At 42.4% G+C, this 288,358-nt stretch overlaps 3 protein-coding genes, 1 long non-coding RNA gene and 1 other non-coding gene across 10 annotated transcripts; 3 read left to right on the top strand and 2 right to left on the bottom strand.

The window, feature by feature from the left end:
- Window positions 1–52,590: 52,590 nt before the first annotated feature.
- Window positions 52,591–52,696, top strand: LOC112926705 (U6 spliceosomal RNA). The gene has a single exon (XR_003236398.1). It is a non-coding gene; the product is annotated as a U6 spliceosomal RNA (small nuclear RNA).
- Window positions 52,697–82,397: 29,701 nt separating this feature from the next.
- On the top strand, window positions 82,398–194,611 carry SLC7A14 (solute carrier family 7 member 14). Its single transcript, XM_026007739.2, has 8 exons — window positions 82,398–82,975; window positions 136,498–136,954; window positions 157,183–157,419; window positions 159,121–159,338; window positions 167,854–168,000; window positions 170,514–170,722; window positions 173,090–173,967; window positions 187,955–194,611. Exons 2-8 carry the CDS (start codon window positions 136,651–136,653, stop codon window positions 188,275–188,277), a joined length of 2,316 nt encoding a protein of 771 aa, XP_025863524.1. The 5' UTR covers window positions 82,398–82,975; window positions 136,498–136,650; the 3' UTR covers window positions 188,278–194,611.
- Window positions 194,612–218,794: 24,183 nt separating this feature from the next.
- Window positions 218,795–236,524, bottom strand: CLDN11 (claudin 11). 2 transcript variants are annotated; one of them, XM_026007738.2, is made up of 3 exons: window positions 236,158–236,524; window positions 231,208–231,372; window positions 218,795–220,037 (listed from the first exon to the last, which is right to left on the bottom strand). In XM_026007738.2, exons 1-3 carry the CDS (start codon window positions 236,381–236,383, stop codon window positions 219,805–219,807), a joined length of 624 nt encoding a protein of 207 aa, XP_025863523.1. In that variant the 5' UTR covers window positions 236,384–236,524; the 3' UTR covers window positions 218,795–219,804. The 2 variants fall into 2 exon arrangements, with proteins under 2 accessions (XP_025863523.1, XP_072608336.1); XM_072752235.1 differs by lacking the exon at window positions 218,795–220,037 and adding an exon at window positions 229,698–229,766 and having other exon boundaries at window positions 231,073–231,372; window positions 236,158–236,490.
- Window positions 236,525–241,766: 5,242 nt separating this feature from the next.
- LOC140598208 (uncharacterized) lies at window positions 241,767–245,111 on the top strand. The gene is made up of 2 exons (XR_012000370.1): window positions 241,767–244,626; window positions 244,960–245,111. It is a non-coding gene; the product is annotated as an uncharacterized lncRNA (long non-coding RNA).
- Window positions 245,112–250,846: 5,735 nt separating this feature from the next.
- Window positions 250,847–279,078, bottom strand: SKIL (SKI like proto-oncogene). Of its 5 annotated transcripts, XM_072752240.1 has the most exons (8): window positions 277,685–277,928; window positions 277,527–277,589; window positions 275,440–277,170; window positions 261,791–261,888; window positions 260,075–260,307; window positions 256,438–256,679; window positions 255,920–256,144; window positions 250,847–255,259 (listed from the first exon to the last, which is right to left on the bottom strand). In XM_072752240.1, the coding sequence occupies exons 3-8, from the start codon at window positions 276,538–276,540 to the stop codon at window positions 255,101–255,103; spliced, it is 2,058 nt and encodes a 685-aa protein (XP_072608341.1). In that variant the 5' UTR covers window positions 276,541–277,170; window positions 277,527–277,589; window positions 277,685–277,928; the 3' UTR covers window positions 250,847–255,100. The 5 variants fall into 5 exon arrangements, with proteins under 5 accessions (XP_072608341.1, XP_072608338.1, XP_072608339.1 ...); XM_072752237.1 differs by lacking the exons at window positions 277,527–277,589; window positions 277,685–277,928 and adding an exon at window positions 278,870–279,078; XM_072752238.1 differs by lacking the exons at window positions 277,527–277,589; window positions 277,685–277,928 and adding an exon at window positions 278,870–279,078 and having other exon boundaries at window positions 275,440–277,248.
- Window positions 279,079–288,358: the final 9,280 nt, after the last annotated feature.

Here is a 288,358-nt window from a genome sequence, read left to right on the forward strand (position 1 = left end):
CTGCCCCACACTGACACAAGCAGATCCTCCTCTGAATCCAACGTGCTGGGGTTTATTTACCAGACCAGTCTTCCAAACAGAAGCTCTATTCACTTCATCTCCCTGGAGGGAGGCAGAAACCCACCCATGGCCATCATAGAACCGGGTAGGCTTGTTAATCAAAATTTCTTTAGCTTCATCTAACAACAGGGGTGTGTTGAATAAAACTCCCAGAGTCAAGTGTTGGCTCTGCCTCTCTGAAAGGAAAGCAATGAAACAGGAAAGGCATCCAACCGAGATAAAAGCTAAGTTAACAAATGATAGCATTTCCAAAACAAATCATTGGGCTTGAATGCCCTGGAATGAAATAGAAGAGAAGGGAGTGTCGTAGAAGACTCGGGGCTGAACTCAGCCCTCCGGTTGACAGAAGGCAGGGGGCTGACCCAAGACTTTGCTATAGATTGTGTCTTCCTGAGAATGTTCCCAAGAGCCCACCCTGCCAGGATCACTCTGCTCTTCCTGTTTTTCCCACATTTCCTGTCTTCTTCAGGAGGTGCATGCTGCGAGGACACGTTAAGCTCTCGTTCAGAGTCTTAAATTATTTTCACGGTTTTGTCTAAGAAAATAATCTACTAGAGAGAAACACAGAGCTGATTGAAAAGAAATAGCCTCATCATTTTAGCATGGGGAAAGAGCGGTGAGAAATGGTGACCAAATGTGATGCTGGAAAGCTGTTTGATGGTGGAGCCAAACCCAAGCTAATGCCTCTAAGGTCATGCACTTGCTCCTATATCCTGGTCAGCTCCCACTACAAATCACTGGTGATAAGTCACATTGGGTCATCTCTGAATCAGAGAACTGAAGAAACACAGATGGGTCACTGGGGAACGCTGCAGAGAATCATGGCAGGGCATGATTTCTTGGTACTTTCTCTGTGCCAGGTATTGTGCTAAGTTGGAAGACGCATAAAGATAAGCAAAACACCATTGTGCTCTGTGAGCACATTATCCAGCAGAGGAAATGGAAAAGCAGGAACATGTGACCCAGTCTTTGAAGTATTTCAACAGGACTGGGCAATTACATTCATTAAACTCTTTTGGCTGCAAGGATGAACTTGAGCTAGGCTTCAAGTGAAGGTGGATTTTATTGGTGCTCTGTTATGGAAAACCAAGCATTGAAAGGGGCAGTGATATGGTGGAGTTTGGGTCAACTGGAACCAGGAACTTGAATGTTGCTATGAACTCTTTTTTTCTATCTCAAGCAACTGTATCATTTTTTCCCTCTTTCTCTGTAGACTACCTCTGCTTTTCCTTTTAAGTATTTAGTAACATTCAGTTATTTGCATTCTTCTTGATTCCAACTCTGAAAGTTCTGGGAAGGGTCTCATTGATCCATCTTGACTCTAGACCAATCCATGGAGGCAAGAGAGCTGACTCATATAAGAGCACAGAAGCTCCAGTGAAAACCTCACAACTCCCCTCTTCACCTGGGTAAATGCTTCCAAGCTTTGCCTCTCACACTCATCTGGTTTTTCTGTTTTTCTCATAGTCACATTCAGATTCTCCATCTTTGCCAAGATCTTTCCAAAATGATCTGTATGTTTTGAACCAGCTTCTCCATGGCCTCATGGATCTCCCACCTTACTCCATGAACATGGGCCATAGGTTCATAATGTATTATCCACCCCAGAAGCCCAGATGCCAGGCACCCATGCCTAGACAGTGAGATTATCCATTGAATAACCACATGGAGTATCAGAAGACTATTAGAATGTGGGTTTGGAGCCCAAGGAAGCATTGGGACTAAAGGTATTGACTTTGGGGAATTATCTGTCTGGAAATGATAGTTGAGGTTGTAAAAGTATATGTAATAACTGAAGAAAAAAGTGTGTGAGAAAAGAAGAGGATCAAAAAGAACCTGTAGTATCTTACATAAGGAATAGACAAAGGATAAAAAACCTTCAGATAAGAGAAAGACAGAAGATGAAGAGAAGAATGGGGATTTGACTGACTTAGATGACCAACCTGTGAGCAACAGACAACTCTTAACTACCCAATGGTCAGCTCATGGTACACTTTCCAATTCCATGATTTCTCCTGATTTTTCTGTTTCCATTTCTCTATTTCACTTCTTGATAGCATTAATAGGACTGAGAAAACATGGGTCAATATCATTTTGCTTTCAAGCACCAGGCCTGATAAAAGGGATTGACTACATAAGGGAATGGCTAAAATGCAAAGTAAAGATTTTTCTATTTTCTTATGTATGGATATTTGTTCATCCGTCCAATAATGTGTTAAAATTTTATATAATGCCATAGTTGCTACAATTCCAAGCAACAAAGCAACAGATTTCCAAGTTTAAGAACCAAGATGTATAAGATTACTTACTATTTTCTAGAAAGATATTTCACTATAAGATCTCCATTTTTATGTCACCCCATTGTCCTTTTATTTACACATTTTGTATTTAAGCCATACCAGGAAATGAACAATCTACTGAGAAAAAATGTAAGTCTGTGTTTGCAAGAGCATTTACCACCTAACTGCTTTGGCCAATTTCCAAGCTTCTGAGTATATGTCTAAGACAGCCATACCTAGCATCTATGAAAGGATATAACCATAAGTTAACATGGTTGTTGGAGGTCATCAATGATTTAGATAAGGAGTTCCTCTCTCATTAATGATGTAAAATCTTCCCTCAGGTTTTGAAAATCAAATACTATGGGTCAGATTATGGTTCTTTGCCAAGCAGGGTGCATGTTCGATGATGTGTTTTTAATGAACAGTTCATACTATTTTTTTTTTTTTGCAAAAGCCATTTATCCTCAGCTTCCAAAATTAGCAATAAGGGAAATGTTCTAGGGCCTTTTAAAGATTCTCTTCTTTTTGTACTTTGGACAACAAACCAACTGAATGATATCAAAAAGATCTTTCCAAAGAGACAGTAATTAAAATAAGTGGAAGTAGCAATTGAGTGATGGTAGCACCATCCTGGACTATCAATACCAGGACCACATTCAGATTGTCAATACTAACACCACGCTCAGTCAGGGACTTCAAATATTTAGTGACAGGGATCATGGTAACTTCTATTATGTCTGTACTGTACTAACCTTTACATACCCTACCATCTTCTACATATTCCCATTCCTATTCAAACCACATCTCCTATACTCTTCTTTATGTTAGACATTCCCCTCCTGACGTATTCAAAGAGACCCTTTTAAATGTAGTATCGAATCTGAAAATTGAAGAACAGGAATTTGGGGGCTGAGATAGCTGTGAAGAAATGTGTCTGTCTGAGGACCCATGGCCAGAGAGGAATTGGGTAAGATAGCTACTACTTTTAAGGATTAGGGGAAGGCAAGAATAGGTTAAGAAGTAATAAGAACTATGATAAAGGAATTTGAAAGCAAGGTGAGAATCACAAGTCAGATTTGGGGAGAGCCAGACTCAAGGCTCTCAAACTGATGGAGTTCCCAGACCACCCCTTTTTCACCATGGCCTGTGAGTGTTTTGGGAGTAGGAAGCACAATTTATTAGATTAGGATAGACAGGATCTATTTAGTTGAAAATGTGGAACAAAACCAAATGAAGCATTTCTAAATTTCACCTTCCAAATGCTAACACATTTAAGCCTAAGTGGGGTAGTCATTAATGCTATTTATAAATTATTTCTAGTTTTCATTTTCTAAGCATTGCACTCTACTTCCCCTTTGAAGTTTGATGTGGTCATGTGATTACCTTCAGCCAATAATTTGCAAGTAGAAGCCTTACAAATCAAGGCGCAGTTCACCACATTCCCTTCCCCTGCTGAAATGGTGATATCTAGATGATGTCTCTGCCAGCTTGAGTTTCTGAGGGTGTACAGCAGGCTAAGCCTTTCATCTGACTTGTTTTGGACATGCAGCATGATTGAGAACCAGGGTTTCAGAGTAAAGAGGACAATGGACACAATTTGAAAATTCATGGTCATTTTAGCATGATCTAAACTTGTATAAAGTCACTGACTTGGGGGGCTGTCTTTACTCCAAAAAAACGTATCCTATTCTGATCGATATGTCAAGGCATCTGTAAACAACGAGCAGTATCCCATTTCAAGAAGGCCAACAGGTGAACCTCACTCTAACTGTGCAAGTTTGATAAGCTGAGGTTAACTATACTGGTGCTGAAAAGTGATTAAATTTCTGGGATCCAGAGCTCTTGGCTTCCAAGTGAACACTCTCCTTCCAGATCTTTAGATATTACAAGAAAATTCTTGCTGAGGAACTGTATTAAGGCCTAAAGCAACTAACATTTAGCAGAGATCGAGTATTACACAAAAAGTCAAGCCTCAGTCTTGTTTGTATGATTCCATATGGCTCTGTGTAAAAGTATGACACCATGTCTCCCCCTCCTCCCCACACCCAGAGCACCTGAAAGCACCTGAGAGCCAATTCATCTAGAAAATGTTTGATCTGGCCAGCAGAATATTGTAAAGAAAAAAATAATTTTCATGCCTTTAGTTTAAGCAAGCACTCTCAGATTTTCCACTGCCTTCTTTTTTTTCTATTATTATATCCTATTCTTTTCCCTTTCTTCACTTCAATTATATTACTTGCCTGGCCCCTGAAGGCACTGAGTTTGGACTCTTCAAAGAGGCATGGTGCCTAAGAAGGAAAACATAAGGCCAATGTTTAGGTGCTCAGTGTAACATACAGAAAAGCAGACATGCATGTTACCAAATTCACTGAGATTATCTCTCACCATTCTTCAACACCCACCATCAGCATGGCCTGTCTCTTTGTCCTCCCCTGGGCCAACTTGATGCCCAAACCCAGAATCAAGATAAGCCCAAGCAAACGCATATGAAGAATTTCTTGCATATGATGTGGGGTAGGAAAAGAGGGTGTAGTCACACATTTGGGAACAGCAAGTAACATTTTACGCTCTTGCTAGCATATGAAAGACTGACTTGATCTCTTCTGTTGTGGTTAAATAGGAGAATGGGAAAGGGGACATGGGCTCTAGAGGTTACCAGAATCAAAGCAGTGTGTTTAAACATCCTACTTCACAGTTACACTCTAGTAGCAATGAGTGTTCCTAGTATCCAGATCTTGGTTTCTAATACCATTCTCCAATAAAAGGGCTCCTTGGGGAAATGATTCTTTCTAGGTCTAAGGTTGACAAAATATGAGATGAGCCTGGAGCATCTTGTAGGACCAGAAGGGGAGTGCTCTGAAAATGATGAATGGGAACAAGTCAAAGATACTTCAGAGTCAACTGAAAGAACTCCCAATGGCCAAAGCTGGAATAATTTAAGCAACAAAATGAATAACATAGTATTGGGATTCTAAGCAAAGTATAAAATAAATATACATGAGTCCAAACCGGCTATAAATAAATGATTGAATAAATAAATGGGAAAGAAAAGACACATCTTTCTTTCAGAAGAATTCCATTAGATAAATATATATATAATATATATTTTTAATGGAAAAAATATATTATATATATTTTAATGGAAATATATATATATACTCGTATGTAATATATACATATATGTATATATATTTAATGGAACTCTATACCACAATCTCCTAAGTGTGGGCTGGATTTAGTGACATGCTGCCAAGGGTAAAGTATGGAAGGGGGAAAATGGTAACTTGACTGTGAAGAAATCTGACAGACACTACCTTACACAAGTTATGAAATCTTAGTTGGCATTAAGAGTGATGCCATGCAGATCTCGTATACTCTATGAAATAATGAGAAGGGCACTTTACCTCTGTAGTATTCTTTCCAGAAATCCATAACCCCAGTCTAATCATGAGAAAAAAAATAGACAGAACCAGATGGGGAGACATTATACAGGGTACCTGGCTAGTTTGCCTCAAGACTGTCAATGTCATTAAAAAAAAAAAAAAAAAGACTGAGAAACTGTTAGAGATCATAAGAAAATGAGAAGACACAATAATTAAAAGCAATATAGTACCTCGGATTAGATACAGAAAAAGGTGATAGATGGAAAAACTGGTGAAATCTGAATAATATCTTTAGTTTAGTTAATTGTTATGTACCAATGATGGTTTCTTACTCATGACAAACATGCACTGGTAATGTAAGTTGTTAACCACAGGAGAAATTGAGTGACGGCTATACAGGAACTCCCTGTTGTTTACATTTGTAACTCTTTCTTATTTTTCAACTTTTCTATAAATCTAAAATAATTCCGAAATAAAAATTCCATTTTAAAGAATCCTGTTTCATATAGTGTTGAAAAAAGACCTCATCTGTACCTTCAAGGAGTTCCTTGGCTAGGGGAGATACAGCCAACCATAATGGTAGTGAAAACTGCTGGGTAGTCACCAAATTCCTCTCCTTCCCTGGCACACAGCTAGACCGCATCTGCCAGCTTCCTTTGCTGATAAGTGTGGTCATGTTACTGGGCCTAACCAATGAAATGTGAGTGAAGGTTATGCAGCCACTTTAGGCTCCTGCTTATGCTTCTTCGTGTTCCATCCCCATTTTGGTTGATGACAACTGAGACAATGACATCATCCTTGGAAGCCACTTTCTGAAGAACTAAAGACAGCAAAGCTGTCGTCAGCCTGGGTTCAAAATTGGTGATGTAAGGGAGAGCTATCTCTGACCTAGAATCCCCACCTTGAGTCGCATAGCTAAGGAGTAAGCTTCTATTGTGTCAAACTGTTCAATGTTAGGATATTTGTAACCTTGTTTACCTTTCTAATCCAGTAAGACAATGTGGAAAGGGCCTCATGGTGGTGGGAACAGAGCATCATGGTCACAGAGAAGAAGGGTCTTTAGGAGGCAGGGTTAGGGGTGGCAGGCAGAGAGAAAATGGCTCAGAAAAGGCTTTTGTGGGACAGGTGGTACTTGACTTGGATCTTTGAGGACAAGTTAAGTATACTAGGCAGAGGGAGTAACACAAAGACGGCCACAAGGGCAGCTTTTAATTATTTTTGAAACCCCACATGAGGTCTGGCTGACTTCATGAGGTCATAACACTGCCCCCCTTCTAGGAGGCCTAAGGTCATTTGCTGCTGTCCCAGGGTTTACTGCAGACCTTCTGGCTCCATTTGATACACAGTTCCTCACCCTTTATTTCCTCTGTTGGGTGACAGGGTAACACTTGAGTTACCATCCTGAGTTATCATACTCATTGATTCAACAAACATTTATTGAGTGCCTGTTACATGCCCGATTCTGTTATAGACACAGCAGTTTATGTGATGGACAAGAATTCTAGTCAGGAATTGGGGAGTGAGGGGCCAATATGGGGCATGAGAAGAAAAAAGGTAATGAATAAATGAATAAATAAGAAAAATAACTTTGGACAAGGAAGGTGCTATTTTAGTGGTGACTATATCATTTATTGCCTATACTAAGATACTTTTTTTAAAAAAAATGAGAGGAGATATGCTAGGACAACAGGTATAAACTAGGCTATAGTAGGCAAACTGAGACATATGGTGGCTATGGAGATAATAAAACCAGATGGTGGTAGGTGAGGACTAAGGAGGTGGCACTTAAGATTAGTCCAGAACAATGAAAAAGAGCTATCTGTGTGTTGACCTTAAGGAAGTGTTTTCCGGGCAGCAGAACAGAAAATGCAAAGAGCATGCAGCAGTAATGAACTCGGCCTATCTGAGAAGCATGAAAAATATTGGTGTTTTTTTTTAAAGATTTATTTGCTTATTTTAGAGAGAGAGAGAGAGTGTGTGTGTGCGCGCGCTCGAGCCGGGGGAGGGGAGGTGGGCTCCCCACTAAGTACAGGGCCCAACATGGGGCTCCATCTTATTACCCTGAGATCATGACCTGAGCCAAAACCAAGAGTCGGATGTTTAACTGACTGAGCCACCCAGATGCCCTTGTTGGTGATTTTTTTTAATTGGAGTGAATAATGAGGAGAGTGGTACAGATCAAGTCAGAAAGATACCAAGAGTCAGTCCCATCACATATGACCTTGTAGGTCAAGGTAAGAAATTTAAATTATATTTTAAACACCAAGAGAAGCTATGGAGATTTTGAAACTGAGAAATTATATGGTCCCATTTACTCTATAAAATGATCACTCTAACTTCTAAATGGGGACTGAATTTTAGAGGGGAAGGGTAGAAAAGTAAGAATAGTTTTGGAGACTCCTGCTAGAGCCCAAGAGAGAGGATGGGGACTTGAGCTAGGTTGGAAGCAGGGGTGATGGTCAGAGCTGCACAGATTCAGGATGTAATTTGGAGGAGGAGCTATAAGAACTTGCCAATGGAGCTGATATAGGAAGTGGGAAAAAGGGCAGGACTCAAAGTTCTAGGCTTTTAGCCTCCATAGAATCAAGTTCCATTACCTGAGATGGGAGTCTTGAGGAAGAGCAAGTTTTAAGAAGAGATAAGTGGTAATCAATAATTCTGTTTTGGCCATGAATTGTTTTGTGAACACATCTGTTACCTTAGCACCAAATACCATCTCCATACTATCTCCAGGGATTTAAGTGTTCGAGAAGGATGTCCTGACTCCAATATCAACTGCCTGATATTTCCACTTATTTGCCTGGTAGACATCTTGCTCTTAATACCTTTCCAAAAGCAAGGCACCACCTTCACACTAGAGCTACTGGAACTCTCAGAAAACTGGGACCTGGTGGTGTCTTCAGGAAATAACAGGTTCATTTCCTTAGGTTTCCCCCCACCTGGTGCTGCCTTCAGGGGCCCAACTGCTTCTACCCTGGGCACCAATGAACCACCCCAGAATAACGGTCTTTCCAATAACATCAAGAAGGAACATTGTCCGTTAGCTCAGGAAACAAACCATAGACCTCCAATGCTCTGAGACCTCCTAGGTCTTTGTCCTCAGTTTTCACCAGGTGACACTATGACTCAGTATGTAAAAACATAACCACAAAAGGATTTAAGGATTCCTCAATTTGGCATAGCTTAGAGGAGTTTTAGGGAAGGAATCTTATAACTGGAAGAAATATAGGAATGACTGTGAGTTTGTGGGTTTAGGGAATGGTGGAAGAAGATGTACCCAAAACAGTGAAAGTATTCCATTCCCTTCATGAGATTAGTAGTGCTGGGACACAAAGAGAAGAGGGGTCCCTGCCCTAGACCCAGGTGTAGGTGATCCAGCTTGGGCTCTTTTCCAGCCATGTCTCTTCTCAATGGGCCTAGCGAATGGCTCACACAGAGCCCATGTCTTCCCTTCTTTACCACATTCTAGATATCCAAGACCCTGCGTTTCCTTGCCTACATGTCTTTAAACTTGTAGCAGGCCTTTCTGTGGCTCCATCTTCCAAAGAGTGGATGATGTTAGCATTTAAGCCCACCCAGGCCATGGTGGTAGCCATGGGAAGCTCCCAGCAGGTAATGTGGAAAGAGCTTGGGTGGTTGAGTAAGGCTGCCACCAAGCAGGAGGCTCCCTGAAGAGTGGAATGGAGCCAAGGGGTGGGAAAGGAAAGTGGGCCATCGGTCAGCAGGGATTGGGAGCCAAGGCTACTTGCCCCATGACATCATCTTCTAGGGAGGAACTGTGAGGAGCCCAAGGATTTTAAAACTGAGCCTACCCCCTTCCCAGATCTTTGTTAAGACATATTTGTGAAAGTATGAGGATAATTCTTTCAATTTATGAATCTCTTATCATGTAAAACTGCCATGTATTTAGACATAAGGTGTGTGGGACTCCAGAGGTATCCTGCCTTCGGCCCTGAGTGCAACTGAGTGGGAAAGCACATGGGAAAGCACATGGGCCTGTCACTGTGATGGTCTCCTTGCACCCACGAGAGGTGGTGCTAATGGCTTGCTGCTCTCTCACCTCTGCTCTGCAGTATGTATATTTTAGTAAATGGGTGGAAGCTCAATTTAATCAGAAGAAGATGGACTAAGCTCAAAATCATTATCACTATATCCGCACACCATGTTCTGGGGTAGGAAATGTTCTCTTAGTGGGGATAAAGAATTTCGTGGCTTTCTGTACGGAAGTCTGCGTGTCAAAATGTGTGTGGTTGGCTTTAAACATGAGGAGAAAGACACAAAATAGAGTTGGAGTCTGAATTGGGAAAATGACCAAGGTCAATGCTGAAATTTTACAAAGGGTCAGGCATATCTTTGCTCTGCCGCAGCTGAAGAAGTGTGCATATGTGTGTGTGTTGAAAGGCGTGGGGAATGGGTGAGTCCATGCAGAGGTCAGACATACACTCTAAGCCAGACCACTTAGCTTCACACATTCAGAATAAGCCATCAGGTTTTACCCCTCTTTGTGGGCACCACTCTGAGACCCAGGGAGAAATATCTGGGGTCATTGTTTGGCTTCACCTTCACCTGCCTATTTGAAGCCCAGAATGTGCCAGAGCTCTTTGTGGCACATTTTTATAGATTAATATTATTATAATAAATAATAATAAAATTAGTATATTATTATATATTATAAATATTATAATAGATAATAAATATAGCATAATTTTAAATAAATATATAAATAGAAAAATCGATGTAAACATATCCTCATCCATTTATACATATTTTCTACGAAGGAAGCTAGGAGAAGACACAAGACAGGTCTAACTCCCACGATGCCCAGCCTGGAACCACACCACCAGCACCAGCTCCCTCCACACATTGCATTAGGGAGAGCAGACACCTGTGTAGCAGTGGGTGTTTGTTCTCTAAAGTGATTAAAAATCCAGTTCACCTCCTTTTTCACTTCTCGCATTCTCCTCCTATCCACTGAGCCCAGAGGAAGGGGATACGGAGACATGCAGAAATGGTTGTCTTTTCTGACACAGTAGTTCCTGGGTGGAACTGACCGTCCACCTTCCCCAACTATGATGTCACCTGCAGGGGTGTTGACTCACTTGGTCTAGGTTAGGGGATAGTCTAGGCATGAGGAGTCTCAAAGGTCCCCACATGATTCCAATATGCAGCCAAGGTCAAGAATCTCTGCTCTAAACAGCAGCAACCGCCCCCCAACACACACACTCCAGAAGAGGTCTTTAATTTTGGCTAATCTACCCGAAACTGTTCCCCACCCTCACTGAAACTTCACTCAGGGGAAAGATATCCTTGGGCATTGTTTTAGCAGCATTGGACAAGTCTATGCTGCTATTGTAGACAAAATAATGGTGAACTTGGACACAGTTCACCATAATAAGCTCTTTCTTCCCTTGCTTGCTATTAATACCATTTTGGCACAGATAAAAATCAATATAAAAATAGCTTACTATGAGGGCTGGAACTGAAATACCTAAACCATCACTATTAAAAACAAAAACAAAAACAACACAACACCTGTCAACAACTTGAATCAAGACTGAAAATTATTTAAGAAAGATTTTGAATTGTAAAATTATACTTATTCTTAATAATCATCTTTTCATTTACTTAGAGGACTTCTGCATATGAATCTGAAGGTACTCAGCTCCTTTTATCCAGAAAGGATGTAAGGAAGCTGAGGTGTGGACTGAGCTCTCTAGAATCCTCATCCTGATCATTTGCCCTCAGGCCAGAGAAGGCCAAGTCCCAGGGAGCCTACTAAAACCTCTCAGAGGACTTCCTTTCTGATGCTGACAGTCTTATGTCTCAGACTGCCTGCTGGTCTCCTGTACCCTGCCCTCCCTCACCAGACCATACTTTTTCTATTTGTGGAAAATGATGAAAACTAACCCAGAAAAGAATTTGAAAAAGAATATGAATTGGAATGTCACTGATAATAGTCTCTGCCTTTACATGGGGAACAAAGAAAGTTAATCTGAAGGATTCAAACAGGGGTGGCATAGTAGCTGACAAGCAAGAGATCAGGAGTCATTGCAATCATAATATAAGACCATCCAAAGAGCTATTTTTCAATTTACAATGGCATTTGCTCTTTGATTAACTTGAGGCTGAGAAACAAGTCATTTTCCACTTCACTGGTGATAAGTCAATATTTTTACTCTGAAGAATGACTGCTTTCATCTTTTACTTTCACCTAAATGAAATTCTTAATAGATTAGTATTTAAAAGTGTAAAACATTCAGACAGTGGTTTTAGAAGAACATCTCTCATTTAGCTTAGAACAATCTATTCTCAAGAATGTGCTGGCTCAACCTGGAAGTCTTTCCACTGATGTGGACACTTTGCTGCTGCAGCCAGAACCTGGCATTTGCCTACCGCAGATGACCAAAGAGGACTCTCTCAAAAAAATTCAGAAGGAGAGAAGTGATGAAGCAATGCCAAACCCTCTACATACATCCTCAGAACAACTCCGGAATCTGGAACTATTTCCATTTCACATATTTGTATGGCAAGCCAACGGACAAAGACAAAGAAAAACGAGGGACTGTGAAGATTTAGTACATCCCTGCCATAGGAAAAGAGATGGGCTAGGTATTTGGTAGAGCTTTCATAAATCTGGCTTAGTTTGAAATCTACTTCTATGTAGGGTGGTTTGGCACTATCTATCGAAATGTAACTGTGCATATTCCAGGACACGACAATACCACGTCCTGGGATTGATCCTACAGATGCATGAACGCCTGCAGAATATGCACATGCATCATCCTCATTTCAGCCTGGTTGGAATAATAAAAGCTTGGAAGTAAACAAAATGCCCATTGACAGTAGACTGCTTGAATTGATTTATGGCACATCTATCAATAGAAAGCTTTACGGTCATTAACAGTAAGGCCCCTCTTTCTGATCCAGAGGGATGTTCAAAGTATATTAAGTGAAAAAAGGAGGTATAGAACAGTGAATGTTGGCACGAAAAGCATACACATATTTATTTATAGCCACATGGGTTATATATTTAGAGGCTATCTCTGGGAGGAAATACAAAATCCTGGTACTAGGGCTGTTTCTGTGAGGGGAGTTAAGTGGCTTCAGTGAAGGGTAGGAAACTCTTAATTTTCATTTTATACCCTTTGAATTTTGTACCATGTTCATGAATTATTTATGAAAACAATTGTTTTTAATTATTTGAATGGAGCCTGTACTCCTCAGTAAGGGCTCAAGGAGGTAAAGCCATGAGCCCAAGGTCACACAAGGTCAAAAGCAATGAAGCCAGGTGTGACCCAGAGTTGGTGTCATTCCAAGTCCACTGGTTTTCCTGCCATCAGTGTTCTTTGTCCATCTGTCCATCTGTCCATCTGTCCATTTGTCTGTTCTCCTGTCCATCATTTCAGATAATGAAATCTTAGGGCTAAGACAGAGCCCTCACCATCTGAACAGGCCCATAGCCTATCTTCAGCGTGACTGTCTTTAACCTCACCTGGAAGAGACCTGCCTATCATAAAATGCTAAAAGAAAAGTAAAAAGATTACCTCAGCTTTCTTGTTCCAATATCTTACACTTTTTTTCAGCAAAGCTTCTTTTTAAATTTTTTGTAGCAAACCAAGCTCCTGAATAATTTATGTGCAAAAATATTACAAATCTACTTTGTGACTTTAAGTTAGAACCTTGAATACTCATTCATTTATTTCAAGAATATTTATTGAGGACCTATTATGTACCAGAGACTGTATAGGCTCTCAGATTACGAAAATGAGCACCATATGCCTTAGCCCTCAGAGAGCTCTGATGGAGCCTGTTGGGAAGCAGTCAGGCTCATTAGAATCTGCCATATGAAGGAGAATGTGATGCCAACTAGAAGCCATATGGGGAAGGGTGTGGAACAGAGAGGTAGGAGGCACTTAATGACTTGTTCCTTCATAGTCCTGGTCACAGGTCACAGGTCACAGGACTCAAGGGGAGTCATGAAGGAGCAGGAAGCCTGTGGGCATGGGGAAGTTCCAGCCCTATCTCAAGGAGCAGACACTGCTTCCCTGCCTGCTACCAACGCCTCACAGGAATGATGGCTCAGTGTTCCCAGATCTTTCTTTCTTTCTTTCTTTCTTTTTTTTTTTTTTGAAATCTCTTGATTTTTTACATAGTGGCTTATATTTTTAAAAAACCACCAAGCTTCTCAAACAAAATGTGTCTGTGGGCAAATTCTGCCCACAGATCACCGATTTGAAAACCTTGTTCTTGTGTTTTCACATGCTTCCTGCAGATTCCCCCGTGGACAAATAAGTAGTTCAATCTCTGGTTCAAAAACAAAGGCCCTTGACTTTCTTTTCTCAGAGGGAACTTCCAGTACAGCAGCCTGTCCTCTCAGCCACTGGAACATTTACCAGTCATCTGCCCCTTACACCATCATGACTTTGAGACTGGCCTCGAGGACACATTTTTAATTCTAAATCTCCAGGGCTAATTTTCCCAAAGGGTTTCTGCAGCCCAGCCTGAACACATGTATCTTATCTTCAAGAGCCGCACAGAGAGTAACTGTGCCCATAATAACAGAACCACTCTCCTGTGATTGCTCCCACCTCATCCTCCCTAAGAGCTTTGATGTAGGGCTTTAGGATTGCCTCAGGGCTGGAAAGATATGGGAGAAGGGATCAAGCTCTAGAGTTTGGGGAAATTTTCCAGAGAATACTTGAAAATGGGAGCAGTCTGGGCTTGAAGCCAGGAAGCTTGAGTTTGAGTCCTCGTTTTGTCACTTATTCATTGTGTGGCTCTGGGCAAGTCATTGCCAGTTAAATACCCATTTGCTCATCTTGACAATGCAGAATCCGATGAGAATACTCCTAATGGCAGGCCTTCTGGCCCTTATTGTTGAGATTCTCTTATCCTGATGTGAATGGACATAGAGAAGGCCACTCTCGGTGAGCACGCTATGGATTGACACATGGCAGATTTAAATGACAACCACAGAGCAGGGTGGCATCTTCTAAAGGCATCATATTCTTTATCAGCTCATCAGAGGACAATGCACATATTTGTCAGAATAAGTTTTTATCCTCAAATGCCTGAATCAGAGTGAGGCCAGGCAGCATGGGACCCAGAAATGTGAACGTCTGGGTATTTACTTTTCTCTCCATGTGAGTCAAGTTAGCAATCCCAGGTGATAGATGCTCTGATGTGGAAGGACAAGAGGCCATGGGAGCACAGAGGGCAGGTTATAACCCAGAGTTAAGAGGAGTCCAGAAAGTCTTTCAGGATGAAATAACTTTTAAGTAGTGGATCTAAGCAGTTAGTGTTAACCTTAAAAATAAAAGACGGTTATTTTGCCAGCAAACGTGAGTTTATCATTTGGGGCATGTAAACCATTGGCAAAAGCATAGACGAGTTTAATACACAAAGGAAATGACTGTTATTTTTATGCCATACCATCACAAACATATTAAGCCATGAACTTCTATGACTGGTTCCTTGGTTCATTCATTTATTCATCCATCTGTACATCTCATTCACCCAGTCACCCACCCATTGATCTACTTATTTATACACCTGTCTCCCATCCAAGAAATAATGTGGTGGTTTCAACCTTGGCAGCTAATTAGAATTACATGAAGGAACTGTTAATATCCTAGGGCTTAGGCTGCATCCCAGACCAGCTAAATCAGGATTTCTAAAGGGTAGGACCTGGACATGAGTATTTTTAAAATCTGTCCCCCAAACTGCAATGTGTAGCCATGTTCAAGAACCACTGAAATGATGTGTTAATTTACATACCCATCAGCCTAACCAAAGTCCTACAATCTGCTGCTCCACTTTCCCCTCATTGCCCTGCATCCTGGCCTGTCTGTTCCAGGCCTATGACTTGTGAGAGACTGGATATTCAGTCTAAACCACCTGCAGTCTATAAGACATCATTGTGCAAATTACAACAGGTACCTCTCCCTCAGAATACATTGCTTCGTCCTGTTTAAAATTGTCATAATACTAGATTAGACTAGAATAAAATCTGTCCATCTGTCGTTAAGTGAGATGTTATCATAAATATACAAAACAATGACAAGACATCTACAATGTGAATAGAGAATCCTTATACATGGCAGCCTTGCACAGTGTGCAACCTATACAAACACATATGATGATCATCATTTGGTCAGGGAAGGTGTCTGATTCTGACTCCTTAAGTTTCTGATCTGAGCCCAATCAACTGACTCTTTGCCTCCTTTTTAATCAAGATGATCCATAAATAAAGGAAATATATTTCCAAAGCCTAAATATGTATTCTTGGCACTGAGAAAGGCTTTTGTTTTGCTGATTAGTGGATTTATTTAAATGAGGATTCTTATAAAAGGCATAGAAATTAAATAACATCTACTTACTTATTCAATGAGTCAACTTTATTAAAAACAATTATGTTGCATAAAATTGGAACCGTTCTGGAAAATCTAAGGATGACTGCCAAACATTAACTCCCAGACTGAAATTCTGCAGATCCGTTCTCCAGCACCCCCATGATGTGACATTTGCACACACCTCATTCTCTTTGTCTAGAAGGTTCCTTGAACTTTAGAAGCCACACTGGTGACCAAAAGGATTCTTATTGGGAAACAACAGATGCCCAAGAACTCACATGAGAGCAAGGATCCATGTCTGTTTTGATCACTGATGCGATGTAAGTACTGATAATATTATCTCTCACACATCAGTAAATATTTGTTGAAAGAATGAATGAACCAGTGCACGCCTATTTAAAAAACCCAAAATCCAGATCACTAACAACATCAAATATGAGTGAAGATATAGAGCAACAGAAACTCTCATGCATTGCTGGTGGGAATGCTACAATGGTACAGTCATGTTGGAAGACAGCTTGGGTGGTTTCTTGCAACACTGAAATTACTTTTACCGTATGATTCATAAATTGCACTTTTTGGCATTTACCCAAAAGTGTTCAAAGCTTATGTCCACACAAAAACCTGCACGTCGATGTTTACGACAGCTTTGTTCATAATTGCCAAAACTTGGAAGCATCCAAGATGTCCTTCACTGGGTGAATGGATAAATAGACCGTGGCATATCCAAACAATGGAATATTATTTAGCACTAGAAAAAAAATGGACTATCAAGCCATGAAAAGATATAGAGTAGCCTTAAATGCATATTATTAGGTGAAAAACAAAAGCCAATCTGAACAAAGCTACATACTGCATGATTCCAGCTATACAACATTCCGAAAAAAGGCAAAATTACAAGGACAGTAAAAAAAATCAGTGGTTGACAGGTAGGACAGAGGGATGAGTTAATGGAGCACAGAGAAATTTTAAGGCAGTGAAACTGTTCTGTATACTATAAAGGTGGATCCATATTATTATACATTTGTTTAAAGCCATAGAATGAATGTACATCAAGAGTGAACCCTACTGGGGATCCCTGGGTGGTTCACTGGTTTGGTGCCTGCCTTCGGCCCAAGGCGTGATCCTGGAGACCCAGGATCAAATCGCACATCGAGCTCCCTGCATGGAGCCTGCTTCTCCCTCTGCCTGTGTCTCTGTCTCTCTGTGTCTCTCTAAATAAATAAAATCTTAAAAAAAAAAAAAAAAGAGTGAACCCTACTGTAAACTATGGACTCTGGGTAATAATGACGTGTCAGTGTAGATTCACTGATTGTAACAGATGTACCACTTTGGTGGGGGATCTTGATGGGGGGGAAGCTATGCATGTGTGGGGGCAAGAGGTATATGAGAACTTTGTCCTTCCTGCTCAGTTTTGCTGTGAATCTAAAACTGCTCTAAAAATTAAATTTATTTTTTTAAAAAAATAATGAAAAAAGAATATAATGGAACACATAACTGTCAGAAGGAATAGATTATATACATTTTATGTAATATAATATATGTTCAACTTATTACTGAACTTATAATGAAGTTCTTCTAATGAAAAATTACCTGAATACAGGAAAAATGAGCTATAGCAGTTGATACTGTCTAGCCAAGAGTGGCTAATTTGGGGCAAGTTAATCATTTTAAAAAACAAACCTGAAAATGATAAGCAATATTTACTGCAATTAATTAAGAAAAGCATGTTACTCTGTTTCTTTCCTACCATCCTTAATTTAAGTTAAAGGAAAAAGATACCATTTAGCTAAGCAGAACTTCCTCTGCAACACTCATCTTCTACCTATAGTAATATCTAAACGTACAAAAAAGTGTTTTTCCTTTGTGAGTGCTTAGTATTTGGTGACAACGTAAAACTCAGGGCGTCCCAGAAGCAGCATCTTAAACAATCTGTAACATAATAAAATTAAGTTCTTTCTTTCCAAGATACGATTTGGGAGTGGGGGAAGGACACAAAAAAACGAAAGCATCTAGAGGGTGTGCTGGGAGGGGGTCAGGAACATGGTGAGTATGATGCTATGTGATCTTCCAAGGTTAGGTCATAAAAAGTGATACAGCCTCCACCAGGCTCACTCTCTCTCCTGAAATACTCAATTTGGGACCCTGAGCCACCATGTAGGAAGTCTAAGGCTGCCATGCTCTGGGGAAGCACAAGCCAGTCCATGTGGAGTGACCCCACAGAAAGGCCTTGAGACCATCTGAAGAAAACGACACTGGCCAGGCCCTACCTCCCACTCCAGTTCCAGTGGGAGCTAACTGACCATTCCTGCGTGACAGATCCTGAGCCAGAAGCACTGAGCTGCATTGTGCCCCCAGTTCCTGACCCACAGAAACTAAGAAATAATAAATGCTCTTGTTTTAAGCCATTTTTTAAGATGATTTTTTTTTTTCTGTAGCAATAGATCAACTGAACAAACTCCTTGGCAACAAGAACTAAGTCTGGCTTATTCTGGTTCACCCCCTCAAGGCTTAAATGGCTACTTGGTCCTTGAGAACGTTGGAATTTTTCTGGCAGGGATTCAAACACAACTTCCCTCAATTCACCTGGGAACTTTCCTCCTGGGTGTATACCAAAACCCCAAGCTCCTATAGTTAAGACCAAAGCATCACAGATGACTCCAGCCTGGGTCCCCAACCTTGCTGGCCCTTATCAGATTACAAGGAAACACCCATTTTTCTGCGGGGACCCTTATTTCTCTCTTTGCTTCCAGTAAATGTTAGGCCCCTCAAAAATCCTTTCTCATTGGCTCTTTCTTGAGAGGTTTCACTTTTCCTGCCTTTTTCAATCATTTGCCATCATTTTCCTCAAGTCTCAACAAGACAGTAACTCCAGTGTCTTCTTTTGTCATTAATGTTTGACTGATTACGAAAGCGAATACCTATAAATCCTACATCCACACTGACAGGCATAATGAAGAGTTGATTCCAGGAAGATAAGGTACATTTATCACGATAAGGGAGGAAATCTGTCACGATGGCAATTCAGGGTGTGTGTTTACACATTTTAAAAGAATAACTATACCTCCAGTAATCCTTTCTAATGAAGTGTCCAGGGAGCTATTCACATAAATCTCCTCCCTTGATAAATTCAAGGCTTGGCTGCTTTTCTAGGACAGAGACATCAAAGAGAGAACAAGCGTACATACATCAGACATAACCTGTCTCAGGTACCTGAAAAGGAGTTCTTCAAAGTAGATGGCAGAGAGAAAGGAAGTGTAACTCCAAGGTGACCACAGAGGACAAGTCGGATCTGACTTCTCAGGAGGAGCTCACAGGGCAATAAGGTGAGCCCAGAATCTGGGGACAGAAACCAGCATTTATATTCCACCTCTGTGGCTTGCTAGATATATGACTGGAAAAGGTAAGATCTCCCAAGCCTAATTTTTTCATCTGCAAAATAAGATATTAATAAATCTGCTTATAAAAGTATGTAAAAAAAAAAAGAGTTGAAAAAGGCATTCAAACAAAAACTTGTGAACAAATCTTTGCAACAATACTATTTACAGTAGCCAAAAGGTGGAAACAACCTGATGGCTTATCAACTGTTGAACGGACAGACAAAATGTAGTATATCCATTCAATGGAATATTGTTCAGCCATAAAAAAGGATGAGGTACTGATGCTTGCTATAACATGGACGAACAATGATATCCTGATGTTAAGCAAAAGATATTGGACACAAAAGGCCACATATTGTGTGATTCCACTTACACAAAGTAACCATGATCGGTGAATCGAGGGACCAAGAGCAGATCAATGGTTGTCAGGGCCTGGGAGTAGAGAGGAATGGGGAGTTACTTCTTTTTTTTTTTTAATTTTTAAATTTTATTTATTTTTATTTTTTTACATTTTTTTAATTTAAATTCAATTTGCCAACAGGGGAGTTACTTCTTAATGAGTACTGGGTTTCCTTTTGGAATGATGAAAACGCTCTAGAACTAGATATTTGTAGTGGTTGCACGACATTGGATGTTGTAAATGCCACTGAATTATACACTATAAAATGGCAAATTTTATGTTGTGTGTATTTTAACACAATGACAAAATAAAGTATGTAAAGCCCGTGTGCCCCCCACCCCTGCCCATGTCATTTGACGGAAAGTAAACCAGCAGCAGCCTGGAACATGTTGTCCCAACCACGCCATCACAATCCGAGATTCCCATTAAAAAGTCAGCTGAAGAGAAAGGACAGAAGGTATCAGAGATCCTGATTCATTTGCTTTGGGCAGGACTGGGACATGTGTATTTTGCAAAATCTCCCTTGTGATTCTTCATGTATGCTCCTGGTTAGGAACCTCTTTATGAGATCAGCTTCCCATCAACAAGCCCTGGCTCCAAATTCTGTTTCACATGGAGAGTCCTGTTTATCACCTAAGTTCACCCACAGTGAAGTTCTCTGCACCAAAAACATGTAGCTCACAAGACATTCTATTCAGGGACACTCTCAGAAAGACAGATAAAGCCCCTTGGTGGCCCAATTAAACGGAGCTACCTATTTTGAGTAGACTGAATTGCAATCAAAACTCAACCCTTGGCTATTATCACTGTGAGAAACAGCCATTAAAAACAAACAAACAAACAACACAGCAATGACTTCTAATTATTTTGCAAAATTGCTGTTGAGTGCTCTGTATAGTGAACTGAAGCATTCACCCCCCCAAAAAATGGTATGTGCAAGTCCTATCCTTGGAGCCCTTGGAAATGGGGTCTCTGCAGATGTAATTATATTAAAGCACCTCAAGATGAGATCATCCTGGATGATGAGTGGTGTCCTTACAAGAGAACAGAGAGAGAGTCTGGAGACATAGGGGGAAGGCCGTGGGAAGACAGAAGCAGAGATTAGAGTGGTGCATCCACAGTCCAAGGAACACTAAGGATTGCTGGCCGCCACCACTAGCTAGAAGAGAGGATCCTCCTTCAGACTCTCCAGAAGGCACCAACCCTGTCAACATCCTGATTTTGGGCTTCTAGTCTCCAAAATTGTGAGAAAATAAATATCTGTTGTTTTAAGTCACAAATCTGCATGAGTTTGTTACAGCAGTCCCAGAAAACGAATACACCTGGTATCTTATATCACACTTTATGTCAGGGATTAGACAGCAAATTTCCTATTAGACTTCAATCCAAGGAAGCAGTGTATCTCTCCAGATGAACGTGTATGCTCACCCTCAGCCAGCAAGGAGTAAGAGAGTTGCGTCCTGCCAAGTTTTGCATTTCTCTTATCAGAGAGCTCAGATGGACGTTTGGTCTCAAGCGTCATGGTTACCGAGCTTGATTCTTGCTATCAATAGGTTCTTGCTCTTTTATACTTGTTTTCTCTTTCATTTTCAACCTCATTTTTAATTTGCTTATTCTATATAGGTGTAGTTTTATTATAAATCTCCTAAAATGCCTTTTGAAAAGAGATGGCTGTAAGATTCTAAGTAATGGTGGCGTGGCTAAGAGAGTGCGCTCACGAACCAAACTTTCTAGGTTCAAATCCCAGCTCCATAACTTAGGAGCCATGTGACTGTGTGGGCATTCCATGCCTCAACTTCCTTGGTGTGAAGAGGGAATAACCTCAGTGTGTGCCCTATCGGGCTGCTGTAGGGATTAAGTGAGTTAATACATACATGATAAGTACTCAGGACATTTGATAAGACAAAAAAGTATTCATTCAGTAAATGTTAGCTATTTCTCTTATTTGTCCATATCATTGCCTTAGTTGAAACTCTCTACTGATGCTTCATTTCTGGCTGGCTGAAGTTCAAGCTGCCAATCACAGCACACAGGCTTTCCATGACCAGCATCTTCCTAGGGCTGAAGCCTGTCTCCTGCCCAATATGTCCTTCTTGACCCTCCAGCAACACTGACCACCTCCCCACTTGGCTGTCTGCTTTGGGTGCCTTGGCTAACTCCTACTCACCCTTCCAGACTCAGCTCTGGGTTACCTTATCTAGGAGCCCAGCCCTTGCTTCCCCGCCTGTGATAGGTGGTCCTCACCCTAGCCCCCTCAGCAGGCCGGGCCTGCCTCCGCCTCCAGCCCATCCTTCCACAACCTGTTAGAGTGACTTAGCATGTTGTCTCTCTCATCTGGGATGTGTGTGAGTCTCCTGATTTCAGTTATCTCTACGGGTGGACAATGAAAGTATTGAAGCCCTGTGGAAGATTGAGCTGTCAGGCTGTGGGGAGAGAGGGATTGTGTGGAGTCTGTATACTGATTGACCAGGATGTCCCTGGAAGGGATGGTAGCACCTGGTAATCGAAAGCTCTAAATGTTCCACAGACCACAGAACTGCTAAAGTTTGGGGTCAAAGTTGGTTGCTCCATCAAGGCCTTTGACCTCCCCTAGGGCTGCTGTTACCCAGTTAGCTAAATGTCATTCTGCATTTAGCACCATTAACTCCTGCTTTTGAGGAAGTTAAAGAATAACAGCCTTTGAGAGACATAGAGTTTCCAGATGGCCTTGTTTAATCAAGTTTTGAAGTGTGATATTAAATCCTCTGAGAGGTTTTCCCTCATGCCCCCCCTTTTTTTCCAGCTTATTGAGGCATAATTGACAAATAAAATTGTAAGATATTTAAAGTCTATATTGCGGAGATTTAATACATTGTGAAAAGATTCCCATCATTTGGTTAATTAGTACATCATTGCTTTATTTATTTTGAGAACATTTAAGTGCTACTTTTTAAACAGATTTCCATTATATGATACAGCATTATCGACTATAGTCACCTTGTTTTATATAAGAACTTCTTCATCTTGTAGTTGAAAGTAAGGTAGGTGAGTCAGTCAACAGACAATTACTGAGCACCTAATAAGTGTCATGCACCCTTCTACTGAGGACAAGAAGGAGTCTCTATTCTCTGAAAATGCTGATGCGTTAACCCAAAAGGTGCACTGTGATGAGTGGAGGAGCTCAGGCTCAAGCTGAGTTTGACTCCTCTCTGTCTCTTACATCTGTGACCTTGGACAAGCCATGCAGTCTCTGTGCCTCAGTTTCCTCATCTGCCAAGTGGAAGCAATAAAAGAATAGCCTCAGAGAGAGAGAGCCCCTGTGAAAGTGAACTCAGTTAAGAAAGGCACTAAGCATGGTGAGAATTTAGTTATCATCCTCCTAGACATTAATCTTATTAAAACACTGGGAATAAGCAATGCTTACACTGCAGAACATTTTGAAGAGGCCACCCATAGGGTCTGACAGCTTGTGTTCCTTCAGTGGTGACAAATTGCTGCCTGGCTTCAAGCAGGTCACTCATTGTTCTCGGCCTCCATTCCACTCCCCAGTCCAAGGATGGCAAAGGAAGGATGATGCCAGCTTGCTCAAGAGGCATTGGCAGGCAATATGAGGTCGTCTCCAGCAGAGTCAGGGCAGGCATCTCTGTGTATGCCAAGGAAAGAGATGGCAAGGCAGTCTGATCACGGAGGGGCACTTAAGGCTTCATCTGGGTGGGAGCTTGGGGTTCCCAGAGGTTGTGTGTGCTCTTACGGGCTGACCAAAGGGTAGTGTCTGGAATGTTATGGCATGATGTATTAAAAGTCATACTCAAGAGTGAAAAGATTAATTACTGAACTCACAGTTTTAAAAATATATAATTGGCTTATTTTGATGAAGTTAAGATAGGAGCAAGCAAGATGATGAAGTGTCCTGCAAATAGAACTCAGGAAGTCTTTCACTGTTTACTCTGGTTTGCCATCTCCAGGGCATGGTCTGAAACAATATGAGTGTCCAGTCACAAAAAAAAAAAAATGCCCTTGGCTGTGCTTTGAACACCTATATTGTCCAATTCAGACACAAGTCAGGTGTAGATATGGAGCACTTGAAATGTGGCTACTCCACCATGTGTTGTAAGAGTACAACTTCCAAGCCTTAGCATGTAAAAAAGTATAAATATATCATTAATAACTCTTTATTGATTACATATTGAAATGATAATATTTGGGGTATATTGAACTAAATAAAATATATTATCAAAATTAGTTCTACCTATTTCTTTTTACTTTTAAAAAATATGACTACTAGAAAATCTACTCTTCTGTGGCTTGCATGATATTTCTATTGGATGGTGAAGTATAGATAAAGGATAGTGGTCAAGGGTTCTGTTTTTCCCAGCAACGCTGGTTGATCCATAATTGATTTTTCTTGCTCAAATAGCAGGAAGACTTTGAGATGGGGAAAACACTGGATAAGGAGACTACAGATCCAAATGATCATTTTGAATCATCATCAATTTGCTATATGACCTTGATAATGACAATAATAGTAGCAAATACTTCTACAATAGGTTTTATAGTTCAGGAAACATTCTAAGTATTTGACACGTGTCAATGTCTCACAATAATTTTATGAAGTGGGAACAATTAGTTGCTCTGATTTCTACATAAGGACACTAAGCTGTGATGAGGTTAAGAAGCAAGCCTGTATCTACAATATCCAAGATATGGAAGAAACTCAAATGTCTACCAGTAGATGAGTGAGTAAAGAAGATGTAATACACGCGCGCGCGCACACACACACACACACACTGGGCTATTAGCCATAAAAAAGAATGAGATCTTGCCATTTGTGACAATGTGGTATTTGCTAATGAAATAAGCCAGACAGGGAAAGATAAATACTATATGATTTCCTTTATATGTGAATCTAAAAAACAAAACAAACAAACAAACAATAAAATGATAAAGATAGAAACAGATTCATAAGTACAGAAAACAAACTGGGTGGTTGCCAAAGGGAAGGGAGGTGAAAGAATTAGAAAACTGGATGAAGAGGTAAAGATTAAGAGATATGAACTTCCAGTTAGAAATTAAGTAAGTCGGGGATCACTGGGTGGCTCTGCAGTTTGGTGCCTGCCTTTGGCCCAGGGCCTGATCCTGGAGTCCCAGGATCAAGTCCCACATTGGGCTCCCTGCATGGAGCCTGCTTCTCCCTCTGCCTATGTCTTTGCCTCTCTCTCTCTCTCTCTCTTTCTGTGTGTGTGTTTCTCATGAATAAATAAATAAAATATTTTTAAAAAGAAATTAAATAAGTCACAGGGATGAAAAATAAAAAAGGGAATATCATCAATATTTTAATACATGTATTGTGATGAATATTTCAAAATGTGTATAATTATTCAATCATTACGTTGTGCTTCTGAAACTAATTTAATATTACACGTAAGCTATACTTTAATGAAGACAAAAATTTTCTTTTTATTCTTTTTTTTTTTGGAGAAATTAAGCACATGTGAGCAAGGATGGGGCAGAGGGAGAGGGAGAGAGAAGAGACACTCCTAAGCAGGCTTCACACCCAGCACAGAGTCTGATGTGGGGTTCCATCTCACGACCCTGAGATCATGACCTGCGCCAAAATCAAGAGTTGGTCACTTAACTGACTAAATCACCAAGGTGCCCAAAAAATTTTTTGGTAAAAAAGAGACAAGTTCAGAGCTCACAGATGAGAAGTGGTGGAGCTGGAACTCAAACCCAGGCAGGTTGTTTCCAGGGTCTGTGCTGTTAACCACCTTGTTGCCTCTCAACTTACCCAGACAAGGCTGGATTCAATTTTGTTATCTATAAGATAGGGTTAATAACTCTGTTCTGTCTACCTTCGGGGACCATGATGAGGACCAGAAGACATGGCTGACCATGGACTGACAGTACACATGTAAGATGCCAGAAGCTTTGGAAAGGAAATTACACTGAAAGAGCTTCCTCTCTGTAAAGCCATTAAAATCCAGATCCTATTCTTTCATACGGCATCTTCCCAAATGCCCCCAAATGGAATTAATGTTTTCCTCTTCTTGTGCTCCACAGCATTCTCTGATACCTCACAGTCCTTCCACATCTTGTCTTTTCATTGCGTATATGCAACTGGTTCCTTCATTACACTTCAGGCATCTTAAAGGCAGACTGTCTTGAAGACCAATCCTTCTCAACTGGAGGTGATTTTGCCTCCAGGGACATTTGGCGATGCCTGGAGACATTTTTGGTTGTCACAAATTGTTAGGGGGAAGTACCACTAACTTCTAGTGGGTAAAGGTCAAGGAGGATGTTAAATATCCTACAATGAACAGGACAGGCCGCATGTAAAAGGATTGTCTAGTCAAAATGTCACTATTGCTGAGCTCATTATATGATCCATTGTGCCTCAGACATGCATGAAACTATAGGTGCTCAATAAATGATGAAATATTGATTGAGTGAGTAAAGGAATAACAAATATTATAATCACATGTATGCCTTGGATATAATATTTTTTTAGTTACATTCAACAAACACGTATTAAATACCTACGACATACCAAGCACATACTATAGCTGGAAAATGAGGGGATGCAAACATCTGAAAGACAGAGGGACCTGCCCTCAGGGTCTGGTCATCTCTTACATGAGTCAGTCACAACGAGGAGCCTGTCAATGACATGGCAAAACAATGAGTGCCATAGTTTTCTCCTGCTCTGGGCAGAAGCACTGCTCAGGAGCTTTGTAAAAGGTCAGATGACCTGGCCAATCTGGATGGAACTAATAGATTTTTTCTCCATTTTTTATTTTGAAAAATTTCAAAAGGTAGAATAACAGCACAATGAACACTTAATTGTACATAGTTAGAGATAGATGAGTAGATAGATAGATAGATAGATAGATAGATACACACACACACACACACACCATTTCTGAACCATTGGGAAATGAGAGGCAGACATTATGGCCTCAGCTAAAAGTATCAACATGCGTTGGACAGACATAGTAATTTAATAGGTCTGGAGTGGGGCCCTGGCCTTGGACACACAGCCCAAGCTGTTCCAAAGTTCGCAGAGAAGTCATTAAATACCGGGGTTATGGGGACCAGGCCACTGTTGGGAAAAAGAAAGGTTTATAGAGGAGGCAAACTGAGTTTTGAAAGTAAGAGTCATCGAGGTAAAAAATACAGAGAGGGAAGTTCTAAGCAAAGGCAATAAAGTGAACACAATTCCAGAGGCGAGAAATACCATGGCATGTCTTAATATTCCTGGAACGCAAAAGTGCATGTGGTGAGGCTGAAAAGCAGGTAGAGACCAGTCACTAAGGCTCATATGCTGCTTTGAGCTGCCATGAGGAGCCACTGAGCATTTGGGGCAGAGGAGGGATATGGTCAGATCTGGCTGCCAGATGAAGAAGTTGAGGGAGGTCATGATGCAGGAGGGGACAGCAATTGAACTATGGCATTAGATCTAGAGAGGGACATGGGAGTCTGAGCAAGGGCAGTGGTGGATCTGCAAAGGGAGGAGGGGAGATTCAAGGGGGATTTGTTTGGGAGGTAATCAGAACCACTTAGTCCCTGGTTCCTTTCTCCCCACCCTGGGCTGGAGTGTTCCCACCTGCAAGCCTACTTCTCTAAGTCTCTAGGTGCTATGAGGAGCTTCTACTGAAAGTCAAATCACTCTTGGTAGGGTCCTAATTCTGACAGATGCACTCTGTCCTGTCCCCATGAGAGGCCTCAATCTGGGAATTTGGGTTCTTGCTTTGTTCTTGCCCTCAGCCCTACATCTGTGTCTCGACAGCCTGCCCAGGAATGCCCAGGCCTTCCAAGGCAGCACCCTCACTGTCCTCCTCCCCTTATCAGAGGTTCTCAAAGCCTTTTGCCTGGATCTTTGAGTTCCATCTGCTCCCCAACTAACCACTGCACTTTCCACACCCTGCTGGGCCCCTCATATAGGTCAGCTGTGCTACTGTTGCTATGCCTTTTGGACACTTTGCTGTATCCATCATGATGGACATTCCACCGCCCCATGTACTCACCACCCCATCTAGTGTCTGTGTCTGCTTCCAAGGCCCTTTCTCTCTCAGTTACCACAGTCCTGGTGTATTACCCATTTCTATTTTCCATTTCCTCATCTGCACATGACCTCTTGGTGTGATACCCCAGGAGTGATCCTAGGGTATATTGAGGGTCAAATGTTTTGTCAGTATCTTGTCTGATTCTCAACCCTGATTGATGATACAGCATCAGAACACACACAGAAAGCCCATACCTGGCTGTGGCCATCTTCAGATGTACCCTCGTAGCCACATAATTTCAATATTCAGTGAGGGCAAAGCCATCAGACAGGATTGTTTTTAGTCAACATACCAACAAAATATGCATTGCTCGTTTGATTGCATTGCTGAATAATCTTCTGCTAAGTATCTCATGAATATCCTCCTACCCCCCAGTATTCTGGTGATAGTTCACTCTGTTCATCTTAAGTATATTTATCCCTTTCATTTCCCTCAATCCTGTAAATCAAGGCAAAATGTCTCCATGTCCCCTCTGATTTCAAGAGAGTCTACCAAAGCAGCCACCTTTAAAGAGGCCAAAAGAGGAGAAGAGAGACTTGAGGACAAATGACATCAGTCCTGGCCCTTGGACTTGTCTCCTCAAGTTCTGCTCTGCTGGCTGTGTGCAGAATGAATTTTGGCTCCCAGGTGGCAGTGGTGGCCTAGACCCAGGGACACTGTGTCTGTGGGCAGATCACAAGAGGCACCATAGTCTTCCTTGCCAAACTCCTCCCAGGTAGGAGGTTCTGAATATCAGGAGCTCCCAAGGTGGAAAGGACCTGCAGGTCACCCAGGCCAACCCTCCTATTTTACAAATAAAAAAAAAAAGAGGCCCAGAAATAGCAAGTGCCTTCCCTGAGGTCACACATCTAATTAGCATGTGTTTGTCGGCTGTCTGACCCAGAAATTCCACTCTATGAACCTCCTACCACAGATGTGCTTGCACACAGGCACGGTGATGAAGAAGCAAGGTTCTTTGCAGCAGCAAAGATGGGAGACAGCCTCCGTGTCCATCACAGAGGACTAACTGTCCAGTGGGACACTAAGCACCTACAAGGAGGAAGGAGGCAGTTGTCTATGTGCTCGCGTGGAAAGCGGCCTGAAACATGTCAGAGAAGACAACGAGGTGCTGAACTGCATGTGTATTTTGTTACTTTTTGTCTGAAAATGAGGGAAAAGAGCATTCATCTAGATGTGCGTGTGCTTATCTGTCTGGGAGGTAACACCAGGACCTTGTTTGCCTATAAAGAGGGGAACTGTCTGGTTGAGGATGGGAGACAGAATCTTTACTGTAAGAGTTTAAAATTAAAAATTTAAAAATTTTGAACCATCACATATTAAGAAACTTAAATGACCATATAAGCCCCATGGCAGAGCAGAGGCCAGTAACTTGTCCAAGGTGATGCACCGGCTGCACGGCAGCGCTGCTCCTGGGAGCCAGGCCTCCTTATTGACCTGTACACACAAATTTTCCCCCAAACACTTCTTAAAGTCTAGAAAGAGAAAAGTGGTCAATTCAGAAGGGGGGGGGGGTGCAGAATATAATGGTGGGAGGGGGGCTGTAATGGGATTAGGTGGAGGGAGAAGACAAAGGAGGCAGGCAGGAAGGAGAGCAGAGCTAGAGGCTGGGGTGGTGGGAGTCCCCTGAGAGCTGAGGGTGGACTTGGCACCCGCGCCCCTCCTAGACTGGAGATGACTGGGGTTCAAGAGCCACCATAACCAAGGCTCATTTTCTCAGTGGCAGCAGCCCAGTGTGTCAAAAAGGGACAGGAGGTTGCCAAAGTGGAGCCACGACCTCTGCAGAAGGGTTGTCAAACACACCAGAGCATGCCGGGGCCTAAAGAATATCTTCACACACCACCCCTGTTCCCTGGGCATCGACCCACCCCAACTCCAGCCCCACAGCATCAAGCCTTCCAGGGTGCCTACACCTTGCCTCGCTGTGTGAGCTCCTCCAGCACCACAGCCTTGCCCGAGATGGCTGGGCACCCATCTCTCCAGCCTCCACATGGCACTTGCTCCTCCACCAGAGAGTTTGGGCAGAACCTGCTGAAGGTGCTGACGGGGGCCAGCCTGGGGACTGCAGCCAGCGTGGCCCGGGCCAGGGTCACAGCTGACTCAGCTATTCACTCTCACAGTTCCTAAATGTGCCTCTTCCAGGGAAGAGGACCACTCTGTCAGAGGCCCTGTAAGCAGCCTCCCCCTCTGAGCTCTGCCCTTCCAGGGGGCAGGGGAGAAGAAGTGCGGGTGGTCAGGCTCTGTGCCATTTTCACTGTCTCAGGACAAGGAGTAAAGCCATGGATCAGGAAAATCTAAAGTATGGGCCCCAATGTCTTCACTCCATCCCACAACCTTTGGGGTCATGGCTCCTTTGTCCAGTCTTCCTTTTTCCACATGTAAAACACAAAAGCAACTTTCTTTTTTTTTTTTTAATCTCTTTTTTTTTTTTTTTTACTTAGGATAGTCACAGAGAGAGAGAGAGAGAGAGAGGCAGAGACACAGGCAGAGGGAGAAGCAGGCTCCATGCACCGGGAGCCTGATGTGGGATTCGATCCCGGGTCTCCAGGATCGCGCCCTGGGCCAAAGGCAGGCGCCAAACTGCTGCGCCACCCAGGGATCCCCAAAAGCAACTTTCTGATACTATTTAGACAAGTGAATGCAAACACAATGAGAAATGTAGAGAACCGGGACAGGTGGAGGCAGGGAAGGCACAGGACAGCGAGGATGCTCCCCCGCGGGCACCCCCAATCTGTGCAGGTCAGTGCCCCGCACCCTGGGAGCACCTAGGCCAGTGTGGACTGGGAGCTGCAGGTTCTTACTGGGGGAGCTGACTCCAGGGCCGGAGACCTGGCTGCCGCCAGTGTTGCTGTCCCTCCTGGTGTCACCCTGTGCTTGGGAGGGGTGGGGCCCCCAGGGGAACAGGGGTCTCATAGGGTCAACAGCTCACCTGAGCCCAGCACCCGGTGGGGGTGGGGAATCCCCTGCAGGTGCACACACCTGAGAGTCAGCACAGCAGCCCCGCCCCCAGGGACCAGCTGGAAGGACAGGGGAGGAGCAAGGTCTTGACCAAGCAGCGCTGGGAAGCTCCAGGGAGAGTTGAGGGATTTACAGTATATAGAACCAGAGGGTACCCTCCTATTTTTTTCTTCCTTTTTCCAGTACAACTCATTTCTATATCAGAATGTACATTTCCAATTTTTTTTCTCTTTTCCCACCTTAACTACAATATTTTACCACCTCTTCATTTTTAAGATTCTTCCTTTTTGACTTTCCTATTTCTACAGTTACAGGTCCTAGATATATTTTCCACTTCTAGATTCCCTTCAACATGCTCAACTTCATTTTGGGAGATACATGAGATATGGTTTTTTGTTTTGTGTTTTTTTGTTTTCTCTGCCTCATTTTGTTCTACAATGGTGGAAGTTAATACCTTCTAAAACATGACCAGGGGATCCCTGGGTGGCTCAGTGATTTAAAGCCTGCCTTTGGCCCAGGGCATGATCCTGGAGACCTGGGATTGAGTCCCACATTGGGCTCCCTGCATGGAGCCTGCTTCTCCCTCTGCCTGTGTCTCTGCCTCTCTCTCTCTTTCTGTGTCTCTTGTGAATAAATAAATAAAATCTTAAAAAAAAAAAACATGACCAGCATGCACCCAGAACCATGTGGTATACTGTGCCAGTTCATTCTGTGAGATTATATTCTCTCTTAATTCCCATTCTGCTCACCTCTTTTATCTCGTTTATATTTTGGTGGTCAATGTTGGGGCTCTCTGCAAGTATTTCTGGTTTATATAAATTTGGGACTGAGCATCTTCTAACATACAGAACTTAACATATTCAGAAACAAGAGGATCACCCTCTAAAACCCCTCAGGTAGACTACATTCTCCCTCCACTATAACTTTGTCATCACCACTATCTCCCAGTCCTCCAGTCCTCCCCCCCTTTTTTTTCTTCTCCTTTTTTTTCCCTCTTATTCTTTGGGATTCTTGGCCTTTTATTTTTTACTACTTTATTTTAAAATTTGTTTTTCACTTTAATGGTCCTTTTGTTTTATATCATTCTGATTTTGTTTTCAATTTCTGGTCTCTGGCCTCGGCAGAATCATCTAGGGTGAAATTTACTTAGGTCATGGCTGATATTCTTGACTCAGCCTGATCATACATTCACTCTGAACTGAGCAAAATGACTAGAAGGAAGATCTCACCACAAAAGAACCACAAAAGAAAGAATCAGAAATGGTACTCTCTGCCACAGAGCTACAGAATATGGATTACAATTCGATGTCAGGAAGCCAATTCAGAAGCACAATTATAAAACTACTGGTGGCTCTGGAAAAAAGCATAAAGGAATCAAGAGACTTAATGACTGCAGAATTTAGATCTAATCAGGTTGAAATTAAAAATCAATTAAATGAGATGCAATCCAAACTGGAGGTCCTAACAATGAGGGTTAATGAGGTAGAAGAAAGAGTGAGTGACATAGAAGACAAGTTGATGGCAAAGAAGGAAGCTGAGGAAAAAAAAAGAAAAACAATTAAAAGACCATGAGGAAAGGTTAAGGGAAATAAACAACAGCCTCAGAAGGAAAAATCTATGTATAATTCTATAATCTATGTATAATTGTATAATCTATGTATATAATCTATGTATAATTGTATGTATAAGAGAGTGCCAAGAGGGGTAGAGGGCCAGAAAGCATATTTGAACAAATCATAGCTGAGAACTTCCCTAATTTGGAGAGGGAAACAGGTATTCAGATCCAGGAGATAGAGAGGTTCCCCCCCCCCCCAATCAATAAAATCCCTTCAACACCTTGATATTTAATAGTGAAACTTGCAAATTCCAAAGATAAAGAGAAAATCCTTAAAGCAGCAAGAGACAGGAGATCCCTAACTTATATGGAGAGAAATATTAAATTTACAGCAGACATCTCCACAGAGACCTGACAGGCCAGAAAGGGCTGGCAGGATATATTCAGGGTCCTAAATGAGAAGAACATGCGGCCAAGAATACTCTATCCAGCAAGGCTCTAATTCCGAATAGAAAGAGAGATAAAGAGCTTCCAGGATAGGCAGAAACTGAAAGGATATGTGACCACCAAACCGGCTCTACAAGAAATATTAAAGGGGACCCTGTAAAAGAAAGAGGAAGCCCAAAGAAATAATCCACAAAAACAGGGACTGAATAGGTATTACGATGACACTAAATTCATATCTTTCAATAGTAACTCCGAATGTGAATGGGCTTAATGACCCCATCAAAAGACGCAGGGTTTCAGACAGGATAAAAAAGCAAGACCCATCTATTTGCTGTCTACAAAGGACTCCTTTTCGACCAAAGGACACCTACAACCTGAAAATGAAAAATTGGAGAACTATTTACCATTCAAATGGTCCTCAAAAGAAAGCTGGGGTAGCAGTCCACACATCAGATAAAGTAAAGTTTATCCCAAAGACTGTAGTAAGAGATGAAGAGGGACACTATATCATACTTAAAGGATCTATGCAACAAGAAGACCTAACAATCATGAATATTTATGCCCCTAATGTGGGAGCTGCCAAGTATATCAGTCAATTAATAACCAAAGTAAAGACATACTTAGATAATAATACACTAATAGTAGGAGACTTCAACATGGCACTTTCTGCAAATGACAGATATTCTAAGCACAACATCACCAAAGAAACAAGAGCTTTAAATGATACACTGGACCAGATGGATTTCACAGATATTTACAGAACTTTGCATCTGAATGCAACTGAATACACATTCTTCTCAAGTGCACTTGGAACTTTCTCCAGAATAGACCACATACTGGGTCACAAATCAGGTCTCAACTGATACCAAAAGATTGGGATTGTCCCCTGCATATTTTCAGACCATAATGCTTTGAAACTTGAACTCAATCACAAGAAGAAATTTGGAAGAAACTCAAACATGTAGAGGTTAAAGAGCATCCTGCTAAAGGATGAATGGGTCAACCAGGAAATTAGAGAAGAATTAAAAATATTCATGGAAACTAATGAAAATGAAGATACAACCATTCAAAATCTTTGGTATACAGCAAAAACAGTACTAAGAGGGAAATACATCACAATACAAGCATCCCTCAAACAATTAGAAAAAATTCAAATACACAAGCTAACCTTGCACCTAAAGGAACTGGAGAAAGAACAGCAAATAAAACCTACACCAAGCAGAAGAGAGTTAATAAAGATTCAAGCAGAACTCAATGAAATAGGGACCAGAAGAACTGTAGAACAGATAACCAAAACCAGGAGTTGGTTCTTTGAAAAAATTAAGAAGATAAATAAACCATTAGCCAGCCTTATTAAAAAGAAAAAAGACCTCAAATTAATAAAATCATGAATGAAGAAGGAGAGATCACAACCAATACCAAGGAAATACAAATGATTTTAAAAACATATTATGAGCAGCTATACCCCAATAAATTAGGCAATCTAGAAGAAATGGATGCATTTCTAGAAAACCACAAACTACCAAACTGCAACAGGAAGAAATAGAAAACCTGAACAGGCCAATAACCAGGGAGGAAACTGAAGCAGTCATCAAAAACCTCCCAAGACACAAAAGTCCAGGGCCAGATGGGTTCCCAGGGAAATTCTATCAAACGTTTAAAGAAGAAACAATACCTATTCTACTAAAGCTTTTGAGAAAGATAGAAAGGGACGGAATACTTCCAAACTCGTTTTATGAGGTCAGCATCACCTAATTCCAAAGCCAGACAAAGAGAATTATAGACCAATATCACTGATGAACACAGATGCAAAAATTCTCAACAAGATACTAACCAATAGGATCCAACAATACATTAAGAAGATTATTCACCATGACCAAGTGGGGTTTATCCCTGGGATGCAAGGTCAGTTCAACCCTCGTAAAACAATCAACATGATAGATCATATCAGCAAGAGAAAAAACAAAAACTGTATGATCCTCTCAATAGATTCAGAGAGGGACACCTGAGTGGCTCAGAAATTGGGCACCTGCCTTTGGCTCAGGGCGTGATCCTGGAGTGTCGGGATCGAGTCCCACGTCAGGCTCCCTGCGTGGCGCCTGCTTCTCCCTCTGCCTGTGCCTCTCTCTCTCTCTCTCTCTCTGTGTGTGTCTCTCTTGAATAAATAAATAAAATCTTAAAAAATAGATTCAGAGAAAGCATTTGACAAAATACAGCATCCATTCCTGATCAAAACTCTTCAGAGTGTAGGGATAGAGGGAACATTCCTCAGCATCTTAAAAGTCATCTATGAAAAGCCCACAGCAAATATAATTCTCAGTGGGGAAGCACTGGGAGCCTTTCACCTAAGATCAGGAACAAGAAAGGGATGTCCACTCTCACCACTGCTATTCAACATAGTACTAGAAGTCCTAGCCTCAGCAATCAGACAACAAAAAGAAATAAATGGCATTCAAATTGGCAAAGAAGAAGTCAAACTCTCCCTCTTTGCAGGTGGCATGATACTGTACATAGAAAACCCAAAAGCCTCCACCCCAAGATTGCTAGAACTCATACAGCAATTCGGCACTGTGGCAGGATACAAAATCAATGCTCAGAAATCAATGGCATGTCTATACACTAACAATGAGACTGAAGAAAGAGAAATTAAGGAGTCAATCCCATTTACAATTGCACCCAAAAGCATAAGATACCAATGAAACTAGACCACTCTCTTTCACCATACACAAAGATAAACTCAAAATGGATGAAAGATCTAAATGTGAGACAAGATTCCATCAAAATCCTAGAGGAGAACACAGGCAACACCCTTTTTGAACTTGGCCACAGTAACTTCTTGCAAGATACATCCACAAAGGCAAAAGAAACAAAAACAAAAATGAACTATTGGGACTTCATCAAGATAAGAAGCTTTTGCACAGCAAAGGATACAGTCAACAAAACTCAAAGACAACCTACAGAATGGGAGAAGAGATTTGCAAATGACATATCAGATAAAGGGCTAGTTTCCAAAATCTATAAAGAACTTATTAAACTCAACACCAAAGAAACAAACAATCCAATCATGAAATGGGCAAAAGACATGAAGAGAAATCTCACAGAGGAAAACATGGACATGGCCAACATGCACATGAGAAAATGCTCTGCATCACGTGCCATCAGGGAAATACAAATCAAAACCACAATGAGATCCCACCTCACACCAGTGAGAATGGGGAAAATTAACAAGGCAGGAAACCACAAATGTTGGAGAGGATGTGGAGAAAAGGGAACCCTCTTACACTGTTGGTGGGAATGTGAACTGGTGCAGCCACTCTGGAAAACTGTGTGGAGGTTCCTCAAAGAGTTAAAAATATCTGCCCTACCACCCAGCAATTGCACTGTTGGGGATTTACCCCAAAGATTCAGATGCAATGAAAAGCCGGGACACCTGCACCCCGATGTTTCTAGCAGCAATGTCCACAATAGCCAAACTGTGGAAGGAGCCATCATCGAAAGATGATGGATAAAGAAGATGTGGTCTATGTATACAATGGAATGTTACTCAGCCGTTAGAAACGACAAATACCCACCATTTGCTTCAACGTGGATGGAACTGGAGGGTATTATGCTGAGTGAAGTAAGTCAATCGGAGAAGGACAAACAGTGTATGTTCTCATTCATTTGGGGAATATAAATAATAGTGAAAGGGAATATAAGGGAAGGGAGAAGAAATGTGTGGGAAATATCAGGAAGGGAGACAGAACATAAAGACTCCTAACTCTGGGAAACGAACTAGGGGTGGTGGAAGGGGAGGAGGGCGGGGGGTGGGGGTGAGTGGGTGATGGGCACTGAGGGGGACACTTGACAGGATGAGCACTGGGTGTTATTCTGTATATTGGTAAATTGAACACCAATAAAAAAATAATTTATTAAAAAAAAAGATACCTAGGAATAAACCTAACCAAAGAGGTAAAAGATCTATACCCTAAAAATTACAGAACAGTTCTGAAAGACCCAAAGAGATGGGAAAATACTCCATGCTCATGGATTGGAAGAATTAAAATTGTGAAAATGTCAATGCTACCCAGGGCAATTTACACATTCAATGCAATCCGTATCACACATTCAATGCAATCCGTATCAAAATACCTTGGAGTTTGGTAGCCCGGGTGGCTCAGTGGTTTAGTGCCACCTTCAGTCCAGGTCCTGATCCTGGAGACCCGGGATCAGGTCCCATGTGAGGCTCCCTGCATGGAACCTGCTTCTCCCTCTGCCTGCATCTCTGCCACTCTCTCTCTCTCTCTCTGTGTGTGTGTGTGTGTGTGTGTGTGTGTCTCATGAATAAATAAATAAAATCTTTTAAAAAAATTACCATGGACTTTCTTCAGAGAGTTGGAACAAATAATCTTAAGATTGCTATGGAATCATAAAAGACCCCAAATAGCCAGAGGAATATTAAAAAAGAAACCCAGAGCCGGGAGCATCACAATGACAAATTTCAAGTTGTACTTCAAAGCTGTGGTCATGAAGACAGTGTGGTACTGGCACAAAAACAGACAGATAGATCAATGGAAAGAATAGAGAACCCAGAAATGGACCCTCAACTCTATGGTCAACTAATATTCGACAAAGCAGGAAAGACTATCCACTGGAAAAAGGACCGTCTCTTCAATAAATGGTGCTGGGAAAACTGGACAGTCACATGCAGAAGAATGAAACTAGACCACTCTCTTGCACCATACACAAAGATAAACTCAAAATGGATGAAAGATCTAAATGTGAGACAAGAATCCGTCAAAATCCTAGAGAAGTAGACAGGCAGCACCCTTTTTGAACTTGGCCACTGCAACTTTTTGCGAGATACATGTATGAAGGCAAGGGAAACAAAAGCAAAAATGAACTATTGGGACTTAAGATAAAAAGCTTCTGCACAGCTAAGGAAACAGTCAACAAAACTAAAAGCCTACAGAATGGGAGAAGCTACCTGCAAATGACCTATCAGATAAAGGGCTAGTATCCAAGATCTATAAAGAACTTATCAAACTCAGGAAGCCCGGGTAGCTCAGTGGTTTAAAACCACCTTTGGCCCAGGGCATGATCCTGGAGACCCGGGATGAAGTCCCACATCGGGCTCCCTGCATGGAGCCTGCTTCTCCCTCTGCCTGTGTCTCTGCCTCTCTCTTTCTCTGTGTCTCTCATGAATAAATAAATAAAATCTTAAAAAAAAAAGAACTTATTAAACTCAACACCCAAGAAACAAACAATCCAATCATAAAATGGGCAAAAGACATGAAGAGAAATCTCACAGAGGAAGACATAGGCATGGCCAACAAGCACATGAGAAAATGCTCCGCATCACTGGCCATCAGGGAAATACAAATCAAAACCACAATGAGATCCCACCTCACACCAGTGAGAATGGGGAAAATTAACAGGACAGGAAACAACAAATGTTGGAGAGGATGTGGAGAAAGGGGAACCCTCTTGCCCTGTTGGTGGGAACGTGAACTGGTGCAGCCACTCTGGAAACTGTGTGGAGGTTCCTCAGAGTTAAACATAGACCTGCCCTATGACCCAGCAATTGCACTGTTGGGGATTTACCCCAAAGATACAGATGCAGTGAAACGCCGAGACACCTGCACCCCGATGTTCACGCAGCAATGTCCACAATAGCCAGACTGTGGAAGGAGCCTCGGTGTCCATCGACAGATGAATGGATAAAGAAGCTGTGGTCTATGTATACAATGGAATATTCCTCAGCCATCAGGAACGACGAATACCCACCATTTGCTTCAACATGGATGGAACTGGAGGGTATTATGCTGAGTGAAGTAAGTCAGTTAAAGAAGGATAAACATTATATGGTTTCACTCATACGGGGAATATAAAAAATAGTGAAAGGGATTAAAGGGGAAAGGAGAGAAAATGAGTGGGAAAAATTAGAGAGGGAGACAGAACATGAGAGACTCCTAACTCTGGGAAACGAACAAGGGGTAGTGGAAAGGGAGGTGGGCGGGGGTGGGGTGACTGGGTGATGGGCACTGAGGGGGGCACTTGATGGGATGAACAGTGGGTGTTATATGTTGGCAAATTGAACTCCAATAAAAAAGTATACAAAGAAAGAGAGAGAGAGAGAGAGAAACTTAGAGAAGATCCCTGCGGTCCCCATGGCCCAGGTCCTACCTTGGTGCTCAGCTGAGGCTGAGGAGGTGCAGCTGAACCCTGGTGGTGGACTGTGTGGCTGTCTTGAAGTCTCACTGCAGCTTGGCTCCTCCAGGCCTGGGTCCCCTACCTCCAGCCAAAACTGAGTCACAGGTTCTGAGGCATTGGTCTTGTTGGCAACAAAGTCCCTCACCCTGGAAGGGGCACAAATCCCAGAGGTTTCAAATGGTTCACTTTAGTCAATATATTGTCAGGTAGGTGGGGGAAAAGCATCAAAAGTGGTGTCGATCTGACATAGGAAATCCCTGTGTGCAGGGAGATGACACAGCAAACCGTGAATGAACACGTCCCGGGGAGCAAAGAGCCTTTTACTGCATCAGCTGAGCAGAGGGAGCTGCGGTGTCCCGGATCCTTCCACTCCAGATCAGTGTGCAGCTGTTGGGAGGGGGGAGGGGTGTGGCCTCAGCACAGGTGCGGGCCTCTAGAAGGTGGACCAGTTGTGTCTGAGATGGGGAGCTCACCTAGCCATCCCCAAAGGTGTGTCACAGGTCTTGGGAAGGTGCATTCCCTAGTCACAGCAGGGCAGTGAGGAGAGAAGAGGGCCCATCACAGGGCTGTGGACAGGGAATGCATATCCAGGTCTCATCCCTGTACCTATTCTATCTTCTTCTGATGTAGCATTTCCTCCTAATAGGGATGGTCAATGGAATTTCTATGGTGAAAATTTTATTCCTGAATAAACGTGGAAAGGAGCAGGAATCGTTGGCTGGTGATTCGATGCAGAGTAATTGTGAAATAAATAGAGAAAATGACATCCGGCCTTTTGCAAGCATGGCACAGGATGGTCTTCACTGTAAAACTAATCCCATACCCCACAACAACTCCCCGTTCTGCATTTTACCCCATCCTATAACAAAGTCCATTCTTGCTCCATCATTTTTCGAGCCTTGATTGAGCACTAACTTGTCAGTACCTGGTCTGATTCCGGCCCTGGGAGAGTGGGCTGGTACTGTTGGGTTCTTGGTGCTGTAGTTCAGTCCCAAAGGCCGGACTAGTTCTAGGAAGACTCTCTGAAGGTGGGCTTCTCCGCCTCCATCAACCACCCGTGTACTCTAGGCTCAGCCACTTCCCCTAGGAAAATGTTCAAAACTGTCCAATTCAGACCCACTGCTTGGATGTGACCCACAGCGTATCTGGCTCAGGCCATCATGGCACTCCAAGTGCTATTTATTTTCCATCGGTTTCGGTGTCTAGCTCATAGCCAGGCATTTCCACACCTCACTCAACACAGCTAAAGGCTTTTTTGTGAAAACATAAAGAAACTAAATTCACTAAACTAGATGGGGTGACAGACTGACCCCTCCCTGTGCCAGTGGCCAGCTTGCTGATAGTCATCTTTTCTGAAGCCAAGCCAAGACTTAAGCTCTTTAGGAAGAGGAGGCCCAGATCTAATTTAGCAGGGAGATAAGATGCCAGCTCGTCAACACTGCATCTCCAAGTCCCTTATTTCCCTCCGCAGACATCTGCTGCTTTTGGCTTCAACATCATAATGGCGCCCGTCAGTGACAGCAGTGAAGTTACCCCTGGGACTCCAACATTGGACAGACTGGTGTCTATTCATTTTGTTTCCCTTCATTACGAATGGGTTTGATTATAATTAGTGCACTCCATGGAGTGCTATTGGGTTTCAGAATCTTTATGCATCTGCAGTAAAAATATTTCCTTTTCCTACCAAGGTACTTGATAAATCAGTGTTCAGTTAAAGTGTACCGTCAACCTTATAAACAAATAAATACAATTTGCACACAGATGGCTCGCCGAGTTCCAAACACCTTCTCAGAGTGGGAGCCTGGTGCTGCTGGATGGAGGGCAAGTCAGGCCCCAGCTTCTCCCTTAAGCCTGTTGGCTTGAGTGGTTATGGTTTAGTAAAGCACCTCTGACCTTGGACTCGTGTTCTCCCAGAGTAGTGGGAAAGCACTGCCAGCTCTCAGTTAAGGAGCTTTTCCCTGGCCTTTTGGCCATGTGCACAGTTAATCAACAGGCCATGCAAATTAGATGGTAATTAATTTCTGGGAGCAAGAACATGTCTATTTAAACTGCTGTGTTAGCTGCATATGCTATGTGGTGACCACTTTGATCTCCAGGGAAGCCCTGAGTCCTCCCACTGAAGTTTGTGGGTGTTGGACTTGCCTTTAGGAGTCCCAACTTTTTAATTCAGTTGCACAGGTGGCCTTGCTCCAGAACAGAGGGACAGTCTGGGACCCTATACCCTCAAGCCCCTTCAAGCCTGTGCACTTCCGACCCTATCTAACCAGTCCTTTCCCATCCCACCTCTAGTCAACCTACCGTTGCAAGACCAGTCTTCCTCAAGAACAGCTCATATCATGTCACTTGCCTGCCAAAAAGTGATGGCTTCCTGTTTGAAGTTCAAAATGATGTCTAAACTCCTTTGTGATGAACTTACTTGAAACTCCATGTAGTAAGAGAAATTTCCCATTTTCTGTTGGTTGTAGCTGAGATCCACCCCTCAGACTGCAGCGGGGCTGTTTCGTCATTCCTGGCAGACCACTTTCCCAGCATGTGTCCCACTACAGGGTGCTTTTAAGGCAGGACGTGGCACCCTTAAGCCAGGGTTACCCTGGTTGCTAGGACGGTCAGTCCATTATGAAAATTTCATCTGACATGAGTGTGAGAAAGGACACGGATTGATGGTACCTGTTCCAAGCACCTGCCATTCATGGTTGTAGCCAAGAGAAAGAGATGTGTGAGCATGTGTTACACATAATCACAAACTGTACAGAGCCCTCTACACCTCTTCATCACTAGCAGTCTACTAACCGGGGACTCCCTACCCTCACCAAAAAAAAAAAAAAAGTATTAATTGCCCCCTAATTACAAAAGAGGCCTATGAACTCAGGGCTAGAAGCTAGAACCAGAAAGTCTCAGTATAGGCTGGGGGTGCTTGCCTACTGGGAGGGGACTCCAGGCAGGAGAGTTCAAAGGACCTGAGGTTAAGAAAGAGCAGAGAATCAAAGCCAGCCCCCTATCAGGAAGCTGAAGTCAGGAAAAGAGCAGGGACAAGGGAGGAGGTAAGTGCAAGGTGAGCAATTAAAAGAACAGAGGCAGCAGAGGGAACTCTGACACTGAAGAAAGCCCAACAGAAACCTCTTTTAGTCTCCGCTGCAGAGGCTGGGCTTGCCAGGGTGAACCCGGCCCCATCCAGGCTCTGCAGTGGTGCGCGGTCTGGTCCCCACTCTTTGCTGGCCTGGGAGGGCCTCCGGGGCCCTCATCAGCGGCAACCTATCTCCTTCCACCATGCCCAGTTCTCTGTGTTCCAAATCTCCCACCTGGCTCACATACACCTACTTTCTCTGTGTGGGAAGAAACCTGCATTCCTCCCAACCTCATTTCTGGAAAGATTTCAGTCTCTGCCACTGAGTTCACCTTAACCAGAGGCTGTGAACTCTGGCAACACATTAGCATTACCCAGTGAGCTTTTATAAAATACTGATGATGTCACCCCCAAAGATTCTGATTTTATGTGGTCTGGGGGTGAAACCTTGCGTGGGTACATTTCTGAAAGAGGCAGCCCAGGCAACTCTGATGGACAGCCAGGACTCAGGATGACTGACATCCTCAGCCAGGAGAATCTCAGCCATTGAAGACACTCCCTGCACACTGAGAACAAGCAGAGCCCATGCCACCCCCTCTTGGCCATTTGAAGGATATCAAGCACCCCTCCTGCCACAGGGCCTTTGCCCTCACTGTTCCCTCTGCTGGACTCCCCTTCCACCACATCTCCATGGCTCACTCCCTCACTTCATTCAGGACTGCTGAAGTGTCACCTCCTCAGAGTGGCCCTCCCTGATGCTCTTGCCTGAAAGAACAGTTCCTATGACTCTCCATCCATTTTATGTTGCTTATTCATAGCATTTCTCTGTGCTGATAATACATTAAATTTCTATTTGTTTATGCATCTATTTATTTATTGAGAGAGAGAGAAATACAGAGGGGCGAGCAGAGGAAGAGGGAGAGAGAGAATCCCAAGCAGGTTCTGAGCCCAGCATGGAGCCCAATGGGAGGCTCGATCCCACAACCCTGGGGTCATGACCTGAGCTGAAATCAGGAGATGGCCATTTAACCAACTGAGCCACCCAAGTGTCCCAATATATTAAATTTCCATTTAATTCTGTTTTTATTGTCTATCCCCCAGCAGAATGTAAGCTAACTATGGGCAGGAGCATTTTCTCATTCACCATGGGTATCCCCAAAGCCTGTGACAGCTTCTAGAACACAACAGAGCTTCCATAGATATTTGTTGTCTGAATAATGAACTGACTGAACAGATGAGGAATCTGGGGCTCAGAAATAGGGAGTGATTTACGGTCATCAGGGAAGCTGCTAAATATCCCCAAACACACAGGGCACCCCCCCACAGCAAAGCCATTTCAGCAGGGCCCAGCTGAGGCTTGCTGGGCGAGCTGTCAGGTGGGGAGGTTGGGAGTGAGGAGGAGACATTAGAGCTGGAACTGGACATGGTGGCAGATAGGGAGACCTGCAGGAGCTGGTGAGGCAGGGAATTAAATGCCTAGGGTGTGACCTCAGTAAGTCACGCCCTTGTTTTGAGACTAGAGCCCACCCTCACCTCCTGTTGTGCCAACAGCAACAACAAAAAAAAAACGTCTCCAGATACTGGCAATTGTTCTTCCCTGGAGGACAGGATCGTCATGATGGAGAACCACTGCAAATCTCCCCTCTCCTTCCTCAGAATTTCGCCCCCACTTTGTGGGAATCCTTCTTAAAGATCTTAGGGTCCATTTTGGGGTTAAGAGCACTCCTTGGACTGGTGCATCTTTCTCCTGCTAAGACTGTGAGGTTTGGGGTTGCTATTTTTTTTTTAAGATTTTATTTATTTGAGAGACAGAAAGAGAGAGCACAAGCAGGGGGAGGGGCAGAGGGAGAGGGACAAGCAGACTCCCCACTGAGCAGGGAGCCCAAGGCCGGGCTCCACCCCAGGACCCCGGGATCATGGTCTGAGCTGAAGGCAGACACTTAACCGACTGAGCCACTGGCACCCCTGGACCATGGGCTTTCCATTCACCGCCTTCTTGACTCCCCTGCCCACACCCTTGCCTCTGCCCTGTGCCTGCTTCTTCACAAGAGGAACAAGAGGCACCCAAGGGAGTCGGTTTCTACAGCTTCTGGCAACTTCAAAGACAAAATGACCTAACTTCAGGCCAAACAGAGATAAATCCAAAATCTGGAGATTCCAGCCATCGCCGCTGCCATGTCAGTGTGATGATACTAAGCCATTTTGCTAGACTGGTCTGTAAATAGCTATTATGGCTCGGATGCCACAGGGAAGGCTTGTGAAATAAAAGACCAACAAGTCTCTATTGGTCACTGAGAACATTTGAATGAAAGCTGGGAAAGAAGCACGGAGAGCAGAAAACCCAGTGGCTTGATTGGCAGTTGAGACGACAGTCCCTGGGGGGCACCGGGGAGGGCTCAGCACTGACTCACTGAGCATTTCAAGATGTTGCTCTCTGCTCATTCAAAGAGAAAAACAACCTATTTTTTGTTTGGTTTGGCTTCTCTCCTCCTGGCTTCAGATTCAGCACATCACCCACTGGTGATGGATTTCAGTGGTGGATTCCACTGAAATATTTTCCCCAAATGATCTAGGGTTCCATTTCCTAATACGTCACCCCCCCCCCCTCCCAGCCCAGAAGCCAGAGATTCCCATTCTGTAATTTTCAACCACCAGCTGAAGCTTTCCCGTGCACAACTGCTGCTCATTACAGGTGAAAATAAAGGAAGTGATCGCCGCACCGGTGGAAAAGCAGCCGCAGCTCAAAGACAGCATAACTGAACTGTGGAAAGGCTGGGAACCCACAGCTCCACTGAGCAAGTAGAAGTCAGCCGTTTCACGCTAAATTGCTTATTGCAAGGTGGGGCTGGAAGATACTGCAAAGCAAGTTCAATTTACCTTGAAAATAATTAGTGAGATGCAAAGCCTTGGAGATGGAAAATTTCTTTGAAATTAATTATTGCTGCTCCAATCTAGCCCTTCTCTTTCAGCGGCAAAGGCAGGCTGCAGCTAGAGATTTCATCTCGTTGAGTGCTGCTGGAAGCTTCCTCTGGATCTCGATCTAAAATCAGCTTGAGTCTAGCATGAGAGGGGGTAGCCCATGCTGTCCAAGGAGCTGCATAGCCAAAGGGTCAGAGGAGCTTCAAATGCAGCGGGCAGAGGAGAGGAAGCAGTAGCTGAACTAAATGATCAAGTCGGATTGTGAGGCCTTAGCCTGGCCTAGGAACCCGGGTAACTGTCAAGTCTTTGTGCGGAAGAGGAGAGCTGAATGTCTCCTTCACTCAACGTAGCCAGCACCCCCTGAGTCGTGGGGCACATAAAAATCTAACAGTGACACCTCCCATTTCCAAGTGCAATTCACAGCACCCTCACTTGGGAGATCCGGACACAGAGGCAGAAGTTGTGGAGTGAATTATAATCATGAGCAACAGGGCGCCTGGGTGGCTCAGTCGGTTAAGCATCTGCCTTTGGCTCAGGTCATGATCTCGGGGTCCTGGGATCGAGCCCCACATCGGGCTCCCCGCTCAGCAGGGAGTCTGCTTGTCCCCCTTCCTTTGCTCTCTCTCTCGTGCTTTCTCAAATAAATAAAATCTTTAAAAAAAAATCAGCAGCAACAATTGGCAAGGAAACCTGAACAACAAAGGGGGTGGGAGTCTGCACACACCCCAAGGGCTGGGGCTCTCTTCCCATGAAGGAGAGGGCATGAGATAGGGCGGGTGATGTCCTTGCACTGAGGTCTCCTTCAGATCTGATGTCATCATCCGGTCCAGGTGGGAATGTTGGGCACAGGCCCTGCCGACTGTACTGTGGGCCCTGCCTCACGCAGGCCTCCAGTGAGCTGGGGGGAGGGCAGCTGCACCAAAACACAGCTGAAGGAACAGGTGAAAACAGCCGCAAAACACCAAACAACCAGAGGAACTGTGATCCTTGGTTTGTGGTCTGTCTGCTGCCCTGGGAACAGCCAAAGTCGTCAACATTTGGGGAGTGCTCCGAGCCTCCTCGTTCCTGCTTTTGTGGCTGCAGCTGTAGGTGCAGATGACTCAGGGGCTGCAGGCAAAACTGCAACTCACAGGATAAGGAGGGGGGTGGGGAGGGAGCACCGGAAAAAATGGATCTATAGTAGAGCTTCTTTTTTAGAAAGTTGAAGCTCACATCCATACATTCAGCCCAAGGTGGCACCAGCCCACACTCTCCAGTACGAGCATTCAAAGGGGGCACCTCTGGGTGCCTGGTTGGCTCAGTAGGAAGAGCACGCCACTCTTGACCTCGGGGTTGTGAGTTCAAGACCCACGTTGAGTGTAGGGAATACTTTAAATTAATTAATTAATTATTAGTTGTTTTTTTTTTTTTTTTTTTTTTAAAGAGGCACCTCTTCTTCCAGGGCACACAGGGTGGTGAGCAGATTGCAGGCTGAATTTTAGGGAGCAGCCCCTCGACCATCGTGCACTCACTCCATGATCATCTGTGTCAGTCATATTCCAGCAAAAATGGTGCATTCATTGAGGCGAGTTCAGGGAAAGCTTGATCATGGGACGTTTATGAAGCTGTGAGCAGGGGATACAGAAGAAAGCACAAAGAAAAGCACAGAACTCCCAGGCTGAAGGGATGAGAGTCATAGTGTCCCTGGACCCTGGAAAGAAAGAGTCGGGTGGAGAAAGTCAACTGCCAGGTGCTGTGACCTCAGACAAGTACCCAATGGAAAGCACTCTCAGAGGGAGGAAGTGGAGAGAATAAATACCCTGACCTCACTCTGCTCCGCTCCCCCCTCCCCAAGATTGCTTCTGGGATTCACCAGGTGACTCACCTGGAAAGCCAGGGATGCAGGGAGTTCATTGATGTGGCCTGTGCAGGTCAGCCTATGGGGTAGAGAAGCCGGTAGAGGGTGGAGAGTGGACCAGGAACACACACCGGAGGGATCCACCCTCCAGGGCAGCGCTGCTCCAATCATTTATTTGCTGTTGGAACATGTTCAGAGCTGTCTCCTCGTGCTACCCTGGGTCCTGGGGACACTTTGACATGTCCATTCTGGGTCCCTGACCTCAAGCAGCTTTATTCCAGTAGGGGAGATAGCTTGCGTGCTTGCTTGCTTTCTTTCTTTCTTTCTTTCTTTCGCTTATAAATCAGAATAGATCCAACTATCTTGGGAAATTAGAATTCTTTTTATCTCCAGCCATGTGGCTTAAGCTTCCAGTTTAGGTGACTAGAGGAGGGTTGATGTTATCTTGAAGGCTCCTGACAGCTTGCATTTTATGAGCCTGTCTGCTTTATAAAATATTAACCAGAAAAATATTAAAGTTTACAAATGTGGCAACAGACCCAGAGGGACAAAGGGATGATATCATTTTTTGATATGTTTTTCAAAACATGAAAAGCATATCTGACCACAAAGGGGGGGGGGGGGAATAATGTGAGTCTTTTTTCTCCTTTCAGTGTAAGCCGGGTGGTATATGTTTGCTTTCTATGGACAGTGCTGATTCACCAAGGATTTAAGGGTCACTAATGAGTATTTTCACTTCCCATTAACAAGTGGAATATATTAAAAAAAACTACTCAGCCACTCTGTGTGGCTTTTCATTGAAACCTACCTCTCTGGGTGGATGAGTAGAATTTGTTTTTCATTGCGTACCAGGGGGCTGCTTGACCTTTTCAGCTTCACAGGGCCTGAAATGTGGTCAACGCATTTCTGCTTTTCGCATTGAACAACCCATGAGATCTGTTTAAACGTGATAACCAGATTGCCTGACGTTTCTTAGAATCCAGGATTCCTCGCCTTAGAATTCTCCTCTCTCCCTCCCCGCCTCTTCAGTCCCTCTGCCCCACCTTCTGAGCACCTTTTAAATAGAGAAGACGCAGCAGGAGACGATATATTTATTAACCCAGCTTCTACTCTCTATTTCAAAATATGCAGTAAAACATGAACTGGAGGGAATTATTGCCCAATGTGACAGGCAAAGACTTACCGCCTTCTCATATTCCAACGCTGATAAAAAATCAATAAAAACCTAACACTGGTAAGTAAATGGACAAAGGACATAACTAGGCAATGCATTCAGAAATCACATCTACTGAAATGAGGAATTTAGCAAATATTTTTAATAATAGTGCTTGATGTCATAAAGCAAGAGTTAATTGGGCTAACCCTGCTATTTAAGTAGCAACATCCATAGCTTTCCAATTCTACTTCTGGAGTTCCATGTTAAGGGAATAATCTATCAGAAAAGCTATCTGCCATAAGATGTTTATATATCGTATAATATGTCACATAGGGTAGCAAAAAGTGGAATGATCCTAAATGTTCAACATCCATAGAAACATTCAGTGAATTGTAGTACATCCATTTGCCTGAATATAATGCGTCCATTAGAAATGATTACACTATAGCAACTGAAGAAAACAATGTATATACTAAATAATAATTATTTAAAAATATACACAGGGGGAAAAAACCTGGGAAGACACCCATTAAAATGCTAAGAGTGATCACATGCAGGATTTTTTTTCTTTTTCTTAAATTCCAAAAAATTTAAAAGGGTAATATTCAAACTTGTATAAAATGCATAATTAAAAAGGAAAATAAAATCCTACCCATGTCATATCAGGAGCAGTTCTCCCCAAGCTTGAGTTCAAAGAGCAAGAAAAGCATGTTGTCTGTCATGAGTCCTGGAGACTGGGCCCACCTCTAATCACTGAGTAATTTTGGTCAAGCCCCTTATCATTCCAGTTTTGTTTTCAGAAACTAAGAGAGATGCACTGAATTATCTCTAAAGCTCCTTCTGGCCCCAAAGATCTATGAATCTTGACATTCTAGAAGGAAGAGTATGTGCCTGAATTCACTGAAATCACAAACACTCCCTGAGACACCTCTTCCCATAAATCAGGTGTAAAATGTCAGGCAGAGAAGGGATAGAATCAGAAAACAATGTGTATTTGTCTCATCAGACGTTTCTCAGAAAAGATTAAACAGTGTCTTTCTCACTGAATTCATCACATCCTCTGGTTCTCATTTTTAAAACCACTCTTTATGGAAGAGCAAGCTTTATCAATTATTCGGCACACGTCAATCTATTGTTATTCAGCCACGGGGAGGATGTCTTTTATGTAGGATTTGGGTTTCCATATGCCAATACAAAACCCATGTCTCTAATTTATAGGGCCCCTTGCCTCTTTTTTATGGTCATTCACAACACAGCAGACTCAGAGCTTCTACAGAATCAGTGTCTCAAACTGAAGGTGACCCTGGATAACAGAATCTACCAATTCTTCAGACCGGGGGCAAGTAGGGGATTTCTCATGCTTCAGGGTCTGGAAATAGTCTCCATTATTTTTCCCCAGTGATAGAGGTTTCAAACATTGGATTGGTCTTTTCTTAGGAGCCAAAGTGAGTCAGTCATCTCTTGGACTAAATAAAGGTTAATGGGCTCCCCTTGATCAAAGAAGTTGAGTGGTTGGTAAATGAAACTTGAAACACTTTTCATTTCCTGAGGGTTAGTGGGCGAGTCCTTATTTGTAAATCGGGAGGCTTGGGCTTTATGCTTTCAAAGCCACCTTCCCACTCCTTACATTACAGGCTTATTATAGAGCCTGCATCCTAACCTGAGCTCCTAGTAGGCATGGAGGTAAGAGCTTTCGGGGTTCTGGCTCACAGGAAAAACCCACAATAGTTACTGACATCCATGAAAACAGAGAAACAAATGCCAAAATACTCTGGCAGCTGTGCAGACGTGCTAGTGTACAACCCTTCAAGGCGACAGTCTACATGGTCACCGGGCATGGGAAACCTCACCCTCACTTGCCCTGCCTGCCTTTTCCTCGTAGGAGAGTTCCTAAGGTCGGGGGGAGCTAGAAGAGATTGCAGAAAGGAAACTAAAAGATCTGAAAGAAAAATATTTCCCTGGAGAATTTCCCTGAGCAGTGAGGGGTCCGTTGATAATGAACACATTATGAGTCTCCAGAGAGCTTGGCGTTCCACCAGGTGGGGGATTCGCTTCCCAACATTATTTGACATGGAGGAAGGTTACAGGTTCAGTCCTGGGCCCCTTCTCTTTGCCAACTGCACACCCTCCTTCAGAGTCTCTTCTAGACTTCCGACTTTAAACAATCATCAGGCTGCTGACAACTCCTAAATTGGCCTCAGACTCATGCCTCGCTGACAACTCCACTTGGATGCCTCATAAGGCATCTCCCACTTAAATATCCAAAGAGGACTCTTGACTCCTGCTTTCCGCTTCTAAATTTGGTGCTTCCCCCAAACCCTGGTGTCATTAATGGCATCTTCCTTCTCCTTCATCCTTCTCCATCATTTTAGCTGAGGTTCCAGCCACCATCACCTCTCGTGGAGAGAACACCAATAATCTCCTAATTCTACTCTCTCCTTCCATTTCTGGCCCCCTTGCAATCGAGTTTCTACGCAGCGGCCAAAAGTTCTTTTCAAAACATGGTGTGAATTATGCCATTCACCCACTTAAAGTTCATACCTATTTTCCAGTTGTTCTTAGAACGAAATCTAGGCTCAGGCCATGGGGTCCTGGGCATGATTCGTGACGGTGCACCGCAGTCCCACTGGCTGAGTTAGCATGCCAAGTGCGACCACGACTTAGAGTCTTTGCCCTCTCTGTTCCCTCTTTCCCCCTGCCCTTTGTGTGGCCGACTCTCCTTCAAGTTTCAGTGTCCATGTGACTTCTGCAGAGAGGCCCTCTCTCGTCACCTATCCAAAGGATGCTCCACCTTCCTTCCTGTGATAGTGCCCTGTTTGTTCTTTTTTTAGCACTTTCTAAAACTTGTAATTATTTCATAATATCTTTGATTGCTGTTCTATACCTTGTCTAGACTAACATTAGAGGGGTAGAGATTCTCTTCTTTCCTACGTATCTCACATCCGGCATATAACTGGTACTCGATAAATACCTGTTAATTAAGCTAATTAATTAAAGAAAGTCGTTGGTTACTCATACTTTATGGCTAGTTGTTAGGAAATCATTCTGATTTAACCTAACCTGGTTGAGGCATACTAAGTTACTCCCTCCACCTCTGTGCAAGTAAAGGTCCTGCTGCACTAAGGGAAAAAAGAATTTGCAGGCTCGTTTCCTGAAACCAACTCTTAAAAAAGTAGAAAGATCTATTCCTTTTTAGGAGGGCACCTGAACAGTTTCCTTCTTTACACCTTTCCCCAAGGAAATTTTGATTTCAAAGAATATTAATTCTAATTTATGTGAGCTATTCTCTATTTTGTGGTCAATTGCCTTGTAGCTCAATAACACTTATGTTTACCATTAATATGTGTCAGATTGATGCTCTTTTAGGTTTTATTTAATTATAGTTCCAGATAATACAGTTTCCCCTTTTCTTAGATTAGAGGAAACAATACATCAACTGGATGGACTATTATGCAACCATATAAAATTATTATTATCATGTAAACATTGTAGCAAACAGCAGTGTTTATGATTCATTTTAAGAGGCAGGAGCAGAATACATAATTGCTCTGATTTGTAATTAAAACTATCAGAGTATGTATACAGATGAACAAGTGCTAATGGGAAACAGGAAAAAACACGTTGGTTTTCTAGTGTGTTGGATTTATGTATGTTCTTTTTAAAATTATTATTATTTCTTGGTGCAATATTAATTGCACAATAGTCAGAGGGAACCTGGGCTATAAATATGGTTGCTAGTAGGTATCTGAAATTATTGTACTGACTAGAAACACCTGGGGCTAGCCTCGTCACCTGTTTCAAGCCCACCCTTCTGTTTAATGTCTACGGCTTTAGTGCCTGCTTAAACCCTTCACTCAAATATAACTATCAGGAAACGACAGCAAGATGAGTCTCTTTACAATTATATTTCCTATTTCTGCTCCATGAGGATATCTGTGTGAAAGTGTGTTGGTTAGGGTGGGAGAAACAAGGGAGGACAATGTATTTAAAATAAGTGCAACAAAGTAAGTTACAAGGAATGAGATGGATTTGTATGTCCATATGCAGCAATTCCCAAGATTTATTGCTAAGTTAATTTTCTTTAAAAAACAGAGACATGGGGATCCCTGGGTGGCGCAGCGGTTTGGCGCCTGCCTTTGGCCCAGGGCGCGATCCTGGAGACCCGGGATCGAATCCCACATCAGGCTCCCAGTGCATGGAGCCTGCTTCTTCCTCCGCCTGTGTCTCTGCCTCTCTCTCTCTCTCTGTGACTATCATAAATAAATTAAAAAAAAAAAAAAACAGAGACATGTGTGGGTTCCTGGGGTGGGGTTCAGTCAGTTGAGTCAGACTCTAGGTTTTGACTTAGGTTATGATCTCAGAGTTGTGAGATTGAGCCCCCCATTGGGCTCCAGCTAGAGATTCTTTCTCACTCTCTCGCTCTCTCACTCTCCCTCTGACCCTCCCTCTCCCAGCTCATGTCCTCAATCTCTCATAAATAAATAAATAAATAGATAGATAAATAAATAAATAAATAAATAAATAAATAAATAAATCTTAAGGGGAAAACAAAAGTAGACCCATGTCATGCTCACTTCAGCATCACATATGCTAAAATAGGAGCCATACAAAGAAGATTAGCAGGCTCCTGAGCAAGGATGACATGCAAATTTGTGAAACATTCCATTTTTTCCCCTTAAGATTCATTTATTTATTTGTTTATTTACTTATTTATTTATTCATGAGAGACACGGAGAGAGAGAGGCAGAGACACAGGCAGAGGGAGAAGCAGGCTCCATGCAGGGAGCCCGATGTGGGACTTGATCCCAGGTCTCCAGGATCACGCCCTGGGCTGAAGACGGTGCTAAACTGCTGAGCCACCTGAGCTTCCCACATTCCATATTTTTATTTTTAAATAAACATCTGACTGTAAAGAAACAGTAGAAACATGTGCATTATACCATCACTTGATAAAAACAAAACAAAAAAGAAAGAGGAGGATATATATTTATACATATATCTGTATATAGGGAGATTTTCTTAAAGCATGTCTTTGCATAAGTACGTATGCTACATATCTATAATATAGATGTGCATATTTTATACACACATGTGTGCACATGAGTTTTTAGGCAAAGATTTTTCTGAAAGACAGCACACTGGTAATAATGGCTGCCTCTAGGGAAGAGAATTGAGAGACTGAGATGTGAGGGAGATTTACCTTTCACCGTATAATCTTTCATACTGTTTAAATACTTACCTTGGGCTTATATTATCTTTTCAAACAGATGATTAAGTCTTTGTTAATAAAGATAGAGAGCCATTTGCCGACAAGCCAAAATAACTGCCTATGAAGCAAATTATATTAAATATGTTTCATGGATGGATTTTAAAAAAATAAATACATAAAGAATAAAAACCAAAATAAATACAACTAGCATTTTGAAATGCTGCCTAAATTGTGTGCGGAGTATTTTGTGTGGCACAATGACACAGGTAGGTCAGACGAGAGGTCACTATCCATAGTTTGCTGGGGACTCCATAACAAAATGCCACCGGTTAGGTGGCTTAAGCAACAGAAATCTATTTTCCCCACAGTTCTAGAAGTCTGGAAGACCAAGGTGTCGGCAGGTTTGGTTTCCTCTGAGGCCTCTCTCCTTGGCCTTTTTGTCATGTCCCCATGCGGCCCTTTTTCGAGGTTGTTCATCCCTGGTGTCTTTTATGTGTCCTAATCTCCTCTTCTCATAAGGACACAGATTGGAGTAAAGCCCAGCCTAACAGCTTCATTTTAACTTCATTACCTCTTTTAAAGGCCCTCTTTCCAAATACAGTCCCATTTTAAAGGTTTAAGCATATGAGTTTTGAGGGACACAATTCAGTCCACAACGCTATCCTTGAGGAGTTTTCAGTTGAGTCAATGAGCTAAACCATATATGCTTGAGGAAAAGACAAGAAACAATAGGAAAGGCAGCACACAAATAAATGTCAAAGCTGATGTCAAAGAAGGGCATGGGTGAGACTTTCTAGAGATTCCCAAGCACAGTCTCCTACCTAAAAAAAGGTAAAGAGAATCAGGAATCTATGAGGAAGGAAGAAAACAACAGTGAGACTTGGCCATAGGTTACTGTGCCAGGCAGTGGGCAAGGGTCTGTCTGCACTCGGTTTGGGAAAACTATTAGTCCCCTAAATTATAATGTAATATGCATGTTTCCATGCCATCCCGAGGCAACTCATGAATTCAATCAATTCAGTGGAAAAATATAATCCCTAATGCTATTTGAAGTTATCTAGGGAAGAGAAAATTAGATTGTTGGAAAGTTTTGTTGCCAGTTACTTTGTGACAAGAACGGGTGAATGGGCCTCATACATAAAAAAATACAAGAACTCCTCCATCCAGGAGATGGCATTGTAAATCACCCTTCATAATCACCTCAGGCAGCAAATATTGAAGTGAGCGCTGCTACGAGGAGCCCAGGCCTTCTCAGGGCTTGTTGTGGACCAGAAAAGAAAACCACTATATCTGCTTGATGGACAAAAAGAAAGAAAGAAAGAAAGAAAGAAAGAAAGAAAGAAAGAAAGAAAGAAAGAAAGACGAGAAGGAGAAACTGGATAAGAAGAAGCAAGGAAGGAAGATGTGTCAGGGTGTTAAAATAACAGGTAAATTGGGCACTTAATCCAGCCAACTGAAGTCTCCAGTTGGTTAGGTGCTTTACCTGTTATTTTATTTTATTTTTTTAAAGATTTTATTTATTTATTCATGAGAGACACAGAGAGACAGAGAGAGGCAGAGACACAGGCAGAGGGAGAAGCAAGCCTCATGCAGGGAGCCTGATGGGGACTCGATCCCGGGTCTCCAGGATCACACTCTGGGCTGAAGGCGGCGCTAAACCACTGAGCCACCCGGGCTGCCCAATTTACCTGTTATTTTAAAACCCTGACACATCTTCCTTCCTTGCTTCTTCTTACCCAATTTCTCCTTCTCGTCTTTCTTTCTTTCTTTCTTTCTTTCTTTCTTTCTTTCTTTCTTTCTTTCTTATTTCAGAGCACATGACCCAAAATTACACCAAAGTGAGGTACCCCCTAACCTCCCTTTTCTACACAATACGATGGTGAAAGTTGTATAATACCTGCTATGTACGGGAGCTCCTAATAAAATTCTGTTCAGCCCACTCAGGAACTGGAAGGGTTGGATTAAGCAATGCGTATGAAAGCACTGTAGGAGCAGGGAAGGCTTTTTCAAAAGCTGGTATTATTACTGTGGAGAAGTAAGATGAAAAACTGAAACAAAAGTCAGACCATTGGAGTGGTTAAGTGGCCGAGTCTGCTGTAGCCATCAGGGATCTTGAGAGCACCAGAGCTAAGCAGATGTTTTTGCTCCCTCAAATGTGAGACAAGGAAGCATGCAAAGAGGGAAAGCTCCACTGGTAAATATATCAGGAGCAAATATACATATTGTGGAACAACTGGACTTTTGGTATCTTCTTGCATTTTTAAAATTGTTCATAAATCAGTATTAAGTTTCCTTCAAAATGCCTGTCTTGTGGGTATCTCAAAGGAATACACTGTAAAAATGGTATTTTTTTTGGTGCTCGGAATTCCAGGAAAAGGAAGAGACCCAATAAACTCAAGTGCCAATCAGCTCCTCTGTATGATTAGTCACTTGGAGGAGATTACGTAGTAGCTCAAAGATCGTTTAAAAGCAAAACAAACGATGAAGCTGGTGGGCTGCAAATTGACCACGCAGATCTCCTTTTGCCCAAAAATGGAAACCATGGTCACAGTGTAACAGTGGACTCAGTCTGTTGAGAAAATTGTTAACCATCATTTCCTCAGTTTAAATTTCTGGAAGAAAAATACCACAGCTGTTTAAGGGGGGACCAAAAGCATCAGACCACTTTTTGGATGAGCCGACCTCCATACACAGGTTTGCTTGTTTGTTTATCTGTTTGGTTCTCCCCACTAGCCTGATGTATCAGTCAATCTAAATAACAAAATTTCATTTTGCCTCATTTTGCCCAGCCTGGTTTTCATTAGACTACCTATGTGTTTTGAATGAGAGGCCCTTGGACCTTCCCTTTTCCTACAGAACAGTGTCCACATCCAATATAGGAAGAAGGACTTTCCAGTTACCCCCAGGGTGAAGCGAAAGCTGGGACCAGAAAGCTGGTACATCACACCATCAGTGCTTGTCTGTCCACCAGATTGTACCAGCTTCTGCTACACTGAGCCAGAGAGCATCTGGAAGGGCAGCATGGAACTCCTCACTGTCACCACTTGTCCTTTCCTCCCCCGCTTTAGTGCCTCCAAGAAAGGGGGAGGCCAGTATGAAACTGGGGAATCAGATCTGCTCTGTGCTTACATTGCATTCCTGCCTAGGCAGGGCTCCTCTGGGGATGGATGGGGCTGCACCTTCCTGGAACTTTCCCAAGCTTCCGATGGGCATTTGCAGAAGGAGGTGAAGGAGGGATGAGGAGGTGCTGCCTGTTGCACATCTGTGGTGGCTAAGGCTCTGTGTCCTTCCTGCCGGGAGGTGGTGTGCTATGAGAGAAAAAGCATGGGCTTTGAAGTCAGGTCCTCTGTTAGTCACTGTAGTAATCAGCTCAGGCTAAGTTGTGGCGAAGCAACAAACAAATCCACAATGTTGGTGGCTTGCAATAACAAAGGTTTATTTCTCTCAGTCTACATATCATTTATAGGTCAGCTGCAGTTCTGTTGCATTTCCTGAGTTCTTTATCTCAAGACCTAGGCTGAAGAAGCAGCCTCTCTCTGGGAAACTGACCTTGTGGAAGAAGGAGGAGATACAATGAAATCATATGCTGGCTTTTTAAGTTCCTGCTCTCATCCCCTCCATTCATATTGTACTGACCAAACTAGTCATACCGCCAAGTCTAACACCAGCAGGGCAGGGGCATTTAACCCATCCCCAACAAAGGATAGCAAATATATTGAACAAGAATACTCCCACCTTGCCCCAGCCACCTACTAACTGTGCGCCCTTTGCAGATTATTGTGAGGTGAGAACAATGATGCGAACTTGAAGTTGATGCCAGGATGGTTAAATAAAATACGGATTTTAAAAATGAGTATAATATAGTAGGAAATAGACAAGCTAGTTCCCTCTCACATTTCATATACAAGACTTATTGAAGAAATTCTCATCCTTTCAGAATTAGCTTTTCTGATACCCTTCTATGCAGGTGTGCCAATGGTAGTGACTTCTCTTGGGACACACTTGCATTTTAATAATGGCCTTACATGTTATTTTAACCTAAAGTCTTAACTCTAACAGTGGGAATTTCAGACACCAGAAGGTGTTGATATGCTTGACCACTTGCTTCCCTGCAGCTCTGACCCTCTAAACTGTCCAGTTTGGGCCACATATCAGAATGAGAAGGAACTATAATGCATCATGCCATGTAAGAAAATGATATTTGGGACAGCCTCAGCTCAGTCCCCCAGGACTCTCAGAGGTTAAGATAGTTTTGATGCCACCATGCAGAGAAGTATAGACATTGTAGCAGAAGGAGGAGTTACAGGGTTGCCAGGGCAGCCACAGGACCAGGTGAGGTGCCACTGGGAGAAGAGGGTGAAGATAGGAACCACTGGCCAGGCCAAAGACACACAACTATCTCACCCTGAGGGATCCTCGGTATCAAGGGCGAGGTGGGGAGGGAATCAGACAAAATTTGACACCACCCTCAAAGAAATCTTGTGTTTTCTATACAACAACACCCCATCAGCAAGGGCAACCAGCACCAAACAAAACCAGATCAAAACAAAGCTTGGCCAGGGATATCTTCCTGCCACATACATATGGCCAGATATATAATGTGACCCCTGCCTACACCATGTCTTCTTCCAGCCTCCTATTACCCCAGAAGATGGAGCCCTAGAAAAAGGAGACAGCAGGGTGTGTGCCTCTCATCTCCTCTGCCTTCCCCATCTAGAGGTCATGCTCAGGCCCGTGCTGCAGAGAGGAGAACGGGTGAGCTTTAATAGACTTTGAAATTGAACTGGACTCTTAATTAGCAAAAGTGACAAGAAAGTTATGGAATCAGCTGAAGGTGCTGCTAAGAAACAGGAAATGGAGGACTTATCAGAGCATAGATTAAAATGGTAATTGGAAAAAATAAAGCTGTTATACTCCACTGAGTTAAATCTTCTCAATAAATTGTGAGAACTATTTCTGAATCATTACCTGATTGTATTTCCCCAATTAAGGACTAACTTTCTAATTTCAGGGGTGGAGTTAAACGTGGGTTCTTCTTCCTTTAAATAGTAGGCATTAATTCAGGGAACATAGACTGGTTAGCACAGGTAAAACCTAACCAAGCTTTAACTCTACCTTCCAATCTGCCTTGTCCCAAAGGAATCCCAAAAGGAAGTGGGGCTACCAACCAGAAAAGAGTGAAGTTTTTTTTCTCATTCCAAGCAGGATTTCACACTTACAGATGGCAAAGAAGGGATGGAGTGGTTCCAACCGCCTGTGAGCTCCTAAGAAAACTAGGTCTGCTTCCTCCAGTCAGGAGAAAGGACAGCATGGGAGTAGTTCTCAGAAGGTGTACTGTGGAAGCAGGGACTGTATGTCCCACTACCGGAGATTGTCCTGGAGAGACTGGGTAGGCCCTGAATCTTAACAAGAGTGATAATGCCATTTCCTCACTAATTAAGCTGATACATTCATACAGCAGATATATACTGAGCACCACAATAAGTCAAGCATTCATCTGCTTCCCTGTTGGGATGTCAGTGAACACACAAAAATATCCTTGCCTCTGTCGGGCACAGATTGCAGTTTGGGGAGAGAGACAATACACAGTAATCATATAATATATATGAATTAAGTGAAGAAGTGGGCTGTGCAGTTATCTGCATTCCTGCATTCAGACAACCAATTGACTCAGCATTGAGAGATTACCCTTCCCTCTGCTATTCTTTTCCAACAGGCCATATACCACACGAGCAACTTCATATAGTAGTGTCAAAAGGTGATCCATCATTGCCTTGACCTTTGATGTCAAGATTTATAGTGAACAGCTGCCCTTCCTTGTAAAGACTATCTATGATAAGAATGATGTACTCACAGGCCAAGCAAAACAATTACAAAACATCATCACTTTTATGCCACGCTGAGTACGCGCACTCTTTTTTGTATCTGTAGGTTGTATTGACATTTAAATTAGAAAAGGGCCTTTCAAAAAACATTCAGAACCTGGCCATTTCTCACCAAATCCATCACTCTCACTCTAATATAAGTGATCATCATTGTTTAATCTAGTCTATAATCAAAGTTACAAACCAAAAGAACATTAAAAGAGTATATTATTTAGAAAACGATACTGTGAAAAAATATCAATATGTCGAAAAAATTGAGAGGAATCCCCATCTCTTACTTTACATATTTTTTTAAAAACAGCCCTTCTTAGGATTAAATATCTAAATTTGAAGGTAAGTATAAACGAGTAAGGACAGATTTTAAATCCTGAGTTTGGAAATAGAACAAGGATATGTGCTACCATCCCTTCAATAGAACATTGTACTGGAAGTCATAGCAATGCAAGACAAGAAAGTATGAGCTTAGAAAAGAAAAATGAAACTGTCATTATTTGCACATGACGTGTGGTTGTAGACAATTCACAGACTATAAATATAAACTTTTAGAATTACTCATTTAATTTAGCAAAGTTACTGGATACCAAGTCAATATTTAAAAAATCAATAGTATTTTATATATAAACAAATAATTAAATATAGTATTTTTATAACAGTATTAAAAATATCAATTGCCTGGGAATACATTTAACAAAAGATGCACAAGACCTCTACCAGAAAACTCTAAAAAATTGTTGAGATAAATAAAAGAAACCTAAGTAAGTGAAAATCTCCAGTACAAATAAATTGACCTAAATTGACCCCTAAATTGACCTAAATATTCAATACAATCCAAGTTGAAATCCAAGTAGATTTTTCTATGGAAATGGACAAGATGAAAATCCAATCCAATCCAAAATCAATAAAGAAAATGCAAAGGGTCAATAGGCAAAAATCTTAAATAATAAGGAAAATGGAAGAATTTGAATAAATTCAAGACATATCAAGATATTTTTTAAAATAGGAAACAGTGTTGATGTGGGGATAGACGAATGAAATGAACAGAGTCTAGGAACAGACTGACAATCACATGGATTTGTGAAGTGTTTCAGGTGGTACTGCAGAGTAGTGGGGAAAGGCCGTCTTTCAATGCTGACTCGGTTGGTTATTTGAGTTTTTAAAAAATTAAATGACTTCTTCTTCACCTTACACAACAATTAATGCCAAATGGATTGAGGATCTATCTGTAGAAGATAAAACATTACAACTTAATGAAGATAATATAGACTCATGTCTTCATATTAGAGAGAAAGATTAAACAGTTCTAAAAAACCACTAATAACAAAGGAAAAGATTAATGAATTGAATTATAGTAAAGTCAAAAATCTCAGGCACCTGGGTGGCTCAGTAGTTGAGCATCTGCCGTTGGCTCAGGTCATGATCCCAGAGTCCTGGGACTGAGTCCCACATTGAGTTCCCACAGGGAGCCTCCTTCTCCCTCTGCCTATTTCTCTGCCTCTCTCTCTGTCTGTCATGAATAAATAAATAAAATTTTAAAAATAAAAAATAAAAAATTTCTGTTCATTAAAAGATACCATTAAGAGAATGAAAAAAGCAGGGTATAAAGATGGGAAAAGATATTTGTAACTCATGAAATGAAAATTTATATAGAATTCCCATAAATCAATAAGAAATAAGATAACTCAATAGAAAAATAAGCAAAATACTCAAGACAATTTATAAGAAAAGTTATCCAAATGATCAATGAAATGTAAAGGAGTTCAATCTCATTAGAAATCAGAAAAATACAAATTAAAACTAAACGAGATGCTGTTATACATTTATTAGAATAGCTAATATAAAAAAGACTGATAATACCTAGTGCTAACAAAAATGTAGAGTAACTGGAACTCTCATACACTGCTGCTGGGAATGTAAATTGATACAACCCCTAGAAAACTCTCTGGCATCATTTACCAAAATTGCATATATGCATGCTCTATGACCCAGCAGTTCACTCCAAAATACATATCCATCAGAAATGTGAGCATATATGTACCAAAAGTTATGTCCAGAATATTTGTGCAATATTATTTGTAATAGCTCCAAACTGAAATCAACCCCTGTCCATGAATATATCAACTGTGATATATTGGACTGCTATCCAGAAATTAAAATGAATAGCATGCTGCTAAGCTCAAAAAGAAACCCCACAAATGTAATTCTGCGTGAAAGAAGCCAGATACAAAAGAATATATTCTATTTCTTTAAAGTTCACTGAGAGGAAAAACTCAGAGAGGTTAGAAGTAAAGATAATTTAAGTGATGGCTTAAAAAAATATGTCCACAATTTTTTTTGATATTGCTCCCTTTAAGAAGTGGAGTCTAAGGGCATCTTGGTGGCTCGATTGGTTAAGCGTCTGCCTTCAGCTCTGGGCATGATCCCAGGGTCCTGGGCTAGGAGAGTGCCTCTCTCTCTCCCTCTGCCTGCCATTCTTCCTTGCTTGTGCTCGCTCTCTCTCTCTCTCTGTCAAATAAATAAATAAAATCTTTTTTTTTTTTTAAAAAAGTGGAGTCTAATATCTTTCCTTTAAGTGTGGGCTGGACTTAAAGGCCAGCTTCTAACAAATAAGATATAGTGAAAATGACAATGTGTGACTTTAGAAACTACGTCAGAAAAAGGCGTTATAAATCTTCCTTCCTCCCTGTCTCCTTCCCTCCACCACCTCCACTCTGGGAAAGCTAGCTAACACATTCTGAGGAGTTCCAGGGAAAGGCCCACATGGTGAGAGCATGAGGCCTCTTACAACAGCCAAGAGGACTAAGGACTCCAATCAAGTCACATGAATGAGCCTTCTCCGAAGAAGATACTCCAGTCTTAAAAAAGCCTTCCGATGACTATAGCCCTTGACCACATCTTGACTGCAATCTAATGAGAGTCTGAGCTCAAATCACCAAGCTAAGCTGCTTCTAGGGTTCTAACACTCAGGAACTGTGGGATAATAAATGTTTATTGTTTTAACTCACTAGGTTTGGGATAATTCGTTATGCAGAAATAGATGACTAAGGCAGTTAAGTTTAGGAAAGAAAGAGAGGTTAGTTAAGAGAAGAAAGCAAAAGGGAGACATATATTCTTAATGCTCTAGTTCATGTCTTGAAAGTGAACACAAAAGAGTGTTCACTTAGTAATAAACCATTAAGCTGTACAGTTAGATTTGTGCAAAATTTTATATCTGTTATATTCCAGCTATAGCCCAACCTGAAAATTTTGCCAAGGTCAGCTACATCATCCAAAAGGCTTTTGTTTTTTAAAGAGATACTAAAGACAAAATTAACAGATATGCAGCTACTTGGGAGAAGATGTTTATAATGTCCATGACTGACAATACCTAAAATATACAAAGAACTCTGCAATGCAAAGAAAGGTAAGCAAATAGGAAGGTGGTCAAATAATAAAAGCAATTCATAGAAAACACAATTACTTAATAACCATGAAAAGAGATGTTCAACTTCACCAGTAAACAGACATTCAAATAAAACAGTAGAAACATACCATGTTGCATGTGTTATATTGGCAAAAAAAAACAAAAGACAAAAAACAAAAACAGAAAAGCAGGTAATATCAAGTGCTGATGAGGATGTGTGAAAACAGAACCTCTTTTGTGCTACTGGTGAAAAGGCAAATTATAGTAGCCATTCCGTAAAGCAATCAAGCCCACAAAGCATGCTTGTGCTTGACACTCCGTAATTCTACTCCTGGATGTATAACCACAGGAACAAATGCACAGGGAAGCATATAAATTAATATGAATTGGAGTATGGTTTGAAACAGTAAAGAATAAGATTCAACACCAAGGGATTTCATAAGTAAAAATACAGTGAATGTCTAAGAAGGAAACCTAGGCAGATACCTGATAGAATGAACTAGGTCTGCATGTTGAAATGAGAACAAAGTTCAAAACATAGTTCTGAACTTTAAGAAACAAAATGATAGTTCTGACAAAATGCCATTTCTGTTCCTTAAAACACACAATATTTTTATTTATATATATACCTGTAAGTAAGCATGTGAATAGCAAAATAGATATTCATAAAATAAACAAGGATGGGTCCTTTGACTGAAGGAGGATAGATAGATCAGGCTTAGAGGGAGATAGGAGAAAATATTGAAATATAGCATAAATAAAGGAAGGATTTTCTGTGAACCAATAATGATAATGAAGCATGAATTTAGGAGATAGTGAGGCATGAATTTAGGAGTAGGCATGATGAACTAATTCTGTACTCCTGGATAGGAAATTCAGCCTCATAGTTGTCAAAGCCTCATTCTTAACTGCCATACACTTAACCATACAGCCCCTTTCTCAGCAGGAATAAAGGAGAAACGAGGGTGCTCTGGGCCTTCCTATAGTGAGACTGTATTGGCTCCTATCAAAAGACAGTATCTTCTCCTTCTCTGCCCACACACTCAGCCCCAAGAGAAAAAAAAAATCTTACTGCAAATAGTAATATTTAACTTTAATGACTACCATTTATAAGGCACCTACTCTTTGTCAGAAACTGTGCTGAAACTTTACATGTGTTATGCCCGTAAAACCCCACTATAGTTCTGTAAGTTAAGTTTCTTACCCCATTTTATAGATTAACAAGCCAACGCATAGAGAATTAATTTCCCTAAAGTCATGTATCTGGCCAAATAAATACATAAATATATAAGCCAGTTCTGTCTGGCTTTCTACCACAGTGTGCTGTCTCCCCCCTGGTCTTTAAAAAAGAAACAGATACAAGCCCTTTGGGACAGAAAAATCTAGACCTTATATGACTAAGATACAGAAAAAAGCCTCATGTTCAAGTATGTTCCCCGAAGTGGTGCATTTGTAAATGTAGTCTTGGCCACAACCCTGACAATAACTGCTGGGAAAGGTGACCCAGGAACAGCTGCTGTGCTGTGTTTCTAGACACCCACACCCTGGCTGCCTACACATATCCATGGCATTTGTTGCATCAGGACATGGGGGCAGAGAGCACCTACTCTCACTGTGCTTCCCCCACACTAGTGTGCTGAGACTTTCTTGGAGCCAATGAATCACAGAAGGAATTAGACAATCTAGGACCTGTGTTGTCTCTCAGTGATGACTGCTCATGAACACTTCCTTCTCTATCAGTCAAAATGGAGCCCACCTACCCTTTGTCCAGCCTGCCCTCTAGATAAATATCTTCATTTCTGCCCCACCCCCCTAATTTTAGAAACCAGCACCCTATTTACAATCTACCCATACAGAAATATCTGCTCCAGCACCAAGGACAGTGACTCTTGGCTTCTTTTGGGGGGGGGGGTGCACGGGGTGGGGGTGGGGGTTGACCTGGCCATTCTAAGAATCACACCAAGTTTAAGGCAAATGTCTTCAGCAGATAAAAGGGACTTCTAAGTATTGTCTGGTCATTCCTGCCTAGCTGATCAATCCCTACTTTATTTCCAGGCCAGCTCATGAAATGAAAGCCATTAACACTACTGATTGTTTTAGGCAATCCCTGATTCCCCTAGAGCTTTCCAATAGCACCCAACAGAGTGTACTGTAATTTTCAGTGTACTTCTCTGCTTCCTCCACTAGATAGTAAGCTCCTGGAAGGCAGAGATTTTATCTGTTTATTCCTAATAACTAGCAGGCCATTGAGTACATAAAGGTTTTATAAATGGTTAAATAAATGAGATCCGGAGCCCGATGATGTGTCTAAATAAAAATCTAAAGTGCATACAATGTTCTAAAACTAAAACCAAGGGCTAAATTCTACAATCCTCAGCCCTTCTTTGGCTTCCTCACCAGCCCCAAGCTCTCTCCCATTCCATTTACTCAGGCCAGCATCTTAAATAAAAAAAAAATTAAAAAAAGGATCGTTAAACAATTTATTCATTTAAAAATATGGGCTAGGAATTGAGCGTGGCTGGAAGGATGGTGAAAAGGAACCTCAAAGGGGCTAAAGAATGATGATTTCATTTAAGGTAATGTGAACTCCAAAATCAAAAGAGAAATTATAGAAACAAAAAGAAGCATGCAAGCGTGCTCACTGAAAAATGAGAGGAGATTGTCCAAAACCAAAGGAACTATAGGCAGGTAGTGACATCATAGTACAGAGTACAGATTAAAAGTTGGGAGAAAGAGCAAGCAAAAGTGAATATCATTATCTCTGGGAGACACGAAGGAAAGTATAAGTCATACTCCCTTGTGATACCATCTATTTAGATGTTTAAAAGAAACCAAATGCAAATATCTCTTAATGTAATTTTTTTCCAGAAAAAACAAGTTTCACAAATAACCCCTGGCATAAACACAGACCATTTCTAATCAAAGTGTTTAGTCATTTCTGCCATCACTGAGTAGTTCCAGACATATTTTAAAAGGAGTTCAAATTTAATATGACTTAAGATATTTTAAGAATTGTTCACTTAGCTTTACAATAGCACAGAAGTACTCGTCTGCAAAATGATGCAATTTTCCATGAAAAACCAGTGCTGAAGTATTAAATGAATCATGAATTCTGATGCAGATTGTTGCAGAGTGAAGCAATATGAAAAAGAAATTCTACTCATTTTTTTTCTGTAAATTCACAGTCTTTTGTGCATGCTCTGATTTTTCAACTACTCATCTGTGAAATGAATAAAAAGCATGATAATTTAATTTGATTATAATTTTATTCCATTGGAAGAGAACAATTTTTTTTTTTGCATGGACATATGGAAGCTTTGACAGGTCATCCATTTGAATGGCCATGACTTGCCATAGTGATGTCTACGAAAATTATTATACGCTAATGATTGGAGATGATCACTTGAGTAATGTGTTCTATCACTAGCACAAATATTTCAAATAAGAGTCCCCTAAAAAATCTATAAGTGAATTTTTACTACACTTTAAAGAAGACTCTAGGTAGGAAGTCCAGGGCTGAACTGGCAATTCTATGGTCATGAAGGACCCAGTGTCCTGTCTTTCTGTCCCACCACCCCAACACATGGTCTCCATTCTCAAATCCCTTCCTGACCCAAAATGGATGCTTGGGCTCTAATGATTACAACCTGATTCAAGGTAGGGAGCAAGATAAAACAGAGAAAGTCAAGAAAGTCACACATCACTTGTCAGTTCACCTTTTAAGGGGATTTCCCAAAAGCCTTAGAGATAGAGTAGACTCAAAAGTATAGACTTAAGCTGGCAATTTTCCTATCAGAACAGAAAGGCAGTATTTTTGCTAAGGAATGAGAAAATGGCTATCTGATAGGTGAGTAACCTCTATTATTCAGATAAGGAAAATAAAGCTTAAAGTGGCTATCCGGCTTGCCCGATCTCATACAGTTAGTAAAGACAGCCCCTAAACTAGTGTCTAGTCATCCATTCTTCTCTTGCTTCTGCTCTCCTAATAGAACCTTGATTTTGTTCAGATATCCACTGTTCCCACACATGGTGCCCTTGTACTGACAGAAGCTGTCTACACTTCTAGCCCCAAAGGAGGACTTGATTCATTTAAGGCCATCTCATCTTCCTTGCTATACTTGGCTCCAGACTAGTCACAGGATATCAATTAGATCAATTAGATGGGGGGGAAAAGGGTTTTCTCATGGCTTCTGAACAAGTTATTCCTTGATCATCTAGATGCAAGTCCTGGAAGTAATACTTTATCTATCTTTATATTGTCTCAGTGGTAGATAGGATGTTTAATTCTAGGGCAACACCTCAATACCAGCATGAAGCTACCATGCAGAGGGGAGAGAAGAACCAAGAAAACATCAGAAAAACAAAAATGGCATAAAATGGATTATGTTGGCAAAGATTATACCTACCTCTGAGTTATTGGTAAATTTCCTTATTCTTTATGATGATTGAGTTTGGTAGCTCCTGTCGTTATTGTCAGGTTCTCAGACACATCTGGTTTAACACCGGTCCCTACTTGTGTGCCTCCACCATCCTGAGAGGCTCTTTTTCTTCCTGTAATGAGAGCCATAGTATTCACATGTTAGTGCCTAACAACACTTTGAAAATAACATACAAAAGGCCATGTGAGTAATAATAAGTGCTTTCTTGAATTTAGACTAACCCTAAAGATATTTCTATATTTAGCTATTCATCACAGTAAGTATAATTAAAGTTTCCTTTTTTTCTACTTTCATAGAAAGCCACATTTTCTTTCTCCAACAAAGCCTCATGTCATAGTATGGGTCACAGCATGTCTTCTTTACCTCAACAATCATGTCAGTTTTGTGGCTTGACAGAGATTGAGCATCATTTGACTTCCCATTGCTTAAGTCTGAATACATTCTTCATTGTGTCTGATCTCCAGATCCTGTAGCATGTCAGCTGTCTTCTTAAGCTGTTACTTGCTGGTGCATATTTAAGGCAGCAATCTAATCAGCTGAAATTGATGCTGCTACATTTGCTCCTGGGGGAGTTTCCCTCACAGATACTATTGTAGCTTGAGTGAACATGCCATGACCAAAGTCCACCAACAGGTTAACGTCTATAAACACTGCCTTTTTAGAATTGTACACAAGCTGTCTTTACTGATGGCTGTTTACACATCCAACAATATTTGTTGATCTCAGTGCTTATCATAATTGGAACATTTTTAAATATTTTTTTGTGGTGCTAAGTATTTTTGTGATTAATAGTTAAATAAGGAACAGGCCATTAGAGAATCTAAGCAGATTGTCAACAAATGCACAAACACTGATTAAAGGATTATTAATGAATTTTAGCCAGTTAATGGACATTTGCTGTAATAGCATATAACATAAATAGATAACTGTGTTTATAACTGAAGTTCTTAACCTATATCAAGACTGAAAATAGCATTTGGCATAATATGTATTAATGATGCAAGATTATTAGCAAATTAGCTCAAAACTGGCCTGTTTACATACCAATTGTCAAATTAGTTTGTTATAGTCATAATGGCCTATACACAATAGTGTACTTCAATCTCGGAAATAATAATAATAATGAATTATATACTTGGAGTTTACTCTCTGAGATTTGTCCTTTATCAAGCTTTCTTAAATTTTTATATTTTATTTGTTTTTTAAAGTAAGCTCTATGCCCAACATGGGGCTTGAACTCATGACCCTGAGATCAGGAGTTACATGCTCCACCAACTGAGCCAGCCAGGTGCCCTGGTCCTTATGTTTTAAACAGTGATTCTTTTACAGTGTCTTACTTAAGATTAAAAATGACTTTGGGGCAGATAATGTTAATAAAAAATAAATTTGCTATAAGCTACTCCCAGTTTTCCATATGTTGGCTAATTTATTTCTTTATTAAAAACACACAGTACAGGTGCCTGGGCGGTGCAGTTGGTTAAGCAACTGACTCTTGGCTTCAGCTCAGGTCATAATCTCAGGGTCATGTAGGTTAGACGATTCTCTGCTCATGCTCTCTTACTCTCTCTAAAGTAAACAAATCTTAAAAAAAAAAACCACAGTACACATTACATATTAAAATAAAAACATAAAATATTAAAAGCTAAAGCCAATCATCTAGTACACCTCCCTTTTTTTTTTTTTTTACAGATAATGAAGTTGAGGCAGGGAGGTTAAGTGATTTCCCCAAAGTTGTGAAGATACATAGTGTTTAAAACCTACACCTTCTATTTCTTAGCCTGTGATCTTTCTACTAGCCCACAGTATTCAGTAATTATTACTGTTGATAAATGTTTAGTCATCCTTAAACATAAACTTCCATTCATTTGCAAAATAACCACAGCTTTTATTAGTGTTCAAAGTCTACTTAGAATTCCCAGTTGAATTGATATTTCTGTATTATTTCCAGGTCCAGAAACAAAGTTCTTGGGGTCCCGGTGGCTCAACGGTTCAGTGCCACCTTCAGCCCAGGGTGTGATCCCGGGGTCCTGGGATCGAGTCCCACAGTGGGCTCCCTGCATGGAGCCTGCTTCTCCCTCTGCCTGTGTCTCTGCCTCTCCCTCTCTCTCTCTCTCTCTCTTTGTCTCTCATGAATAAATAAATAAAATCTTTAAAAGAAAAGAAACAAAGTTCTTAAGTTTAACCTATAAATATGTCTAGTGATAAGATAGAATTTGTGCCATAAATACAGATTTCAAAGAGTTTAAGTAGATCAAAATGCACTTAACCTTAAGGCCATTTTGAATGTTACTCTATGTTTGATGATTCTGAGGTACTAACAAAATCTTGAGAGTCATCATTACAAATTAACCAACACTGAACCATAGGTATACTGACCAGTAGGAATTTCCAATATATAAAGACAAAAATTGATTTTCCAAATTTCAAAAGGTAAGAAGTAGATCTATAAATTGACATATTGGTAATTAATGGATGGCTGTTTGTATTTTATGGCTAAATCACTCTGATAATAGAAATCAACTTGGAAACATTGAGTCAAGCATGCTATGACACTTTAAGTTCAGAAATCACCATTTTTAAATATCTTAATGTCATCTCCAAAGTGTTTTTTTTAGGATTAAGAATATAAGGAATTCAATTCAAAATGTTTATGGCCTTCTGAGGTTTACAGTAGAAAACTTCAGAGATAAGGTCCTCCTATCATTATCCATTTGCAAGCTTACCAATTACAGGCAGCCAGAGGAGTTACCACTTAGTAAGCAGCTACTATGTGCCAGGCACCATTTGGCACCTTATAGTCACCAACTTACATAACATCTCGCAAGTGTTATGAGGTCAGTGTCATTATCTCCTTTGTCATATGAGACACCTAATGATCGAAGAGGATAATGATTGCTCGTAGTTATACCACAATTTGGTGTCTGTTCCAAAACCCATGTTTTTTACCTCTGGATATTCCAAGAGGAATAACTAGTACAGTACTTTATACTGCAGAGCAAATTTCTCCCCACATGACACTGTCCTAGGATACTGAACATGTTTCTAAAAATAACTCATTTGATCATAGAGGCATCCATCTGGTCTTTCTCCAGCTATTCCAAAGTCATTGTTTCCTGTGCTCAGCACCATATATCTAAAAGCCACTGCTGCTTCTTTTTTCGGCAACTGGAGGTTTAGGATAGAACATTTTCCAAAGCAAATCTGCTTCTCTGAGTGATTGCTCTGAAATCTCTATTCCTCATTAAATGATGACAGCCATAAAAAAAAAAGTAATAACTTGCATTTGCATTGTAAACTAGAAAACGCTACTAAATTTGTGATCTTTTCTTTGATCACAACAACCTTGTGAGGTAAATAGGGTAAATATTTTTCTCATTTATCCAATGAGACTGAATTTCAGATATGAGATACGGGACTTGCCCAAGGTCACAGAGATGGAATGTGGCATCACTGAATTCCATATCCAGTACTCTCTCTGTTATCCTCAACCCCCTCCTATAGATGGCCTATGTCTGCCTGAAATGCTTTCTAGAATGAGGATAAATACAAAATATCTCAAAGGTAAGAGAGACTGGGGAGGAAGAGTATACAATAATATGATCCTACTCTAATGGGCTTTGTGTGAAGTTTCATTACTTATATCTGACTCCCATTCTTTGATAACAACCCAGTTCACTCAGCCCACTTGTGATTCAAGGCAAATTAACCCCAAATCTGACCTCAGGGACAGGAATATCAGTAGGCATAATCCAAATATCTAGTTAGAGCTTTTGATCAGGAAAGGATTATATGGCATAATCCAGGCCAATGAGACTGGAGGGGATGTTTGCCAGGGTCTCATGGGGAAGAAAGGCATACTCCCCCCTTCTGGGTGGCATATGGTGCATATATAAAGCTTTTTTGATGCCATGCTAAACTCTGTTTTGATGACTGTGGTAAGCCACTGAATCAAACAAATGTTGAACTCCATGCTATATATCATTTACCTATTATCTATCTATCTATCTACCTATCTATCTATCTATCTATCTATCTATCCATTCTTATCCTAAGAAGACTCTAAGGCAGACATAGAGTTTTTTAAGATTTTATTTATTTATTCATGAGAGACACAGAGAGGGAGAGGCAGAGACACAGGCAGAGGGAGAAGCAGGCTCCATGCAGGGAGCCTGATGTGGGACTCGATCCCGGGACTCCAGGATCACGCCCTGGGCCGAAGGCAGGCACTAAACCCCTGAGCCACCCAGGGATCCCCAAGGCAGACACAGAGTTATATAAGCCACTAAATTCCCTTTATTTTTAAGTAAGTTTGAATTGGACTTTTCTTTACCTGCAACCAAATACATCCTCACTGATTCATGCATACATATATTTATAGACTCTTGGATAAAAATGAATTGGCTAGTGCTCAGTGGCAACTTTCAGCCATCTCAATGCCATTGCTCTTAAACATAAATAACTCGGGTCCTGGACCATTGCCTTCTGTTACTTTTCAGATTGATGGCTGGGTGCAATTTGCCGATCTTCTCCCTTCAAGCAGCACTTTCTCCTGCTAATTTTTTATGTCGCTAAAATAAAAATATTTTCACTAAGGCAAAGTTAATTAACATATTTAATATCTTCATTAAGAGTTTTTGAGTCCAGCAAGGTGACAGGTAGAGCTACAGGGAGCTGGGAATTGAGTATGATATTTTGACAACTAATGACAAGAGGACTGATGTCTGGTAGCTGTGGCCATTGAGTAATTAACTACATTTAATAGCATCTAAGAGCTAATGAGATGGTATATGGGGGAAAACTTGACAAAGGGTACAGTACTGACTGAACAAATGCAGAGTGGTACTTTTAAGAAGAAATTTAATCACTATTATCATTGTCAATATGACAATTCCAAAGGGTGTAAAAACCAGGCAATGCATTTGTCACCTTTATTTACAAACAACTTTAATGGGGTCAGATAAGAATTTCTAGGCTTATACCATGATTATTATGAGACAATTTTTAGGGATCAGATCACTAAAGACTGCATTTACCCAAGTGTCTTCTACTGAATAGTAGTCTCAAGGAAAAAGGATTCTATAGGCAGTAAAGTGTGGAAAATGCTCCATCGTTTTTGCCTACCTATAATCTATTTCTTTCTCCTCATAACAGTGTCTTATCCCTGCGACAAGCCCATGTGGTTTATACGGTTCTAACCTCTTCTCCCAGAACTGTAGTGGACACCGGGCACAAACTAGCCAATTAGCACATCTATTTCCTTGAATTCAGTGATTAATAAAGGAGTGGGCAAATGACATCAATCAGTCCAATGAGAATCAACCCTGGGACTTGTGCTGGAACTATTGAGAAAGAGGTACCCTCCTTCCACTGAGGTTGTTAACCTGTTAAAAAAAAAAAATGAGCCTGGGGCCAGTGGTGGCCATTTGCCACCTTTGAGGAGAACTTGGCTGAGGAAGAAGCTAACCCAAAAACAAGCAGAACTGAAAGATCATGACAAATACCTTGTGATGGTCTTTCAGCACCTGATCCCAGCTGTGTCTTAAGTCCCTAACTTTTCAGTTACATAAGCCTTCCATTTAGGAAATCATTCACAAGGAAGACTGCAGAGGCCAAGCCACAACCACATGCTCCTTACTGTTCACTCTATTTCAGATCACAGCAAGGCTCGCCAAACTGCTGGATACCAACTGCCCCTTATTTCCACCAACTCTTCATTAACATATGCCATTCTAGGGTCTATATCCAAACAAACAAACAAACATCAGTTCTACTAAGCTACTCAGTTTTAGGCATTCTGTTCTTCCTCTTTTTCTTTTCTTTCTCTTTTTTTTTTTTTTTTGAAATATTTTATTTATTTTTTTTTAGAGAGAGTGTGGGCACAAGCAGAGTGGGGAGGGGCAGAGGGAGAGGGAGAAGGAGACTTCCCACGAAGCAAGGAGCCCAAAGTGGGGTTCAATCCCTGGACCCTGGGATCATGACTTGAGCCTAAGGCAGATGCTTAACCAACTGAGCCACCCAGGTAGCCCTCTTCCTCTTTTTCTTTAATCACAAAGGTCCATATTGGTCCCAAATGACATCTGTCTTTCTCAAATCCCATCTAGTCAGCACCCAATATGTGTCAGCCATTATAACTTTTTTTAAAAGATCTTTATTTAATTATTTGAGAGAGAGGAAGACAAAGAGCACAAATGGGGAGCAATGGTGGGAGGTGCAGAGGGAGAAGCAGACTCCATCTTGTGAACAGGGAGCAGGGAACCCCACTTGGGGGCTCAATCCCAGGATCCTGGGATCATGACTTGAGCCAAAGGCAGACACTTAACCAACTGAGCCAGCCAGGAGCCCCTAACTTTTATTTTTAAAAATCTGGTTTTCTCAACCAGGCTGAAATCACCCAGAAAGATGCTTTTTTACTTGTATCTTCCCATTTTGTTGAAATAAACATCTCCTCCAACTATACTAAACCAACTCAAGTCTCATCAGGGAAGGCCTCAGGGCATAGCAGTCATTTCCATATCTCATATTTGTAATTCTCTTACCCAACACAGGGAAAAGATCTAACTCTCAAAATACTTCGTGCTATTCCCTTAACTAGACACATACCCCTCTCAAATTCAGAGGTCATATGCCCTTCTTGAACTCTCTTTCATGTTGACCCTTTTTCTCTCATTTTATGAGGATTCTAAACCGGCCAAAAGCACTAAGCACTAGCATGTGTGAAATTGGCCCAAATTAAATGCAGAGATCATAGTGAAGAATTAAGATATTAAAGCTACTTATAGAATTCAGAGGAGATGGGCACTTGCTTGTTAAATCAGTCATTGTCAGCATCTGTTCTGGACAAAACAATTATAGTCTTTAAGCTATTGTGAGATGGGATTAATTTTGCCTCATTTCCCTCTATAGCTTAAAGTACTTCTTCTGGTGATACATTAATTGGCACAAATGTTTCCAAAACTAAACATAGTGAAAAGAGCAGCAGCTGGTTCAGCTGGAGTAGGGGACTTGGGGTGCTGGGGAGTAGGAGGAAAGGCATCAACCCTATCACTGCACTGTCATCATCATCTTCAAATCAGAAGGTCAAGATTCCAGAGAACAAGAGGAAAACATCAGGACTGGAAACAAACCTCACAAATGAAGCAAACCTTTGCAATTACTTATCAGGGCAGGGTAGGAATAAAGTGAGCAATCCTTATTTCTCATAACATACGTTAGATTACGTGTGTCTCCTATTTGATCACCATTTTAATACTCAAACCTCTAGGGAACATGGATATATGAACATAGATCAAAATAAGAAACAATTCAGTGTATCTCCTATGCAATCATCCAGGGCTTGGCTTGATCATTAAAAGGGAGGCCTTTAGGGTCAGAACCTAGAAAGCAGTGAACTGTTGTCTCGTTCAAGACTTGGTTGAAGAGGCTAAGTCATGTTTCAGGATCTGAAAGTTCATTAGTAGTTGCCCCAAGCCACATGGAGAAGGCATCCCAAACCAATCTGAACACAGAATAAAGGTCCAGTGCCTGGGCTGATTAGCCAATCGGAAGACAGAGGGCTGCAGTTAGTGGGGTAACTGAGTCCTCCAAGCACCTGAACATACTGACTCTTGCTTGAATCATCTTTTATAGACACTCCTGGTACCGAATATGATGGACATAGGAAACTTATTGCAAACTTAACTAAACACTATGCCATTTTGTTGAAGGAGGTGGGAGTGGGGCAGCCAGACTATAAACTCTCCCTCCCTGGGGATTCTGAAAATAGGTATCTGTGGTCATTGACTTAGGCCTTCCTCCACTAGGACCTGGAGGAGATGAAGACTGGAACTTCATTGCCTTTTCTAAATTATCTCATAGCTTTCATCTAATGTGCTTGAATGTTTTACAGAGTCTTTACTCTTCTTAAGAGCTTTGAGGAATGAGTAAATGGAATAAAATATTCTCATTTTCTAAAAGTCATTGAATTAAACAGGAGAAAGCGTACACACAGCAGGTGAATACATATCTTTAAAAGGCTGACAATAAAATAATCACTGTTTTGCACAATGGATATTTATTCAGAGAGTAGTGATTTGCCTGCCCAGCTCACGAAGGGAATATGCTTTGGACAGACTTGACCCACAACCAATAAAATCCATTCTTTTCTTGGTGGCAATTGCAGGGGTGGCAGAGACTGAAACAAGTTTACAATCCTCTCCCTGAGTTTCTCTCTAGTGCTTACTGATTGTTTTGTATTCAAATCTGCTGCTGAGGCTGCTGCCTCTGTTAATAATGTAACCTTTCTTGGATGCAAAGGTGGCTAAAAAGACCACCTCTTGACCCATAAGCATCCCTACATTGCCTATTGTAATGGGCCATTGGTTGATGGTAATAGCAAAATTGCAGCAGTTTGCTGCTGTGTGGGGCTCAGGAACTCTGATGATGGGCCCAGAGACTCCTTCATTCAGAGTGAATTCTCATTGCTACTCTGGGTGTGACTGCTCACCAGGGCTATTCCCTAGCTTTCCCCAGTAGAACTCCTGGTTCATTGACTTGGGTCTATGGAAGAACTCTCAGAAGAAATTTGCTCCCATTCCCTCATTTTCCCAAAGAACAAATGAAGTCTCAGAACAGAAGACTGCCATAGTTAAACCTACTCAAGTAAGTAGAAATTGAGCCTCTTTAGTATCTTTCACATCCATTTTCTTTTTACTAGTAACATTAATGATAGCCTTTGATGTTGAGCAACTCTATGTGCTGGGCACTTTTTTTAAATTTATTTTTTATTGGTGTTCAATTTGCCAACATATAGAATAACACCCAGTGCTCATCCCATCAAGTGCCCCCCTCAGTGCCCGTCATCCAGTCACCCCCACCCCCCTCCCTGCCAGGCACTTTCTATCATTTTCAATCTTCATCATAACTTTGCAGTTAGGCATTATTATTTCTTTCCACAGATTGTAATAGTGAACCTCAGAGAACGTGAATGATTTGCCACACGCCAAATGCCAATGCTACAAGCCAAATGCCACATCAGTAACGAGTAGTTGAATTTGGATACAAACCTTGCTCGGATTCTGGTGTCCCTGTTCCTTCTCATAACTTCAGCAGCACATGAGACAGTGTTAGCCCACAACATTCTCAGGCTCCAGAGGAAGACTCCCAAGTACCCACTCTAGCCTTAACTATTACATCTTCCCCTCAGGGGCTTCAGAAGAAGTGTGGCCTCCTGAGAGAACCATATAATCCCATGTAGTATCCACTATGGCATCAGGATGTCTCAGCTGTGTGTCTGCAAATGCCTACTACAGCAGTGCCAAGACTCAGGAATTTGAATGTCACTGTGAACAAGTAATCTATTCTCCAATCCTGCCTTGCTCTGTAACAGTAACTTTCTTAGACTCCCTGGGAGAGACTCTAGGTTTACAGTCTGGCATTGATTCTGATTTACTCTCTGTGTTGACCTTGACAAGTTATATAAGCCCTCTGAGACTGTTTCCTTGAGTGTAAAACAGGCTAATAACAGGCTGACAAGAATTTTACGAGGACACAATCCATAAAGGTCCTAATAAAGGATCTAAAATTTTCTAAACCCTAAAGAAATTATTCTCTCCTCTCCTCTCCTCTCCTCTCCTCTCCTCTCCTCTCCTCTCCTCTCCTCTCCTTTCCTTTCTCTTTTTCTCTGCTTCTCCCCCTCTCTCAGTCACCATAAACTCTTTCCCTGACTGGCCTCTTTCCTTTGATGCCCCAATCACTGAAGTTTCCTGGCATTCTATGTGCTTTGCAATTAAACCTCCTTTTCTTTCTATATTATACAGAAGGACCCAGAAGAGAAATGGACTAATGGTAGGCCTGTTAGCCTGGAAAACTTGGATACGAGAGATCATGAAAAGAGGGGAAAAGATTGACACAACAGAATCATGGATGATTAGTGATAGAAAAACTGTATTGTTTGATAGAGACTTTTACTGTTCATGGAATCTGATTCTACTTTCATTCTAGGCAGATGGAAGTATTATTCTTCTCCACCCTTCCTTGTAATTGCAGTTGAATGGGGCCATGTTCTAGTCAATGGGTTGTGGGCAATAGTAATGTGCATCACTTCTAAACCAGAGCATTTAGCTGCTGCTATATGGTCTTCCAACCTTGGTCCTGCCAGTCAAAGTGAGCACTGGAGTATCATGTTGGGATGGGGCAACATAAAATGGCCTAGAGTGACTACATGGAACAGAGCCCATAATGACCCACAGTGGAAACATAATGTCAATAAGAAGTAAACTAATTTTAGACTACTGCAAGTTTGGGCATGTTTGTTACCATAGTATAACCTACAGAATACAGCAATCCAAACCTTGGCTTTCATGTCACTGCCTCTTGAAAAAGGTATTTTTGTCTCTAGTAGCAGGTCAGTGACTTTACAGATCCTTTGGGAAAGAGCACTAGACTGAGAGACAGGAAGCCCATGAAATGAATTTTAGACCTGGCTCATCTACCAACTATAGGACCTTTGGTTATTCATAACCTCGAAGTCCTCCCTTTTCTCATCTATAAAATAAGAGTTAGCATATCCCCAAATGTGAGACATATAACACCACTGGTACTTTAGATCCTTTCTCCTCAGAGTGGTCCAAGAACCAACAGCACCAGTATTCCTTAAATTGTATTAGAAATCCAAGCCATCGGGCCCCACACCCGAGGACCACTGAATCCAATTCTGAATTTTTAACAAAATCCCCAGATGACTCCTATACACATTAAAGTTAGGAGAAATATAGGGGTGCCTGGGTGGCTCAGTCAGGGGCTGAGGCATCACCAACCCCCTTGCCATGCCCTAAGATTCTCTCCCTTTCCCTTTGCCCTTCCACTTTGAGCACATGCGTGCTTCCTCTCTCTAAATAAATAAATACATAAATAATATATAAAGTTAGGGGAAATGCTGATTTAGATGGTACTAGGACTCAGAACTAAATGGCATATAATCACAGGGTGAGAAGTTGTTCATTTTCCACTTGTCTTTCCATCTTTCTGATTACTTCATGGGGAAAGACTCAGTTTGATGCCAGTATGTCTTTACTACTTCTCTACAGTTGCTAATTTTCTTTTTTAATAAGGAGAAAACAAGCCTCAGGTTCCTAGACAGGCAACAGAATTTAGCTTGACTATTAGAGCATTGTTTTTTTTTTCCTTTGCGTTTATTTAAATGGTTATCTTGCATTTATGGCAACTGATACATTTTCTATTTAAAGTAGTAATAGAAACCTCTTTAAAATAAACTAAGTAGAAAAGTAAATGTATTTAAAGAAAATATAATAAATGGGAAGAAGCGTTTGCTCTAATGGTTCCCCCCACGTCAGGGAACTCCATTGGTTGGACACTCCTGACTCTTCTCTGCAGTTTCATCATTAAGGGACTTTATTCACTCTGCATCAGTTGGAGGTGGGAAAAGTGCTATATGTCGTTGTAAATTTGGGAAGAATGAAACGAACACGATTAGAAAAGAATCCCCCTTCTTCTTAAAATTTAGATACCCAGAATATAATTACTCAAAGATAATAGGCTTATAAGCTCCCAGGCCAGTTGGTCGAATCCTAGCAGCAGGTTATTGATTCAATGTACCTTTATTGTGTGCCTAGGACATACTGGGCTCTTCTCTTCTCTTCCTGCTACCCAGAAGCACCTCCCGCTTTGGAGGGTTTGGGACCAGCTTCTGGCCACGCTGTTGTGGTGCTTTTGGTTTCTTGGCTTCTAAATACGCTCAGAGGGAAATGTCCAAGCTCATCAATGTAGTATTGATGAGCTTGGAAGCCTTCTAGAAAAAAGCATCGGGTATGCATCATCATAAGTCATGAGGCAGAAAAACAGGTAATTGTTCTTAAGGCATCTGGCCAATTCCCTCATAGCCTAACCATAACCCACCTACGCAAGTCTATCATGAAAGATTTCAGTCATTACCTTGCTAAAGACACAGCATTTTGGCAAAAAGCCCTTACGTAAGAGGGCACTGCACCTTTCTTACAGAGTCATCACTTTTATGTCTGGGCCCCTTTATTTGTCTTTGTCAGTTCTCCTCCATTCCAAAGGGTGGTGCCCCTTCTCTCCTTGTCATAACACTCTATTTTGTTTTCATCACAGTACTTATCTCTACTCTTTGTTTGCTTGCTTAGAGTCTGACTCCCTCCATTAGATTGTAAGCTAAAGAAGAGCAGGAATCATCTCTATATTGTTTGTGGCTATATCTCAAGTGTCTAAAACATGTCAAAGAAGAGATTCAACCTTCCCATATTCCAACTGGAACAAAAAAAAATAGGATGTGTACTTTTGCAGTCTACTTAGCAGTCATTCTGTAGTATCATTGCTTAACCCCGGAACTGATATAGGCACCAATTTTTCCTGCTCTGTGTGGCTCTAAATGCTCAACTACATTTTTATCTACTGCCTTTCTACTTGTTGGCTCATTAATGCTCTGCCAAGAACTGAAAAGTGTCTGCACTGGCTTATAAAGGCAACAGTCAACAGGCAAAAGATAACAGCTTATAAGTAAAGGAGTAGGACCCAAGGGAAACCTTATCAAGAAATCATTGTTAAGGTGGAACTTTCTATTGCAATCAATCCAAGATCTGCCCCCAAGCTCCTTTTCTGCCTTTCGATGGGTAAAGCTGAGTTGGTAATTCAAAACTAGTTCAAGAAAAATTATTCAGAGTCCCAGAGCAATTTCTGGTGAAATTGTCCAAAATTCTCTAAAATTCATACTCATTTAAGTAACCGCTTATAGAGGTACCATTTTTGAGACAAACTATTTCATGTTTATTCTTCCATTTATCATGTCTTGTCATAACAACACAAAAGTGGCCAGGAGTCAGAGGTGAGGCAGCATTTTACCTAACCTGGACAATATTTTTAAATGATATGTTTAGAAGCATGAGTTGGCACATTCTTGGTCTTTTCATCTCTCTAAATATAAAGAGGTCTAGATTCATAGTTTCTAAAGAATATTGAAAGGAAATAAACCAGGAAACCAGATTGGCATCTTCTCAAGGGTAGGTAGGGGAGCTTCCTTGGAAGTTTCTGATTTCTGTGAGGACTTTATTGGATTTATTGGTGGTGGATTGGAGATTCACATCACCATTCAAGGTGCTGATGAATAACCAGAAATTGCTCCCGGATGCTGAATACATTTTTTTTTATTTTGATCGTATTTTATTTCAAACCCATTTGAATTTCTAATCTAAATCTATTTTACCTGGGAAAGGCAGAAAAATCTAAACTCTGCCGTCCTGATGTACAGGCACCAACTTATCTCAGATATAATACTCATATCCCTGTGATTGTGGCCGGTGTTCTAAAAATGAAGACTGGGGGTGGGGGGAATGAGATTTAATCCATCACAGAAGAGTGAAAATGAAAAATAATACAATGCCCAAAACACCACACCCCTTGAATTGAACACACACAGACTTACAGAAATACACTGACATTTTGGTAGTTGCTCATCTTATGACAAATCCTATCTTCCCATCCCTTCATGCCCATAATGCATGTAGAACAAATTCAGAAGGTTTTTTTTTTTTCAGTCTGTAATATTAACAGCTTGCATTTGTTTACTTTTTTTTTTTTTACCTTTCACAGTGTGTCTTCTTACACATGAGCCCATTTTAACATTACAACTACCTCCTGGAGAAGGCAGAGAAACCTTCTATTCCTGTTTTAAAAGTGAGACTCTGAAAGCTTCAGTGATTTGCCAAAGATCATACAAAAGTAGTGGACAGAACCTATACTAAGACTCCAAACTTCTGATTCTTTTACTCTATGCCTTTCCTGCCATGTTTCAGAGTTTCTTGGGGATCCCAGGAGGTCTGACATAACCTTAGATTATGGGAATGTCTCAAGATTTCAGGCCTGGATGCTGGTCCAAGGCAGTAGTGAGCTTGAGCGAGGTGTACTCACCAAGACTCTCATGGCACTTGAAAGATGAATGGATAAGGAAGCTGTGGTCTATGTATACAATGGGATATTCCTCAGCCATTAGAAACGACAAATACGCACCATTTGCTCCGACGTGGAGGGAACTGGAGGGTATTATGTTGAGTGAAATAAGTCAATTGGAGAAGGACAAACATTATATGGTCTCATTCATTTGGGGAATATAAAAAATAGTGAAAGGGAATAAAGGGTAAAGGAGAAAAATGAGTGGGAAATATCAGAAAGGGAGACAGAACATGAGAGACCCCTAACTCTGGGAAATGAACTAGGGGTGGTGGAAGGGGAGGAGGGCGGGGGGTGGGGGTGAGTGGGTGATGGGCACTGAAGTGGGCACTTGATGGGATGAGCACTGGGTGTTATTCTATATGTTGACAAATTGAACACTGATAACAAATAAATTTATATAAAAAAAAGACTCTCCTGGCACCAATCAGTCAGTTTTCTGGGGAGAACCCAGAGCCTCTGAGCTAGAATCCACAAGCTAAAGATAGATTTGAATTGCTCCATCATAGGGAAGGGCTATCAGTCAGCCAGTATTCTTCTCAAACACAAGCCTGGTGAATTTGTTTCCAAGGGTAAGGAGTTACATTTCATTAGCTTCCATGTATTTTGAGGGCTTGGACCAAAGATGCAAGAAAAATCAGTCTGCTCAATGCATGTCAAATGATTCTTTCTCCGATAAGACCATGTTTATCCCTGGGTTGGTACAATCTAGTCCTCATCCTTCTGAGGCATAACATAGTTCTGGGATACTTAGTATAATGAAAGCAATGAAAAATATGAGCCTTGTGTCGCTCTCCTGGCCCCTTTCAGACTGGTTATCTCTTTAGCTTAATCTCACAGATGCCTCCCCCAATTTTACAAAAGATACTTCCGTTCTGCTGGCACCAATCACTGTCTTCTTATTTTCTGAAATTTATTTATTTATTTATTTATTTTTAAATATTTTATTTATTTATTCATGAAAGACACAGAGAGAGAGAGAGAGAGGCAGAGACACAGGCAGAGAGAGAAGCAGACTCCATGCAGGGAGCCGGATGTGGGACTCGATCCCAGGTCTCCAGGATCATGCCCTGGGCCAAAGGCAGGCACTAAACCGCTGAGCCACCCAGGGGTCCCTGACATTTATTTTAATAGAGGCAGGGAAAGGACTCATATTTTACTGAGTTACTAATATGTTCCAGCACTGGGCTACGCAATTTTAAGAACATTACCATTTAGAATTCTCGTAATGGTCCTGTGAGGGGGTCGTTTCATAGATGAGAGAAGAAAGGAGTTAAATAACTCAAGGTCACACGGACTAGAATTCCTGGTGGATCTTCAAAGCCCAAGCCCACACAGTCTTTCCACCCCTAAGATGTTGAGAGCCTAGAGATAAATTTGACCTATTTGAGCTTTGGAGAAGGAGGAGGGTCTTGTTTTAGGAAGAGAGAAGCAATCAGTCTCTCCCAGCCTCTCTTTCCAGGAACGCCGAGGGAAGTGGCAGACCTTTAGGTGCAGCAAACCTCAGCGAAGGAGGAGGGAAGCTTTCAGAGGGTAGGAAGCGGGTCTGGAGGGCCTGCGTTGCTCAGGCCCAGTCCAGCCAAGGGGGAGCTGCTGGAGGACGCCTTCCTGGCGCGCGACTCTGCAGACAGCTGCCTGGGCCTGCTTTCCCAGGGCGGGGAGCCTGCCAGGGGCCCGCTAAGCCCTAGGACAGCCTGAGATGCGGGAAACTGGCACCCGGAGGCTCAGGGGAGAGTGGCATGCAGCTGAGTGTGCGAGTGAGTGAGTGTGAGCGCGTGTGCACGCCCGGGAGGCGGGGGCGTCTGGAGAGCGGCCTCCGCTCGGTAACGGGAGGGGTTGGGCCGCCACGTGACTCCCGGGGGGCGGAGACGGGCGAGCTGGAGGGAGGATTGACAGGCCGCCCGGAGGGGGAGGAGGGGGGCGAACTGAATAATTGAGGAGCAGCTCCGCGGCGGCGGCCGCCTCCTGCCTCCCTTGGCCTCCACCGCTCCGCATCGCAGCGGGAGAGACGGACTCTGGCGCTGCGAGCGCGGGCAGCCCCGGCCCCTGCAGCCCTCCGGTGAGTGAGCGTCCCCCGCCGCGGCACTGCCCCCCTGCGCCCCTGCACCCCACCTGGACCCCCCGCCAGTAGGATGGTCGCCTCTTGTTGCATGAGCCGGGGAGCCGGAGCCACAAGGGGGGCGCTGGGGGGGACAGGAACATGGCGCGGAGGCTGAGCGCGCCCTCCGGCAGGGGCCCCCCGAAGGAGGAAGCAGCTGGGTTGGGGTCTCCCCGTGGCTGGCCGGGAACGGGGCCTGGGCCGTGTCGGGGTCGGGGGGCGCCAGGCTCCGACTCGCGAGCGGCCAGGCGGGGTGGGGGACGGGGCAAAGGCAGCCCTGGCGCGGCCGGAGCGAGACGCAGAGGAGGGAGCCCGAGCGGTGCGCGGGTCGCCCGGGTCTGCGCTGGTGCCGGGCCTGCCCTTCCGTCCCCGCCTGGTCACACACCGGGCCCCCGCGGCTCGCTTCTCGGCCGCGGACTGAGCCCACGGAAAGGAAGGGACGCTTCTGCGGCCGTAGCCCGAGGGGAGGGCGGGGGCAGCGTCTGTCCTTCCACCTGAGAGCAAACTCTTCCGAGGGACTCCCGCTGAGCCCGACACCCAGACCTGGCCGGTGCGCGGCGAGGGGCATCTGTCCCCGACCCTGGGGATACGCGGCGGGGAGGAGAGAGGTGCAGGGCAGCGCCCTGGCCAGGGGAGAGGATTCTCGCCCACCGTCGCAGCTTCTTCTCCTCCTCTATCCCAAATACATCGGTTTCTTTACAAATCCAGAGGGCCAGAGTAGGGCAATGTGCCTCGCGTGGTGCAGCCCCAAACCTCCTTCTCCCACCAGAGTCACCCACACCCACCCACCCGCGCACACACACACACACACACACACACGTGTATTTTATATTGTGGTCGAAAACTAAGATAGAAGTCGCCAAATGACTAGAGGCAAAGGGAAAGCAGAGGAAGGATGGAAGGAAAACTACAACAGCAGAGCTCTCGCCTGCTCCCGACGCTGCTCACCCCACTACCCGTGTGAGGCTCCATTCAGAGTCCCGCCTGGACTGGGAGTCTTCAACTGGATTCCAGTGCAGAGGGAAAACTTGAGTGGGGGAGCAGGTGGGATGTCGTCGAAGTGGCGGGGCCGGTCACTAGCGGGAGTTGGCCAAGGGCCGCAGAGCGGTAACCCGCCTGCGCTCCCCCAACCCTCCCTCCCCCCGCCCCCGGGGTCGGGCAGGAGCCTGGACCACAGCGCCGGCCGCGGGGAGGCCGCTGTCCGCGGTGCTGAAAGTTGGGGCGCTGTCCGCGGTGCTGAAAGTTCGGCGGGGCCGGGCGCTGTCCGCGGGGGGACTGGCGGCTCGCGGCTTGCCCCGCCTTCCCCCGCCGGCAGAAACTGCGTTAGAACCCCTGTAAGGAGGATCCAGGTGGAACAAGCGACCTGGAGAAACAGATAGAGATGCTCTGCGCTCCCCGGCTCTCTGCCTTCCCCCAGACTCTTCTTGGAAGGCGGCTTTCCAGACTCCTGGGTAGAGAGGAGCAAGGAGTGGGTGTCACTCCAGAATCCAGCTTTGCTAACTTCAGGTGGGACTGAGACGTGTGGCTCCTTCTTTCTGTGTCCTCTGTGCGGCGAATCTTCCTGCTGGTAAAGTGTTGGAAACGCAGTTAGGGTTGTTATTCTGTGAAACACTCCTGTGGCTTTCAGGAACCAGAGAATTGTGAGGCTACCAAAAGATGAAGCTTCATTAATGGAGAGGATGGGCTGGCTATTCCTGGCTATGGCTTTTTCTCTCCTCGGCACCCCTATCTCCCCACCACAGATTGTTTATATCCTCTAGATATAAATCTTTAAGCGGCCCTGCATGGTTATTTCTTTGACTAGTCTTTTAAATTATGGGTAAAGTGGGAGAGAATTGGGCCAATTTGTGGAGGCCAAGTTCTGAAAATATTTACTGAACACCTACTATCTACCAGGCCATATTATCTCATATACTCTTTTTTTAAAAAAGATTTTTATTTATTTATTCATGAGAGACGGAGAGAGAGAGAGAGAGAGAGAGAGAGAGAGAGAGAGAGAGAGAGAGGCAGAGACACAGGCAGAGGGAGAAGCAGGCTCCATGCAGGGATCCTGATGTGGGACTTGATCTCAGGACTCCAGGATCATGCCCTGGGCCAAAGGCAGACGCTCAACTGCTGAGCCACCCAGGGATCCCCTCATGTACTCTTCATAATAGCTGTTAACTATTGTGCAGACATAGAAATGTCACAAATACTTGAAAACTGAAGTTAGATATCTTGAATCCAGAGCTTGGATTCAAATTCAGTTCTGCTTAACTCCAAACTCCAAGCAATTTTCATGCCCTCATTTTGCCATTTACAAATACTTGAAAACTGAAGTTAGATATCTTGAATCCAGAGCTTGGATTCAAATTCAGTTCTGCTTAACTCCAAACTCCAAGCAATTTTCATGCCCTCATTTTGCCATTTGGCTTTGGATAGCTGTTATTGGAGAATATAGCAAAAGAATGCCAAAAGAGGAAGGTCTACTTTCATTTTCACATACACTACTCTCTCTTCCAACTCTTTCCTCTTTAATCTGTTCACCCACTCACTGTTACTGACTCCCACCACACCAACTGCTTTTGTACATGCTGACTGAGATACCACTGTTCACATAACTTGAGCCTTAGGATTACAGAACAGCCAGCTTTCCTGAAAGAGCAGTGGGGCTTCATAGGATCTAGAGGACTTAGAGCCCACACATGCTTTCATATTCAGAATTATACTCTTGAGTTTTAGGGCCGGAATAACTTTAAGGGTCATTCAGCACCATTCAGGTCCTTCTTTTACAAGAAGGAGAATTTGGAGACCAAAAAATGATTAGTAGTCTAAGTCACATGGTTGAAAAGTTAGGATTAAACCCCATTAACTCGATTCCAAGGTCAGTGCCCTTTCCACTATCCTCATGGTAACTCAAACACTCTTCCCTGTTTCTTTCTTTGGTTTTCTTTGACAAGAACATCAGCATCAATAAACTACATTCAATAAAAATCACGAATACAAATACCTAAAATACAAACACTCATCTTACCTACACTTTCTTCCTATTATTTTCCTCTGGGCTCACTGTTTCAGTCTTGTCTGACACAACATACCTGACCCACTTTCCTCAGCAACAGTTCTCCCTATGGTGGCAATTTGTAAATGGGGATGGCAGTATGGCATTTCTCTACTTGCCTTTGTGTTGCCTATATTTCCTCTTCTATGGTTTATTCCCAACAAAACAATTTTTCCAAAATAAATTACCCTAAGCATCTTCCATCATCTCACAGATACTTGGAAGAGGCCTTAAAAAGATTTAGGCAGAAATAAATAAATGATCGTTATAAGTGCTTATATCAGCCACTATCCTAGGTCCTTTCATAAATCATTTCATTGAATCTTCACTATTCTGCCAAGTAGATAATTTCATTAGAGGTGGTCCTGGATTTCGAGTCTACTCTAAATGCAGCAGATCTGATGCTCTATGTATTTCTGCTTGCTTGCCTTTCAGCCCCTAGTGAAATCTCAACTTTATTAATTGGATTTTGTAGCCCTAATAATTGCATTGACAAGGAGGAAATTTTTATATTTAACTGAATTGTCCTATACTGCTCTAATAGGTAATATTTAGAAATTCAAATTCAGTTCAAATGGTAATATTCTGTTCATCACAAAACTTACCACAGCATACTCTCCCTTCATTTATTATCCTTTACTTATAGATCCCTATATACCTTCTTAATTTTAATATTAATTTTCTGCTTCAAACTCCATCTAGAACCTGTTAAGGCACAACTCATAACTGAATATAGAACTTCTATTGTACCCTCACAGGGTGATCCTGCCAGGATGTTGTTGGTGGGATGCTTTGGGCTCTAAACCATAATCTTAATCTGTCTAGAACTGTCTGCCCAATATGGTATCACTAGCCATGTGTGCCTATTTAAATTTTAATTAATATTAACATTTAATGAACGTGAAAATTTTCAATTTTTTAATCACACTAGCCATATTTCAAGTGCTCAATAACCATATGTGACTAATGGCTACTTAATTGAACAGTGCAGACATAGAACATTTCTTGCATTGCAGAAAGTTCTATTGGACAATGCTGCTTTAGAAAGTGCTAAAAAACATCCTCATGGCAACTGAGAACTTGGGATTTGTAAGAAGAATTTGAGATTCTGCTTTAAAACTTCTGCCAAGAAAGGAGGAAAAGCCACTTGTGGCCTAGGACACCTCTGAAAGCCCATATATGCTCAAGATAATAAGACTAACAAAGAGAGTACATGTCTCACTAAAGGAGCTGGTGACCTCTAGGTTTTGCTTCATATGGAATTCGTTTTACCACGGAGTAAAACTATGGATGGATCTTGCTGGTTTCCTGATTCCAGCTTAGAAAAAGCCTGGAAATTCTTATTCAAAATTCAAGTTTTATACATATATATGTGTGTATGTACATGTGATACAAGTTTTATACATATATGTGTGTATATACATGTGATACAAGTTATACATATATATGTATATCACATATACATGTAACAACATGTATACATGTCTGTGTGTTTATGTGTATTTGTATGTGCATGTTGTCTTAGTAGAGTATGATAAATACAGGACTTGGAGTTAGTAGTTCCAGGTCAGTTTGTGCCATACACTCATCTAAGTGTGCCCCTTACTACTTGGTGACATCTAAGGCCCTCTAGAGCTCCATTCTTTCATTTATAAAATGCTGATGAGCATTGCAACACCCATCCCAAAGGGTTATTGTGAGACTCAAAGTATAAGTAAATGAGAGTTCTTTGCAGAGAGCATGATTGATATGTAATGGCTGATAATCTCATGTAGACAGAGTATAGTATATAAACAAATAGGGTAGTTTAAACTGAATGCATTTCGGAACATTTCTAACCACAGATAAATATATTCTACTTTTGTTATCATTTTTCACTGAACAGTAGGATGCTGAAGAAAAAATCTTTTTGGTTGTTGATATATCTTGTTGGTTAATTTCTATGAATTGAAATCCCTTATTATTCAAGGTTTATTTTGCCCTGAACATTTCCTTCAGAAAAAAAAATACCTAGGAAGTCTCAGTGGTTCTGAAACAGATTTTGCCCTTTATCTAACAGGTTTTTTTTTTTTAAGATTTACTTATTTATTTTAGAGAGAGAGAAGGAGAGAGAGTGTGTGTGTGAGCTTGCGTATGAGCAGGAGGAGGGGCAGAGGGAGAGGGAGACAACCAGACTCTCTGCTGAGCAGGAAGCTTGATGCAGGCTCAATCCCAGGACCCTGAGATCATGACCTAAGCCAAAATCAGGAGTTGCACACTCAACCAACTGAGCCACCCAGGTGCCCCTCTTTAACTAATAGCTTTAAGTCAATCATCAGAAATTATCCTGTCATGACAATTGTGGTTCAGATAACAGAAAAAATATTATTGATGTTCTTCAGCATGGGTGGGTGAAGGAGATGATTTAAAAGGACTATTTTTACCATTTACTCATTTAAATGAACCTCTACCCATCTCATGAATCAATGAAAACAAAAATAATTCTATTTCATGCATTGATTAACCCAAAATAAAAGTAAAGACTATCAATTTGACTGAATTCTTGAAGTTGTATTAGGGATTCTGACCTTAAATAAAGGGCCTTTACACTATCCATTCTCTAAGGTCAAAGGGTAGTTATCTGAAGGGGCACCACCTGTTTGCCAGTCAGCTCTACTAGTCATCTAAAGTGGAGATATCTGTGCCACTTTAGGGAAGGTCAGAACAAGCCTTCCCATATTCTGACCAAGACACATTAACCTCCAAGGGGCCTGGAACACTGAGCCCCAAGGAAGTTCACCGCAAAGGCATGAACAAGATAGAAGGCTAAAGATGGAGTCAATGTTGTCAACATTCCTACAACTTAGCTAACATTTACTCCCAAACCTGGCATCTACACCTGAGCCCTGCCTCCACCCGAACCCCAAACTACAGTGTTTATAATTTAGGTAGGTGTGCTTTTATATATATATGAATACTTGACTGGGTCAGGAAATCACACAAGTGCATTCATGCCTTCTTTAATAGATCACGATTTTGACACCTAAATATTTTTCTCTTACAACACAAAAGTTAGCACAATGCTCAGGCATTATAGAAAATAAGCCTGCAAAGGAAGCTATTCCATCAAATGATTCTTAACTGTATTATGTTTGCTATTAATCCTGAAAACCCAATGAAGTAATATATTTTCTTTTGGGGGGTAGAGGGGAGCAGAAGTGCCTGAGAAATCAAGCTGAGTATAGATAGATAAGGGCTCTAGAGTCTCTCTCTCTCTCTCTCTCTCTCTCTCTCTCTCATTCCAGGAGTTCTGGCAAGTTATTTCCTTTTTTTTTTTGGAACCTAGTTTACCCTTGTTCAGACTTTGTTAAGGCATGAATGGTTATTTATAAGATGCTCTGCCAGAGAAATAGCTGAAACACACTCTCAGCCCCAAATACTCGTCAAGCATGCCATTCTCAGGCCTTTGTTGCATATGAAATTATATTACTAAAGGGAAAATTAGTGAAATTGTTGACTGTTCTCTAGTAGCTCATGCTGGCTTTAATAATAGACACCTTTTGTTGGGAATCATGGTTTATTCATTTCATTGGAATTGTTTGTCTCTTGGAAGGGCTTGGATTTTGGAAGGAGGAAAATACATTTACCTTGGAGCTGAAAAGAGTTTACTTTTCACTGTCTTTGACTTGAGGGATTTGAATAATTTTATATCCCAGGAAAGAAAGGGGATTAACAATGTAGCTTTGAAGCTTATGCTGGTAGCAAACAATCATTCACTTAATAAAGTAACTGAGGCTCACCATATATTGGTAGTCATGGGTGTTTGGAACTCCTATAGGCTGGCACAGGAGTGCTCAACAAATATTTGTTGAATTCAGGCCATTGTTCCAGGTCAGTTTGTGCCATACACTCATCTAGCCAAGAAATGAGTATACCCTGTGGCATTTTCCTTTAGCGAATAAAACAGGAGACAAGCACAGAACATCAAATTTTACCCTGATAACTTATCACCCTTCTGGAAGCATAGGTAGTGGAGGGCCAAGACAGACTGCTCCTGAGAATTGGGTCTTGCTGCCTTCCTCCAGGGAATAAGGGACACATTAGCCCAAGGGTCTTGCATTTCAATGTGATGAGGCAACTCCATAAAATCAAAGCTTAAATAGAGTTGTATAATATTTTCCACTTTTGCTTTAAAGAGATCTTCATTATTTCCTTGAGAAAGTATTTGACTGGCTTTGATGATTGTTGCAGGCAATTACTATTGTTCCTAAATTCAGAAAGAGCTTAGCTTAGAAAGAAAGCATATACATTAATTAGAGAGCTGGTGACATCACAGTCTGGAAGATCACAGAACATTATCCTTTTCCAGGAATAATTGGGCCTTCCTTTAGGAGTTTTAACTGGTCATTACTGACAAAAATGAAAGAAAAATAGATCATTTTATTCCAGCAAATCAATAAGCAAATGCCTAGAATTAACTGATTCTCATTTGCCAAAGGCAAAATATTCCAACCCAGCAAACTGTCCTACAAATGAGCAAGCTGGCTTCCATGGCCTGTTCATGTATTAAGTTGTTTTTTTCTTTGTTTTTTAAACAATTAGCAAATTTTTAAAAATTGCATCCAGGTGTTTGAACATTCTGATGACAAAATGGTCTTCATGTTTATAGACTTAATTGTTCATTAGAGATTATATTTATACAATACATTATTGTGCCGATGTTTTGTAATGATCACATAACCCAACTCTCTCATTTGACAGAGAAAGTGAGGCTGAGAATAGTCACCCAAGTTAATAGCAAAGGCAGAAGTAAGTTCTGAGCCTCCTCTCTTTCAATCCACTTTCATCTTTCCACTTCCTTTGCATCTTTCAACCTCATGCATCTTTTCATTAGTCAAGAAAGCCGATTTACTCAATGAGTTTAGCCACTAAAATTTACCAGGGCTACCAGAAGTAGGAAAGTATATGTATTTGGATTTCATAGTATTTCCATTTGCACCTCCAGGTGAAAGAAGTGCAGGATCAAGGATAGTCAACTAGTAGAAATTTCATGGGTAGAACTATGAGCCAGAAGAAAAGTATCAAAACCCCAGAATCCTTATGAGAACCTGGCCAAGGATTTGAGGGACACGTTAGCCCTTAAATTGTCCATCATCTTCATTGTCTTCACCTCTAAAACAAGAAATTTGAACTAAACATTTTCAGATTTTGCAAGCTCCAACATTCTATGGTTCTATGAAATGAGGCCAAGGATTTGAATTATCCATATTCTGCCCACATAGTAAAAAACAAATCAAGATTCTTATTTTTATGCCATTACCTAATGGAGGCTCACATTTCATGCTAGTACTTCACTCAGGAACAATAATAATAATAACAGCACTAATGACTATAGCTAACAATATTGGCTTATTTACATTTACTATGACCCTATAATGTTGGCAATGCTAGTATTCCCATTTTACAGATTTGAAACTTGGGCCTCAAAGTAGTTAAATAATCTGCCCAAATTGATAGAGCTGTGTGCTCTTAATCACCCAGCACATTGCCTCTTCGAAAAGCACTAGTCTCTCAAATAACTGATGGGCATCATTTACAGGTCACTTAACATACAAGTCCCTTCTCTGGGGACTTGCCATTATACCTACATTTTCTGGCTAGAAGAGCAATCAAGAGAGTAAATAGAACTTCAGGTCTCTGATGAAACTGTATAGTAATCTGTATCGTCTTTCTGCAAGATGTCTCTTGCCCTTTTGCAATTGATGCCATTGATCAATTGTTCCAATGATTTAGTACTGAATGTTGGTGCTTTGTAAGCTGCTGCATGCAATGAGAACCATTCTGCTGTGTTTTTCCCAGGGCATGTGAACAGCTCACACTGCCACAAATGGATGGATGCTGGTATAGGATTTAGTACCTTCCAAGGCCACAGAGGTCACCCTTCCACGTCTTCATTATTAAATGGCACCCTCTGGCTTTTGTCTCCAACTTTTTGACTCAGAGTAACAATCTAGACAGCTTTTAAGGTAGAGGGGGAGAGAGTTTCCAGAGTGTCACTTCCTGGTGGTGGTGGGATTCAGTCAAGAGAAAAACTAGAACTTTCAAAATCATGTGTGAAACTCATTTTCTTCTCAGTAAACCTACCTTACCAAATTAGTCATGAATACAACACCACCACAGTGCCCATCTATTTCACTGTACATTCCAACATGCACTAAATCTGCTCATGAACATCCTGCACTTAATATGTCATGTCTAATAAGCCAAAAATGCTGACAGCAGTCTAGCATGTATATTTTATTACATAAATAGAAGATGATATAGTAACTTATATAATATAATAAATATATAAATATTACTTTATATATTTAATAAACATTGTTTTATTCTTTTTTAATTTTTTAAAGTTTTTATCTACATTCCAATTAGTTAACATGCAGTGTAATATTAATTTCAGGTATACAGTATAGTGATTCAACACTTCCATAAAATACCCAATGTTCATCACAACAAGTGATGTGAGACTTGAGCCAGAACCATTCAACTTCTTTAAGACTCTGTTTCCATACTTTTAAAATTGGAGGTAAAGAATATGCCCTTCCTATCACAGGAAGGGCCAATGAGATAGCATTTGTTAAAATTCCTTATAAACTATAAAATCTATACAAAGAAAAGAAATGGGTTTTCCATCCTTTCAGGACTACTCATTCAAAAATAACTCTCAAACAAAACAAAACAAAACAAAATTCCCAAGTTGCTAATACCCAGTCCTCAACCAAAGTTGACAGCTAAATGACAGCGTTTTGGCTTAAGAAGATCTTGGATTGAAACATGCATGTCTAGAAAATAATATTTATAATATGGGAGGTCTTCTTCTTCTAAATCAATGGTTCTCAACCTGGGCAGTCCCACTTCATTAAGAGGTATTTTCTATTGTCCCAAACACTAGCGGTATAAAGAATTCTAATTACCCTACAGTAGGCAGGACAATCTTACACAATAAAATTAGTACCATATTCAAAATGCCAACAGCTCCTCCTGCACTGAGGAAGAGTGCTCAAAGTAACGTGCTGTCCATAGCCCCTAAATCCCTAATTGATACAGAGAGAATTTACTTTTGGTATCCTTCTCCAGGTGAAATCCAGCCAGGCATATGCATGTGAAATCCAGCCAGTCATATGCATGTGAAGTCTACAGCAGCTCAGAAGCAGTACCGGGCCTCCCATAATTTTACTGAGAAGTAAAATATGAGGTCAGAGATCAATATGGGGATCTCTGAGGTCAGAGATCAATAGTTTTCAAACTGGTCCTCAGAAGCTTCTATAAGACACCCCCCTCCCCACATCAGCAGGGACAGGTATCCCAATAGGTTAATATCCCATATTGCAAGGCCCAGACTAAAGGTTACCATATGGAGACCCAAAAATGAGTGAGTCATGATTCTGAAAATCTTTGCAGTCCATTGGTGAAACACTGGGTTATGCTCTGACTTTGTGACAAGCGTGGGTCTAGCTGAGCATTGAACACAATCCCTCCCTTCAGCAACAATCTGACAGTCAGACAGATGTAAACTCCACTAATCATGTATGCAACATAGCAATATATGCTATAACATGTTTTGAGGAATCCTCAAGGAAAGATCAGGAATGATTTACATCCATAGAGAAAGAACAATGGAATTGTACTTTGAATGATATGCAATATTTTCTCATTTTCTCATGTGGCTAAATAAAAGGGAAGGCCATTGTAGAAATGGGGACAGCATAAACCAATGCTGGAAGTGTGAATGTAAATGACTTATTTGTGGGCTGATGTGGTTAGTTAGAGACCTGGCTAGGAATGATGCAAGGTCTGTATCAGAAAGACTCCAAAGAAACTTGAGTGCAGCTGGGTGGATATATTTATTCAGCCGGAAGTTTATCCTTTGAACAGAGGTTTTATGAATATTTTAGAAATACTGCTGAATTCAGGATTGGTTCATAGGCAACACCAGAATTTCATGGCTAGAAGGAACCTCAGAATTCATCCCGGCCTCCCCCTTTCTCTGTATTTTACAGCTGAAGTAATTAAAACCCAGAGATGTCAAGTGACTTGCCCAAGGTCGGCAGCAAATTAGTGGCAAGACAAAGACTAGAGCCTAGTCCATCCTCTTAGCTCATAGCATTTTGTCCTGCCTGCTCTGTGCTGCCTTCAGGAATTTTATTCATCATCTGAACATAATCCAATGTAACACACAATGTGATTATTAAGTATTTATGAAGCTCCGAGTTTTCCATTGCTCACTATTAAGATATAGTTCCTTTATTACAGCCAGACGATAGATCAGATCCTGGGCTGCTTCTACATGAGAGCATTCTCTTCAGAAACACAAACATCATACCAAACACACTGGCAGGACATTCTTCCCCCGCCTCACACCCCTCCCCTGCCTCCTCATTTCAAACTGCCAGAGATTATAGAGGCACAGCCTGAACAGAAGGCATCTTAATCTCTGGTGGTTCTGTAAATAATATGCTGTTCATGCTTGCATATAAATGATCACAGCCTCTCTATTTTCTAGATGAGGGATCCTTCAGAAGAATGAAGTTGCTCACATGCATAGCATATTAGATAGGATTTCAGACCCCAAAACACCAGCCCTCTTTTAAACAGATTTGAATTTTTCACCCATCTGCACATTCCTAATAATTTATCCAGGCTTGTGGTCTTAAATTTTATTTCATAGTCTACTTAGTCTGTGCATATTTAGGTTCCAAGATTGGTTATTCCCTACTTCTTTTTCTCTGGCCACCTTTCCTCCACTTCTTACTCAATATTCATCCAATAGAAATCATCTAAATTAATCCACTCATTTTATAGAGTGGAAACTGAGAGCCAAAAAGGTGAAGCCACTTGCTTAAAGTTGCACAATCAAAAGCAGCACTGTGGCTAGATTCCCTGACTCCCAGTCTCATGCTCTCCCCTCCACATCAAGCTACTGCTTTCCAAGGGTAGATAACAAACATTTCACCACTCTCCACCACCCCTGCCCCCATTCATTGCATAACCACCTAAGAATGGATGGAAATGACTGATTGCACTGCCAGGAAGCTCATTCTGAGACCTTATTTAGAATACCCACAACTTATCATTTCCCATGCTATGCTGGTCCATCTATCATATTAAGAAGCTTGTTATGGAGGAGCTTGACACACTTTCTAGTCTAGAGTGTATATATATATATATATATATATATATATATATATATATAATGATTGCCATTGCTCAAGTAGAGATTATCACAGAGAACAGTGTGCCCAAGAGGAAAGAAGACAGAGTCCAGGGCTCCCATCATCCAAAATTCATTGTAAGTGGCAGGTTATTAGATTCATAATCCCAGAGACCAGATAATTGGGTAATTAGATGGAGTTAAGCAATATTGCTTGTAACCAAGAAAGTTAAAAAAAGACAACTCCCACACCATTTCTTCTTTAGGGGAGAGATGTTTTACCTGAATTGATCAGCATAGTACGCATAGTTTAGTACACATAAAGTTTACAATGATAGGTTCTTTGTTTTTAGAAAATCAATGGAATTCACACTTTCTGTTCAAATTCTTTCTGATGAATCATCTTAAAACAACAATAAAAAAAACAGGTGGTGTTTGAGTAAAGAGCATATTGAAAATAGGAGCAAGGGAGAGAGCAGAGAAATTGAAGAACTGGCTTTTCAGGCAGGGCTTCATGGACTCATGATTGGCTCACAATCTGACGAGGCATATTAGATACAGAAACTCAGTTTTATCAGTTCTCTCAAAAGTCATCTAGCTCAGCAGAATCAAACTATCCACCCCCCACCCCGCCCCAAAATCCCCAGAGGCTGATTTGTGAACTAGATGCAATATAGTCATGTGCAATGGGGGGAAACTGTAGTGTTGCCCAGGTAATTCCCTTCCTGGTATTAAGATAGCAAGAAAACCAGATGAGTGATCAAAGAGAAGCTGTACGCACAAGATAAAGATCAAAGGCATTAGACAGACAGTCGCGTGAAATGTGCCATCCGGGCTATAACAGAGATAGAGAATTCTTTCAGATTCCGCCCAAGAACACCTTTCAGGTTACTGGAACAGTTGTGCCCTTCTAGTTGACCCTCACAAGAGGGTCTTGTTTCCACTTTCCCTAGTGTTGGAGAAACTTTGGTGAATACTTTCAGTAGAAGACAGAGACTTTATCTAGTCTCAATGCAGTCCTCATCTTCTGTTAGAATATTACCTCAGAGGTGTTATAGCTTCTTAATTCATAGCCTATCTCCTATTAGTTACATGCTAGTCTCCTTTAAGGAGTTCTGAAAGATGTCCCAATTTAACCACCAATCACGAATAAACCACCCTAAGTTTTTTCTGTAAGGTTAGGTTAGGTTAGGTTATTTCTGTAAGGGGCAAATCTCTTGTATTTGGTGCTGGTTTTGTTTATTCTGCTTCGGAGGGTACCATGATCTGACCTTGCTCTGAGAGCACTGAGGTCTGGTTCATCCTTGTCAGTAATCTCCATGTATGGACCCTGACATTTGAAACCGTATCCATTCGTCACTCTCAGTACAGAAAACATTCATGGGTGACTATGACTCATCCACAAAATGCCGAAGGAATCAACTCTTAAAAGGTTTTTTAAAAAAAATCAGACAATTACCTCTGAAAGAGGCCAAATAACTATTTTAACTATTTTTATTCTCCCCTTGACCTGACTGGTTACCCTGCTTCCAAACAGGCACAAACTACACAGACAGTTTGGGATTCATTTTAAATTCGTTCCTAGTCACACAGACTTTTGACACACTTTCTATTCTAGCATCAGAATACAGAGGAAAAAAATATCTGAATGAGTATAGACTGTTGTGCCAGAAATAAATTCCTAATATAGATAACTAAAATATGCCTCTATAGAACTTAGCTGTCAAAATAGGAACAAAACTTCTCTGTTTTCAATACTATCTTAGTGACTAGTCTGTGTTCTTCCTTTCTGCCTCCAAGTTATGGTTACAAACAAATACTATGGTGCTGTTGCAGTATATTAAGAATCTGAGGAGAACTTGTCCATTGGGCATTATGATGCTATCTCTTTAGATATGTGATACCAATATGGCAAATTATTGAGTGTTCTTCTTAAAGTCAAGGATAACAAGAAAGCTACATCATAGTACTTCTGAACAGGATATCTCACATCTACTCATTTAATCTTATGAAGTAGGTATGATTATCCCAATTCTCCATATAATGATTATCAAATTTAAATGACTTTCCCAAGGCCTTACAGCCAAAGAGGGTTAGGGTTGAGATTCAAATGCTGCACTCATACTGTCCAAGCACAATTTAAAAATTCTCTCCAAAAGAGACCAATCTTAATGTATTTCATATGAGCAGATGGATAATGATTTTGCAGGTCCACCTTCATGTTCTTTCAGAGGATTAGATTCAGGGGTCCAAAGATTCGGCATGAGACTTTGGGCAACTCATACCTTTTCTAGGCTTCAATCATTCCATCTAAGAAAGAGAAGAATAGTGGCTCTTTAGTTAGTTATTCACTCACTCAACAAATCTGCTGAACACTGAAGCTACAATGGGAAAAAAACACAGACCACAAGTTGTTAGTAAAAATAAGAACCAAAAAAAAAAAAAGGGGGAACCATTGCTTAGAATATTGTTACTAAAAAAAAAAAAAAAAAAAAAGAATATTGTTACTAAAATAAAAACAATACCAAGTCCCCATAGTATGGGGATCTTAGGATTGCATCCAAGATTGATTGTTTAAAAAAGAAAAAGGATTCGTTGTTTTGCTTTAGTTTTCATACTTAGTGAAGTGATTTGAATCCTTCTCATGTAATTGTCAAATAAACAAAATTTTTTTTAAAGATTTTATTTATTTATTCATGAGAGACACGGGGGTGGGGTGGGGGGAGAGAGATAGAGAGGCAGAGACTCAGGCAGAGGGAGGAGCAGGCTCCATGCAGGGAGCCCAGCGTGGGACTCGATTCCGGGTCTCCAGGATCACGCCCTGGGCTGAAGGCAGGCACGTAACTGCTGACCCACCCAGGGATCCCCTCAAATAAACAAAATTGCAGACCTGACTAACCAAGGTAATGCAAGTTATTATCTGTAAAAACAGAAACCCAGATCTTCAATGTTCCTAATGGATGGCTTCTGGAAGATAGATTTGCCCTAAACTATCAGTGATATACATTGCATCTATAGACTTAATAAATTCATATTCGGGGGATACCTGGGTGGCTCAGCAGTTTGGCACCTGTCTTTGGCTCAAGGCGTGATCCTGGGGTCCCCGGATCGAGTCCCGCGTCGGGCTCCTCGCATGGAGCCTGCTTCTCCCTCTGCCTGTGTCTGCCTCTCTCTCTCTCTCTCTCTCTCTCTATGTCTATCATGAATAAATAAATAAAATCTTTTTAAAAAAATTTTTAAAAATTTGTATTCGAGAAATTCAAAGTACATTTTCATTTGCCTACAGGAACTCATTCCTTTCAGCAAAGGCTGAGATTATTTGATTGCCCCAAAGCAAGAAGATAGTACAGAAGACTAATAAACAGTAATGGGAGACTGACAGCAGAAGGGATTTTATTAAGCAAAATAGAACAGTGGATTTGAAAGGAAGAAGTAATGTGAAAGGCAATTTTCAGTTTAAGAGAATTCTGAAGTTTAATACTGTTGATGAACTAGAGCATATTAAGGAAATACTGAATGAGAGATTAAAATAGAAAATTAAGTAAACAAAAAAAGAGAGAAAAAATTAGACTAATTCTAAGGCACTTTTCCTTAAAATTATATTCTTTCTAAATACTTTCTCTTTTAAAGTCATGTGGGGCATTTGCTGGCCAGTGAGAAGGGAAGAGGCATTTCCTTTCCCCTAATCAAAACCTTTGCCAGTATCCTGGACTTAAAATTAAAAGGTACATCTCACACATAAATAGACAATTGGCTCTTTCACAGTTCTGCATTATTCAATTTGTCACCAATTTTTAGAACCAACTTGCAAGAGGCGTCATCACAAAGCCATTATCTAATGACCCCGAATGTAACAAGTTGAGAGGCCTAATTTATACACAGGAAACTATTTGGGCTTTCAAGGTGATTTATTCTCTTGAAACATGGGACACTGAGTCTTCTCTTGCATAAGACCAAAACAAAAAAAAAATATATTAAAAAAAAGCAAAAACAAACAAAAAAGTCAAGGGGAAACCACTGTCATTAGAAAATGAAGTAAGTTTGCCAGCCTAATCTCACAGCTCAGCTTGTATCCAGAGCCACTTTCTAGTGGAAAAAGTAGGATAATATCCACTGTAAATGGAATAGTTAAGGTGTAACTCAGTGTATAACTGCATCACATCACTCAGGGTGATCCATTTTAATTTTACTTTTAATATTAAAGCAAAGGTTACAGGGTTGGCTTTTTTGGATTTTTAAAAATAGGGATCCCTGGGTGGCGCAGCGGTTTGGCGCCTGCCTTTGGCCCAGGGCGCGATCCTGGAGACCCGGGATCGAATCCCACATCGGGCTCCCGGTGCATGGAGCCTGCTTCTCCTTCCGCCTGTGTCTCTGCCTCTCTCTCTCTCTCTCTGTGACTATCAAAAATAAATAAAAAATTAAAAAAAAATAAAAATAAAAATAAACTATACAATGATCCTCACCAAAATTGGTATGGGGTTCAGCTTCTTGGGGTTTTTTAGAGAAGCATTTCATTACAGATTCTATTGCTATAAGATTAGCAAAACTCATCTGTCCTAGATCTTGAATGCTGAGCTAAAGAAATTAGGCTTTAAACCACAACCATTGGGAGCCACCTAAGGTTTTGGTACAGAGGTGTTGTGACCAGAGGAGTGACAGAAAGTTCTGACAACACTGAATGGAACAGATCAGGGAAACACAGAGAGAGGATGGAAACAGAAAAGTAAGTTGGGAGATTAAACTGTGAAAAAATGTGCAAGAGAAAAAAAAAATTTCATAACTATAAAATCAGGGGCCATTGTTGCTATTTCTTGGCTGGTTTTGGACCATGTTACCCACGTCTTGTTTGAGATGAGCACAACTTTGAGGGGACTGGGAAGAGAGCGCCCCTCTCTTCCTGGTTCACACCTGACATCGGTGCCCCCCTTTTCCTCAGTGAACAAGAGCCACTCTCCACTGGTGGTGAAAGAGTTGGTAGGGGTGTGCAGATGTGCAGAGAAGGGGAAACCAGATAAGTTTTGCATGCCTAGAACCAAAATAAAGCCAAGTGAAGAAATGGAGCTGGGTGGTGGTTTCACACCCTCCCCAGCTGTGTGTGCTGCAGCTCACACAGGTCCTTTTGCTTTGGGGAGGGGGGGGGCAGAGATGCCTCATTGACAGGAAAGAAAGGCTGCTACAGATGATTGCCATGGTTCTTACCAGCTGGAAAATTTATAACATCAGCAGCATATGATTAATTTAAAGATGCTTTTCATGGATCATATTCAATTCAATTCGATTCCAGGGTGGATCACTGCACAAAATGCCAAAGCTCCTAAGGGCTTGATTTTCTCACTGTATTTTTCTGCCCTCCATTTCTGGTTTTTTTCCATTACTTTTCTATGGCAGTATTTTTCCCCTCTTCCATTTTTTCCCTGCATTTTCTAGTGACAGCAGGGAAGGGACTGTTTCAATAAGACAAGAAGCTGAGGTCATCTGTTTACCCATAGGATAAGGAGAACCCAGGGCCTAGGCAGCCAGCTCTTCTCCACACTATTCTGCTGCTGAATTTCATTCCTTACCAGCAAGAAGAGAAAGTCTTACTTGGCCTCCCTTCTGACTTTTTTTTTTTTTTTATCACTGCTTTCTCTGCCAAATTGCAGGCTCCCAGATGTTCTAGACAACTCTCTCTCTCTCACTGCCAGCAGGCCAAGCCAGGTGATTGTTGTTACCCTCTTCTCCTAGGAAAAGTATTACAGAGGGAGGCAATGCGCACAAGTCCTGGTGTAATTTAAGTTTGACGATAACCACGTGAGATGCCGAACACACATACACACCCACTGCCAGTGTCCCATCTGCAACTGCCTCTATTTAAACTTGGTCTGCTCAGGGCACTAAGGAGGTACTTTATGAGATGAACACTGGGTGTTATACTATATATTGGCAAATTGAATTTGAATTAAGTATATATATATGCATATGCATATACACATATATGAGCATATATATACATATGTGAGCATATATATACGTATATATGGTCTGCTCAAATCCAGCAGGTCAGCAGAGCCATGGAGGTCACACAACCCAAGAAAGAACCTTGAATTAGTCAGTCATCTCCTAGTCCCATGAACTACAAATGCATTTAAGAACCATCATCCCCTTGCCTTGCTCAGTGGAGGCTGAGCTCAGGTAGGGTCTCCCCAACCTTGTTATCCTACTTCACCCCCATCTCCAACCCAGAGCTTCTGACCCACTGCTTGAGTACTAGCCTGGTTCTCTCTCCTTTGAGGGGACTGAAGTTGCCCCTGTAATATGGTGAAGAACACAGAATCTCTTTCTGCTGGTCCTCAGAGCCCAAAGAGTCTTGAAATTTCTCCTAATTACACAAGAACCAGATTATTGGGTTGCTAGGATCCTTTAAAAAATAAAACACTTGATTTCCAAAAGAGGTAATAACCCTACCAGGTGGGCGTTATCATCTTCATTTATTAGGTAAAGAAACTAAGGCTCAGATAGACTATAAAAGTATAATAGGTGGGGCAGGGACTCTAACACAGATCCATCTGACTTCAGAGGCTATAGTCTATTCTGCAAAATGGTAAACTGCTAAAACTTAATAAAATAAAATAAAATCCAGAGAACCAAAGGCAGACCTATGGGGTCATAGAACTACTGCCTCTAACTAGCAGAGTGACCCTGGGCACATCTTTTGGGTTTCACTCTCTTTGTCCATGAAATGAGAGTGCTGGATCCAATTATTTCTTCTAGTGCCAGCACCTGGGAGTGTGTTTTCTAGTTCCTGTGTCTCTTTCACTGAGGCCAGCAGCTAAAATCTTACCCCAGCATAATATACTTCTAACAACAGGAAGTGCCACTTCAGAGGCTCTGGAAATGACTCAGATAATAATTCTGTTCTCCAGAGAGAACCGATAATTTATATGACTTCGATTACACACTGGTCAGGGCTGGCTTAGGTAACACTCACAGCTGTTTATTCTGTCCGCAGGAGTGCTCCATGGCATTCTCTGCTGATATTGGAGAGAGATCGGGGCTTAATATTTGCTATTTCTGGTTTAAAGGGGTAGTGATTCAAAAGTGAAACAGGGAGAAAAAAATATTACGCATCCACTCATTCTTCTTTTTTTTTTTTTTTAAGATTTATTTATTCAAGAGAGAGAAAGAGTATGCAAGTGCAAGCATGAGGGCAGGGGGGCCAAGGGAGAAGGGAGAGAATTTTAAGCAGATTCCCCACTGAGTGGGAAGCCCAAGCCAGGGCTTGATCTCAGGACCCAAAGATCATGATCCTACCTGAAACCAAGAGTCAGACATCCGACTAACTGAGCCACCCAGGTGCCCCCTGTTCATATTTTTTATGTGAAAACCCATTATAAGAACATGGTGAAGGTAGATAGAATTATTTACCAGCAGAGGTTCTTCATTTAATAAAAGAATCCCCAGGATTCCTAAATAGTGTGTATTTAGTCTACTAGAGACTGAATTTGATGGAGAAAGAGATATTAAATCCAATGCTGACTGAAAGATCATAATCAAAGGGGGGAAATGTGTTATTTAAAGTGAGAAAATGGTACTCTATTTGCAACCACAAACCCTTAGGAACACACAACCCTTGGGAGCAAGTGTTTGTCAATTTGATGTGAATGTATCTTTTGTGTAGCAGGAGGCCCATTGGTGCAAATCTACTCAGGGAAGCTGGGTGTGCATTGGTAAGGGAGGAGAAAGGGACATGGACACCAGATGTAAGTGAATCCCATTTCTGCTTAGAAAAGCATCATGGTGGCAAATATTGTATTGGCTTAAAAAAAAAAAAAACTGGAACGATGTTGTTAAAAGGGATGATGACACGATGTAATTCTTTGCATTAAATAGCCAAAAATGAAGCTTTCTTTAAGCCATCTAGAATAATGATAAGACTCCTTTCGTCAGTATATTAACCATTATAGAAAGTTTGACAAGTGAAAATAATATTTCTGTCGCACAGCCAGAAATAAGACAATGCCAGAATAAGTAAGATTTCCCATGAGGAATCAGGAAATCTTAATACTGCCTCTACCGTCTACCATGCCCTGGTAAACAGTACCACAATATCAACAACACCCATGGACACCCCCAGCTTTATTGGTTTAATTAGAAAACAGCTTATATATTTTAGAAGAAGATACACACACACACAGCAGCTGCCCAGACTGGTGGATCAGCCAATAAATATTTTTTGCAAGAAGGTTGCGAGGTTTTATATTAACCCTGAAAAAAATTAAATAGGGGTGATGTTTTCAGCAAGCTGACAGTTGTGAAGCCTAAACTATGAAGGGACTTGAGGCCACAAGATGTATTATCAGAAGAAGTATTAGTACAAATTAAGGCTCAGAGAATGAAGAGACCTAAGAGTCAGAAAAGAGAAATGGGAGCATGTTCTTGCAGGTGAGGATGAGAGGAGGAAGAGTTATTAAACCCAGGAAAGGGTACTCATGCTTAAGGGCTTGGATTTGAAGGCTCATGCAGGAAAGACAGCAGATTTATACTTCCTGGAGGAGAGGAGTTGGAACTGAGACCCTATATGCAGCTAGGACCCTCAAAGGACCTCATTCCCAGTGAAAAGAAGGACTAGAAAATACCCACTGCATCAGTGGTCATCAAGACATGTGTCTCTGCCTAGTGTTCTGAGTAGAGGACAAAACATGTCTTGCATGAGAAATCAAAACCTCAAACCTTTCCATGTAAGGGTTTAAAGTCCAGGTTCACACTACTTACATGATAATGAGAATCCCAAGGCTGAGAGCTTAATGTAAAAATCGGGTATGGATACCCATTTATGTGGCAGAGGATAAAAGCAGAACAACCCTGGAGGAATATATTTCCATAACCCAGGCTAGACAGGATACCCCAGAGAAAACAAACACCACCTAAGTTAGCTCACAAACAAAAATCAAAAAAACGTATAAATAAATACTCTCCCATGAATCAGAATGAGTAAAAACAAAGAACTAGAGGTTAGCATTCCAAGAACCTGATATAACTGAAAATTTGAAGGAGACTATGAAATAAATGAGTTTGAAATAACTAAAGAGTTAAAAGAAAGGGGACAGGGAACCACAAAGAAAAAGCAAGATGTCATGAGAAGAAAAGTTAACTGGTTTGAAAAAGAACCAATTGAATGTTTAGAAATAAAATAAGGTCTTGAAATTTAAAGCTTAAGCAGATTACATATTATTAGAAAGAGACTTAGTGAACTGATAGATTCAAGGGAATTGCACAAGATGCATTAGAGAAAGATTAATAAGCTAAATATATAAGAATACCATTAAAAGACAAGAAGAATAAAATGATAAGGCCAAGCATTTATCAAATAGGCATTTCAGAAAGAGAGATCAGAGAAAATGTATAGGCAGCAATGTTTGAAAACATATGGCCAAGAATTTTCCAGAATTTCATAAAGGTGTAAATTTTCAGGTATAAGGATAACCACCAGTTCTTAGCAAAGTAAAAAAATAAATCCATACATAGATAGATGTAATAAACCTCAGAATCCCAAAAAGAAAGGAGGGAAAAAATATACACAGTAAGTGGGTAAAAAGATTGCCCAGAAAGGAACAACAGTTGAATCTCAACACATTTCCCAAAAACAACAACAGAGGTTAGAAAATTATGTTCAAAGTGTTGAGGGAAAATAACTATCAATTAGTATTCCACACACACTAATAGTAAGAATGAAATGAAGACATTTTCCAACAAATAACTAGGATAATCACTCGAAGACACTTAATGAAAGTACAATTAAAGACCATTCTTATAGAAGAAAGAGATTGAACCAAAAGGAATAATGAGCAAAGAAAGAAATTGGGAAACCTGTGCATAAACCTAAAGAATCATCTACCAGTTAAAAATATATAAATGAGGGGTGCCTGGGCTGCACAGTCGGTTAAACATCCCGACTCTTGATTTCAGCTCAGGTCATGATCTCAGAGTCCTGAGGTCAAGCCCCACGTGGGACACTCATGCCCTCTCTTGTTCTCTCTCTCTCTCTCTAGTAAATAATCTTTAAAATAGATAAATAAGTAAATGAATGAATGAAAAATAAAGGATGATTTCCAAGGCAGTGGAGTCTTAAAAACGAGGTGGGAATAGAATAGTGAACAAAAATAACACTGAAGGATAGGAGAAAAAAGTGTATTTATGATACACTTTTCCAAAGTGTATGATAGGATGTATAAAAGTGAGAGGAGTTAAAGCACTTGTTTTATGCAGAAGGTAGGCAAAGATATTGACTGGCAGCAGATTTTTGGTCAATATTTAAGGGTAACTTACAAAAATAATATATTCTGTAACAATAAAATAAGTAGAAGGGAAAACATATTCAGTCCTATCAGAAAAATAAAGGGAAGGGGCAGAGAATGCAGCAAAGGGCATAGTAAATACACAAGTATGATGCACATAAATTAAATATTCTAGCAATCCAATAAATATAAACAGATTAAATGAGTAATTTTAAGGTTCTAAAAATAGATTTTTAATATTTTATTTATGGGATATACTTGAAAAACATCAAGACACAAAGTTTTAACGTAAAGGGATAGAAAAATATAATCAACCTCTTACAAATACTGATTAAAAGAGACAATTGTAGCTCCATTAACATCAGACAAAATGATTACAGGATAAAAACATGATTACTGGGCAGCCCGGGTGGCTCAGCAGTTTAGTGCCACCTTCAGCCCAGGGCCTGATCCTGGAGACCTGGGATCAAGCCCCATGTCAGGCTCCCTGCATGGAGCCTGCTTCTCTCTCTGCTGATCTCTCTCTCTCTCTCTCTCTCTCTCTCTCTGTTTCTCATTAATAAATAAATAAAATCTTTTTAAAAAACCATAATTACTATAAATAAAAATGATAATAAGATAATAACAAAAGGAAAAACCTACCAGGAATATATACTAATTCTGAACCTCTATACCCCTAATGACATAGCCTCAAAATATATAAAGCAAAATTGCCAAAAGGATAAAATTCCCAAGTGTGAAAAACTAAGTTTTAAAACTTTTAGATTGATACATAAGATAAAATCTTTATGACATCAGAATAAAAAGGATTTCTTAAATCATAGACACAGACACAAAACAATAAATCATAAGGTAAAATGTTTAATGACTACATTAAAATCAAAGACTCCTATACAAGACACTATTCTTTTAAAAAGAGATAAGCAGAGTAAATGTTAAAATAGAAAACAAGACTAGCTCCCGTAGCTCATTTCTTCCTTATAGATGTAAAAAGAAAAAAGAAAAAATAGGAACAACTAGATGGCACTGTTTTTTACAGGTCAACACTGCAGTTAAATGTGTGTGTGTTTTCTGCTATGTATTGTTCCCAACACATGAGGATGGTGGTTATATATGTGATGGAGGCAATTTCAATGTATAGACTAAAATAAAATAAGTCAAACAGATTAATTGAATATAATTTTTATTGGAAATTAAAAATATTGTCCAACTGTGCTCAGGATTTTCTTGAAAAAACGTTATTTGGGGGGAAAATTGCTGTTATTGAGAAGAGCTACAAATGCCAGGCCACTTTCTGATCCTGCTGTTGTTTTCCATGAACCAAAACCTTGGTCCATTATGTGCAGATTATGAGGGGCTCTGTAGAGAGGCAGTGCTTGCTTCATCTCTCACAATGAGGTTCATCTCCCAGTTAAATGATTTCTTTTGGCTTTGGAACATAGGTGTTTTAACCAAAAAAAATTTTTTGAATGACTCAGGCTGTTTGGGAGAAAGAAATTCCAATCTGCATAGTGCCTTTTTTTCTTTCTTTCTTTCTTTCTTTCTTTCTTTCTTTCTTTCTTTCTTTCTTTCTTTTTTCTTTCTTTCTTTCTTTCTTTCTTTTTTCTTTCTTTTTTTTTTTTTTTGTAAAATTTCTCTCCTGGGTGACTTGAAGAAGTGGGTGAGTAAAGCATTATCCCAACTAAATTCTTTTAAAGCAAACTTTATGTTAGCTATCAGAAGTGGTAGGAAACAGCACAGGAGGTCTCCAGGTCTTATATAATTTTAGCATCTTTCATTTTAGGGTCTGAAAACCAAGTTTCATCAGAAAGAAAAAAAATCTTTTTAAGTTTTAAGATACTGTCAGCAAATAGTCCATTAGTTGTAAGTCTCCTTGACACCATAATAAAAATACACTTAAAAAGAAAAGGAAGAAAGAAAAGCCACAGAGCTAGGGAAGATATATTCAATGCCTATAACGAAGAAAAGATTAGTAGAAATCATATGCACTTTTAAATTCCTACCAGATACACAAGAAACAACGTAAAAGAAAATGAGCAATGATGTGGACAAGCAGTTCACAGAAAAGGAAACTCTGGCATTTTTATTTATAGTAATCACGGTTTTTAAAAAAGATTTTATTTATTTATTAGTGAGAGAGAGAGAGAGAGGCTCATGAAAAGACCCACTTGACTAAATGACCATTGAAGCCATTTCAAACCTGCCATGTAAGCAAAAGTTTGAAACGTCCAATAACACTAGGTGTCGGTGAGGATGTGCAGAAGCAAGAAATCTTACATATTGCTGGTGGAAGCACAGTTTCTGCTACTATTTAAAAGAGCAGTTTGGGAAAATCTAGTCAAGGTAAAGGTCTCCCCACCTTAAACCCAGCAACTCCAACCACACTCATGTCAGGAGGCACGGACTGCCAGGATATTCACCCCAGCTTTGTGTGTACTCGTGGTGAAAAGAGAAGCAACCAAGCTCCCAGCACTAAGATAATGAATCAGTAAACCAGTGCATTCCATTCACACAGTGAGATATCGTACCTGAATTCAACTAGATTATCTAGACCAAGAGACAGATAAATCTCAAAAATAAAAAATTTGAGTGGAAAAGCTACTATATACTAGCTAGTATAAATATTTTGGACATTTATAAAACAATAATCTATATGGATACAAGTAATGTGATCTAAAAAAAGTGTTAAATATCCATAGGAATGATGCCTATGGTCTCTAGGAGGGAAAAGATGAAATGGGGGGGGTGGTCCTTAACTATTTACTGCTACCATTTATTTCTTTTCAGAGAGATCTATAGCAAGAATGTCAAATAGGACTGGCTATGATATTACTATCTATACTTTTCTATAAGTGTGAAATATTTCATAACTTATAATAATTTATTTTCATTTATTTGTTTGCAAAATTTCGTTTCTCAAGGAGAGGCACCATGCCTGGCCCCGCATCAGAGCAGGATGGTGTCCGTGAGGTTGGGGGGATTACAGAAAAGTCATCCTAACAATTTATGGAAGAGTGGAATTTGGGAAGGCACAGTCCCATGGAGAGAGATGCACCCCAGGTGGGGCTTTTGCACACTTTGACCAGCCCAGCCCTAATCGTGCTTGTCTCTTCAGAGACGTAAGACCCTGGCCGCATCAGCCACAGGTGCTTCAAAGTGGAAGGAAGTTCTTCCTCCCGACTACTACCCATCTGGATGGATGACTCAGCCCGGGCCAGAGGGGTGGCAAAGACGGGCCTGCCCCCCTCACCTCTGAAATGCCAGTGGACCCAAAGGGTGCAGTTCCACGTTGTGTGAGACTGGAATCCCACTTAATAATAAAATCAACTACAGTGCAGCCTCCCAAATTCAAGAAAGAGCCAAAGAGGGAGAGGGAGAGAGAGAAGGAGAGAGAGAGAGAGAAAGAGAGAGAGAGATGTGTGATGTCCGTTTAATCCATTTGCTTGTTTTTTAACTCAGGTTAAATTTGTAAATTCACTCAAGTGAGAATTTGTAATGTTTTTTTTTTCAAAATCGGTGGCATTTAGTAGAATGGGGATTAATCAATATTAATCAATGGATTAATCCCTTTTTTGAATAATGCAAACTAGTGAGTATTCAGGGATTAAAAAAATGATTTGCCAGAGAAAATGATGGAACAAAAAAATTACTGTGTGAATGCTGCATGTCTTACATAAAAATGATTTAAAAACTGGTAACAGGGACGCCTGGGTGGCTCAGTGGTTAAGCATCTGCCTTTGGCTCAGGGCCTGATCCCGGAGTCCTGGGATCGAGTCCCACATCGGGCTCCCCGCAAGGAGCCTGCTTCTCCCGCTGCCTGTGTCTCTGTGTTTCTCATGAAAAAGTAAATAAAATCTTAAAAAAAAAATAAAAACTGGTTAACAATAGGCATGTTTTTTTCCCACTTTCTAAATTTGCTATAGTGATAGTTAATTATTACTTTTATAGTAACAAATTTTTTAATAAAAAAGGGGGTAGCAGTGCATTTCTGACACTAATTAGTTCTCTGATTAGAAGGCATATCTCTTTTCTGCTATCCAGAAGACAATTTTACAATTGCTTAAGGAATTGGTTTTAATTGAGTACCAATCTACCTTTCCAAAAGAGAAAAGAATCGCATTCTATATCCTCCCTCTGAACAAATTTAAAATTCAAAACCACCCTTTGAAACTACTAATGTGCTATTTAACTAGGTCCTTTATCAGTATTAATGCTGGCAATTGGTAAGAACATATTAACACATTAGTAATTTTGTGAGGTCCAGGTTTAGAAAGCCCCGTGTGTCATTTGTGGGGTTTGTGAGGGGACTTTGACTGCACTTGAACTCCTGTATAAGCCTCGCACGACAGTCCCTTGGCCTGGTGGCTGCTAACGTGAAAATCAACAGCTCACATCCGTCAGCTCGGCAGGGCCACACACAGGGAAAACTATTTATAACGGGAAGGAATTGCCACCCTTTCTGTTGAAGGTGTGAGGAGAAGCTGAAACCAGCCATTCTTACACTATAACCTTATACTTAAAGCCAACGAAAAAGCCCAGTCGTTGAAATCCAACTTTGTAATTCTCCATTCAGAATGACACTGTAGGAAAAACATCATGTTTAACTCTGTCATTTGACATTTTTCATACGAAGTGGGTGTGTTTCCTATTTGAATTGCAGCCACGCCGTCTTATTACTGAGCTGCTCACATCTACCATGGTGATCTGAAAATAAAACTGGCTATTTGCCCAGATAACTCTGTGTGCAAAAAGCACAGCAAGTTAGAAGTCGAATGGGGATTTAGAACTTGAGAATTGTAAACCTGAAAGGGAATTTAAGTAGTTAATTCCCTCCCACCAGCCCTTTTCCTAAATTGAGAATACCAAGGCTCAGAGAACTCCTGCCTGAATGAGGTTGTTGCAGTTTCCCATTGACATTAACTACGGGACAGAAGGCACAGAAGTGCCCCACGGGAGCTCCTGGATTCCAAATATATCCTTCTTACCCACAGTGTGTAGTATTACCCCATTTCTCCCTGACAATCAACACCCATCAGCCCAGCCAAGATAGTAACCCTCTTCCTTCCCCTTTGATTCAGCGGCATGAGTCTTGCCTAAGATCATGAAACTATTCAGTGAGAAAGAGAGAACTAGAATTTAGGGCTCTTGCCTCTCAATAGCTAGTGATGCTTACAATCAGCTCTGCATTTTCTCTCTCTTTTTTTGAGATTTTATTTATTTATTTATTTATTTATTTATTTATTTATTTATTTATTTATGAGAGACACACAGAGAGAGGCAGAGACACAAGCAGAGGGAGAAGCAGGCTCCTTGCAGGGAGCCCGATGTGGGACTTGATCCCAAGACCCTAGGATCATGCTCTGAGCCAAAGGTAGATGCTCAACCACTGAGCCACCTAGGCGCCCCCAGCTCTGCATTTTCTAAGCAAGTTCTATGGAGCATCTCATGTAATCATTACAATAATACTTTTAGGGAAGATACTACTATTATCCCCATTTTATAAAAAGAAGAAATCAAATGGAGACAGGATGAGTTCAAGTTACAAGGTCACACAGCTGGCTAGTGACAGCTGGGATTTGAACAAAGGTAGTTGGAACTAGATCTCTGCTCTTACCTACAGGTCATATACTCTCTTTCAGTCCACACCTCCCAGGATAGTGACATCTCCACCACATGGGCTAGGAGCAACTGAGCATGAGAAGCCTGAGGACAGGGGCCTTAATCCCCTTCATCTCCTGCCGCAGCACCCAATATTGAGCCTGACACAGAATCAGTGCTTGTTAAGGGTTTGGTAAATGGAGTTGAACTCTAGGTAACAAACGAAATTGGACAACTCCAGACACTTGTTCTTAAAATCAATATGGAATGACATAACTCAGGGAGAGTTACAAATAAAGGCTGAGTGCAAACTTCCTGACCTGATGCCATAAGATTTTTAAATAATAAAAAGGTTGATTTGTGGGTTTGTTTGGGTTTGTTTCTTTAGCACTTTCAATGTGCTCAGGATTGTGCTGAGCCCTATCTTGTTTCATATTCGTTGCTCACAACAACCCTGCAAGTTGGGTGCTATTATCCCCCCAATTTACACATGAAGAAACTCAAACTTGGGGAGCTAGAGTAACTTGCCCAAGGCCACACAATAAGTGACAAAGACAGACTTTTAACCCAAGAAAGTCTTAGTCCAATGCATGCACTTTATTACTTTATAAATAGAAGATCCATGTAAATCCAGCCATTTTGACTCTTTTCCCAAAAATTTCTTTTTTTTTTTTTTAAGATTTTCTTTATTCATGAGAGACACAGAGAGAGAGAGGGAGAGACACAGGCAGAGGGAGAAGCAGGCTCCCTGCTGGGAGCCCAATGCAGGACTCAATCCCAGGTCTCCAGGATCATGTCCTTGGCCACAGGCAGGTGCTCAACCACTGAGCCACCCAGGCGTCCCCCCCAAAATTTCTTTATCAGTTTGTGAATATAAAGATTCATGTTGGGCACTCCCATCCCCACGCCAGCTGTTTAGAGTGGGTGTTGGGGCCCAGTGACTGGAAAGAGGAAGCCACAGGAAAGTGACAAGCTCCCTCTACAGAGCATGGTGCCATCCTTTCCTCTGAGGAGCAGAGGAAAGATTGTCAACAGTAAGGATGTTGGCAATGCCCAGGCAGAAAGCATTGAAATTACTTGGCCCCAGCCCTCCTTAGCCATGCTTTCCTCCTTTATGCAGCCCAGCTCAGCCTTTCTGCCCCTGTTGAGAGGGTGCCCACATCTCCCCACCATGTTCCCTGTGGACTTGGGCTCAGCTGGGCAGTAGAACCACCTATCATTGCATGGCTCCTGGAAAGTGGGCTCCATGTTCCAGAGGATAAACTTACCAGTAAACCTCCATAATATATCTCATTAGAAAGTCCAGTGTAGCTTACACTCAGGAAGGGGAAAAAACAATTCATTTCTGAAAAAGCAGAAAGCTAGCACAAAAATACACTTAAACAGAATTGTGCTCCATAAGCTACCTTGAAGACCCTGGAAAGAACAGGCAGTGAGAAGAATTCACAGGAAGCCAACCCATCTCTCCAACTGATTAGAACTGAGAGACAAGTGAAAAGACAGGATTCCCTGAGAGACCAGAAGGGCTTTATGAACACAATGTCTTGTTTTGTTTTTAAGATTTTATGTATTTATTCATGAGAGACACACACAGAGAGAGGCAGAGACACAGGCAGAGGGAGAAGTAGGCTCCTTGTGGGGAACCTAACACAAGACTCACTCCTAGGACCCTGGGATCACAACCTGAGCCAAAGGCAAATGCTCAACCACTGACCCACCAGGTGCCCCAAACACTATATTTTTAAATGAGACTTCCATTTATTCATTTATTCCTCTGGGCTCTTATAGGACCGCCCTCTCGTTTTTCTCCTTGGTGCCTTAGGGATTTTAATTTTACTTTTGTTACAAAGGTTGTGATTGGAGTTGGGGGGAGCCTGGTAAGCTGTTGCAGCAAGAATAATGTAGATCTTAAAATTATTTACCGGAATGTTAATGAGTTGGCTTCCTCTGGTGTGTCTGTGTCTGCCTATGTTGGGGCAAAATTTCCTCTGTATTTTCTGGGGAGTGCCCAAATAGGCCCCGTGTCCGGATTCTGCTATTAAAAATACAGCCTTAGATGGTGACTCACCATGTAGTGTGCTGTTATTGAAAAAAAAAAAAAGGCTTAATGCCTTCCTTGAAGAATAACCCTGGTATATCAAACTTTTGGGTCACCATCCAGAGCACATGAGGCCTACATGATTTATTGAAACATATATTACAATAATAGCCATGACAATTAAAACCCGCTATTACAAGGAGCCCTATATATATTATCCCATTTAGTTTTCCCATCAATCTGCAAAGTAGGCATGATTTAGAGTGTTTACAGAAGAATACCTGGAATCCAAAGAGGCTAAGGTTCTTTGCCCAAGGTCACACAGAGGAGAAAAGCTAGATTTGATGGAATACAAACCCCAATGGACTTCCAACTTGTCGTATTGCCTGTCAACAGCTAGACCCAATCCTCCTACAGGCTGAAGACCATTCTGAGCCCCATGGGTAATTAGCTAGCCATACAAAAAAAAAAAAAAGAAAAAAGAAAAGCTGTGATCACAACTATTTGTGAGCATGGTATCTTAGATAAATGTTATTAGCTCAAGTTTGAAGGTACAAAAAACACAGAATGTCATTGCTACAAGGAAACATTACTCAACACTTCATTTTACAAACAAAGGAACTACCGAAGGAAACTGAGACCCAGGAAGGTGAACTGCCTTTTACATCAACCAACATTTGTAGTGCACCTGCTCTGGACAGAACTTTGTGCCACTTTACACAGAATAGGCACCATTTAGTAGGAGAAATGAAACAAATATGCTGATTATTAAAATAATAGATAAAAGAGATGTAAGTTGTCATCTTTTAGGAATCTCTCCCAAGCAAACATCAAAAATGCAAAGATTTATCTGCAAGCAAATTCATTGTAGCGTTACTTATAATAATGATGATAAAAAATTAATAGAAACCTAAATGTCTAACAATATCCAACCATAGATGGATGATTAAATCATGTCACAGCTACATAATGGAACATTGAACAATGATTCAAATCACATTTTGTAGGAGTGTTTGAATAATCTGAGCAAATGTCCAGGACATAATAATAACTAAAAACACAAGAATATGATATTATATATACAGTGTGAGCATAATTTTGGACCATTTTGCACCAAAATGTTAACAGTGGCTAAATCTAAGCAGTGGGATATGAGTGATTGTTTGCTTCTTTATACTCTCTGCATTTTCCAGGTTGTCTACAATGAACATCATGAAGACGTAACTTTCATAATTAGCTAAACAATCAATATATTTTTCAAAGCATTTGGCAGCCTCTTCAGACATTACTTTCTAGTCTGAGACACCTGAGAGTAACAGAATTTAAGACTGGGAAAGCACACTGGGGCAAATAAGCTGCTAAGGGCATAAAGTTCATTCTTTTTGCATTAAAGGAACTGTTGAAGGTTTCTAAGCAAAAAGGCAATAACCAGGAATGGGCTTCAGGAGCAGTCTCTATGCTGGGGCAGAGGTTGGGGAGGGGGGAACTGAGGTAGAAGCTGATCTAACTTCCTGTTAGAAGTGGTCAGAGTAGCCATGGCTCACGAGGGCTGACATGACTGAGGGCTGTGGCTAGAGAGAAGGGGGCTGTGCCAGGTGCACTGTACAGGTCTCGTGGAGTGAAGGAAAAGTCCCCCGAGAGAGGAAAAGGAAATGCTGAATATCAGTTAGACTGTATTTTCAGCATGGCCCCTTGGATTTCATACTGAACAAATGGAACATAGACACAGAGGAAAATATGTTGAATTAATAACCCTTCCAAAAATCATTCTTCTTCAGTTTAAAAAGCCAGGAGCTGCCATCTGACTCGTGGCTAATTTTGTTCTGGTCATTCTGAATTGCATTACTGACGTCAAGCCTGGGTAATGCAAGATGTAATAGAATCAAGGTTCTAATCATTCCTAGCCATGCCCAGCACAGCCCCAGATGGAGAAGAGCTGACAAAGACTGCAACGTTTTTTGTTTACACTTTTCTTGATCTTGCCTTTTTTTTTTTTTTAGCTTTGAAATTTACAGTTTCCCCCCATGACTAACTATCAGAGTCACACCAAGGAGGGGTTAAAAAAAAAAAACTAAACAGAAAAAAAGTTCCTTGAAGCATGTGCACCTGAATATTCACAGTGCCATCTGGAGGCAGTGAGATTCATGATGATGGATGTTGCTTCATTTTATTTAGCCGTATTTTTAAAAGATTTTTCCTGTTAATGTGTGTTAATTTTGGAAAGAAAAAATAATTTTAAAGTGACAAGTCATGCCCCCCCCCAAAAAAAATGTTTAGCAGTGGCTTAGGCATCAGAGCTGGTGCAAAAGGATTGGTGTCCAAGGTTGACCCTAGTGCCAATGTTTGCAAACAAGTCACTTAAACACAGCAGCTGCTCCTTCAGACACTTACTCTTCCAACTGCTTCTTTGTAGGGACGTCTGCACTATGGCTCCTTTTAGATCCCCAGGGGATCCTCATCCCTCTGTAGCCTCTGCTCATCTTCCATCAGATATTTCCACTGTCCTTGAATATCTTACATGAGACATTTGAGTTTTAAACTGCCTCTTTCCTTTCTAAAATAAAAAGGCTTTGCCTAGTTAGAGAATTTCTAGAATTTAAAAGACTTTCTGTTGTTGGGGATGATAATGACGGAGGGGGGAGGAGGAAGGAGCATGTTGATGTTTTGAACCAGGAGCTTCCTTCTCTACTCCATGCAGTGACACATAAAGACCCCTGTCTATCTTCTCAAATAAAGGCAGGTACGTTATATACATAAATGGTCATGAATCTTTATGAGCTGCGAGGCTACTCAATGTCTCAGGAAAACTGAAGCAGTAAGAACTTGTGGTAGTCCTAAGGATTCATTCTTTCCATCAAAATTCACTGACCCCAACAGTATGCCAGGCAGTGTGCTTGGCATTGAGATAGCCACGGTTGCCAAGATGAACAAAGCAGGGCAGTTACAGCCAGCCGCAGAAAGAGAATCTTGCTCTTGTATTTCTGAATGATAAATGCCAGAATGTAAGTCTCCCAAAGATGTTTTAGGGGCTCAAAGCAGGGAAGAACCAGTTGGAGTGAAGACCCACACGTCTTCTGGAAGAGCTAATGAAGTTGGTCCCAAAGGATGACTGTGACTTCCAAAGAGCTGTCAGTGTGCCCAACAGAGGGGCAGTGTCTAGTGGCAAGGCCAATTCCAGAGGCCAGGTGGCATACAGCATAAAGATTTGAAAGGTCATGGAGCCAATGGGCCAGGTTGAAAAGCTTGAACATGATCTCATGGCATAAGGAGTCACTGAAACTTTTCAAGCAAGGAATAACCTGGAAAGACTCATATTTTAGCCATGTGGGAGATGAGCTGACGAGGCAGAGAAAGAAAGATGCTGAAGAGAGCATAAGGTAACTTCAAAGAAGTGGCTCTCAAAGGTAGCATTACCTTTTGAGGATTGTTCTAAATATTTACGAGATGTTTTAATTGTCAAAATGATTGGAGGCATACTGGCATTTTTGTTAGATGCTTGATGTGTTGCAATGGGCAGCATAGTCCCAGACGAAGAATTGCCTTGCTTCCCATATGACTTTCAAATGTTCCACAAGACCATCATACAGGTGAAAATGTGTTAATAATTGTCTGAATCCAGAACATAATTCTATTATACATGTAAATGTTGTGTGCAAATTTTATTTATGCTATAGACATATATATCAATGGAATAGAAGTGAGAGTTCAGAAACAAGCCTCACATTTATGGGCAATTGATTTTATCAAGGACACCAAGGCAACTCAATGGGGTAAAAATAGTCTTTTCAATAAGTGGTGCTGGAGCAACTGGATAGTCACATGCAAAAGAATGTAGCTGGACTCATCTCAGATCATATACAGTAATTAATGCAGGACGTATCAAAGATCTAACTGTAAGAGTTGAAACTACAAAACTCTCAGAAGAAAACATAAGCATAAATCTTTGTGACCTTGGGTTAGGCAATGGTTTCTTAAATATGACATCAAAAGTATAAGCAATAAAATAAAAAAAAGAGGTAAGTTAGACTACCTAAATTAAATTAATTTAGGTAGATTAAATGTAATACATTAGACTACATTAAAATCAAAAACTTTTGCAAAGCAAATGACACCATCAACAAAGTGAAAAGACAGTCCAAGAACTCTTATGATTCAATAATAAAAAGATAAATGACCCAATTTTAAAAATGAGCAAAGGATTGGAATAGACATTTCTTAAAAGAGATGTACAGGGATCCCTGGGTGGCGCAGCGGTTTGGCGCCTGCCTTTGGCCCAGGGCACGATCCTGGAGACCCGGGATCGAATCCCACGTCGGGCTCCCGGTGCATGGAGCCTGCTTCTCCCTCCGCCTGTGTCTCTGCCTCTCTCTCTCTCTCTCTCTCTCTCTCTCTGTGACTATCATAAATAAAAAATAAAAAATAAAAAATAAATAAAAGAGATGTACAAATGACCAACAAGCATGTGAACAGATGCTCATTAATTATTAGGGAAATGAAAATCTAAACTGCAATGAGATACCACTTCACACTCACGATGACGGTTATAGTAAAAAAGATGGACAGTAACAAGTGTTGATGAAGATGAAGAGAAATTGAAACCTTCAAATATTGCTGATGGGAATATTAAATACCATTGCTGCCTTGGAACACAGTCTAGGCAGTTCCTCAAAATGTTATACATAGAGTTGTCATGTGACCCAGAAATCCCACTCCTAGAATATAGCCAACAGACTTGAAACCATATGTCCATACAAAAATCTGTGCACGAATATTCATTGCAACATTACTCATAATAGCCAAAAAGTGTAAATGACCTGAATGGCATCAACTAATGATTAGATAAACCAAATGTGGTACATCAATGCCATGGAATTTTATACAGCCCTAAAAAGAAATGAAGTCCTGACACATGATACAATACGGATGAACTTTGAAAATGTTCTAAGTGAAAGAAGTCAGACACAAAAAGCCGCATATTATAATGTCGCATCTATGTGGAGTGTTCAAAATAGGCAAATCCATTGAGACAGAAAGTAAATTAATGTTTTCCAGGAGTTGGGGGAAGGGACAACTTCCCTTGGGGGAGGGGGTGATAAAAATGTTCTGAAATTAGGTCATTGTGATGGTTGTATAGCCCTGTGAATAAGCTAAAAATTGCTGAACTTAGCCATCCTTTAGAAGGATAGATTTTATGGCATGGGAATTATGCCTCAATTTAAAAAAATGTATACGTGCGGAGTTTTTCAGAAAGGCAACTAAACATACAAATCAAGGAAAGATGGTGTTCGGTTTAGTTTGGAATTTTACCAGAGTTGTTCACCATTTCACAAAATCACTTCATGCATAAGCACTCATCACTAGCATTTGAATCACCGCCGCTCCACGACTTGATCACGTGTGGCTGTTGAGATCACAGTGAGTCCAATGCATGAATGCAAGTTTGAGTACTTCATTATATGGTGCTTGAGCATTTACAGTTTGAAGAGCATTTTTATTATAAATTAATTGCCTTCTAGATCTTCTTCATATTCTGAGTACACTGTATTGATTTGTCTTAAGTGATATCTGTGGATTCATTATATTATCTATGAATCTCATGTCAGGGTAGGCATGGGTCTAACGCTCCATCACATTCATGGTGCAAAGTGTGCTATAGCAAAAGGTGGCAGTGAACCAAACAAATTGAGGCCTATTGACTTGTTTTCAGATCAACCCCTCATTAAACAAGTATTATTTAATTATTATTTAATTATGGCCCCAGGTCTTCCTCTTTTCCGTTCTGCACATAAAATTGCTAACAAGTAAAACCACAACAAGCCCAGCTACAGCATTTCCCTAGACTGAAGCTTTCAGCTGTTGGGCCTCTGCCCCCCAAATTGTAAAGATTTCCTTGTAAAGAGCTTAAGTTGCTTTCTTGTCTTCACTCTCATTCAGACTACCCCCCCCCCGCCCCCCGCCCCCGGCCGCAGCTCCATGGGTTTGAGAGGAAGCTGAATTTTGCTGATTGGTCTTCATATGTTTTATGCCCCTGCTCATTTTTAAAAAGTATAATGTGGAAGTGCCCCAGGGTAACCACTGTTTATTCTCAAAGGATGCGATCTTCATGTCACACGGTTTAGACGAAGTGCCTCTCCCTAGGATATCAGGTGGGGATAACTGTTAGCATTTTTAATTTCTGAAAGCATAATAAGTGTCACACTGGGGACACTTAAACAAATGTCCTCCACATGGGCTGAGTATAAAAGCTGTTAGAGGAGCAGCCTGGATAGGTGGAGAGGGGCTGGCCTGGTGTTCAGAAGGCCAGTGGCCAGGTCTACTTCAAGCTGTGTCAACACTGAATGAGTCACTTTCTCTCTCCAAACTTTTGTCTTTCCATTTGTGAGATGGGGACAGGCCTATACTTCCTGCCTTACTTGGATGTGAAAATATTTACAAAGTGTCTTATAGGGTATATCTACTTCTTTATTCTTACCTGTGTCCTGAGTGCCACTTATTTGCCAGCAGACCCTGAGCACCCAAGACACACAGCTCTGCCTTTATGTGTGTTTAGTTTAGTCTCTCTTAACTCAGAGACTAAAAGGGACACAGATTCTAATGAATAAGGGCATAATTCTTGCGTTACATGGAGTGCTCACTCCAAAGGAAAACTGTAGAGTGCCACAAACGTTTATAGTGAGGGGATAGAGTACAAACTCACTAATAGATCAACAGTGACACACAACATGAGACTGGGGATCAGTAGGAACAACCCACCCAGTTTAAAATACTGATTCTTGGACCTCTATTCCCAGAGATATGGATTCAGTAGTTCCATAGAAAAGGTTGAGGAGCTGTGTTTCTGTTTTTGCTTTTTTAAGTTTCCTGCATGATTATCACATGCAATCAGACATGGGAACAACTAGGACAAAGGAGGGGAAGAGCAAAAGAGGCAAAGGAACATCTATTGCAAAGGCCCAGAGGTAGGATGGAGGCTTGCTGCTAGATGCAGATCAACTGTACAGGTGCAGGCATCTTCTGAAATCTTCTTAGAAATGCAGAATCACAGGGCTCCTGGGTGGCTCAATCGGTTAAGCATCCAACCCTTAGTTTTAGCTCAGGTCATGATCTCATGGATTGTGGGACGGAGCCCTCCATCAGGCTTCTTGCTCAGTGGAGAGTCTGCTTGGGAATTCTATGCCTCTGCACCTCCCTCACCTCTCTCTCAAATAAATAAATCCTAAAAAAAAAAAAAAAAAAAAAAGAGAGAGAGAGAGAGAGAAAGAAAGAAAGAAAAGAAAAAAAAAAAAAGAAATGCAGAATCACAGGCCCCATCTCAGACTTATAGAGGCAGAAACTGCATTTTAACAAGATGCTTGGGTGATATTTACAGACATTAAAGTACCCAGAAGCACAAAGTAGAAGGCAAGAACTCTGGCTTATATGTCTTGGTATTCTAAGCACCCAGCACATGATAGGCACTCTGTAAATGCAGCTTAAATCAAGTCTTACAGATGCGAATTTTTATTTTATGAGATCTACCCATTTCAGAGACTGTTAAGACTGATGAGAAATGGACACAGGCATATTATCCTCAGGAGCATGTAAACTGGAGCAATCTCTTGAGAGAACAATTTGGCAAAGGCACCAGGACATCAAAAATGCATACCTATTAACTTGGTAACTCCATTTCCAGGAACTTAGAGTAAGAGATTATATAAAAACATCTGCAAAATATATGTCCACCAAGGCATTGTTTATAAGAACAACATAATGAGAAGAGTTTCAATTTCCATTTTAAAAAGACTACACTAATTATTGAATATATATAAAATGAGCAATTCTTACAGCTCTTTAAAGTTGAGTTTATCCACATTTACTGTTGTAGAATGATACCTCTGGTACACTCAAGATCACAAAATAGTCTCAATTTTGTACGTGTGTGTGTAGATTAAAAAGAAAAATACATCTAGAAAACATTTTAGAAAGTCATATACCATGATATAGGTCTTATCCCTAGTGGAATGTAATGAGTGGTTTTGACTTTCTTTTTTAGACCTCTCCAAATGGCCTGAAATCATTTACAATAGGTATAAATTGTTTTGCTTATAAAGGATGGAAAATATTTTCATGTTCATAAAAGAAAACAAAACCCTCATTTCAAAAAGTAGAAACTACTCTATTTGGCTCATTGAGTCACTGCAGGAGGCAACAAGGAGGGAGAGTGGAAGGGAGGGGGCTCCTGACAACCTGAAGCTGCTGGTTGCCCCATCTGGCGGTCTCAGCTCTGGCTGTGCCCTGGGATCACCTGGGGAGCTCTCCAACATCACCCAATGCCAGGTTCCCATCTCAGACCAATTAAATGTAAATCTCTTGGAAGTGAGACTGGATGTTGTTATTTTTAGAAGCTCCCCAGGTGACTCAAATGCTTCTAGATGATTCCAAAGAATTGAGATCCCTTGTGAGTCTAGCTTGAAAGACCAAGGAGACAGGTGCATCATCCACCTGCATGTGATATTACTCATGGTGCCAGTGGCTCTTGCCAACAATATTACTTCAATTCAAGCCTTTAGGGTGAAAAAAATAATGATCGGACTAGTGAAAAACTGACCCAAACCACCTTCTAGAATCAGCTGTCCATCTGTGTGAGGGGCCTCCCCTCTGTTTGCTTTCTAGGTGGATGCACAAGGGAACAACAGCACAGTTTGACTATGGGATTGCTCAAAGAAGTGGCTTGCAGGTCTGACTGGGAGTAGAAAGAGCCTCTGTAAAGCTACAGTGCTGAGTGTCATACCCTGGGAATTTGTAAAATGCCTTCTTATTTTTTTCTCCTGTCATACTATCATGTGAACTCGTTCCCTCTAAATGAGTCCGTGGAAATGAGAACACTAATTTATGGTAATGTTCGGGTTTTCTAAGTACCATCAGGTTGGCTGTCCTGGCATAGCTCAATCCTCCTTTGGGATCCACCAAGTCCAGTGTATGTCACAGGGGAATTAGAAGCATCAAGGGGACCCAAGCACAGAAGTCCTTTCTCCCCATTTTTATAATGTCCTAAAAGAATCCTCCTCTGTCTCTTCTCAAGCTGCTTTCCAATGGACTCCTACTTTCCAGGTCATTGGAAATAATGGTGCTCTCCTCTCCACTAGGAAACATTAGATTCTGCGTCCTTCTGTCTGGGACTTGGGTGAGTCTTTGTCTCCAGATAAGACAGTGATCACATCTTGTGATCAGATGGGCAGGCTGCTATCTGACAAGTGTCAGCATTTCTTGTCTTCTGATGCCAAAAAGGATTGCCTGGGTGCTTTAAGCTTCGGTGCGCCAGTATTTGAATTTGGTTTTTTCTGTTTCCTCTGTCCATCCCCAATGGTTAAAGTGACGTTTCCTAATTAGATGATTCCTAAGTCACTATTGGAAAGTAGAAAAAGGCAAAGCAATGAAATGCTAATAGTTGTTGCGATGTTATCGGGTATAAGACTATGCTTGGCTCACCATGGGTTAGCATAAGGTTGGTTTATTCAAAACCACGCTTAAGAGAAAGTGACAGTCTTCTAAGCCATAAATGATTGTATTTTTTTTTTTCTTTAATGATAACATTAGCCAACATGAACCTAACTGGAAGAACTTTGGGGAGTAGGGGAGTAAATAGCAAAGCTTGAAGTAGATAAAACTTTAGTACTTTTAACCAAAGTCTGTTTGATTCTGCAGCATATATTTTGTTACCAATGATGGAAGAATTGCTGGGGGTGGGGGTGGAGAGAAAAATAACAGAAAGAGGCAACAAAAGAGTAGTTTGGGATAAGCCTTCAAGAATGTTAAGAATGAGTTCTTCTTACTACGGAGTTAAGTTATTCTAGTTTGGCCAGTTAGACTCCATGGGGCCATGCATCCTCCCCCACACGTGTTGCCTGGTGTCCTCCTGGCACGTGCTACTGTTCCACTGTTACTGCATTCATAATAGAGGAAGGGAAAAAGAAACTTTGATAAGGGTGAAGGAAGAAAGATACGCTTTCAGATCCTATTTGGAAAGAGATGCAGAGCCAGAGGGTAAGGTGTGCATCTCTGGTGACCAGAGCATGTGGCATTAGAGGCTGGCATCCTGACTTTTCCACGTTCTAGCTTCAAAACCTTAGATAAATCCCCTAACTTTTCTGACACTCAGTGTCCTCTTCTGTAAAGGATACCACCACCACCCTTCTTATTTTTTTTTAAATTTCTTTCTTTATTTATTTATGATAGTCACAGAGAGAGAGAGAGAGAGAGAGAGAGAGAGAGAGAGAGAGGCAGAGACACAGGCAGAAGGAGAGGGAGAAGCAGGCTCCATGCACCGGGAGCCTGATGTGGGACTCGATCCCGGGTCTCCAGGATCGCGCCCCGGGCCAAAGGCAGGCGCCAAACCGCTGCGCCACCCAGGGATCCCCCACCACCCTCCTTATTTTGGAAGTTATGAAGTGCAGACTCTATAGCCTCTAGCCACATGTGGCCATTTAAATTTGAATTAATTAAAACTAAATACAATTTAAAATGTATTCCTTTAGTTGCACTAACCACATTTCAAGTGCCTGATAGACCCAATAGTTAGTGGCTACCAGATAACATGCATAGCAGACGGCACAAAGAGCATTTTCATTATCTACTAAACAGGGCTGCTCTAGGTAGTCCACTGCTCTGGAGCTTCACTGCCTGTATTCAAAGCTCAGCTCTGCCACTTAGTGACTGCATTCATGGTTCTGTGCCTCAGTTTCCCCATCTTCAATTTGGTGGTGGCTAAAAATATTAGTGAGATTAGTGTTGTCATAAAAGTAATATAGAACCTCAGTTAAGAGTCTGACTCTTGATTTAGGATCAGGTCATGATCTTAGGGTCTGTGGGATCAAGCCTCAAGTTGGTCTCCATGCTGGGATGGAGCCTGCTCAAGATTCTCTCCTTCTCCCTCTGCCCTTACCCCACTCACTCTCTCTCTCTCTAAAATAAATAAATAAATCTTAAGTGTGTGTGTGTGTGTGTGTGTGTGTGTGTGTGTATCAGTTAAAATCATGCCTGGTACACAGTAAACATCTATAAGTGATGCTATTATTTAGGTGAGGGTTACCTAAGATAAGGCATGGGCAATATTGGATACATAGGAGCGGATGAGCAAATATTTCTACCTTAGATGTGCATAAAATATAGAGGGCAGAGAGGGAAGACACTCTTATCTAAGTACTATGATTTGCATCTTAGATATATGATCATTTAACCTCCCAGTTTTTAGCATCACAATAAGAAACTCTTTTTTTGTCTATTTTACCCTTCATCTATTAGTAACAGAATGAGGGAACCCTGGGTGGCGCAGCGGTTTAGCGCCTGCCTTTGGCCCAGGGCGTGATCCTGGAGACCCGGGATCGAATCCCACGTCGGGCTCCCGGTGCATGGAGCCTGCTTCTCCCTCTGCCTATGCCTCTGCCTCTCTCTCTCTCTCTGTGTGATTATCATAAATAAATAAAAGTTTAAAAAATTAAAAAAAAAAAAGAAACAGAATGAGACTCAGAATCCAAAATTGTAAGGGGAGCTGCTTCAAGCCTTTGATATGCCCGAGAGTAGGTCACCCCTTTCCACTTGGAGATTCCTCACTAACTCAATGGAATGGGGGTTTTGACCAGACCCAAACCATAGGCAGGAAGGACTTACATGCTCAGCCCTTGCCTACAGCAGGTGCTCAGCCCTTGCCTATAGTGGGTGGAACCAATTAAGGATTCTCGATACCAGGCTCTGAATGCAGAGGCTCATTTGTTGGGGTACTCTTCGGTTGTCAAAATATAAAACACAATTCAGTACATCTCTTTTCCCACACCTCTTAGTTCTAGAGGGATTGTGCTTCTTATGGATAGAGGACCATGGGCTCGTGGACCTCATTGATGCAGAACATAGTGCAATGGGCTCTTCTTGGGCTGATTCTAAACAGCAGGCATCATGGCCTTCTTTTGTAGAGAAGGCATAAAAGAATAGGTCAGATCTGAGCAGGTGTCTCCTGGGGGAAGGAAAGAGGTCAAAGACACCAGCAGGTCCACCAGGGCAGCAGGTCCACCAGCCTAGTATGGCAAGGAGACTTTACACTTTCAACCTGAACTTCAGTCTCAGAGAGAGCAACAGCCTCAGGCAGGTCAGCTCCAAGCATGGGTCAAGGTGCAGAGAGGGCCAAACAGTCCAGGTGGACCTGGAAGTCTGTAAACCGCCTGCTACTCTACCTCAAGGAGTATTTGTATTCTTGTTCATATTTGTCAAGCAAATTCTCATATTTCCTTTTCATATATCTTTCCCCTTTGGGACCCCTCTTTCAGCAGAGACATTCCAGGCATCAAGGCACAATGGTTTCTTGATATTGACTCACACTGACCAATACATGGTCACACCAGAATATCATTCTGTGATTCCATGTAATAGTAGCCACTGTATTTGAGAACTAAAAGCATACCAGCAGTAAGGGTCTTCTGGGGGATGTGTCCTTCCTTTTAAAAAATCCCATTACACTGAAGAAGAAAAAAAATCACAAGAAGTTACTCCCAAAATAATGATAGTAGGTCACTGTCCAGCTTGCACGTGACATACACACATATACACACACAACTCATGGCTCTCACGGCTATAAGATGAAATCCAAATCTATTAGTGCTGAAATAAAAGTGTTTTGAGAAGGGGGACTTAAACAATTGTGTTGCATGCCTCTAACAGCTCAGGTGAGAAAGATGAGGGCTAAAATATGTTCATTGTATTTAGCACCATGGAAGCCACTGATGACCTCAGCAAATGCAGTTTTGGTGGCAAGCAAAATGTGGAAAGCAGAATACAGAGGCTCAATGACTAGCAAAATAGAAAGAAGGAGAGATAGCCCCTAGGACAGTAGCTGAAGTGTGGCAATAGCTGAGGAGGGGATGGTGTTTGGGGGAAGAGAAGTGTTTTTACTTGCTTGTTTTGTAAGATGAATGTACTGGAAATAATTTGAATTCTTACAATAGTCCATAAAATTGTCAAAATTAGTTGCCTTTGAGGGATGATCTTAGAAAGCAGTCATAGGACTAAGGTATTTGCATTAGGGGCAGATTTTCTATTTTTCCAGCAGGGAGGTTGGCCTGAGCTTTGCGTAGCAACTGAAAGAATCACCACCTCCAAATTTCTGGTGATTCAAACCCACTGTATGACGCTGATTCTGTAACCAAGTCCAAGCTTTGAAAATTCTATCTCCAAAGTGAAAAGAATGGCAATTATAATGGCTAATCTAATTTTATGGGGGAACAGATCCTAAAACAGTTTTCCATAACAAAGATGCAAAGACACATAACTACAAAAATCAAGGATATCTCTTCATGGCCAGAAATAGGAGTATGCTCATTGTTGTGGGATCTTCTGTGTTCTGTTTTGGGTTTTAATTAAAATTTTCTTTTCTGATTTTAAAGGAATACATGCTGCCCACAAAAAAAAAAAAGAAAGAAATAGAAATCATTCCTATAGAAATACATCTCTACCACCACACAGAAGTCCATATTTTTAACATTTTTGGCACACTGCCTTCAGAAGGAGAGAATGAAATTGGATCTCACTCAATACTCAGTTCTATATCCTTTATTTATAGTACTTTAATATAACATGTCCGGAATAATTTTGTGTCATTAAATATTATTTTAGAATAATATTTTAGCGTTTGCTTAGTATTTTATTCTTTGAATAGCCCATAATTGATTTAACTCCATCCTTAGTTTTGGGCATTTAGATTGTCTACAGTTTTTACTACTATAAATAATATTGCATTAGATGTCCTTGAAGAAAAAATTTGCACCTGATTATTTCCACATGATAAATTTACTTTCTAGAACCATTTATGACAATTTACACTCCCATCATCAGTGTGTGGAAATATCCCCACCATCAGCAATGAGTGTCTTTTTTTTAACCTTTGCCAGGCCAATAAGTGAAAATGTCTCCCTTTTTGGCATTTCTTTGAATACTTACGATAATGGACATATTGTCTCATATTATTGAACATTTGTATTTACATTAACAGTTGCTCTTTACTGTACTCTATGAGAACACATTCAAACTCAAGAACTTGCAGTCTGGAAAAATTTGAACTCAACAGCGTGGAAGCAACCACTTTTCAGTTGAGTAGCCTATAGGTCAGAAATTCATTTCAAAGTCCCTAAATGAAACCTGGCATTTTTCGGTGAACTAGGGCTGTTGGCATTGGAAGACGCACTCCCAACTTTCAGATTTCCTAAGGAAACGGCTGATAACAGTCAGAAAAGGAATCTGCCCCCAAAGAAGAATTCTCTGGGCTGTGGATCCACAATATACCCTGAGGGGCCTGCAGACTAACCAACCCTGTGCAGGCACCATTCTCAAAAGAGGCTTGGAAATTAGAAATGAATAGTGCACCCAAAGGGCAAAGCACATCTCCATTTTTTTTAAAAACACGTTAAATACTCAGGCTATCAAAAGTCTCAACTACTTTCCTCCCAGGTAGAAAAAAAAAAAAAAGCAATGAAGCAAATTTAAAAATGTACCTTCTCTTCTATGGTATATATTCTATAATTTAGGAGGTTTTTGCTCCTTTGGTTGGGTAAAAGACAGGTCTACCAGTTGCAGCATGTGACATCTATATCAAAAAGTACAATTCTAACCTTAATTGGATTTTAATATTTTAATATTGTGTATTTTTCACTCAGTCTTCTCTTAACTTAACAAATATAAAAGAATCAAAAATGTAAAAAAAAAAGAATCAAAAATGTAGAGATGATTTATTTATAATTAGACATACTTACAGATAATTTAATTTCAAAGGAATTTGTGAAGGCATTCAACAAAAAGAGAATTTTCTCATTTATAAAATCTGAAAGTTTGGGCCAGTTGATTTCTCAGATTTTCTGTTCTGTGATTTTATGCACAAATACAAATAGTAATTAACAAAGAAAGTCATCTTACACTGCAATCGGTATCTCAAGATCACAAGGATTATTACAAAGAGCTATTATAAATTTTGTTTCTTATAAAGAAATACTTTGTGCCCAACAGTCTTTTAAGCACTGTGGAGGAATCTTTATTCTACAAATATTTATTAATTACCTGCTATGTGCCAGTTCCTGCTGTGGTCACTAGGGATTCTGCAAAGAGAACAAAATCCCTACTTTCAAGGAGTTCACAGCCTAGAGGGAGAATACAGATGATGAAAATAAAAACAAATAAATATCAAATGGGGATAAATTACTCAAAACTAAATAGGTAGATAAATGGATAGATGAATGGCTAGATAGAAAAAAGAACAGGAGGGTAAGAGTACGAAGGAGAAGGCTACTTTTAGCTCAGGTAGTTTGGGAGGCCCTCTCCCTGTAGGGCGACTTTCCAGCTGAGACTGGAATCATGAGAAGGACAAAGCCAGGCAAAGACTTGGGGCAAGAGATCTCAGGTAAAGGAAGAAGAGCAACCCTTGAAATAATGGGCAGTTTGCTGTGTTTCAAGAATGGAAAGGAGACAGCATGGCTGCACCAAGGAGAAGGCTGGCCAAGATGAATTCAGAGGTGAAGTAGACACCAGACTGTGTAGGGCCCTCTAGGCCATTGCAAGGAGTTTGGATTTCTTTTTCTTTCCCAAAAAAAAAAAAAAAAAAAAAAAGGAGTGTTTTAAGTAGACCCTGGCCCTCAAGTGTATAACAATCTGTGCAAGGCAATTGAAAAACACATGCTGACTTGGGGGCTCCATAGGAAATCCAGAGAAGAGGAGGCCCAAGTAGTTAACACACATTTAATGGCAGATGGAATATGAGCTGGGTTCCAAAAGAACATGAAAATGTGGATGGCTGTGGGGGAAAGGTGAGAAAAATAGTAAAAAGAAAAACTAAGAAGTAAAATCCTTGTAATCAGTGGGGAGACATACTGTGTCACACTAAATGGTCACTTGATTGGCAGGCCTACCTTCCTGGCCATCCAGGAGCTCCTGGAGGAATGGGCCATCTTCTTCCTCCTCCTGTCCCTGCATCTTGCACACATGGTGCCAGACATTTACTACATGCTCCGAATCCCATTAAAGCAGATGGTGTGTATTGAGAACAGTACAAACGAAGAGTAGAGTGGGGCTGGGTGTGCGGAGTCAGGCTTTGTTAAGAGCTGGAAGTTCATGGAGCCTGTAAGATGACCTACATCGATTAAAATTAAGATTTTGTCCACTTGTCTGTTTATTGCGATATCACATAAAAATGGTCATTATCAAAACTTGAAGTGTCCACTTGGAATTATCTGACTCAAAATGCAGACTCTTTAGAAGAGTAGAAATTTCCTTTGGGCATAGTGGAGAGAATCCCAAAGACACAGGTGATGGGCCTCCAGAATAACTGAATCCACAGTACAAAAGACACAGTGAATAGAGAAAACAAAACAGTTTCAAATATGAGCTCCGCACCCAAAGGCACAAAGTCAGTTACCCAGTTATTGCTTTGTGTTTAGCCTCTCCGGGGAGAGTAGCTGCAGGGTTGTACCTACTGAAGGATTTTCCAGAGCAACGCTGGGGAAGCCAGATGGTTAATCATGTGCATAAGAGCATTTGGAAGACTTCTACAAGAGCCATGCTCCTCCAAACTGGGATGAGGAAATGCCCACTGAGGCCAAGCCACCAGGAAGGGTGCTGAGGTACATTAAACACCCCTGCCCATGGAAAGAAAAATATATTTTAAAGGAACTTTACCACATAGAAAATTGGGCAAATGCCTAAATTTCCTTTGGGGATCATCCTAAGCCTAGAACATACAAAGAAAATGTAGATAGCTCCAGTTGGCTTTTTAAAAAATTTTTTATTTTATTTCAATTCAATGAATTGAAATATAGTATATTTTTAGTTACATAAATATGGAGCAGCAGGATATACTGCTATGGTAGTATAGGGGTAGAGTAAGGGAGACCCACATTACCACATTGCCTGGAGTGTGGCCTTCGATATGTCACTTCAGTGCTCCGGCCGCAGAGCCACTCACCTCAAAGTAACTGAGTGAATTACTCTACCAAGGGTATTCTAGAGGAACACTGGGCAAATGTAGTTTGGGTTAAGTTTTTGTTAGTAATTAGGGATGGAACTTTGGAGAGAGGAGAGTATAGAGAAAGGCTGAGCCAGGTATTTTCAGAAAAAAAAAAAAGAGAGAGATAGAAGTGTGCCATAGCGTAGAACTAGGAAGAGATAGGTCTAAGGAGTATGAAAAAGGTATGTGGGCTGAAGAATAACTCCTCCAAGGATGCCCACATCCTAATACCTGCGTTGACAAACAGAGAAGCAGAATGGGAAACTTTTCCAAACAGAAATTTCGTCCCAGACCAGGTAAAAACCAATTATCTTCATTGTTTATTTCTGGCAAGTAAGGTTAAAATGATTTCCCATTTTGTTATGCTTGGTGTCAAAAGCAGATGAATTTTGGATTTAATACCTGTCGTTAAAGGAAATCACTATTCACACTTTTACAGAATTTATTGTGGAAGTACAGGAATGAGCATATCAGAGTCTCTAAGTTTACATATCAGATGCACAGACTTCTGCCCATTGCAGAAAAACCAGCCTCAAAAAAATTGCAATAGAATTACTTTGCCTGGTACATAGCAGCACATAGTGAAAGAAGTTATATTATCGTCACGGCGCTTCATATTCTCTTTTATAAGAAAAGTTATGCAACCTCACCCCTTGCCATGTAACTTCGCTGTCTCCAATGAAAGGAATATACATCCCACCCCACTGACTTTGAGTGTGGTCATTTGCCTCACCTTAACCAGAAGAAAATCCATGGAATTCCAGTTCCAACCAGAAGCAGAAGAGGCCTCCTACATTCCCGCCAGTCCCTTGTTCTTGGCCTATGCCACCAGAGAACAGCGTGCGGCAGGTAGGCATTGCTCCTTTAGCCTGAATCTCATGTCTGAGAAGACATGTGGAGACTCACAGTCCACAGTGAGGAGAAACCTCGAAGCCAATCCACAGCCTGGGGTAGAGTCTAGCAAGAGAAAAGAGACAATTGTCATTGTTGTAACGTTGAAATTTGATGTCGTTGGTTACTGCAGCCAAAGCTGATCGATGCACTCGGTGCATTTTAGAAACAGAAAAAAGAAACAAGGTTTGAGAAGGAAGATGAATGGGAGCAACCTTTTTGGCTCTTAGCCCCTCAATGGTCATAGATCCAAACTCCCCTTTAGAAACTTTCCAAGCAAAACAAAGCCAGCTGGGCCTCAGATTCTGCGTACAGTATAAATGGGGTGGCGCACGGTTAAGGAATGTGGAAGGTGGTCACAGAATACTTGAAGTGGGTTCGATGAATCAAACGTTTCACAAAGACCACCTGGGAAGATTATTAGCACTATGAAAGTCAGGAACCCTCCTTTTGAAGTCAGCAATATCTCTGAGTCAATTTGTCAGGCACCAGCATTGTATGATTTAGGACACAAATGCACACACGCACACACACACACACACACACACACACACACACAGGGCTAGACTGATCAAAAACATCTTCCTTAACTGCTTTGTCATGGTCCCAAAATGTCAACAGTGATAAACTGCAGCCTACCCGAGAAGTAGAAGTCAAAATGGGATTGATCTGGAAGCTGTACCATTTGAGACACGGCTGATCACTGAAGAAATTGAAGATGTTTCGTCTGGGGAAGATAAAACTCCCAAGAGTTTCGTCCGTTGCCTTCGACAACATGAAGCCCTTTCCTCCTAATCTGTATGGATAATGGAGAGCAAAACCGGGGACGACAGGGGAAAGCCACCAGGACGCAGCTCTCGATTCCACGTACTGGGATGTTCTGTTGGGTGGAGCAGACTCTGGGATGGGGACACACCCATCCCAGGCCACCCAGCAAACAGGTAAAGCCGCTGACAGGCAAGCGTCATCCAGTCCGAGCGCAGACACAGAGCCGAATCTGGAAGGCCTGGAAGGACTAGAAGAGCAACAGAAGCAAGGACGTCGGCAGAAATCCCAACATCAAGGACTCCGGCTGAGTGAGCTGCAGTAAGTGGCAGGCGTGAAGGTCCAAAGGGGAGCATGTTTTCAGGGATGGGGCGAAGACTCTAGGTGAACCCCCTTGTCCTAGCCACCTCCTCGTGCGTGCGCCTCTTGCCGAGAAAAGTCAAGGGCATGAAAGAATGAGAAGAGGTGTTAACACCCAAGGGCCCAAGCAAATCTGCTAAGAAGCCCGTTTAGATCACGTGACACAGGAAAGGAGAAGGCCGCTCTCCACCAGCACCAGAAAGGGGAACACACATCCTTGGAAGGAAGGAACCAGGGCATAGAGTCTGCAGCCAGAAGACACCCAAGGGAGCTCCAGCAGAGAAAAGCTCTGGGTGAGGCCTGGGCAGCAGGCCAAGGGTGCTCTGAAAACTGCCTAGGGAGCTGGAAGCAGTAGAAAGGGGCTCTCAGCAGTCGGGGGTTGAGGAGCAAGGAGATGCTGGCTAGCACTCCCGTGGCCCTCACCCTGCGCAGGGTGCTGTGCTAGAAGCTTCACTCATGCTAAGGCCTGTGCTCCTCACTGCAACCCCGTGAGCTAGTACCATTATTTTTTTATGGATTGCAAAACCGAAGCACAGAAAAGATCCAGCCAAGGTCACTTAGCTAGTAAGGGCAGAGCCAGAATTTGGACCCAGAGAACTCGAGTCCTGAATTATGTTCTGGAACCGGAAGCTCAGCCCCAGAGGAAGAGAAGTAGCAGGTCAGTGGGGAGGAGGGTTAGCACCAGACTCCAGGATACGGGAGTAGGTGGGGGGAGCTCAGGCCTGTGCCTCATCAAACCAGGCACCTTCGGGGCCAACTGCGGCCTGGTGTTGCCAGGGGACATCGATGAGAAGAACCTCGCAGCAATCCTAACCGACCGACTCTGCAAAGGGGCTGCTTCTAACAGCCCATGTTCCCCGCTGCTCCAGATGTTCCGCCAAAGGCTGGGCAGCTACAACCAGGGGATGTCACAGGACGGATTTTTTTGTAATCCCCTGGTGTATTTGCAAAATCACGCTGGAGTGATGTGGGGCTGTTTACTGTTTTGTTAGGCTTCATTTCCTTCCTCTCCTCACCTCCAAAGGCAGGCTCCAACCTAATTCGATAATCCTACCTATTCAGTGAACTCCTAAGCCGTGATTATTTTCATCCTGACACAAACCTGCTTTTACCATCATTACACATGGAGTCTGCTGAACCCTCAAGCACGCCGGCAACCACCACAATGATGACTCTCTCCTCCCAGGGGCCCTGTAAGCCGTTCTTAGTTATAGCTGCGAAGTATTTTGAGAAACTTGAATTAAAGTGGTAGAGAAAGCACAACACACATTTGTTGCTCATCTTGGAAAGACAACAGCAAAGAGCTTCCAAAACTATCTTCGATTAACATAATCTGAGGGTAATGAATATGGATATTGTCAATAGTCACTTGGAAACATGTTTTCTCGTACATTTTGTTCTCTCCAGTACATTTCCAACCAAGAAAGAAAATGCCCCAAGTCCCTGTTTGCATCAATAAAGCAAACACTCAGAGGAATTACAGAGGGAACAGAGCTAGGAACGCTCACCACCCTCAACCTTCGTTCCAGTTGGTTCTCTATGTCTACATCACGTTTCTGATTATCTATCAGATAAAAGCCGTCACCTCCCTAACAAAGCTTGCTTCATTTCTCCACGTCCTTGTGACAGTTTCTGATGAAGGCTGATCAGACAAGTATCCCAGAGGGTGTCTCCATCACTCGGTTGCCAATGCCAATGCCAATGCCATGGCCGCACAGACCCTCGCTCACCCCTTCAGCCCCCTGTTTTGTATCCTTCACGACCAGTGTTAGTTTGCTAGGGCTCCTTTAACAAAGCACCACAAACTACGTGTCTTAAAAACAAAAACGTATCATCTCCCAGTTCCGAAGGCTGAAAGTCGTCGATGAGGGTGCAGCAGGGTTGGCCCCTTCTGTGAGGAAGATGCACACTCCATGGCTCCCTCCCAGCTTCTAGTGGGTTGCCGGCAATCCTCGGTCTTCCTTCGCTTTTAGATGCATCCCCCTGGCCTCTGCTTTCATCTTCACACCTCATTCTCTCTGTACCCAAATGTCCTCTTTTTACAAGGACATCAGTCATAGGAGATTAGTGCCCACCCTATTCCAGATGACTTCATTGAACCAATTACATCTGTAACCACTATCTCCAAATAAGGGGGCATTCTGACCGCTAGGGTTTGAGAAGGCTTCAGCATAGGAATCCAAGGGGGTTGGGACTCAACATCTAACACATCCCTCCTCCCTCCCTGGAATGAACCGGTTTTATCTGTCATCCTGTGTAATGTGTTATATTCTTTCTTCACTGAACATCACTGTTTATGTGGTCTCATTTTTCTGCAATAGACAGACTATGCTGTATAATAAGAAAAACAATGAAAGACAAGCTTTCCAGGAAAAAAGCAAAAACAAACCTTACTCCTTGCATTGTGATTGAGGTGCTCATCACCTCCCATTCTAGACGTACAGCTCCATGAGAGCAGAAACCATGTCTTTGCACCGCCCCTCCCCCCAAGCCTAACACCGTGCCTGGCACATAACAGATGCTCTGTATATACTGGCTGACTTGAAATTAAATAGATATATACATTAATTTCTCACAAGAGCTCAATCGAAGCAATTGTTCTTGCAGCATCCCTGGTATATATGTGACACATTTTCTCACAAATCTGGAAATCTTAAAAAAAAAAAAAAAAAGGAAAAGGGAAAAGACTGCTGACACGCTAGGCTTTGAAATGACTGCTGTATACAGTGGCACTATGCACCTGTGGTGATATTGAAGGTGTTGTCAAGAATTAAAACACAGTATGAAGCAACACTGTCAAATCTAGGAGGAAATTAAGCCAGTAGGTCCATCACCCAACCCCTGTGAACCAAACGACCTCATTTCACCTGATTCTTCTAATTAGGTTGTGTTTGCAAAGCCTCTACAAGCAGACAAGTGTGACATTAAGTGCTAAGTAGTATTAATTAATAATATTGGTAGGTTACAGGGGCTGGTACTGCTTGTAAATGTAAATGTCCTAGGCTTGTCAGCACAGTAGTTGGCATCAATGTTCAGCTGTACTTTAGGAGCTCTTTGTAGAATTGTGTAACGCTTCCGCCTTCCAAAGAAGGTAGCTTCATCTCATCTTTGCACTCTCTAACTTGTCAGAACTTTGGAAATCATCTAACATAATAGTTCTCAGCTCTATCAGACCCAGCACCTCTTTTCTGTAATAAAGGTTTGGTTATATTTCTCTTTAATATCCTGAAGCAAAATGCGTGAATAAGCTACGTGTATTATAACATATCTCAGTGTGTAAACACAGGCCAGCACACAGGGAGCTGTCAGATGCTTTTACTATGTAAGGGATCACCGTCCGCGTGCCAGTTCCAAACGGCAGGCTGTCACAGGTGTGCTGCATGGGAGGTGCTGTGCCATGGGTGGCGTTGTAAGGGGGGCCTTGAGTTTCTGAAGCGATGAAGAATTCTTTTCGATTCCAGACCAAAGAATTTACAATCATCCTTTCATTTACTCTATAGTTGCATTCCTGGAAAAGTCAAAGCACTTGTGTATTAAAACCATTCCTGAAAAACCCCATGTGTTTATACATGAAACAATTAGGTTTTACGTTTGGATCATCATAACCAGAATTTTCATCTACAAAAATGTCTGTGAGCTTATTGAAAATTGGATGACACCAATCGGGTTAGCACCTCTGGGGCTCACCCACCACATGCCAGGAACATTTCCTCTTCCTCAATCTCGGAGAGCAAACAATGCTCAAAACGGTTTTTCAGTTTATTTGAGAGCGAAGTTCCAAAACAACTCGATGGGGTGGGATCGTCCCTCTTGAAAGTCACAAGTCTAATTTTACATCTTTGTATTTGGAAAAACGAGGATGTTGTGTCCCCAGAGAATATGCCCCCAAATTACAGACCAAGTCTTGGCAGACCCAGAGCAGGTGAGCTTTTCCCGTGTGCCAGGCATTGTCTTAAGCTCTCTATAGACACTAATCTAATCTTCACATCAACACTAGGCAGGAGGCTTCATTATCCCCATTATACAGTTGAAACTGAAGCACAGAGAAGTGGAGTAACTTACCCAAGGTCCCACAGCAGTAAGTAGCAGAGCTCTGACTCAGACCTTCTTCTTCAGAACGACTCGGGGACACAGTGCAAACAACAGATTGTTGTTTTGGACTGGAGGCCACACAAAAGGGGAAAAGCAACCCTCCTGCATTATGAGTACACAAGACAGACCCACTCAACCAACTCAGTATATTGACCTCCAGCCACACCTCCAAGTGAGAGCCTGTTCCTGCTCGGTCTCATCATCTCCCTTCTTGTGTTTTTCCGCAGGCATTCATGCCCAGAAGAAGGCTGCTTTGGGTCCCTCCGGACCTTTCCTAAAAAGGAGATCCTTGCTCACTAGATGAGTTCCAGAAGCATCCACTAAGGCTCCCATAGCCCTCTTCCATCAGTCGACCTTCACCGTAACCCCTATCACCCAAGATGAGTGGCTTCCTTGCCTCCCTGGACCCCCGGCGGGTTCAGTGGGGGGCCGCCTGGCATGCCATGCACTCCAGGATCCTGCGCACCAAACCAGTGGAGTCTATGCTTGAGGGAACTGGGACTACCACAGCCCATGGCACCAAGCTAGCCCAGGTGCTCACCACCATGGACCTCATCTCACTTGGCGTTGGCAGCTGTGTGGGCACTGGGATGTACGTGGTGTCTGGTCTGGTGGCCAAGGAAATGGCAGGACCTGGTGTCATTGTGTCCTTCATCATTGCAGCCGTGGCATCCATATTATCAGGTGAGTGTCTCAGTACAGTGGAAGGCCTGTGGAAAGTGTGCTTGCCAGTCTGTCACTGCTCATCCTGCACTTCTAGAATATTCATTAGTGAGATGTATGAAGTGTCAGCAAAGGGGTCGTTGGGCTCCTTTTTTGCCTTGACTGCCAGGGAGTTCGAGACTCAACTGTAGTAGCTTCCTTTTTCTTTTTTTTTAAATTTTATTTATTTATTCATGAGATACACAGAGAGAGGCAGAGACACAGGCAGAGAGAGAAGCAGGCCCCCTGTGGGGAGCCCAATGTGGGACTCGATCCCAGGACCCCGGGCTCATCCCCTGAGCCGAAGGAAGATGCTCAACTACTGAGCCACCCAGGCGCCCCTTTGCTTGTTTTTTGATACAAATAATTAATCTGGTGGCCGGCTTCCTCCCAACTTCTCATTCCCTGTCATGTCCTAATAGCTCCATTTTTATCGTAACTCTCCCTTTCAATGGAAGATAGGTCAATCCCTTTGTGGGGAAGTGGATATAGCGAGGATTATAAATAATACATAAGGGGTAGGCAGAGGAGCAAAATGACAAGTCACTAAATCTGATATGATTGGGATTTGATGAGCCAAAAACTGGCATTGTGACCCCCAAGCAGGAGGAAACCAAGCTAGGAAATATAGAGCCATCATGAGAATCACAAAGCACCATCTGCCACAAGCGCTTCAACAGATTGTATCCTACAGAAGTAGTTCAACCAGTGCCATCGCTCCCCTTGAGAAAGAATCATAAAACTCATTTTGTCAATAAGGTACCAGGACTTATATATTGATAATCTGTGAAATGGCTCTCCTATTTTCCTTTTCCTTCTCCCTCCTTCTCTCTTGAGCTGTGATCCACAGTATCTTCTTCCCAGGAATAGGTCAATAGATAATAACTTGGAAAAGAAGGAAAAAAGAACATATCCTGCTTCTTGAGCATTATATTGCATGAAGTTTTGCTGGGTTTTTGGTGGCAAATCATGTGGGTCAAGTCATGTCCTGGCAGGAAACCTCATGGCCTCTTTCACTGCTTCGGAAGCAAGAATGCTCACGTGCTTCCGGATTCCCGCGTCCTAATGCATGCCATCATCACAAGAAAAGTTCTACATAGATGCTGTATGTCCAGACTAGCCTTCGTCCGTGGGGAATGCACAGGCCAGGAACACACAACCAGAAAGTGCACCGGTTTATATTTGACATCTTTTTAACTTAATGAGGGAAATAATTCTAGACTGATTCTATTTCTCTCTCATCATGGCTTACTTCTGTTGGTTATATAACGATTCCTTTTCCTGAAGTCATCTCTAAGATGTATCGATAGCCTAATAATTGAGGTTCCTTCAGAAAAGAGGACTCTTTTCTTATAAATGAAAATAAATTATTCACATGGGTGAATTCTGTGGATACTTCAAATGCCTTTAACCCAATTGCAATCATTTCTAAGCTTATTGCCAAAGAAACTATTTGGAGGAAGTTGCCAGATTCCTATTCACTATAAATTTATAGATCTAGAGGACAAAAATAGCAATAGTAGGACAAGAGACAGACATATAACCAGGGGTCCCACCAAAAGCACAGAGCAGAGGACTAAGAGTCCTATCCAGTTAATGCAGACTGACCACTCTCCTCTAGGTCCATTCTGTTATGGTCCCGTCCTCCAAACTACAATGAATCCTGCAAACAAATCACCCACACCGCATCCTTCATAGCACTACATTACATTTAGAAACCAGATCCAGGCTCGGTTGTATTCTGGAAGGCTGTCGCCCAGTCAAGGTGCCCATAGCATTATATAACCCAGACTTTTCTGCTTCTCATATGGAGGACCCAAGGCTGATCCAGCCAGTGCTCTGTTGGGACCAGCTTCCACCTGCTGCAAGAGTCCTAATTGTACACACCTCTCCCTAACTTTGCATTCAGCAGGGTCATGTTGATAACTTGAAATTAGCCATAGTGGGCGCATTTATACCATAAAAATCAGCGAATGCTCCAAATAGAGTTTGATTGGTTGGTTGGTCAGTTGGTTGGTTGGTTATTTTCAGAGAGTCAGTTGTTAAGCATTTACCAACACACCACTGGCCCAGCTCTACTGAAGGCCCTGGAACTGCCCTGTCACTGGTGTCTTCACCACTGCACCAAGCACCTAAAGAAAACCCCTGCCTCTCCTGCAATCAGGGACTTTGGAACCTGGCTCTGCCCCTGACTGGCTGTGAGACCTTGAGCAAGTTCCATAACTTTTCTGAGCCTCAGTTTCTCCACTTTGAAAATGGTCATAACAATAGCTCCTTCAGAGTCACTGTGAAGATTAGAGATGCCTGGAAGTGCCTGCTGCAATGTCTAGCACACAGCACTAAATAAGCAGTTATTATTATTGTGTGCCAAACTCTGTATTCAGAGCTTGCCATACAGCATCACACTTAAGGCTCGTAACATCTTGGTGCCATGTGTAGGTGGCTTAGTTGGTTCAGCATAAGACTCCTTGTTTCAGCTCAGGTCATGATCTCAGGGTCGTGAGATCATGCCCCGCATCACATGGCACTGGGCTCCTCGTTCAGTAGGGAGTCTGCTTGAGATTCTCTCTCCCTCTCCCTCTCCCCCTTCCCACAGGTCCTCTCTCTCTCTTTCAAGTAAATAAACAAATCTTTAAAAAAATTAATGATATCTCTTCAAGATAGGTTTTATTCTCTCCAGTTTTACATGTGAGAAAATTGAAATTTAAATACCAGAACTTAGATTCAAATTTGTTATACCAACAACATCTTTCAACGTTGACTATAAATTTAAATTACTTGGGAAAACTTTTTTTTTTCTAAAGAATGGTTTGAGGGAGAGAAGTCAATTTTATTGAGTTATAATTACATACAGTAAAATGTAGCCCTTTAAATATACAACTCTATGAACTTGGCTAACACCTATAATTATGTAACCTCCACCAGAATCAAGATACAGAAGAGTTCTATCATCCCCAAATAATTCTTCATGTTACTTCTTTGCAAATCTCCTCTCCTCTACCTTCAACCCCTGGCAACCACTAATCTGTTTTCTGTCCCTATACTTTTGCCTTTTCCAAAATGTCATATACGTGGAATCATTCAGTACATAACCTTTTGAGTCTGGTTACTTTCACTTGGTATGAAGCATTTAATATTCATTCATATTGTATGTATCAGTGGGTAGTTCCATTTTTTGAGTAGTACCCTATTGTATGGATATACTACAGTTTATTTATCCATTTATTAGTTGAATGTTGAATTGAGTTGCTTCCAGTCTGGGATCATTACAAATAAAGCCATTACAAATATTTATGTACAGGTTTCTGTGTGAACACAAGTTGTCAGCTCCCTTGAGTAAATACCTAGGAGTGGAATTATCAGATTGTGTGGTAAGTGGAGGTTTAACTTTATAATAAACTGCTAGACTCTTTTCCAGAGTGACTGTATTATTTTTCATTCCCACCAGCCATACCTGAGAATTCCAGTTGCTCTGTTCCTTGCCAGCTCTCAGAATTGTCAGCTGCTGCTTTGTTGTTGCTTTGTTTGTTTGCCATTTTAAAAGGCATATAGAGATATTTCAACGTGGTTTTCATTTGCATTTCCCTAATTGCTAATATTTAAAGCATCTTTTTATGTGTTTATTTGCCATTCATCTTCTTTGATGAAGTGTTCAAATCTTTTGCCCTTTCTTTAATTGGATTCTTCATTTCCTTATTATTAACTTTTAAGATTTTCTTACACACACACACACACACACAAAAAGATTTTCTTACACATTCTGGATACAATTCCTTTATTAGATATGTGATTTGGCAAATATTTTCTCCCAGTTTGTGGCTTGTCTTTTAGTTTTCTTAGGATTCCTATTTATTTCCTTTTTAAAATGCTGATGCCCAGGCTCTACCTCGAGAGATTCTAATTCAGTCAGACTGGAGTAAAGCTCAGGGAATTTTTTTTTTTAAAGCCTCAGAGAAGTCACATGTGCAGCCAAGGTTAAGAACTACTCTTTCACAAGGACCAAAACTTAACTCCTGCTTCAGCTATAACCTGCAAAAAGAAAAAACCTAGGTTAGGATATAAATTATTTGGCCAGCAGATTCTTAAGAGATTTTCTCGGCTCTGTGGCATCATCCTCTGTGCCATGCAAACCAGCTCATAACATGAAGCAAATCTGACTAAGAGAGAGCCACTTCCTCTACAATATGACCAGAGCCAAAGTTACAGTGACCCCAAGCTCCTCCTACCAGTCATGCCCCAGCCCGGTAATGTCCACAGCCTTATCACAGGTAGAGGGAAACTTATCAGAGGAAGCAGCTTATGCTGTAACCTTTACCCTCTGTCCATAAGGTCTTATCTACCCTTTAATAGTTCAACAGGCCACAACCAGAACCCAGGCCCATACCAAACCTAGAAAACTCTTTGAATACACCAGATTAATAAACAAGATAGGGGGAAATAGTTTTTCTTCCTGGTTCCCACCTACAACCATACTGAGAGACTGAGGGACGGAAGCAGGATGGCTTCCAGAGGTTCTCTAATTCAGTTGACTCAGGGTGAAGCACAAAGCAAAGCCACCATGCCATTGACATCTGGCCTCCAACTCAAAGCCCTAAGAGCATCCTATGAACTTGAGTGAGGACTCCTGCTTTGACTTTTTCTCCTAAGTTTATTTCCAGTTCTCTTTTAATATTATTACATTTGATCCCCAAACAGAATGTAGGCCTGAATGACTCCTGAGCTCATGCACGTCCTACAATGACCCTTTAGGCCCATATCTCAAATAGGGATTAAGTGACAGTGTGCTTACACGGCATCGGTCCCCAGGCTAATGCACAATACCAGTAAGTTTTATCATCTACTCATAAGAAACTTTTGACAAAAATCTAATAAGATGTGATTCAGTAAAGATGTATTGTGTACCCACCATCTACCAGTCCTAGGGCAGTACCAAAAACAAGTAAGAAATTGTTTCTACTCTAAAGGACCCATTGCTTATTGGTAGAGGCGAACACCCAATGGGATGGGTAAGTATGGCAATAATGGTAGTAATAATACTAGTAATAGCAGCAGCAGCTACCATTTCTTGAGTACTTCCTGCATACCAAAAGAGTTCTAAGTGCTTAACATGTTATGTTACTTAAGCCTCACGTCGACTCTATGTGATAAATGGTGTCATTATCCTTACATTACAGATGATAAAACAGCGGCGTGTAAAAAGTCTGGGAACTCGCTTTAGGCACCTGATCAAGAAGTGACAGAGCAGGGAATAGAGTGAAAGCAGTCTGACTCCAAAGCCCACATTGTAATCGCTGCTCATCTGCTACCATATTAGCAGATGAGGGTCAGATTCAATCGCACACAACAGAAAACCAAAAATGAGAGACAATCTCACCTCTTTCTTGTGTAGAAAGAATCTGGAGGGCGGCTGCTATTGTGGCTCTGCAGTCGTGGGGACTCAGGCCCATCTTTGTGCTCTACCACGGAGGGTGCTTGGCTTCCATCCTTAGGGTGACTTCAGGATCCAAGATGGCTTCTGGAGCTGCAGTCAGTGCATCCAAGTTCCAGAAGGCAGGAAGGAGAACAGAAAGTTGAGGCAGGTCATTTCCCATATTTCTGTCCCCTTTTTAAGAGACTTTTTCATGAGTCCTTCTCTATAACTTACATTGGTTGAAACAATTGGTCCCAGGAAGTGAGGCTATGAAGGGTAGTCTTCTGACTGGCTGTATTGTCAACCCCAGTATTCCAGGAGCTCTGTTGACAAGACAGAAGAGGAAAGCTGGCTGTCACTGCCACACCTATAGTGGATGCACAACCCCCAGGCCCTCTAGCTTGCTGAGGTCAAGTTGTTCTGAAATGTTTAAGTGAAATTGGTTCTTATTCTCAGTAAATGTATGATTAGAAAATCTAGAGTCCCCCTCAATAACTTGTGAGGTAAGTCTCACGACTAATTATCCCAACCCTGAATCTGATCCCACAGAGTCTCTATCTCTCTACAATCTAATCCCAGCCATTCTCCAAAGAATATTGTCCCCTAACTAAAATGGTCCATCAGGATCATTCATGAAACAAAGTGGGTTCTTAGAGGAGGGGCTTGGGGGCCAAGCGGGAAGGTCTGCCCAAGGGGACAGGCCAAGAGATCATTCGGTCAGTAAAGAAGTTCAGCAACACGAGCAGATCCGTATTGTAGTAACACGGTGGGGAGAGAGTGGAGGGGGCGACACTGGTTATGCACGTATTGTACAGAACAGGCAAGGGGTTAAGAGTGGAGATGGGAAGGAAGCTTGGGATGTGGACAATGTGAGCGTGGGTGGGCGAGGAAGAGTGTGGCAGAGGGGCCCATGTTCTCTCCGCTAAGGAAAGGCGTAGCAAATGAAAGTGTATTTGAAATAATGTCATGAGAATAACGGATTTACAACACAGTTCTGGTGACAGAAAGTGAAAGTAGAAGCAGAAAACCCAAGGAAAAGGGACCCACCACCACTGAACACCACCGAGGACAATAAGCAAGTCCGTGTGTGCAGAACACCAAGGCGGGGCTCCCACCTAGCACCTCCTTCCCATCCTCACCAACACAGAGGAGGGAAGGGTGACTTCATTTCTTCCCTCAGCTGAGGAGCCAGACAGTCAGTGGTTAAAGTAACTTCCAGAGAGGCTGGCAGATACTTAGTGGCAGGACCAGAAGCCCACCCCCAGACTGCAGGGCTCCAGAGCTCCTGCTCCTCCATCAGCAAGTGCTGCTGAGACCCTTGGAGCCACGCACCCAAAAGGCAGTGAGGCCCATAGGGCTGAGTAGCATTTTTCTTGGCATTCTTAGTTTATGGTTTAGCCCTAGGGCTTATAATTTGAATTTCCTGCCATCCTCATTTGCTTTTTGGCATCCTCTGATCCATCATCAGGCGAGACCAGGGCCACCGAGTCCCGGGGAGGTGGCAAGGCCAGTAGTGCCCTGTCAAGCAGATGCCTTTCCCACAGGTGAGGCTCCCCAACCTCCTCCCAGGGCTGGACCTCCACAAAGCCTAAGCAGGATCTCTGAGTTGTGGTGCTCATCTCAGGTTGGATTTTCATGACCGAGGAAGATTTCTAGAGACTCCAAGTCTATTTAGATAGTTTGCTGAGTTCCCTTGTTTTGTCTTTCAGAACAGATCATTTTCCCCTCCTCCAACTGAAGCCAGACTAGAGAGGTGAACACAGGAGGGCTGGCCCTTCTGCATCGCTGATGGCTCCCAGTGATCTAGGATCACTCATTCATTCTACAAGCTCACATCCCTTTGTTTGCCCAGAACACTGGAAACACTGAAAGGAAATGGAAAGATAAACAGATTCATGCCAGTCTTCAAGCTTCTGGAAAACTAGTTCTCCAAGATAGTGTCCAAACGCACAGCTCTGTGTCGACATCTTCATAAGGATAGCAGCTACCCTCAATGTTGTAAAGTCTCTAAGACATAGACTTGGTTAAAGTTAGTCATTATTATTATTGCTGTTGTCGTTTTTATTATTATTAATCCAATACTGTGCCCCAAGCACTGTGCATTTAATGCTCTCAACTTCCCTCCTGGGTGACCACTTGGGTCCACATTTTATCAGTCACAACAGATAAACCACTGGGGACTTCCAACGTATCATCTGGCACTAGCTACACACAGCTACGTAATCCTCCCAACAAATCCTACAAAATAAGTGCCATTGTATATGAATTTTGCAGATAACAAATATGAGGCTCAGAGAGGTGAGGTGACTTATCCAGGCCCTTAAGGCAGTCAGTGGCAAAGGTTGAACCTACATTTGAATCTGCCTGGCAACAGGGGCTATTAACCCCCAGCTGCTTTATGCACAGACATGCCCCTAAGAACTCACCAAGAGAACCAAGTGAATCAAGAAAACCTTCACTCTTATTAGGGTTTCAAAAGGACCCGTGGCTCACCCTACTCTACTGATTAGTTGAGCACTTTTCTGGATCATAACTTTTGTAACCCAGGTCACGAAAATACTTTCTAAGCTCAGCGCCTTCCTGTCACCTGTCAGCAGTGAGAAGAGTGTTGCGAAGTTCATGGAACTCTTGTATATAGAGCTGGATTGACAGCCCTGTAGGAAGGATGTCACTTACCAGTTCAGAGAGGGTGAGCCCATTTTTATAAAAATTTACAAGTCTCTCAAATTACTGATTCTGACATAAGCCTCCTCTAGCAAACTAAGACAACCTGGGCTTCTTTCACAGCCTCTGCAGCATCTGGTAGAGTGGACAGTGCATACCGAGAGCAGCTAGCAAGGCGGCGGGGGCGGGGACTGGCCACAGAAATGCTGCAGAACACAGGAAAGAACAAAGAGCTAGATGCCCATGCCAAAAAAAAAAAAAAAAAAAACAAGACAGGCACACGTGAAATAATCTTGAGCACTGCAAGAGACCACAGGGCCTGAGACAGAAGTCGGGACACCCAAACCCTCGCCCCAGCTCTGTTCCTCCACAGCTCAGGACACTTAGGCAAATCGCTCACCTCTTGACTTCAGTTTCCTTCTCTGCAAAACGAATAGTTCAGATTCGATTGCCTGTATGAGGGTTAAAAAAATAAATAAAAAGAACCCAGGGAGGGGAAAGATTTGTACAGAAAGGTCCAATGTCTCAACCTTCCACACACGCACTTTCCAACCCCAGGTAGCATCCGGGCACCAGATGCAGCCAGCCCCCCGGAACTGATGCACCTCACTTCAAGCCCTGCTCTGCCGTTTACAACTCATGTGACTTGGGAAACCTACTTAACCTAGACCTTCCCAAGCTGGGTGCTTGGGTGTGTTGATCCCTCAGCCCTCAGCAGGGCTGGACGGTGGCAGAGGCCCCAGGATACCACCACCACCTGTGAGCAGTGTCACCCCTGTGTATATTGACCTCCTTCTCCTGGCCACACAAGTGCTACTGTTCTCTAGGTGTGCCCTGTCCGGTGGGAAGGATTGGGAGGGCCTGTCTCGACCTTGGATTCATCATCTGTCAATGGAAACAATAACTGTTTTGCCTCATAACCACCTCATGAAGATGGTGTGTGTAAAGTACTCAGGATGGCCGTGCACCTGGTAAATGCCCGGTACCATTTGCTCATGTTATCATCACCACTGCCAATACTATTGGCCAGGTCTCCGACCTGAAGAGGCTAGACTTTGTCCTTAATGCCAACAAGCACCCATGTGGCAGATTCTGAAACCCCCCGGTGCATCCCTAGCAAAAGACCCAGCAGGCCTGCCTCCCATTCACCCTTTCACCAGATGAACCTTGCACAAAGAGCATTCTTTTGGATCTGAAGGTATTTTTCCCAGAAGGAAGTCTCCTCTCTACCAGGATAGCCCCCTTCAAAAAGACTGTGCTTCAAAACGTCCAAGAAGTTATGCCTCGGAAAACAAATAAAAACATGTAACTACAAGTGGTGGTAAGTGTTGTAGGAAATTAAAAAGAGGCCACGACAAGTCCTCTTTCCGAACCAGTGACGTGTAAGCAGCCTCAACTCTGGGCGCTGAAAAGGTTGCTCAAAGTGACTAAGGCATAACCTCCATGAGATAAAAGCCCATGAAGAGGAGTTACGCCAAGCACCGGCCCTCACCCTCAGAGGCCTGGTAGGAAGCCGACTTTGTGCACGACAGCTCAGGGGCCTTACACACCCGAGGCATCCGCTCTGAACACTCAGTGCCCCTCCTCACATTGCAAGGCCTCCTAAATCCTAGCTCTCTGGCCCTGCTTGGCCCTCCATTAGCCCCTTTTGGGGGAAAGTGGAGATGGCATCTCTCTTCTAGGAGGGGTGTCTCATGTCTCTGGGAAGGTCCTACAGAGAACAGATCCAGGCCCCTGAGAGATTTGCTGTGTCTCATACTCCCGAGAATGTGCTGGAATGCAGCCCATCCCGGCGGAATCCGGACCCACTTGTCATCAGATGGGCTGAGGAGCCACACAAGGGCCGGCGCATGCTCTCTTAGCACTCACCCTCAACCCCAGCCACTAAATCCTCAGGGCAGGGAGTGATGGCTTGGCCCCCTCCCAAAAGCTTCTTGGATCTGTCATCCTTGCTGGCACGACTTCCATCTGCTTTAGAAATCGGGGCACTACCTACTCCTGGAGAGTGGCGAGCCGAAAAACATCTGGGTGCACAAGAATTTTCCTGGCTGTCACTTTCCTCCCGTGCTGTCCCTTCCGCACAAAGACTTTCTAGCCCCAGTTATCAGAGTCACCTAAGTGAGGGGCCTCATGAAGAAAGGTTGAACAAGAAAATGGGAAATTTCTCTCTACGCTCAGAATGTCTAACTGGACTTGCAGGAGGGAACATATGTTTCCAGATTAAAGATTTAAAACCCAAGAAGGAACTTTTCAAGGTTCTGATTTAGAAGGAAATTGGGCACGCATAGGGCTTGGTCTAGACTCCAGATGATTTCTGATATCCTGTGGGGGCTGAGTCTCTAAAACCATCAGCCAACAATTCTTGCTTCCAACCTCTTTGATCCCACCCCCCAAGGCAAAGGCTCCTGCATAAACCCTCGGGAGGCTACTGCTGAGAAAGCCTGTGCAATTCTCTTTCCTCTGTAACAACTGCCATTGCTCCCACTGCAAGAGTGCCCGCCACATGCCAGAACCGTGCATGTGCTCCCTTAAGGACCCACAGCACCCCCCACGAGGGATCTCCATCGCCACTTCCCAGATGGGGAAACCAATGCTCAGTGAATCGGGTGCCTTACTCGAGCCCACAGTTAGTAATAATTATAGTTGTCATTTATTAAACACTTGCCGTGTGCCAGGCACTGGGAATGTGATCTGTGTGCAATCTCATGTGGTTGTCACGACCCCTCTCTAGACCTCTCTCCAGAGGCTGGGTGGCTCCTATGACACTCCCTGCTTCTCCTAAAGCAGAGACTGGGCTGCTGACGGTGGCCTCAGCATCCGAGTACAGCTGACCTGAGCAGCAGATGAGAAACTGTGTACAATGGGCCTAGCCCAGGGAAGATGCCAAAAAACAGGTGCTTTTCTCTTTTGTGACATCTCTTTCCCTCCAAGACTGCCTTTGACGTTAACCTGATGCCACCTACATAAAAATGTGAGGAGCAGAGAAAAGGGCAGCCCCAGCCCACCGGACACCACAGCAATGAGGAGGAACCAATCTGGGTCGGAGGGGCTCCGGAAACAGCTAACCCTGTGGGTCATTTAGTTGAAAGCAACCTCATGAGCATTAATGTTATCACCATCTTCATCATCATTTGATAAAGCAATAAAATACACTAATGATGATATGAACAATAGCAAGACCGAACAACATAATACTCTAATTCATCATGCTGTGCAAAGCGCACCTCCCATACCTCTAAAATATTTTCACAGAAGGAGATCTAGAGAAGAAAGTAAACAGGTCGTCTGGTCACATTTAATCAGCAAATTATTAAACTTCCTTGCACCGTCTCAGGGGTCACTCCTCCAACTATGAGAGCAGCTTCTGTGCTTCCTGTGTATGTGTTGATACACTGGTGCTCTCGTTTGGGGACCTTGGGAGCCCTCTGTTCCTTACCCAACTGTAATGGGAGCCCCTGTCAGGTTCAGTAACAAGTAGCATCACACACACCCTGATTGAAGACGCTGCCCATCCCCTAACCACAGGCTCTTAGTGTCCGCCTGAGGCCTGTTTTGGCAGAAAAATTACAAGTCTCTTCTTAGACGCAAAGAAACAGGCGTTGCCAGACAAATTGCTTTTCTTCCAGACACATTTGTTAAAATTGCCTGGGCTTCACTGACAGGTGATAGAGTGACCAAGGTCACTCAGGTAGATGAGACAGGAGCAGGGAAGGGAGAGGCAGAGAGCCCGATGGATTCCTCCTGGGAGAAGAAATGCACAATTTTCTTGGCTAATCAAGAGGGAAGAAGACATGGGGGCAAGATCGTGGGCTCTCACATGCCAGGGGGCCGAATAGATGTTTCTGAGAATCTAGCAACCTGCTTCTCAAGGGGGACAGCAGTGATGGGGATACTTCATTACTCACCATCTGGAATTCGGTGTCACACACAAAACCAATGTTTCCAAGAGAATTCACACTCTGTTTCTCCCTGAGGTCCTGTGATTTCTTTCTTTTCTTTTTTTTTTTTTTTTTGAAATTTTATTTATTTATTCATGAGACACAGAGAGAGAGAGGCAGAGACACAGGAGAGGGAGAAGTAGGCTCCCTGTGGGGAGCCTCATGCAGGATTCGATCCCAGGACCCCAGGACCATGACCTGAGCCAAAGGCAGATGCTCAACCACTGAGCTCCCCCAGGCACCCCAGTCCTGTGATTTCTAATAGCCCACTCCCAATCCACATTTAATCCATGCTATCAACCACAGCAGTACAGACAACATGTCTTAGCCCCACTGTGACTTTATAAACAGAACAAAGATGTTTTAAAAAAAAAAAAAAAACTAACAAAATGAGAAGGAAATGAGTAACAACCATCTCAGCAAAATGCTGTTTGGTGAAGACTTTTTTCAAGGCATGTTTGGGCCTGAACCGGTGAGGTGTACTATTTGGGGCCAATGGCTGATTCCATCCCATGTCTGGGAGATGGCAGGTAATTGGCACTCAGAGGTAACTGATTTCATGACTAAGTGTCACTGAGAGAACCATATTTTCAAAATAACTGCCCAGGCCTGCTATCTGTAGCCTATGGCTGGTCACCCAAGAGAGCCTGAGTGACCCTCTGAGCAACACGCCCGATGTTACTGATCCCAGAGGCCTGAATGAAGCTGCAGCATTGGCACATTGTTTTCTTGGAGACTCCTCTCCACTCCTTCTCGTATCTCCTGATGCCCACTTGCCCTAGGGACAGTCCTTCTGGCTGCCCAACTCAGAACTCAATTTTGCAGCTCTTTAAGGCAACTCGTGCTAATATCTCCTTTCTTATTTTATTATAGTTGTTGGTTTTCTTGTCTGTCTTCTCCACTAGACTGTAAGACCCACAACAAAGGAACTATGTTCTTCCTATTCACCTTTAAATCTCTGAAAGCTAACGGAGACGCATAGAGAAGGAACCTCATAAGTGTTTTTGGATGAACGAATGCAGTTCTAGGAACTTTCCTAGAACTGCATATCAGAGGGCTTTGACTCTAACCATTAATCTCTGCCATTAATCAAAGGTGCAGCTTCAAGTCTGGGGCTCAGCTGCATCAATGATCAAGAGAACAACCCCAATGAGCAGTTGACACCCATCCCCACATCATGCTCAGTGCAGCCCCATGAGTCCACAGAGGAGGGCTGGAGCTTTGGGGAGATATGGGGTGAGGGGAATCCTGAGCAGACCAGCCTCAGGCCTCACACCCCCTCCTCAAGCAGAGCCATCTTGCTTTTACTTATTTACGTGTGAGACTCTCAAATAACACTATGTGTGCAAAGACAACCAAGACAAAGCTTTAAAACTGTAGAAGTAGATGAACTGGATGTTTTTTTCAGCTAGATTCCCCCAGTCTATTAAAAAAGGTTCCACTCCCTCAATCACTCGATCCCAGTTCACCTCTGTAGACTCATCCTCCTCAATCCTCAAAGCAGCCCACATATGTCATTCCAGCTACCCCCTTCTATCTGTCTGAAATCACCCTTTCCCATTTTGTTTTGCCTGGAAAAGCCCAGCTCGCCCTTCAGGATGCAACTCAGAAACCTTCCCCTTCATCCCTACTTCCCCAGAAACTAAATGTGTGCTTTCTAAGCACCACTCACTCCTAGGCTCTCAGAGCACCTCATAAATACTCTATACTATTAAATACTGGCTATGTGGGATCATCTGTTTCCTGACTCTTTCCTGATTAGAATATAGATGTTTCAAGATCAAGAGTTCAGTGTCTCTGCTATTCACTTCAGTGCCTGACATAGTAGGCACTTAACAATGTGTGTCACTTAGGAGTGTCTGAGTGGCTCTGTTGGTTAAGCATCTGACTCTTGATTTGGGCTCAGGTGATGATCTCAGGGTTGTGAGATCAAGCCCTGCATCAGGCTCTGCGCTCAGTGTGAAATCTGCTTGAGATTCTCTCTCCCTCTCCCTCTGCCCCTCACCACGCTTGTGTGCTCTCTCTTTCTCTCAAGAAAAGAAATGAAAAAGGAAGGGAAGGGAAGGGAAGGGAAGGGAAGGGAAGGTAAAAAAGGAAAAGGAAAGTAAAAAAGCCTCTCCCTCTGACTGTCACTCCCTCTGCTTGTGCTCTCTCTCTCTCTAAATGAAGAAAATGTTTAAGAAATAATAAAATAAAATGTTTTTTTAAAAAAACACTGTGTGTCACTTAAAATAAATTAGGAAGTCAGAAGTTATTGTAGGAAATTGGTAAATTAGTTGATAGATAGGTTAAGGAATTAGTCGATAAGTTAAACTACATGTTAATGGAAAAAACTCTCTTTAACTAGAGAAATTGACATTCAAGTGTGCATGGCTTCTTGATTTAATCTTCCTAGGTAAAAGTACACTTTTAAAAAGTACTTATGTATCTAATGGCTTTCTTTAGTGGAATGTCAAAGGAAATGTGTTTCTGAGTGGAGAAATCCTTCTCTATCTTTGACCTAGTCCAGGTGAATCTTTCTCTTTTACACCCTTTTAGGATGGAGGAGGTGATTCTAAGAGAGTACAAGAGAGCCAGAGCAGACTCTGAGTGGTAGGAGGCACATACAGTGATTTATCTTGACTATAGAGGCGCTTATTAGGCACAGTTTGGAAAGGTGAACATCATATGTGGGCTCCCTGGGAATATTTAATGTCAGGCTGGCTGTATACCTATATGTGACAGAACCATAGACTCTCTGAGTTGGAAAGAAATTCACACTGAAAAGGACCAAATTTCTCTGAACTCCAAATCATACAGCATTCAAGGTACACAAGAGGAGATCGATAGAGAATATCTCAAATATGGAATCCCCTTGGTATCTTGTCCCCAACTCTCTTTTCAACATGTAAGTCCTAAGTTTTGACTGCTCTTTAGGCTGGCAGTTTTTCAATTTAACAAAAAATAGTTCTGGGTATAGAAATAAAACAAAACACTAGGGATATGACAAAATGGAAAGAAGGGGGTGTTTTACAATATACTCGAAGAGTGAGTAATTTAAAAAAGATATCTGAGTTGCAGACTATGAGAAATCACTCTGTTCCCTCTTGTTCTGCTCAGATGAGTCCTTCGTACTTCTCAAGGATCTGGATGTGCCATCTCTGAACAACTCCATTGGGAAATTTCCACCCGATGGTCTGCACCAGGCAGACGCTCGTGATGGCCATCTCTACCCTGACGTTGTACTTCACATTGATTTTCTCCAGCTATGCAGTTATACTTTGGGAATCAATGTCTCCCCCTGTCAATCACTTGATGGTTAGCCAAGGAATGCAGAATCATTTTTGATAATAGCACAAGGCAAATATGACTGGGAAGATAGCCCAAGGCAAGAATTTTTGTAATGCATTACTAAATTAGTAGAGAATATTTATAAATTTTTCTCTCATTTAGAATACTGATTCTCCACCCTAGTACACCAAATCAACTTTAAGTAATAAATTTGAAATTCTTCCTTTGCTACCCTAAAATGCAAACAAGAGATAATGCTACCTTCCTACATACTTAATTTTTTATAGTCATTAAAATTACATTTTACTAAGTTTTTATTTAAATTCCAGTTAGCTTACATACAGTGTAATATTAGTTTCAGGTGTACGATATAGTAATTCAACACCTACACAACACCCTACGCTCATCACAAGTGCCCTCCTTGGGCAGCCCGGGTGGCTCAGCAGTTTAGTGCTGCCTTCAGCCCAGGGCGTGATTCTGGAGACCCAGGATCGAATCCCGCGTCGGGCTCCCTGCATGGAGCCTGCTTCTCTCTCTGCCTGTGTCTCTGCCTCTCTCTCTCTCTCTCTCTCTCTCTCTCATGACTAAATAAATAAATCTTTAAAAAACACACACCCCAAAAAAAAAAAAAAAAACAAGTGCCCTCCTTAATCCCCATCACCTATTTGACCTGTTACGAGTACTGATTTGTGTCCCAAAAAATTCATATGTTGAACTCTTATACCCAGTACTTCAGAATCTGATTGCATTTGGAAATAGGGCATTTAAAGAGAAAACTAAGGCAAAAAAAGAAAAAAGAAAAAGAACCCCACCCACCTCCTCTCCAGTAACCCTCAGTTTGTTTTCCATAGGTAAGAGTCTGTTTCTTGGTTTGCCTTTTTTTTTCTTTTCTTTCCTCATTTGTTTTGTTTCTTGAATTCCACGTATGAGTGAAATCATATGGTATTTGTCTTTCTCTGACTGACTTAGTTTGTTTAGCATCATACTCGCTAGCTCCATCCGTGTCATTGCAAATAGTAAGATTTCATTCTCTTTTATGACTGAATAATATGCTTCTCTACCCATTCATCAGTCGATGGACACTTGGACTGTTTCTGTAAGTGGCAATTGTAGGTAAATCTGCTATAAATATCATGGTGCATGTATCCCTTTGAATTAATATTTTTGTATTCTTTGGGTAAATAGCTTGTAGTGCAATTGCTGGATCATCGGGTCGTTCTATTTTTACCTTTTTAAGGAACTCTCTACTATCTTCCAGAGCTACAAACTTGATTTTTTAAAAAATCAATATGCCTTGAGTATGGAAGGTAAATAAAAGAAAAGTCACTTCTAGGAAAAGTAATATTTCAGTGTGTAGAAGCCGGGGCATATACAACAGGAGACATAATGAAGTTGTCAGATATATGCTGTCATTTACAGAACCACTATAAATGCAAACTCACACAGGTGTGCTATTTGATGCTCAAAGACCATGAGTCATGTTGCTCTTGATGATGTGGCTTTCCAAAATAATGGCCAATTCTTGGTAAATTCCAGACAAAACAAATTACAACCGTCCCTCAATTTACCCAGCTGTTGCAGCCCTGGGAAACTCAATGCATATAAAATCATGAAAAAATGCTTTGCGTTAATATGTAAAATGGAGACAGATTCAGGCTCAGAAGTTATAAATAGGTTTTTATAATTTATAAACCTGTTTTTATAAACAGATCCATTGGGACCCTCAGAAGTTATGTAAGACACAGGACAATGCCTCATTCTGTGGAACAGCCCTACACTGCAGAATGTCTAACAGCACAGGCTTCTACCCATTTAATACTTCAAGTGTCCACAACCATCATGAGAATGATGGACACCCCCACGGATTTCCAAAATTCCCCCTAGGCAGCAGTCCACTTTTGCTGAGATCTACGGGTTTACAGCATTTTCTCTAGGGCTGCCTCCACAGACTCAAATGAGAGTTGATTCTAATTGTAAAACCAAAGAATGATAGCACTAGAAGGGACCCTACAGGTTATCTATCTGGCCCCCTCACTTTCTTTGGTTTCCCTTTCTTTGATTTTTATTTCATATTGAAATTAAAAAGATATCTTTGAATATGTCTCTCTTCTACACCAGATATTTGAAAAAAGTTGAGTGATTGACAACATTTTCTGGTTTTTTTCAGAACATTTGGGATTGAAATCACTTACTCCTCACCACTGAGCTTCAGTGCCAGGCTGGATACGCTTTAGTGCCCATTAAAAGCCTGGATTCTTGCATACAAACAAATCAGAAAGATGCAAAAATAAAATCCTTTACAAAGTGTCCAAAAGAATGGTCTCTAGGAGCAGAAATTGTCTTACTTGGTTAGTGTCTAATTGATTTTCCCACTATTCTTCCCAAACTCCAGCTATCAGAATCCAAGCAGGACCTTGGGGACTAAATGACTGACTTCATATGCTCCTGCACCATGCACAGCTCAGGGCCTCTGCCTCTGCCTCAGGAAGCAATGCACTGGTTCCTTCACAAACCTTAAGGAAGACTTGGCTATTTGCCAGTTACCCTTGGCTAGGGGATTCTGATAACGGATTGGGTATTTTTACGAATAATTTGGCAGGCCAAATGTTAAGAAGAGAACCATTGATTGCCCAAACTTCACCATACTGGCTCTCTGAATTAAATTAACAATCAAATCAATGCCAGTTTCAAAAGCATTGGTTGAGAAATTTCGATTTATAAGCCTTGTGTATGAACAGGGGGTAAGGAGGGTAAAGAAAAAAAGCTCATAGTATAAAAGAATTATTGAGTAAAGCTGCAGATCACACACCAAAGCACAGAATTAGATTATCTCTAATCCTGTCCTCATACTGCACTGAAAGAGCAATCTAATGTGTGTCTGCAAACTCAAATCTCTTCAGGAGATGAGAGCACAAAGTCCTCCACGCACCCAAGAAAACAATGTTAGGGCCTCATACTCAGTGCTTATACGCTCTATACTTTCCTCACAGAAAAGTTCTCCAGCTCTCCCCTCAGAGACCACTTCCTCTTAATTTTAGACTCACTCTAACAATTTAAACATCAGGTGTTGGAAACAGCAATTTAGAAAAGGATGTGGTCTTCATGCTCAAGGTAATCCCTGTGACAGCCACAGAATGAAACAACTGACAGTCTGACCTCCAGGAAGGGGGTGGAAAACAAAGGGGTGAGAGGCCAACAGAGGAACTCAAAATAAATGGCGGTTTAGGTTATTCAGGGCAGAGATGGATGGCTTCACCAGCCCGAGCATGTCTCCAGATACAGAACAATAGAGTAATTGATGTAAAAGAAAAGTAAATTATGCTCAATATATTTAGCGGCAAAATCCATAAAATTCAATGAAACAGAATACTAGAGTGTCCGAAGAGGAAGACCCTTAAGAGAGTATCCCTGTCTGATTCCTTTATTTTACAAAGAAGAAAATGAGTATAAAGGAAGGAACAAGGTCAAGGCAGGGTTGAGACAAGAGCACAACCTCTGGCTCAGTGCTCTCCCACACAGATGCCCTGAGAGCTGACAGCACTAAGGGTAGGAAAAGCGATATTGCATCACGTTTAATCAAGCATTTGTGTCATGGCTTCTGACACCTCTGGCTTTGCTTCCTTGCACTGATTTTACTCCCTGATTTGTGATGAGAGAACCTCAGGGTTGGCCCTTAAAATTGAGATTGAAGGTATAGTTTACTCTGACATCCCTCCTACATCCCATTCCTGGCATGTTTCCTCCAAACTGTCCTATGTTTGTCATCCAACATGGCACCCCACCCACTGGCCTCACACCCAGAGTTCCCAGCATGTCTTAGGAAACTCTCCCAACTTGCAGAAGTTTGGCATATTCCCAGTCTCTTTCTAATTTGATCTATAATTCCATCAAAGAAGGAGGGAATATACTAGTGTTTTTCAATTTTAAGTGGAGAGCTTGTGAAAATGTAGATTCCTGGGCTCCACTCCTGAAATTATGATTTCAGAGATGATTCTAGTGGAAGTGGGTCTTGACCCACTTTGGAAAACACATGGCTTCTACTTACGTCTCCAGGCTCGTCTGCCCCCAGTCCCTTCATGCACACTCCCCTTCACCCAAAAACTTCAGACTGCCTATCCACCATGTCTTTGCTTCATGCTCTATCCTCTTTGCCCAATTAATTTCCCCATATGCTTCAAAACCACCTGATACACATGTCTCTTCTCTCTTCTTTCTCTGTTCCTGTATATCTCTGCATTATTGAGTTTATACAGCTTGTAATGGACACTGATTTTTTTATATATCTCCCCTTGAGGTCAAGGCCATGTCTCACTTGCCTTTTTAGTCTCAGCATTTAGCACCCTGCCAAAGACATGGTGGGCACTCCTTAAGTTCATTCAATTGTCCTTTGCATGTGCTAAATTCCCTTGTTAAAAACTAGTTACTTACTTACATTTGCATTTTTTAATCAACCTCACTCCCATATATAGTACAAAATCTCCACAGATCACTTGAACCATCATTCACAAATGAGGAGCACTTCCATAATATGTAAAAAATGAAAGAGAAGAATGTTAACATAATGTAACCCTGGTACCATCAAGTGCGGAGATCATAATGAACTAGGCCCATGTTCACTCAGGATATCTGACCCCTAAGGAATATGACAGCAACACATACAACAAATAGGAATTTTTCTAAATAAAGATCGGTCTCCAGTAGCTCATGAGAATCAATTCTGATTGCCTTCCCAATCATTCAGGTTAAAAGTTTTTCAGAACTAACATTGAAAGACATTAGAATTGGCCTTAAATTTATTCATATATATAAAATTTCATGTATTTGGTTTAAGATCCCAGAGGTCCCCAGTATTTTGCACCAAAGATGAACCACCAAGAGGTTAGCTCATCTCCTGAAGTCTGCCACCCATGTGTGCTTGTCCCATGCAGGTGTCTGCTACGCAGAGTTTGGAGTCCGAGTCCCCAAGACCACAGGATCAGCCTACACCTACAGCTACGTCACTGTCGGGGAATTTGTGGCATTTTTCATTGGCTGGAACCTGATCCTAGAGTACCTGATTGGCACTGCAGCTGGTGCCAGTGCTCTGAGTAGCATGTTTGACTCCTTAGCAAACCACACCATTAGCCGCTGGATGGTGGACAGCGTGGGAACTCTCAACGGCCTGGGTGAGACTGCCATATCCTCTTACCCCAACACGTAAAATTACCCCAACAAACAAATGGGTTCCCCTTTTAGGATTCAATGTGGCAAAATATATGAAGAGCCTTAAATATGTCTCTCTCTCTCTCTCTCTCTCTTTTTTTTTTTTTTTTTTTGCAAAGTAGTTCTCCTGTGAATCTATTCTAAGGAAATCATTCTAATTTCCATAAAACCTTTATATGAAAAGATATTCATCACAGCCTCATTTATAATTTAAAAATTAAGAACAGCCTAAGTAGTCCATAATGGAGCAAATGACTAAGTAAATTGTGGAAGCATATTATGTAGCAATTAAAAGGATGATGGGGAAGACTGTTGTAATGACATGGAATATGTCTTTGATGTAATGTCATGTGACAAAGGAAATAAATGGTATATGCGTCATGCTGATAACTATATAAAAATAAAACCAAAGCAGGAAAAATAACTGTAATGAACTGTAGTGGTTTCATCGGATTTTTTTTTAATTTTCATAAAGAAGCATGTATTAATTTTTAAATGACAAAATATACTTTTAAAAGGAACAAAATGGATTCCAGTCTAGCAGAGGTCAAGGAGGGATAATATAACTGGGTGAATACTAAATAATCAGAACTTTACATAACAAATACCGGGAGCTCCGTCCATCACTTGCCCCGTTTCATCCAGATATCTGATTTTACCCTCTCATATCCATGGGAAGCCAAACAATAGTTGAGGAAGCTTGGAGGTCTTGCCCCAGAACTTGCAAGTACAGCTTCTGTGGCTGTGTGCTAGTCATGTGACTCTGGTGTCCCTATCTCTGAAGAATTGATAAACATGCTGAGCATCAGATACTATGCGAAGATAAATAGTATGAAGACCACATCTGCACAATATACTTATTTCACAGAAATTTTAGGTCTGAAAAGGCCCTCCTAGACCAAGTAGTGCAAACCCTTCACTTTTACAGATGAGGTCCAGGTAACTGAGGCATCTGCCAAGGCCACACAGCTGGTCATGGGCAGAAGTGCAGCTGGAATTCAGAAGCCTGACGGCTGAGGCAGTGCCTTCTCCACTCTATAGAGGGCAGGAGTCCACTGGCCAACAGACCGCACCAACCGGGTGGGGGTGTATTCACTGCTTATTTTCTCTGCAACCGCATACACATAAATGCAAAGAACATTCTTCTCCCAATAGTTTTCAAAGATACACATTTTAAAACTTTCTACAAATGAAAGATTACAGGAATGGAATGGAAAATTTATGTGCTATGGAGCAAACAATAGTGAAGATAAGCCAGTCTTCAAATAACATGTTAAACCCATATATACACCATGAGTGTCTCAGGGCAGTTCTGACCTCAAATATTCTATGCCATGGTTCCATGGGCTATGTTGTCATTGTCATTTCGTGTGTCCCAACTTTGGGTCCAGGGATGTCGGGTCCTCTGACCTATATACCAAGACCTTCCCATTTATAAATAGACACTTATGGACCACAGTGTAGGCAACATGACTGACACATACACACACTTGCACACAAGCACATATGTGGACACACATGCTTGTAGACACACGCTTCTCCTCCCTCTGTGATACATTGATCACCCCTGCCAGAGCTGAGTGCAAGTGCTCTGAGGGGGTGCCGGGAGTTTGCATGCCCCCTTTTTCCCCTGGACAATATTAACTCATGTCTTTGGCCTCTAGGGAAAGGTGAAGAATCATACCCTGACCTTCTGGCTCTAGTGATTGCAGTCATCGTCACCATTATTGTTGCGCTGGGGGTGAAGAATTCTGTGGGCTTCAACAACGTCCTCAACGTGCTGAACCTGGCAGTGTGGGTGTTCATCATGATTACAGGCCTCTTCTTCATCAATGGGAAATACTGGGCTGAGGGCCAGTTCTTGCCCCATGGCTGGTCAGGGGTGAGTTCATTTCTAAAGCCTCGTATGGCTATTGCACATTCAGCCTTCCACCCTGTAGCTAGTCTGAGACATATTTTCAAAAAATGCTGCTCTGTCCCATAATCTTCATAGCACCGTTTTCATCCCTTTTTATCTGAACTTAATTGGCGTGCTCTGAAAAAATGATTCCTATATCATTTTTTTAACTTATTTCACAAACATTCATTGAGATCTTATTTTATGCAAATGACCATAACAGATTTGATGTTTTGGCCACGTGCAATATGCCTAGTCCTACGCTAGGTGTTCTGCATGTAATGTTTAAGTGTCTTAATAATCTTGCAAGGAAGATATTTACCTTCTGGCCTTACAGATGAAAAACTCACACTCAGAGAGGTCAGGGGACTCACTATTAAGTGCACAATATAAGTGACAGAGTCAAGATCCAAAGCCCGGACTCTCTGACTGTAAAGCCTGTATATGAACAGCTTGGTCTAAAAGAATCCCTCTAGAGTATTTTTGGAGAGACAGACAGCCCCAAATAGACAAGGCAGTAATGGAGCCAGAAGAGCGGTAAAGGGATGAGTGTTGCCTAGGTATAGAACAAGGTCAAGAACAGTTTTTAGATGTAATCCCAATATTTGACCCAATATAGAGAGAGCCCCACTGAGGTCTAGGTGCTGCTGAGAGGGCACAATGAGGGCTGGTCATAAGTCCCACTCTAGTGACATGGTTCATGGCAGAGAAGTCCACTCCCAGTCCACCTAGCATGGTCTTGCAGTTGGCCAGAGAGTGGGCTGGACCAAAAGGGCATTCTCAGATCTCATCCTCATGATCTGGGTGGTGAGGTTTACATTAAAGAAAAATGGGAAGGTCAGAGTGGCAAAGTCTTTATACTGACAAGTAGTTCTAAATTATGCCTGGATCCTTTTTCTAATATGACCAAAAATGCTTACTTTATGAATTCATTGGTAAAATTCAACTACCTATTCCTTTTTTTAAAATAGTAGAACTCAGAATTTAAATAAAATATTTTTTAAAATAGTAGAACATTTTGAGCTGGGGAAGATCTTAGAAACCACCTGCTTCTACCCCTCACCCTAGCAGGTAAGGAAACTGAGGCCAAGGGAGAAACACCTGCCCACCGCTGGCAGAGAGCACGTCCGGGACTCCACCAGATTCGCTTTTGTAAAAATCTTTTGCTTAGACTGGTTTTCCTCCAAGATGTCCATTGACCAGAAATCTCTCTTGGAAAACACTCCAAATAACTCCTCTCTATTCTCAACCATGCCACACTATTCAATGAAGAGAAATAAGCAAAAGAGCAATTTAAGCCAAGATTTCTAGTCTTCTGCTTATCTGTAAGAATTCCACGGTACCACAAAGTTCATCCTTCCTCCTCCTTGAAATGAATAAATCCTGAAACTGGTTAAAACCAGAAGAGACAAAGAAACACTGTTGACCCCATTCTGGATCCCCGAGTCTATATTTTCTTACAATACAAACCGTTCCTTTCCTATCAAATAAAAGAAACAATAAATTACAAGCATGGCAAAGAAAAAAAGTGTTTTTCCGGAACTCAACTGCATTTTCATCCTTGCACATGATAATGTTCTCACCATTTTTTTTCCCAGTCTGAGAAATTTTGGGGTCATGGACTTACTGTTAAGACTTTGGCCAACAGCAAACTTCTGTGCTTTGAGGTTTTCTCGCTCATCAGAGGGCGATGAATTGCACCAAATGTTTGCCAAAAGGATAACAACTTAGAGGATTTTTTTTTTTTTTTTTTTTTTTGGTACACATGGTATGGTTAGCAATAGTGATAATCATAGGAGGGAGGACTTAGGGTTTGCCGACTACCTGTTTGGTGCCCGGCATTGTGCTCTCTTACAACAAAACTTTAAAGCAGGTGCTGCTGTGCCTAACTTAATAGATGGAGAATCCAAGGCTCAGAGAGGCTGAGGAACTTACCCGAAGTCACTTAGCCATCAGTGCCGGGGCTGAAATTCCTGATCAGGTCTATGTGACTCCAAAGCACTTTCTACTGCATGGTCTACCTTGTGCATGATCACCCTTTGTTTCTGAGCCTTCTAAAAAAAAATGTAATATCATAATTAATCCAACACATTATGTTTTTCATCTCCTTTAAGCATTTGCAAAGTCGCAGAGTCTTAGAGTGAGGAGGAGCACTAGGACATGGTCTAGCCTCTTTTCTCACTTTCAGGTGGGAGTATAAACCAGCCCCGGCCAAAGTGCATTGTTTACTAAGACATAATAGTAAAGCAATTTGAAAAATTTTTGTAATTACTTAGTTCATGTCTAATTTTTAAAATTCTCCTAAGAAGTCACCCGAATGGCACACATTGCAGTTCTAGGCCCCATGTAAGACTGGAAGCCAGTAATCTCTTCTGTGCAAATGCCCTTGGCCCAGGCTGATGAAGATGAACCAGTCTTTTAACCTGTCCCTCTGGGCTTTGTTCTGGGGTCTTTATTCTCTTAGGGGGTCTCCTCTTCCCACTCCAGGACCCCATATCCCTCTTCAGGATAGTTAACAATCCACCTCACGGAGGAAGGAACTAATCAAACCAGCCTTAGGGGCTCCCGTTTATACACCCAGGTTCTCACTAGCTTTTATAGCAGGAAAGGATCAGAAGCCAAGCATTAAAAAATGAAAGGATGCCATCCTTAACTTACCATTTTCTTTGTGACACACACTTTCGTATACACTTTTCATGTAAGCTTCACAACAGCCCTGATCTCTACTTTTACATCAAAATACCTTAAGTTGAGAAAAGTGAAGGTTACAGATCTACATCATAATAGAGCTGAAATTCAATCCCAGTCCTGGTTGAGTCCTTATTTACTCCACTACCCTTCAACCTGGGTTTGGACACCTGGGAACAATTGTCTTTTCTTGCACCTTTGGCTCAGGAACCTCACTCCAACCCAACCCTTTTTGAGTAGGTTTGTCACTGGTCACCAAAAAAAGTATGGCTGGGATTTTGTATTTTTCACTGCAAATATATTAACCCTGCAGGAAATTCAAATATGTGTTCTAGTGGCTGTGACTAAAAGTATCAGCTGAGCACAAAGGACAGCCCAGTGTGAGGATGGTGCTGACTCATCCTCTTTCCTATCTGCCTGGCCTTGGATTTCTGCATAGTACATTTCCTCCCTAGCAAACTAGCCTGGACCTGTTCTTTCTTAACTTTGTTTTCTGGTTACTTTTCCAGTCCAGTAAGGCCACTTTGTTTTTATTTTTGTTTTTTTAAGTAAGCTCTACACCCAACATGGGGCTTGAACTCATGACCCCAAGATCAAGAGTTTCATGCTCTACCGACTGAGCTACCCAGGCACCCCTAGCAAGGTCACTTTGAATTTGCATCCTAATTTTTAAGGTCTGACACCCTCTCATGAACATGTCATCCACCAAGTCAATAAACACACTCCCTATTCTGTTACCTAACAATTGTCAACAGAAGTGAGTCGCCTACTTGGCAGCTACATGGACTTCTCTTTAGGGAAAACCTGACCCCTACCACTGACAAGGGGCCTAGTTCAGAGTTCTAATCCACTTTATTCTTCAACCACTTCAAGTAGAATGGGATGGAGAAGATCATTGTGTAGGAGATTATTCATAAAGATACCATTACAGAACTCGAAACACACTTCTCAAGTGCTTTGAAAGGGTTAATAATGAACAATCTGTCCTCTGGCCATGGACCCCTCATAAGCTTACTGTTTCCCTGCTCCAACCACATCCTTCCAAAGAAAATAGCTTAAGGAATCGTTTACTCACTTACAGGTTCTGGGTCAAATGCTTCTTTGGTCTTGAAGAGCCAAAGAACAACAAACATTTTTCTCTAGATCAAGTAACGGCTGGCCCTCGGCTGAACCCCTGCTTCCATCTGCAGTTCCTCAGCCCCTGAACATTGTTGGATGTGTATTCCCTGTGTGTTATTTGTTCTCGATGCTATCTTATGGCTTTCCTTTAACCAAACAAGACACTCTAACCGCACAAACAGCTCCCAGGAAAATGGTCCTTGGCAAGTATTTGTGGGGAATGCTGGCTGCCTCCAAACAAAGGAAAAGTTGGTTTTTCATGTTCTCCACATTTTAATTCATTTGCTGGAACCTATTAACACATTCCACTGTCACTGTGGACAGGCTGCTAATAGATCTGGAGCATGAGGGTGGTAGAAGATGCTATTAAAGTCCGAGTTTTGTCTTGTTACCTTGGGAGTGAATTATATAAAGGTGCCTAATTAGCTCCTAGGCATCTGGCAGATTGGCCAACGCTGAATATGGAGAGCTGCCTCATTCCTATGCCTCTGGAATTTCAGTGAGACGTAGGGGGCCAGTTTTCAGGGACTCCACATGCTGAATAGCACGCCACTGGTGACATTGATTTTGACAACTAAGTAAGCTCCAGCGACTGAGGCACATGCTGCTTCCCCACAAAAGCTCTGTAGAGGGATGAGCTGATCTGGATCAGCCGGCTGAACAGCTACACCAGCTTGACTTTGGAAAACTATCTCTGCTTATGTCATCGAATTCAAAAGTCAATACTATTTGTTATTTGTGTAAAACGTTTCCTAAAAGTTAGGATAAAGTACCAATGGACCGAGAAACACACATTTACACACATTTCACCCACCGGTTTTGTTCATAGATTCTCACTCCTAAGCACACGCACACACATTTTTCCATGCATGGAAGGAAATCCTAATCAAAAATCCCAGTGGCCAGATCTAAGGTCTGGAGCGAGCGAAGTGGAAAGTAGTTTTAGTGGTCAGGAGGGTAGAGACACACTCATACATAGTTCCACTTCCTGGCTCTTTTGTGTTCATCAATTAGGGGTCATTTGCTTGCCAGGAAGAAAAACTCATTCAAACTAACTTAAGTCAAAAGGTGATCTTATTTGCTAATTGTATTATCTTCTCTTCAATAATCTGTTTATTTAATCTATATCTTGTTAGATCAGGGTCTGTTTGATCTTGGCAGGTATGCTGGGGGTTTTTCTATCCGCCCCCCACCGCCCCTCCCTAGATCCATTATCCATCCTTCTATTCTGCTCTATGCTTCAGAAAGCCCCTCGATGGTTGCTCCCTGTTCGACTAAGCCAATAGGGCCTTCACTGAAATCATTTCATTTAAACCATCGGAGTTAAATTCTCTTTCCTGCCTCATGCAGTAGAACGTATAAATGTCCACCTTTGATCTGCCCAGTCATCCTTCAACCATATGGCTTTCTAGGTCTGGATAGGGAATTCAGGCTAACAGACATTCTCTTTGCAAACTTTCTCTCTCTATTCCCAACTTGACCATAGTCGATATTCCGGTATCTCATAATTATCAGTAATTACCATCTATTCTTTCAGTTGTTTGCAAAATAGCAGCATTCATGTTTAACAGATAATATAGACACCTATTAATTTTGTTCAGTTTATTATCACAGTCAAGGTTGCATTTTGGGTCTGGCAGTGAAGCCCCAGGGGGTTAAGCTCAGAGTACTTTTGCTCATGACTGTAGCCCTATCACAAAGCACACTTCCTGGCACTTGGGAACAGTTAATAAAATATATGTCTAGTTGCAATAAAAAAAAACAAGGAGGAGGAGAAATTTGTTTATGCCTTGGGGCTCCATTTGTACTAAAAAACTTACGATAGTAATTTAAAAACTACTACTTTTTTATGTACTACCAGTACTGGTATGTGCTTACCAGTGCTCTTGCACTGGTAAGAGCTAATATTTATTAAGTACCTACTGTAGACTATGACTGTATAGTGAACTATATTATCTCATTGAATCCTTGTAACAACCCTACGAACTAAATCCTATTTTCATCTCCATCTAAGAAAATGAGGTTCCAAGTGGTTAGGAACTTGTTCCAGGTCACCAGGCTTATATGTGACAGAAGCACCCTACGTCTGACAGTCTACAAAATTGGTTCTAACCAAATCCAATGCCTGCCCCCTCACCCCCAACCCTATATGGCTTTGGGGTTCCCTCTGAAGCCTGTAGTATACTTCTCCAACTGCTGCATGGTCAGTACTTCAAAATTGGAAGGTGTCCTCCATATCTTCCACTGAGTCTTCTTTTCTTCTACTTAGACATCCCTAGGTCCCCAGTGATTCCTCACATGGTGTGGCTTATAAACCTCTCGTCTTGTTCTAGGTAGATTTACCCCAGAGTTCTAATTGAAGACACTTCCACCCCCCTTTCCGTAGTAGTGAGGGCTGGCAACCCCTAGGAACTTTAGATCTAGCACTGACTACATCAAATAGCGTAGCCCTGTAGCCCTGGGGCATCCTAACTGGGAGCTGATACATCATCAGACTGATTGTCATAACAGATCTGTATGATTTACAGTTGTGTGCACGTGCATGTATGTATAAGGGATGAAGGATGTTAAAGGAAGAGAACCTACTTTCTGGAAGCTATCTTAAAGCAAGGTTTTCCTTGATGGGGGCGATTTAGGGAGTCTGCAATCCCAGCATCTGTTCTTCCCTAAAGACCAAAAACATTTTCTAGACAAGTGAAAACAAGCACATTTCCAAACCTGTGAACCTCCATGCACAATGAAGTGAGGTCTGTTTGTTCTCCTTGTCTGGAGGCCCAAACACTTTCAGTTCCCTGAAATGAAGGGCTTAACTGAAGTGAAATTAGAAGTTTTAACTCTCCTACCAGAAAGTAGCCCTCCGAGAACAATTGCTTGTTTGAGAAGTTCTTTCTACCTGAGTTATTACAATAGACCAGGAGTTCTTAGGCTGTTTTGTACCACGTTCTCCTTAGCAGTTTGGTGAAGACTCTGAATTCCTTCTAAGAATCATGTTTATAAATGGATAACCTAATTACATAGGAATTCAAAAGTAATCAAATATAAAAACATAATTTTAAATATTTTTAAACTGGAATATAATAACAATGGGCTATGCTCTAATAGTGTTTTAAATATTGATATCTACGTCTAATAAATATCATAATTTGGAAGTAGCAAAAAGCACCAGCAATATTTCAACATTTCTGCAAAAATCTATTATGGAAATATATATCTGATTGCTATTGGCGACAAAGTCACAGGTACTGTTTGTCACCTACAGTTGTAATTAAAAGAAATGCTAATGTTCAATCAGAGGTTAGTAAAGATAAAGATGTAATCTCTTCCCAGCAAAACTCACAGGCCCCCTGAGTTGAATGGACCCCAGGAGAAGAGCCTCCAATTAGGGAATCGAAACTTTAGAATCCTAATGAGAGAGACCATAGAAATGACCAAGTCATTTTACCAGTGAGCAAAACTTGCTTTTGAGGTTTGAGAAGATCTTCAGCTTGTAGTGTACTTGGTAGGTTCCAGCACTTAGTATTTCATCGTTAATTATGGCGAAACCAGTGGGAAAGGTTAAGAGTGAACATTTGGGCACAGTTTAATCTTCTTGGCACATGTTTTGAATTTCATCATTTATAAGCTGTATGTGGAGAAAACGGGAAAAAATGGTCCATCCGACAACAAATCTCACTCCTGAACCCCTGGCTAGAGCTTACATACTGCCGAGGCCCCTCACCCTATGTATACAGATCTAGAAAAAGCTCGCTCACCCTCCCCTAAAGGGACATTCCCCAAGCATTGGAAGAGGCACACTTTTTACTTTCTGCTGACACTGAGAATGCTAAGGTGGGGAAACTTTGCTTAAACTTTAGTTGATTCTTTGGAAGAAAGTAACATACCCCTCACGGGAAGACTCTCACTGATGTCTTGACTTATCAACAACCCTTGGAGCCACGCAGCCTCCCGTCCAACAGACATCCAGCAGATGTCACTGGATACCACCTCCACAGCCCTACACTGCCTCTTACCACATATCTTTTCCTGCCTTAGAGCCCAACTGGGTCACTCAAGCACCCAAAGGAGTAGAAAAATCCAATTGTCGCTACCCGTCTTCCCATGAAAGACAATAGGATATCTGAAGATCTGAACATCTTTTATACCATTTCAGATCTAGAAGTCACCACAGAGATGATCCATCAGGGGCACTAGTGGTAATTTGGGCAGGGACAGTTTTTTGAACCCTGTACACTAAATGCACATGCCCCATGTCTCCATGACCAGCACAAGTGGCTCCTCACATTTCCAAACATCTACTAAAGGAAGTCACACACCCTCTGATTGTGGATGAGCACCATTGAATGAAAATAAAGCACAGAGAGGTCAATGAGTTCCCCCAAGGCACAAGGATAGCCAATTCATTACTTCACTTACAACCCCATTTAGTTCCAAAGATGATTTGAATGTATTGAACAACCCAGTTCTTATTTGGCCAAAATTCTCCTCATCTCTGTTTTACACATGAGGGAACTGCCCAGGGTCACACAGCTAGAAAGTACAGGAGATCAGAACTCAAACAGTGAGCACAAGCTCCGCCACGCTACTCCCACGCTGCTCAGTAACGTCCCCAGATACTGGGCAGTTGTCATACCACATACTAGGCCCTGGTGCTGCCCTGACACTCTGAGTCTGAGAAATGCCATTGTCCCACCAGGTGCTGCAAGGAGCAGCCACGTGTTTCTATGCTTTCATTGGCTTTGACATCATCGCCACCACCGGAGAGGAAGCCAAGAATCCAAACACGTCCATCCCGTATGCTATCACCGCCTCCCTGGTCATCTGCCTGACAGCATATGTATCTGTAAGTACTACATCCTTTTGGGACCATCCTGATGGTCTTGTCATGTTCAGCCTTAAAATGTAGCTCCAGGACTGGGTTACAGGAAGTGTCAGGAAGCGACCCCTTCGTCATGCTATCGTAGTGTCTGTACGCATGTGTCCACACACCCTCTACCCCCACCCACCAATGACAAGAAGAAAATCAGGTCTCCAAACTGGAGAGCAGCAGCCCCAGGCCCTCACTTCAGCCCTGGCCTCCAAGTCTCCATCCCACTCCTCCCCACACACAGGCTCTGGGTGTCGGCTGCTGCCCAGGGGATGGTGTACAGGGAGTGGGCTGCTGTCCAAGGAGCTCAGATCATAGGCTGGCAGTAACGGGTGGGTGTGCAAGCAGAGGCATTGTGGACCTCTGTGCACCCTCCTCAATGCTCTTCTGTCTTCTGGGAGCTTCCCGGCAGCGAGAGGCAAGGCTCTCCCAGAGTGGGGAGAGAGTACATCATCCTCTAGAGACACTCTTCCCCTTAAATCTCAGGGGAAATGCAATTTCTCTCTACTGCTGCTCCCTCTTTTTATACCGCTCCAAGCTTCTCTTTAAGATTTTCCTGCCAAGGAAGCCTTCAGCCTTGTCTTCTCAGGATCACCTCCCTGAGATGCTCTTCACACTTAGGATGTGTCATTTCCCAGCTCCCACCCCAGAATTTCTATCACGGAAATAGTTCACCACAGCCAATACCCCCCCTCTGCCCTTGGCAATGGAGAGAACCAGCTGACAAGCCAATAGGTATGTGGTTACACAAATGCCCCAATCCCTGACGGTCCCACTCACTTCAGTTACCACAAATAGGAAAGAGCCAGCAGCTGGAGATGTGCCCCATCAGCTCTGCTACCCCTGCTGCATAGCATAGGAAAAGCACCTCCTTCCCAAAAACTAAAACAAAACAGAAACGTCTTTAGCAACTAGGAAAGCCAGAGCAGTGGCTGGCTTGATCAGTGAGGCAAGCTGCAAAGTAAGATTGTCCTGGACAGCAAAGGAAAACACAAGAGCAGCCTTGGATGTTGTTTACAGGAATTCAGCTGCCTCTCACCATTGTTTCATGAGTGGGTCAATTATCACCTCCCCCTACGCACACATAGGCAAGTGGCTTCATCTTATCCATACCCTGGTTATCCCTGCAGAGAGTGTTCAGGGAGTGGGGAGTGGGGGTGGTGTGAGGGGAGCAGCAGAGACCATCTGCTCTGCATTTCCCCTCTTATTGCTCCCTCACATACAACCCCCTCTCCCAGGGGCCAACCCCTGCGGCACAGAAAATAAGGTTAATAAACACAATTCCTTTCTTAGAATAGTGCTTTGTAGACTACCGAGTACTTCTATGTATCTATCCACGTTTTGCCCATCCCGATCTAACGTGAGCAGCAGGCTCAAAGCAAATTGCTGTAGGAATCAATCCCACTCTCCTCCAGCCCACTCCCAAAGGGGATGTTGTAAGTGATGAGGTTGCCGGGAAACATTCTCTTCGAGAACACCTGGCCCTTGCCCATGCCTCAGGGGCTGTTTGGTGTTGTACTGGTTAGCAGGCTGCCATTCCATCGCCAGGAGAAGAGCCAAACTGCTGACATATGGTGGTCCCTCTGGCTGTCCTCGCTAGCAGCCCATGGCTTCGCTGGAGAATTTTAGCTCCTGAGGAATATGGAAAGAAGTGGTCTGGAAATGTACCACCTTCTCTTTTTCAGGCTCTGAACTCCCTTCCGGATGCCAGCATTGGCCTCTGCTGGCCAGGGGAAGCCTGGCCTTTGACCAGTAGCTTCATTGCCCAGAGACAAGAGGAAGGGATGTTATGGCAGATTTATGACACATGAAGGAAGGTAGTCCTGGAAGGCAAGTGATTCTTGGCTAAGCAGAGCCACTCTTACAACCCCAGAGCAGAACTGGGTTCCATCCTAATCCCATATTTTGTTTGTTGGTCTGCCTGGCTCCTGACACTGAGCTACAGAGAGGAAATGGAAATAGGAGTCTTATCTGGGTCCCATCTGTTAACTGGCTATGGACCTCTGACCACTTATCTTCTATCTCTGGGCTTCAAGGTGAAAGGGAGCATACAGTTAAGACTATATAGGATCCTGAAAGTATAAAAGAAATGAGAGTCTCGCCCATGTGAGTAGGGTGCTCATGGTCACTGCTAGGCCCTGGCGCCAGTGCCTGTGGCTGTAGTTTCCTCCACCTGGTACTATCTGCTCTTCATTGAACTGTCCATGTAGTTCTGTTGTTGTGAGGCTTAAATACCCACATACTTATTCCTCAGATGTGAAAGGGCCAGAGGAGGAGGTGTTGGGGGTCATCTACTCAAGTCCACTACATTCTAACGTGAGGAGAAAATACTGAGACCAAGAGCTCTGGAGGCCAAAGGACTGGTCTAAATAAGGGCACATGCCGTCAAGTGGCAAATCCAGAGTCTTGGTCTCTTTGTCTCCTATGGGACATCTGTCCATGCTGATAGTCCTCTCTACCTCCAACCATGTTTTCTCTTGTTTTAACAGGTGAGCATGATCTTAACCTTGATGGTGCCATACAATGCCATCGACACGGAATCTCCCCTCATGGAGATGTTTGTGGCTCATGGGTTCTATGCTGCAAAATTTGTAGTGGCCATTGGGTCAGTTGCAGGACTGACGGTCAGCTTGCTGGGCTCCCTCTTCCCAATGCCAAGGGTCATTTATGCCATGGCTGGTGATGGGCTCCTCTTCAGGTAAGGGCTATGCTCCATGAAATTTATTCTATTCCGGCATGCCTGTCCAGGGAGAATGTCACCCACTGTCAGCCTGACTATAATCTTGATGTGAGTATATGTCACAGAGACTATGGAATTTGTCATATATCCTGACAAAGAGTTTGAGTAAAGAGAATATAAGCCCTGAAAGAGTCCCTCAGTTTGAGTCTGGGTCCCTCAATCTAGCACAAACTGAAATGTTCCCCTAACGGCCCCTCCCCTCCTGTTTGGCATTGTGTGTTCCCTTGTGAAGATTGTGGGTGTCCAACTGTCACACCGGCTGGCTTCCAGAAGGAAGGACCCATCCCAGGAACATCTTAGGCCTGCCCCTCACATTGAGGACTGGTACCGCCCATCTCTCCACTGCCCCTCTGAAGCTGAAAACATTCAAAGCTACTGTCACAGGGAGGATAAGACCATCTGAACAGAGCCTAAAAACATAGCAAAAGTGGCTGCCATTTATTGAACATTTGTGATCCTGGGCGCTTTGTATATGTGCTGTCGAAGTGAGCACTGTCCTGTGTGCTTTGTATATAGTATCCTAGTTAGTTGTCACAATGACTCTGTTTTGCAGATGAATAGAGTAGATGAGAATACTCAGAGAGGTAAAAAAAATTAAAAAAAAAAAAAAAAAACTTGCCCCAATCCCCCAGCTGCTGAGTAGGGGGCAGTATTTAAACTCATGACTGAGGGGATCCCTGGGTGGCGCAGTGGTTTGGCGCCTGCCTTTGGCCCAGGGCGTGATCCTGGAGACCCGGGATCGAATCCCACATCGGGCTCCCAGTGCATGGAGCCTGCTTCTCCCTTTGCCTGTGTCTCTGGCTCTGTCTCTCCTTCTATCTCTCAAGAATAAATAAATAAAATCTTAAAAAAAAAATTTAAAAAAAAATAAAATAAAATAAACTCATGACTGACTCTAAAGACCAGATTTTTACCCACACCAATATACGGGCTTCTAGCCCCTACATTGGTCATGAAGTGGTCAATCTGCCCATGAACACAAAGGGAATGCGGCCCACCTCTTGGTTCCCAGTGCTTACCGTATGAGGGCCCTGCAGCAAAGGCATTCTTCAGGTGCGCAAAACTAGTCCTAAAGCATAGAGGCCAAGGAGCTCTCAGGGGTATGGGGGGGATCCTGTCAGGGACTGTCTGCCATCAGCTGTCATCTTCTGCTTCATTTCCCCTGCATACCCTCGAAGTCATCACCAGGTCAGAGCTGCCATATTTGGGGAGCTGGACAGATCAAGAAGAGCTGATTATCATGGAGATGTGACAACTTCACACATCCAACAGGTTTTTCCACTGTCAAAGAAAACTAAGAAGAAAGATGCTGGGGTCCCAAGCATGTGTAAAACACGAAAATAAGGAAAGGAGACCTGGGTGGCTCAGTTGGTTAAGTGGCTGACTCTCAATTCCAGCTCAGATCATGATCTCAGGGTTGTGGGATCAAGCCTCACATTAGGCCCCCCACTAAGAATGGAGTCTGCTTAAGATTCTCTCTCTCCCTGTGCCCCTCCTCCCACCCCCACACATGCTCCCTCTTTCTCTCTCTTTAAAAAAAAAAAAAGGAAAGGAAAAGAGAAGAGAGAAATGGAAGAGAGGATAGGAGGAGAGTGAGGAGGAAAGCAGGAACTGACTTAAGGCCCACAGGAACTGCTAAGAAGCATCTGCCATTCATTCACCTCTGTTGGTCTTCTCCAGTGGGTAATTGGATTCAGGCTGGATTTAGCCTGAATCTATGAGCACGTGTTCTGAATTATTGTGCTATTTTGCCAACCAAAACCCCTGCACTTTCGTTGTAGAGCAGTGTTCCTCAAGCTTGGCATAAATCAAAATCCACTGGAGGTTTTCTAAAGCATAATTGGCTAGGCCCCATGCCCAGAGATTCTGATATAATAGGTCTCTGGTGAAACCTGAAAATACATATTTCTAATAAGCTCCTAGGTGATACTGATGCTGCTGATCCATAGATTGACCACACTTTGGGTAACACGGGTCTAGGGAACCCCAAGCAGGTATATGAATTCTCCACCTATCACTTCTTCCTCGCAAAGCTTGCACTTCAACTCAGGTTTCTGACATCCTTCCTAGATTCAATCAACCCTTCACATCACATAATGAAGTAGGAACTTTAATAAAGAAGTTTGCCTCAAAACTAAGGCATTAAAGTAAATTCTTTTAAAATTATATTCCAGGAACCAAATCCTGCAGTAGGAATAGCCACAGTAGTGAAAGCAGGGAACCCAGAAGTAAATTGGAGGAGCAGGACCAGGAGGAGTTCAGCCAGGGGAGAGTCCGTCACCATCTGTAGCTCCCTGCTAACCCTCTGCTTGCCCCTCCTTCCAGGTTCCTGGCCCACGTGAGCTCCTACACGGAGACGCCGGTGGTGGCCTGCATTGTGTCAGGGTTCCTGGCAGCTCTGCTCTCTCTACTAGTCAGCCTGAGAGACCTGATAGAGATGATGTCCATCGGCACACTTCTTGCCTACACCTTGGTTTCTGTCTGCGTCTTGCTCCTTCGATACCAACCAGAGAGTGACATTGATGGTTTTGTCAAGTTCTTGTCCCAGGAGCACACAAAGAAGAAGGAGGGCGTCCTGGCTGACTGTGAGAAGGAAGTTTGTTCTCCTGTGAGTGAAGGGGAAGAGTTTTCTGGCCCAGCCACCAACACATGTGGAGCCAAAAACCTGCCATCTCTGGGGGACAACGAGATGCTCATTGGCAAATCTGACAAGTCAGCCTACAACGTGAACCATCCCAACTACGGCACCGTGGACATGACCACAGGCATAGAAGCTGATGAATCTGAGAACATTTATCTCATCAAGTTAAAGAAGCTGATTGGGCCCCGTTACTATACCATGAGGATCCGGCTGGGCCTTCCAGGCAAAATGGACCGGCCCACGGCAGCTACGGGGCACACGGTGACCATCTGCGTGCTCCTGCTCTTCATCCTCATGTTCATCTTCTGCTCCTTCATCATCTTTGGTTCCGACTACATCTCAGAGCAGAGCTGGTGGGCCATCCTCCTGGTTGTTCTGATGGTGCTGCTGATCAGCGCCCTGGTGTTTGTGATCCTGCAGCAGCCAGAGAACCCCAAAAAGCTGCCCTATATGGCCCCCTGCCTCCCCTTCGTGCCTGCCTTTGCCATGCTGGTGAACATCTATCTCATGCTAAAGCTCTCCACCATCACATGGATCCGGTTTGCAGTCTGGTGCTTTGTGGGTAAGCAACTTCCTTTGGAGCCTTGAGAGTTCCCTCTCAAGGCCTTGAACCGGCTTATCCCAAAATTGCCTCCTAGCTGGACTAGGCATCTCCATTGCAAGAGAAATCTGGCTGGGTCTATGGACCTTTGCTTTGTGCATTAGAGTCAAGAAAGCCAGTTTCTGCCTGTTACAGTCTTGGTCACTGGTTCTGAAGAATGATGCCGATCAATCCATCACTTCATTGAATATTATTACTGGACATTCTTTTTATGGATAATGAATTCCATAAAAAGTCCACTTAAAATGAATCCACATAATAAAGGGACGAAAATAGCACAGTTAAAGTGAGAGTAGAAAACTTTGACTGGAATTCTGGCTTAGAAACTAAAAGTTATGGGGAAAAAAACACAATTTTTCTTACATTTGACAAAATAAAATTAAAATACCAATCATGCCCTAATTTTTTAAATGAGCAAAGTGTGAATTAAGTGTGGATTTTTTGGCATAATTTTTCTGAATAAATAAATTATACCATTTAACATCCCCACTTCATATTGACTTTTATAAAATATTCAAGACCTTTTCCTTTTTTTTCCCAGGATTCTTTCTTCATCCTTCGATACTCCAATCATTCTCTTGCGAAGCACCCATCATGCCATCCATCTTACTGATTTTCTCTTCCTCTATTGATAACTGATAGGACTCTGCCAGCTTCCCAACTGTTCACAGTTGCAGGTGTAAATCAGAAGATGCTCTTTCTAAATCCACTTTTATCACTTTTGAAGAGTCCTGCACCTTTCCTAAGATTTTTAATTTCCCTTTGTGATCAATTTATATTATATTCACACTACATGTTTCTCATACCCAATAAGCGCTGATGTTCATGAGATGGCTAGGGATTAGTGCTCAGGATAACGTGAGAGGGATGTTTAAATGAAAACGAATTTTAAAGTTCCTTAGACACCATCTTGACAAATCGGTAGCCCTGAGGTCAGGAATATGGGTGTTTAGCACTGTGTCCTCGGTGCCTGGAACACAGCGCGTGCTTAATAAATACTTCTCTATGACTAATGTTCAGATGAGAAAAAAGAAATAGCTGGAAAGGAACTCCAGGAGGTAGAATTTAAACTGTAAGCCTAGGGGTCCCTGGGTGGCTTAGTCAGTTAAGCGTCTGCCTTTGACTAAGTTCATGATCTCAGGGTCCTGGGATCGAGCCCCGAGTTGGGCTCGCTACTCAGAGCCTGCTTCACCCTCTCCCTCTGTTATCGCTCTTGTTCTTACTCTCTCCCAAATAAATAAATGAAACCTTAAAAAATAAAAACAAAAAACCGTAAGCCTATCAGATAAGACTTACATAGGGGAAAGTGGAGTAAAAACAGTGCTCAAAAGAAAGTGCCTAAGTCTTCCAGCAGATTCTTCCCCACGAAAGGCCAGCCTGTGTCTTCTTGTAAACATCCTGTCCCAATTTTTCACAATTCTAAGTCTCACCCATTGTTAGACGTTCAGGGGAGTTCTTGAGAGAACCCCACTAATTTGTCAAGGTTTTAACTACTTACATGATTTATTCAGAACCTCTCCTCCATTTAAGTATTTTTCCACTGGAACATATAGCTAACCGATGGAAAGGTTCTACTGTGGGTAGAAGCGACTGAAGAAGGTAGAAATATTTCAGTCATGTATTTGCTAAATAATTGAAGACATAGACATGAAGACAGGCAATTATTCATTCATTCCTAGAATCTTTTTTTTTAAAGATTTTATTTATTCATGAGAGACACAGAGAGAGAGGCAGAGATACAGGTAGAGGGAGAAGCAGGCCCCATGCAGGGATCCTGATGCGGGACTCGATCCCAGGACCCCGGGATCACACCCTGAGCTGAAGGCAGACGCTCAACCACTGAGCCACCCAGGCGTCCCCATTCCTAGAGTCTTAAAGCTGGAAGTGACCTTCAATATCTAGCACAATGTTACCCACAGTGTGGTGACCATTCCATCAGTAATATTTGGGCTGATTTCAGAGAGTATATGAATGAATATTTTTTGAGCTTTTAAAAATTTTACATAGTGGGCTGCCTGGGTGGCTCAGTTGGTTAAACATCTGCCTTTGACTCAAGTCATGACCTCAGAGTCCTGGGATCAAGCTCCGTGTTGGGCTCCCTGCTCAGCAAGGATGCTGCTTCTCCCTCTCCCTCTGTGCTTGCTCTCTCTCTCCAGTAAATAAATAAAATCTTTTTTAAAAATTTAAAATATTACATTGTTATTATATATATATTTTTTCACATACACCAGAAAAAAGTTAGATAGATAGATAGATAGATAGATAGATAGATAGATAGATAGACTCACATGGATCTGATGGTTATTTTTTAAATTTAAAAAGTGAATCAAATTAAAGAAAAAAACATGAGTCCTAGGACCGGTGCCATGGTTCATAGTAATAATTAACACTTAATATTGCCCTTACCACATACCAGCCATCATGCGAGGGCTTTCCTCACGCTGACGTACGTAATCCTCACGACGACCTTCATCTTACAGATGAGGAAACTGAGGCACTTCACCGAGGTCACACAGCTAGAGTTTGGTAGAACCAAAATTAGGTAGTGTGGGCCCAGGGGTCATGACCCTGTGTAGCCACCACAGTAAATATGTGGTATAGAAATAACTTAAGCTGGAGAAACCCCAACATCTTGTACCCCTCCCCACTTCTCCCTCTGTGCACTTCACAGATGATGAACCTGAACCTCTGAAAGGTCAAATAACATGCTCAAGGTCAACAGGAATAACTGGAAGCTCCTCACAGAGCTACTATTAAAATCCAGCGTTCTCCACACGCGGATCCGCAGCCCGCATCTCCCCACCAGGGCACCCCTGAGCATCCTTCCTACTGGATCCGAATGTTGGATCTGTGGTTTGTACAGATTAACGCCTACCATCGGGGCTGGGTTCACAGGGCACAAGCTCTGCAGTCACACAGGGCCCCGCCGGGGTCCAATGCTCGGCTGCTGCTTCCTTGAATTCTTAACAACTTTTTTTTTCTTAACAACTTTTTAACAAGAGGCCCTATGGTTTCATTTTGTACCGGGGCCCACAAATTACATCAGCACCCTGCATCTTGTCTATGATTTCTGGAGCACCAGAGGCATTTTTGCGAGAGTGGGAAGGTGGCAGGGACCCTTGTCTTTGGGGTCAAACTGCCCAGGTGCAAATCACAGGTCTGTCACTCCTGTGTCTTAGGACCTTGGGCAGTTCACTTAGCAACTTTGGGTCTCCATGCACTCACCTGTGAAAATGCAGATGACTCTACTAGTCTTGATCTGGTGCTGTTTGGGGCTTAAACAAGAAAAGGGGCACCTGGGTGGCTCAGCCTGTTAAGCGTCTGACTCTCGATTTTGGCTCAGGTCGTGATCTCAGGGTGGTGAGGTCAAGCCCCACGTCAGGCTCTGCGCTAAGCATGGAGCCTGCTTGGGATCCCCCTTCTCCCCTTCTCTCTCTGCCCCTCCCCTTTCTCTTTCTCTCTAAAATATAAGGAAATCTGTAAGAATCTTAAAAGAAAATATTGGGGAAAGTAATATGAATTATTTCTTTCCTGGCTTTCTTTTTCAAATCAAAAATGATTCATTGGCCCCGAGACTAGCTATCACATGCCAAAGCATAGCACAGCATGAACCTGTTCTGACTCAGGCTGCCCTCCCAGTTATCAAGTAGAAGAAAACTCCCAGAGAGCCTTTTGTAATCTTACTGATAGCATAAACTTCAAACTCGTTCCAGAAACGGATACTCCCCAACATGGGAGGATGTCACCCTGCAGCCTAGGGCTGGCCAGACAGAGAGCACAGGAGCTTGCAGCTCAGCAAGCACCCAGCTGCTAGCCACTAACTGCTCTAGCATCATGGTCTTTGAAGCCTGGCACCTGAGTAGCTTTGCCTAGAACAAAGATTCTCAACCTTGACTACACAGCAGAATCACCCGACTGCCACTGAACTATCCTGGGCCCAGGATCCCCTCCTCAGAGATTTCTTTATTAAGTTGGCCTGGTGTGGCCAAGAACTGGGTATCTTTTTAGACCTCTCCAGGTAATTTTAATGTGCGGTCAGGTTTACAATGATCTAGAACAGGGGTTCTCAAAGAGTGGTCCCAGGCCGGCAGCATCAATATTACATGGGAACTAGTTGGAAATGTGATTTTCTACCCCAGACCTAGCAAGTCAGAATCTCTGAGAGCAATTTGGGTTTTAGCAAACCCTACAGATTATTCTGATGCATGCTTAAATGTGAGAACCACGGACCTAGAGAGAAAAATAAGAAGATCATTAGTAAGCAGGGCAGATAATTTAATTACAAAAACTCCCTGTTTTTCAAAAACAAATTTTTACGTGTGTAAAATACATCTATCCCACAACCCCAAATTGGCCTATAAAATTTTCAAAGATCTAATAGATCTAATAGAGATCTAATTTTCAAAGATCTAGTATCCCACCTCTAACCTTCTGAGTCTCCAAAATGTCAGATTTTTCTTCTTAATTTCTCTATTCATAGTATAACTTTCCTGGGGAGAGCAGTAGAGATATTTTTAAATGGAGCTTCTTATGAAACATCAGCTACTTTTTAAAAAGAAGAATTACGTGGTTAGGCTGAGTCATAACTCGATAATCTTCTTAGGCACTTCTTTTTACCCAGGCTTCTCGAAATGAATCTTAATTACAGCATTTTTCTAACAATGTTTTTGCTAAGCTTTTGACCTTCAGATGAGCACGACTCATGGAGTAAAATAAGGCACAAGTCCCAACAAGATTACTCAGCGCCTGTTTCTTTTCCTTCAGAGAAATAACACACATAGCAAACGTTTGATAATCCGAACAAAATGGGCACAGAGCAGCCTTGGTTTTTCCCTTTTCTCTTAGATGAGGTGAGTTTGTAAAAGAACACATCAGGGGGGTGGACAGAGTCTCAGGCAGCCTGAAACTAGCAGTGACCAGTGATGACGCTATTCGGTGGCACTCTCCAGGTCTACTGTTGTGGACTTCAGGACTGTTGTGGGACTTCATTATAAGGTAGTCATCTGGTCGACCAGCTTCAGGACTGTTGTGGGACTTCATTATAAAGTAGTCATCTGGTCGACCAGCCTGTGGGTCCCCGCCCCCCAAGTGCTGCCACGTTCTCACCTGGAATCTTTTCAGCCCCTCTGAGAAAACACATTCTTATCTAAAGACTTAGAACAGACAGTGATGTGGCCACAAACTCCATAAACCCTGTACTAAAACATAACTTACAAAGAGAAGACACACCTATGGTCTTTACCTGAGCCATTATTTGAAAACCCTTTGGGTAATGGACTCAAAGCAGCTCTTGTCATGAAGGGGAGAGGAGAGGAGGAAGGGGGCCATGAACTGGAGGCAGTGAGGGCATCAAGATAAATCAATTCCTGAGCATACGTCCCATAAACAAGCTTGAAATTCTCCTTGTAGACAGAGGAGAAAACAATTGGCAACTTCATGAACTAAATCATGCTAAGAAGGGCAAAAAAAAAAAAAGAAAAAAAAAATCATGAAGGCCAGGATGAGGATGGCAGCAGGGCCAGTGCGATTCCAAGGAGGGAGTGTGGAGAGGATCCCGCTGACAGTTGAGGCTGCCTGTGGGCAGAGGGACGGTCCTGGACAGGGTATGTGTGGGGAAGAGGGCCTGGGATTGACCCCCCGGTCTATGCGTCTACGCGGGCAGCAGCTGCAGTGTTGGCTCTCCTTTGAGACCACAGAAGAAAGGGACGGGCGGGCCCGGGGGTGGGGTCATGGCAGGGACGAAAAGCCCTGGAGTAGGTGCCCACAGAACCTAGAACCCACTTAGGGTCAAAACACAGTGAGCCCTGAGCGGCCTTCCCTCAACACTGCATTTGTAAGATTCATCCGTGTTGTTGCTCGTGGTTTTAGTTTGGTCATTCTCCTTGGCCAGCCAGCCTTCCGCTGTGATAATAACATGCGGCTCTGGTGCCCACGGGCCTGCATCCATCCCAGTGCCCACGGGCCTGCATCCATCCCAGTGCCCACGGGCCTGCATCCACTCTAGTGCCCATGGATCAGTATCCATCCTGGTGCCCACAGGCCTGTATCCATCCTGGTGCCCACGGGCCTTCATCCACTCTAGTGCCCATGTATCAGTATCCATCCTGGTGCCCACAGGCCTGTATCCATCCTGGTGCCCACAGGCTTGCATCCACTCTAGTGCCCATGGACCAATATCCATCCTGGTGCCCACGGGCCTGTATCCATCCTGGTGCCCACGGGCCTGTATCTATCCTGGTGCCCACGGGCCTGTATCTATCCTGGTGCCCACGGGCCTGTATCCATCCTGGTGCCCACAGGCCTGTATCCATCCTGGTGCCCACGAGCCTGTATCTATCCTGGTGCCCACGGGCCTGTATCCATTCTAGTGCCCACAGACTATTTGATGGCTTCCAATCTGGAGCCATTACAAATAGAGCTGCTATGAACATTCCTGCACGTGTTGTTTGGTGGACACATGGACACATTTCCCTGGGGTTTCTGTTGAGTTAGAAGTGGAACTCCTGGCTTGGATTATTGCATTTTTAAAAAAATATATTCCTTTACAAGATTGCATTCTGGCTCATGGCCATTATACTCCTCAAATAAAATAAGGGCTCCCGGTTCCATTTTGCAGATGGGAAACTGAGGTATAGGGTAATGTGACTTTATGTTTGATTAGTTGCAGAGCCAGGGAGAGAATCTCCACCAGCCCCCCCAACCGCCCCACTCTACCTGACCCTGCTCTTCCTGGCCACACCATATTAAACAAACCTTATTGTCGTTATAATCAACAGGGCTTGCGGTGGTATTTTAAAAACTAACCAGTGAAGTGGGAGTTGGTAGGGATTGAAGTGGGTGGGGAGGACACCTTCTCATTACCATCCAGCCTTCCTCTCTGCGTTGGCAAATGTCTGTTTTGGAAAGTTGATCCTAGGGTAGTAAAAATAAAAAAGCCTCTGGGCATAACAAAGTGCCTCAGTTATCTGCGGCAGGCAGGGCTTCCTGCTGGAAAGTGAGCCCCAGGAAGAGGTAGCTCCACCCAGCCTGGGGTCAGGTGGCCCACCTCCTCTGGCCCAGAGCCTGGTACTGCCGACAGAGGACAGGAGGCTCCCAGGGGACTCTAGAGATCCAGCGGCAGCCCCTCGGCGTGCTAGTGGGGTTAGAAATCTGCTGTTACCATCTCCAGGTCACCCAGGCTCTTCTCAGAGTTGAGTTTTTGTTTGAGGTTTTTCCCTAATATGCCCCAGAGACCCCTGCCCCCTCCTGCCACCTCTCTCACCTGTAGGTTTGGGATCATTTACTTAATTTGCACAGATGGATCAACACAAGGAGAGTAAATTGGTGTTTTGGCCACTGATGCTCAGGTGTCCCAGCATCTGAAAGCAAGCCTGGCATTTCTCAACCTCCCCTGGAGGTGCCTGAGTGAGATGGAAACAGCCATCAGTTTAGACTCAATATTTATAAATTCCAGGGCCATTTCTTTTTTGGTTTTGTTTTATTTTTATTGAAGTTCGATTTGCCAACATATAGTATAATACCAGTGCTCATCCCATTGGATGCCTGTCACCCAATTACCCCATCCCCCAACCCCCCTCCCCTTCCTCAACCCTTTGTGTGTTTCCCAGAGTTAGGAGTCTCTCATGATTTGTCTGCCTCTCTAATTTTTCCCCACTCACTTCCCCTCCTTTACCCTATAATCCCTTTCATTATTTCTTATATTCCGCATATGAGTGAAACCACTTGATGACTGTCCTCCGATTAACTTATTTCACTCAGCATAATACCCTCCAGTTCCATCCACATAGAACCAAATGGTGGGTATTTGTCTTTTCTGATGGCTGAATGATATTCCATTGTATACATAGACCACAGCTTCTTTATCCATTCCTCTGTCGAAAGACTCATGGCTCTTTCCACAGTCTGGCTATTGTGGAAATTGCTGGTATAAACATCGGGGTGCAGGTGTCCCAGCGTTTCACTGCATCTGTATCTTTGGGGTAAATCCCCAGCAGGGCAATTGCTGGGTCGTAGGGCAGGTCTATTTTTACCTCTTTGAGGAACCTCCACACAGTTTTCCAGAGTGGCTGCACCAGTTCACATTCCCACCAACAGTGTAAGAGGGTTCCCTTTTCTCCGCATCCTCTCCAACATTTGTGGTTTCCTGTCTTGTCAATTTTCCCTATTCTCACTGGTGTGAGGTGGGATCTCATTGTGGTTTTGATTTGTATTTCCCTGATGGCCAGTGATGCGGAGCATTTTCTCATGTGCTTGTTGGCCATGTGTAGGTCTTCATTGGAGAAATGTCTCTTCATGTCTTCTGCCCATTTCATGATTGGATTGTTTGTTTCTTGGGTGTTGAGTTTAATAAGGTCTTTATAGATCTTGGATACTGGCCCTTTATCTGATAGGTCATTTGCAAATATCTCCTCCCATTCTGTAGGTTGTCTTTTAGTTTTGTGAACTCTTCCAGGGCCATTTTAATCACTGATTTATTAAACAGTTCCTAACCTCTTTGGGATGATGGACGAGAAAGGACTTTTTTACAAGGGTTTTACGATCACAAAGTGTCCTACCACAAAGAGAAGGCCCATTAAATTGCCCAAGACATAATTCTTCATCTTGTCTAGCCTCAACCTCTCTTGGGCACATTCTCCACCAGGGAATTTCTGTCTGGAAGAAGAGCCAGTGTCTCCTTTCAAATATTTCCCTTGGCTGTAAATGGCCTTTCGCGGGACGCATTACCATTACCTACGAGCAGGGCTGGCATCCAGCCCGTGTGCCCAGGTACAGCCATGTCTGTTTTTAAAACACTGATACACTTCTGTGCCTGTTGCTCACCAGCCGCTGCCCTAAGTGTCTCCCCTCTCAAAGATCTGTCAACGGAAAAGAAGTAACTCCAGCCCAGCAGGAGGGTCTCCAAGACCCTGATGCAACAAAAGAAGATAATTCCCTTCTGAGTTTTAACATCACACCTGCCTTTCATTTATTAAAAATAGAAAATGTGTAACTACAAAGCAATGGATCTAAGTTTTTAAAGAATAGCAGGATTAAATCGCAAGCATCCATTAGCCATCTCATTCTTGATGAGATGAGATCTTATTCTTGAGGCTTGGTTCCAAATGACTTCCAGCTTATGCCGAAAGCAAATCCTCTCTCAAAAGATAAAACTTTGCCATCTGTAAAGATTTACAAAGAATAGGACAGCAGTCCCAATGACAAGTAACAGTGCCCAAAAACTGTATCAAGCAGTAATAGCACCATCGGAGTCTTTAGCCTCATCAGGTGAAGAGTTTTTCCCAACCAGCTTAGTAACTCAGGGAGATTTTAATACTTCTGGATATCAGATGATATTAAGGAATTATTATTAGTTTTCAGATGTGATTGATTATGATACCAGGTTTTTTCAAGAAGTCTGTTTTAAAGATACATAGTTAATCATTTACAGGTGAAGCATAGGGAGGAAGGGATTTGTTTCAAAATAATCTGAAGACAAGGGCACAAGGAGGTGGGTGTCAGGAGGGAGCTAGTGCCAAGTACATGAGGTTCTTTATACTATTCTCTCTGCTTTGGTATATGTTTGCAATTCTTCAAACTAAAAAGCTAAGCAAAAAGTGTTTCAATCAGTCTATACCCCATGGCCAACCCTTGGTAGGTGAGAGAAGTAACAGATAGAGGCACTCTGGGTCAGGACACGGAGAGCCCCTGAAGGATTCACAGTCTGACCACTAACAGTGTTGCTGTGGAAAATCTCTTATTTTGTCCTATGCCCCAGTATCCTGTCTGTGAGATGCACATAATCATAACCTTCCCATTCCCTACCACCCGCCACCCGCCCCCCCACCCCCGCCCGGCCACATACACTCTCTCACTCACACTCACACTGACACTCACACTCACAGACATTCCCAAACAGCCTAGAAGGAATCTAAACAAGATAATATAACATTTGAACCCCCTGGGAGAAAGGTACAACATAAATAATGCATCATGAGGACCTCAGCACCCAGAAGTGTTGTGTGAAGTTCAGTTTAGATGATTCAGAATTCCCAGAATCCCAGCAGACTTTTCAGAAACTACCTCATGCTTAGTTTTCTAAGCCAACTGAAAAAAGGAGCAGAAACAAAACACCCTGCTTCTACACAGGAGGCTTTTAGCAGCTCTGTTTACTCCTCCGACACAAAGCCTTTGTTTATGCGTGACAGATGGTAGTACATGCTCCTCTTCTCTCTCTCTCTACCTCCCTTCTACCCTCCCTCCCTCACTTCATTTGTTCCCCTCTGTTTCTTTGTCCCCCTCTATTTTGCCTTTTCTCCAATCCCTGGTGCCTTAGACCACTTTTCTTGAGCTTACTCAAGTGCCAGCAACAAGGGCCAGACCTTTGTCCAGGCTGACCATTCATTCTATCAGGCTGCATGCCCACGGTCACTTGTTGGTTGAGAGCACTCATATTTGAAATATTTTATTAATTTATTTGAGAGAGAGAAAGAGAAAGAGCATGGCAGGGAGGGGCAGATCAAGAGAAAGAGAGAGAGAGTCTCAAGCAGACTCTGCTGAGCCCCAAGCCTGGCATGGGGCCCCGTCACACAACCTTGACATCACAACCTGAGCTGAAACCACGAGTCAGACACTCAACCGACTGTGCCACCCAGGCACCCAAAATATATTTTTGAAGACAAAATAACACACCATCAAAATGACAGGGCGTTCAGAGCAAACATCAAAAGGCCCATCAACATTTACAGGGCAGATTTCCATGAGTTGCCTTCTCAAAGTAATCATAGTCGATGCATTCGTGTGCACACAGGTTCCTTCAGACACAGCCATTCCCAAAGAACAAATGTAGACATTAACCTCTTACTCGGTATATACTGTGATAAGAATGGTCTATAAACCAGCCTGCAGAGGGCAGGTGTGAAGGTCTGGATATTCAAGAGTCTTCTCTCTATCCATGTGGAATGCTGTCTTGGCCTGTCTCCCAGCCTGTTTCCTTTTTCTGTAAAATAAAGGTGCCCAAACAGATCTATAGACTCTTTCAAGCTCTAAATATCTAGGATTCTATGAGGCTTTTCAAGAATTCCCATAAATCAGTCTAGCTGACCCCACCCCACCTGGTGGGGCAGGGAAAGGTCCGTCAGAACACATGTCAAACCGGTGCTTGAATGATGACCTGTGTGATGTCAGAACAGAGAACTTAGGGGCAAAGGGAAAAGGAAAAGAAATGGTATTAAGTTCAGTCGGGCAATGACTTCCTTAGAGAGGGTCGGAGAAGGGGATCAGATGGAAAGAATTGATATAATAGATTTCAAGCAGGAATAGGAGGCAAGATTTGACACCCGCTCTGACGTCTAAGAGAAAAAGAGAGCAAAAAGGCAAAAATGAGCAAAAAGAGGTGTGTGCCTATTGACTCCAACCGGTCTCCCGAAATTTATTCTCAAGTCTCAAGCATGCTTCCAATGGAGGCATTCTCCAAGAAGCAGCATACTGGCCCTTTTAGAAGGGGTCTTAACTTGATGCCTTGTCCTCCACAAGGGTAATAACTATCCCCCACGGCTACTCCCCACCCCCCAACAAGAAGGAGTAAAGAGCCGTGTTCAGAAAAATGAAGTCGCTATTTGAGAGTAGCTCCATCTGCAAATGATTAACTCTGGGATTTATTACCAATTAGGACTATAAATCTCTGCTTACTTTGGCTCCTGGAAAGTTGATTTCACTGGGGGTTGGGGTAGGGGGTGAGGAGAAAGTCATTTGAGACAAGGAGGGAGAAATCCAAGCTTAAAAAGACACACTTCAAATTCAAAAGGAGCAAGGTTTCTCAAGCACCAAAGAGGAAAGCAGAACTTGACCTTGCGGTTCTAAGCAAACAGCTGTAGATGCCTGCAGGGTTAGCAAAGTGAAATGGACTAGTGCCACTCCAAAGAGGGTGCCTGGGGTCTGGAAGCGGGTTGCATAAGCGAGTGGCATCCAGTGGCCGAGCCCTAATATGGCCGGTGTTCACAACGGAGTACAGGGCTCAGGAGCTTTATGGTCCTGATCTAAGGGGTTCCCAGTCTTGGCTGACCATTGGACTCACCTGTGAAGCTTTAAAACATACCTATGCTTTGATCACACTGCAGACCGATTAAATCAGAATCTCTAGGGCTGGGGCTTGGGCGAGAGGGCAGTTCAAAACCTCCCCAGGTGACCCTCTGGGGTCTGATCTCATTTCAGCCTCATGGCAATCCCAGGTTATAGGTACGGTCTTTCTATCATGAAGAGAAAACGGAGACACAAAGACGTGAAGCGACTGGTCCAGGGTAAGCCAGCTAACAGTGATGGGGGCAGGATTTGAACCCAGGGCTCACACTCTTCATCACCATGTCCTATTACCCCCCAAGGCTATGGTTCTCAGCTATTCCAAGCCCTGAGCTTTCATGAGCTTTTCAAGATAGAAAATGGGGTTTCTTGGGCCACCTGGGTGGCTCAGTGGTTCAGAGTCTGCCTTCGGCTCAGGTTGTGATCCCAGGGTCCTGGGATCGAGTCTTACATCAGGCTCCCCATAGGGAGCCTGCTTCTCCCTCTGCCTGTGTCTCTGCCTCTCTCCCATGAATAAATAAAACCTCAAAAATAAAGAAAATGGGATTTCTCAAACTATTTTTTAAGGGTTACTTATTTATTTATGTATTTATTTATCTTAAGAGAGAGGGAGCATGAGCAAGAGGGGCAGAGGCAGAGAGAATTCAAGCAGGAACACCTGGGTTGCTCAGCAGTTGAGCGTTTGCCTTTAGCTCGGGTTGTGATCTTGGGGTCCTGGGATCGAATCCCGCATCAGGCTCCCTGCATGGAGCCTGCTTCTCCCTCTGCCTGTGTCTCTGCCTCCCTCTCTGTGTATCTCATGATTAAAATTTTAAAAGTCTAAAAAAAAAAAAAAAAAAAAAAGAATCCCAAGCAGACTCCTCATTGAGCATGCCTGATTGCAGGGCTCAACCTCAGGACCCTGAGATCACCACCTGAGCCGAAACCAAGGGTCAGATGCTTAACCGACTGCACCACCCAAGCACCCCTCAAGTTATTCTTATATGTAATTTCAAAAAAAATTATAATAGAAATGAAATATTAGCCCTTATTTAATGCTACACATTAACTAGGCAAGCAATGTCTTCCTCCTGCTTGCAATGTCATCAAATAAGGAGGTTGCACTGGAAATGTCATGCTCCTCAGGAGTTCTCATTCATTCACTCAACAAGCATTCATTAAGTGCCAGTCTTCTGCAGAGTCTATGAAATGGAACCTCCTTGTGCAGATAATCACACAGTAGATGTTCTTAGGGCCTTAGTGGCAGGCACCAGACACCCCAAGAGCCCACAGAAGAAAGTGAACAGCTCTGAGTGGCCGCAGTCCATACGATACTCCTTTGGTGAATGAAAAAAGGCAAAGTAAACCACAGGGCATTATACGCACACCGCTCAGGGGTGAAACGAAAGATGGAGTCCCTAACTGGAGGTGAGAGATAATAAAATACTGTAAGAAAAAAAAATAAAAATAAAAATAAAAATAAAATAAAATACTGTAAGAAGGGTAGGGACCTACTGTGGGTGACTCACAAAAACTTAAGCCAGGGTGGAAAATGCAAATTCCCAGTTGGCACCTACATGACAGTAGTGAACAATGGGGTGAGGACAGAGGTGACCAGAGAGCCCCCGATCTGTCTAAGGAGGCAGCTAGTGCTCACCTCCAGCCACAACCGTCACGTAGGAATGTGGGAGTTGTGATGTCAGACCGCCCGGCTTCTGGAGGGGAGGCTGTAGATATGGGTTGCTTAATGCAAGGTGTCCCAGTTCTTAAATGACATCTAATTCGAGTCTCTTCAAGACACTCTTTAGACCAAAGAAAACACATCCACGGCCAGCTCTGCTTGCACCACTGAGTCTCTCCCCACTAGCCCCATGGATCCCAAAGCTCACTCGCCCGTGCCTTTCCCTCCCTGCAGGTATGCTCATTTATTTTGGGTACGGCATCTGGAACAGCACCCTGGAAATCAGCGCCCGCGAAGAGGCCCTGCACCAGAGCACGTACCAGCGCTACGACGTGGATGACCCCTTCTCGGTGGAGGAGGGTTTCTCCTACGCCACCGAAGGCGAGAGCCAGGAGAACTGGGGCGGGCCGGCCGAAGACAAAGGCTTCTATTACCAACAGATGTCAGATGCTAAGGCAAACACCCGGACGAGTAGCAAAGCGAAGAGCAAAAGCAAACACAAACAGAACTCAGAGGCCCTGATTGCAAATGACGAGTTAGATTACTCTCCAGAGTAGGAGTAACCACACAAGAAACGTGTAGAAACGGTGGTGGTTTCTTTTCAGTAACTTAACCTGTGGGCTAGAGGGTGAAAACATTCTTGGCTCTCATTTCAAAAGTCCAGCCTTCCCCCAGAGTCAGTCCCCGGCCATAGCCTGTCATTTGCTACTTTTGCCCTTCTGGATAGTTCTGTCGAAGAGTTTAACCTGGGTTCCATCACTGATCAATCCCCTTATTAAAAAGAAAAAAAAAAAAAACTAAACAAGAGGCTACAAAGAAATTCTCTCTTAGGTGCAACCATCAGAGCTGATAGCGGCAAATGTTTCCCAGGCCTTTGCTTTGCTGGTTGAACCTTTTTGCTTCTTACTGAGACCCCAGAAGCATGGGGCTAACTTCTTGGGCCACACTGAGGCTACAGCTCCTCCTGGAGATGTGCCAAAGCAGGTGGGTGTGGGCACAAGGCCGCATCTCAGCCCCCAGGATGACAAGGGCAAAGATCTTCCGGGCACACCCCGCTGAGAGCTGCTCCCAGAGGTCGAGGGCAGGTGGGCCTTGGCGCTTCCTCAGCAAGCAACACTTGGTCCTGAAACCTCACAAAGACGAACTCATGGAGCAGACACACGCTTCTTTCCATTCACCAAGCCTGTCACAGTCTCCAAACTCTAGCTTTAGGACCCAGCAAAAGTTAGGGATGCTGAGACCATTTCCCCAGAGGTTTCGGACTTACCATAAAGCAGTCTTGCAGACCCAAACGATATGGTAAGAAGCACCATCAAAGCGCTCCTTAAATGCCCAGAAAAAAAAATTAATTCTTCACCTCTTGCAGTGAAGGCCAGAAGGGCATTGGCAGGACTTAACTCTCTGCCACACCTTTCCTTTTGCCAGCTTTTCAGCTCCTGCTGATATAATGAAAGGGGGCAAAGTTGGAGCATGATTTCATGGCATTGATATGCCTTGAAGAAGTAGGCCGTTTGTTTTATAATCGGATAAAAATCTTTACAAGGTGAAGTGACCCCGCCACTGAGATCACATTGCAAATTCTATTTTAAATTTCCAAAATTATAAATTGTGTAGGTTTTTTTTTTAGATTTGCCGCCCCCTGATTGGTGGGGGCTCCTCAGAAAACAAAAATGCTGAAGCTCAACTACTTAGGTAACCGCATTCCAAGAGATCACGTTTCACTTCTGAACCTTGAGTAGCTCGCTCTGCTCTTCGACCTGCATTTTGTCTGTTATTTCCCGAAGCCCAAAGAAATACCTACCTGGTAAGGTCTCAATCGGGCCAGAAGAGGGGCTCTTAAAGGACTTTTCTCAGAAATAACCTAGATGAGAGAAGGCACAGCAGGAAAAAAACACATGGCCCATAAATTCTACTCTTGGGTCCCAGGGATTCCTGGGCTGCGCTGAGATGTGCCCTGTGAACTAGCAGGCACAGTTTCAGTCAAGCTACAATCTTTGTGGGAGTTTCCTGAAAGGGGGGCAAAATAGCAAATTTCTTGCCCTCTCTCTCCCGGACCTAGCATTATGCCAAAAGTTTTCCAAAATACATCAACTACTGTGAAGTGTATTCTTTCTTAAAGGTTGAGGTCATGCCATCTTGGCAGGCTTTAGGATTATGGAGAAAAGACAAAAGTCCACTTTTTTCACTCCGTGAACACTGATTGAGATTGAACCAAATGCTAAGCACTGGAAATAGAAAAAAAATGTAACGTTCTGTTCTCGGGGTCTCCCAGTTCAGGGAATGGGAAGCACTAGGGCCTGACAAATGCAGATAAAACAACCAAGACTGACAAATCCTCCTGGTTGATGCACTGGGCTTTTAACATAGAGTAAAATAAAAGGTCAATTGAAGCGAATATTTTTTAAACATGCTTTGAAGCAAATTGTGTATCACACCCATGGCCAATGAAAGCCAGTAAATTCAAGGAACTTCTATTTTCTAGAGCTTCTTTTTCATTCTTCTGTATTAATTGTTTAGAATTCTGGTTTCCTGGGGCCATTTTGTCATTTTAACGTGATGCATGGCAAAGCCGTGTTTTCTCCTCTCTAAACTTAGCCCTAAAGATACAGTGCCTGGCCTGTGAAATATATCCCTGGGGATGAACTGTAGACTAATTATCAGTAGTTTTTGTGAATACAAAGTTTTGATCTAGTTTCAAGACTCAACAAATCTGCCTAAACTAAATATGAGGTGTTAAGACTGAGATATCCAGATAGATGGGGCGAGGCTATATGCATTAAAAATGGTCAAAAAGAAATATGGATGTAAACTAACACAGTCTTAAGGTGGATGAAAGAACCCCCTTTTATTAGCAAGGGTTAAGTATTAAGGTAACAATAGTTTGGTGACAGATGTATGAAATTTCTGGAGCATGGGGAGAGAGGACACATAGTAAACACCGCTGGTATTAGTGTCGTGAAGACCCAATGAATGGCTCTTTTTTTACTGGAGGCATTTCTCCCAAGTCTTATCTCCTTCTTTTTATAATCTTGGTCTCTTTCTTTCTCTGTCATTAGTCATCTCCGTAGCAGTCTTGGTTTAAAAAAAAAAAAAATCAGTATGATAGAAAAAGATCTTGTAAGGTAAATTGACATGTTCTTGTTCACGTGTCCCAGCCTCTGGGAAATGGTCCCAGATTTCACAATGCAGTCTCAAATACCATCATTTACTAGAATGATCATATTAGTGTTTCCTAGCAATTTCCTCAAGACCGCATTGGTGGAATCACATTAAAAGTAAGATCACCTATAATTACCGTAGAAACGTAGCCTTCTTGAATGGAGTCCAAGGAAGACCTACATTTTATTGAATTCTTCTCTCCTGCAAGAGCTCCTCCAGGGAGGTTTCATCGTGTGAATTAGTGGTGTGGAGCCAATTACTTGATTGTTTTGTAATTGTATTCTATTTATCGGTACTTTGCTTCCTTTCACAAGGATTTCAAAGTGGCTATTAAAATCCATATAATGTAAAAATAAGTGAGGAGCTTGGGTAAATAAAGACAGAAATAGGAGAAGACAAAGTTAGAAGTGTGTTCAGTGCACAAATGCACAATCTTGAGATGTGTTGCTAAATTTCTCCATGAAGGGGCAACTTGAAAAATAATAATAATGGAAAATGATGGAAATGTTGGTAATGACAAGAAGAAATACCCCCACATGATAAGAACAAATCTTTCCCCATGAGGCCAGAGAATGGCATAGATCACTGAAAGCCACATAGAAGCTTCAGACTTACTTTGCCAGCTATGTGTGCCTGGCACATAGTAGCCAGGCACGTAATAAATATCGGATGATCGGGTGGATGGATGAATAGATGGATTAAAGGGAAGTGAAATATCATTTATTTAACATTTTTTCATGGAGTGTGCTATGCTGTACCTGTGCTATGGCGTAAGACATGGGGGAAACAGGATATATAAGATACATAAATAAAAACCATAGTGAAGGGACGTAAGAGATGAGGTAGTTACCACGTCCAATGGGACTTCCAGTATGGAAAAGACTTCCTTCTGTTGGGGAAAATGATAGAGAATGCAGTCCTTGTGTTGAGCCCTATGGAACGTGCAGAACTTTGCCAGGTAGGAATGGGGGGAAGGCTTGCCAAGTGGAGAATCCCCACGGGTCAGGTGGAGACGGCTGACAGCTGTCCCTGACTTTCAGAAGCTGGGGCAGTGGCTTCATCCATCTGTGTAAGGAGCTAACAGATCTCATACACATTTCAAATTGATTTACTATGTTAAAGGGAAAAAATACCCAAATTTAAGCAACGTATGATTGGTTCTTCTTTTTGAATCCTGGCTGACTTCATCATTAACCTAGGAGAAGGATAGTCATTTAACACGTAGATAGACACCACCAAGTTCTTCACAGCCCCTTTAAAGTTTTCAACAGTAAGCTTGACCAACAAAACCTTACAGCTTTTTTTCTACCTAACTAATCTAGAAAGCAAAAATCTCAATTCCAGATTTTACTCAGCTTGAGCTCAGGGCCACATTGAACTGGTGAAAGGAATCAGACGATAGAATTAAGTTAAGAACCCGATTCTACTTCTTAGTAACAAACTGACAGCTAATCAGTTGTCTACATAATAGTCGTGATGAGCCTGTCAGATAAACAGGGGGGAAAGTCGTTGAATTTAACAGTGCATTTGTGTAGATATAAACCCAGCAATTACTGGGACACAAAACACGAGCTCCTTGCAAGCAATGTCTTTCCCCTATTCTCCTGAAAAGTATTGATAAACGTGACCTCCTGTACATCGCACTTGTAGGAAGTCTACAAGGGGCTACCTTTTCTCTATATAATAAATAGAAGCTACAGGACTTTCAGAATCGGCCTCCAAGACTAAAAGAAATGGCTGTCCCCTCTCCCCCAGCTTTTACCGCTGGTGACATGTCCGTGGAAGCCCGTGGAGGGTCAGCCACAGGTTCACCTAATTTTGTATCTCGGAGTGAAGAAGTCAGAAGTCAGGGAGGGAGTGTGTCCAAAGCCAGGGCTGGGAGCAGCTCACTGAATCCAGGTAGAGTTAACGGCCCCCTCTTGGTTGCAAGCGTTCAGGTTAGGGAACAATCCAGAGACAGCCTTAATTTCTTATGTTGGCAGGGAGAGGGGGCGAAGGGAACACACTCTCCAGAGTTTGCCACTAACGCTGCAAGACAGCTCTCCGTTCTTACGTCATTTGCAACAAGACTAGTCAAAGAAGGTGTTTCTAACCAAAATTTTCATGGAGCCTGGGTTTCTTCTGCATGCTTGTATCTCCCTGACACTGAGGACCCATTTGTCCACAAGGGCCCTTTGAAGTCCCTGAGAGAGAGAGAGAGGCACCAGCTGATAACCACTGACGGCCTGGCCACGCAAGAGCCAATATGCGTAATGAGACAGCAGGCAAACCCCGAAACAGCCTCCCAACCCACAGGCCCCACAACAAGCAGGGGGCCGGGTGTTGTTCATCAAAGAGTGGACTTTGTGTTTCTCAATTGGAATGGTGATGGGTAGCAGAAAGGCCCTTTCATGTACATAACTGTTAGTCCTGTGTCCGATTTTTTCTCTAAGACCTCAGAGGAGAAGCGATTGTAATTTCTTTTCCTCTCTGGGAGCTACCACTTTCTAAAATGTTTTCCTCTCCTTGCTCGGCTTGACTGATCCATGCATCATTCTGAAAACACCTAAGCAGTTGCTCTTGTCAAAATTCTCTAAGAAGATGTTGTGTGTGGTTTTTTTTTCTTTTAGGACTTAAAGCCCAAAAGGGATTAGTGGAAGTTTTGAAGCCCATCAAAGGTGAACATTTACTCTGCAGGATCAACTAAAATAGTGTTAGAAACCACTAAACAGTGTTCTACATGCATGGACTTCTGACCTTCATAGAGAACTTTCACAAGGTCAGCTTTGGGCTTGAAATCTTCTGAAAGCAGGGGGCTGTAACAGCTTACCCTAGGAGAGCATTTAGTACATTTTGGCAAAACAAGGAGAGAAAATGGCTTTGTATGAGAATCAGGAAAAATCCAGAGGCAGCCTGGATTTTTTTTCATTAGGGATTCCCCTCTGAGCTTTTTTCTTTTTTTTTTTTCTATGATGCTTTCTTAACATTGACATCGGTGACATTGGCTACAGAGAATTGGGGGTCAGGTGAGCATCCCGGGAAGGTGCAGACTTTGAAGGATTGTGTTCACTTGGGTAGTGAGCTGAGGAGAGTGGTCCCTGCCCGTCTCCTTGTGACTGGTATTGGCAGTCGTCAGTCCACTGGTCTCACTTGTGCTCCCGAAAGGTGAGAATCTACAGCAGAAATCATCAATTCCCCCAAAGCAAAGACGTGCTATGTTAATGCTATGATAGCGCACAAATACCTCAACTGTCCGGACTGATAGAGGGGCTGCGGGTTTCAAGAGAGCAGGTGTTGTCCTCATCCAATGTAGTTACACCATCTAACAACAGGACTTTCTAGCTTTTCTCACTGTGGAAAAGAAACGTTACTGTTTAATCCGTATCCAAAGTTATAAATACAGCTTGTAAATTTTACTAACTTGTTTCATTTTTGTTTGGTCCTTGAGAAGTACGACTTGCTTTTTGCGGATGGTAATTTATCGTGTCTTTCTCTGCTATTTTTTCCTTTGGTATGAAACTGCTGTGTTTGTTAAAAGTCTGTTCGTTTTGTGGTTCTTAATTCCCATTGGTGCACTGTACAATGGGGTGTTGTAGTGTATCATCGAGAACGAAATAATATGTAGATATGTTCTGGAGTGTGTTTTATTTTCAAATGACTGTGGTGTTGACGATATATTGATTTCTCGAGATATTAAGGGAAAATTCTAAATTTACCAAAATGTGTATATTTTAATAAATGCATAAAGCTTTATTGTGTGCCTTTAAATTTAAAAATGAGTTCTAAAGAAAGTCAGAAACAAAGTGTCTTACTGTCAAATATCCATAGTAATGTAAAGCTGTTACACGGAAGACTACCAAAAGAAAAAAAAAAAAGAAAAGGAAAAGGAGCTTTCCCATATTTTGTTAACCTTAACCAGTACCTGAAGTCTGATACTTTCTTTCCACTCTAGAATGGAGATGAATAAGTGAATCATGCCTTAAATGTTTCAATTATCCTTTGTAGAAAAGCCAGATAAATGAGCTCATTTTTTTTTTTTTTGGAACTAATTGCATTATTGTGGAAAATTCGTTTTCGGAATAAAAATATTTTAAAAATTACAGCTAATCGACTATTACAATTGAAGTTTGAAGAAAGTCAGTGCCATCCTACCTTTTTAAATTCTTTATTTCCATGTAGAGAACAGAAGTTCTTCCTTAGTGGATTCTTGGGAGAACAGCAAGTGACCCAATCTCCCTTTGACCATTTTCTTCTAACACGGTGCTGGACTCTATCTGGGACCCCCACACCCCCCACCCCGGCTGCCTCCCAAATGACCCCAGTCCCAGTCCCAACTCCTACCCGCAGCCACACCCCACCCTCCCCGCTCAGCACCAACAAGCATTCCCATTCATTGTCCCCATTCGTTTTAAGGACAAAGTGAAAGAACATTACCTGCCCACAGATAGCATTTATTTTTATTTTTTGACACTAGAGCAGTGACATCTGGAGAAAAGGTAAAGTGGTACAGCAGGGTCACATAGTGTCACACCGCATGAACTACAAAGGACCCTCCATGTCTTTATTTCCTACAATGCATTGCTCTCCTTTGCAAAGGTCTACCTGCCTGAGTAGCAGGGAGAGAAAAAACAAACTTTAAATGTATTAATCTGCAGAATCACAGTTGACGTCCAGTTCAGTCTCTTTTTAGATGATTGAGTCTCTGTGGGATAAACACTCAGTCTTTTGGATTCCCACCCACCCTCCCTTGTTTCTCTCCAAATTGCATCTGGGAAAGATCCTATATGATCTCAAAGAAGTTGGGGGGACAGGAAAGGCTAGGGGAGCAGACGAGAACTAGGGTGCTCCAGACCCTTTGCTGCTGCAGAATGGCTACATGGGCTGCTCCCTGCACAGGTGACCACTGACAAAGAACTGCCTCATTCAGCCATGTGGGTTTCATGATAACACTCGCTTCCAAAACCCACAAGTCTGGCATGTAACCCCAGTTGTGAAGGTCCTTGCCCACAGACACTCCTTCGTATGATTCCAGACTTCTGCTGGTCCACCAAGCCCTCAGCACTTCCACTTGAGAACCCACTGCATCCCCACCGAGACCTGGGGAACCAGGAGCATCACCTCGGGCAAGAATCCAGCCACTTCCTTCGCTAATGATACACCATCATTTCGGGACCCTGCTCATTGATGCATAGAGCCCACGGTTGCAGCTTATAGCCTGTGGTGGCTGCAGGCTCGTCCCAAGAACAACCCTGTTGACTTTTCATAATCGTTGTGAGTTAGTTGCTAAAGACATCATTATTAAAACTTAACTTTTGTAAACTTACAATGAATTACACTGAAAACAAAGGTAAAATACTCAAAACTAATGACTACATTTCACTGTCATCTATGTTCTTGAGATTATTTACAAGCATTATATCTGTATGGGGAACACTACATAATCATGGGCCATTGCACATCTCTTTCCAGCTTTATATTCAGTGAGTTCACACTGGTAGCTTGAAATCAGCCATGGTGGGAGTATTCACACCATGCAAATTGGCAAAGGCTACAAAAATTGGGATTGGTTGGTTTGTTTCCAGAGAGCTGCCTGTTAAACATTTATAAGCACACCACTGCTTCTGTCCTTTCTAGCTACTAATCCATCCAGTGTTTTCAGACATCCTCACTCCTAACACACCCCCGCCTATAGAGGGGCGGAAAGCCTGGACAAGTATTCCCATGAGGAATCCTACCTCAATTTCTCTTCCTCTCCACACCATCCAGCAGGACCAGCAGGGGCTGGCTTTCCACTCTTCTTTCAGTCTGAAAAAGATTCTCCCTACCTATTACCTACTTCTCGAGGGCTATGCACCTTGTAATTCATTCTTACTGGTGGAAGAATTGTCCATTTGCCTATTGACAAATGGTACCCAAGAGGAGTCATGGAACAACTTGGAACATTACCAGGATTGAAAGTAATTGGATGCATATTCCAAAATATAATCTCATTACATAGGTCCTCATGTTGAAAGGTGACTTAATAACAGGAGTTAGGGAAGATGTGGAGAAATTGAAACCCTTATACGCTATTTGTGGGAATGTAAAATGGTGCAGCCACTGTGGGAAAGTGTGGCTATTCCTCAAATAAATAGATAAATAGATAGATAGATAGATAGATAGATAAAAACAGAATTATCATATGACCCAACAATTCCACTTGTGGGTATATATCCAAAAGAATTGAAAGCAGGGTCTCAAAGGCATTTGCTCATAGCAGCATTACTCATGGGGTCTAAAACTGGAAAGCAACCAAAGTGTCCATCAGTGAATGAATGGATAAAGAAAACGTGGTGTATAAATACAATAGAATATGATTCTATTTAATTGTCTATTTGATTCTACTTAATTGATTCTTTTTAATTGTAAAAAGGAAGGAAATCCTGGGCACCTGGGTGGCTCAGTCGGTTAAGCATCTGACTTCAGCTCAGGTCATGGTCTCAGGGTTCTGGGTTCAAGGACGGTATTGGGATCCCTGCTCAGTGTGGAGTCTGCTTGTCCCTCTGCCCCTCTTCTGACTCATATACTCACTCGCTTTCACTCTCTCACAAATAGAAATCTTTAATTTAAAAAGAAAGGAAGGAAATCCTAACAAATGCTATATCATGGATGAACTTTGAGGACATTATGTTAAGTAAGGCAATGACAAAAAGACAAAAGATTCTATGACTCCACTCACATGGGGTACTTAGAGTAACAAAATCACAAAAGTTGTAAGAAGAGCAGTGGTTATAGATCAATGGAACAGAATAAAGAACCCAGAAATGGGCCCTCAACTCTATGGTCAACTAATATTCAACAAAGCAGGAAAGACTATCCACTGGAAAAAGGACCGTCTCTTCAATAAATGATGCTGGGAAAATTGGACATCCACATGCAGAAGGATGAAACTAGACCATTCTCTTATACCAGACACAAAGATAAACTCAAAATGGATGAAAGATCTAAATGTGAGACAAGATTCCATCAAAATCCTAAAGAACACAGGCAACACCCTTTTTGAACTTGGCCACAGCAACTTCTTGCAAGATAAATCCATGAAGGCAAGGGAAACAAAAGCAAAAATGAACCATTGGGACCTAAGATAAAAAGCTTCTGCACGGCTAAGAAAACAGTCAACAAAACTAAAAGACAGCCTACAGAATGGGAGAAGATATTTGCAAATGACATATCAGATAAAGGGCTAGTATCCAAGAACTACAAAGAACTTATTAAACTCAACAGCAAAAAAACAAACAATCCAATCATGAAATGGGCAGATGACATGAGGAGAAATCTCACAGAGGAAGACATGGACATGGCCAACACACACATGAGAAAATGCTCTGCATCACTTGCCATCAGGGAAATACAAATCAAAACCGCAATGAGATCCCACCTCACACCAGTGAGAATGGGGAAAATTAACAAGACAGGAAACAACAAATGTTGGAGAGGATGTGGAGAAAGGGGAACCCTCCTGCCCTGTTGGTGGTAATGGGAACTGGTACAGCCACTCTGGAAACTGTGTGGAGGTTCCTCAAAGAGTTAAAAATAGATCTGCCCTACGACCCAGCAATTGCCCTGCTGGGGATTTATCCCAAAGATACAGATGCAGTGAAAGGCCAGGACACCTGCACCCCGATGTTTCTAGCAGCAATGTCCACAATAGCCCGACTGTGGGAGGAGCCTCGGTGTCCATCGACAGATGATGGATAAAGAAGATGTGGTCTATGTATACAATGGAATGTTACTCAGCCATTAGAAATGACGAATACCCACCATTTGCTTCGACGTGGATGGAACTGGAGGGTATGATGCTGAGTGAAGTAAGTCAATCGGAGAAGGACAAACATTATATGGTCTCATTCATTCAGGGAATATAAAAAACAGTGAAAGGGAATAAAGGGAAAGGAGAGAAAATGAGTGGGAAAAATCAGAGAGGAAGACAAACCATGAGAGACCCCTAACTCTGGGAAACGAACAAGGGGTGGTAGAAGGGGAAGTGGGCGGGGGATGAGGTGACAGGGTGACGGGCACTGAGGGGAGCACTTGATGGGATGAGCACTGGGTGTTATGCTATATGTTGGCAAATCAAACTCCAATAAAAAAAATACACACACACACACACAAAAAGAGCAGTGGTTGCCAGGGGCTGGCAGGGGGAGTGGGTGGTTATTATTTAATGGGTATAAAATTTCAGTTTTGCAAGATATAAGCATTCACAAAATGGGGCAGCTGGGTGGCTCAGTCGGTTAAGTGTCGCACTCCTGATTTCAGCTCAGGTCGTGATCCCTGGGTCGTGAGATTGTGCCCAGCATCGTTCTCTGCCGTCATCAGGGAGCCTGCTTGAGATTCTTTCCCTCTCCCTCTGCCTCTGCCCCTCCTCCTGCTCTTTCCCTCTCTCTTTTTAAGGAAAAGGAGTTCACAAGAGGATGGAGTGATGGCTGTGCAACAATATGAATGTATTAGTACTACTGACCTATACAATTAAAAACAGTTAAGATGATACATGTGATGTCATGTGTATTTTACCACAATTTTTAAAATTGAAAAAAAAATTCAAAGGTTACTCAGAATAGCAAAGCTATTTTATAGGCATTTTCTCCTTAGACCACAACTCAAAACCATTTTAAAAGCTAAATCCCCATTTGAAATGTTAGGGATCCCCATACCCCAAACATCAAATTGACAGCTCTTCTACATTTTATTTCCAACTATTAGCAGTTCAGTGCCCTTCAGTGAGAGACCTTTCTGTGTCAAGCTCCCTTCCTCTCCTTTGCCCACAAGTGCCCCTGCCCCTACCTGAGGATAGGTTTTTTGTTTTTTTTTTTTTTATTTTTCCATTCTCACACTGGCTTCAATCAAATCAAGGAAACCTCTAAGTTATGAGGCTCAGAAAGACAACCAGAGACAACCACACACACACACACACACACACACATACACACACACACCATTTCTATGACCTAGAAATTTGAATTCTTCAAGACTGATGTTTACCCATCAGAGTCGTCTGGAGTGTTTTCAGAAAGGGATGAGCCCTCCCCGTAAGTCCATTAACTGGCTGAGATAAGTACAGTGGCAGGCTTTCCTTCAGAGAAGGGAAATACAAATGATTTGTGACTCTAATTAACTTCAAACCCAGCAGCAGGAATACAATTTGGCACAGAATCTAAAGAGGAAATAGTCCATCTAAATTCAATTCTGGTGGCTGGAAGACTGTAATTGAATTTCCTTCCTAGCAGAGACACTCCTCACAGGGCAGGGTGGGGCAGGGGAAGGGGGTTTCCTAGTAATGGGGTTTCCCTGTTCAATGAAGCTCTGTGTCCAAAGCAACCCCTTGAATGTACTGGAAATGGTTCAAGGTATGGACACAATGTCCTCATCCTTCTCCCCCAGCCTTGTGAGTCCCGTGCAAGAAGGTGGAGATTGGGCTGACCAAACCCACAGGGAAGGGCATGGGAAAGAGGATGTGAGCCTTGAGGGAGGGCACCCCTGCCCTAGCTGCTCCCTGATGCCCAAATGCCTCCCCTGGAGACAAAGTGTGACGTCCCTCAATAAGAAAGAGATCTTTAAACGCATTCACAGTTAACTCCCCCTTAGGAGAAGGGACATAGTGTCTTAACTCAATCACCTTGAGATACGAATGGCTAATATCAGTTCTTTCTCAGAGAGTGGATTTTCACTAAGTCATGAGAAAAGATTAGGGGACCACTGGGTACCTGACAGGGAGTTGGGAGATGCCAAGAGGTGAAACGGCCCAGAAGGAAGAGACCACGGTCCCAAAGACACCCTTGGTCCCATTCACCTCACAGCCTTGCTGAAGGCTAGATCTAAACACATGAAGGGGGGCACCTGGGTGGCTCAGTGGCTGAGCGGCTGTGTTCGGCTTAGATCATGATCTTGGGGTCCTGGGATCCAGTCCCACATCGGGTTCCCTGCAGGGAGCCTTGCTTCTCCCTCTGCCTGTGTCTCTGCCTCTCTTTGTGTCTCTCATGAATAAATAAATAAAATCTTTTTTAAAAAATTAAAAAATGAACACACCCAGGGCAGAAGATATCATAAACCTGCCCTGAACGGATGCCCCCAAGATCACTCTGGGGGAAAGATGGTAGGTGGGGTGCAAAGAGGCTTGGACTGCCCGACACAGACCGTACCCCAGTCCTGGCCCTTTGTAGCTGGCTCTGCACTCTGTTTCCTCATCTGTAAACAAGAAGTTGACCCGTGATTTCTAACTTTCCAGATCCTGCCATGAGGGCAGGGAACACACCTCCCATGCTTCCTGCAGCACCTTGGCACCTGGTGTGGAGCCTGGGATGCAGGAGGCATTCAAAGAATATTTGTTGAAGGAATGAATGAATAGAAGTTGAGTTTTCTTTCAGCCTCCAGAGGCCCTCCCTACACTTTTGCCAAAGTGGAGAACAATTCCAATCGCTCTATTTAAATATTTGACAGTTCACCTCTCTGACAGATTTCAGATCCTTTAACTCAACTTTTTAAGAAATGGATTCTAAGAAGATAAATAATCAGAGATATGGTCAAAGGTTTACGCCAAAAAATAGATCTATAATTCCAGGGGGGAGGATATCAAAAAATTGAAGTCAACCTAATGTCCCCAACAGGAAGTTGTTTCAATAAATTAGGGTGTGACTGTAGAACCTAGGACTATACAGCCAACTAAAAACGTCTTCAGAATGCTTCATGACATGAGAATCTTCGTTAGTTGTTAAATTCTAAAAGGAGGCTGCAGAGGTTATATGTAGTATGTCTTCAGTTTCAAAAATATATGTATTTTATACATGCATAGCAGAAGATGCAGGAGATTATATAAAATGCTAACCATTGTTCCCTCGGAGAAGTCTGATTTGGGGTAATTTTGTATCTTCTTTCCTACACTTCCTCTGCCTTTTTCCAAATGCTCTTTGAAACCTATTTTACTTTTATTTGCAGAAATAAACTTTATTTCCTATGAGAGCTTTTCCAAATATTTGCCATGTCCTAAATGACAAACCAAGAAAGTACCCCGACAGCTCTCCCAAGCAACAACACAAATAATAGAAGCTGTCCTCTTAATGCCATGCCATAGGCATTTCTCTCTCTGCATTGTTACATACAAATTGAGGATGCGGGACCCCTGGGTGGCTCAGTGGTTGAGCATCTACCTTTGGCCCAGGGCGTGATCCCCGGGTCCTGGGATCGAGTCCCACATTGGGCTCTCTGCATGGAGCCTGCTTCTCCCTCTGCCTGTGTCTCTGCCTCTCTCTCTGTGTCTCTCATGAATAAATAAAATCTTTATAAATAAATAAATAAATAAATAAATAAATAAATAAATAGTAAAGCGTGTATGTCTTCAGCAGAGGGGAGTCATACTCAAGTAGAGTTCATTAGCTTGGATACCTGGCTCACATATAAATTGTTAAGAATTAAGCAATAGGGCTAATTGGTTCCAGATGTCAATAATATTAAAAGACATCACAATTTTGAAGGATAAATGCAGGATAAATTTGTGAATTTAAGTGGTAAATATTCAGTTTAATCCTTTTACCAAGTGAAATGTGTGCCAATATAACTTTATGTTGTCTTGGGGATACTGCCCGCCGCACAGAAAGTGATCAATAATTATTTGTTAAACTCTATCGAACAGAATTTCATCCACACCCTGCCAAAAATAGAATTGTTTCCAAAACGTACATATTGTTCATGACTTATGAATGAAACGTATCCTTCCCTAAGGTCATTCCTCTACTTAAACTCTCCACCGGCTCCCATTTGCCGATAGAATGCAGCCCTTCCCAGGCTGTAGCCCATCCCTATCTCCGGCCTCTTGTCCACCCCTCCCCCAAGGGTCCTGCATTCTGACCCCAAGAGACTCCTGATCGTGTTCTGGGAACATTCTCTCACCCTCTTGTGTCTTCCTGAATGTCCTTGGCCCCCTGGTCCACTCGGCAAACTCCCATTCATCCTTCAAGTTACTCTCAAGTGTATCCCCTTTCTGAATTTCTGGAACTTAACCTCCCTTAACCACATGTTCTTTTTTTCTTAGTGTGTATACCATTTTACCCATTGAATACAGTTACTTGTTGATGTGTCTTTCCTGCTATAGATGGGAAGCATTCAAAAAATATAAAAAAAGAAATGTTAGAACTATTTTCCAAGAATTTTAATCTAAAAAATAAGAACAAAATTCAGCTTTATATTCAATATGATAATATTATATAATAATGTATATTATAATATGATCATAATATACTGACATACAATAATAATATGTGCAATGTGTGGAATATAAGGTTTAATTTTATTTGTGTTATATTGTATTAGGTGGCTAACTACGGATTGTTTTGGGCCACATATTCATCAGACCATCCCTCTGAGGGTCTAATAATTATCTGGGTCCCTAAGAAGCTCCTAAGGACAGAGGATCCTCTGCACTGAGGAGGGGTAGACAGTACCGCCCTCTCCATCTTCACCATTTCATTCGGGTTATGATATTTTATATATTGCAAATACCCATTGAGGTGGATTTATAGACTGCACTATCTGTGTTTATTAAACTGACCCCACAAAAAGAGCTAGTCATTTAAAAAGATTCCTACAAAGAAACCATAAAATAGCCAATTGCAGCAAAAGCAATGAAACCAAAAGTACCAAAGTTTGCTATCTAACAAGAATTTAAAAACAAGATAAACAGTGGTGTCCCGGTTGCTCAGCCAGTTAAGCGGCTGCCTTTGGCTCAGGTCATGATCCCAGCGTCCTGGGATAGAGCCCCGCAGCACATCCTCCCGCTCCCTGCTTTCCCCTCTCCCCGTGCCCCTCTCCCCTGCTTATGTGTGTGCTCGTGCCCTCTCTCTCTCTCTCAAATAAATAAGTAAAATCTTTAAAAAATAAAAAATAAAAACAAAATAAACGTTGTTACTCTGTCATAACAACTCACGAAGAACAACTGCTTTTGAAGAAAATTAGTGCAATGGAGAGACTGTTTTGAAAAGAGCTATTTGGACATGTATGTGGTTTTATTACTGAAAATAATAAGTTATCAACTATTAAAATGGTATTACTGTACATATAGACAACTTAAAATTTTTAAATCCAATTCGGAAATCGTACAAATGAAGAAGCTCTATGGGTTTCAAACAATTTCTTAGAAATACAGAAATGCAACCTATCTCATTAGTTCGAAAAAACAACTGAAATGCATCAAGGAAGATGGAAAACTGCCAACTTTTAATACGAATCTTTGCAAAATTGATGCAGGAGGTTGACACAAGAGTATAATTATTGAATGAGGAAGACAGTCAATGATATGCTTTTCCTATATTATTCTGTGTCCTCATACGAGGTATATTTTCCAGCCAAAGCAGCTATTAAAATCAAACAGTAAAATCAACTGCATTAAGGATCAGACTTTTGAATATTTTTATCCCAGTATTAAATAATGGAGTAGCTTCAAACTCATTGCTCCCCTATATTATTATTATTACTAATTTGAAGAGAAGAAAAAGAGTTTGTATCATTAATGAGTAATATGAGATAAAATTAAAATGTTATTTCATTTTTCCCATTCTTTTAATATTTTTGTGTACATTTTATACTACATATAATACCTAATACAATCATTCATCTAGAAAGATGAATAAACCCATGTACATCTAGAAACAGAGGAGATGGTTAACAAATTTTGCAGAATAAAAATCTTCTTTTAAGACTTAATAGCAGGACATAAAAAGCGCCCATGAATCCTGTGCATAAAATGTGAAGGAATACACAAAGGAGCGGGGTTTTAGGTAAGCCAGGGTCTGTTTATTTTGTAGTAATCAAAGGAACAGAAATCGTCTCTAAAAATTTTGCTGTCCTAGAATTTAAGCTATACCACTGAGTAAAAGATAATAATGTGGAATTATATATCCAGCTATGAAAACGTTTTAGAGAGCAATTAAATATTGAAAAGTAGTGGCATTTTCTGGCAAACTCTCAAAATACAATCATTAAATTCACTTGACCAAACAAAGGCACATTCCAGTATCTTTCCTAAGAACCCTGCTAATTTGAATTCATGAATATGATGAAATTCTCTGTTTCCTGAAAATGCCCAGCCAGTTAGTGAAAAGAACATAGAGGGAAATTAGAGGCATCTTTATCACTTTTCGTTACAGAGCAATATGGTGCTTTTGAAAATGAGATGGAAACATATTTAGTTTTCTTCTCCCAAATTCTGGGAACCTTTTGTTTCCATTTAACAGATTAGAACTTGGATGCATTAGAAGCTAATTCTCTGTGGCTCTGCCCACATCTTCAGCTGCTGCAGATTGTTTACCAACCTTCTTGTGCAAAACGTGCATCTCAAAAACGGCTCCTTCTCAGGCACTGAGAACAGTTTATTGAGCCAGGAGACAGGGTGAGTAACTCAGGCGGGAACCACTGAACTCCTGTATGGATGAGACAAAGCAACCAGCTTCCAGGAGAAGCTGGTTTTTTGTTTTTTTGTTTTTTTAGATTTTATTGATTTATTCATGAGGGACACAGAGAGAGGAGGAGAGGGAGAAGGCAGGCCCCACGCAGGGAGCCCAACGTGGGACTCGATCCCAGGACTCCAGGATCACGCCCTGGGCCGAAGGCAGCGGCCAAACCACTGAGCCACCCAGGGATCCCCCCCCTTTTTTTTGCCACAAGGTGTGTTTTATTTTCATTAATCATACAACTAATTTGCTATAATATCCCAGGGCAAACCGGAGAATTTGGCAGTCCGATGGTGGCGGGGGGGTCCCCTCTTCCAGGAGACAATCTGAGGACAGATAAGAGGACTGACTACTCTCCCCATGGGTGGCAACCATATGGAACACATTAACTCTAAGTAACAGCACTAGCTGAGGCAGAAACGGGTTCAAGGAGGGTTCAGACACATTCATGGAGAGTAGCCCTCTAAGGGGTCATTAAAGGAAAGTTAGGTTTGCTCAGGGAAAGCTCCAGGGCTTCGAGATGGACCTCAAGGAGGACACAAACCCCACTCCTCTCCTTCAGGGGCACTGCAGCCACTCCAGCCTGACACTCAGCCGGATTCTTTTGTTCTTAGCATGACATCAGAGATAAATTCCAAATCCGAACACACAGAAGGAGTCTTTGATGGTCTCCTGGTCTTGGCATTGCCCACCCTCCTGGGGCTAGGAGGAGAAGTTCAGGACTAAGGAATCATTGCCCCAGCCCTCTCTGCCATCCTAAAACCAATTTTTTTTTTTTTTTTTACCAAAAGCAAGGCCCTACTTCCCTTTTAGGGGTCTTGCTGGATTGGACGTAGCTCAGAATGACTTCCTGACCTACAGTGCTCTCTTCTTTTATTTTCAAATTTTAAGCCCAAACTTGTTAACTTCTGAACAAAAATCTTATTGTTTTCCTAAGGAGGTCTTATTGAGTGATGGGTATTTTGAGGGCTTTCCAGCCCAATGATTTCTTTGCTAAAAACAGAGTGCACACCCTCATGTTGGTATTTGTTCACAAACCAAACCCATAGCCTGAACGCTGTCCATATCCCCTCCCCCACCTCCCCATGCCCCCATCCGCCCCACCCCCTGCTGACAAGTGGTGACCATAGTGGCCCACACCAGCAAAAGGCGCTCCCGTGTGACTTTACCTTCCACGTACAGATTATGATCTGCCATTCATTAGGACTTCAAAGCCAACAAGAGAGTTTACTCCCCTCGGTAGCTAATTCCCCTTATTTCCTGAAAACCCATGTGTGGTGCGGTGGGGAATATGAGGCTACCTTTCCTCTTTCCAGAGATACAAATATTCAACAGCCCTTACACCACAGAGTTCCCTTTATTTCCCAATTGGCTACAGAAACACAATCCCTTTCTAAAATATGTGTTTTGAAAACAGGTCCAGAATTTAACTCTATTCTAAGACTAACATCTTTAATAAGGAGAGTATTTATGTTAAAGAACCTTATGCTAATTTTGAATCTGTCCTTTTGACCGGTGGCTTTCCATAGTAATTCACCCCACTTTGGAGGAGGTAAATTCCTCTTGAGGGCTAGACCAGTGGCTAACACTTCAGGCTTTACAGTCAGACTGAAAGGTTATGATCTTGGCTGTGCAACCTGAGGCAATTTACTTAACCTCTCTGTGCCTCTGTTTTCTTATCTGTAAAATGAGTATATGAGAGCCCCCAACTCATGGCATTATTCAAAGAATTAAATGAACAAAACAGGGCAGCCCTGGTGGCTCAGAGGTTTGGCGCCGCCTTCGGCCCGGGGCATGATCCTGGAGTCCTGGGATCCAGTCCCATGTCGGGCTCCCTGCATGGAGCCTGCTTCTCCCTCTGCCTGTGTCTCTGCCTCTCTCTCTGTCTCTGTGTCTCTCATGAATAAATAAGTGACATATTTTTAAAAAATAAATAAAATAAATGAACAAAACATCTATGGTGCACTCTGTTACTATCTTAAGTAAAATGTATACTTCTCTTTAATGTCCTGTTTGGGGCATTTTGATCCTGCTTCATGTTGTTAAATAACTTCATTTCATAAGCTCCAAGGATGCTGTAGCAATATGAGGACTGGCTTTAGCTTTAGAACAGCTGAGTTAAAATCTTGACGCTTACTCACTCTGTAGCCTTGGCTCATTACTTCATCCCCCTGTGCTCTGTTTTTTTCCATGGGAGAAAGGGGACGATACTGATTGGTTGCTGTTGGGGGGTTTTTTGTATATTTTTTTTATTGGAGTTCGATTTGCCAACATATAGTATAACACCCAGTGCTCATCCCATCTGATTGTTAAATAAACTGAATATCTGTGTGCCCCACAATTTCATTTGTTGAAGCCCTAACCCCCAATGTGACGATGTTTGGATGCGGTGCCTTTCAGAGGTAATTAACCTAGATGAGGTTATGACAGCGGAGCCCCATGATGGAATTTGTACTTCTATAAGAAGAAGGCAAGTGTAGGGATGCCTGGGTGGCTCAATCAGTTGAGCAACCAACTCTTGGTTTAAGCTCAGGTCATGATCTCATGGGTCATGATATTGACCTTTAGGTTGGCCTCCCCACTCAGCAGGGAGTCTGCTTAAAGATTCTCTCCCTCTGCCCCTCTTCTCACACTCTCTCTCTCTAAAAAAATAAAATAAATACAAATAAATAAATAAATCTTTAAAAAAAAAAAAAGAAAGAAAGAAAGAAAAAGAAGAGGGAAAGTCTAGAGCTCCCTTGCTTGCTCACTCTCTCTTCCTACCCCATGAGGGAACAGCAAGAAAGCAGCCGTCCACAAACCAGGAAGAGAGTCCTCACCAGACACTAGATCTGCTGGCACCTTGATCTTAGACTTCTCAGCCTCCAGAGCTGTAAGAAATTAGTGTTTATTATTTAACCCGCTGAGTCTATGGTGTTTTCATGATAGCAGTCTCAACTAAGACAGATACCCTTCTCATAGAATTGTTAAAAGATATGACATAGGTTTCCCTCAAAATCCATTTTCTTCTTACAAACTTAATTTAAAAAATTAGCTGGGCACATAGCCAGCTAGAATAAAGGGCAAGGTCAGCTTCATGGACACATGACCTGTGCAGTCTCACAGGCCCTGAAAGCAGGAGGATACTACGCTTGGTTCAATTCTCTGCTGCCACCGTCTTGAAATTCTTGATGACTTTACCATTGAACTTGTGTTTCATAACTGAAGTCTAATAAGACAATGGAGATGTGCAATACACGTGTCCATCATTTCTTGCCACCATATTTTCAGATAGCATCATGACACCCCATGAGCACACCATTCAAGTGGATCCATGGTGTGTGGGAATTCAGCAAGATCCAAAGCAAGTTCAAAGGTGAGAGTGTGCTATATCTATGATTGAGTGCCATGATCTGAATGGTTGTGGACCCCAAAAATTCATATGTTGAAATCCTAAGCTCCACAAATGATGGTATTAGGAGGTGGAGTCTCTGGAAGGTACTTAGGTTCTGGGGCTAGAGTTTTCACGGGAATACAGCTTTTATAAAGGAGGACTCAGGGAGCTCCCTCACCTTCCACCATATGAGATGCAGCAAGAGGGCACCCACTGTGAACCAGGAGGAGGGTCCTTACCAGAAGGACCCCATGTTAATGCCTTTATCTTGAGCTTCCAGCCTTCCAAACTGTGAGAAATAAATTTCTGTTGTTTCTAATCCACCCAGTCTGTGGTATTTTGTTATAGCGGCCTGAATAGACTAAGATACTGAGGATGCAGGTGCACAGCCAGTCTCCAGAGGCCACAATTACTATTCAAACTATGACTCACTTCAAAAAGAAAGAAGACAATGGATGGGATGTCTGGGTGGCTCAGCATTTGAGTGTCTGCCTTCGGCTTGGAGCATGATCCCGGGGTCCTGGGATCGAGTCACACATCGGGTTCCCTGGGAGGATCCTGCTTCTCCCTCTGCTTGTGTCTCTGCCTCTCTCTGCACGTCTCTCATGAATAAATAAATAAAATATTTGAGAAAGAAAGAAAGCAAGCAAGCAGGCAATGGAGTTCTAAGAAACATAAACGACCAGGGAATTCTATCATATCCTTGTGTTAGTTCCCTGGATTCACCAACCGCTTTACACTGAAAATGATGCCAGAGAAGGAAGGGGAAAAATAGGGCAACTTATTGTTCCTTCTCATCTCAGCCCTTCCTTACTCATCAAGCAGCTAGAGGTAGAGAGTGTTGGTCGACTGTGTGCATACCAACAAGTGAAAGAAAAGACAACTGAGTTAGCTTTGTGCAGTGTTTCCACAGTTCTCATAAGAATTAAATACTAATACAGTGCATGAGCTATCAAATACAAATTGTGGACCTTTGGGATTCCTGCATAAAAGTGAAACGTTCTTACATTTGCATTTAAAACAGACATTGCACAATACAAAGAACAGTAAGGGGGACCTGGGTGGCTGTCTTTGACCTACATCAAGATCTCAGGGTCCTGGGGTGGAGCCCTGCATCAGGCTCAACCTCTCCCTATGCCCCTCCACCATTTGTGCTATCTCTCTCTCTCTCTCTCTCTCTCTCTCTCTCTCAAATAAATGAATAAATAATCTTTCTTTAAAAAAGTAAAATTCATACTAGTAATTTAAAATTTGAGTTTTCCTTGACCTAGAACAGCATTAAATAGCAAAAATAAGAACAACAACAAAAAACCCTCATGACAAGTCAAAAGAGAGACCACAGGAAAAGGAAAAAAATTCCATGCTTTGTTTTTACACTTTTTTCCTGCTTTTTCTAAAAAGAGTCCCACATCGTCATTTTACGCAGGGCACTGCAAAGGACGTAGGGGGCCCTGAGGAAGATTCTATGTCCCAGCGTCTCCTGCAGCTGGATGTGGCCGTGTGACTTCCTACAGCCAGCCAGACCCCTGTGGCAGCTTCGGGGAACTGCCCTAGGATGTGGTGGGCATGGGCCTCCGCTCATTTCCTCCGATCCTGTTTCCACCTGCAGTGTAGATGCTGACGTCCTGGAGCAGGTGTCCAAGGGCCACCGCTAGGACTGATGAAGCAGGTGTTGGAAGGAGCCAGGGCCCCTGGGGGCTCCGGGAGGAAGACCTGGTGTCCCAGGCTACAAGACTGGGTCTTGCCAGACTCTCACAGTTCACGAAATGACTCGTGGTGTCATCTATCCGCACTCGTCACTCGGTAGTGCTTAGCTTTGGGTTTTGTTATTCTGTTTTTTAATCAACTCTGAAAAGAGTCCTTATTCTGTGTATTTCTGGAGGAGGAACAGTTCAGCCCCCTCACACCACCTACAGCTTCCAGCCTGGAGGTCAGTGTCCCTCCTCGACTCTGGAACCCGCCCCTGGTCACACTCCCATGTATGCGTCCCCGCCAGCCGACGCAGCTGTCGTTATTGTACCCATCACAAGGCAAACTGAGTCCTGACACCTGAAGAGGCAGTTTTATAATCAGTAAGACAAGCAAAGATTGACACTTCCCACTAATTTTTCACCCTAAGAAGGAACAGTGTTCTCCTCTGCAGAAGGTCTCTGCGGGGCCTGGTGCCGAGACCTGGGGAAGGCCTCGCTGTTCTGCTCATAATGAAATCAATGGACTTGATGCAATTAAGGGATTGGCTGATTTTCGGCCCCATTAAAAAAAGGTACAAGGTTGAGAGAAGACCTCATTCGTACGCCTTTATAGAGCAGATATCCGGTTAACTCGTGTCTATAATCTGCACTAATGTGCTTCCGTTGGCATTTTATTTTCCCCTTTTCATTTAGGGCGTAACTTTCCAAAGAAGGCTAAAGATGCCAGTGCTACGGAGCTAACAGCGGCCTCATCCACGATGAGCCAGACTGTGCCACTAGCCGTGAGGTACCTGATGCCTGGGACTGTACCCCGATCGGATGCTGAGAGTGGACAGGTGGAAGGGCCCCCCCGGAGGTACAGCCAATCTAGCATCAGTGGGAAAGAACCCCAGTTCTGGTTCTGGTTCCAGGAAGCACTGTGAGAGCAGCAATTTTGTCTCTGACCCTGAGCAGAACTGTAGGACATCCGAGTGCTGTCAAAAGCATAACTGCTTCCAGTGGGGAAGGTAGATTTGGGAATCGGTTTCGAATCGGTATTTTAAACAAAGCTAGAAGTACCTGTTTGTGAGGTACTTACAGGTGGCCTCCCGGGGGTGCCTATCCACCCACCCCCTGCCCCTGCTTCGCCCTCAGCAGTTTGAGGCTCCTTAACCCTTGGACCTGCTCCGCCAAGTTCAGACCCCACTGCCCATGTGCTCTGAGGACCATTTCCTGCCCTTCTCTCACTCTTCTCTGTACATTTCCCAGGATCCCTTGACCTCTGCTGACTTCTGGTAGTTCTGCCCAAAAGAGGCACTGTCGGAAGCCTGGAGGGTAGCGGGGGGTGGGGGGGAAACCAGAGTATTTTCTTTCACTTTGCTTTGGTGGCTCCTTGGGCAAGGGCTGAGTCTCCTCCATTGCCCCCGATCCCACAGAACAGCCCCCCCTCTGTCTCAGCCCTCATCAGGTACCCATCACGGTCCCAGCCCTAACTAGATGGCCCCAGCGTCTGGGTTCTGGTCACATGGCCTCCTCCCATGGCTTCTCCATCCCCTGCCAGTGGCTTCCTTCTACCGCCAAGTCTGTTTGGGCTTCCCAGCTGTTCCATATCCACAACCAATTCCCTGTATTACAATCCATTTGTAACCCTAAGGTGATTTCTGTTTTCCTAAACTAGGACTTAGCAGCTAGTGTGGGGTGGTGGAGAATGGTGGTGGCTGCGAGGAGGGTGTCTGTGGGTCTCAGGATAAACACTAGCGACAAAACCCCAGCCCTCACCCTACATAAACAGCAGCCCACACGTGAGACTGCCTCGGGCTCCAGGCCTAGTCAAACCACTCATGGGCCCCTCTACTAGAGAGGACTTTTGGATTACAAGTGACAGCACGCTAGCTCAGATTAGCTTTAACCAAAATTGATGGAGGTGGCCCCCAGGTCGCCCGGAAGTAGACACCTGCACGTTGCTGGGTCTGCCCCCATCTTCCACTCCTGCTCCTTCTCTCCACTCCTACAGATAAGGTGCTTCACAAAGTGGACGGACGCCGTGGAGACTGGAAACTCTCCTAGGTGGAGAAGAAAGATCTCCTCCTTTAGTTTCCGTTTTGAAAGATTCTTGGAGGGAATTGGGAACTTGATTGGCCTGACTTAGGTCACGCATCCATCTTCTGGACCTTTCATTGTGGCAGAGGAGTCCCGTTCAGACCACGCAGCTAGCGAACGAAAGGGCCCAGCGCCCAGGGGTAGAGGAGCACGGACGTGGTGGGAACTGGCCTAGAACTACAGCCTCGGCCTGGTCAGAATTCTTCTGCTTGCAACTGTCAGATTTCAATCAAGAAAAGTAAAGGGGTGAATATTGGTGTAACCAGAGAGCATTGGTAAAGCTGGCCTCGGAAACGATGGAACCAGGCTCCCTCATGCTCTCCGTTCTTCTCCCTCTGCTCCCCTCTGCCACTGGCCTCGTTTTCCCAGGTTCCCTTTTCCAGCCATGCTGGAACCACAGCTCTAAGAACGTCCAGCCTCACGTCTTCCCAGTCTGGCTGTCAGAGAGGAATGTGCTCTGACCCACAGATCCAATGGAGGATGGACCCCAGCTTTGGACAGGCCACCCCCAAGTCAGGGGCCTGCTCCAAGGCCGGGGAAGAAGGGTCAGGTAAGACAAGGGAAGAATTCATTCTGATGGGATGGATAATTCAAAGAAGGAATAGTCCTGGGGCCCTGGATGGCTCAGTGGGTTAAGCGTCTGACTCTTAATTTTGGCTCAAGTCATGATCTCAGCATCAGGAGATCAAGCCCCACATCGGGCCTTGCCCTCAGTGGAGAGTCTGCTTGAAGATCTCCCCCCTGCCCCTCCCCTGACACACTCTTTCTCAAATAAATAAGTCCTAAAAAAAAAAAAAAAAAAAAAAGCAGATTCCCCCAAACCACAACTCTACTGTTTTTACAGTCCTAGGAATTGAGAAATGACTCACTAGAATATGGCCTTGGGTAAATCACCCACCTTTCTGGCTTCTGTTTTCTTCATCCATACCTTCAACCAGGTATTCTTCTAGAACTTACATTTATTGAACCTATTTCAGTGGTTCTCAAACTTCGGAGTACACCAGAATCACTTCAGGAGTCATTTAAAATCCAGACTCCCAGGAGGCCCCTGGCTGGCTCAGTGAGTAGAGCATGCAACTCTTGATCTCAGGGTTGTAAGTTCAAGCCCCGCATACAGTGATTACTTGAAAATAAAATCTTAAACACATAATAGTAACATTCAAAAATAAAATGCATATTCCCAGGCCCAGCCCCAGCCACTGTCTCTGTAGGTCTGAGATAGGGCTCACCAATCTGCATTTACTGAATGAGTCTTACGCTGGTGGTGCCCATGCCATACTTTAAGGAATAATGAATGGGATGGTTTGAGATCCTTGCTTAGATAGTTTGTGATGTAGGCAAATACGAGCTGTGTTCTGGTTCAGGAAAGACCAACGTGAGAAGGGAAGGGTTTGGCATAGCCCAGAATCAATTGAAGGAAAGAGCAGCATCCCCAGGTCAGCTGTGGGCCGGAATGTGCAAGCAAGGCCTCCTAACTGTGTGCGGAGAAGGTTCTGTTCTGTTCATAGAAGGTTCTGTTTCCCAAGGGAAACACCCAAAGGTCCCTGGCTGCGTTCATCCCCAACAGTCCTTGGCCTTTTCATGCCTCTAGAAGCTCCCCTTGATGTGCATTTTTTCTGACCCTATATTGAAACATAAATAAGTACAGTGGGCAAGAGAACCCGAGTAAATTCTCTCCCTAGCATATGCACAGGATTAACATTTAGAAGGTGTGGGGCACGTGATTCATTTTGTTTTTTGTCTCATGCTTAATAGGTTATGGGGGTGGGGGATGGGGGCGGCAAATAAATAAAAAAATAATGATTCAGCTAGCAATGCTCCCAGAGCTTCCCCCTCCTAACCAGAGCTGTTGGGATCGAGCGTTCCCAACACAAGGGCTCCTGAAGAGAAATGCTCACGTTTGGACCTCCTGTAGACCAGAGTCAACTGAAGCAGAATTGTAATGTACAGCAAGCAGAACTTCAGACCCCCAGCCTCCCCTCTCATGCCTTTCCTCCTATCGTGATCTGGAATTTTTCTGTTGACTATTTATTACAAGTACATCTCATATAATTCCATATCATCATAGGTGAAATGTTAAATATTTCAAATAATTTATCTAAAACAGCATATTAAACTGATACACTGCAACCTATCATAAAAGCTGGGGGAAGCGAAGCACCCCCTTGGTCAAGGGATCCCTGGGTGGCGCAGTGGTTTGGCGCCTGCCTTTGGCCCAGGGCGCGATCCTGGAGACCCGGGATCGAATCCCACATCGGGCTCCCAGTGCATAGAGCCTGCTTCTCCCTCTGCCTGTGTCTCTGCCTCTCTCTCTCTCTCTCTCTGTGTGTGACTATCATAAATAAATAAAAATTAAAAAAAAAAAAAGCTGGGGGAAGCGAAGCACCCCCTTGGTCAAGAAAATAAATTGTTCCTAAAACACTGTCTGGAGTAGTGATCCAGCAACTCCTTTTTCTAGGGATTTATCTTACAGGGATCATCATGTGGATGTGCAATTCTTGGCCTATAAGGATGTTCACGGCAAAATTGCTTTGAAGAATTAGAAAAGAACCGACATAACCAAGATATTCTTGGGAACTCCTTGAGTAAGTTATGGTACATCCAAACAATGGAAGGTTATGAAGATATCACAGTTTTTGTCTTAGAAAAACATTTACTGATACAAGAAAATGTTCTCCCTATATTAACTTTTTTAAAAAATAGATTACACACTATACGTATAGGATATTAGAGGGTTTTGTTTTACAATAAAACAATGACCAAGAATACATACAAAAGAAATTGCTCTAATGATGAAACGATGGGTACATTTTTATTTTCTTACTTCATTTTTCTACAACATGTAAGCGTTCTTTAACGAGTATAGATTGCTCCAGGCGAGAGTCTATACCCACAGCATCGGCATTGCCTGAGAGCTTGTTAGAAATGCAGGATCCCAGGCCCAACCCCACACCTGCTGACTCAGAATCTGCATTTTAACAGGATAACAGGACTCCCCCTCACCTTTCCCCCATGATCTGTATTCACATTATAGTTAGAAAAGCAAAGGCCTACCGAACTCAACATGAGAGAAAGAACTGTTTTAAATAAAGAAAGCCCGGGCTGTGACACCTGGGTGCCCTTTACTATTTATTCGGAAGCTAATTCTGATGCCTCAGAATTAGCTTGAATATTAACTTTTTAAAAAGTTAATATAGGGAGCATAAGCAATTCTTATCTTGCAAAATGCAAAATTTTCTAGAAATGGCTTAACATTTCCACGTTTTTTCATTTCAACAATGGGGCATGGAGCAGTGACAAGTCCCTCCATCTCCATTCCCTCCCCCGGCCACAGGGCCACAAAGCCTGAGCTCTGAGATTCTGCATGAGGGAGAGAAACATAGATTCCTCAAGAGCTGCTATTCAAGCCATTAAGCAGCATGTGCCAATGTCCCCCCCACAATTCTGGTTCAGTCTCCATTAAGCTGCACATCTGGCTGTCACACACTCTTTTGTGGGGAGATCTCAATGGCAGCACTGATGCTGCCTCTCCCCAAGGCCAGCCCTACAGTGGCCTCCCTGTCCTCCCAGCATGTGATGTCATGAGCATGAATGTCCTGCCAAACATTTAAGATGTTGCAGTTCACATTGTGTACATTGTATAGAGAAACACTGACAGGCAGATTGGAAATTAAAAAAAAAAAAAAAAAAAACACACACACAGGGCAGGATACAACCAAACCTTGTTCTATTGTTATTCCAAACCACCAATTCAGCACAAATATGTAACTTGTATTCTTTAAGTACACAATCTTCTTTTTTGTTGCTGTTGTAACGAGCATCCCCAGATGCAGAGATTTCCTTGAAACGTTCTTTCTGTAATTCGGTTGCTATCAAATTCTTGGAAAGCATGAACAGAACCGGTTCATTTCAACCCAAAGATCCCCCACATGTGGGCTCTTCGGAAAAGGCCAAAAAGGGGAGAAAGCTGGGTGTAAGTCTCAAAGCCATCTCTCCTCCAAGGACCATCCAAGCGAGATGGGTGCTGGGAGTTAGCTGCATCCCGAAAGGCGTGAAGAAGAGGCCCTTCCCTCCACTGTTGCTCAAAGTGTGGCATAAGGACCATCTCATCAGAATCAACGGGAGTGCAATAGAAATGCAGATTCCTGGGTGAATTCCGAGGGGCCCTTGGGGGTGAGAAGAACAAATCTGCCTTTTACCTGACTTCCTAGGAGTGATTCCTATACGAGGCTAGGAGGGCTTCAGAATTCGGTAGACCTAAATCCAATTCTACTCCTCTCTAGTGGCTGTTTGAACTTCACGAATAACCCGAACTCTACATCTCATGTTTCACTCTACACACTGGGCCCTGGGGGAGGATTCAAAGTGTGAAGTTCGTGATACAAACAGGTCCCGAGAGCGTGAATTCCCTTTTCCCTGTTATTCAGGTCGAGCACTTTGGGTCTGCTATTTTACCTGTGATTGGGGGAGAGGGGGACCCCTGTTTCCCCCTGGGGGACAATTAAAGTCACTGTATCGCCAGGTTCCAATGCAGCCCTACTGAGAGCAGACAAAATCATCAAGACTGAGTCCCTGTTGATGATTACTGAAGCAGAAGCTGTTGCTCTATAGCTCCCAGCTTGTGATGTCATGAGCAATCCAATAGCCACAACCCCGGAGGGCCACTGAGCACTGAAGGTGTGACTAGCACAAACGGGGATGTGCTCGAAGTGTAACATACACACTGGGATCCAAAAAACTGGATGCCAAAAAGCAGGTCATAAAACACCCCATTCGTAACTCATTGCCTATTGAAATGAGAATATTCTGGATATATTGGATTAAATCGAATATATCAAAATTAATTTCACTTGCTCATTTTTAGCTTTTTAATGTGGCTTCTAGAAAATTTTAAGTGTCATGTGTGGCTCTATTATATTTCAACCAGACAGTACTGTTCTGGAGGAAGAGCTATCCCCACCCCCCTCACTCCCTAGCCCTGATAATAAAACCCAGTCCTATTGTTATGGCCTACAAAATGGGATTTCCTGGGACGCCTGGGTGGCTCAGCGGTTGAGCATCTGCCTTCAGCCCAGGGCGTGATCCTGGGATCCTGGGATCGAGTCCCGCATCGGGCTCCCTGCATGGAGCCTGCTTCTCCCTCTGCCTGTGTCTCTGCCTCTCTGTGTGTCTCTCATGGATAAATACATAAGATCTTTTAAAGAAAAAAAAAAGTGGGATTTCCTAACTAGGCAGGCAATGAGCTAGCTAGGAGAGATATGGGGTGTCTCTTCTCTTGCCACTGGGAAAAGTGGGCCCATGTAGCAGGCCCTCTCGGGTGAGCAAGCAAGCAGCAGCCCCAGGGAAGGAGGCTGCGGAGTGAGTACATACATCGTGATGAGGAGAGAACCAGGTGAAACGCCAGCCTCAAGCCAGCAGCGCTAAGGAGAGGCTACGTGGGGACCTCACTTGTCCACACCTGCTGGATGGATGTCTTTTGCTCCATCCAGGTTCACAGTCATTACACCCTAACAGGTTTTTATTAGTTAGAGAGAGTCCTCTAATAAAATTACTTGACTTGTGTCCGTATAAAACCTTATTATAACTAAGCAAATATTTTGGTCAACATGAAGACTGTCTCTTCCACATAAGGAATTTAGAAATAGCTATAATCTCCTCATGTACACGAATATCTACCAAAATGACTAGCCCAAGTGGATATTTCCAAAGAGGAAATGTTTGCCTGTTATATTATCAACTAATGAAATTAGTATTTTCGGAAAAATACTGCCAAAACAGATTGTAATCTGTGTTTTTACGAGCAGACTCATTACTTGACAGAGCTTCTGGAACAGAAAACAAACAAAAATCAACTCAATGTGTCTGTCTTTGTCCAAAATTTCCAAGTATCTATGCACACATGTTTGAGGATACTGCATTTAGATATTATTACCAAAATATCCAATATAGGGTATTTGTGTTATACTTCCCTTTTGCCTACAGCCAATTTCTTTACTAAGTGTCCAAAATAGATGAAGGAGTTTATCTGTGCTGGGGACTTGGTTTCTGATTGCCACCCACTTAGACGTGACTTAAAGATGCTAGAACATCACTCCACCCAAGAAACCTGCAGAGCATCAAGGCTGCACTCTTATGACCACACATGACCACCGTGATACAGTGAATAAAATAGAATGTTTTCATTTTTCAGGGCAGTGCAGAATGACTTGTTCTTGAGTGCCCGACCAGGTTCTCTATAAATTACTAGTAGAGATGAATGAAATCCTTGAAAATCTATAGATGGCGCCTCTGGACACGAGAAAATATTGAAGGCCACTTTTGCATACAGTCTGTTATTTTATTGCATGGGTTTCACTTAAAGAACAAAATGCACCATCAATGTTTGGAGAGTTTGGGGCCCTCAGATTCTGATACACCATCAGTGTTTACACCCGTAAAGCCAAATTCAACAGCACGATTTATGTTAAACAACATCGCTTCAAGATGGCTTAACAAAATGACAACAGAGAGAGGGGGGAAAGCTTTAAAGACGCGTTACGTTGAAGCATACGCGAGTGTAGGATTAAGAACCATATCATACAAACCTGGAAATCAAAAATATTTGGCAGCGTGTCGATTAGAGTTATATGCACATGTATTGTTACTTATCGTATCATTGAAGTCTATTTGGTTCATTTCCTTCATACAGAGGAGTTGAGAATTTCAGGAAAACCATGGTTACAAAAATGATCAACCTCGAAAAAGTATGTACAGATAAATGTAAAATCACAAACTAAAAAATATCCCCACCCCTTGCCCTCAGCTTACAAAAGGGGAAGTTCCCCAATCCCCTCCCTCCCCACCCCACGTCCCCAGTTCTAGTTTTTTTCTATGGCTTATCACTAGGTGACCTTGGAGCCGAAGAGGAGGGAGTGAACAGAGAGGCATCTTTATGAGGCTCCCATTTTCATCTGTAACAGTTTGAAAAGGGTCTTTTATTCCTCTCCGCACACCCAACTCAGCAATGTTTGCAAGATATTTAAAATTTAAACGGGGGGAGGGGATATATATATCTATACATATATATCCTGGGGAACAACAAAGGAATGCCCAAGAAAAAAGCTAATAATGGGCAAAACTATGAGAAAAGGGCATTTTCTGAGCTAAAGATTCCTTTTAAGGCAACAAATGCAGAGAGGGGTATCAAGACTAAAACATGCCAGACCGGATGCTTTTCTAGAACTTTGGCTTTGGAGCCTGGCAGCCCAGAGGCCTCCCCGGCCGGGCAGCGGCTCTAGGGCCAGGGGCCCGGGACCCGCAGCAGCTCCGCGGTCAGGCCGGAGCCCTCTATACGTGGGCACTCTTGGCATGAGTGGGCGAGCTGGAGCCCGAGGAGTAGTAGAAACGGTTTTCACCAAAGGCCTGGGCGTCCCCGGCGCAGCAGACGATGACACAGCCGCCCACGAGGCACAGCACGGCCCCGATCCAGCCCGCGTACAGGGAGTAGCCGAAGCTCACGATGGTGGTCTCACGGTGGGCACACACCGGGAACCAGATGGTCGCCACGATGGCACAGAGAGCTGCGGAGACGAGAGACACCTGTGACCGGCACGCCCAGCGCACCCCTGCACAGCGGGCACGCTGCCCTGCTCCCCTGGCTCCCCCGCCCCGGGGCTCCCACCCGGCCCAGCTGGGTCAGACCACCGGGCCTTGGTTTTTGCAACAGGTGCCAGGGACCAAAGAAGGCCAAGGCAAAAGCCCAGGAATAAGTCATTTGAGCCACAAAATGGGTATTTGCGTTCACTTATCTATCTTCATACATCCATACTGAGAATCCCATCTATCCATACTTAGAATCCCATCTATCCATACCGAGAATCCCATCTATCCATACTTAGAATCCCATCTATCCATACCGAGAATCCCATCTATCCATACTTAGAATCCCATATATCCATACTTAGAATCCTATACATCCATACTTAGAATCCCATACATCCATACTTAGAATCCCATCTATCCATACTTAGAATCCCATATATCCATACTTAGAATCCCATACATCCATACTTAGAATCCCATCTATCCATACTTAGAATCCCATCTATCCATACTTAGAATCCCATACATCCATACTTAGAATCCCATACATCCATACTTAGAATCCCATATATCCATACTTAGAATCCTATACATCCATACTTAGAATCCCATATATCCATACTTAGAATCCCATCTATCCATACTTAGAATCCTATACATCCATACTTAGAATCCCATATATCCATACTTAGAATCCCATCTATCCATACTTAGAATCCCATACATCCATACTTAGAATCCCATACATCCATACTTAGAATCCCATACATCCATACTTAGAATCCCATCTATCCATACTTAGAATCCCATATATCCATACTTAGAATTCCATACATCCATACTTAGAATCCCATATATCCATACCCAGAATCCCATATATCTATACTTAGAATTCTATTACACTTACCTAAATGTATTATAATGATCTCTTTACGTGTCTATTTCCCATCCCAAGTTCTGAGTTCCTGGAAGGCAGGGACCAAGTCCCACTTATGTTTGTAAAGTCAGTGTTTAACTCACTCTGGGGCACATAGTATGTGTTCAGTGTGTACCAAGTGGATGATTAGATGATCTGACATGTTCGGAAATGAGAAACAAAATGATGGGATGCTGGGTGGTTCAATGGTTGAGCATCTGCCTTCAGCTCAGGGCGTAATCCCAGGGTCCTGGGATCGAGTCCCACATCGGGATCCCTGCAGGGAACCTGCTTCTCCCTCTGCCTGTGTCGCTGCCTCTCTCTCTCTCTCCTCTCTCTCTCTCTCTCTCTCCCCGTGTGTGTCTCTCATGAATAAATGGATAAAATCTTGAAAGAAAGAAAGAAAGAAAGAAAGAAAGAAAGAAAGAAAGAAAGAAAGAAAATGATGCCCACTTCATCTTTCCAATGGTCAGTTGGAAAACTCCCATTACAATTTGGCCAATTCACATGACAAAGACTGAAGAAGCGCGGAGAATTCTCTTGCTGTGGTGGATGTTGCTAGACATCAGCGCAGTGCTGGCTAAGAGCCTGAGTCTGTGGTATGCTGTTCACGATCACAAAATCTCAATACACCAATAAGCAATGCTCAGAGTCAAAGAATCTACCCATGCAAGGGTTCCACGGTGATGATATCTGAGTCACAATGGTAGTATTTTATGGTCTTCCAGCAACCAGTCTAACTTTCAGACGTGGTTTAGATTTTAAAGAGGAAGATAAGAAACAGCTCCTGTATCATTTAGTTCTTCCTCTACTCCTAAGCAAAGTTGCAAAACACGGCAGGCAAGAGCCTACGAAAACTTTTAAAAATGCTGTAAACCTCTACACGGGCATTGTCAAATAGGGTGGTCACAAGCTACAGGGGCTTTTAAAGGTTTCTCAAGAGGCTAGTGAGACCAAAAAACTGTGTTTTGCATTTTAATTAATTAAAATTTAAATAACCACATGTGGCTAGTGGCTAATGCGCTGAACACAACCCCCAACAAAGTAACTCCATAACTTCCCTTGGTGTCACCTGATTTCTCACAACTACAGCAGGAAAGAATTTTGGTTGAAGCTTTACATTGGGATCACACATTAAAGCTGACAGATCGGGAAAATAATCACAATGAGGTTTTCAATCATTAGCCATTTATTAGCCTTCGATAAATTCAAGGTACTGTGATGTTTGCTACCTGGAGTCTCCTTGTCACTTTCAACTCAGGATTTCTGACTTCTACTCACCCTGAGTGATTTTCTGACTTAACCTCAATGCCCACAGAGAAGATATAGAATTTTTCATTAAACAGAAGCACCCAAATCTAACAGTCTCATACATTAGTTCTAAACTGAAGAAAAGATTTAAGTCTTACCCACTTTGAAAGACCTCTTAAGGGGGATCCCTGGGTGGCTCAGCGGTTTAGCACTGCCTGTGGCCCAGGGCATGATCCTGGAGTCCGGGGATCGAGTCCCACATTGGGCTCCCCACAGGGAGCCTGCTTCTCCCTCTGCCTGTGTCTCTGCCTCTCTCTCTCTCTCTCTCTCTCTCTCTCTCTCTCTCTGTGTCTCTCATGAATAAATAAATCTTTTAAAAATATTTTTTAAAAAAAAAGACCTCTTAAGCCACCTCACTGCATTTTGTGTAGCTTGTAATGGGTTCTTGTTAAACAACAGACTAAACCCAGCCCCACGAGCTGGGTATAGATACACATGAGTAAATGGGATTCCTATTATAAAAAAGCATAGATCTCTAGTAGAAGTCAGAGGGAAGAATTAATTTGGGGGTTTTTAGTTGCTCAAATTGCCATTATAATAGCCTAAATTCTCTCCATTAATGTGAACCATTCACATATTTCAGGAGTTTGTATAGATTACCTAAGAAGCTAAAATCTGTCCATATGCTCATGTCTTCATTTTTTTCCTAGAGTAAGAACAATCACGCCAGCTTCTGTAAATATGTTTGTATGCGATACCATGAGGCGATGTATTTTCCTTCTGTGAATAGTGTTTCAAGAAAACCAGTGTCAACTGACTCTTCCCTTTCCAGCCCAGGGCCTCGAACACCTGACATACAGGGGAAAAAGTCTTTTTTCTCTCTTCCGCCAGCCACACATTCCAAATGCAGCACTCACCAAGTACGGCGTAGCTACTGTCGGAGTCATACCCTCAGCAAGACATAGAGAAAGAAGAAAAAGAGTCTTTTTTGGTGTCAGGACAAGAAAAAAACTCTTCTAGAGTGTTTCAGGCAGAGAAAACTACTCTAGGCTCTTCATACAATCCAGCTGCTTACCCCGAGCCCCCCAAAGGGAGCGCTCATTCTGCTTGAGTCAAACAGCAATCTAGCAAGGGCTTCCAAATACCCAAGCTTGATTAGAAGGAAAAGGTAGGGAGGAAATAGCTGAATTCCACAGGGAGAAAAAAAAAATTGATTCCCAAACAACTGATTTGGTTCAATTCAATCTATCATTTCCATAAACAGCCTAATTTCAAAACAGTATACGGTTCAAATTTATATTTCTCAGTTATTTTATATTTATACATACGACACACACACACTCCCAAGTATTCCCCAGACTTCATGTAAACCTGACTTGAATGCAGATTTGGTGTGGATTTTATAAAATAAAGATACACATAATAGATAGATAGATAGATAGATAGATAGATAGATAGATAGATAGATAGATGATAGATAGATAGATAGATAAGAAATTGCCTAGTTCTTCCCCTTTTCCTAAGCAAGAGAATAAGAGCATCTTCACATGGGGAAAGAATCAGGCTCAATATTTCCAAAAAAATAATCAACCTTGATTTTGACTGTTTTGGGTATTTTGCTAGATTTTATTCCAACATAATTCACTAGAAAAAGGAAACATCAGGGACGTGTCTAAACATTTAAATAATGAACATGCCAGACCGGGTGAATGAACGAGGGATGGATGGGTGAGAGACAGTCTCATTTCAAGTCTCCTTTCCACTTCAAACCCACCAAAACTGACTTCCAAAATCCTGAAACTGTAATGTGACTTTAACACACTTGAACTTACAAGCTCATGATTTACCTCGTTAAAGATTTCCTTCTTTTATAACCGCCACAAAACAAGGCGAACAAGCGCCAGCGGGGTTACTTTATTTCCTAGTAGATGAATGAACTCTGGGTGGAATTCCTGTGGCTCTCAAAGATGAACCACATCAAAACCACTAAAAGATGACAGGCCGCCACACAACATGAAGGGAAATGAGAGGTTCACTGGAAACAGTGACCTGCAATTGAACTCAGAATGAAGAATGTTTAGAAACTAAAAAAGAAGAACGTACTCAATTTCAACATGGTTTGAAGGGAAAGGGGGATGTTTTAATCAGTTAAGTCGAAATCCAAGAGTTAAATCATTACTTAACTAAAAGATGTGAAATATTAATAAAACTAGCAAAAAATTTTGGCTTTCTTAATGACGGAGGAGGCCCGCTAGATTTACTTCTATTTGTAGACACACACACACACAGTTCATAATGGTTCTCCCAGTTACTCAGAGAAAATAGAATACTTCTCTAAAAAAGTCACGGTTACCCATAAGGTAAAGAAAAATTGAAGAAAGATAAAGAGAATTTTCATTGCTTTGTTTGTCATGTCACCAGAATGCATTTTTAAAGGAAGTCTTGGGACGCCTAGGTGGCTCAGTGGTTGAGCATCTGCCTTCGGCCCAGGGCATGATCCCAGGGTCTTGGGATCGAGTCCCATATTGGGCTCCCTGCATGGAGCCTGCTTCTCCCTCTGCCTGTGGCTCTGCCTCTCTGTGTGTGTCTCATGAATAAATAAAATCTTAAAAATAAATAAACAATAAAGTAAGTCTCTAACAGAAAAATTCTAATGGTCAGATCTTCCAATTTCTCCTCTTCTACTTTCCAAAGATGCAATAGTTAATTGCACAAGGCGGGGGGAGGGGAATCTGTCATTTGGAAGGGAACAGAAAGTGAAAACTGGGGACATACTTAGCTGGAAGAAAGAAAGAAAGAAAGAAAGAAAGAAAGAAAGAAAGAAAGAAAGAAAGAAAGAAAGAAAGAAAGAAAGAAAAGAAAGAAAGAGAAAGAGAGAAAGAGGAAAGGAAAAGAAAGAAAAGAAAGAAAAGAAAAGAAAAGAAAAGAAGAGAAGAGGAAGAGGAGGAGGGCAGGCAAGATGGCTTCACTGCGCAGATCCAGATTCACCTGGACTTGGTGCTCTCGCAAACAGAACTCCCTGCTCTTCATGGAATAAAATTGCCTCCCTTGCTAAGTTTCAAATAATGTAATACAATGTGTTCTTTAGCCTTATTTAAAGTTAACAATGATCCTGATGTAGCCAAACACAGAAAATAGTAGGAAAGGCAATTCTAGAGCAATGTACACACAGCTTTTAATTTTTTTAGGGATTAGATGATACATGGTAATATATGGAGTTAAATAAATGTGATGAAGTTAAATAAAATGAGCACATGTGTGTGTGACTTTGAAGGTACCAATTTAGAAAGAGAGGGAAAGACTGACAAAGAGGCCCAGAAAGGCAGAAAAGCACCAGACTCTGACATTTCTTCCTTCCTCCAATGAACACCTCTGTTTTCAGGCTTTCTCGTTTTCAGAACTAAGAACTGACAGGACTTTAAAAGCATTATTTCTGGCACAAAGCAATATTTCCGCTAAAATCACATAAATTACTCTGAGTGATATAAGTAATATGGGGGGAAAATTTTCCTTGATATTATATCTGAGATTTGCTTCAAAAAAATTCTGAGGACTGGAAGAAAAGAAGTAAATTGGTGAAACAGACTGGCCACAAATTTATCATTATTAAGGATGAGTTTGAGTTATACTATTTTTTCTACTTTTATGTATGTATGATATTTTCCACAATAAAAACTATTTCTTAAAAAAAACTATTTCTTAAATCTCCTTCCATTTAAACATTTTACAGTGCACTGAGTGCTGCCTTCTACAATTGATGCTACTATAACATATGTTCTAAATAGCAACTAACTTTAGCTTTGTACCAATTAACTCAAGGCAACAAGTAATGAGATTTCTAACAAGCTGTTGGTTGGAGTCATATATGTTATTTCCTTATAATCTGAATCTAGAAAAATCTTAGTTTTTCTTTTTTTTTATTTGTGATTCTCTAAATTTTGACTTAAGAAAACATAGCTGCCAAAGGACATACTCCTCTTACAATGACTTTTATGAAGACCTAATATGTAAAATAATCATCAAGTCAGTGGAATATTTGACTGCATTTTTTTCCTGGCTTGCTTTCAACATTTTTCCCTTTTATATCTATTTCACACATCATTATCCTTTTTTTCCCCCATAACTTTTTTTAAAAGCCTCATGGTTATTTGTTAATCTTTTTTTTTAATCACAGAGCTTAGAAATAGGAGAGACTTCACAAAGCATTTAATTCCTACAATTTTACCAATAAGGTCATTTTAAGAGACAACCACACTGGGATCCCTGGGTGGCGCAGCGGTTTGGCGCCTGCCTTTGGCCCGGGGTGTGATCCTGGAGACCCGGGATCGAATCCCACGTCGGGCTCCCGGTGCATGGAGCCTGCTTCTCCCTCTGCCTGTGTCTCTCTCTGCCTCTCTCTCTCTCTGTGACTATCTTAGATAAATAAAAGAAAGAAAGAAACGACCATACTAAAGATCCCACAACCTTTCCACTACCCATATGAAAGTTGATTTACATTTTGAGCTCGTTTGTATAAAGTTGATGAGTTTAGAAGAAAACATTTTCCATCTATTCTCTTGAGACCCCAGGATTAAGGGCATCACTGTTGACTCCACACCCAAGGGTGACCCTTCCTAGGACATCTGATTCTGCGTGCATGACAAGCTCAATCTGTCCCACAGTTGCACACACCCTTTATTTTACTGCAATTCCATTATTACCGGTAAGGTCCAAATTGAAACTACTTCCTTCCAATACAAATACAATTCCTGGGGCCATATTTTTAAATAAGAGGAGAGAAAATGAGAGGATCCCACTAAGGAAGGAATATGCACTTCTCCTTCCATTCCCTACCCCATCTCCCCACCCAAATCAAGTATTTCCTAAGAAACACCCAAATCAAGTATTTCCTAAGTTACAGTGAAGTAAGAATGAGATCAAATCAGAACTAAGCTTGAGTATTTTTAGTTGGGTAGTTTAACGTGGCTTCTTATAATGGAATAAGCAAAAAAAAACAAAAAACAAAAAACAAAAAACAAACAAAAAACAAAAAACCAACCTCCAACTACTTATTGATCTACACTCTGGTTTTTACAAAGTAAACAATGGAAATGTCTCCATTAGACCAGGATGTGACCTGGCATTTCCAGGAAGAGCTCACTGTCTCTCTTGACCAATGCCATGTGTGGAGATTGCCCCGCAGGAATGAGACATGATCCAAAGAATACCCGACTGCCCTCTGGGTTAGCTCTCTATTTCCTCCAACCAACAACAGCAATGAGAACAGCAACCATTTGCTGAGCACTTACTATGTGCCGGACACCAGGCTAAACAATTTGCGAACCTCCTTTTACTGTTCTTACCAACCTCAGACATAAGCATTATCGCCTCGTTTCATATAAAGGCTCAGAGACATTAAGTAACTGGCCCAGGTCACACAGGTGGAAAGTGGGAGATCCGAGACTCAGATCTCGGACTGGTGGTCTGACCCCCCAGTGATAAGACAAAGCAGCTCAGGGCATAGGCACCTCCTGCCTGGGTAAGGGCTCTGAGGTGCACCTGGATCCATCCTCGATCTGAGGAGTCGGCTACATCAGGCCCCCATTCCTACCCCCAAAGCTGGACTGAATTCTCACACCATTAAACTTGAGACCACAGAGAAGGTAACACTATTGTTCAACAGACGTATTTTTAAGCCTTTGGAAAAATGGAAATGTTCAGGGTCAGGAAAAGCTGATTTTAAGTAATCGTGCTTACAGTCTCCATATCCAAATCACCTTCAGTATTGTTTCCAGTTCCTGGGCCCCCAGACCCCAGAGCTGCCTGGTGCCCTTTGGTCAGCGACCACACCTCGGCTGGAGCATCACTGGTGACCTGCAGGAGCCCAGCACTGGCTTCTCCGGGGAGAGCGTCAGAAGTCAATCCAGAGTAACACAAAGGGAGCCTTCACTCCCTCGAGCTCCTCCCATCCATGCCAACAGGGGAACCGAGGCACTGGGCTCCAGAGAAGACCCAGAGGCGACCAGCAGGTGCCACAGCTGAGACAATGAGCACTGCGTGTCCAGAGCTAGCTCTTTCCAGTCCAAACAACACCCAACCTGAAGGCAAGTGACAACCCACTGAGAAAGAAATCCAATGGAACCCCAAAGAGGCAACAGGTAACCCTGGAAATTCAAAGCCACAAGAGGGCAAGGGGTGGCGTCCTCACCCCAACCTGATAGCAAATGGCTGGGAAGGTGCAGCCATTCTGAGAGTCAGTTCACTCAAAGGGCTTCCGTGTTTTCACCCCACAGTGATGAGGGACTGAGGACCCCACACCACTACCAGCCGCACCCCATGTCCCTCTCTACAATTCTGTCCACATCCACCAAGCAACCCACTTGAAAAGGATAAAGGAAAGCTTTAATTCAGCTAGGAAATTTCAAATAATGGTTGCTGGGTTTGTTTGTTTTTTAATAACCCTTGTTACTCACCTGGACAATTCAGGTGTTTTTAGGGTTTGTTTTTTAAAGAAATACCAATTGGTCTATATGTACTTTTATGTCTCTGTTTTCCACAGGGTTTGGGGTTTTTTTTTTTCCTTCAGGCACTCTCTTAGTGGGTACTCTGTGATTCTCACATGGAAGGCCAGAACTTCTAAAAATGAACACCTAACACAACAGACTCACCCGTTGGCTCTGGCATCCTCGGAGCCCGAGAGAGCCTTCTGGAGCTTCTCTAAGAATGTGATGCAAGTCACAGTGCCAACTGCCCAGGACGAGAAGCGTTTCCACCTGGATCCCACAAACCAATTTACCTGCGGAGCTTTGGTCTAACTGTGGGGATTTGAATGTAAAGATCTGACCTCCAAAAAGCACTGCGACAGAGGACCCGGGCAGTTAGAGGGATCGCCTGCCACTGTGCGTTCCACGTGGCACCCCACACAAATGCTTTGTGGCTGGAACCAAAATGTCCACGCCAAGATTGCTCTCTGGAAATGACAGTGGCACTCCGGTCTTTGCAGTCCCGTCACCCAACACCTGCCCCCCCAACACACACCCACACAAGCCCCTCCTCTGCGTTCTCTGTGGCTTCACAGGTCTCTGGAAACCTCCAGCCCTTTGCAATCTTATAGAATGGCACACCTACCTCACATGCCCCCTTACTCCCCGCACTGACCCATATAAACCCTGACCCTTGGAGCACCCAGATGGCTCAGTGGTCGAGCATCTCCCTTCGGCTCCGGTCGTGATCACAGGGTCCCAGGATCAAGTCCCACATCGGGCTCCCTGCAGGGAGTCTGCTTCTCCCTCTGCCTGTGTCTCTGCCTCGCTCTCTGTGTCTCTCATGAATAAATAAATAAAATCTTTAAAATAAAAAAAAAAAAAAAGAACCCTGACCCTTACCCTTCAAGCATATAGTCTGATACCAGTTTGGGGATGGGAATTCCTTGTCTCAGGAGAACCTGACTTTACGTCTAACCCATATGCAGACCAGTTGCTGCTCACCAATACATCAGGGCACTTTGCAGCAAGAGCCGCTGTTCTTGAAATTCATGTCTTCTATTAGGATTTAGAATGTGCTGGTGGAATTAGCATTCAGGAAAAAAAGTAGAAGTGAAATCACTGAAGGGAGCAGAGCTAGAAGAAGGATCCTCGCTAGGTCGTTAAATCAAACCCTCTGTGTGCAAGTGTAACCAGGAAAACTGAAGGAGCGTGTGCCATTTCCTTGGCCTGGGCTGGCCACCCCCCTGCCCCCATCCGTGGTCTCAACACCTTCTCTTCAATTCTCAAAAACTCATCCCTGGGATCCTCTGCTCTGGGAAACTCCTCCGGTCTGGCTTGGGCCCCTTCCTGTGTGTGTGCCAACCACGGTGCCTGGCACTCAGCAGATGCTCAATGAATCCTTACTGAATACAAGATTAAGGGGCCCCTGGCTGGCTCAGTCGGTGGAGCATGCGACTCTTAACCTCGGGGTTGTGAGTTTGAGCCCTGTGATGGGTACAGAGATTACTTAAAATCTTAAGGGGTGCCTGGGTGGCTCAGTCAGTTGAGCATCTGACTTTGGCTCAGGTCAGATCTTACGATCCTGGGATCGAGCACCAGGATCCCAGGATCCTGGGATTGGCCCCTCTACCCCTCCCCTCCCCCCTTCCCCAGCTCATGTGCCCTCTCTCTCTCTCAAACAAATAAAATTTTTTAAAAGATTTTTATTTATTTATTCATGAGAGACAGAGAGAGAGAGAGAGGCAGAGGGAGAAGCAGGCTCCATGCAGGGAGCCCGACACGGGACTCGATCCTGGGTCTCCAGGATCATGCCCTGGGCTGAAGGCAGCGCTAAACCGCTGAGCCACCGGGGCTGCCCAGAATCTTTTAAAAAAATAATAAAATAAAATAAAATAAAATAAAATAAAATAAAATAAAATAAAATAAAATAAAATAAAATAAAATAAAATCTTAAGAAAAATTAAAATGAAATACTGAATCATCCCTGGAGATCTACCAGCCTCAAGATCTTGCTTTTCTCTTGCCCTCCTCTTTCTGTACTCTTTCTTTATATATTAAATGAAGCTCTCAACTGTGGCTATGCATAAGAATCACTTAGAAGCTTTCAAAAAATATCTTTGCTTGGCCTGATGCCCAGGAATTCCAGATGCTGGGATCTGGGCATAGGTATTCCCACAAAAGGGATTCCACTGGGAAGCCTGAGTGGAGAGCTACTGTGTCGCTCTCTCCTGTCCCCGGGTCTCTGTCTTAAGTATACCCATATAATCCTTTCTGCCTTTTCCTTTTTAATTTGTTTTCATGTTCAGTGACACCTCCCCCACCCCCAGCCACAGACAGTACCTGTCCTTCTGCATCAAATACCCATGAAACAGAAAGGGATACACATCATGGGGAGCTTTTCCCGGGGAGATACCTTTGGCTTCCTTTCACATGCCTCTTGAACCCCATGAGGCAGGCAAGATCTGCGATTCATCAGGTTCACTCGAAGTCGGGGTGCTAGATAGAAAGCGGTCTTACCCAGCAGAATGAGCATGACGCCAGCCAGCTGGGCCCGCCTGTACTTGGCCACACCGGGCTCATGGCCCATTCGAATGCAGGGGAGAACCGTCAGCAGCAGGAGAATGGCCGGCAGCCCCAGGACCGAGGCTGCGATCATCAGGGCTCGGCAGGCCTGCACATAGCCTGGACACAAGAGAACACGCAGCGGCGTTAGAGCGGGGCTCCCACCCCCCGGATCCTGAACTCCGGCCCCAGGGAGCTCTGCACCACCTGCCTTCCTCCGGCCCCATCCCAGGACTTGGAACGTGGTACATGCTGCCGAAGATCACATGTTCAACTTTTAAAGTGACTCCAGGACCAAAAAAAAGGAGGTTGGAGGCTGGAGAGGCTGAACGGAGATCCCCGGGTTAGACCACTTGTCGAAGCTTCCAGGATGTAGGGACCTGAGTCCAATTACGCCACGACATCACCTTCTGAAAGAGTCAGACTAAAACTCAAACCTTCTCAGATGCCTCCTGTGATCTCAGATGCCACTCGCCTCATCTCTAAGGTGAAAATGATAATAGTGCCTAGAGCTCTCTAAGAGAATTCAGCCGAGATTAAATTAGCGGACTCATGCAGTGCTGAGAACGGCGCCTGGCACATACGGAATACTCCAGAAAGATGAGCTGTTATTACTGGTGTTATTACTCTGTGTCAGTGCATTTTATCTCCAGGTGCACTAGGTGATTTTGTCCCCAACCATATGCTTTTATTCCCGTGGTATATAGTCTGTGGTCCTAACTAGACAATCTAAGGCTTCGGCTTGGTATTTCCCCAGAGGATGCTGCACTCGTGACTCCTGACCCCTATCGATGGTGCAGCACGTGACCCACGCTCAGGGTCCATGTCCCGCCTCACCCAGGCTCCTGGGCATGCTTCCACAACGGTCTGGTGTGGCTCTATTTTTTTTTTTTTTTTTTTTTGGTGTGGCTCTAAATGCATCTCTCCAGCCCCAAGGATTCCTAGAGGGCAGACACCTGTCTTCACGGAGTTAATACTGGGCCCATGGCAGCTGATGTAAACGTACAATTAGGAATGAAGGAATAAGAAGTTAAATAATAAGAGTGGAGCAAAACCAACTGAACTTCATGCTGTCAAATCAAAATGCCAGGTAACAATTTCATTAGGAAAAAAGATTACAATATATGCGATATTCATGTAAAATAACTCTGACAAGATACCAGCAGAATATGGCAGGCGTAGATGTACTGTTTCTCATTAAAACACTCTCCTTCCTCCAAAAATAAAGGAGGGGGTTGTATTTATTACTCTCCCTTTTCTGCTTAGTGGCCCGGGGAGAGGCAGAGTTAAAGACAAAGCCAAAAATGAGCCCGTGTCTGCCTCACAAACCTGTGTCTGGCCTGTGCACCAAGAGCCAACTACAGCACTGTCTCTAAGCAGGATCTGCTCCCCCAGAACTCAGACCCCATGGGCACTCTTCCAGCCACTGCCCACATCAGCTTTTTCAAAACGAAGGGTAAACAATCAATCAACTATCTGTTGACCTGAAGAACCACCCCCCCCCCCCCAGAAGAGCCACAGGATTCTGAGGCCGGACCTCTGAGCAAAGTCCTGTGTCCCCGCAGCTAGTAGGAGAGCCAGGCTGGACACCACAGGCACAGTCAACTAGCAGCTGAGGGTCTGAAATTCATGGTGCAGGCTGTCCATGCGCCTGAGGCCAAGGCCATGACTGAAAAATCAAAAGATGGAGACTGAGATCTGTTCCTGTGCCCATCCAAGTGCGAGGGAGGGAGACCGCAGGAAGGATGAGGCCCTCCCTGAAGTGAACTCCATCTGTAGGATGGTCTGTTCTCTGAAAATAAACCACTTGGCTCTAAATGCTCAGTAAACTTAATTTCAGGGGAAAGGAAGAAAAAAGGAGGGAAGGAGGGAGGGAGGGAGGGAGGGAAGGAAGGAAGGAAGGAAGGAAGGAAGGAAGGAAGGAAGGAAATGGAAAGAAGAAAGAAAGAAAAAGAAAGAAGAAAGAAGAAAAAGAAAGAAAGAAAGAAAGAAAGAAAGAAGGAAGGAAGGAAGAAAGAAAGAAAGAAAGAAAGAAAGAAAAAAGAAAGAAAAGAGATTTTATGCTTCACTCAGATTCCTACAAATATCATACCCAGCTTTTAATAAAAATTATAGCAACAATTTCTGAAACCTCTACTGCATCAAAGGAGGTTTGCATGTCTCATTTAATTCCCCAAAACAACACTGAAAGAGAGGTGGGTTGGTTTGATTTCGATTTTTAAAGGAAGACGACCGGTGTTCGCAAAGACTAGTAAATTGTCCTAAATTACCCAGATTACGAGCACTGGAGCCCAGAGTCCCTCCCAGGTCTACCAAGGCTGCCACTAAGTGCAGGTGAGTGCAGATCTTCTGGGTTCCCGGGACCCCTGTCATTCTGAAAGTTCAACATGGATGGAGTAGAGGAGGGTGCCTGGCTGGCTCAGTCAGAAGAGTGAGCTACTCCCGATCTTGGGTGTAAGGATTCATTAAGTAACTTTTTTTTTTTTAATTTTTAAAAAAATAGAGAAGGTAGCGCTTGGCAGGACTGCCACGCATGGTGCGCACCAGCCGCCTAGGGCAGCAATTCCTGGTGCAGGAGGTGCAAAGAGAGGAGGACGCCTCCTGTATCTTGGAGGAATTTAACATGAAAAGGTAGGAAGACTTGAACAGTGAACAAAAAAAGTCTAAATGTGCCCTGATGGTGATAAAAGTGAAATACCAGAGCAGCAAGGAGGAAGGGGGGATTGACTCCAAGTACAAGGGCTGGACACTTGGGGGGGGGGGGCTTGTGGGGAGGGGGTGCAGAGTCCGCAGGGAGCTAAAGGCTCCCCCAGGAGATGGCCCCAAGCCAGGGGCTCCCGGACCGGCCTTGGAGCCGAGCTGGGCGCTGGTTAGGGAACCAGGACAGGCCTCCAGCGGCGCCACCCCAAGCCCAGCGGGACTGAAGATGGGGGCGGGGGCCGGGGCGTCCACCCCGCGGGGGGAGGGGGCGGAGAAGGGCCCACCCCCACCCCGGGGCGGAGCCCGCGGCCGGCCTCTCACCCAGCTGGCTCCACGTTCCCGTCCCAATTGAAACTGGTGCCCAGAATCTTTCGACGGGGGAGCCCGTGAGGATGGGGGGCGGGGGGGCTGGCGTCGGAAGAGGCGGACGGGGACAGTTCTCTCCCCTCGCGTGCGGGACACAGCTGGGGGCGGCTCGCCTTCTCGCTTGGGGGGACACTCGTCCCATCACACGGGGGGGGGGGGGGGGCGGGGGTCAACTCTTCCCTATCGGACCAGAAGGGGGGCGGGGGGTCAAGTCTTCCCTATCGGACCAGAAGGGGGGCGGGGGGTCAACTCTTCCCTATCGGACCAGAAGGGGGGGCAGGGGGTCAACTCTTCCCTATCGGACCAGAAGGGGGGGCGGGGGGGTCAACTCTTCCCTATCGGACCAGAAGGGGGGGCGGGGGGGTCAACTCTTCCCTATCGGACCAGAAGGGGGGGCGGGGGGTCAAGTCTTCCCTATCGGACCAGAAGGGGGGCGGGGGGTCAACTCTTCCCTATCGGACCAGAAGGGGGGGGCGGGGGGTCAACTCTTCCCTATCGGACCAGAAGGGGGGGGCAGGGGGTCAACTCTTCCCTATCGGACCAGAAGGGGGGGCGGGGGGGTCAAGTCTTCCCTATCGGACCAGAAGGGGGGCGGGGGGTCAACTCTTCCCTATCGGACCAGAAGGGGGGGGCAGGGGGTCAACTCTTCCCTATCGGACCAGAAGGGGGGGCGGGGGGGTCAAGTCTTCCCTATCGGACCAGAAGGGGGGGGCAGGGGGTCAACTCTTCCCTATCGGACCAGAAGGGGGGCGGGGGGTCAACTCTTCCCTATCGGACCAGAAGGGGGGGGCGGGGGGTCAAGTCTTCCCTATCGGACCAGAAGGGGGGGGCAGGGGGTCAACTCTTCCCTATCGGACCAGAAGGGGGGGCGGGGGGGTCAAGTCTTCCCTATCGGACCAGAAGGGGGGGGCAGGGGGTCAACTCTTCCCTATCGGACCAGAAGGGGGGCGGGGGGTCAACTCTTCCCTATCGGACCAGAAGGGGGGGGCGGGGGGTCAACTCTTCCCTATCGGACCAGAAGGGGGGGGCAGGGGGTCAACTCTTCCCTATCGGACCAGAAGGGGGTCGGGGGGGTCAAGTCTTCCCTATCGGACCAGAAGGGGGGCGGGGGGTCAACTCTTCCCTATCGGACCAGAAGGGGGGGGCAGGGGGTCAACTCTTCCCTATCGGACCAGAAGGGGGGGCGGGGGGGTCAAGTCTTCCCTATCGGACCAGAAGGGGGGGGCAGGGGGTCAACTCTTCCCTATCGGACCAGAAGGGGGGCGGGGGGTCAACTCTTCCCTATCGGACCAGAAGGGGGGCGGGGGGTCAAGTCTTCCCTATCGGACCAGAAGGGGGGCGGGGGGTCAAGTCTTCCCTATCGGACCAGCCGGCAGGGGGAGGGGGGTCAAGTCTTCCCTATCGCACCGGCGGGGGCCGGGGGGGGGGGTTATATGGGACCGAGAGGTGCCGAGGCAGGGAAGGGGTCACCGCGGGCCGCGGCGGGGGCAGGGGGTGCGGGAACGGGACGACCTGGGGGCCCGGAGGACCCTCCCCCGGAGGGACGCCCGCCCCCCCCCGTCCCCGGGGCTTCGGGACCACGGACGGCGGGAAGGTGGGGCACACGGCGCGGCGGCCACCCGCGCGCCCAGCGTCCCCAGCCCGGCCACGGCTCGGCTCGCGGACTTCTCGGGGTGCCTCGGCCGCGCCCACCGCTGCGGCCCCGAAGTCCAGACAGAAAACTGCGGCGGGGCGAGGTCGGGGGCGGGGCCGCCGGACCCCTTCACAGCGAGGCGGACGGAGGCGCCCGCCGAGCGCAGGGTCCTGGGGCCGGGCAGCGGCCCGAGGCGAGGCCCTTACCCGGCAGGATGAGGATGTCCACCAGGGGCTTGCAGTGGTACAGCCCCGTGGCCATGACGCAGTCGGCCCACAGCCCCTTGGAGCCCAGTTCGTCCAGCTTGCGGCAGGTGGGGATGGTGTAGCCGCAGGTGACCACCCAGTCGTTGGTGGACGTGGTGACGATGATGCCGATCCAGCCCACGAAGCTCGTGACGAAGCCCACTACCTGCAGGCACGTGGCCACCATCGCGGCCGCCACCCCGGCGTCCCCGGGGCTCGCCCCAGCAGCTGCGCTCGCGACGGCGGACGTGGAGGCTGCGGCCGGCTCAGGGCGCGACGGCTGGGCAGGGCGCCCCCGCCCCCTCTTTAAACCCCGGGGACCCGGCCCGCGAGCGCCAATCGGCGACGGCCCCGGCCCGCAGGCCAACCGCGGGGCGGGGCCCGGGTGCAGGGGGGCGGGGGGGCAGGGTTAGGGACGCGCGGCGATGCGGCCTCCGCGCCCAGCCCCGCGTCGCACCGTCCAGGTGGGAAAGGGAAATACCTGGCTCCAGGCCCGCGACGCGGAGAGCGGTGAGCCCCCCCGCCCCCCCCCGCAGGCGCGCGGTCCCCTGGCGGCCCCGCGGCGGCCCGTGGCTGCGTCCCCGCCCCGCTCCATCCCTGCCCCTCGCTCCCCCGCCCTCCCGGTGACTGCAGGGGCCGCGGGCCTCCCGAGCCCGCACCGCGCGGGCAGCACCCCGGGGGAGCTGAGAAGCGCCCGGAGCATCCTGCTGCCCATCCTTACTCCTGGACAGCAAATGACCCTTTCCTGTGGGTGACAGCCACCGGACGCGGCCGCGGCCACGGGGACGGGGCCAGGAACAGTAGCGACTCGCACCTGTGCGCGCTCTGCGGTGCACCTGCCACCTGGTTCTCTAAGCCTCCGTGGTAGGGACAGTTGCTCAGGTGTCGTCCGCGTGGAGACACAGCTGCGAGGTTAAACTGCCCGGCGTCGCTCAGCTGGGAAGGGGGAGGGCCCGCGGGCCCGGCGCACCTTGGCTCACCTTGCCTCGTTAGCCAGGCCTGGAAATCCCTTCCTGAGAACTCCCAAAGCGCCCGAGTTCCCCGAGTTCCCCGGTTTTGGCACAGGGAGAGGTAGGCTGACTGCTCTGCGGGGCGGTAAGTTAGCACCTGCGCTCCGCGGAGGGTACCTATCGGCCCCATCACCGTCGTTATGCCTCCTTCTCTCTGCGCACTCAAAGAAGACCCATCATCTGCACTTTTTCATCGAGTGGAGAGTCCTCCTTGGGCTGTGTTCACACCAAGCCGTGTCAATCCCCTTTGATACATTTGGCTTATCTTAGCACATCCCTCTCTCGACATTCATGAGATTTAAAGATGAAGGGGGTTTTAGCAAACACAGAACTTCCTCCTGGAAATACTCTCAGATATGGATCTGTATGTCACAGCGACTAAGCCTCCCCGTATCCATGCTGAGTGTCAGGACAAATCACCGTATCTCCTAGGGAACACGAGGCTTGCGGAAACCCCAAAGACATCAAGGCACCGACAGAAAAGACTCTACAGATGACAGGGTGTCAGGCAGGAGAGCCCACAACAATGGCCCTGGAGAGCACAGTGCTTGACAGTGCAGCCTGGGCTCCCTGGCTTCACATCTTGGCTCTACACCTTACTAACTGTGACGCCACTCTGGGCCTCAGTTTCTTTATTTGTAAAATGAGGATGGAAATAGTGCCTACCCCATAGGTTTCTTGATTATTATGTGAGTTGATACACATTCAGAGCTTAACACAATGTCTGGTACAAAGCTCGATAAGCCGGAATGACGATTCAGAGCTCTTGCGTTTGCACTCTTATGTTCTCCCTGCATTCAGACAAGTTTGATTTGTAGAGACTCCTGTGTAGGATTATGTCCAGTTTTTGAGGGAGCTGTTGTGTTTGGGGGCATTTCATCACCTGGATGTTTTCAGATATCTCCTCATAACATTTAAAAGGGGGGGGGGGGGGATCCCTGGGTGGCGCAGCGGTTTGGCGCCTGCCTTTGGCCCAGGGCGCGATCCTGGAGACCCGGGATCGAATCCCACGTCAGGCTCCCGGTGCATGGAGCTTGCTTCTCCCTCTGCCTGTGTCTCTGTGTCTCTGCCTCTCTCTCTCTCTCTGTGACTATCATAAATAAATAAAAATTAAAAAAAAAAAATAAAAAAAAAATAAAAGGGGGGGGGGGCAGGGGCAGCCCCAGTGGCGCAGCAGTTTAGTGCTGCTTGCAGCCTGGGGTGTGATCCTGGAGACCTCGGATCGAGTCCCATGTCAGGCTCCCTGCATGGAGCTTGCTTCTCCCTCTGCCTGTGTCTCTGCCTCTCTGTGTGTCTCATGAATAAATAAATAAAATCTTTTTTAAAAATAAAATAAAATAAATAAATAAATAAATAAATAAATAAATGAAATAAAAAAGAGAAGCGGGAGCTTTTGTATTAAGTACAATATAAACTATAAAATCCATGCAACATCAATTCTTTGAGAAAGCAACTGTGAAACCTTCCCTCTTGTGACTCCATTGGCATTTGACATTCCAACCATAAGGAATCCAGCAATCAGAATTCACCAATGCTCAGGTCACACACACAGAGGCATTTGTAGCGCCAGATTTCAGAACTCAGACCCAAAACGGTAGAAAGAGTTGTCAGGCTAAGAGCTTGGAATGGAACCTCCTGAGTTTATATCCCAACTTTATCACATGGGTTGTTCCTTAACTTACATAACTCTCAGGTTCTTCATCTATTAAGTGAGAATAGCAGATGCCCCACAGGGTTATTGTTGAGGGTTAAGTGAGATGACTTTACAGAGTTATATATATATATACATATATATATATATACACACACATATAACATATATATGTACTTTTAACATATATTAAAATCTATATATGTTTTAATTATGTGTATATATGCATATATATTATGAATGGGGACTCATAAATGTTAGCTACTGTTAGTATATTCATAGGCAAAATGGATCAGTTGAAAACACGAATTGCTTCTGATAGAGACTGAAGCTGACATAACGACACTGTAATTACCACTGTCTATTAAGAGAAATCCTAGGATGTCTAAACAGTCACAACACAGATGTACCAAAGGCCACTGAAGGACGACCAGCAAAATGTGACCTGTGTGAAGAGATGACCCATAAACAGAGAGTACGTCCCTCGGAAAGGAAGTCGGGCAGCCGTGGAAACGGAGGGTACTGGAAGAGTCCCCGGCTCTCCAGCGTCCGAGGACCTGGTCCCTTTGGCAAGGCTCTCTGTAAAGCAGGGAAGTCCCTGACGCTGCTTTGGCTGAAGGGCCTTTTCCTAAGATCGTCCACATGCCTTAGCTGTGGTGACTCTACGCCTCAAGCCTTCCCTGTGGTTAGAACATGACTCCCCACGTAGCATGACTTAATAAGCTGGCATTCCTGCTCTACCACAGACCCGGGTAGCCTTCTAGTTGCAAAAGTCAGTGTCTCAGAGTCCAGTCGCCCCGGATAATTGGCAACAGTGGGTCCCCAGTACTCCCAGACAAGGTCTTTCCAGTTGATTTTCTCCCCGAAAACCTTGCCTCACCATCTCTTCACATTTCTACAGTATACAACAGGCCTAGTAACATGAAGCTGAACTCTGATTCCAGGTCTTGTGATCCTAAGTCCAATGTGCTTTCCATTATTGAAAGTGTAAGAAGGGTCTTTCCTTCCTTTGTCTTATTCAAAAATAGGTAAAGAAGAGCATGAGAAGGACAGTCACCGACCTAAACCCCACCTGGGTACTGAACAAGGAAGATGGCCTGGTTCGCTGTTCTTCTACCATTTACACCTCAACACAGACACATAAGCCTGCGATTCCGTTAGAGCACTAATGCACGTGGCACTGGCAAGTGTGTCTGCTGACGAGCAGCAAAAGCCCACAGAGAAAGCAGAACTTGGGCCAAAGGAGTGGGCTCGCGGCGCCTACTAGTGGTTCTCTTGTATCATCGCATGGTTGGTAAAAACCCAACTTCCCACGTTCCAAATGTGTGATCATTAGCCCCAAATGGAATGTACACTCCTCTCTAAAAAGTTTCCCTCCTAGTGAGGCCCGACTGGCTCAGTTGGTACAGCATGCAACTCTTGGTCTCAGGGTGGTAAGTTCAAGCCCCATGTTGGATGTAGAGATTACCTAAAAATAAAATCTTTTTTTATTTTATTTTTTTTTTAATTTATTTATGATAGTCACAGAGAGAGAGAAAGAGAAGCAGAGACACAGGCAGAGGGAGAAGCAGGCTCCATACACTGGGAGCCCGACGTGGGATTTGATCCCGGGTCTCCAGGATTGCGCCCTGGGCCAAAGGCACAGGCTGCGCCACCCAGGGATCCCTAAAATCTTTTTTAAAAAAAAGTTTTTCTCATATACTAAGAAATGTGCATTTCTTTAGAAAACCAAATGTGAAAACATAGGTCATATGTGATACCACTTAGGTGAGATTATTTGTTTAAAATATTTTTAGGAAGACCCTCTTTTAAAGTATAAATTCCTCTGGTGGCTTTTAATATTTGGTGATACAAAGCTCCAAATACACACACATTCTTAGAAACATTGTGGTACAAATTCATAGTGCAGACAAATGTATCCAAATATAGGCTTTAAATGAAATGCCCTGTGAGTTGCGGGGGCAGGGGGAGTTGTCTATTTTGTGGACCTCTAAAGTCTGAGTGTGGCACAGTGTCTGGCAGGCCTAAAGGCACTCTGTAAATATCTTTCGAATGGGGCTGAATTGAAATGTCGCCCCACCCCCAGAAAAAATAAAGAGAGCCTGCATTTGCAAGCCCCCAAAGTTTCACTAGGATGCTGGGTGATTTATAGACAACAGAAACATTTCTCACAGTTCTGGAGGCTAGAAGTACAAGAGCAACCAGCAGATTCTGTGTCTGGTGAGAATCCTCCTCTTGGTTCCTAGACAGCAGTCTTTTTGCTGTGTCCTTACATGATAGAAGTGTCAAGGGAGTTCTCTGGGATCACTCTTACAGGGGCCCTAATCCCATTTATGAGGCCTACACCCTCATGACCTAATCATCTCCCAAAGGATTAGGTTTAACCAGTGATTGTGGGAGGACACAAATATTTAGCCCATAGCAGCTGGAATCTGAAGAAGGAGAAATCAGGAGGTAGGAATTAGAACTGGTCTGAGAGTCAGCAAGAGGCAGAATGAAGGCTCTTTTCGGTCTCACTACCCACCTGCTGTCCTTGGTAAAGAAGAGCCTTCTCCAGTAAGGAATGTGTGCCGCTCGGGTCGCAAGCAGGAACATCTCTGATTACCTAGAGATACCTGGCTCAGTCAGGGTATCTCCACTGAGAGCAGAGCAGCACTTTCACAAATTACTCCCATCTACAATTTCAACCTCAACTACTGGGGAAAACATTGCCTTTTCAGGGTCCCATTTCTTGACCTGCATGATGCAATGAAAAAACCATTCCTGAAATATCAGAAAGGGAGACAGGACATGAGAGACTCCTAAGACTCCTAACTCTGGGAAACAAACTAGGGGTGGTAGAAAGGGAGGTGGGCGGAGGGGGTGGGGGTGACTGGGTGATGGGCACTGAGGGGGGCACTTGATGGGATGAGCACTGGGTGTTATTCTATATGTTGGTAAATTGAACACCAATAAAAAATAAATTTATAAAAAAAAAAGAAAAAGAAAAAACCATTCCTGCAGAAGCCAATTTATCCCAAATTCCCCTTCCTTCCACTGTGTTGGAATCCTAGCTCCATCACTTACTAGTTATTTAACTAGTTGAGCAAGTTATTGATCCCATCTGTTAAGTTATTCTGTTTAGTAACTAACATTCTATTTCCTGCCAGTAAAACGGTATTTAAAATAGTAATTATTTTACAATAGCCATGAGAATTATTTGCACTATGATATGTAAAATGCTTGGAGCAGTGCCTGACACATGTAAGTATTCAATAAATACTATCTTTTATAAGTAGTTAAACCAGTTGGTTTTAAACCTGTTTGAAACCAACATAATCTTCATATTACATGGCAGTGAAATTCAAAACATTTCATAATCTGGTAGCAGATGAATAAGAATTCGAAAGAAAAGCAAATGGCATCTCTTCTCTAACTTATCTAACGGCATCTCTATTCATCTATCTCTATCTCTATCTCTCTTATCTAACTAAAGGATAAGGCCTTTTGGACAGCCAAGATGTTTGTAGCACTTTCTAGCACTTCGCTCTTATTGCCATTAAGATTTAACGAGATACAATTCCTTTTTAATTCTACTGTTGGTAATATTTTTGCAGAAATTAGCTTGGCCACTGGAGGGCTCTCATAGCCTCTCGTGAACGCTATATAAAGTGATTTGGTAAGAATAACAGAAAGAAGGAACATTACAAAATACTAATAAAACAAATAATATACCCTTTAACAAAATTCAGCAATACATAGCCAAAGGATTTAAATATGTATATTCTTTGATCCAGCTTCTAAAAGTCTACCTAAGTATTATGAAAGTATTCAGTTCGGTTTTTTCTTTTCTTTTTTAAAGATTTTATTTATTTATTTGAGGTAGAGAGAGCACGAACAGGGAGGAGGGACAGAGGGAGAGAGAAGCAGACTCCCCACTGAGCAGAGAACCCTATCCCAGGACTCTGGGATCAGGACCTGAGTGGAGGCAGACACTTATCCAGCTGAGGCATCCAGGTGCTCCCTCCTCCGCATTTTTCAATTTACATTTCAATTAAGTATCCAGTTAAGAAGCAAATATATTGGGGCGCCTGGGTGGTGCAGTCAATACAGCATAGGATTCTTTTTTTTTTTTTTTTAAGATTTTATTTATGTATTCATGAGAGACAAAGAGAGAGGCAGAGACATAAGCAGAGAGAGAAGCAGGCTCCCTGCAAGAAGCCCAATGAGGGACTCGATCCCGGGTCTCCAGGATCACGACTGAGTGGAAGGCAGACACTCAACCACTGAGCCACCCAGGTGTCCCTACAGCATATGATTTTTGATCTTGGGGTCATGAGTGCAAGCCCTGTATTGAATGTAGAGCCTAGGTTTAAAAAAAGAAAAGAAATATAAAATATGAATTTCAAAATGCAAATTGTTAAATTTCATTTCAAAATATCTACAGTTGGAAATCGGTTTTTAAATGCATACAAATATATTTGGAAAATCAACAATGAAATGTTAACAAGCAGTTCCTTCAGGCAGGGAGACTGAGGATTCTTTCCTTTTCTCTTGTTCTTTATGAGGCATTTTCCAATATTCCATAATGAATATGAGTCGATTTTAAAATCAGAAATCTTCAGTTTTTAAAAATGTTTTCAATATGTTCAAATGTCCATGATTATAAGGGTCTATAAAGAGCACTCATGTCCCTATACAGTATGTGACCATCCTAATGACTATGTCACTAGCTCATGGGCAGTCCTTTTCACCTTCAGAACACAGTTCGAACCCTTTAGGGTGCAAGATCACTACAGGCCCTTTGTGAACAACCCTTTCGGCAACCTCTCCCCTCTTCTGTACAACCCCCTACCCCAAGCAGCATCCATACCAGTTATAATGAACTTTCTGGAAGTTCCTCATAGAAGAATGCCACGCTTTCTCATCCCCTATGCTTTATACCTGCCCTTCATCCTAAAGGAAATGGCCTTCTCCACCCAGCTACTTCCCAGTCACCCCAAATTAGCCCAAGAACTTCCTATGGTAGGACTTGCCTGCCTTTTCCTATGAAGTTCTGAAGTGTTCCCGAATCACCTTGTGCATGCTTACATCAAAACAGAAATTACCAATAGTATACTGTTAAGTTTTGAATTAACTGTATGACTTGTTTTTTAGTAAAGTAACAGCACTGTATTCACTACTAGCCTCCAGCCCGTCCGAACAGCGAGCCTCCTGCCTAGAAGGCCTCCCAACACAGCTGCGGCTCCTCCTGCCCCAGCTCACATCTCTCACGGTTCTGTTCAGGTATCGTTTGGAACAGGAACACTCCTCACCTTTCAAGGTAAGTAAGGTATACTCCTCACGTTGCCCTAACCCTCTGTATGGAACTTAGCCATGCGGCTTTGAAATGATCTGTGCAGGTGTCTGGGAGAGTTTCCCAAAGCCAGAAACTACACCTGACTCGTGCTGACACGTCCAGGATCTGCGTCAGGCCAGGGCCAACAGTAAGCCTTGCTATTTGAGCTAAACACCTTCCCTTAAAGCTTTTCAAATCAAAATTCTAGCTACGATGTATATTCATCTCTGTGGTTTCAACTAAGATTATTTTGGAGGAAAATTTTGGTCCTATCCTGTGGGAAGCAACCTCTAAGACAACCCCCAGTGATCCCTGCTCCTGGTAGTCGCTCTTGTGTAGTGCCCTCCGCATTGTTCCAGGGTGAGTCTGCATGAACAATGGCATAGGACAGAAGTCATGCTCTATCACTTGCAAGATCAGCTTATCAAAGGTCTGTGGCTACACAGGACATGGTAAGCCCAACAAAGAACGTCTAAGCTCTCGTCCTTCCACAGAAACATTTAAAAAAGTAACTGGCAGGATTAACTTTGTCAGTGCTCTGGAAAATAATCAAAGGCTTATAGCAACCAAGCAAATACCCAGTCAAAAAAGCCATCTTCTAGAATGATAGGAGTGTTTGGGGATGTTTTGTCTGGCCTTCCTCCCCTCCCCAGTGCAGAGGTAACCACTACTGACAGATTGGGGTTAGAATATATATATAGATTAGTTTGGTGTTATTAAAATTTTTTCAGGGGGTGCCTGGGTGGCTCAGTCGGTTAAGCATCCAACTCTTGATTTTGGTTCAGGTCATGATCTGAGGGTCCTGGGATCGAGCCCCACATTGGACTTCCTGCTCATCACTCCGTTTCCCTTGCTCCCTCTGCCTCTTGACCACTTGTGCTCTCTTTCTTTCTCTCTCTCTCAAATAAATAAATAAAAACCTTTTTTAAAAAATGAAGATCGTCGTGTACATCTGTTCTGACTTGTCTGGGGATACTTGAACTACTGACAGAGATTCTCATCTTCAATTTGCCTAACTTGGAACTTAAGTGGAAAAAGCAGCGGGGACTGCTTATAAACAATGCAAGGTGAGCTACAGATTCACAGATGCCTGGGACAAGACATAACAGGGTAGAAATGATCGACAGACTGAGGACTAAAGGCGAAGCCAGGATAAGATTCCTTGGGAAATTAGGAATTTCAAAAGCAGCTCTGTATGTGGGGGAATTTAGAAAGCCAAATACATGCCAGGCAAAGATGCAGGCCTAGAAAAGACCCAAGAAGGCCTTAAACTTTGGGATGATTCTTAGGATGAGAGAAGCCCTGGCTAACTGTTGAAGGAGTGCTCCAAAACAGAGTCAGATTGGAAAGATCAGGAGAAATAGTTGTACTTTTTTGTCTATTTTTCTTCTCTTTATATATTTTTTTGTGAGTTTTTGTTGTTTTTGTCTGTTTAGCTCTTGGCATTCAAGGAACTCTTTCAAAACATTAGCTGAACATGAAGTAAAGGAACAGATACTTCAATGACCACACAAAATAAGAAAGTCTTTGCAAAATAGTGTGGAAAATCAACCAAGAAATTTGTATTTGGCAAAACTGTCCTTCTAAAATGAGAGAGAAATTGAGATATTCCCAGATAAACAAAAACTGTGGAAATTCATTGCCACTAGACCTATCCTACAAGAAGTACTGAAGAGAATCCTTCAGACTGAAACCAAAGGACACTCAATGGTAACTTGAAGCTGTAAGAAATAAAGATCTCCTGGGTGATGGGCACTGAGGGGGGCACTGATGTGGTGGGATGAGCACTGGGTGTTATGCTATATGTTGGCAAATTGAACTCTAATAAAATAAATAAATAAATAAATATAAATAAATAAGTAAATAAGTAAATAAATAAAATTGGGGGAAAAAAAGATCTCCAATAAAGGTGAATACTTGGACAAATATAAAAGCAAAGATTATTGTAATTTTGGTTTTGTGATTGCTTACACTTTTAGTTCTACATGATTAAAAAAAACAATTGCATTAAAAAATAGTAAATCGGGCAGACCGGGTGACTCAGCGGTTAAGTGCCGCCTTCAGTCCAGGGCCTGATCCTGGAGTCCCAGGTTCGAGTCCCATGTCGGGCTCCCTGCATGGAGCCTGCTTCTCCCTCTACTGTGTGTCTGCCTCTCTCCATGTGTCTCACGAATAAATAAAACCTTTTAAAAAAATAGTAAATCTATGTCATTAGGCACACAATGTATAAAGATGTAATTTGTTACATTAATAATAAAGTGGGGGGAGTGTAGTGGCATAGGAGCAGAGGTTTTAAATGCAGGTGAAGTTAAGTTGGTATCAATTCAAATTAGATTGTTATAAGTTTAGGATGTTGAACATAAGCCTCATGGTAACCATAAAGAAAATGTCTATAGAATATGCACAAAAGAAAATGAAAAGGGAATCAAAATATGTCGTTACAAAATAAAACTAAACACAAATCAAGGCAGTAATGAAGGAAATAAGGGAAAAATAAAATAGACCTTACAAAAAACAGCAAAAAGAAAAAAAATGAAGAAAACAAATAGTAACATGGCCATAGTAAGGCCTTTTTTACCTGTAATTACTTTGAATATAAATGGATTAAACTCTAAAGACTGAGATTGGCACAATGGATTTTTTTCTTTTTTAAGATCCAACTATATGCTGTGTACAAGACACTTCAAAACTAAAAACATAAACAGGTTGAAAGTGAAAGGATGGGAAAAGATATAGGAATACGTCAGAGATATGTGGGTTTAGGTCCAGATCACTCAAATGAAGCAAATATCACAATAAAGTGAGTCAAATGAATCTTTTGGTTTCCCAATACATGTAAAAGTTATGTTTACACTATATTATAGTTAATTAAGTGTGCAATCCCATTATGTCTGGAGGAAACAATGTCTATACCTTAACACACACACACACACACACACACACAGAAACCACTTCAGGGGTGCCTGGGTGGCTCAGTTGGTTAAGCAACTTCCTTCAGCTCAGGTCATGATCCTAGGACCAAACCATGCATCAGGTTCCCTGTTCAGTGGGGAGTCTGCTTCTCCCTCTCCCTCTTCCCTTTCCCCAGCTCATTCTCTCCCTCCCTCTCTCTGTCTCAAATAAATAAAATCTTTTAAAAAAATTTCATTGCTAAAAAGTGCAAATCATAATCTGAGCTTTCAGTGAGTCATAATCACTGATCACATATCACTACAACAAATGTAATAATAAAGTTTGAAATATTGCAAGAATTACCAAAGTATGACACAGAGACATGAAGTGATCAAATGTTAGAAAAAATGGCACCAGTAGACTTGTTTGATGCAGGGTTGCCACAAATCTTCAACTCATAAAAAATGTAATATCTGTGAAATGCAATAAAGCAAGATGCAATAAAACAAGGTATGCCTGTATTCTGTGCAAATAGTAACCAAAAGAGAGCTGAGGTAACTGTGCTGATAGCAGATGAAACAGACTTTAAATCAAAAGCTGTTAGAAGAAACAAAGGATATTACATGTTGATAAAAGGGTCAATTCAAACACATATGTACCAAAAAACAGTGCCCAAAATATATGAAGCAAATATTGACAGAACTGAAGGGAGAAATAGTTCTACAATAATAGTTGGAGACTTTAATACCCTGCTTTCAATAATGGATAAAATTACCAGACAGAAAATCAATAAGGAAACAGTATTTGAACACATTAGACCTAATAGATACATACAGAACATTCCACTCAATAACATCAGAGTACAAATTCTCTTCAATTACACATGGAATTCTCCACGATAGAACACATGTTAAGCCATAAAACAAGTCTTAATAAATTTAAAAAGATTTAAATCATACAAAGTATCTTTTCTTTCTTTTTTGTTAAGGATTTTATTTATTCATGAGAAACACAGAGAGGCAGAGACATAGTCAGAGGGAGAAGCAGGCTCCCTGTGGGGAGCCCAATACTGGACTCGATCCCAGGACCCTGGGATCACGACCTGAACCGAAGGCAGACGTTCAACCACTGAGCCACCCAGGTGCCCCCAAAGTATCTTTTCTAATCACAACTGAATGAAACTACAAATCAATAACAGAAGAAAAAAGAGGAAAATTCACAAATTGGAAATTAAATAACTCAATCTTAAACAACTAAGGAGGGGTAGCTGGGTGGCTCAGTTGGTTAAGTGACCAACTTTTGATTTTGGTTCAGGTCATGAACTCAGGGTTCTGAGATTGAATCCCATGATGGGCTCTGTGCTGAGGGTACAGCCTGTTTAAGTTTCTATCTATCCTTCTTCCACCTCTCACCATGCTCATGTTCTCTCTCTCTCTCTCTAAAAAAGCAAATATACAAAAAGGAGTCAAAGAAGAAATCACAAGGGAAGTTAGAAAATACCTTGAGACAAATGAAAATAAAAACAAAACATACCAGAACTTATGAGATGCTAATTTCTATCTTCTAGTTTGGAATAGAAATTTATAGCTGTAAAAACATCCATTAAAACAGAAGACAGACAGACGCCTGGGTGGCTCAGTCAGTTAAGCACGTACCTTCAGCTCAGGTCATGATCCCAGGATCCTGGGATTGAGCCCAGTATCGGGCTCCCTGCTCAGTGGGGAGTCTGCTTCTCCCCCTTCCTATTCGTTCTCATAAATAAATAAATAAATAAATAAATAAATAAATAAATAAATCTTTTTTAAAAAACAGATGATCTAAAATCAATAACCAAACTGTAAGTCCTGAGGAACTAAAAAAAAGAAGAGCAAACTAAACTCAAAGCTAGAAGGAAATAATAAAGAGTAGAGTGGAAATAGGGAAGAGAACATCAATAAAATCAAAAGTTGGTTCTTTGAAAAGATCAACAAAATTGACAAGTCTTTAGCTAGATTGACTAAGGAGAAAGACAACTCAAATTCCTAAGATGAGAAATGAAAATAGAAACATTTCTATTTATTTTACAAAACTATAAAGTGTTTTTAAAGAATACTATGAACAATTATATACCATCAAAAAAGCCTACATGAAAAGGCCATTTTCCTAGAAACACACAATCTACCAAAAACAACTCAGAAAGTAGAAAATTTGAATAAACCTATAACTAAGATTAAATCACTAATCAAAACCTCCCAACAAAGAAAAGCCCAGGGCTTCACTGGTGAGTTCTATCAAACACTGAAAGAAGAATTAACACCACTTTTTCTCAAACTCTTCCAAAAATCAAAACACAGAGAACACTTCCTAACTCATTCTATGAGGCCAGGGTTATCCTAATACCAGGACCAAAGACACTACAGAAATAGAAAAAAAAGAAAAAGAAAAAGAAAAAAACCAAACTACAGACCAATATCCTTTATGAGTATTGATGCAAAAAGCCTCAACAGAATCTGAGCAAACTGAAAAATATACGAGTGTATCAAACTAACATGGTGAACGCCTCAAATTTACATGTTGTTTGTCAAGTATATTTCACTTAAATAACTAAATAAATAACAACATATTAAAAGGATTATTTACCATGAACAATGGGATTTATTCTTGGGATGCAAGAGTTCAACATACAAAATCCAAGCAATGTTAATACATCACAGTAATAGAAGGAAAGAAAAAAATCACATGATCATCTCAAGTGTTGCAAAAAAGCATTTGACAAGATTCAAATTTAAAACCTTCTCATCAGGGCAATTAAGAACAAGAGACAGAACATGGAATAGAGTACCAAGAGCTCAGAGTGGTGTGGAAAAGGAGTTATTGTTTAATAGATACAGAGTTGCTCTCTGGGATAATGAAGAAGTTCTGAATATAGTGATGATGGTTGAGCATTGTGAATGTAGCTAATGCCACTGAATTATTCTTTAAAATAAAAATAATCAAAATATTCTAAAAATTACTCTTAAAAATTTTTAAATAAATTAAATTTTTGCTATGCATATTTTGCCATAAAAAAATTGGGATATGGTAGCCAGACTCTAGGATGGTCCTCCATAATCCCTGCCTCCTGGGTATTATATACCCTTGTGTAATAGCTTCCAACTGCATATGGTCTAGACTTGTGACTCAATTAGGGAGTCTAAGTAACAAAGGAAACTGCCATCATTCTTTCTCTCTTTTGGATCATTCATTTGGGGAAAGCCATCTACCATACTGTGAAGAGCTCCATGGACAGGTCTGCAGAGTAGGGACCTGAGCACCTGTCAACAGTCCCGTGAATGCACTTGAAAGCAGATCCTCCAGCCGTCAAGCTTCCAAATGGTTTCAGCCCCAAGTAACATAGTAATTGCACACTTCTAAGAGCTGCTGAACCATCACTCTCAGCTAATCTGCCTTTGGGTTTCTGACCCTCAGGTACTGTGTGAGATAGGTCATTTGAAGCAGCTAAGTTTGGGAGTACTTTGTTATGCTGTAATAAGTAATAATACCAGAGGTGGGAGTAGAGGAGTAAGGGAAAGAGGTGAAAGCAAGAGATCATGCATCATGAAAGAAATTATCACAAAATGCTGGTATGTTCTATACCTGAAATACCACATGAAGTTTCATATTTTATCATTTTAAAAAAGATTTCTCAAGTTAATCGTTTAGTGTGTAATGACTAATAGACTTCAAAGAAACAAAAGGAGAAAATGTCAACCTTAAGGAACGAGAAAGTTGAGCTCACACAGGATACTAAAATGGCTTCAGTTTCATTGGCATTAAAAGTTTTTATTCGGAATTTAATCCACAATCTATACAAGTTATTTACAAGGCATGAAAATGGAAAACAGCACAAAATACGATTGAGGTATAAGCTGAGAGCACAGTATGTCATGTTTCAATAAATATAATTCAAAATTTGTAAACTAAGTGACCAGATAGATGAGTCTTGTTTTTATAGTAAAACCATATAAAATATTTATTTCACGTGAGGTAGAGGACAGTTTTGTGTGTCATGTGATGCAACCAACCACAGCAATTTTAACCATAAAACTGTACATCATTGGCAAAATTTTAAATTGATTTATGACCAATATAGTCAACAACTTGTTTCAACAGTTGCAGAACAGATATTTCACTTACTGCCTTCACAGGTTAGAAATTCAGAAATAATTTAAGACTACTGTGTTGGCTTAAAATTATCAGGATAAGCAAATACTTCTAACAGGATGGTTAAAAGCAAGTATATTTTATTTCTCCCAAACTATAATTCCCCCCAAAGTTGTCCTAGATTAAGCAATTCTTTTGTGGGACTTTTTTCTTTATACTAGAACTACTTTAAGTATGCTGTGCTTTATTTTCAAGTGAGGTATCTATATTGAAGGAAAAAAGTCTTATAAATTTCTTTTACATTCAGCTAACTTAATACACTATTTTGTTTTCTGGGCTTAATTTTTAAATTTCAGTTTTTACATTTGATCGCTAATTCAAAAACAGTAGCACTATGTAAGACATTTAATTCTATTACTAAAGAAACAGGCTCCAGATTACATTACAGTTTTAGAAGCCATCTAAAATGTAAAGATTTTACAAAATAAAACAAAAAAAAAAACAAAAAAACCTGTCCTTTTAAACAAGATGCAATATAGAATACCCATACAAATTTCTTCCAATAATAGAAATGCGTCAGTATCCTATACTAGAAAAAAATTTAAGCTGTTTATTCAATCCCACAATGTATAATACAGCAGTAATGTGTCCCTTATTGCTGACAGCTTCGATAAAAATTAACAAGTAGTTCTAAGCACAGAAACAGATGTACAGTATGAGCACAACTTTTCATTATATTGATTTTTAATGTCCTGTCGTGCGGATTAAAAGCATAAGAGCAAATGAAAATGAGGATTTTTCCCCTAAGCAATCAAAATGTAACTCACTGAGAAGAAAATTTTAGAAGCTGATCAAAAACTTTCAGCACCAGCTTGACAATTAATTTTAGGGAAATACCTTGAACATGCTTCTTACTACTCGAGTTTCCTCATCATTCTACTTTCCTTCAAACAGAAGCCACAGATGTGCAAATAAACTGGTTGTTTGGTCATGACTTCCAAAACCTATGGATAACCTGCAAATATCATTGTACTCAGTCTATTTCACCTACTTTAGTAACTGGTTTTTAATTCAATATGTACAAATGATTTTATATCTCAACTGGTAATATATTAAATATGTTATAAAATTAGTTCAAGAAGCATAAAACATCCTGACTCTCATGGACACAGAAATTCAAGCAAAAGAATATGCTTTACAAAACTAAAGCACAAGCCAAACTTATGTTGTTGGTCAAATCCTTTCATAGTGTTACAAGTTGCATTTGTGAAATCAGGCTGGTTTAGAGCTTCCTCAATGACAGCAGGTTTTACATTTACTGCCTTTATAGATTTGGTACCCTTTACTCACAATGTTTAAAGTATAGAAACTATCATCACCCAAATTAAACATCACCCATCACCCAGTAAGCTAATACTCTATCTTTTCTTCCTTAAGATGCTCTAGCACTTTTGATAGGCCGTTCCTTTAATGCAGCTTTTTAAAGTAAATATTTTAATATTTTTCCTAAAAAGAATAATATTACAAAGTCTGAGGAAAAATCTGCTTGCCTAATAAACTGGCACACAAAAACTAACACCAAAACAAACTTTAAGCTAGCAACCAACACACAAAATGAGCATGCAAAGAATAGAAGAATAAGTTTATATGGATATTTCAGCAGAGGCCACTTTTAAAGTATTACAAAATCTCTCTATTTTCAACCTATGTGGTGCAGTTTAACTTAAAATTACTTTTAACTAGAATAGGTATAATATTTACAATTGACTAAAAGCTCTATTTTCAAGGAAGTTAAACAGAAACCTATGGCACATCAATGTATCTTCTGGAAAATGAAAACTATACAATTTCACGTGGCAGGTTTTTCTAATGCAAAGGATTAGAAAAAGTATTTTTTTACTCAATTCTAAATTAAGAGTTTATGTATTTTAAAGATGTTTAAGCACTGCTTAGAATTTTAAAATAAAATACTTCAAAGATTAAGCAACTTATTGTAGAGGTTTTGGGTTGAAACTTAAGTAAGCTTGTCATTTATTAAGTAATATAAAGCATAAAGTTTTTTAGTAAATTAGAAAAATGAAATTATAGGGGCTTGAGTTTATCTCCCAAAAAGCTTAACTGACACAACTAAAATGAACACTATCATAAACTGTCTTTGTGATTTTTCTTTCTCCAGATCTAAATAAAAGGTATTAGGAGGGTATATCATTTTTAACATTTGTTCCTCCCTGAGGAGTCCAAGAAACAACAAATTAAATTGCAGGGTTAATATAGTAAAAATTTAAATGGAAGATAGAAAATACACATTTACATCACACTCTAGTAAAGAAACTATACTTTGAAAAGTACAAAAATTCTTTTAGGATATGTAAGTACCATTAAGCAAAATATGAAAATAACTGACTAAATGATAACCTACTACTGATTTTTGAAGTTCTGTATCAGTAGAGCATCTGTCGTCTATACCAGGAATAGTATATAACCTTAACTCTAGCTGATTTATTTAAAAAATAAATTTAGCTCTCAAGTAATTTCATACATTACTCTACATGAGAACACAAACAGAAAATTCCTGGAATAATAATGTCAATTAATGGTAGCTTCAGGAAACTTCCTTTAATAAATGCATACTAAGAATTTTACCTAGTATTTTTTAAGCCAAGAATTAACGAATATGAAATTTGCCATTAAAGAATGACAGACTTTTCTGTGCAAAAAAAAAAGTGCAGAAGATTTGCCCCTCCCCCAAACTATGGAATTCCTTTATCTTCTAAAAATTATCTAAAAACCTTTTAGTGGCAGGTAACTAAACTTCCCTATATTAACCTATCATACACTATCAGCTGACTGTAAATTCCTGATTTTGATATTAAGTAGTAATTGACAATGGTCCATTCGTGCAAATATTGATAAGACTTAACATTTAAACATACAAAAATCCAAAATAACCTTCAAGGTGTTTAATATTTTACATTTTAAGGAAAAACAAACCCATTACAGAAAACAAATCCATTATATAAATTTCAGTAAGACCCATAACTACATATAAAAACTGTACAGGAGGGTTATGGATTGTATACAAACTGATGTACATCAATGGTTATCAGTTTTTTCTCAACATTAATATTTTCACACCTCTATTAACAACATAAACAAAAGTTCAAAAATTACATTTTATTCCCTCTTCTGAAGTTGCTGCATTAAAAAGAAATTCTAAATATAACCACATTTAAAGCAAAAAACAGATTACAACTGCTTCTTGTATTTAATACCAGTGTATAACAGAGTATGTTATACTCCCTCAGTATGCCTATGGGGTGTGCTATAACCTCATCAATGAAATTCCTCTTTTGACAGAATGTCTCTTAGGAGACATCAAAAAAAAGAGAACTGGTGGAAATTCGTTCTATAATATGAACAAAATAAAAGCAAATTTTATGTGTAATAATGAGCGTACTGTATCAATTTAGAAAGGAGGCTGTGTTAATGAAAAAAATAGATTCAATTCCTTCAGCAGCTCCATATTTTTGAAATATGAAGCCACCATTGTATGTAAAATTGAGTCTGAAATATGGGTAACAAAACTGACCACAACTATCCATCACACAATGCAGCTTTTAAAAAGTATACAACTGCTAAATTTGCATTAGAAATATAGGCAGATTATCTAATAGTTGAAACCATATAGTACTGTTGAAAAAAAGTACAAAGAAACATACATTTTCATTCATTTGGAAAATGTAAAAATTTATGTACTAATATATAATCTCTTCACTTTCTCTGATCTACAAATGGATAGGATGCCTAGTTATCTTCATGCAGACAAGTTATTCAGAATTCAATAACCAAAGCAAATAAACAAACAAAAATAAACCCTGTTGGGAATACACAGATGAATCTCGATAAAGGTTTCTATTCCTTAGCAGTCTTAGAAGATTTCAAAATTTGCAGCTTCAGCTCTTTGATCATCATCTCTAACTTCTGTCTTGCCTCCCGTTCCTGCCGGAGTTCATCTTGGAGTTCTTGCCTATCGGCCTCAGCATGGTCCAATCTCTGTCTCAGTTCAGCCAACTGAGGGGTTTAAAAGACTGTGTTAGTTCTCATTCAGTTTTGTTTTTCCATTTAATCTTCACACCATGGCAAAGACCCACTTTCAAATTACTTTTTACAAAATGAACTGTTTCGTGCATATTACAATCTCTTAAATATCTAATAATACTCATCCAACTTTGACATAACATTGAATTGAGGGAAAAACAAAGGGTCAAGAGAACTAACACTAAACCACTGTCACCGTGTCCTACACTTTAGTGTACCCCTCACACAGCCTGATCAAGTTAAGGGTGATTTGTTCATCTTCCCCAAGTTGTGAGCTGTTATTCCTTTTTGCTCAAGTGCTTTTGAACATAGTGGGTAACAGTTTATGTCTGTTAATTTGTTGATCTGAAAGCCCATTTACTACATTAAGATAATACAACATTTGATATTCAGACAGCTAGAGATTAGCAATTTGGGCAACTAAGCTACAGAAACCTAAGGAAAGTTTAATAAAGCAATCACAATAAAAAAATCATCTTGGATGATATGCCATAAACTTGTGTTTAACAGAATTACCTATTTTGAAATCTTGCCCAATGAAATGAGCTTGACAAAAAGTAATTTAATAGAGAAGGTAACACCTTCAATTTCCACACTGAAAGGGCAACATTATACAAACTGAGTAATTCTTACCTGTGCTGCATATTCAGCCTCTTTGTCTTTTTCTAAATTTGAATCACACGTACATTTTTGCTTCATTACCTGCTCTAATTTTTTTTCTAAGTCTTTCTGTTCAATATAAAATTCTTCCATTCTATGAGCATGTTCATTCTGCAAAGATTCAAGCTCTTTTTGCAAATTCTGCTGTTCGTCAGTGAGTTCCTTCATGGCTTTTGAACTGCTCAACATTTCAACTTCCTGTAATATAAAGAATCACAATACAACTTTTATTTTACTTCCATCATGCTAAAAATTTCAATACAGAAAAAAACAGGACAGAAAACATCTAAAGTTCAGCTGTCATATCAGTTTTATATAAAAGTAATTATCTTGGAAACTATTTTCTCTAAAATTAAAAAAAAAAAACAACCCTGCTTATGAGTGTAGAACTCTAAACCTTAAACACATCTATAATACCTCTCTTGACTTTTCTTGAGAATATGCAAAAAGTATCTTTTCATAATAGATTATCTTTTAGATAACAATTTTACCATCTGAAGTTGTTGCTTCTTTTGCAAAATTGAGTTCAGTTTTTCCTGTTGTTTTACATAAGTTCTCATTACTTCTTCCATGATCTTTCCCTTGTCATCCTCGCAAATGATATCTTTGACAAGAAGTGGAGATGAAGCCGCGGTATCATGGTCTATTCCTGTCTTGCTTGTGTCTCTGGTGAAATTGCAAGTGGTAGACTCAGGTTTCTTTTTACTTGTAGAATTACTTGAGATTGATGGATCTTTGAGAGGCAAAAATGAAGTAACAAAAAATGAATATCACTGTTAAAAAGTCATTAAAACAACCCACAAATGAAAAGGGGAAAAAACTCCATTTACATATGAAATAAAAAATAATGAAATACTTAAGAATAAATTTAAGAAAAGTAGTACAAGACCTATACAATGAAAACTATAAAACATCATTTAAAAAATTAAAGACCTAAATAAATGAAAAGGCATCCAATGTTCAAGGATTGGAAGATTTAATATTGTTCAGATGGTATCATTAACTGAATGTTAGTGACCCCAAAATTCATTTGTTGAAATCCTAATGCCCCAAATAATGGTATTAGGAGGTGGGCCTTTGGGAGATAATTAGATTATGGGGGTGGAGCCTTCATGATAGGATCTATGCCCTGAGGACTTCCATCATGTGTCTGAAGAGAACACAAACATTTATGAACCAGGTAGCAGGCCTCTGCCAGACAGACACCAAACCTGCTGGTGCCTTGATGTTGGACTTCCCAGCCTCCAGAACCGTAAAAAGTAAATGTTTGTGGTGTAAGCCACCCGGTTTATGGTATTTTTGTTATAGCTGCCTGAACAGACTAAGATAGACAGTAATATTCCCCAAATTGATCTACCTTTTCAATGCAATTCCTATCAAAACCCCAGCTGACTTTGTGGCAGAAATTGACAATCTGATGCCGAAATTCATATGAAAAAGCAAGGAATCTAAAATAGCCAAAACAATCGTGAAAAAGAGTAATAAACTATTACGACTGACACTGTCCAATTTCAAAGCTTATTACAAAGCTACAGAAATCGAGGCTATGTGTAGTATTAGCATAAATACTAAGTCCAGAAATAAATCCATACTTTTATGGGCAAACGGTATCCAACAAGGGCACCAAAACAACTCAATCAGGAGAAAATTGTCTTTTCAACAAATAATGTTGGGACAACTGCATCCACATACAAAGAGTGAGACTGAACCTCACGCTGTATATAAAAATTAACTCAAAATGGATTAAAGACCTAAATGTAAGAGCTACAACCCTTATATGTAAATCTGTGACCTTGTATTAGGCAATGGTTTCTTAAACATAACACCTACATAAGCAACCAAAGAAAAAATAAATTGGACATCATCAGATTTTTAAATTTTTGTGTTTTGAGGTAACTACATGGCTCAGTTGGTTAAGCCTCTGACTCTTGATTTTAGCTCAGGTCACAATCTCAGGGCTGTGAGAATGAGCCCCCCAACTCCAGCTCTGCACTGACCATGAAGCCTACTTAAGATTCTCTCTCCCTCCTTCTCCTCTTCCCACTCCACTTATGCATACTCTCTCTAAAATAAATAAAAAATAAATAAAACTTTTGTGCTTCAGAAAATACCAACAATAAAATGAAAAGACAACTGACAGAATGGCAATCATATATCTGATATGGGTCTACTATCCAGAAAATATAAAGAACTTATAATTCAATAGTAAAGAGACAACCCAATTTAAAAATTGGCAAAAGATCTGATTAGATCCAATAAAACATAGAAAGGCACCAAATATCATTAGTCATTGGAAAATTGCAAATCAAAACCATGGATACCACTTTACAACCATTAGGATGGCTATAATCAAAAGAGAGACAATAACAAGTGTTGACAAAGATCTAAGAAATTGGAACCCTCATAAACTGCTAGTAGAAAGGAAAATGGTACAGCTGCTTTAAAAAACAGTTTGGCAGCCCCTCAGGATGTTAAACATGACCCAGACTTTCACTCCTAAATGCATATCCAAAAGTAATGAAAACATGTCTACATTAAAACATGTGCGTAAGTGTTCACAGCAACTTTATTCATTACAGCCAAAAAGTAGACACAATTCAGAACACCCAGCTGACTCACTTGTAGAGCATTGGACTCCTTAATCCTGGGGTCATGAGTTCAAGCCCAATGTTTGGCATGGAGCCTATTTTTTTTTAAAGTGGACACAATTTAATGTCCATCAACTGATAAGTAGATAAACAAAATGTAGTATATTTATCTATACAATAACAGAATGTTATTAAACTATATAAAGAAAACAAGTACTAAAATATGCTAGCTAAATCATGGACTAAAAAAATATTATGCCAAGTGAAATGCCAGACAATAAAAGGTCACATATTACATAATATTTTTCATATATATCCAGAATAGACAAATCTATAAAGACAAAAAATAAATAGAGGCTGGGGAAAGAGAAAAATAGAGAATAACTTCTAATGGATTACAGGGTTTCTTTCTGAGATGATGAAAATGTCTTGAAATTAAACAGTTGTGATTATTGAACTTTGTGAACTTACTGAAAGTCACTAAATTGCACACTTAATTAAAAGGGTATATTTTATAGTATATGAACTCTACCAACAATTTTTTAAAAGTCACTAGAATTAGATTGGGAAATAAAATATAACACAAATATGACATAATAGTACATTCTAATTATAGTTTGCCATATTTAAATCCAAAGAAAGTTGAATTTTAAAAATCTCATAATTAAAATACAGAAACCCCACAAAGAATCTCAATTACCTATTAAAACAGTTAATGATTAACGGGCTCTTGAACTACTCTAAGAAAGCTGAAATAGCTGTTACACTTGTCTAAGCTGTAAGCAAAGCTCTGCTGCTATATAGGTAGTAAAATAGGCAGCCTTTGAACAGACATGTCTCATTTGGTCCACAGTATTTTAAAAGACACTGTAACTAGGCAGCTTTTTCTTTTTCTTTTTTTTTTTTTTTGAAAGATGTCTAGCCAGCATTCTGCTTTTATGCCATCTGCCTGGCTCCTAGAGCTATGAGTTTTCAATTCTTCAATTCTGGCTTATCACATGGCTAAGTTTCCCTGAGTCCTATACCTAACTATTCTTATGTACTTCTTAGCATTATTTCTTTTTTTAAGATTTTTTTTTTTTTTTTAAGCTCTACACTCAGCGTGAGGCTTGAATTCACAACCCTGAGACCAAGAGTTCCAAAGCTCTACCAACTGACCCAGCCAGGTGCTCCAATATACTTCTTAGCATTATAAAATGGCTTCGCAGTTCACAGCAAATTAGAAAGGACCTTCTGAAGAAAACTGACAGCAAAAAAGGGCAGGAAAAGGAAAAAAAATCACGTAAAAATCACTTGCAGTATGAAACTATGTAGCCTACATACACATATCGTTAGCCTCTATAGCTATAACTGTTCTAAAAAAAGGGGTAAGAACTGAGGTTCTAAGTAGTCACTCAGAATTTTAAAAGGTACATTTTTTTTAAGATAAAAGCTTCAATTATCTGGAACACGCTCTTAAATAGAAATCCTCTTTAAAAATGATGAATAAACATAGTTATTAGATATATGATTTTTAAAAAAATAATTTCTGAATACTTACCTAAACGGCTACATAATTCTCTACTTGTTTTTAAATCCATTTTCTCCTGTTCCTCCAGTGAGACATCTGGGTAAGACACCATCTTTTGATGTTTCCCACTACTATGAGGCTTCTCTGACTGTCTTGGTATGGACCTACTTGCCTCTGTCTTTGTAACCTCTTTAGTCTGGGATACAGTAGAAGTAAGCGACACATTTGGGGCAACCACTTTATCACACATGTATAAGTAGTAGCTAAAAACACAGAAAGGCAAAATAAGACACATATTATGTTTGGGTAAAAAACAAAATATGTTAAATCTATTTCTATGGTTAAAAAACTTTATACTAACACAGACAACATAACAACTCAGAAAATAAGGATCATAGAAAAGAATTCTTTAAAATTTCAGTACTTTAGAGAGTAAGTGCAAAATTATGAGTAATTTTTGTTATTTTGCAAAAAGTAATTTCTAAACACTAGAGAGACACTGGGAAAGAAAATTAGTCTCATCTCCTTCCCTTAAAACCACCTGAGAACTAAAAGCATGAAGCACTTTAGAGCTGTTTAATAGCCCTGAATAGGTAAGGCTTATGCTACAAAAAAAAAAAAGACCAGGCACTACCATTTTCTTGCCTGCTACAGGTCCAAAGAAAGGAATCCTTGCTCCTTTTTTTTATACAGGCTGATTCATTCCCACACCAGAAGGCTATGGCCTGATTCATGATTCACCACAGGCCTGATGAGGAGCTCCCAGGGCCCTTCTTGTATAGCACTTTGAATACCACGAAGCTACTGAGGCTGGGCAGTCCTACTTGTTTCAAACCCCACAGAGCAATTTTTCTGAAATACTTTAGTACTTCTTAATTTGATAAAACCTCAATAAGTTGTACAAAACTAAGATTGAAGGGAGAACTACCAATTTTGCTCAAAGCTCACATAAAACATAAAATTGTTCAGATTATTTGAGAGACCCATAGAACAAATTTGAGCTAGATACTGAAGTACTATATTAACTGTAATCTGTATAACCTTTAGCCAAAAGATGCAACCACTTACTGATGTACTACTTCATTCCCTAAACTCTAAGTCATTACATCTCATTTTTTTATACAGTAATCTCTGTTCTTCTTTACTAATTACATGAATTCTGAGGATGAAAACTCAGTATTCTGCTAAGAAAACTGACAGATTTAATATTGCCCAAAGACTTATTTCAAACACAATAGGTATGGTAGGAACTCTGCAAATGTAAATAAGACTGAGATGCTTCATTACCATGTTTGGGGAGAATATGTGTCTACAGCAATAAAAATCTAGGAATAAATAAAAAGTTTATAATCCAAGGTGCATTTTTATTGAAAACATGAGCTGGATTTTGAAGGACGTGGTTACTATGAAAGCTTCTGAGTTTCAAAACATTTCTTTGTAAAATATCAAAGTTGCATACCAAACCCTTGTAGAGTTGGTTTACCTCTTAAAGAGAAGTAAGGAAATTAAAGAAAAACTTCCAATTTTTACTTTAGGGTGAAAGGGAAATAACAAATTCCTAGAAAGAACATAAAAACACCAAAAAACGGTTATCTCAAAAATTCAACACAATTTATGACTCATTTCATTAACAAGCCTGAAACTAAATAATGACTTCCCAGGAACTAGAACAGTACCTGACACACAGATGTTGAATGAATGAATGAACAAATGAATGAATTAACAAATGAGCCAATACCCACTCACCTGGGGTGTAAAAATGAATGTGTCTGAGAAACATGGTCGCCTTCCTGCTTTATAACAGGGTACCATGACTGTAATTCCATTCCTGATGGTGTATCTATCTGTAGAAAAATGCAGAAAGGAAAAGTTCATTGAGGAAATACATGATGGTTAATTTTATGTGTCAACCTGACAGGGCCACTGGATACGTCTGGAGAACCCTGACTAATAAGAGTCACGTTACTTGAGAGTCCTCTTCTAATAAGGCAGCTTTCCCTTAAAGTACCAAATCTTGTCACTCAAAACCACGTGAACTGTCCCATCACAGAAACAATTTCAGTATGCATGGAAACATGGATAACCAGAAAGAATTTCATAAAATTTCGTACTAAGAAATCTATTTTTAAAATCCATTTTAAATAGTACACCTTGCGGGGATCCCTGGGTGGCGCAGCGGTTTGGCGCCTGCCTTTGGCCCAGGGTGCGATCCTGGAGACCCGGCTGGGATCAAATCCCACGTCGGGCTCCCGGTGCATGGAGCCTGCTTCTCCCTCTGCCTGGGTCTCTGCCTCTCTCTCTCTCTCTCTCTCTCTCTCTCTCTCTCTCTCTCTGTAGGACTATCATAAATAAATAAAAAATAAATTAAAAAAATTTAAAAAAAATAAATAAATAGTACACCTTGCAAATGTACAACAGCTTTGGTAAGTTCAGATTCTTCTTGCTGCCACTATCAGAGAGCATATACCCCTTCCCTACAGTATATGTTAGTGGATTAGATAACAGTCTCTGTCAATAAATACTTTGCCAGGGGAGTGATGTCACTAAGATGGCAACATAGGTTGTTCTTGACTTTGTTCCCCCTCACAAGAAAAACGAACCCCTATTCAAGAACAAGACACACTGAGAGCATCTTATAAAATGGGAGGATGGAAGCGGTGAGGCTAAAGCACCCCACTGCACCTCAGAGACCAAGACAGACTGTGTTACAAGCATAGATGTTAGCTGAACCTACTGTGGTAATCACTTCACAATATCTGCAAATCAGACTATCGTGCTGTATGCCTCACACTTACACAGTAATGTATGTTGATTATTTCCAATAAAACTGGAAGTTAAAAAAGGTGGATAGACGGATGAATAGGTAGATGTATAATTAAAAAAAAAAGTACAGTGAAATGTTAAAAAAAAAAAAAAAAAAGGAAAAACAATAATTAAAAAGACAAGGGAACCCAGGTAGAGCCTCACAGAGTAACCTTGAGTGGAGGAGACGGGACAGCACGTCCAGAAAGACCAAGGCTGATAGAGCCTTCGGGAAGGGAAAGCTGCCCAGAGAGAACTCTACAGATCTACAGAGGGTCTGCCTCAAGAAGTCGGCTTGGACCTGAGCAGCACAGCCTGTGAGCAAACTCCTCAAAGCTGGCCTGTGTCTTTCTCTAGGCAGCTGATATGGTGCCTGATATGAGGGAGGGAGGGAGGGAGGGAGGGAGGGAGGGAGGGAGGGGTCCAAAGGAACAGCCATTTTAGCCTAACATGGTACGACTCAAATGGGCATTATTCACTCTACAGCTTGGCCAAAACACCGATGGGACGGACGGCAGCGCACATTTTTACCTTCCCTCCACACAATCCTGCCTCCACTCCCTTCCTTTACCAGGCAATTGATCCCTAAGAAACATCTTACACACCAGGGGGAAAAAAAAAAAAAAAAAAAAACAGCCTAAACTCAAAACTATTGTGTTTGCTAACACTTATCGTAAACCATATTTCCTCAAACCATATATGTGAATAAAGGAAAAGGAGGAGGTAACTGGCTACTTAATGAACATCTATCTATCTAATAACTTTATACATCCTACTTAATTCTAACATGTACTTAAGTAGGTATCATGACCTCCATTTTATAGATTAGAAAACTGAAGTTCAGAAACTGAGAAAGAAAACAACCCGTGACAACGAACTTCTCCTTTATTTTGGTCCTATATGGCCTCCCCACTACCACCATCCTATTTCAAATCACAGCAACTACCCCGCCCTCTTGGGAAAATAGTTTTCTTAAAGGGGGAACAAGACTCATGTAGTAGAGGAGGGAGCTGAAAGGAGACAAGGTTTGGGGAGAGCAATAAAGACAGGAGGCTAATGGACAACCCCAATGGAATAAGAGAGGATAGAATGGAGAATGAGATAATGAAAAACTGAGACGAAAAGGAGTGCTGGATATTCCTCCGAAAGTCTCCACTCTCTTCTTCAACTGGGAAGGTGTGTGGGAAATGACATCCTCACCCAATAATTCAGTGCTTAGAGGACAGCCACCAAATACTAAGAAATTAGGAAAACTATTTTGTCTGATGTCCTAACATTCCAGTTTAGAACCAAGAAACTACTAAAATGGAACAGAAACAGATCTACGGATGTAAGCAATTGTGATTGAAGCAAAATCTATTCATAAACTGTCCATGGTTTGATTGGGGGAGTTCCTGCTAATGGAGGAAAACAATTAGAATGAAGAAACTCCAGAGAAATCGGACAACCCACAGCCAAAACAAAATGGGTTGAAAATGAAAAGGAAACCACTTTTGGAGCAAACATTACAAAATGTGACCAATCAGGAGACGATTTAAGACCAATGAAAAGCAAAAAATAAAAATATGGTAACTTCTATTGGCGGAAGATCAACATTTTGGTTAAGAATGAACAGGAATTTGAAAAACTGACAAGACCATCAGATTAGGGAACATAATGGTATTTTCAAAGGATTTAAGAGTTCAGTATTCCGTAAGGGCCTCTAGGCTCTATACAATTAAAAAAACAAAACAAAAACAAAAACAAACTTGGGCCACCTAGGTGGCTTAATCAGGTCAAGATCCTGGGGTCCTGGGACTGAGCCCCACATTGGGCGCTCTGGTCAGTGGGGAGTCTGCTTCTCCCTCCCCCTGCCCACCCCTCCACCCTCCGCTTGTGCGTGCATGCTCTCTGATAAACAAATACCATCTTAAAAAAAAAAAACTCACAGTCCAGATAAAATATTCTAAAGAAGTTCCGAATCTGAGGCAAAATCAAACTCTTATTTATAAAATAAGCCAATCACTTGCTGACACAGTTTCTCGACCTATAGCTCAGTTCTACCAGTAAATTAGAAAAGGTAATGCCAGCAATAGATACTAAATGATAGATAACAGGTGACAGCTGATAGCCTAAAGAGAGGAGAATTACAAGGTGCAGATACAAAAACTGATTCAAAAAGCAAGACAATAGGAGAGCTTTATCATAAGCCAAGGGCAAATAATTTTAAATATCTCCATTGTTCTCTCCCTTCATCACAACACAGTACAGTAACTGATGTTTAAGAAGTCTTGAGTTAACGTGACATAGTTATATTCAATATATATACCAGATATAAATACTATACTGTATACAAATAATTATAAATAATATAAACCATTAACTATATACCTACCACTTAGACAGAAAACTAAGGCATTTTAGAATTCATGAAAAAGGTTTAAGTTTAAAAAAAACACACTGCTAAAAAGAGTAGCTTCATCATCCAGAAAATTCACTTAGGCAGAACATTTTTCACCCCAACACTGTATGACAAGAGGTGTTAATAAGCATGGATAAGCTCACTCTAACAAATCAATGAGATAGGACATCAGCCTGAATTAAACGAAAATTTTTTTTTCTAGAAATCCTTTGTTAAGCTCATTATTTAAAAAATAAAGCAAGTTCCACTTTAAATCAGTTTCATATCTAAAATAATTCTGGATGTACTGCCCAAGATATCAACTGTTCCCAGATTTTTAAAGTTCAATTTACTAAAATTGACTTATATATTCAAAAGTTTTTTTTCTATTATATCTGGAATCTCAAATCTTTAAAATAGCAAGTTCTAAACTTCCTCACCCAAAGATCTTGACCTGAAATCTGACTCAGTTTAAAAAAAAAAATCTCGGACTCAATTTTGATCACATTCATTCCAAAACTCTACAGCTTGATTTGTGTTAAGTTTTACTTTTATTCACGATCCAAACTCAGTGCATCTTTATTTCTAGGTCTCTAAACTTCAGGTGCCACCATAAAGAATTGCTAGCATTTTAAACATCCATCCCTAATTTCTGTCCTTTATTTTCTAATCTCACACCAACCTAATAAAATCACAGTCTTCAGGTTCTAAAGAAACCTTCCTTAAAGATCCTTCGTGCAGTCCGCTAGCCAATGTCCGTATTCCTCATTCAAAATCCCTGACAAGTGGCTATCCAGCCCCCACTTCAACAGCAGCCTGAGGTCAAGGACCATCTTCCTTACTTTTGTATTTCCAGTACCTAGCACCATGCCTGGAATATAGCAGGAACTAATAACTATTTGTTGAATAAATTCTGAATGACGGCTTAGCTCATTAATTCCCACAGTGGCCTTTTATCAGGTTACTCTGCTACCGTGAAACTGAGAAGACAGGCTCTTTCACATTCAATATCCTTCTACTCCATGAAGTACCAAAGAAGCCCAACAGTCTCTGGGGCGTATTTTTAGAAATCAGATCTACAAATTAAATAATATAAATGATGGGGAAATATATAACACTAACCATGATAAGATGTTGGGATTTAATTTTACCCAACATGTGGTAAGCCATAAACACATTTATAACAACTTACCCTGTGTGTTAAAAACAATTAAGAAAAGCACATATTATACAACAGAAAATTCACAGGCATGCCAGATTTTCTCATCTATTCTGCATTTAGTCAACATACAAATTAGGTCTTTAAAAAAAAGAACAATATAATTAAATGGCACAGCAGTAATGCTACTACTGATCAGGAATAAAAATCAGATACCAAGATATGAGCATCTATCACCTCTTATCTTACCTTTCAATGTAGGAATGAATAACTTACTCACTTTGCGTAGTTAAAATTAAAATAGAATACATTACTTGGCAAAGGAGAGAAATAGATCACTTAGTATCTTAAGTTAGAGCCTTAAACATCTTAAAATTCTTTTATGCCCAACTTCCCCCACCATTATCTACCACAAAATGAACAGATGGCATCCTCATCTGAAACACATAGGAAAATTTTCAGACATATTATTTCATTCCAAAGGTTCTTTCTCTAAGTCACTAAACGACAAATAATGTCTATGAAAGCAAAATTTAAACAATTCCAAAATGTATAGAAAAGTTCATCTTAAATAAGAAAACATCAGGAAATGCTTTATGAAAGTTCCTCTAAATTTCGACTTACTATATACACATGATCCTTTGATAATCAGATGTCCTCATAAAGAACTATTGTATTTTGGTGGCACAATGCTTATTAGTCTTACAATGACAAATAATTTAGAGAACTTGATTTCATTTAGAAAAAAAAAAAATTTAGTTGCCATTTTATAGATACAAAAGCAATCCCACTCACTCAGCATTATTCAGCATTATTCATATATAAACATTCCAATTTGTACTTACATAAATAAATAAATATCCTTTACAATTCTTAGACTTACCTCCAATAATAAACTGCTTTTAGGCGGCACTCTAGTTTTTAATTGCAATTATGAGACTAATATTACCTTTAATGAATGACAAACATTAATGAACTAAAGAAATCAAGGTAATACTTCAACATAATGATGGGACTGCCAAAATCTCACCAAAAATCAAAATTAAATTTTTTTAAATATGTGGAAAAATTATTTTCTAAAACAGAATTTAGAAAGAGCTATATAAAAGATAAATCTTTAAATTGTGGTATTCATGAGACAGTAAGCGTACAAAGGACTAGCAGACTGGTAAATTTAACAGACTACCCCTCTGATGTGCTTACATAAGAAGCAAAATATAATACATATTAAATATTAAGTATACATTACTTTGTACAAGCCCAACATAAATCATTAGCAACCTTACTAAACACATAACTGAATACATAGCTAAGCAATAGCTTCTTAGGTATATAGTGAATAGACTTGTCGGGATCTTTGTACTGTGTTATTATAATACCAAGACATTCAAGTGGCCAATAAATGATTTTAGAAGGACACAAAGACACCCTAACTACACAGCTGCCAACAACTCCTACTGAAAGAAACTGAATCTCTCACTAAAGGATCAAGTTTCCTCAATACTTCCAACATGTTGTGAATGAGTGTTTCAACTGAAATAGGAATAGTGTTGCAAGGTAGCAAATAACTACTTAAGAGACTTTAAGACTTAGCCTTGTGCCTTGCTTCATTGTAATTATTAGATTAATCAACACAATGCAAAACTGAAACAATATGATCTAAGTAAGCACCTCCACTAACTTACCAAAGACAGATCTTCAGGAGTTACAGCAACGTCTGCTGCTCCCCCACACTGAAAGATACCACCTATCTCACAAAACCAATTTTAAGTTTAAAGTGCTTAACTATGCTCACAGGAAAAGCAAAGGCTCATATTTTTATAAGGTACACTATTATCTGAAATCCTTTATGGAAACAAAACCATGTGAAATCAGTAGCATGTTATCACTCCCTTTACAATGTGAAGGAAAAGGAGCAAAACTGATAAGTCCTGTTAATAAATTCCAGGTACTTTTAAAAATAATTTTTTTAGGTTTATTTATTTATTTAAGTTAATCTCTATACCCAATGTGGGTGGGCCCAGAACTAACAACACCAAGATCAAGAGTCACATGCTCCTTCAACTGAGCCAGCCAGATGCCCCTAAAAATAAAATTTTCTATACTGGAATTCTACAGTGTCCAATCCATTTAATATTACAATAACTTGGCAACCTTCCTGTCATATATGTCTTTTCACTAAAATATCTGTATAAATCTAACGTTTTGCTTTTCTATCCCATTTCAGCACATATGCTTTTTTAAAAAAATTATGATCTCAGATCATTTTCGCCTTCAATTAATGGATATTGACAATATCAAAATGTAGATTAATTTTATTATGTGCAATGTAGTCTATTTTTTACTTTACTCTATTTCATTTTGTTTGAATGCTGGTGACCCTCTAAATTGATTTCATAACCCTCCTGGCCCTTCTCAACTGGGGTTCTCAAGAGACAAGCCCAAATGCCCCAAGACATCCATTTTATGCAACGAATTAACTTCACTCTAAAGCATTTAGAATGGTACTATATACCATCTTTAGGAGAACTGATGAAACCATCACTCAGGTCATTTTCTGTAGGGCTTAATTCTCCTTTCATGGAAGCCCAGATGAAAAAGCCTACTACATGAACGACAAATTGCAATTAGAAAAACCTTGCTCCAAGTGAACTGTCTTCAAACTGGTCCAAAAGTATTATTTCAACAGCTGGTCCTGTATTAAGAACACCTGTGTACTGTGCCAGTGTTTTTGCACCGATTTACAAAGTATTACATATGTAAAGGAATTACCACTCTATGTTACAATTACAAATTACGAAATTTTGTTTTCTTCTTCGGGCTTCTTTAGGATTTACTACAATGCCTATATTGCTTTCATAATCGCACCAAAAATAACTTTTTGACATGGAATAAAAGTTCTACTGTTACCAAAATGGTCTTTAGTGAGTTTCCTAAACTTTTGTATTCCTTGTCCCCATAACATAAACAAAATATGCACTTATAGTGCTATTTAAAATCTCAAAATAAATTCAATACCATAAATTTAAAAAAAATGCCACTTCACTTTAAAATTAAAACTGTTTTTATCCTCAAAAATCACTGGTAACTTTATGGGGCTAGAAAGAATTTTCATTCAGTTATTTAAACCTTTATTAAACATCTACCACATTCTAGATTCAGAAACTAGAAGATAAATTCCTGCCCTAGGGGGCCTGGGTTTCATTTTTATGTACGTATTTCTGTGACCCACTTTTAAGTCTAGAAATCAAAATGAGTTAAAGTAATTTTGTTTTTCCTATTCATTCTTTTCTGCCTTGCATAGTGCTGTAATACTTTATCTAGTGATTGAGGCAAACTACACCTTAAGAAAAGGTTTAGAATTTAATCATATATTTTTTTTTTGCTTTTGCAATCTAATAAGATTTTTAAGTTATTTTATGTTATGATCCTTCATTAGAACAAAACTCTGCATGTGGACAAGATAAAGGTTCTAGCCATTACTAAAGCTATTCCCAAACTAGTTCTACCTCTTAAACAAATTGAGTTCCAGCTCCACTTTCCTCTCCAGAATTCTAAAGAGATTAAAGTTAACCCAATTCTTGATTACTTCCTTGTTCTCCCAGTGGCATAAATTTTAATACATATATAGCTATGAGAACACTATTGGCTGCCTACACATTGATTCAGGTCTACCCTTTATCTTCTTCCTTGAAGTTTAATTTTTCCCCATTTCTCAGACCAAAAAGAATAAATTTCTAAGTTCATCATAAGCTTTTTTAAAAAGTGTTAACATTTATAAATGTTTTATCATTTTTGAATGGTAAAAAAACGAATACAGGCTCTGTAATTTTTAAACCATAAGGGGGCACTATTCCCAAAGCCGTTCTAAGACTTCATTGACCATCCTTCTAAAACATAATTTGTCCTTACAAACATAATTCTTATAATAGACCTGTTTCAGACTTTTCTTCTTGCATAACTTCATTTTAGTAAGTAAATATCCAACCAGTATAATTAATGAGTGCAAATAATTAAGAGTGAGTACATTTTAACCCAATACTCAGTTACTTTATTTGTATTAGAAATATCTTCACATAATTCTAGATTAAGTCAAGAAGATGGTTTGGGGGAAGGAAAAGTCCCCAAATATATATTCAATATTTCAATAACAGTTTGAAGCATCACCCTACACTTCTAGACTCTTAACCTACAAAAATGCCTTCACTTCTATTCTCTTATTTGGGTCAGTTATCTCATTCAACAGTTTATCTGCAAATTACATATGTGTTTATTTCCAGATAGAGCCATCATTTTTCTAAAAAACTCCAAATATTCTAAAATATAATGCAGTGTTGCTTTTCAAAAATTTATGCAACTAAAAAAAGGATTTCACTGAGTGCCTTTGAGGTGCCAAGCACTAAACTTACATTCTGGAAAAATAAGAAAAAGTCTCTAAACTCATGAAGTTAATTATTAATTTTAAAAGTTAGACAAAAATATTCATACTAGTCCTCCATATGAGCACAAACACTTAATCTGATTCTAACTTTATCCCCACTTGATCAAAACTTATGCTAATAACAAAATGCAAACTATTATCTCTGATATAACACATTACCACCAAATGTGCCCCAACTGTTACTGGAACACATTTTGTCTCAACACTACTGTTTGTAGTTGCCCATTTTCTCTAGTTTATTTCCTTACCTCATTTAGGTTTGGACTAAGAAATGCACTTCCTAAACAAAAGAAAACCATTTACAAGATGGGAAAATTTTTTTGTACTATTATTCCAGTGACCTCTGCAAAAATGATGAACTGAAAAGAAAATGCAAAACTAAAAACAGCAAAACATATAATGGGCTTTAAAAAAAAGTTTTAGTTGATATCTTTACATCATCTTGTTTGCATTGTAGATAATCTATAGGGTTTTTTTTTTCTTCTCCTGAGTAAAAACCATAATATTTTACTTACATAAGAGTAATCAAGTCTGAATGTTAGAAATCTAAATTTTACTCTTTTAAAAAAGTATCAAGGCATGGGGCACTTGAGTGGTTCAAACCAACTAGGTTAAGTGACTGACTCATGGTTTTGGCTCAGGTCGTGATCTCATGGGTTGTAGGGACAGAGCCCCTATTGGACTTCCCGCTCAGCAAGGGGTCTGGGATACACTCCCTCTGCCTCTCCCCCCACTTCTGAACACAGGTGCACTTGCGCTCATGCGTGCACTCGCACTTCTTCCTCTCTTGAAAATAAATAAATAAATCTTTAAAAAAATACATAAGAGCATATACACCATCTTTACTTTAAAGATTGTCAGACACATTCTGTAATAGTAAAGAACCACCTATGACTACAAGGGGGCTTTTCTAACTTGCTTGGAAATAATCTTAAGTAAATATTACCCTCCAAATTTTATTTACAAATGATCAGTTTGCAGGGTACCTAGGTGGCTCAGTTGGCTAAGCATCTCACTCCTGATTTCGGCTCAGGCCATGATCTCGGGGTCATGGGATCAAGCCCAGCACCAGGCTCCGGGCTTGGCATGGAGTTTGCTTGGGATTCCTCTTAAGATTCCCCCTCTGCCCACTCACACATGTCCACACTCTCTCTCTCAATAAATTAAAAAAAAAAAAAAAATCAACTTGGGACGCCTGGGTGGCTCAGCGGTTGGGCAGCTGCCTTCAGCCCCAGGGTGTGATCCTGAGGTCCCGGGATCGAGTCCCACGTTGGGCTCCCTGGATGGAGCCTGCTTCACTCTCTGCCTGTGTCTCTGCCTCTCTCTGTGTGTGTCTCTCATGAATAAATAAATAAAATATTTTTTTAAAAATGATCAACTTGCTTAGCAACCTTTTATCCATAGACAAAAATGTAAGATCAACAAAATCAGAATTAAATCAAATAAATAATACCCACTGAAGACTGTAAAAGAAATAGGGCATTCTTGCATAGATTCACACATGGTAAAATACAATAACCATATTTCTAACAAAAAGCACAAAAAGCTCTGGTGATATGAAGAAATAAATAGTTTAAGAACACCATTTTGCAAAGCCACCTAGGCAGATCTAAAATCAAATGTGTTTCTTGTCGTGACCTGAGTAAGAAAGAGTTCAAAATATACCTTTGGTTTCTACATAGAGCCAGTTCCTCACTTAGAACACTGACCTTATACCACTTATTTCTCCCATCTAAATATAGCTACTAACTATGCAAATTAAATGTAGCTATTAGTCATGCAAATAGTTTGGTGATCATTACTAATATAATTTCCACCCTTGGAAATAGTTTAACAGTTGCTACATTTCAATCAACTGCCTATTGAGTTTCATACTTTTGTTTTTTCAATCTAAGACAATACTTTGACTATGTTAACTATATAAACATACTGAATTATCAAAATATATTGAATTACATTAGCATTCACAGTAAGCATAAGGTACTTTACATAAGAGATTAATGTATTTAGTATACTCTTGTACTTAAAAAAAAAAGAGAGAGAGAGAGAGAGAAAGAAAGCCTGTCTTGACTTTTTCAAATGAGTTTCCTCTGGGTGTACTTGGTTTGTTTGGCAACCGACTCACTGACTCACAGAAGATAATAAAAAATGTTCCCCAGTCAAGGATATCTCCTAGCCGCCCCCCTCCCAGTTATATACCTTAGTTTATAATTCAAGTTAATACAGTGTTTATGAACCAGTATACTTAGGGAAATTGATAGGAAAAGTTACTGTTTCTCAAAATTCAGTTTCTACTACTAAGTTTGCTTTAGGGAAAAGCTGTGAAAATTACTAGACGTCAAGTCAGAAGAACTGCATTCGACTCCTGACTCCACCACCCACTAGTTATACAACCTGGAACATGTGACCCATCTGGGGCTGGTATCTCATCTGAGAAGCCTTGTTCACAGACCTTCAAGAAAGATCTACCTCACAAAGTTTTAAGGAGTAAACTTTCAAACTATGAAGTGGCAAGCATAATAAACCACTCAAGTATATACATATGTATGTGTGTATATATATATGTGTGTGTGCATATATATATATACACACATATATACACATACACATGAAGTCAAAAGTTTTCTTTCCTAAAGATTTGATTACTAGAAATTTTCCTAAATTTCCTTAAATTGCTGAAAACTCACATAAAATTGGAAATACTAACAAAATACGCCAAAACACTGAAGTAAATCTGCAAAAAGATAACATAGCCAAAAGGTGAAGGAAAAAATCTCGGACCTTCCCAAATAAAAAAATGAATTCAAATAAATAATTTCTGAGACAATAAAGGACTACATCCAGATGAAGAATGGTTTCAATTTTACCCAAATCCTGGCACATTCAGTTTCGGTTAAGTAAATTCATCATCTTTTTCTTTTTAACCTTTATCATTGGCTCTCAGATGCTTTTTCTCACAAACGCAGAGCAGGAATATCAAGCAAAGTAGTTTATCCCCAAAATGCTTATGTTAGAGCAATGAAGATTATTGGAGCAAGAACATCTGGCAAGTAATGTGGTCACCTATGGGCATGTAAGAGTAGGGCCCCTAATTGACTTAGGGCAAGATACCATAAATATCAAAAGGAGCATGCCACGTTTTGAGAATGTAGATAATTTCCAAGCACAAACTTCAGCGTGGGACCAATCCAGCTGTAAGCAAGTCCTGCAATTTGGGAACTGGCCTGAAGTCAATCCTGCTTTAAAATCAGTCAATAACTGCACATGAACAATATACACTTATCTAGTAGCCACAGGCAAGGAATTTCAAAGTGCTGACCCTTTGGAAATGGCAAGTAGCAAACTATCCTGAATTCGAGTCTAAAATTACCCTCCTGAGCTTCAGAAGCAAATCATAGTTCTAAAACTAAACTGTAACTAAATTTCCCTCAAAACCTTAAAGGTACCATAATAAAGCACATGACACCAAATCTTAGGCTCTAGCCCAAGTTCTAATGTTGCTGTGAATAAGCCTCCGTCATTTAATACGCCTCATTCATTTCTTCCGTGAAGTAGAAAAGGCAGAGATTCTTTCGAGAAATAAAAACTAAGAGTGGAAAAATTAGATTCTTAAAATGAAACATGGCCAATCTTTTTTTGTATGAATCAAATAAAATTATACACGTAAAACCGCTCAAGAACATTTGCCACATTGTAAGTGTTAAATAGCGCTAGCTCGTATATGGATTTTAATCAAGTAGAAAAGTATATGTAAAAACCAGATCAACAAACTGGATATTTAATAACCCAAATCTTGTTTTACCCGGGCATTCAAACTCTTAGAATGAAGATCTTCAGATACCAGATAATGTGGTGGAAACATGTTTACGATCTCCATACTGACAGACTTTTATATAATATTTAGTCTAAAAAAATTTTTTTATTCTAAAGCTATCATATTCTTTTAAAGTTATTTCTTTAAAAAAAAAAAACTTGCTTACTGGAATCACAGATTCTTCAGATAAAATCTACCTTTTCCATTTATTTCCAATACCGATCAAGCCTAAATACCAGGTACAGAAAGAGTGTTAGAAATCCAAGATCTACCTTTGAAAAATGCTGTTTGAAGCCTACAACCAGGATTGTTTTGGCTAGCTATTATACCATTTGCAAATGGAAATAACACCAAAGTGTAAATTATCTCAAGTCCTAGGACAACAACAGATCTAGTCATCAAAAAGCAGGATGTGTGAAAAAGAAAGAGAACATGACTTGAGAAAGCAGCCCCAGATCCTCCACTCCCTGGCTGTATAATCTTAGGAAAGCCACTTGATCTCTCTGAGCCTCATTCTCTTTATCTGTAGAATGGGAATAATCCTACTTCTTGCACTAGGTTGTTTGGAAGATCAAACATACACATACACAGACACACACACAGGAAAGCACTTTATAGCCTAAAATGTGTAACACAAACCTAACACATTACAGAGACCAGTATTTTTTGTTGTGTTGTGTGAGCAGGAACAGCTTCTTAATGCACAGGTTAAGCAATAGTCTAAATATAGCCTTGATTTCAAAGTGAACCTCTGCCATTATTCAAAATTACTATTTAAACAGAACAAAACAAAACTTGCCTTGGATTGGGTTCTCTTTCCGTTTCTCAGGCTAAATTTCTCCTTCATTTCTTCTAAAATTATCTTCAGTTTCTTTTCTTCGGGTGTCCCCAAGTACTTCTGGTTCACATGGAGATAGCAATGCCATTTGGCGGACTCGAAGCCCCAGTGGCAAGTCCTTTTGTCAGGTGATCTGTGAGAATGCATCACAAATGTCTGGGGTGCAAACATTCCACAGCACTCCAGGCACTGAATGCATGGAGCATCAGGCTGAACGTAAAACTGGGGTGCAAAGAGACCCTGACACTTGCCCAAACATTCATGTTCCACTTCAAAGGCACTGCCAGTTTCCTTTAACTGGGCCAATGAGTTTTTCGCAGGAAGTACGCTACCGTTTTGGGGAAAAGTGCGTGGCCGCAATAAAGCATTACATAGTCTCTGTGCGTCAGTTAACGTGATCAGTCCGCAGGATGGGGCATTGAATGGCAGTATTCCCAGGACCTTTAGGATGTGAAGCTGGTCTGAAGTACACCGTGAACAATAGATGTACAATTCGTCACACACGGTATTTATCTGCTGGAGCGAAAATTCTCGGAGAACCGAATTTAAGACTTGGGGCAAACAGAGTCTCTTTTCTCCTCCAACCTGAAAACAAGAAATGGACTCCCCTTCCAGCACAGTCTGGGTGAGCTCCGTGGAGCTATCCGAAGGGATGAGCAGTGGGCCAGGAAGAACCTGAGGAGACGGAAGAGGCAGAAACACGGTAGGGGACATGCTTTCTTGGGAATACCGAGCAGAAAACGCTGCTGGGCCACCCAGAGAGCTCTGACTGCTCAAATGGAACTGGGCCAAAGTGTGTTTCAAACTGGGGTTTAAATGTAAAGGTTCAGGCACAGAGGCACAGGTTCGCTTGACATGTTCCCCATCAGTTTCCATTGGCATTTCATAGTCATCCAAGTGTTCCTTCTTCACGGTTGGCATCTTGCTGTTGATCATCATTTTCCCGTTTGCGTGAATGTCTGTCATCATTTTTTTCACTGGAGGGCCGCCATCGTCTCCCATCCCATTCAGTTTTTTACTGGAGCCCTGAACCAGGGAAAAACTTGTCTGCAGGCTTGCCATGGCTGAAAACTGTCGTGTTAAATAAGTAAGTCTGAAATGCGCATTGTTCTTTTAGTCACTCATTGGAAGAGAGAAAAGCAGTATGTGTCAATACTTAGGGCAACTTACTCTCTCAGAAAATCTCAATGTTCAGAGAAATCCCCTTACTCAATAGATTTTGCAACTTGATCTGGTTCTGCTTCTACTCTACTATAATTTCACTGCCAGTGCTATAAACTTTTGTCTTTTGTCGCTATTAATAGAGAATATAATTTTGAGAGGCACACCTATGAAGAAGCCTTTTTTCTTAATTCTTCCAATGTATGCATTAAAGTACACTCATCAATTCTCTCAATTCAAGAGGTCCAGAATCAATGCAGTGGTTTGGTTTGGTTTCAGGCAAAACATGTGAAAAGTTTGTGCGATTACTTGTGTCACAAAACCTGGACACAAACACAAATCAAAATGTCGCTCCCGAAATTAGTTTTTGGCACCGAGGACACCAAACAAGGAAGAAGGGGGGAAAGAAGTGTCTTCTCTAAAAGTGATGATCTGTTGGTCTGTGTTGATAAGCTGAAGGCTTGTATAAATCCTCACACCAGTGGGAAGAGCTTTTGACTCCACTTGAACTCCTACAGTCAAAAATGATACCTAAATAAAAAAAGAAAAGAAAAGAAAGAATTGCCCAGTTATCTTCATGGATTACCGTTCATTCTTCTTTTAATTAATCTGGAAGAGAAAGGGGTGGGGGAGAGTTATATATTTGAATTTGCTCCAGGGACCAAAGGGTCAGTGTGAAACTAGTTTCTTAATCTTATACTGAGTTCACTTTACCAAAGGTGACGTGAGTGACTTCTTTAAATTTAACACCAGTTAAGTAGAAGAGCTTCATTTAAACAGGAAAGCAATCTGGAGAATGGGTAAAGGGAGCAATAGTCTTCCTCCAAAGGGAGAGGGAGGGCTACTCCAACCCAGAATAGGAAGAGTCTTTAGAGAGATCATCTCACCCAAAACTCAGTGCCAGAGGCTTTCTCAGGTATGCCACTTTACAATAATCCATTACTTCATCTCTTAATTTAAAAAAAAATATATGTGTGTATATATATATACCAATTTCATCACCCCTCCCCCCCAAAAAAAATCAGATAGCAGTTAAGATACCTACCACATGGAACTAAGTTACGATTTTAAGTGCATGGATTCACCTCGTCCACATATGCTATTTTTTTTCTGAAATGACTGTAGGCAAAAATTAACTTTCCCTTTAAAAGGTTAGTGAATGTGCTTCATGGAAGCCAAAAGCTCCCGGACTCCACTCCTGGGAATCTCCATCCTTAGCCAGACTAATCCCGGACAAAAAAAAAAAAAAAAAAAACCACACACACACACACACACACACACACACACACACACAGACACACACACGGGCAGACAGACCTCACAAAGAATGCAAATGGAGGAAGAGGGAAAGAGAAAAGCTGCTTCTTCCACTTCCTTCTTGAGCGAGAATCCGAGAGAAATCCAATCAATGGAAATTTCTGCCTCCCCAAGTCGCGGCAGTTCCCCTTCGGAGGGACCCGGAGGCTGGCGGCCCAAGGCCACAGGGCAGGGCGCGGATCGCCCTCCGCGGGCAGGGGGCGGGGGCGGGGGCGGGGCGGGGGCCGAGCCGCGGGGGGCCCGACCTGCGGGGGCCCGAGCCCCGAGATCCTCGGCCCGCGCCCGCCCACCCTGCGCGGGGCCGGACGGGGCGCCGGGAGCCGGGCGGGCCGGGACGCCTCGGGCTGTGCACGCCGGGGGGGGGGGGGGGGGGGGGGCCAGTCCCGGGGCGACCCCGCGCGCCCTCCCGGCGCTGCCCCGCTGCGGAGAGCCCCGCGCGTCCCGGCCGCGGGAAGTTGCCGGGCGCTTCCCCCGCACCCTCGGGCTGCACCGCCGGGCGCCGGGGCCACGGGGCGGCGGGTCTGCGGGCGGCCGGGGCGCGAGCCGGGATCCCCGCGCCGCCCGCCGCCCGCCGCCCGGGGCATCCCCGAGGAGCGCAGACGGTCGGGGGGGCGGGGAGCGCCGCGCGTCCGGGGCTCGGGGTCCCGACCGCCCGGGTCAAGTGCAGCGGCCTCCCCGCGCCCTCCCCGCGCCCCCGCCCGCCGCCCCGGGTCCGCCCGGGGTCCGCCCGGGGTCCGCGAGCCCGACCCGCCGCGGGACCCCCGCCCCGACCGCACCCGGGACCGGGACCCGCGCCCCCCGCCCTGCCCCGCGCCCCTGCCCCGCGCCGCCCGACGAGCCCTGCCCCGGCCCCCGCCCGCCGCCCGCCGCCCCCCGCCCCCCGCCGCCGCGTCCCCCGCGACCCGGGCCGCACCTGTGCCCGCCGCCGCCGCTCGCCCGCTCCCCTCGGCTGTGCCGGCGCCGCTCCGAACCCCACACATCGCTACACACAGCCCTCTGACGTCACCGAGCCCTCGGCCCGCCCACGTCACTGCGGAGACACTCGGCTTCCCGCAGACGCCGCCGCCGTCTCCGGCCGCCCGGGGGCGGGCAGGGGGGAGGGGACGCGAGCCGAGCCGGCGGCGGCCCCGCGCGCGCGCCCCCGCCGCGCCGCCCCGCCCCCCGCCCCCACCCCGGGCGCGCGCCGTCTGGCTACCGGGGCCCCCGCGCCCGCCCCGCCCCCCGCGCCGCCCGCCCCGCCCCCGCCCCAGGCGCGCCCCCGCGCCCCGGCCTCGCGCGCCGTCTGGGCGGCTGGCGCGCGGCGCTGTCTGCGGTGCACCCGGCGCAGACAGGATGTGCCCTCCCCGCCCCACCCCCGCCCTCGCCCTCGCCCGCCGCCCTCGCCCGCCGCCCGCCGCCCGCCCTCCTTCCTTCCTCGAGTCGCCCAGCCGGCTGTCTGGGGCCGCCGCCGCCCCGCCCGCTGCTCCGCGCTGACGGCCAGACCCGGGGGCGCCCCGGCCGCTCGGCTGCCGCGGGGGGGGGGGGGGGGGAGGGGGGCGCGGGGGGGGCGGGGCGGCCGCGCCGTGCACTGTGCGCGACCCCAGCAGCCGGCGGGGCGGAGGCGCCGCCGCCCGAGGTCAGGCACGGGCGACCCTCCCCCCGCGAGGCCGCAGCTGGGCCGCCCCGCCCCGGAGGCAGCCGGGTGGCGGCCGCCCTGCAGCGCCCCGCCGGGGGCCCCGCGCCCCGCCCCCCCCCCGCGGGGCCTCCCGCCAGCTGCCCGCCCCGCCCCGCCCCGCCCCGGCGGCCCCCGCCCGGACGCCTTCCCCGGCCTGACCTCCCTCCGCCCTGCGCCCTGCGCCCTGCGCCGCCCGGGGTTCCGGCGGGACCCGGAGCGGGCGCGTCTGCCCCCCGCGCCCCCCTCGGCCCCCCCGGGACCCCCCGCGCCCCCGGGGTGCCCCCCGGCACCCCCGGGACCTGCCCCCGGGGCACCCCCCGGGACCCCCCCCCGGGATTCCCCCCGGGCTCCCCGGGCCCCCCCCCCCCGGCTCCCCGGGCTCCCCGCCGCCCACGGAGGGCTTTCGAGGGGGACAGGGAACGCGGGGCAGGCGCGGGCGGGGCGAGTGCGCGGGGCCCCCGGGCGAGCCGAGGGCCGGGTGGGTGCGCCCCGGGTGGCCGAGCCGCCCGCTGAGCCCTGCCGACGGGCCCCGTCCCGTGTCGAAACACCGAGAAATCCCCTTTCCTCCACCCCCACCGCAAGATCAGGAACCGAAATAGGCCCCCGAGTTGCACTGCACAGAATTCAGAGGACTCGGGCTTCGTCTCGGGGGGTTGTTTCTTTTTTTCTTGTTTCCCCCCCCTTTTCGCCCATTTTTGTCCAATGTCTCCTGGTTTGACCGCTTCGAGGTCGCTTCTGCGGGGTCCGCGGGTGGAGCCAGCCGGCTGCGAGCGCCCTGGGCTCCGAGGCCTTTTTCCTCCCCGGAGGCTCGCAAACCTCCCACGTCCCCTGCCTCCCGCCCCCAGCGTCGTGCTCCCGGGTCGTGCCCCCTCGCCCACCCCCCACCTTCCCCTCCCTCCTGACTGCCTCCTTTGCAGAACATGAATAATTCCGCAGCACTTCCCATCTGTTATTGCCATAGAGACAGAAGCTCGGCAAAGATAATGATGTTCTGTGCAGAACCAGTGGGGGGAGAACAGCATCTGTGAGTCTGGGGGATAGATTTTTCTAACCGCGAGAATACATCCAGAAGGCCCGGCTGCACATCCCAAGTGGAAGACCGGACAGTCCCGAGGCCTGGCGTCCGGTCAGCTCTTGGCACCTGGCTCGTGTCCCTCGAGAAGAAACAATTTGGGGGGAACCAAAATGACATCTCTCTTTTTTTTTTTTTTAAAGTGATTCCAAACTGCAATTAATGATAAATGTTTAGTACTCATTCTACCAGCCACAAAAATGACTACTTGTTAGCATGTCCAAAGGCCTAAGGACCAAAATAAATTGGACAGTAAATAGACTTCTGAGAAATCAAACGCATTATCCCCTCTACTGTTCTTTTGATTTGCTTTCCCCAGGAATCTGTTTTTTTTGAGGGAAGGATCTTTTGTGCCGGTTATTTTATGTACAATGGTTTGAGAAATAGTGACAGGCAAATGTAGCTAGAACCAATCAAGCTTGGAGGGCATTTTTTTCCCCCCATTATTCATCAAAGTACAAAACGTACCGAATTAAAATTCACTTTGCCCTTGAATTCCCAAGGTCTCAGCCTCAAAGGTACAGGTTTGAACACAAGTGAAACTAAGCAGGGTACATTTACATAGGTCTGAGGCAAATGGGGAGGCTCATTCTAAGCCGGATTTTTTGCAGGCCTGCGTAAAGCTTGTCAGCGATTATCAGCAAAATCGATTGTATACTATGAAATAAAGAACACTGAAGCAGATGATAATGGTTCTTTATCTCAGAATTAAATGGACACAGAATACAATCCTTCGAAAAAAGTAAGCACTGTAAGGTAATGAATATTTTAATTCCCATATACGGACAAGCCTTCGCCAGTGTTGAAAAGTCAACTCAATACTGGTTAGTAAATAGCTATTAGGTAGGTTTCGGGTGGCCTCCTACCTCATCCTGTTGGCTGCCAGCAGGAGCTGAGCAAGACCCCTCTAAGTGTGTGCCTGTGTGCAAATAAGAAATCCAAATGATTGGAGGGGAGGAGGAGCCTCCCCATTGTCTCGTCTTCCACTAAGCAGTACAGCTCCGAGGTCCAAACTAACTGGTACTAGAGGGTCTAGAATTTCTTCTTCGTTAGTTATGCCGCTCTGGTAGTAAGAGAAACCAAGAATTTAGAGGTTATGAATTCAAAGACTCCTGACCTGTGACCTGATAAATGGTTTGGGGCCCATGCTCTCCTCTTGTCTCCATTTCCCTATCTATTGGTAATGACCTACCACTATTAATTATGAAGAATATGAAAATGAGAAGGATGGGGGGTAAAGTGCAAACACTCAAGGTAAATTAATTTTATTTTCATGAAAGAGGGGGAAGAAGAAAGGTCAAATAAATGTTAACAGAGCACACAAACACAGGCTTGTGTTTTTGTTTACACCCCCTTGTGCTCTTTTCCAAGGAAGAAAAACCAGTTGTAGCTTGATGATTCTAGTGCCTCTTCTCCCCTCTTCCTTGATCTTCAACAACAAAAAAGCTTGTTTGACATATTTTCTATCAGCAAATCAGATGCTACAAGGTCCTTCAATTTCACAAAAGAATCTCAACTATTTCCTTTTCCACTTCATTTTTTTCTGTAGCGTTTCATTTATTTCAAAATGTCTGAATTATGACGCAGCTGATGCTCTTTAACTTCCTCCCAGCACTTTAATCTTTGTCCTACCTACCCCCCACCCCGGCCCCACCCCTCCCGCCCTTACCCCCACCTCCCAGTGCATATTAAGCCTCATATTAGTTTAATGCTACTGTCCCTGCTGGTGCAAAGTGTCTTCCCCTCATTGACTAGGCTTCCTCCTCTTATCTGCCAAATCGATACTATATCTACAAGATCCTAATCCCCATTTTCATGCCTTAAATAAGATGAAAACCAGATGCTTAAAAACTATTAACCTCCTCTTCCTGAATAGTGTCACGCAGCACTTTTTTTTTTTTTTTTCAGGTTTTAACTTAGGCTCTGTGAAATCGGAAAGGAAGTATGAGGAAGAAAGCAAAAAGGAATAATAACCAGAGAGGGTAAAACAGAGAAAATCATATTCGAAGTGTGAATTTTCAGTCCTTAAATTGGAACAAACTCTAAAATCAATGTAACAGACACACAAAGTGGATTTCATGGTCAATTCTAGGAATTCCGTGAGTGGTTAGAAAGTGTGGCAAAGTTTGACTTACTGCGAATCAGGCCTTTTCTCTTTTTCAGGGAAAAAAAGTCATAATTAGCCCCATATTGCCAAGCTATGATTCAAAACCTGCGAGGCAAGAGGTGTTGTCTAATTGTAGTGCTTGACTATAAGTAGTTCAAAATGCTTCACACTTTCCTATGAGAAATATACAAGAAATTCCCTTTTTAATAAAAGAGAAGTTGAGGCACAGTCTAGGTTACGGGCCAAACCCACTATGCTGATCAGCGGCGGAACAGGGGTCAGTATGACATGCATTTGACCCATATCACTGGAGTTTCCATTCTTCATTTTCTCACTCTTCCTGGTGCTCAGTCCCATAAGCTATAAGGACTGATTCAAATTAGCCAAAAAAGAGCAAATATTAAAACTTATAGGTAGGTAGCATTGTACCAATGCTTGGGGACTATTTATCAGAACCCACAGTAATACTTACCGGTACTATGAAGCATTGCTCTCTGATAGTCTACTCTCTATTCTGTTTCTTTATATTTCATGTCACCACTAATGCATGCAACCCACAATTTAAGAAACAATGCATTAAAGAATAATAACCGATGTTAACATTTATGTAATGTTTACTATTGCTAGGCTCTGTTCTAAGCATTTTATGTATAACTCATTGAACCCTCAAAACCACCCAATAAGGGCAGCCCGGGTGGCTCAGTGGTTTAGTGCCTGCCTTCTGCCCAGGGCATGATCCTGGAGTCCTGGGATCGAGTCCCACCTCTCTCTCTCTCTCTCTCTCTCTTTCTCTGTCCCTCATGAATAAATAAAATCTTTAAAAAAAAAAACAAAACACCCGATAAAACAGTAGCTATTACAGATGAAGAAACTGGCACAGAGTTGTGCTCAAGATCATATAGCCAGGTAGATCCTTCCCCTCAAATTGTGAAAAATATTATACACATGAATTGTATGTAAGATCAATCTGTATGTAAAAAAATAGGATTAAGGTTTATGTTCTCTGATTCGAGGGTCACAAAGTATTGTATCACCCCCACTGCCTCTCTGATATAGTGTTTGAGATTGCCATGATATTTATTTTACTAATATCCAGGTTTAACTGAAAATGTATTGCATATTATTATGATTAATCTCTATTATTATATAATTATTAATCTCACAACAATGTCTCAAGTTAGGTAACATTACCCCCACTTATCAGATGAGAAAACTGGTATTTTGGCTTTATCTGAAATCTTTACTATGGTTTGCTGTCTATATCGGATTCATCGTTCACCTAGCGGAATCCTATTATAATGGTGCACATGGATAAGGAAACTTTGATCAGAGGAGGACGTAGAAATAGAATGCATTCGTGTATATAGCTCAGGGAGGTTTGAAAGCTCTGGTAAAGGACCAAAGCAGGGAGTTCTGGGCCACCAAATGGTAGAGTGAGAATTATAGTGGCTTCCCATAGAGTTGGCTGCCCAGCATTGTGTCTTTTCCTGGCTCCTATCCCGCTCTCTGAACCACATGGCCACAACAGCAGGGCTTCTGAAGCTACGGTTGACCTTCCACGCAATCATAGCCAGCTGGACCAGCAATAGGCACCTGAGCCAAGCTGGGCCAACGAGCACTTCCCAGAGGTGTTTGGAATGGGTACTAAAAGAGTCTGGCCTTAGCCTGCCTGGTGTATTGAATGGAGAAAATAATAACCTTCAGAACTCTTGGGGGTCATGCTTGCTGTATCATGGAAAAGCGGTGTAAGCCGGTAGGCCGGGAGAAACCAAAATGAAGCAGGTGTAAAGAGAAGGGCTGATAGAGTGCTGGTAAGACTCAAGTCGTAGGCTCCAGGGTGTTCCCATGCGGAGCTGTACTCCTGCCCTTGGATGCTCCTGTAACCTTGAACAAGAATCCCCTTTTTTGCTTGAGCCAAAAGAGTCAGAAAGAAGTGGAAGGATGGGATAGTGGCAGGAACACCAGCCCACTCTAGTTCTGCATATCACTGGGCTTAGTTTTAACTACCAAATCTCACTAAATTTAGATTCCTCAAGCAAAAACAAAAATCAAAAAAAAAAAAAGAAAGAAAAAGAAAAAAGAAAAAACAACTATTAAAGCATCCCATCTTTTTTGCCTTTGGCATATAAAATATTTAAAAGAACTTCTTGCTTCTTTTACATATAGGGGTCTCCAGGCCAGTGTTGTCCGAGAGAAATTTCTGCAGTGATGGATATATCCTTTATCTACATTGTCCAATCAGAAGCCCATAGCTACATGTGGCTGTTGCATACTGAAAATGGGGCTAATCGAGGAAGATAAAGAATTTTTAGTTTCACTTTAATACGTGTAAGTTTAAATAGCCACCGTATGTGGCCAGTGACTCTCACAGTAATTAAAAATAGATTTTCTTCTGTGACAAAATACAAATAGTACAGTTGATTTGCAGGGTCAGATGAGAATCAAAAGAAAACTGGAAGTAGTGCAGAAATAGTGCAGAAACACCCAGGAACAACTGTGAAATGCCTGACTCAGTCACTGTAAACCACATCCCCACCTCCCAACCCATAAGAAGATGGAAAAGGCTAATAGGAATTAACCTGTGAAACAGACAAAAAGAAAGAAAGGAACCAAAAAAAGGGAAGACAGGAAGGAGGAAAGCGAGAGAAGCAAAAATGCTTTGAAGACACAGAATGGTTCTCTGGGGGCTCCTGGGTGCCTCCGTTGGTTAAGCATCAGACTCTTGGTTTTGGCTCAGGTGGTGATCTTGCTGTCCTGGGATCGAGCCTCCACTGGGCTCAGTGCAGAGTCTGCTTTAGGTTCTTTCTCCTTCTTCCTCTCCTTTCCCCTCTGCCCCTCTCCACTCTCTCTCTCTAATAAATAAATAAAATCTTTAAAGAAATAAAAAATAAACACAAAATAACAAATAAAATAAAAGTTCTCTGGTCAGAATAAAATTTACCCGATGGCGGGGGCACTGGGCTGGCTCAGTCGGTAGAGCATGTGATTCTTGATATGGGGTTGTGACTTTGAGCCCCACCTTAAGAGCAGAGGTTACTTAAAATTAAAATCTTCAAAAATATTTTTTTACCTGATTGCATTAACAAACCTACAAAATAAGCCTCTCCCTCAGAGGGCATAACTGGCCAGCAAGATTAGCAAGGCTATCTCAATTATGGAGTATGAATGCATCAGCCTTGAGGGATCCAGAAAGCAAATGGAGTATTTCGCCTTCCTTATTCTGAAGCAAATTCCTGATTGTAATGGAGCTTCCCAAACCCCTGGAATGTGGAGAGGTCTGTGTCAATGCAAATGTCCAGTTCCTTTCTAGCTGTAAACAAATGCATGCCGGGCTGATTGTGTGCAGCAGATGCTGTGAGTTGGGTTAAAGGGAACTTGCATAAATAAATAAATAAATAAATAAATAAATAAATAAATAAATAAAGCTTGCTCACAAACCAGATCCAATCTTGTCTGTTGACAAAATCAAGTGCCTGAACCATCAAGGCAAAGAACTAGGTCCTAATTAACCCAGATAATGTCAACCGGGTCTATCCCCCCTGGCAGACACCCAGATGGCCTCCTTGCACAATCCCTCACCTGTCCCAGAGACTTGTCCTCAAAATATTAATTTCTCATGCAGAATCAGGAGAAACTCTGGAGCCCCTCAGTGGATTCTGGCCTGGGCCAATAAGAACAGGAGAACTAGAGAGGTTAGGAGTAGAAGATGGTGAGACACATGAGTTAATTTAAAAGGATGGATAGCAAGAGAAACCAAGGGCCAGCAGCATTCTTATTAGGGAAGTGCTGGGGAAAAAGAGTTCAATTTCTTCTTCAAGATGCATCCAGATTTGGGGTGCCTGGCTAGAACAGTCAGTAGAGCATGCAACTCTTGATCTTGGGGTTGTGGGCTTGAGCCCCACGTTGGGTGTAGACATTACTGAAGAATAAAATCTTAAAAAAAAAAAAAAAAAAAAGATGCATCCAGATCCGACTTACTGAAACAAAGAGTAGTATAACCATTTTTATAGGAAAATTGTGCTAAATAGAAAATTTTTACTTTTTATTTCTGCCCACCCAAAAAGTACCCATTAAGTCCCCAAGCAATTTTTCTCAAAGTGGGGTTTACCAAGCACCTGCACCAGAGTCATCTGAGGAACTTGCTAAAAATCTAGGCTCTTGGGCCCCCGGAATTGCCAAATTCGAATCGCAGGGGTTGGAGTGCAGGAATCAGCACTTTGAAAGAAATGTCCAGACGCATCTCTGCCTTCTCAGGTCGGAGAAGCTTCTACACCAAGGGAAGTCTATAGAAAAGGTAGAGGGGGGATCCCTGGGTGGCTCAGCGGTTGAGCGCCTGCCTTTGGCCCAGGGCGTGATCCTGGAGTCCTGGGATCGAGTCCCTCATCGGGCTCCCCGCATGGGGCCTGCTTCTCCCTCTGCCTGGGTCTCTGCCTCTCTCTGTGTCTCTCATGAAGAAATACATAAAATCTTAAGAAAGAAAGAAAGAAAGAAAGAAAGAAAGAAAGAAAGAAAGAAAGAAAGAAAGAAAGAAAGAAGAAAGAAAAGAAAAAGAAAAAGTAGAGGGAAGAATTCTTCTACCTGAAAGGGGCGAGGGACAGCTATGGCTGCAGAAGCCCTCAGACCAGCCACTTGGGCAGACAGGACCCAGCTCAAACGTCGCCTTCCCAGGGAGAAAGGAGCCAGGCCCACTTTCCAGCCTCTGTCAGTTGTCCTACCACACTGAGGCAGTTGGGCTGTGGTTTTTGTTTCTGTTGTTTTACTCTTTTACAAAATTTGCAAAATTAAGTGAAAAAGAGCACCTAGAATTTTATCTTTTTCTTTCCCTCTCTTGGATTCTAGCCTCCCTAGCAGCAGTCAAGCAGCCCTAACCTTTTTCTTGAAGTAAAAAAAAGTTCTAGAGACACGACTGTTTCCCAAAACATAACATTAAAAATCTTTCGTGACATTCAAAATTGATTAAAAATCAATCTTTTGTTTCCAAAAAACAAGGAAGAAAGCAAGGCGGTAAGGCTCAACCATTTTTGTGAGCTGATTGCAGAAGTAAAACTTTTATTTCCTGCATGTTTACACAAAGCGGAAAGGAAGAATATTATGTTCTTGGTGTTCAGTAAGTGAAATAGTAAGAGATGAACATATGGTAAAAATGTGGCATGGTTAAATAGCAAAATTAAACATTTTTCAGGTCCTTTGACTTAATAGTTACTCTTCTAGAGATGTATCCTAACAGAGTCACTGGACAAGTACAAAAAGATATGAAACAAGGCTGTACACAAATGGTGTTTACAATAAAGAAACATTAGAAACTTCTGATATGAACCACATCAACCATGATGCCAGCAGCTTCTCCATCCTCTTCTAACAGAACCCATCCTGCTCACAGTCTTTTGCTGTGACCTAGACTATTCCTTGAGCAAAGGGTGGACACCGAATGGATGAGGAATGGGGACCTGAATCATAGGCTGGGCAATAACTGAGACTTAGCCTGACCCCCAAAGTCCTGGTCCCGAGGGGTTGATACTAATTAGGCCAGTTAGACGTTCTCCTTTTACAAATTAACAGAAAAATACAG

The sequence above is a fragment of the Vulpes vulpes genome, chromosome 3 (genome assembly GCF_048418805.1).
Source record: "Vulpes vulpes isolate BD-2025 chromosome 3, VulVul3, whole genome shotgun sequence".
Lineage (NCBI taxonomy): Eukaryota > Metazoa > Chordata > Mammalia > Carnivora > Canidae > Vulpes > Vulpes vulpes.

Coding starts and splice junctions, on each gene's coding strand:
- CLDN11 (XM_026007738.2), bottom strand. CDS start 236,383: ATGGTGGCCACGTGCCTGCAGGTAGTGGGCTTCGTCACGAGCTTCGTG. Junction 231,373..236,157: donor GGACATCCTCATCCTGCCGG/GTAAGGGCCTCG, acceptor TCTTGTGTCCAG/GCTATGTGCAGGCCTGCCGA. Junction 220,038..231,207: donor CGTCATGCTCATTCTGCTGG/GTAAGACCGCTT, acceptor TCGTCTCCGCAG/CTCTCTGTGCCATCGTGGCG.
- SKIL (XM_072752237.1), bottom strand. CDS start 276,540: ATGGCAAGCCTGCAGACAAGTTTTTCCCTGGTTCAGGGCTCCAGTAAA. Junction 261,889..275,439: donor GAAAGAGAACCCAATCCAAG/GCAAGTTTTGTT, acceptor ATTTTTCTACAG/ATAGATACACCATCAGGAAT. Junction 256,680..260,074: donor AGAATTATGTAGCCGTTTAG/GTAAGTATTCAG, acceptor TGCCTCTCAAAG/ATCCATCAATCTCAAGTAAT.
- SLC7A14 (XM_026007739.2), top strand. CDS start 136,651: ATGAGTGGCTTCCTTGCCTCCCTGGACCCCCGGCGGGTTCAGTGGGGG. Junction 168,001..170,513: donor GCCTGACAGCATATGTATCT/GTAAGTACTACA, acceptor TTGTTTTAACAG/GTGAGCATGATCTTAACCTT. Junction 173,968..187,954: donor TGCAGTCTGGTGCTTTGTGG/GTAAGCAACTTC, acceptor CCCTCCCTGCAG/GTATGCTCATTTATTTTGGG.